Source organism: Mauremys reevesii, unplaced genomic scaffold (assembly GCF_016161935.1).
Source record: "Mauremys reevesii isolate NIE-2019 unplaced genomic scaffold, ASM1616193v1 Contig12, whole genome shotgun sequence".
In the NCBI taxonomy this organism is placed as follows: domain Eukaryota; kingdom Metazoa; phylum Chordata; order Testudines; family Geoemydidae; genus Mauremys; species Mauremys reevesii.
The window spans coordinates 805,922-1,076,825 of record NW_024100738.1 but is presented as its reverse complement, the minus strand read 5'-3'; the positions used below and the strand labels follow the sequence as shown (position 1 = coordinate 1,076,825).

Sequence of the window (270,904 nt, the reverse complement as noted above, 5' to 3'; positions counted from 1 at the left end):
GTTTCATATGGAAGTCAGGCCTTGCTAATCATCAGAGCAGTCACACTGGAGAGAGACCCCACAAGTGCTTAGACTGTGGGGAAAGTTTCATACCTGATCAGACCTTTTGAAACATCAGGCAATCCACACAGGAGAGAGACCCCATATGTGCTTAGACTGCGGAAAGTTTCATACAGAGAGTCATACCTTTTTGAAACATCAGATATTAGTGAAAATTATATCACTAGTCAGATGAAATTTTGTGGGTCAATGCCAGTAGTCATCAGGCAATCCTGGTTGTGTTATCTTCGGGCTGTGGAAAAGTTTCATACAGAGATTAGCCCTTGTAAGACATCAGGCAGTCCACACAGGAGAAGATCCCATAAGTGCTTAGACTGTGGAAAGGATTTCATACACAAGTCAAATCTTAAAACACATCAGAGTCCACACAGGTGAGAGAGATCCCGCAGTGCTTAGACTGTGGAAAATTTTTATATGGAAGTCAGCCCTTGTTAAACATCAAGCAGTCCACACAGGAGAGAGATCATAAGTGTAGACTGTGGGAAAAGTTTCATACCTGAGTCCAAATCTTATAACACATCAGAAGATCCACACAGGTGAGAGCTCCCGCAAGTGCTTAGAGTGTGGAAAAAATTTTGTATGGAAGTCAGCTCTTGTTAAACATCAAGCAGTCCACACAGAGAGATCCGCAGATTATGGCAGACTGTGAGAAAGTTTCAACGCAGGTCAAATCTTATAGCACATCAGAAGATCCACACAGGGAGAGACCCCACAAGTGCTTGGACTGTGGGACAAGTTTCATACAGAGGTCAGACCTTGTTAAACATCAGATAATCACACAGGAGAAATTCCCACAAGTGTTTAGATTGTGGGAAGAGTTTCATAAGGAGATCCTTGTACGTGTGAGCAATCCACACAGGAAGAGAGACCCCATAAGTGCTTGGAGCTGTGGGAAGAGTTCCTCAGAATATTGTATTAGACATAAAGTAGTCCACACAGGAGAGTAGCCTCATCAGTGCTCAAACTACTGGGAAAAGTTCATGCAGAGTTCAGCCCTTGTTAAACATCAGGCCAATCCATACAAGGGGAAGACCATAAGTGTTGTACTCTGGGAAAGTTTCAGAATCAGATCGGCTGCGGTTCTAAACATCAGGCCAACACACATAGTGTTTTAGACTATGGAAAAAACATTTCAAATAGATGTCAGCCGTTGTTTTACATCAGAGAATCCACCCAGGGAGACACCCTGTAACTGCTTAGCCTTTGGAAAGAGTTTTATACACAATCAAACATTGTTAAACATCCAGCAATCCACATTGGGGAGAGACCCCATAAGTGCTTTGACTGTGGGAAACATTTCAGAAACTGATCAGTCCTTGTTTTACATCAAAGAATCCACACAAGAGCAAGACTCCATAAGTACTGGACTGTGACAAAAGTTTCAGACAGTGATCGGATGTCATTAAACATGGAAGAATTCACACACAAACTAAACTTCTGAGATACCTGGCCAGAAAGAGTTAAGAACCTTGCAGGCTATTTGGCCTAGATTCAACATTTAAAGACATGTTAGAAAAGTTTGTAAATGATGATTGGGGCCATTCCAAGTTATATAGACTAGAACTTTGAATGTGAACTTGTATTGTTAAAATCTTGGAAGAAGATAGTAGTGTGGTTGATTAATTACAATTAACTCAAAAAATAATGATGTGTATTTAAACTCAGAAATAAAGCAATTAAAAACTTTAGATCCTAGAAGTCCACTCAGTGCTACTTCTTTTTCTGCTAATTGCTAAGACAAGTAAGTTTGTTTACATTTATGGGAGATAATGCTGCCTGTTTCTAATTTATGATGTCACCTGAAAGTCTGGCACGTTTAGCTGGCAGTGCAGATATTTATGTGGAAGATATACTAAACATGCCTATGTACCTTCATGCTTCGGCATTCCAGTGGACATGCTTCCATGCTGACAATGCTCTTTAAAAAAAAAAATTAATTAGATACATTTGTGATTGAACTTCTTGGAGGACAATTGTATGTCCCCTGTTCTGTTTTACACACATTCTGCCAAATATTTCCTATTATAAAAGTCACGGATAATGACCTAGCACCTGTTAATTTTAAGGACACTTTCACTGCTGATTTGAGAAAACGCAAAGAAAGTAATAATCTGAGATATCTAAAGATAGTTACAGCTTTCGGCCAAAGGTTTAAGAATCTGAAGTACCTTCCGAAATCTGAGAGGGACGAGGTGTGGAGCATGCTTTCAGAAGTCTTAAAAGAGCAACACTGCGATGCGGATGCTACAGAACTCGAACCACAAAAAAAGAAAATCAACCTGCTGGTGGCATCTGACTCAGTTGATGGAAATGAACATGCGTCGGTCCACTCTGCTTTGGATCATTATCTATTAGAACCTGTCATTAGCATGGAGGCATGTCCTCTGGAATGGTGGTTCCAGCAGGAAGGGACACATGACTCTTTAGCGCATCTGGCACATAAATATCTTGCGACACCGGCTGCAATAGTACCCCGAGAACGCCTGTTCTCACTTTCAGGTGATATTGTAAACAAGAAGCGGGCAGCATTATCTCCTGCAAATTGTAACCGCACTTGTTTTTCTGAGTGATTGGCTGTACAAGAAGTAGGACTGAGTGGAGTTGTAGGATCTAAAGTTTTACATTGTTTTATTTTTGAATGCAGGCATTTTTGTACATAACTCTACATTTGTAAGTTCAACTTTCATGATAAAAAGATTGCAGTACAGTACTTGCAGTAGGTGAATTGAAAAATACTATTTCTTTTATTTTTTATGGTGCAAGTATTTGTAATAAAAAATAGAAATTGCTCACTGTATACTTTGTATTCTGTGTTGCAGTTGAAATCAGTATATTTGTAAATGTATACAACATCCAAAATATTGAAATAAATGGTATTCTATTATTCTTTAACAGCAAGATTAATCACAATTAATTTTTCTGATCACTCGACAGCCCTAGAAGATAGTAATTGTAGTAGTTTCGGATGGGAATTTACAGGTATAAATATGGGGTGTTTTTCATGGAACTCTGGGTTGAGGCCTGCAAGGACTCAGCGCATCGGATCGCGACCGACAGAGCCCAGCTCCTCACTTGTGCTCAATCTAACTGCCAATTAGATTGACTCGAGCTACGACAAAGTGGTAACCATAAGACCATCTGTGGGACCCGTGTGTGTGTATGTGTGAATGAATGTGCCAATTTTTATGCTGTATTTTCAATAAATGTGGCCTGTTGCCTTTTCCCCTGAAAAAGAGCCTGTGTGAGTTTTATAAGCATAACATTGTCACCTGGTCCTGTAATCCACCTTGAAGCTGGGACATTTCCAGAGTGGGGTGGGATTGCAAACAAAGGTTTCCTGCCGAGTCGGATCGACGCTCCCATGTTGACAAGATGAGGCCCAGGATCCTCTGCAAGACACCTCACATTTATAGCAGCTTCCATCTCATGCAAATCTGTACCAGATTCAAAATCTCTATCTCTGTCCATTGGTCCTTTTTGCTGCTTCCTTCTGGGTGTTGTCTCAATGCTGTTCAAAGAGGGTGTTCCCAAAAGAAGGAGCTTGCTTCTAACCCTCAAGGCCGTCAATATGTCTGACCTTTAGTGAGCCCACTTGACAAGGTTTATTGTTCTTGGGTCTGGCTTCCATCCCCTCTCCAATGGTAGCAGCTGTCTGGAGGTGCTGCCGTCCACCCGTTACTCAGTCACACCTCGTTCATTCAACAGGGCAATTGATTAAAAGGGGTGTGTGTGTGTGCAGGGGAGAGATTTTATTCTACTCCTAGCAAAAAGACTTTTTTTAACATTATGCCAAGGCTCAATACAAAGTTTTCTAGATAAGGATCTGATACAAGGCTGTATGAAAATAGAGGCATAATACAAAGTCATATGAAAGTTATCACGAAGATGCTTAATGCAGAGCTTTATCTACAAACGTTTATAAATTGCTGTGCTTCTTATTAATGAATGTGGTGAATGTGGTACAGCTTGAGATGTCTGAATTTGCTACAGGATTCTGGGAGCAGGACCTTCCTGGCATCAAAGGGGTGTCATGAATATAGGGGGAAAGGTAGCAACCTTTATGTATGCCAGCCCAGTCAGTTAACTACAAAGACCTTCTTAGCTGTTGTTCTGAATTGTTTTACCTGTAAAGGGTTACCTGTTTCCCTGAAGATGCTTAGAAAAAAAACAAAATCAAGAAAGGAGTTAGCAGAGAACCCAGATCCAATGAAAATGAAAGATACATTCAAATGGGGGGAAACAGTTTCCTTTTCTGAGCCATCTTTGTTTTGGTCTGGAAAAATACAAAAGTGTCACAGCTACTGTTACTGAAAAATCGCTGCCTTTCTCTTTCTTACCATATCATTTTAACAAAGAAATCAGTTGGAACTAGGGATTTCAAGTGATTAAAAGAAATTCATCCTGATTAATCATGTGATTATTTGCACTGTTAAACAGTGATATAACAGCATTTCTCTGAATGTTTTGGGATGTTGTCTACAGTTTCAAATATATTGATTTCAATTACAACTCAGAATACAAAGTGTACAGTGCTTACTTTTTAATTACAAATATTTGCACTGTAAAAAACCCCCAAAAGAAATAGTATTTTTCAATTCACCTATTATAAGTACTGTAGTGCAAGCCCCTTATCAGGAAAGTTGAACTTTCAAATGTAGAATTATGTAAAAAATACCTGGATTCAAAAATAAAACAATGTACTATTTCAGAGCCCGCAAGTCCACTCAGTCCTACTTCTTGTTCAGCCAATCACTTAGACAAACAAGTTTGTTTACATTTGTGTGAGATAATGCTGAAAGTGAGAAGAGGCATTCTTACAGCGCTGTTCTAGCCCAAGGCACAAGATATGCACGTGCCAGATGTGCTAAAGATTCCTATGTCCCTTCATGATTCAACCACCACCTCTGGCTTGCTATACCTGCTGCCCATGCTCTGACCAGAGCTGATCATTCTTCAGCTTTTCAGCCACTTCTAGGGTCTGTGGGGGAATTTTTTCATCTGCTCGAAGGGTTGCCAACCATCCTGGACTGGACGTCATTTGTAGCAATGCTGTCTCGTCTGGGAGAGTTGGAAATCTTATCTGCCAGGGAAATCCCCTATGGTTGGCATTTTCCATTTGCCTGCTGTGACGTTGCACTCTATATGATTTTATGAAAGTATGGTGATGAGTGCCAATATGATGTAAGTAAAATATGCTTCATGCAAAAAGTCTCTTGTATCATTACAAAGCTTATAATCTACTGAGTGTGGTCGTCCTATTTGTATAAATGTATCACTCTTGTATCTGAAATGAGAAATACGAAATATAACTCTGAGGGCCTATTGTAATTATCCAAAGTGTGTGCCTTTAATGGTGCTGGAATCTTGATGGCTCCCATCCAGGGCGGCTCCAGGCCCCAGCACGCCGGCGTGTGCTTGAGGCGGCATGCCGCGGGGTGCTCTGCCGGTCGCCGGGAGGGTGGCAGGCAGACTGCCTTCGGTGGCATGCCTGCGGAGGGTCCGCTGGTCCCGCGACCGGTGGAGCAGCGGGACCAGTGGACCCTCCACAGGCTGCGCCTGTGGGAGGTCCACCAGAGCTGCGGGACCGGCGACCGGCAGAGCGTCTCCCGCGGCATGCCCCTGTGCTTGGGGCAGCGAAATGTCTAGAGCCACCCCTGCTCCCATCAACAGGACAATTGACTGTGGATGGCTCTGTTTGCAGGCAGGCCTTCCTGTGAGTCAGGCTTGGAGGAATGAAGGCTTGGGGTCTTACAGTGACGTGATCATGTCACCTGAACTGGAATCCATCTTTAACCTGGTGTTTTTCCATTGGGAAGGAGGGGTGGGACCCCAGTGGGACAAAGGATTCCCACCTTATGCCAAAGATATCTACCGGTGAGTGGGTGGAACAGAACAAAGGGGGCCGCAGTCATAAGAAATCCCTCGTTACCACCTGATCTGGAACAAGGGCTGTACCAGGGGAAAGGATTGTGCCCAGACTAGGAAGGCTCCAGTCTGTGACTGAAGCTTATTGAAACATCTGAAGGTGAGATTTTATCTGCAATCACTTTCTTACTGTATTAGGTTAGACGTGTGTGTTTTGTTTTGTTTTGCTTGGTAAGTCACTTTGTTCTGTCTGTTACTACTTGGAACCACTTAAATCCTACTTTCTGTATTGAATAAAATCACTTTTTACTTATTAATTAACCCAGAGTATGTATTGATACCTGGGGGGTGGGGGGAACAGCTGGGCATATCTCTCTATCAGTGTTATAGAGGGTGAACAATTTATGAGTTTACCCTTCATAAGCTTTATACAGGGCCGGCTCTAGACCCCAGCGTGGCAAGCACGTGCGTGGGGCGGCCCTTTCCCAGGGGTCGGCAGGCTGGGCCGGCGGACCTGCCGCAGTCATGCCTGCGGGAGGTCCACCGGAGCCCCGGGACGACCGGACCTCCCACAGGCATGACTGCGGACGGTTCGCTGGTCCCGCGGCTCGGCTGGACCTGCCGCAGGCATGCCTGCGGCAGCTCAACCGGAGCCGCCAGACCAGCGAACTGCCCGCAGCTGCGGGAGGTCCAGCCGAGCCGCGCGACCAGCGGACCCTCCGCAGTCATGCCTGCGGGAGGTCCGCTGCTCCCGCGGCTCGGGGGCGCCTCCTGGGCATGATTGCTTGGGGCGGCCAAAAGCGTAGAGCCGCCCCTGGCTTTATATAGGTTAAAATGGATTGATTTGGGGTTTGGACTCCATTGGGAGATGGGCATCTGAGTGTTGAAGACAGGAACACTTCTTAAGTTGCTTTCAGTTAAGTCTGCAGCTTTGGGGCACGTGGTTCAGACCCTGGGTCTGTGTTGGAGCAGACTGGTGTGTCTGGCGGTGCTGGAGTTCCAGGCTGGCAGGGAAAGCAGGGGCAGAAGTGGTCTTGGCACATCAGTTTCTGTGATCCAACCTGTCACACCTGCCTCCTGCCAAAGGAGAGTCAATTGGCATTTATTTATTTTTTTAGCTTCACCCACAGACAGAGCTGCTATCGCCCATTGGGGTGGATTAATTAACTCTCCCGCAGGTGCAGTACAGAAAACTGCTCCCTGTAGTAATGTGAGACTTATGGTGGACTGATCATGCCCAGTAACTTCTGCTGAAGCTACTGCCCTTCACCCTGCCCTAAGTATACGATTGCGCTGAGTGCTTTTTACGGGGGTTAAAAAGAGGCAAAGGGGGCAAATTGGAGGAGGGGGCAGACAAGGTCTGAGCAGGGGAGGAAAACTGACTGGTCAGGGGATTATGCACCTGACAAACACCTGCCAGGAATGGTCTAGATCAGTGCTTCTCAAACTATCTGATGTGGCGGACCGGTAGTTTTTTCCCCCCAATGTGCAAGGGACCGGTACCATATTTCCCAGGGACCGGTATCATATTTGTGCCATATTATTATCGTTTTTGCATAGGCACATAGCACATCAGATCAGAAAAACTAACATTCTTCACTGTATGAATTGGAACGGGAGTGTGGCGTACATGCGGCGATGTTCCCATTTAAATACATTGAAAACTGTCTGAAAGGCTGGGCATCTGGGTGGATAGTAGAAAATGACTAGATCCAAGAAAATATTATTTGAATATTCATAGTAATATTAATTTATATCAGAAACAATATAATGAATAAAATAAAAATTGTCAGACATTTTTTATTTTATTTATCAATATTATAATGTGTGCTTCTGAAAACATATTATTATTTAATATTGTTAAAGCAGCAAAGAGCCCTGTGGCACCTTATAGACTAAGAGATGTATTGGAGCATGAGCTTTTGTAGGTGAATAGCCACTTCGTCGGATGCATATTGTTAACTTTTATCGACTGATACTTATTCTTGGTGGAATTCCGGTGTGATTTTTAAATTATACTATTATTTCTCTCTTTCTTTCCTGGAAACTTGCCGCGGACCAACAGCCAATGGCTCGCAGACCGGCACCGGTTCATAGACCACCACTTTGAGTAGCACTGGTCTAGATAATACTTAGTCCTGCCATGACGGCAGGGGACCAGAAAAGAGTGCCGGGGACAAACTGCTCTCTGTAGTCATTTGCTACATCAGAGAGCAGGGTTTTTTTTCCCAATAGCAGTTTCTTACAAACCAGTTACAGATCAGCAACGGGTACAGGTAGCACATTCGTACAGGGAACAGTTTCCTATACGACACCTGCCAGTTCCCACTGTGTGCCTAGCAGAGGGAAGCCAACCCACGCTGCGCTGGGTGCTGGAACAGCCATACCTGGGGGAGCTGAAAAGGGGCTGAAGTGGGGAAGGGGGGTGTAGCTAAGGGGGGATGAGGGATGGGTCAGAGGCAGGAGGAGGATGCAGTGGGCAGGGCAGGGTGCTGAAGGGGGGATGGGGTGATGCGGGGGAATCAGGGAAGACTTAGGGGCCAGATGGGAACAGGGCTGCAATCGAGGGCAACTGTGAGTGGGAGTGACACTGGGAAGGACAGGGGATGTGGGGAGGGGAGCCTGGGGGGAGGCTGTGAGAGCAAGAGCAGACTGGCTGGGGGGGGGAGGGAAAGAGGGTGGGGGTCGGGGAGAGGGAGAGATACAATGGCAGCTCCCCCAACCCATGGGGCAGGAGAGGGAGAGGGGCTGCCCCACCCAGCAGCCAGAGGGGAATTCTTTTACCGCAAATATCACTGAAGCTTTGGGGGTAGGTGGAGGTTTCTGCCTAAGGGCTCAGAGGCTACAAGGCAGGTGTCCAGCCTAGGGATGTAAACAGCATTTTAAAGCAGTAACCGTTTCAGCTATTAACATTGTCCTGGTGAAACGTCAAAGGAATTCACAACACAGGATCCCGGCTCTCGCCCTTGCCCAGCATCCCAGCTGCTGCCATGACTGGCTGAGTCCGGCAAAGCAGAGGGGGAGAGGCTGGAATTGCTCTGGGCCCAGTGCAACGCTTTTTAGAGCAGGGGTGCGGTGCCCCCCCTTATCCCTCTCTGTGCCCCCTGTACCCCCTTGAGGGGGCTGGGGGCAGGGCCGTGGCTCTGGGAGGGGGGGAAGTCAGGATGCAGACAGGGATAAGGGGCCTGAGGCTGGACGTGGAAGCTGATGAAGTCATTCCTGTCGTACTGGCATTTCCCCCGCCTGGGGGTGTCCCAGTCCATGGCCTGCACCCCGTGGAACCCTGGGGGCGGGGGGGGGGTCAGGGACAGAACTAGCTCGGCAGCCAGAAGTGCTCAAAGATCATGAATCTGCCACTCCCTGCCCCCCCCAATCATCTTACAGAGGTGACAAGGGGGAGGGGGGCTTTTTATTTGCCCTCTGGATTTGCACCTTCCCAGGGACACTGTCACCTAGAGCCTGAGGGCATGTGGCCACCGCCAGAGAACGTGTCTGACCCCCACAATCCCTGCAGCACAGCCAGGTCCTGGGCAGGAGGCCTGGGATGGGGGAGGGACAGATTGTGAACTGCTGTTTGTGCTGCCCCTGTGCCCACAGAGTGGCAGTACCGGCCCGCTCTTCTTTCCGCCCCCCCACAGATACCAGCACGGGCTGGCGGGGGCCCTTCGGGGGCGGGAGCCATCAGTGTTCATGCACAGCTGAGTTCGCATCCATTGGACTCAGCGAAATCCCTTTCCAGTGTCCCCCCGCAGCACTGCAATCACCCCTTCACTATGGATGTGAAACTTGATAGACATATGGGATCGCTCTGATCAGCAGCTGTATGTGGAGAGGCTGGGGTCCTCCGACGGTTCCCCCACCCCTCTCCCCTTAGTGTTGAAAGGGGACCTGGAGTTCAGCGCCTCTTGCATTGCACAGGTGCCGGGGAAGGCAGAGCGAGCTGCGATGTGAATCCACGTGATGGCTTTTAACCCACAGCCCCAGCTCTGCCTCCACACTGGGCCTCAGTGTATTTCCTGCTTCCCCCAAGCAGATCAGACCCACTCCATGTGTCCCATCCCCCAGCAAGCGGAGACATCAGACTATTGCCTAGAGTCCAAGGCCAGAAGGGATCATAGAGATATAATCTCATCTGCCCTCCTCTAGACCAGCCCAGAGACCTGCCCCCAAATAATTCCTACCGCAGAGCTTTTAGAAAAACATCCCGTCTTGATTTAACAATGGGCAGCAAGGGAGAACCCACCAGAAGCCTGGGTACATTGGTCCAGTGGCTAATTACTTTAAAATACAAAGGCACTTGAGTTTGTTTTCTGTGTTTCTGCCCCCGTATCCAGGCAGACCACTGGTGGGGTGAGACTGGAATCCAGGGGAAGAAGTGTATGAGCCAACACAGCCAATGGCTTATCCGAACATTAATATCAACATTTGGGTTGCACTAGTTACTGGACAGGAGCTGTTTAACCAGCATTTCAGCCGGGAGCATTTCTAGTTTGTGCATTTCAAAGTCTGCCTTTGCTCCAGAAGAAACCCTAAGAAAATCCAGCCAATGATCAGTCTCCGGGCATTATTTTGAACACAGTGTTGGGATTCAGAGGGGAGACCCAAAAGGAGTTTTTAGTCTTTCAAGGAGACTCCGCTGCTATTTTAGGCTGAAAGGGCATAGCAATAATCAGTGACAGCACAAGCTAATCAACCTATTAAAGGAGCCAGAACCAGCCCGAGACTGGCTGGGCCTGGACTTTGAAAAGTGTAGCTGCCAATGATTTCAAATTGGGAAGTGAAACTAGTGCCTGCAAATCAGCCAGACATGGGCTGAGGATTTCTCTCCTGTGTTTGGAATTATGTTGACAGGCTCCCCCAGCTCGGACACAGAAACCACCCCCCGGCTGGGTCCAGAGAGGTTGCGCCGGTGCTTCTGAAAGTGTCTCTGCGTCACATAGAGATTTCAGGTGCAGGACTGGAGAGGAAGGGTGGGCTCATGGGTAAAACACTTGATTGGGGCTCTGGTGAGGGGCCGTCAGTTCCTGCCTCCACTGTGAATTCCCTGCTCCTCAGTCAGTGCCTCAGTTTCCTACCGGTGTGTCTCTGGCTCCCCATGCCTTCAGAAGAAGAACACTTCCGAACTAGAGCTCGTTGAATATTGGCAATTTTGAATTGAAAAAAAACATTTCAAAAGGGAACAAAAAAGCTGAAATTTCAAAGTGTCCCTTGGAACTAGAATGCTGAAAAAGCTGCAGTTCAGACCCCTCCTATTGTTTCATTTTGATCCCTCCCGGAGGTTTATTTTGGTTTGCTGGTTACTTTTTATGAAATATGACGCGGTACCGTGTTGGCAACAGGAACTGAAATGATTAAAAATGTCACCAAAATCTACATGCTGCTGCAAAACGTTTTGATTTTGATAAAACTGGAGTTTTGGGACCTGGCAGGCTGGGGCTAGAGTGGCTCTGGAGAGAGATCTGTATCCAGGTGCTCAGCCAACTCCCCTCCACCCGCAGAGCTGATTGCAGAGTTGGACACCGAGGGCTTGGCTACACTGGAGAGTTGCAGGGCTGGGTGGAGGCTTTACAGCGCTGCAACTTAGTCACCGTCCACACTTGCAAGGCACATCCAGCGCTGCATCTCCCTGGCTGCAGCGCTGGCTGTACTCCTGCTGTGCCTCGGTATAACTATAGCAGCGTTGGTGATGCAGCGCTGGATTGCAAGTGTAAACAGTGATTAATCTTACTACGCTGTAACTGACCTCCGGAATTTTCCCATAATGCTTTTAACTAAATTACTGTCTTTGTTTTGTTATGATGCCTCTCTTTGTTTTGTTGTGAACTCGGGGCTCCGGGAGCTGCTTATCTAAAAAACAAAAACAGCTCCTGTTTGCTGTGAATGAGGCAGGCAGGGGGATGAATGTCTACAGTGAGTGTTTGCTTGAGGAGAGAAACAGCACGGCAGGGTGGGGAGAAAGGGAGTCCGTCGGAGCAGCTGCTTATCTGGTCTGTAGGCTATTTGCATTTAAAGAGTGAATGAGGGTTCGAGGAAATGGTCAGATTTTGCAAGGCAGGCTTTGCAAGGCAGGGAGCTGACACACAGTGTCAGCTCCAAAAATCCACTCTCTCTCTCTCCCCCTCTCTCCTGTCACACTCCACCCCACCCCCCTCTTTTGAAAAGCACGTTGCAGCCACTTGAACACTGAGATAGCTGCCCATAATGCACCACTCCCAACAGCGCTGCAAATGCTGCAAATGTGGCCACACTGCAGCACTGGTAGCTGTCAGTGTGGCCACACACCAGCGCTTTCCCTACACAGCTGTATGAACACAGCTGTAACTTCCAGCACTGCACATCTGCAAGTGTAGCCAAGCCCAGAGGAGTTGCTGATATTCAGAGCAGAGTTTGAGCCACTGTTTCCATAGCATCCCTCCCAGCTGTCAGCCTGCTCCAGCAGTGGGGCTCTCAGCCATGCAGCGAGAGACGGACACACCTGGGGAGAGCAGGGGAAACGTGCAAGGGGCAGAGGAAGAGCGAGGAGCAGGTGGGGAGGAGAATGGCTCTTCTCGCCAAAAGGGGAAGTGGGGGCAGGAGGGAAGGAAGAGGGTGGGATGGGGAGGAGATGGAGAGGTGGGGAAGGGACATGGGATGGGAAGAGATGGTGATAGGAGAAGTGGGGGCAGGGGGAAGCTGGAGCCCAGCATGCAGCATCCCCTTGGCAGAAACTGGGTCTCTCTGTTAAGCAGGCCCATTGAATCCTCACCCTGACAAGCCCCACCTCCCCTGCATCTGTATCACCCCGATGAGCCCCCCAGTCACCCTCCCCACTAAGCCCCAACCACCTGCACCTGGACCCCATCCAAATGAACCCCACCTCCCCCCGCTGATCCCCAAACCTTCACCTGGATCCCCTGCAGAGTCCCATTGCCTCTGCACTTGGAACCCCCCAATGAGCTTCTGTGTATCCAGATCTCCACTGAGCCACTTGCACCCAGATTGCCCCACAGAGAACTCTCTTACCCCCACCTGGATCCCCCCACACTAAGTCCCTCTGCACTTGGATCCTGCTGCTGGGCTGAGCCTGCTCACCGACACCGGGTGCGCCTGGCACAGGGGGCAGGGCCCCAGGGTGTTTCTGGGGCAGGCCTGGCCCTTGCACTGTGTCAGGGTCGGGTGCAGCATCACTGGTGAGTCCCTGTCCCCGGGTGCAGTGGGGTGGGGGGAGGCTCCCACCTTCCTTGCAACCAGTGGCCTATGCTCCCCACTGCCATGTTGGAGCCTCCACATTGATTTATTGACAAATAAAATGTGCAGAATTTTAAAAAACTGTGTGCAGAATTTTTAATTGCTTGGTGCAGAATCCCCTCAGGACTATGGGTGCAGAGCAGCTGTGATGGTGGGACTGTGAGGAAGGAGGTGGGCAGTGGGGAGGTCCATTGGCGGGGGGGCACTGGGCGAGCGGTGTGGTGTGCAGGGTGCTGTGCAATTGTGGTGGGAGGCCAGTGGGGGAGGTCTCTGGGCAAGGGGGCGCTGGGCATAAGGGTGGAGCTCTGGGCAGGGGGGCAGTGTGGTGGGGGCCCGCCCGCAAGGGGAAGGGGGACGCTGGCAGCACGAGGCTGGGCTGGTTTGAAAACAGCGTCCTCTGCTGGGCTGCGCAGAGCGGGGCCGCTCCCAGCGCACTGTGCCTCATTGCCCCCCACCCGCCCTTCCCTCTGGAGACTGACCATCCCGCCCCCTGCACCTTGCCCCATGGGGGCCCATAAATACGTTTGGCACCAGGCCCAGGAAAAGTTAATCCGGCCCTGCAGAGTGGGGCTAAGAGTTTTCCTTTTTCCTTTCCGACTGTGTCCTGATTTTTTTAATTAATTGCTGTTTTGTAAATTGTATTTGTTCTGAGCTATAGACACTGGCTAGGGCAGAGATCAGGGAGGCATCCAGAGCGGAGAAATTCCATCACTGTGTGCGTGTCCTGAGCGGTCACAACCAGGGTGGGGGAAGAGCCCCACAGGAAGCCTGGGCCCAGCCTTGTCGGGGTTATAAGGACTTTGCCACACAGCAGAGAGGAAGTGGAGCCCTCAAGGTGAGGCAGGCTCTGGGTGAAGGGAGAGGGAGCAAGGACTCAGATTCTTCTGCTATTTGATTCCTCCCGGGGGGTGTTTAAATCAGGAAAGTTCCCCCCAATAGCGGGACCATTTTCCACTTACCTCTGCGCATATTTACTGGTTTCCCCTAAAGTTCATTAAGTATTTTAGGAAAAAATGTGAGAGCGGCCACCAGCGAAACTTACTGGCCGCAGTTTGAGGCCACCAAATGTGTTCGTGAGACCCCCTGGGCTAGATGCTCATGATGGGCCCTTCTGACCTTAGCGCCTGGGAGCGGAACAGGAGCCGGACCCAGAGATGCTGCAGCGCGATCCCTTCAGCGCTAGGACCCAGGAGCGGCCGGGAGGCGGCTCCGGGCAGCGAGCGCTGGGCTCCAGCCCGGCCGCAGGAAGTGACTCGCAGCCGCTGCGGTGACTCTGGCTCCCAGGCTCCTGGCGAGATCCCCGAGCCCCGGGGGGCGGCTGGTGCTGGGAGCCCGGAGCCCTGGCTGCAGCCGGGAGAGGGGAATCTCCAGCAGGGCCCTTCCCGCTGCTCCCCCCCAGGAGCCTCTCCCAGGGCAGAGCCCCCAGCCCGGCCCGGCCCCTGCCCCGGGGGGCCCCGCTCGGAGGGAAGGTGAGAGAGACCCGCCCCCCCCGGCACCCCCGGGCTGCAGGGGGAGGTTTGGCCCAGGGCGGGAATCGCAGCCAGCTCCGGTGGGAGCGGCCCCCGTGGATGCGGAGCGGGGGCGGGATCACGTTACCCTCCATCCCCCCCGTCTTCCTCCCCCATCCGCTGCTTTGTTTCCCTGCCCCTGGCCGCGCTGGTGCGGACGGAGGCTGCTGCTCAGGGGGATCTGAGGGGGGCAGATGAGGGGGGGCGGAAGGTGGGCAGGGGCCAAACTGAATGCAGGGTGGGAGGGGGTCCAGCTGGGGGCGGGGAAGGAGCGAGGCCCAGGGGCACAACCAGGGTTTGAGTGGAGCAGCACAGGCGCTGGCTCTAGGCTGGTGGGGCCCTGCCGGCCCCCCACCCCTGGTTGAAGGAGTTTCCATCCTATTCGGGGGTCACAGTTTGGTTCAATGGATCTCAGTGCCCCCCCCTCACTGTACAGATTCTTTCACCCCCACTGCCTGGGACTAGGAGCCAGGGACAAGAACGGGGAACAGCTGGAGTGGGGTGAATCTAGGGCTGGGGAGGCAAGCCCCTCCTAGCCCCTGAGCTCCCCCAACATCCCCCCAACCCACTGAGCATGTGGTCCCAGCCTACCTGGCCCTGGAGCCCAGGGAGGGCACACGGCCCCAGCCTCATCCCTGGGGGCAGCCTAAGGAGAAGCCTGACACGCTCACCACAGGAGCCCTGCACCCCACCTCCATTGTCAGCTGTGACTCTCAGCCAGCTTTGAAAACAGAAGGTTTATTGGTTGCTGGGAACACAGCATGGAACAGAGCTTGTTAGCACAGAAATCAGGAGCTCTCAGCAAACTCCATCTGCGGGGGGAATCCAGAGTCCAGAGCCCTGGACTCTCCCCACTAAGTCCCAAACCAGGAGACTGACCCAAACCAGCCCCCCTTCCTCAGTGATGTTCGGCAGCCCCTCGGTACTTTCTCTCTTTCCCAGGAAATTGTGTCACCGGCCTTCCCCTCTTTTCTTGTTCTCCAACACCTTCAGCTGGCTGGCTCCTTGCAGAGGACCTGCTCCGGCCATCATTTGCCAGGATACAGAATTCTGGCCATTCTTTATGCCCAGGCAGCCACTCTGCAGTCACACCTGCCCTCTAGAGGCCTCTGCAATGATCTCACACCTGTATCCTACCAACTTGATACTTGAGTAACACATGGGGAAACTGAGGCACACACACTATTCAGAGAAAACATTAAGAACATTCCCGCTTCATCCCAACCCCCTGAGACCAGCCCAGGGGCACTTTCTCCACTGGCTGGAACCCCTCTAACCGTACCAGCCCCTGAGCCTGCAGGTGATGGAGAGACCTGGGGAAAGGGCTGGAGCCGGGCAGGGAAATGACTGCACAAAGGGCCCCTTTCAGGGACCAGCTGGGGAGTTTGGCCTACAAGGGGAGGGGCTCCCTGTGTCGGTGAGCCCCAGAGCTGCTGCCCTCAGTGGCACAGCCGGGTTCAACCCCCGTTAGCAGTGTCAGTGGCTGAGCTGCCTGATGAGAGCAAAGGCCCAGGGCAATGGGGCATCGCCCGTTCCCCCAGGGCGAGGGAAGAAGATAAAAGGGGGAGCAGAGAGACTGGAAGGACAGCAGGAGCAGGAAGTGGGGAGGGAGGTTCCCAGCTCCCAGCCCTGCCCGGCTCCATTCCCTGCACCCCCGGGGCAGTCAGCTCTCCTGGGAAGCAGGGGAGGAGCTGAGGGAGGAAAAGCCAGTTGCTGACTCTGCTGAGCACCGCAGGACTGAGGGAGCCGGGGCAGAGCTAGAGGGGTTACAATACACCGTGGGGCAGTGCCCTAAAGTGACTCCTTTGATTCTGCTCTTTTTCCGGCGTTTGGCTCCGAGATGCTGTTCTGGGGCGGTTTAGAAGGGACTTGGTGGGGTTAGTGCTAATGGGGGAGGGGCTAGGCCGGGGCGGGTAATGAACTAACTGGGGTTTTTCCCAGCATGGCAGAGTCCTAGAATCTGCGCGTCTGTCTGCAGGGAGAGAGCCTGGGGGGGAATCGGGGCGTGACATGGACTCCAGCCCCTTATGAAACCTGCCCAATCTCCCTGCTCCTCTGCCAGGCTGAGGAATCGTGTCCACGTTTCGCTCCAGATCGTCCCATCTTCCAGGAGACAGGGCAGGGAAATGGCCATAATGGAGCCAGCTCAGGTAGGGGATTTTCAGGGAGATTTTGGTGGTATTGAAGGGGGGTTAATCACCCGGCATGGGACAGGGTGTGATAAACCTGCTGGAACAGGATCAACCTGGGCCTGATTTTCTGAAGAGGCCCATTGGTGGTGGTGGGAGGGGAAACATTCCTCCATTTCTGAACCTTTCAAGGTTCCTTTCCCTGTCCCTGGCTCAGAGCTCTGCTTCCTATATCAGCCTGTGTCTGGTAGGCGTGTGGGAAATGAGAAGACCCTGCCCTGCTCCGTGTGCTGGGGGAACAATGAAGTCTCATCTTCTCCCACCCCCTGAAGCCTCCTGGCTGCTCTGAGCAGGGTTGAGGGAGGATTCTGCTTCTCTGGCCCTCCTCTCCCATGACTAGTGGGATTGTGGGTAAGGTAGCAGGTGCTGAGTGGGGGATTCTTGTTGTTTCAGATGCCGGTGACCTTCGAGGAGGTGGCTGTGTATTTCACCCAGGGGCAGGGGGCTCTGCTGGATCCCGCTCAGAGAGCCCTCTACAGGGATGTCATGCAGGAGAACTATGAGACTGTGACCTCGCTGGGTAAGGGATTCCCGTCCCCTTGGTTATTGGAAGATGGGGGGCGGGGTGTGTGTGGGAGGAAGGGGTCTGTGTGTCTGACATTGGTCAAGTTCTTCTCTCATCACTCTCCAATGAGACCAGGGTGTCAAAACCTAAAGCAAATACTAAATCATCCCCACCCAACCCCACTAGCTTTCAAGTGGAGAAGCCGTGCATTGTCCTGTCTGTGTTGCTTCTCGGTCGCTCGCAGAAACCCTCTTCTCCCTCCTCCTTGGGAACAGCTCCAGCAATGTGGAGGGCTCTGGGCTCCGCACGGTTAGAAATAGGCAGGGGTTTAACACTGGAGCTGGGTGTGTGTCACAATTCCCCTCACCTCCCCAGATGTCTGCCTCCCCCGAGGGGGCTCAGTGACCACATTCCCGTCCTCTTAGATTCCCCAGCACAGCACAGGGACACACCCACGGAATGTCCTTTCTGACAGACGCTCTCTCAATCCTCCGCACACCCTGATTTGGTCTGATTTCACTCCCTGCGCAGGATTCCCCCTTCCCAAACCTGACCTGATCAGCCGACTGGAACAAGGGGAAGAGCCTTGGGTGCCCGATCACCCGGCCTGCGAGGAAAGAGAGATCTCAAGAGGTGCCCACACAGGTGAGGACTGACACAGAAACCCTCTGGGGAATGAAGGAAAAAGTTGAGAATCCCAAAAATGTGGTATCAGTAAGTGCCCTTGGTTCTTCCTCATCTCACCCAGGGCAGGGCTGCAGTCAGCAGGTATCACTGACATCGCTTTCCACGTGTCCTATTCCCTGCAGGAGTTTCCTTCCCAATGTTCCTTCTCTTTGAACGTTTGGGTGGGAAGTGGAGGCAGAATCCAATTGCTCCGTCTGTGCAGCTTTAGTATGTTGGGTTTTCCCTCGGTGCTATTCCTCTGAATTTCTCCCCAGCACAATGACTCCTGTCTGGATTGTCTCTCTGTCCCAGCAGGTGATGGGAAAGTGAGTGAGAACGAGGAGGGGAATCAACAGCAGGAAGTTCCTGGGCACGGGGAATTACAGGGGACCTTTGTGGGAAGACCCCATAAGTGCTTGGACTGTGGAAAAAGTTTCATATGGTGGTCACACATTGTTTTACATCAAGCAGTCCACATTGGAGAGAGACACCATAAGTGCTTAGACTCGGTAGCGTAGCTAGGGTGGGAGCAGGGGGAGCGGCCGCTCCCACTGAGCACATTCTCCAAAACTGGCACCTTAGGCGCTGACTCTGTGGGTGCTCTGGGTCAGGAGCACCTACGGGGAAAAATTGGTGGTTGCTGAGCACCTACCGGCAGCTCCCTGGTTCCCACCCTCCTGCCCAGCTCACTTCCACCTGCGCTCTGCCTCCTCCTCTGAGCGCGCTGCCACGTTCTGCTTCTCCCCTTGGCTCCCCAGTGCTTGCGCTGCAAAACAGCTAATTTGTCCCCTGGGAGGGACGGAGGGAGGGAAGGAGGGGGAACGCAGCATGCTGGGGAAGAGGTGTGGTAAGAGGCGGGTATTTGGGGAGGAGTCCAACAGGGTAAGGGGGGGGTGGAGTTGGGGCGGGGCCGGGTGGGGGCGCGAGCTCCCACCGGCGCCAAGCAAAGTTGGCACCTGTGGCCTAGTGACAAAATAACGCGGGGGGAAAAAGCACCGACAAAAGAACGCCGACGAAAAAACGCATTCCGTTACAGGTACCTCCAAATAATTTTTGAGCGGTGTCATTTTCTTCTGGACAAGCTTCTATCACATAATCAAATGCAGTAGAAACGTCATCTGTACACTTGTAACACTTACCACTACAGCATTAGTCAGTCTTGTAACATGTGAATCCCTTGCAAGATCCGAGAGGCCCACATTTTTTTAAACTTTTTGTCATCGCTCTTTTATCGGCGCTTTTCTTATCGGTTGACATGTGCACTCGCTCACCCAAGCACCCACACAGGAATTGTTTCCTGCAGTGTAAACAAATGCTGAACCCTTTGGATGATTTCAAATAGTTCAGTCTGTTTGATTACTTCTTAGTGTGCGGATTGTTTTAGCTTCTCCTCTAGTTTTGAATAAAATGGCGCCTTTTCAACAAATCATTTAACACTTTGCTGACAAAATTCGACGGGTGTCCAATTCATAGAGCTGTGAAATTGACCTGGCTGCCATGTGGAGAGTGTTTAAAATACATCACTTTTTTAAAAAACAATCATATGTTGTTCATATTTATTTTATTTGTTTCTGATTAGGGATGGATAAGCGCACTAAGAAGAAGCAACTGTCCGGGTGGGACAGAAAGAAGATGAAGGAAGATGCAAATCTAGTAAAAGAATCATCAAAATATGTGAAGTTGGAGTCCTACTTTTCATTCGACAGGCCCACAACGTCTTTTGCACCAGAGGTGGAACATTCTGAAGACTTGCTACCTACCTTCAGCCAAGGAGGTGGAGACGGTGCCACGGCCGTTGCAGCTTCACCAGAGATAAAACCCTCTGAAGACCTGCTAGTACCTACCTTCAACCCAGGAGCTGATTACAGCATCCGGGCTGCTGCGGCTGCACAGATGGTGGAAGTGGAATCCTCAGAAGACCTGATTACTTCAGCAGGCTATTATGCAGAGGACAAGAATGACACAGTAAGACTTGGTGCTATCGTTGACACACATAGGGAATACCCAACAGATCCACACTTGTTTTGTGACACACCTGTAACACCTGATCTAATACATGCTCTGCTTGAGTTAGGCCCTTGTCAGCCAGGACTTAAAGATAATTTTGACAATTTTCCAAAAGATGAAGCTGGACGTCATTTCAGAGCAACTTGGTACAAACAAAAACAGGTGAAAAGTGCTTGTACAATTGACCGGCACTGGCTAGTTTACTCACCAAGAGCAAACATTATGATTTGTTTTGCTTGTTGGCTTTTTGCAAATCGGTCGAATGCTTGGAGTGATCCAAAAACTGGTTGCAAGAAATTTGCTACAGGTATGCAGAAAATTGAAAAACATGAAAAAAGTGAAAGTCACAAAAAAGCAGAGAAAGAACTTTTCCTTACCAAATTCCATTTGTTCAACGATAGAACAATCTTGGCTTGTCTAACAGCAGAAAGGAAAGAGATAGAAAAAAATAGGATGATTTTACGACGTATTATAGATGCAGTTCTCTTTTTGGGAATTCAGGGATTGGCATTCCGTGGTCATCGCGAGTATCGAGGTTTAGGCTCCCCAAGTACAAATGAAGGCAATTTTTTGGCACTTATTAAGCTGTTGGCTAAAAGTGATACATTACTGGAACAACATTTATTACGGAGTGATCGAAATGCAACATATCTCAGTCCTGACATACAAAATGATCTCATACAGTCCTTATCAGCCGAGCTTCTCTCAAAGATAGTAGCTGAAATCAAAGTTGCTAAGTACTTTGCCATAATTGTTGACTCTACTATTGATATAAGCAGAACTGATCAATTTTCTTTATCCTTACGATATGTAACAGTAAATGGTGATGCAGTAGAACGATTTATACAATTCAGTGAATTACCTGGAGCAAGTGCTGAAGATTTTTTCAACATTCTTCTTTCAGCAATCAAAAACTTGGGCCTGTCAATAAGTATGTGTTACGGTCAGTCTTACGATGGAGCAAGCACCATGTCGGGTGAAATATCAAGTCTCCAAACTAGGATACGGGAAATCGCTCCAAATGCACTCTTTATGCACTGCTGTGCACATGATTTTAATTTAATTCTGATTGATGCATTAAGCTCCAATATTCAAACTCGGTTGTTTTTTGGAACTCTAGAAAGTCTGTTTACTTTTTTTTCTGGCAGTTTACCTCGTCTTTCAATACTAAAGGAAGAACAACGCAATCTTATTGAATCTTTTGCATTAACTCTAAAGGAACTTTGTGATACCAGATGGGCGTCTAGAAAGTCAGCAGTAGAGGCAGTCTTGCAAAATTTACCAGCACTAGTAATTGCCCTGCAAACAATTGTGGATGGTGAGATAAACTGTACTTCTAAACAGCTCAGTGAGGCAAAGGGTATTCTGGCAACACTCGATACTTACGAATTCTTAGTTTTTCTTATATTCTGGAGTAAAGTGCTAGAGAAGGCTTTCCGTTTATCCACCTATTTACAGAAAAGTAGTCTAGATCTGGTAACAGCTTCTCATTTAATTCAGATTTTTGAAAATGATATGAAAAACATTCGAAGTGAATTTGTATCTGAATTCAAACAGATTGAGAATGAAGCAACCGAGTTGGCTCGAAAATGTGATATTACTACGGACTATAAGCAGCACAGAATAGGTAAGAGAAAAAGATTCCATGAGGAAATTGCAGAGGGTGAAGAAGGAATATTTGATGCTCGGGAGAAATTCATTGTTGAAGCCTACTTAGTGTCCTTAGATTCTGTTATAAATAGCACGAGTAAAAGATTCGAGCATTTTAAAGATGTGGCTGCCAAATTTAGCAGTTTAGATCCAAAGCATTTTGACAACGCAGATAATGTGAACAAATTAGAATTTTTGGCAGACATGTACTCAGATGTGATCGACAGTCAAACTGCAATCGTGGAAGAGTTTCTTTCCTTTAAAGACATGTACAAAGAGATAATGAGCACTAGCGGTAGGGTAAAGTCAAGTGTCGACGAGAACCTCACCATCAACTGTGTCCTGAAATTCATGATCGCCAATGATATGTGTTCCATTTATCCTAACCTTTCGAGATTGTACCACATTTTTCTGACGTTGCCAATAAGTAGCGCAGTTGTGGAAAGACCCTTTAGCCGATTCAAATTTATAAAGTCCTACCTGTGCTCCACAATGAGTGAAGATAGATTGTCTGGGTTAGCTTTGCTCGCCATTGAAAGACAATTAGCTACTGAAGTAGATTATAATAAAGTAATAGACAACTTTGCTAGAATGAAGCTTAGACGAAAGAGGCTGTTGTAGTTGCTTCATATTGTTTTAATCTTATCTTTGAAATCTAAAATAAGTAAATAACGTGTTCTTATTATGTTTTGATTTATATATAAATAGATGTCATACTGTAAAACTTTTTCTATTTTAAATGCAAAATAATACTTGTAAAACAATATAATTCTTGTGTTTTTATTTTAAGTACAAAATAAATATGTATAATGGATTTTAAAGTATGTAATTAGTAATTTGATATGTCGGGTGGCGCCTTTTTTTATGTGTTCACTCCCCCTGATGTTAGAACCTGGCTACGCCACTGCTTAGACTGTGGGAAAAGTTTCATACAGAGGTTCCACCTTGTTAAACATCAAGCAATCCATACAAGAGGGAGACCATAAGACTCTTGGAAAAGTTTCAGAAACAGATCAACCCTTCTGTAGATCAGGCAGTCCACACACGAGAGAGACCCCCGTAAGTGCTTAGACTATGGAAAAATGTTTCAAATTGATGTCATCCCTTGTTTTACATCAGAGAATCCACACACTGGAGTGACCTCATAACTGCTTAGCCTGTGAAAGACCTTTTAAGTGGAGGTCAGAACTTGTTTCAAATCAGGCAATCCAGCCAGGAGAGAGACTCCATATGTGTTTAGACCATTTGAAAAGTTTCACACAAACATCAAATCATATAACACTCAGGATCCACACAGGAGAGAGACCCCATCTGTGCTCAGACTGGAAAAAGTTTCCTACATAGGTCAAACCTTGTTAAACATCAGCTAATCCACACAGGAGAGAGATCCCGTAAGTGCTTAGGCTGTGAGGAAAGTTTTATATGGAGTTCAGGCCATGTTTTACATCAGAGAATCCACATAGGAGACCCCATAAGTGCTTAGACTATGGAGAATGTTTCATACCATAGTCAAGGCTTCTTAATTATCAGGTAATCCACAAAAGAGGGAGACTCTGTAAGTGCTTGGAGTGTGGGAAAGGTTTCAGAAACACCTCAACACTACAGAACATCAGCCAATCCACACGGGAGAGCGATCCCATAACTGCTTTGACTGTGGAAAAAGTTTCATACGGAGGTCAGGCCTTGCTAAACATCAGGCAACCCACACAGAAGAAAGCCCCCATAAGGGCTTAGACTGTGGGAAACATTGCAGAAACTGACCAATCTTTGTTTTACATCAGAGAATCCACAAGACTCCATAAGTGCTTGGACTGTGGCAAAAATTGTATACAGAGATCGCATGTCATTAAACACTGGAGAATTCACACATGATCTAAACTTCTGTGACACCTGGCCCGAAAGAGTTAAGAACCTTGCAGGCTATTTGACCCATATTCAACCTTTAGAGGCATCATAAAGTATGTAAATGGTATTTGGGGCCATTCCAAGAAATATACACTAGAACTTTGAAATGTAACCTGGTGTTGTTAAAAAATTGGAAGAAGGGAGTAGTGCTGTTGCTTAATTGCAGTTAACTTGTATGATTAACAAAAAAATTAATTGTGGGTAGAAATATTAAACTCAATGAATCACATTGTAAAATAATAGAATAGCAATTGTGAAATTTGTTAAATGGTTTTGGATGTTTTTCTGCATTTTCATATATAATTTCTCTCACAACAAAGAATGGAAAGTGTACAGTGCTCACTTTATATGATTTTTTATTACAAATATTTGTACTGTAAACATGCAAAACAAAAATAGTATTTTTCAGTTCACCTCATACAAGTACTGTAGTGCAATCTCTTTATCAGGAAAGTGTAACTTAGAAACGTAGATTTATGTAAAAAATAGCTGCATTCAAAATAAAACATTGTACAGTTTTAGAGCCTAGAAGTCCACTCAGTGCTACTTCTTGTTCAGTCAATTTCTTAGACCAGAGGTGGGCAAACTACGGCCTCTGGGCCACATCTGGCCTGTAGAACCGTCCTGCCCAGTCCTGAGCTCCCGGCTGGGGAGGCTAACCCCCAGCCCCTCCCCCACTGTTCTCCCTCCCCCGCAGCCTCAGCACATCACACCGCCAGCGCGCTGGACCTCCGCTCCTGCAGGGCAGCATTGAGCGATGTGGCTGCCTCCGGCGGGGATATGAGCTCCTGCCGCTCTGAGTGCCACGGTAAGGGGGTGGGGAGCCAGGGAGGAGTTGGATAAGGGGCAGGAGATCCCAGGGGGCAGCCAGGGGACAGGGAGCAGGAGGCAGTTGGATGGGGCAGTCAGGGGAGGTGGAACAGGGCGGGTGGATAGGGGGGGGGGTCTGGGAGGGCCATTAGGAGTGGGGGTGTGGATATGGGTCAGGGCAGTCGGGACAGGGAGCAGCTGGATAGGTGTGGGAGTCCTGGGGGGCTGTCAGGGGGCAGGGGTGTGGCTACTGGTCAGTGCAGTCAGGGGACAAGGAGCAGCGGGGGTTGGATGGGTCGGATGTTCTGAGGGGGGCAATCGGGTTGGGAAGTTAGTGGGTGTGGAAACGGGGTGGGGACCAGGCTGTTTGGTCCTCCAGACAGTTTCACAACCCTAATGTGACCCTCTGGCCAAAAAGTTTGCCCACCCTGGCTTAGAAAAACAGCCCAAGGCTGGATGTGGAAGCTGATGAAGTCATCCCTGTCATATTGGGATTTCCCCCACTCCCCGGGGGTGTCCCAGTCCATGGCCTGCACCCTGTGGAACCCTGGGAGGAGAAGGGGGGGACAGGGACAGAACTAGGTCAGCAGCCAGAAGTGCTCAAAGATCATGAGTCTGCCCCCCACCACACCCCAATCAGTTACAGATATTACCAAGTTTGGGGGCTTTTTATTTGCCCTCTGGATTTGCACCTTTCCAGGGACACTGGGAAGAAAGGTCCTGTCACCTAGAGCCTGAGGGCGTGTGGCCACCAACAGAGCATGTGTCTGACCCGCAGCATCCCTGCAGCACAGCCAGGGCCTGGGCAGGAGGCCTGGGACATGGGAGGGACAGACTATGAACTGCCCGGGCATCCCACAGACGCTGTTTGTGCTTCCCCCAGGCCCGCAGAGTGGGGCGAAGTGTTTTCCTTTCGCCTTCCCCGTTGTTTCCTGATTTCTTTTATTAGCTGCTGTTTAGTAAATTGCATTTGTTCTGGGGTATAGACAATGGTCAGGGAAGCATTCGGAGTGGGGACGCTCTAGCCCGTGCCCTGAGTGGTCACAACCAGGGTGGGGGACGAGCCCCTCAGGAAGCCTGGGCCCAGCCTTGTCGGGGTTATAAGGACTTTGCCACACAGCAGAGGGGAAGGGGAGCCCTCGGGGTCAGGCAGGCTCTGGGTGAAGGGAGCGAGGACTCAGATCCTTCTGCTATTCGATTCCACCTGCGGGGTGTTTAAGTCAGGAAAGTTCCCCCCAATAGCGGGGCCATTTCCCCGCTTACGTCTGCGCATCTTTACTGGTTTCCCCTAAAGTTCATTAAGTATTTTAGAAAAATGTGTCACCCATTCCCCCCGCTAGATGGAAGAGGGTCCCTCCCTTCTGTCCTGAGCGCCTGGGAGCGGAACAGGAGCCGGACAGAGAGATGCTGCATGGAGCCGGGTTGATCGCTAGGACCCAGGAGCTGCCGGGAGGCGGCTCCGGGCAGCGAGCGCTGGGCTCCGGCCCGGCCGCAGGAAGTGACTCGCAGCCGCTGCGGTGACTCTGGCTCCCAGGCTCCTGGCGAGATCCCCGAGCCCCGGGGGGCGGCTGGTGCTGGGAGCCCGGAGCCCTGGCTGCAGCCGGGAGAGGGGAATCTCCAGCAGGGCCCTTCCCGCTTCTCCCCCCCCAGGAGCCTCTCCCAGGGCAGAGCCCCCAGCCCGGCCCGGCCCCTGCCCCGGGGGCCCTGCTCGGAGGAAGGTGAGAGACCCGCCCCCCCCCGGCACCCCCGGGCTGCAGGGGGAGGTTTGGCCCCAGGCTGCTCCCAGCGGAGCTGGCTGCGATTCCCGCCCGGGGCCCGGGAAAGCTGCCGCCAGCCCCGGTGGGTGCGGGGGGGTATCACGGTACCACCCATCCCCCCCCGTCCCATCCGCTGCTTTGTTTCCCTGCCCCTGGCCGCAGCTCAGGGAGACGGGGGCGGGGGGATATTACCCCACCTGCTGAGCGCGTGGGCCCAGCCTGAGCCCCGGGGGCAGCCTAAGGAGAAGCCTGACCCGCTCCCCACAGGGGCCCTGCACCCACCTCCGCACTCAGCTGTGACTCTCAGCCGGCCTGGAAAACAGAAGGTTTGTTGGTCACTGGGAACACAGCGTAGAACAGAGCTTGTTAGCACAGAAATCAGGAGCTCTCAGCAAAGTCCGTCTGCGGGGGGAATCCAGAGTCTGGAGCCCTGGACTCTTCTCCTGTGAGTCCCAAACCAGGAGGAAACTGAGGCACACACACTATTCGGAGAAAATATTAAGAACATTCCTGCTTCATCCCACCCCTCTGAGACCAGCCCAGGGGCACTTTCTCCAGTGGCTGGAACCCCTCTAACCACACCAGCCCCTGAGCCTGCAGGTGATGGAGAGACCTGGGGAAAGGGCTGGAGCCGGGCAGGGAAATGACTCTGCACAAAGGGCCCCTTTTGCGGGACCAGCTGGGAAGTTTGGCCTACAAGGGGAGGGGCTCCCTGTGTCGGTGAGTCCCAGAGCTGCTGCCCTCAGTGGCACAGCCGGGTTCAACCCCCGTTAGCAGTGTCAGTGGCTGAGCTGCCTGATGAGAGCAAAGGCCCAGGGCAATGGGGCAGTCGCCCGTTCTCCCAGGGCGAGGGAAGAAGATAAAAGGGAGAGCGGAGAGACTGGAAGGGGCTGCTGGAACAGGTCAGTGGCAAGTGGGGGGAAGAGGAAACATTCCCCCATTTCTGAACCAGGACTCTGCTCTGCTCTGTGTGCTGGGGGGGGGGACAAGGAGCTCTCATCTTCTCCCACTCCCTGAAGCCTCCTGGCTGCTCTCAGCAGGGTGGGAGTGGGATTCTGTTTCTCCAGGCCTCTCCCCCTCCCCCCATGACTAGCAGGATTGTGGCTGGAGCAGCAGGTGCTGAGCGGGGGACTCTTGTTGTTTCAGATGCCGGTGACCTTCGAGGAGGTGGCTGTGTATTTCACCCAGGGGCAGGGGGCTCTGCTGGACCCCGCCCAGAGAGCCCTCTACAGGGACGTCATGCAGGAGAACTATGAGACGGTGACCTCGCTGGGTAAGGGATTCCTGGCCCCTTGCATATTGGAAGCTGCAGAGGGTCTGTGTGTCTGACACCGCAATGAGACCAGGGTGTCAAAACCTAAGGCACAGGGGTTTAACACTGGAGCTGGGTGTGCACCACAATTCCCCTCACCTCCCCAGACGTCTGCCTCCCCCAAGAGGGCTCAGTGACCACATTCCCATCCTCTTAGATTCCACATTCCCCAGCAGAGCACAGGGACAGGTGTCACTCACAGAACGTCCTTTCTGACAAATTTCAGAGTAGCAGCCGTGTTAGTCTGTATCCGCAAAAAAAACAGGAGTACTTGTGGCACCTTAAAGACTAACAAATTAAGCTCATGCTAAAATAAATTTGTTAGTCTTTAAGGTGCCACAAGTACTCCTGTTTTCTTTCTGACAAATACTCTCACTTTCAGAGAGACGCTCTCAGTCCTCCACACACCCTGATCTAATCTGATTTCACTCCCTGCACAGGATTCCCCCTTCCCAAACCTGACCTGATCAGCCAGCTGGAACGAGGGGAAGAGCCGTGGGTGCCCGATCTCCAGTCCTGTGAGAGAAGAGAGATTCCAAGAGGTGCCCACACAGGTGAGGACTAACACAGAAACCATTTGGTGAATGAAGGAAAAAGTTGAGAATCCCCAAAATGAGGTATCAGTAAATGCCCTTAGTTCCTTCCTCTTCTCACCTAGGGCAGGGCTGCAGTCAGCAGATGTCACTGACATCGCTTCCCACATGTCCTGTTCACTGCAGGAGTTTCCTTCCCTACTTGCCTTCTTTTTAAAAGTTTGGGTGGGAAGTGGAGGCAGAATCCAGTTGCTCCGTCTGTGCAGCTTTAGTATGTTGGGTTTTCCCTTGGTGCTATTCCTCTGAATTTCTCCCCAGGACAATGACTCTTCTTTGGATTGTGTCTCCCAGCAGGTGACGAGACAGTGAGAGAGAACGAGGAGGGGAATCAAGAGAAGGAAGTTCCTGGTCACAGAGAATCACAGGGGACCTTTTTGGGAAGAGCTGAAGGGAATTTTTCCCAGTGCTGGGAACAGGGAGATGATGGGGAAAATTGGCGGAGGTCAGATAGGCTTCCGGAAAACCACTCAAGGAAGCAAATGGATAAATCTATTATATGTGGGGAAGGACACAGCGATCCCACAGCCCGACAGACAACCTCCAAGAAAGACAAAAGTTATGAATGTCCTGGTTTTGGGAAAGGAATCGTTCTGAAACCACAGCTTGTTACACCTCAGGAAATCCAAACTGGAAAGAAATCACTTCAATGCTTGGACCGTGGGGAAAGCTTCAATAACTGCTCAGATCTTAATAACCATGGGAGAAGCCACACAGGAGAGAGACCCTCTCAGTGCCTTGAGGGCAGGAATTGTTTAAATTTGAAGTCAACACTGATTACACACCAGACAGTCCACACTAGAGAGAGACCCCATAAGTGCTTAGACTGTGGAAAAAGTTTCATACAGAAGTCACACCTTGTTGCACATCAGGCAGTCCACACTGGAGAGAGACCCCATCAGTGCTTAATCTGTGGGAAAAATTTCGTATGGAGGTCAGCCCTACTTAGTCATCAGGCAATCCACACTGGAGAGAGATCCCATAAGTGCTTAGACTGTGGAAAAAGTTTCATACAGAAGTCACACCTTGTTGCACATCAGGCAGTCCACACTGGAGAGAGACCCCATCAGTGCTTAATCTGTGGGAAAAATTTGAAACGGAGGTCAACCCTTCTTATACATCAAGCAGTCCACACTGGAGAGAGATCCCATAAGTGCTTAATCTGTGGAAAAAGTTTCATATGGAGGTCAGGCCTTGTTTTTCATCAGAGAAAACACACGGGAGAGAGACCTCATAAGTGCTTAGAGTGTGGGAAAAGTTTCATAGAGAGGTCAGGCCTTGCTAAACATCAGATAATCCACACAGGAGAGAGATCCCATAAGTGTTTGGACTGTGAGAAAAGTTTCACACAAAGATCATATCTTATGGAACATCAGAAAATCCACACTGGAGAGAGACCCCATAAGTGCTTAGACTGTGGAAAAAGTTTCATACAGAGGTCAGCCCTTGTCAAACATAAGGCAATCCACACTGGAGAGAGACCCCATAAGTGCTTAGACTGTGGAAAAAGTTTCATGCAGAAATCAACCCTTCTTATTCATCAGGAAATCCACACTGGAGAGAGACCCCATGAATGTTTAGACTGTGAAAAAAGTTTTGTACGGCGGTCAAGCCTTCTTGCACATCAAAAAATCCACACCGGAGAAAGACCCTATAAGTGCTTAGAGTGTGGGAAAAGTTTCATACGGAGGCCTGGCCTTGTTAAACATCAAGCAATCCATACAAGAGAGAGACCATAAGAGTTCTGAAAGTGTGTAAATGCTATTTGGGACCATTCCAAGAAATAGAGACTAGAGCTTTGAAATGTAACCTGGTGTTGTTAAGAAATTGAAAGGAGATAGTCGTGCTGTTGATTAATTGCAATTAACTCACGTGATTAACTCAAAAAAAATTCATCGTGGTTAGAAATATTAATCTTGATGAATCACATTGTTAAACAATAGAAGAGCAATTGGAATTTTTTTGGATGTTTTTCTACGTTTTCTTATATATTGATTTCTATCACAACAAAGAAGAGAAAGTGTACAGTGCTCACTTTATATTATTTTTATTACAAATATTTGTACTGTAAACATGCAAAATAAAAATAGTATTTTCCAATTCACCTCATACAAGTACTGTAGTGCAATCGCTTTATCAGGAAAGTGTAGCTTAAAAACACAGATTATTTTACTTACATAAGTGCACTCAAAAATAAAGCAATTAAAAACTTTAGAACCTAGATGTCTACTGTTCGTTTTCTGCCGCTCACTAAGGCAAACAAGTTTGTTTACATTTACGGGGGAGAATGCTGCCTGCTTCTAATTTATGATGTCACCGGAAAGTGTGAGAAGGTGTTCACGTGGCGTGTTTGTAGCTGGCCGTGCAGGTATTTATGTGCAAGATATGCTAAACCTGCCTATGTCCCTTCATGCTTCAGCCACCATTCCAGTGGACATGCTTCCATGCTGACGATGCTCATTTAAAAAAAATGTATTAATTAAATTTGTGACTGAACTCCTTGGAGGAGAATTGTATGTCCCCTGTTCTGTTTTACACACATTCTGCCAAATATTTCATAATATGGAAGTCACGGATAATGACCTAGCACATGTTCATTTTAAGGACACTTTCACTGCAGATTTGACAAAACGCAAAGGAAGTAACCATCTGAGATTTCTAAAGGTAGCTACAGCATTCGGCCCACGGTTTAAGAATCTGAAGTACCTTCCAAAATCTGAGAGGGATGAGGTGTGAAGCATGCTTTCAGAAATCTTAAAAGAGCAACACACTGGTTGGGAAACTACAGAACCTGAAGCACCAAAATAGAAAATCAGCCTTCTGCTGGTGGCATCTGACTCAGGTGATGGAAATGAACTCATGTTGGTCTGGTCTGCTTTGGATCGTTATCAATTAGAACCCGTCATTAGCATGGAGGCATGTCCTCTGGAACGGTGGTTGAAGCAGGAAAGGACACATGACTCTTTAGCGCATCTGGCACATAAATATCTTGCGAAACCAGCTGCAATAGTGCCACGAGAACGCCTGTTCTCACTTTCAGGTGACATTAATGTAAACAACAAGCGGGCAGCATTATCTCCTGCAAATTGTAACCACACTTGTTTTTCTGAGAGATTGACTGTATAAGAAGGAGGACTGAGTGGAATTGTAGGCTCTAGTTTTATATTGTTTTATTTTTCAACGCAGGTATTTTTTGTACGTAATACTACATTTGTAAGTTCAACTTTCATGATAAAGAGATTGCACTACAGTACTTGCACTTGGTGAGTTGAAAAATACTATTCTTTTGTTTTTTTACAGTGCAAAAAAAGGCATGGAGAATGGCGTGGATTGCACCCTCAGCAAGTTTGCAGATGAGGCTAAACTGTGAGGAGTGGTAGATATGCTGGAGGGTAGGGATAGGATACAGAGGGACCTGATGAGGTTCAACAAGGACAAGTGCAGAGTCCTGCACTTACGAAGGAAGAATCCCGGACACTGCTACAGACTAGGGACCCAGTGGCTAGGCAACAGTTCTGCAGAAAAGGACTTAGGGGTTACAGTGTACGAGAAGCTGGATATGAGTCAACAGTGTGCCCTTATTGCTAAGAAGACTAACAGCATTTTGGGCTGTATAAGTAGGGGCATTGCCAACAGATCGAGGGACGTGATCATTCCCCTCTATTTGGCATTGTTGAGGCCTCATCTGGAGTACTGTGTCCAGTTTGGGGCCCCACACTACAAGAAGGGTGTGGAAAAATTGGAAAGAGTCCAGCGGAGGGCAACAAAAATGATGGAACACATGATTTATGAGGAGAGACTGAGGGAACTGGGATTATTTAGTCTGCAGAAGTGAAGTACGAGGGTGGATTTGATAGCTGCTTTCAACTAACTGAAAGGGGGTTCCAAAGAGAATGGATCTAGACTGTTCTCAGTGGTAGCAGAGGACAGAACAAGGAGTAATGGTCTCAAGTTACAGTGGGGGAAGTTTAGGTTGGATATTAGGAAAAAGTTTTTCACTAGGAGAGTGGGGAAGCACTGGAATGGGTTACGTAGGGAGGTGGTAGAATCTCCTTCCTTAGAGGTTTTTAAGGTCAGGCTTGACAAAGCCCTGTCTGGGTTGATTTAGTTGGGGATTGGTCCTGCTTTGAGCAGGGGGTTGGACTAGATGACCGCCTGAAGTCCCTTCCTGATATTCTGTGATTCTATAGGGATAATTACTTTGTTAATCCATGTAGTTTAATTACCTGTGATGTTTGGGAAATAGGAGGTTACTTCTACAACTTGTTGATCATCCAAGGACTGCCTGCTGTGAAGAGGCTGCAAAAATGTCTATATAAATTCTTGAGACCTGATCCTTTTATCTCCAATCTTCTTAAGCTTTATTCAGGGGGCGTTTGAGTCTTAAGACTGAGATCTCCAGTCCCCTCTGCACTGCCCTGATGTTGAACATTTGGACATTGGACTAGAACGTGATGAAATGATTCTGAAAAGGACTCTTCAATTCTAACCCGCCATCTCAGGTGAAACTGACTTAAGGACTCTATTTGCATTTGTATGTCTAATGATCTTTTTGCCAATATTGTCTTTTCTTCTTTTAATAAATCGTAGTTTAGTTCACAAGAATTGGCCGTAAGCGTGTACAGTAACTCCTCACTTAACGTTGTAGTTCTGTTCCTGAAAAATGCGACTTTAAGTGAAACGATGTTAAGCGAATCCAAGTTCCCCAATAAGAATGAATGTAAATGGGGGGGTTAGGTTCCAGGGATTTTTTTTTTTTTTGCCATACAGTGCAGTACAGTAGTTGGGAGGTGCCCCCGCCTTACCCCACTCAGGCACAGCCCACTGGCACTGGAGATGCACTCAGGCAACAGCTCTCTGTGCCCCCCAGAAATCCCCACAGCCAATGTCCCCCTTGCCTCTCTCAGCCCCCCTCCACACACCACCACCAGTCCAATATGCCTACCAACCAAAACCAAGAGAAAGACAGATCAACACAAAGGACAGAACTTTTAATTTTTTTAAGTGGGGGGAGAGGCGACCCGAGGTACCGCCAGTACACACCCAGAGCAGACCCCCAGTAGACCCTACCCCCAGCTGGTGCACCCCAGATGACCAAAGACTGACCAAGAATTAGCACAGGACAGTGGGTGCCACTCCCCTCCCTCAACGAACCCCATAGAGCCACCCTTCCCCCCATCCCCATCCCAGCCAATGCCCCGCAACTCCCTCAAACCCAGCTGCAGCCTTTGCCAGCCCCTCCCCCACACAGCCTGGGAGTTCCCCTCCCCGCAGCTGCTCCCCTACTGGTGCACAGCAACTGCCAGGTGAGCAGGGCAAGGGCAAGTACATCGATGCTGCCCCACTACAGCTACCGCTATTCCCCCCTGCAAACCACAAGCCCCAACCAACAACCTCCCTGCAGTGAGCCAGGTACAGCCACGTAGGGGTGGGGAAGTGCAGGCGTGGGGCAGCCAGCAGCCCTCCCCGGCCCCGCATCTAAGAACAAGTCAAGGTCCCCGCACCCGAGCCAGGCGCCCGCAGCAGCCACGTGTCGCTGCAGGAGGAAAGGGGCCAGCAGCAGCCTAGGGATTGCGAAACCGAAACCAAAAATCGTGCAGGCGCAGTAACGAGCCTTTAAAGCTTTTTTAAAGCCGATTGGGTAACCGGGAGCCAATCACGTTCTCAGGAGGGAAATTAAAAACCAACCATCAGAAAAGCCAGAAGCCCCGCCCTCAGGGGCGGCCCCAGAACAAGCGACATTCGCTGCAGGAGAGAATTGAGGCCGGCCGGGCTCTGCCTTGGCAGCTCCTGCAGCAGCCGCCGGGTGTTTCCCTTCCTGGGACTGACTCGGCTGCTGCTGGGCGGGGAGGAGCCCCCGGGAACATTGCAGCCTGCGGGCGTTTGTGTGACATGTGCCCCAGGGCCCTGTGGCTGGGGGGCATCCCCCTATGGTGATGCGAGGGTGACCAGATGGCACATTTTATAGGGACAGTCCAGTTTTTGGGGTGTTTTTCTTATATAGGATCCTATTACACCCCACCCCCATCCTGATTTTTCAACACTCACTGGTCACCCTAGGTGATGCCCTTGAAGGAGCAGAGTCTGTGTGTCTGGGGAGAGAGAACCAGTATTCATTGATATATTAATTATATGTCACTGCCACTTTTACACATTTTTTCCTGATTTTATTGAGTTAAATGTTCACAATTGCACAAAACTCTGGGTTTAGCATTTCCTTCCAATTGTTCTCAATTTCAGTTTTCACAGTTGTGGGAAATTATGGGGGGATACGTCAATAGCGAGTCAGACCCCCATGATTTAATGTCAGTAGATTCAAAAAGCTGAAGCTTTATAACTATGAAAACACAGATGGTCGCATTACCTGTCAAAAGATACAGAGTCACTATCCTTCAATCAAACACAAATAAGTTCTCAAGCAGCCTTGTTCTTACTTTGCGTATCTCCATTTATCATTTATTATCAATTGAAATATTTTATTCATTGGTCTGTGTGTAGACAGCAAAAGCAACGTTTGCCAACATTTATGAATAAAAGCTCATTCTACTAAGCCTGGTGATAACAGAGCTTTTAGCCTGCGAGTTTATTAAGTTGGAATCAGTGTTTTCAAGACACAATTCTCGTTTACACTAACGCTGCTTTGGCTCAGTGGAAAGGAGCTGCAGCATCACCAACTTCATGATTTTATCATGAGTTTTACAATATTTGGTGTGTTTGATGAAGCCCCAGCTCCTGGAAGCATGTGAGGAGGTGAGACTCTCAGCTTTTGTTTTCTAAGTAAAGGAAGTATCTAGCTCTCTTTGTTGCAGAAAAAAACATAACAATTTCACCCCAGTGCAGTCAGGGCTCAAGAATAATTTTTCAGGCCCAGTACAAACTTGTAACTCAGGCCCCCTCCCACACGTGGTAATGGGGTTGCAGCCTGGGCTGGGCCCCAGGGTCTCGGCCTTGGTAAAGTGTACCCTTCTCCTCCCCAATTTGGGGCCCCTGAGTGCAGTCTAAAGCTCTGAGAAACCAAAAGGCAAATAAAATAATACTAATAGTTACTATTTATTATGATTAAATCTCATGATTTTGGGGGGCTGGCCTGATTTAAGGTTTTTAAATGCCTGGGGTTGGCAGTGCTGTGCAGTGAGAATTCAAACCATAAATCTCTCTCAGTTACCCAAGGGAATCCCCTAAATGAGCGTCATCGTTGATCTAACACAGCACAGTGAACAGAAAGGGGAACAGACACCGAGGACAAGCTATGGGAACGGACACAGAGATGGTCTGTGGGCCCCAAGCAGGACATGAGCAGAGTCCCCCCAGGCCCAACAACAGCAATTCCGGGCCCCAGGGCAGAACAGTCAATGGGCCCCCACTGGTGCCCGCATGCACAAGCTGCGCCCACGTGGACCCGTCCGCCTGACATTTGGGCGGTGCTGCGCCTGCGCTGGCTGGCGCCCAGTGAGCTGTCAACTGCGCTGCTGGGGGCTCTTCCGGCACGGCCAGGGCTTCCACATGCCCACCCGCCTGCCTTCGCTCCTGCCACTAGTACCACTCCACGCGCCAGAGGTGCTGACTTTTGGTTGTGCCGGTGGGTGCCCCATCCTGGCTCCTCCCCCTTCCCCAAGGCCAAGCCCCCACTTCACCCCACTCCACCGCTTTCTGCCCCTGCTCTGCCCCCTCCCCCAGGTCCCCTGCCCTGACAGCCTCCTTCTACCCCCTGCTCACTCCTGTCTGCCCCTCCTGCCTTAAGGGTGAGGTGTGTGTGTCTGGGGGGGCTCAGTCTGTCCCCAAAGCTCACAATTTTCAGCATATTTATACACTTCTTTCATACTCTAGTTATTGAATGTGTGTCTATCACTGGTATCACGCAATGTCATTATTAAAATAGCAGTGAACTACAGCATTACATTACCATGAATTACAGTGTATTAAAATCATTACACTCAGCTACAAGCTGCCTCCACTGACACCCCTGTGTAAAGACACTGTGTTCACTCTGTGCCTCACCCCAGCTTAGCGCCTGGTTGGGAGCTGAGGGCCACTGATGGATGTGGGAAGAAGGTGGATGGGAGACACAAGCAGTGGGGAGTTTTCCCTCTCTCCTTTCCTATCGCTCTCCCTGCCCCTTTCCCTCGCTCTTGTTTCTTTTCTAAGTCCTTGCTCCCCTTCTTGATGCTTCCCCCTTCTTGCTTCCCACCCATGCAGGGGCGGCATCTTATATGGGCTCGACGTGCTTAATCACCAGGAATATTCAAGGCTGAGGGCTCTGCTCCACCAATATTTGGAGCTGGGTTTCTCCCCTGCCCCCACCTCTGAGCTTCCCTGCCTGAAAGAAAACAACCAGTGCCTCTCTCCCTTGTTTGTGCTGCTTCTGCCTAAGGCTATAGAGATCAGTGGCCAGCAGCCTCTTGGAGCGGGGGAAGAGGGAGCGAGAAGGAGGAAGGAGGCACACAGGTGCTTGGGAGCTCTCTCCCCCGCCCTGGCACCCAGGGACAGCAGCAGGGGTGGGGAGGCCACCCATGATGGCAACCTCCCACCCCGGTGTGATGAACTGGGAATGTTCTTAATGTTTTCTCTGAATACTGTGTTGGTGCCTCAGTGTCCCCTATGCAGTTCTTAAGTATCCAGGTGGTGGAATAAGGGTGTGTGATTGCTACAGAGCAAAGGTGCCAGCTGAAGGTGTTGGCGACAAAGAGGTCAGGTGAGCTCCTGGCCCGGGAAAGAAACTGAGCAGAGAGGAGTGGCTTGAGGGGGTTTGGGAGTCTGGAGCTGGCTGGGGACGAGGAGTGAAGTGCAGACAGGGCAGGTCTGGCTCACTGCGCCCAGAATGGACCCTGTACCTACAAGCTCTGTGTTAGACCGTGTTCCTGTCATCGAATAAACCTCTGTTTGACTGGCTGGCTGGTGAGAGTCACATCTGACTGCAAAGTGGGGGTGCAGGACCCTTTGGCTTCCCCAGGACCCCACCAGGGCGGGCTCGCTGGGGGAAGCGCACAGAGGGGCAGAGGATGCTGAAGGCTCCAAGGAGAGACCCAGGAGGTGAAGACGTGTGAGCTTCTTGCCCTGAAAAAGTCTGCTCCGAGGGAGAGGAGGCTCCCCAGAGTCCTGCCTGGCTTGGTGGGGAGCAGTTCCAGAGCATTACCTGGGGACTCCATGACACCCGGTACCCACCATAGGGGAAGCGAGTGGGCTTTCTGGACCTAAGAGAGTCCCTAGGAGCATGTGCCTTGACTGTGGTGCAGAGTGAGTGTGCTGCGGAGCGGGGAGAGGAGGGGTCCCTCCCCTGGAGCTTGCTGCTGCTGGTAACGGGGTGGGGGGGAGTCCTCTCTGGCCCTAGCCTTGGGGCAGCCTGTCTGCATCCCAAGTTCCTTATCCCCAGCCCTGCCTCACCCCAGAGCCTGCGCCCCCGAGCACCCCAACCCTGAGCACCCTCCTGCACTGTGAAACCCTCATCCCCAGCCCCACCCCAGAGCCCTCACCTGAGGGGAAAACGTGCAACTTAACCTTGGTGGTCAGTTTGGAGTATCGGTGTGTTTAGCACAATACTTGATTATTTTACACCCCTTTAAAGTATATAGTCATATACAGGTGTTACAAAGTGGGAATGTTCTTAATGGTTTCTCTGAATACTGTGTTGGTGCCTCAGTTTCCCATATGCATTTCTCAAGGATCTAGATGGTGGGATAAGGGGCTGTGATTGTTGTAGAGCCCTAGAGTGCCAGTGTGATGCCATCTGCACAGAGAATGGCCGAAACCCTTTCTCCGGGCAACTGATGGCCTGGGCCGCACTCCTGCAAGCTGCCAACTGAAGGTGTTGGAGAACAAAGAGATCAGGTGGCCTCCTAATGCCTGGAAAAGAGACAAAGGCCAGAGGAGGGAGTGTCGGTGCCTGTGCGGACTTCCGGGAAGCACATGGTGTGGAAGGGGATGCTGGGATGCTTTGGAACCACTCCTTCAAAGCCAGTCAGGACTCTGGGGGAGCCTCCTCTCTCTGAGCAGACTGTCTCCAGGGCAAGGAGCTTACACCTTCCTGGGTCTGACCTCGGAGCATTCAGCCCTTTCACACCGTGCGCTTTCCGCAGTGAGTCTGCCCAGGCAGGTCCTGGGCAACCAGAGGTCCCTGCACCCCAACTCTGCAGTCAGACGTGACTCTCAGCCAGACGGTGAAACAGAAGGTTTATTAGATGACAGGATCACAGTCTAAAACAGAGCTTGTAGGTACAGAAAACAGGAGCCCTCAGTCAGGTCCATCTTGGAGGGTGGGGAGCCCAGACCCAAGTTCTGGGTCTCTCCCCATTTCCCCAGCCAGCTCCAAACTGACACTCCCTCCTCTAGCCTTTGTCTCTCTTCTGGGAAAGGAGGCCACCTGATCTCTTTGTCCCCAACACCTTCAGTTGGTACCTTGCAGGGGAAACTGAGGCACCCACACAGGATTCAGAGAAAACATTAAGAACATTCCCACTTTGTCACAACAGGTGCAACAAAATATAATACCGTATATTGAAGCAGGCAAGTGCTGCTCCTGACTTTCCACTTTTAATTGACCCTTGTAATCTTGTGGTGACGACACATTGTAGCTTCATTTTATATCGGCTTACAGGGCGAGAGCTGGGGGACCACCATTTTGGGCACCACCAAAAATTATACAAACCTGCCGCCTATGCACTCATGTCCATTTTCTCATGTCTCTCTGCTCCCCATCTCCTGGGGGCTCTGTCTAGTGCCCGCTCCCACCCACCCACTCAAAACAGCAGAGGAGGTTCCCCCTCCTCAGGTAGGAAGGGTGGCCTAGTGGCTCAAGCACAGGCCTGAGGCTCAGGTGTGCTGGGTTTGGTTCTCTGCTCTGCCACTGACTCCCTGCTTAGCCTTGGGAAAGTCACTTCATCTCTGTGTACCCTAGATCCAACCTGCCACGTGGGGCTAATGCTGACCCTGCCTCCGAGGCTGAATCCCTTCATGGCTGTGTGGTGAGGGGGGAGCTGGAGATACCAAGGTGATTAGTTTGGGCTGAATTTCTCCACAGCCGGAGAGTGAGAGCCAGCTCCACACCGAGGGCATGGGAGAGAGAGGGACTCAGCTGTCAGAGCTTCTGCCCCCCACCCCACCCTGCATGGTTCCTGCTGGAGTCCAGGGCTTCTCCTACTCACTCTGCCCAACCCCCCACCCAACTACCACGGTCCAGGGCTTCGTCCCCACCCCTGCTCAGTGCGGCTCCTGCCAAGGTCCAGTGCTTTTCCTTCCCTAATGTGCCACTGCACTAGGAGCCCTGCAGACTGCTGGGGCGATTTCAAAGGGCCTGTGGCTCCCAGCTGCTGCCACCATCACTACCAGGCATTGGCAGCTGCTGCAACTGGAGGCCCCAGACATCAGACGGTGGGTTCCTGTTTGTGGGTTGCTAAGCAGAGAGACACACCCCTCTGCAGCCCAGATATAGGCACCTAACTGTGAGAGGGGTGTGACTTAGGACACCCCTTCCCCCCTTGTCAGCATCTCCCATTGGCTAGCTGACATGGCTGCCCGCCTACTGAGGTGGCTTTTGTGAATCGCATTGTAAGGTGCCTGTGTTGCCCATGGATTGTCTAGGGAGTTTAGACCACTGACTCAGCTCTGAGGGTCACAGTGCTGCTGTCCCTGTGATTTTCTCACTGCCTAAAAATTACTCACTGTGATTCTCAGCATTGCAACACCTGAGTCCCTTCATGGATTGCACCCTGTGCAAACAGTCACCTCTCTGCAGAGCACAGCTGAGCAATTCCTGATTGACATGGGTGTGCACAGGACAGAGGCAGAGCACAGGCTGGTTAGTGACACATCACACAGTAAAATCCAAACTCTCTTACCAGAGGCACAATATTCCTTACAGCTGGGACATTAAAGTGGAACAAACAAGAATTATTGTTTGTAATGTTTTATTTACAGTAAGTTGCTGGAAAGTAGCAAAGTAAAAGGAGCTAAGAAGGAGCTTTAATAACCACAGCATGGCCAGGAGATCCCCAGCTACTGAGAACAGTTTTCTTTATGGAACTAAGATTGCACCAATGGCCAGGAATTAATATAGGGAATTAATGAGTTACAGTCTCACTTTCAGTAACATGTAATAAATCTCCCCGTCCCGCTCATGTTCCCTTTCCTTCCATACTGTCCTTTTCTATTCATCATTGTTCTAGCCTCACTTCCCACCCCTGTTTATTTCCCTGTGTCTCTCCTCCCTGTCACAGATCATCCCCCTCAGCTGCTCTCTTCTTTCCCTGATCTTATCCCTTCCCCCCTCGTGCTGATCCCCGCCTGGGAGCCCCCAATGAGAGCTAAGGACACAGATCTGTACAAAACGCTCCCTGCAGCTGCTGCTTCTCCCCAACCCTGATTGATCAATTCTGTGTCCCTGCCACGCCCACCTCCGCCTGCCCCCTGCCAGGCTGTTAGTGCCACCCCCTGCCCAGCCCCAGCTCTGCCCCTCTGCCCCTCCTGCAGCCCCAGGGGTTCTTCCCCTCCTCCTCATCCCTGAGGCTGCAGAGAGGCGGGGAGGTGCTTCCAGGGGCCAGAGAGATGAGGAGCCAGAGGCTGGGTAGATGAGAGTCCTCCACAATCATAGAGACTGGGATCCATGAGGCTAGAGAGGCTGATTTCCGGTTCCTGCCTCTGGTGCATGTCTCAGGGACACAGGCTGAGCTGGGATCCTGGCCCCACAAAGAACCAGGGTCGGATTCTCCCCCCAGGGACGGAGCCCGGCGGGAAAGTGAAGATCGGGGCCTCGTCACCAGCATCGATAAATGTCACCTGCCCCCGGTCACAGTCCAGACAAACCCGGATCCTGCTGGGGGCCCGGCTCAGGGGCAGGGGGGTCTCAGGGGAGGTGAGAGCCCAGAACTGATCCCCCAACCACCCCACAGCCCAGATCCCCCCATCAGGGCTACAGCTGATCTTTCCCTTCCTCCCCACAGACTCTCTGGCCACCCCCACAGCCCAGCATCCCCCATCCCCCACCTCCACCTCCCAGCAATGTCTCCCTGAGGTGAATCCTTCACAGCCCAGCACACACAGCGCAGTGTCAAATCTCTCAGGGTTGTTGGGAAGATCCTGCCGCGTGTCTACCCGTCTCACACTTTTCCGATCCTCAGACAGGATGAGTTTGGGATGAGCCGTGTCTGGATCCAGAGTCACATTCCCTGGAGAGAGAATCAGAGCGTTAGGGGCAGAGCTCAGCCCTGGGGAGTCTGGGGCCATTTCTCACGCTCCCCAGCAGCTCCATTCAGGCTGGGACAGTCCCGGATCCCAGGGAACTGCCTCTGTCCTGGACACCTGAGAGTACGTCTAGACTACCCGCAGTATCGGTGGGTAGTAATCGATTGAGATGCGATATATCGATCCCCGAAAGTGCTCCTGTTGACTCTGGAACTCCACCAGCACGAACTGCAGTAGCGCAGTCGACAGGGGGAGCCGTGGACGTCGATCCCACGCCATGATGACGAGAGGTAAATTGATCTAAGATACTTCGACTTCAGCTACGCTATTCACGTAGCTGAAGTTGCGTATCTGAGATCGACCCCCCACCCCCACCCAGTGTAGACCAGCCCTGAGACTGAGCAGAGATGTCACTGCAGCTGCTCAGTCTTTGTAACGGGTCCCACTTCATTAGTTTCTCATTTATCACAGAGGCTTCAGCTCCCACATCCCGCTGCTGGTGTTGCCCCATTCCCAGCAGCACAGACTCAGCCAGGAAGGTGTCAGAAGTTTTTATTGAGGGAGCAGAAGTGGCAGGTACCAGCTTTAAACCCCAGAGGGAAGCTCCCTCCCCTAATGCAGCCTCCACTCCCAGGCCAGGGAACAGAGAGGAAGGTGCAGCAATGGGGAACAGCCACTTAAGACCAGAGAGTAGGAGGTGGCACTGGGTGGGGTAGCACCATCTCCAGCCTAGAGAGAAAGGAGGAGCTGACAGTCTCACAGGAAGAGCATCTCCCCAGTCCAGGAAGCAGGGAGCGGCTCCAATGGGAGAGCCCAGCCCTGCCCACAGGAAAGGCAGGATGTTGGAGAAGAGCGATGGGGGACCCCCTGCACCGGGGTGAAGCAGAGGGATGTGTCAGGGAGCTCTGTTCGTGTGACTCAGTTAAGAGTGTTTCTGTTCATCAGAATGGGGATGAACTCAGCACTAAGGGTGGTGTCAGGACTCTTTTTGTGTCCCTGCCCCCTCCGTGGCCCTGACTGAGGCCCCCTGGCCAGGCTGGGAGACTTGCCCGCTATAGAGAGCCCCTGACACTCCACCTGCCCTGGACATGGGTCCATGGGCCTTTGGCAGCAGTCCCCAGCCCATGTCCCCACTCCCTGGGGTGCACCACCCTGGGCAGGTGGAGGATCCAGGGCTCCCCAGTGCAGTCCCTGGATGGCAGCCTGGTTCTGGCTTCTGGCCTGGCAAGGGCCTGAGGGAAAGAGGAGCAGGGTGGGGCCATTGAGAGAAGCCAGCACCAGGGAGAGATTGGTGCTGCGGGCAGGGGCTGCACTACACAGAGAGGAACTGCTCAGCTGCCCTGCCCTAAGCACAGACACTGCCTGCCATGCTCCACCCATGCCAAGGCTTGCAGTGTGTGTGGGGGGGAGCAACGTGGCCCTCTTCCCCCAAAATATGCCCATGCTGAAAAGTGTCCTGGTCATCCCACCTTTAAAAGTGTGTGGGGTGGGGGGACGGGACCTGGGCCCCTGGATCTCCTGACTGTTTAATGTGTTATTTTTAGGGCTGTGTGTGTCATGGTCGCTGTCAGTTTGGTTGGTAACTTCAGCTACAATCTCATGAAGATGTTTTCTCTGGAATATTCTCATAATTTAAAGGCAATCTTCACCCGCAGACTCACCCTGTCTGTGTGCTCCAAAGAATTCTCCTCTTTTTCTCTCCAATTCAGACGGCAGAGTGTCTTGGGGGAGAAAGGAGAAGAGAGGTGAGATTTCAGACTTTCATATTCATAAGAGCATCCCCACTCTGAAACTGTTTTATAATTATGACAGAGAAACAGACAGAGAGGCCCAGAGACACACTCAAGTATTTAATATAAAAAGGTCTGAAATCTATTTCCCCTCTCAATCAGGCTTCTCTCAGCAATGGAGCCAGCAGCCTTACAGCCTCACAACTATCCCAGGACACACAATTTGTAAGAGATTTACTTTTCCCTCCTCATCCCCTCCCACCTTTCAGACTCCAGTTGGTTTGTCTCATTCACTTACTGCCTTTTGTCGTAACCTAGACCCAGAGCCTGCAAAGACTTTGGCATAAAAGTAACTTTACCCACTTGGGTCCCTTTGACACTGATGGGATGTGGAGAGTTTCCTAAATACTGGCTCTAACTTTGAGCTGTTGGGTCTGTTTACTCAGCGGCTCTACAGAGAGCAGCATGACGGGGCCTCGTCCTCCATAGGCAGAAATGGAAATAATAGTAAAATTATTTTATCAAGGTGGAAATTGAGGTGGGGGAGGATTGGCTCAAAGGGTCCGATTCCCCCCTGTACCGGGAAAAGGAGAGAGGGGAGGGGCCATTTGTGACTCTGCTGTTCAGTGGCTGCAGGGGCCGGTGCAGACCTTGGCACAGGCTGAGGAAGTTCTGAAGCCAGCCAGAGCTACATCCCTGTGACAATGGCCCCCGTGTCTCTTGCCCAGCGTGCAGAGTGTCAGAGGCCCAGCTTTACACTGCCCACCTCCCTTTGTGCCTCGTCCACCCCCCTCCCTCTTCCACCCGCCCTCACCACCCCCATTCCCAGCCCTCTCAGGAACACGCCTTGTGCCTGCAGCTGCTGTGCAGGAGACACAAGAGGCCCCTGTGCTGGAGGGATCCCTGATCATGGGGGAGGGGCTTTCTCCTTCCCTCCAGCCCATTTGGCCCAAACTAGCTGCAAACAGGACCAGAGCTCAGTGATTGGCTGGATCTGCCTTTGAGAAATGTGCCCCATGGCTGGTGATGGGGCAGTAGACGGGGAGGGCTCTGAGCTATAGAGAGTTCTTTGCCACGTGTCTGGCTGTTGGGTTTTGCCAAAATGCTCGGTATCCAACTGACCATCATATCTGGGGTGGGGAAGGAATTTCCCCCCAAGTCAGATTGACAGAGAGCCGGGGGATTTTTTTCCTTCCTTCCTCTGCAGCCTGGGGCACGAGTCAGTTGCAGTTTGAAACTAGAGTCAATGGTGGATTCTCTGTAATTTGTGTAGTGGGGCAATTACCCTGTTCCTGGGATAAAATGAGGTAAAAGGTGAAAAGCAGCTGAGGTCGGCTGACTGGGAGGCAGCCACAGCTGGGGCCACACCCAATTAGGCCACAACTGGCCCTGATCAAAGGGCTGGGAGCTAGGCAGGCAAGAGTCTCACTGCAGGGCTGCCTGGGAGCACAGGGTACCTTAGACAGAGCAGGGCTGGGGCGGGGCAGGCAGAGCTGGGGAGCTCTGGCCTGGCAAGTCCCCAGGCTGAGGCCTTGTTAAGGGCCAGGGATGGTATTAGGGCTAGAAAGGCAGTAGGTCCAACCCCTTTGCTAATGATGAGTGGACATTGTGGACTGCAGGCTGCCCCAGAGAAAGGGGGCTAGATGACTGGCAGTAACCACTGAGGCAAGGTGGGTATAGAGGGTTGGGATTCCCCTGGGAGAGGAGACCCAGAGTGTGGGGGTACTGCTGTGGGCAGAACCCCAAGGTAAGGGGCACTGGGGTCCAGGAGGGACATGGAGGGGCCTGAGGCAGGAGAGACACTGGCCAGCAGTGGGCGCTCTGGAGCAGGAAACCTAATTCCCTGACTGACCAGCAGGAGGCGCCGCACCACTGAGTGCTCAACCAGTTACACTTGAAGTTTTAAAATCATGTTTTGAGGACTTCAGTAACTTGGCCAGAGGTTAGGGGTCAATTGCAGGAGTGGGTGGGTGAGATTCTGTGGCCTGCAATGTGCAGTTGGTCAGACTAGATGATCATGATGGTCCCTTCTGGCCTTAAACTCTTTGAGTCATTTCTTAATTTAACAGCATCATCTAAGTGGGAACAAATTGATCAGCACCATTCTCTTCTCAGAGACTCATCCCAATTTCCATTCCTAGATCCCTTCTAGGTACCTTTGAACTTCCCCAGAATCTCCATTAGCACAATCGTTTTCTGGGAGAAATCACTGACTCGCTCTTCCACTTCAGGAGAAATCTCTTCCGGCTGCTGAAACTTCCCCTTCTCAGACCTGGAGAGAAACAATTTTACATGATTGGATTTTACTGTGTGACTCATTATAAGTTCTGGCTTGTGAGTCGCTGCTCTAATAGGCCTGTAGTTAGAATTCCTCGACTTCTCCCAGCCTCAGAGCAGATGCAACACAGCACAGGGCCAAGCAACCTTCTCGTCAAAGGTCATTAATCTTCAACTCTGGTCTGGAGAGATCAGCTCTGGGGATAAAAGGGGAATTGAGTCTCCATGGCCAATTCGCTCCTTGGCCTCCATGCTCTGAGGGACAGGAGGTTCCCAGGTGAAGTGCTGTAGAAATCTGCCTCTAGGAACTAGACTGAGACACCAACTACCCCTTCCCCAGCTCATTCCACACAGGTCTCCAAACAGTCCTCAGGTGGGAAAGACTCTTGATCGCTTCTGCCCTGGGCTGAATAGTGACCAGGACCCAGCAGTGACAGGCCCATATTCCATCCCCACAATCCTGAAGCTGCCTGTCCCCCAGGGATGTGACATCTCTATGAAATACTTGAGGTCAGTCCTTGCCACTGACTGGAGAATTCCAGAGTCTTCTGTACAAGAGTTAGCACCCCAGGATGAAGTGATCAGAGAAATTTGTATCCAACACGTGATCTCCCCACACATTTTGCTGTAGAGCCCTGGGGAAATGCAGTGCTACCCTCATGATCAAGCTCTTTCCCAGCATTGTGGAGTGCGAGGGAGCCACATACCTGCTCAAGGTGGTTCTGACATCCTAGAGGAAAGAGAGGCAAAAGAATTTCAGTCCTCTATGACACATACACAGGGGATCCCAGGGAAGGGGTTTAGGAAGTATGGGGGAAGAGCCCCTGCCCTGGCCCCAGGGCCATTGATTCCCTGAGCTAATGGGGCTTTTCCATCTTTCATATCCCTGTGACTCTGCTAAGAATAATACTCACTCAGATGTCAGCAATGCACATGCCGAGTTACACTGAGATCTCCGACTACTGGACTCCAGTGCTTATGATTCAGCAGCCCACTCCTCCCTCTGTGGGGGTCTGGCATGTTTCTAATGATGAGTGCTGGTTTCCAATTGTCCCTGGGGGTGCTCAACCCCATGCCCCACCTCCATTCCAAACCTTTCCCCAGTGCCACACCCCAACCCAACTCTTCCCCCTCCCACTCAACCTCCACCCTGTCTCTTCCTCACCTCCTCTTGTGAACTGCCATAAATATAAAGGAAAGAGTAACATAAAATACCTCCTTGCAGCTGTACTGAATCACTTTAGCTATAAGGGGTTAAGAAGCTCAGATAACCTGGTTGGCTCCTGACCAGAAGGACCGATAAGGAAAGAAGCTACTTTCAAATCTGGTGGGTTGCGGGAGGTTTTGTTTGGGCTCTGTTTGTTTGTTCCCTCTCCTGATACAGAGATAGACCAAGCAGGGACAACATCTCCTGAAAACCTACCTGAAATGATCCATCTAAGATTACAAAAATTCTGACTAAGGCAAGGAAATGCGTTAGGTTATTTTTTGTTTTAGCTTGTGAATTTTCCCTATGCGAAGAGGTAGTTTTAGTCCTGTTTTTGTAACTGTGAAGCTGAGTCCAGAGGGGAGTCCTCTGTGTTTTAAATCTTTTTATTACCCTGTAAAGTTACCTTCCATCCTGATTTTGCAGGTGTGATTCTTGTACTTTTTTCTTTATATAAAGTTCTTCTTTAAAGAACCTGATTGATTTTAGTGTCCTAAAGATAAGGGTCTGGTCTGTACTTACATTAAAGGCAATTGGTCGGTATATTATTCTCAAGCCTCCCCAGGAAAGGGGGTGAAGGGGCTTGGGGGGATATTTTGGGGGAATAGGGATTCCAAGTGACCCATCTCTGAATTTTTGTTTAAATCACTTGGTGGTGGCATCAAGGAGAAGGAAAGGAATTTGTGCCTTGGGGAAGTTTTTAACCTAAGCTGATGGAATATAAGATTAGGGGGTCTTTCATGTGGGTCCCCACATCTGTCCCCCAGAGTTCAAAGTGGGGAGCGAATCCTAACGTGAGCACACTCCCTCCCCGCTCCTCCCGCTCCCTCCCAGTGTCTCCTGCACACAGTGGAACAGCTGATTGCAGCAGGCAGATGGTGCTGGAAGAAGGGGGAGGAGTTGAGCGGCAGGGCCCACGGTGGGTAGCACTGAGGGGGAGAGCTGGCTGTCCTGGAGCACCCACCTATGTTTCTCATTCAGTCTCACCTGTAGGAATTCACTTGCTGGCTTCTGACACTTCCCCTCCAGCTCACTGATCAGCTCACTCAGACAGGAAATCTGCTCGGAGAGTTTACTGAGATTTTCATTCTGGATCCTCACAATCTCCTTGTCCAGCTTCTCCAGCTGGGCCAGCAGAAGTCGCTCTTGCTCCTCCAGGAACTGCTGCAATTGCTGAAATTCAGACACAATCTTCTGCCTCTCGGTTTGTGTTTGTTTCTGTATGAAATAGGGCAAGGGTTGGTCTGGGGCATGGATGGAGCCCAGGATCCTTTCATGGAGAGCTGAGTGTGCAGGAGGGTGATTTTCTGTGAAAATCCTCAGATTTCTGACATTTGACTCTACCCTGTGGGTACTAGGCAGGGGATTCTCTCACACCTTCCCCTTTGGCCCCTGTATCCCTGTGAAAGGGATATTTCTCTGTCAGTCATGGTCAGCATCTTCTGTTATTTATGGTCTGTGAAAATTCAGACCCAGAGCAGCAGGAGGCAGGACTCAGCACTACACTAACAGAGACGTCAGGGGAGTTAAAAGAAACAAATGTTTTAAAAATGCACAAAATGTCTAGACACAGTGGACAAACACTTCACGGGGACATTTGTGTGAATTCAGGCAAGCCACAAGGGCTACTCATCAACTGAAATGGAAGCTTAGGGCTTGTCTACACATGAATCAAACCCAGCAATCCATGATCATGGAGAAACACACACAAGCCCATGTTCACATAGGCCACACAGGAGTCTGCCTCCTAACAGACCTCCCACTGCCAGTCCCACAGTTGATTCATAACAACAGGCACCTACCAGATATTCCCGGCAATTCCTCTCTCCAGTCGCTTTCAATCCCAGCAGCTTTTCTCTGTCTTCCCTCAGAGTTTTCAAATGGGCCTGGATTCTTTCCTGAAGAAACAGAAATGATTTGGGAAGTTTCATCTGGATAGTTGAGAGGTGCTTGGAAGTGGGTGTTTTTCCACCCGAAACCCCAAGATGACTGTGGTTCTAATCGCTTTGCGACATCAGGACCACCAAGGTGATGAAACCTCATTAATGGAAACTGGGAGCGTGTCACATTCAGACTCGTTACCAATTCTGGTTCAGTGTTTTTAGTAATTAGCAAGAGATCTCAATTATACCCAAGCTTTACTGGTATTTGTGAATTGATTAATGGTACAGAGCATAACAGGGCACTGGAGTCACATGGGGGTGAATCAAGAAACCTATTTGTTGAAGGTTTAACAAACAAAGTGATACAAATCTCAGAAGCCACCAGGGTTTAAATATGGGCTGGGATTTCAGCCCTGGAGTACTGGGGCTGCACTGGTTGGGCAGAGCTGGTGTAAGCACGAGGGCAAAACTCGTGAGATGTTGGGAGGCCGTTCGTCTGGTTGGAAGCTGCACAGTCCAGTTTTGTGGAGCACTATCCCTGTCCGGCAGGGACTCAGCACTGGACTTGGCTTTGTCTGGTGCAAAAGGGAGAGGAGGAGACTGAGGCTGCAGGAGGACACCCGTGAGGGTGGGGGCAGGGCTGGGGTGGCACCTTCATGCAGAATGATGCAGGCGGGTGGCACGCTGGAAAAAACGGTGGTGGGGTCCACACAGGGTGACTGATACTGGTGAGGACGGGCCCATGCAGGCAGCTCTGAGGGTGTCCCGTGTTCTGGGGATGCCTCAGTGACCTCCCTAATTAGACAGGATGCAGATTTGTATAAAGAATGGGTTGGGGGTTGCCCCAGTGCTGTCCTAACCCCTCTCCATGGCACTGCCCCCTGGGCAGGTACCCCACGGTCCCATTCCCTGGTAAAGATCCTGGAAGCAGTGCATTCTGGGAGATTTCTAAAGGCTGCCTAGTGGGACTAATGGAACCACTCTGGCTGGTCCTTGCCCACGTACACAACAGAGCAGGTCAGACTGGCACCGGTCAGCTCCAGCCTGGGGTTGGTTTTGCTACAATCCAGTGTAATCCCAGTGGTACTTGGCATGGACCTGAGCTGTCTGGAGCCCTTTTGTGTGCGGACTGATGGTGCTCGGGGTCCCACACAGCGTTTAGCCCAGTGATCTCCCCTCATGGAGCAACACAGCAGTTCAGAATCCCAGTGAGAAACCTCCTCTCCCTGGTGCGCCTGGGACCTTTATCAAGGTGTCTCTCCCTCCTAACGGAGACACTTCATCACTGGGTGGGGCTGATGCTAAGATGGCAGCATGGCAAAGTGGTTCGGGTCTTGGACTGGGTCTGGGGAGATCTGGGTTCTATGCTAAGCTCTGTCACTGACATGCTCAGTGACTATGTGCAACTCGCTGCCACGCTTTGTGCCTCAGTTTCCCTTCCCACCTGTTGTCTAGCTAGACCAGAGGTCACCTACCAGTTGATTGCGATCAACTAGTTGTTCCTGGAGATTCTCCCAGTCGATCGCAATCTCTGGCAGCCGTGCGGCACTCCCAGAAGGGGCCAGCTTGCCCCTGCAGCCTGGCGTGAGGGCAGGGTTCTCTTCACATGGCTCTTGCCTGCAAGCACTGCCCCCGCAGCTCCTATTGGCCAGAAATGGGGAACTGTGGCCAATGGGAGCTGCGGGAGTGGTTCCTGCAGAGAGGGGCAGCGTGTGTAGCCACATGCTCCCCTCCAGGGGCCACAGGGGCACATTGGCCCCTTTCAGGAGTGGTGCAGGTTTGGGACAGGCAGGGAGCCTGCGTTAGCCCCGCTGCTCTACTGACCGGGAGCTGCCTGAGGTAAGTCAGTGCTGCCCATCTGGAACCAGCTTCCCAGACCCCCTCCTGCCTCCCAACCCCCTACTCCAGCCCTGACCCTCCTCCCAGAGCCAGCACCCTGTGCCCTCACCTGCACCCCAACCCTCTGCCCTAGCCTGGAGCCCTCTCCTGCACCCCAACTCCCTGCCCCAGCCCAGAGCCCGCACCCCCTCCTGAATCCCAACCTCCTGCCACAGATGGGTGAACGTGAGTCAGGGTGGGAGAGCAATGGAGGGGAGGGGTATGGAGTGAGTGGTGCTTCGGGGGCGGGGGGTGCAGATCCTGCTTTCAAGATTTGATATTTTGCCTCTGTGGCCACACTGCCTGACCATTAATTTTGTTACAGCATCTCCCCACACAATGAAGACTTAGAGAGCAGAATGATGAGTCACACCTGTGCTAGGTAACTTTCAGTGAAATTAGCCGGTAATTAAAACCCCAAAGTTAACCCATTAAATCTGACAGCATTTGCCTACCTTGTACTCCTGTGCAGCCTCCTGGATAGGAACCACCGTGTGAGCGCGGTGAGCCCGGGATCTGTCACACACCACACAGATGGGGGTTTGATCCTCTTCACAAAACAGTTTCAGAGCCTCCTGGTGCTCCCCGCACACCCTGTCCCCTCCTGCTCCCTTTGCTGCCTGTAAACTCAGTTGCTTGACGAGTTCTACGACATTTGCCAGTTGCCTGTTGGGCCTGAGGTTTCCCTGTTGCACAGTTTCTCTGCACTGAGGGCAGGAGGCGGCTGTATCGGATCCCTCCCAACCCTGGCTGATGCAGGCTCGGCAGAAATTGTGCCCACACTCCAGACTGACTGGTTCTGTGAAATATTCCAGACAGACGGGACATGTCGCTTCCTCCTGGAGACTTTCCACAGGGTTCTCTGCAGCCATGGCTCCCTCTGGGCAGTGGATCAGGGTTAGTTTCAATTTCCTGAATTCACACTCTGCCCCGCCTGCAGCAGCAAGGGAGTGTTTCCTTGCCTGAAAATGACTCAGGCTGTTTGCAGAGCAGGGAGAACCCAGCCAATTTCACCCCTGGAGGCTTTACTGAAAAAAGGTACCAGTAGGGCTTCGGTCCTGCAATTAGCCCCTGTGCTGGTGGGGAGGGTCCCTGGGGCATCCACCTGTGAGGATGAGCCTGCAGGAGAAGGAGCTGTGTGTTAGGAGTGATAGTCAGGCTGGGCAGAATTTTGTTATAATATATAATTTTGACAGATGATGTTTATTTTAAGCAATTTTTATATTTATTTATTTAAACTTTCACAGCAGCACAACAATCTGGGGTTTAAGCTTTTCATTCCAATTAAAATTTTCACGGTTGTGGGAAATTATGGGGGGATCAGATAATATTTTGGTCAGACCAGAACTATTTAATGACACTGGACACTGAGATTCAAAATGTTGAAGCTTTAGAACTGTTAAAATTGTCTGTGAGCAGGTAAATCTCCTCCCTTCCCCAGCAGCTCCCCCAGGGCAGTAACCCAGTGCCTCCCCCCCACCACCACAGGGACCGAGGCTGAAAGTCCATCTGATGGCGGCTCAGGGGCCTGTGGAATGTTCTGGGATCTCAGCCTGGGCCCTAGTGGGGCAGGTGCCCCTGTAACACAACCACTCCCAGCAAGGCCCTGCCCCCATTTTCTCCCTGTTTGTCAGTCTCAGCAGAGAGACCAGGGACTGCAGGGAGACCAAGCTCCTGTCCCCAAGGTGAGGGCTGGGGCCCAATGGCCGAGGGCAGCGGGTGTGCGGGGAGCTCGCACTAGGGGCTGCAGGGACCTGGTGTGGGATAAACAGAGACCTCTCAGGCCACTTGCCCATTGCGGCTGCAGGAGGGGATGTGGGGACAGACTGAGGAGGCCTGGGGCAGTCTGGGAAGCCGCCATCAGGGACAAGGAGAAGGAATTCAGCCGTGGCGGGGGAGCCGTGCTGGGCAGAGATGCTGCTGCGGATGCAGCTAGTTACCCGGGTCCAGCGTCGCAGCAGTTTAACAACATGGTTAATAGACGTTGCAGCTCAGCAGAGGGAAGTGCTGATCTTTTGCTGGTCTCCGCGGGGCTTGAGATTTGCCGGCATCGTTCAAACACCTTTCTCCTGCGGCTGTCTCAGGTACCTGGGTCTTCACGCAGCATTGCAGAGCAGAGGAGATTCAGTGCTTTGGTACACGGTTACAGGAAGGGAAAAGACTGGAATGGTGCATATCGTACCTGTCATTTCTCTCCCCGGGCCCTGGGGATGTACCGTGTGCAGCTGGTTACTGAGAGACATTCAGTCAGACAGCTAGGGTGGCATTTTTGTGCTCTGCCCCTTTCTCAGTAAACTGAGACTTTTCAGGATCAGGACACTGACTCATTCGCTTTCTGGGTCTACTTGCTCAGCGTCTTCTCAGAGCTCTGCACCGTGAGGCCCTCGTCCTCCATAGACTGTAATGCGAAGAGACACAGAGGCATTGTATAGATTGGAAAACTGAGGCAGAGAGAGGGGTGGTTCAGTAGGCCCCCTATTCAGTGACTGCAAGGGCCAGTGCAGACCTTAGCAGCAGCCAGGCAAGTCCTGAGCTCCAGCCAGAGCCGCATCGCAGCTTTAATGGTCCTAAGGGGCTTTGCCAGGGTGCAGGATATAAGAGAAGCAGCTTCATCCTGGCCACACCCCTCTAGTCCTTTCTACCCCTCCCTCCTCCAGGCTGTCCCTGCCCCAACCCCACTCCCTCCTGCCCTCCCAGGGCGCTCCTGCCTGCAGCTGCTGGGGAGGAGGCACAAACAGCCGTTCTGGCCGGCATAGGAGCCAGAGCACACTGAGGGGCTGGATCCAACTGTCAATAATTTCTTTTGATTTAGGGTCCTAATTTGGGGTACTGACCTAAGTGCTGAGGGGCTGGTTCTCCAAGGGGCTGGGCACCCGCAGCGCCCACTGACTCCAGTTCCTGCTGTGGATGCAGCTGGAACACGTGCCCTGGAGTCCCGTATTTTGAAGGGGTATTTCAAGACATACAGAATTAGGCCATTGTTTAAAATTTAGGCCTTACCGATTTGCCCATTGTGATGTTACTGAAATGAACTGTGACCGTATAGATCATTGTTGCAACCAAGGTCCTAGAGCTGCACCAAATATTATACAAAGAAGGTCAAGTAAGGTGTCTATGAAAAGGTTGTAATTTGCTGGTTATGGTTATGCTGTCTGTATGTGTGTATCGTTTTTGTATTTGAAGTTATGAATAGTGGCTCTCTGCTTGTTTCTCAATGTGTTTGATTTTAAGTAGCATCAGTGAAGCATTAGGTCAGCTTCTTGAGACAGGACTATTTTGAGTAAGTGCCAAATCAAGAAACACTTAACTGACAGTGGACCTTGGGAGACTCCAGTCTACTTCTGAGGAGCCTTCCTGGAAACGTTCAAGATAGCATGTGAGCAATGGCTGCTCTACCAGCAAACTGAGTCATGCATGGACCTGTGACTCGCCCATGTGACTCCAAACTCCATTTTGCTGCTGTGATTTTCCACAGTAAGAACAAAGGGGTTTCCGTCCACATGGCAGACGATATAAAAGGCCCCGGAAACCCCTATATTTTGATCTTCAGTCCTGCTTCTAACATCTGGAGGAACTTTGCTAGAAACGGAAGCTCTGAAGAAAGGACTGAACGACCCATCCAAAGCTGTTTTGATTGTACTCCAGAGACTTGATTTGAGCTTGCAGTTTATTCCACCACTGCTATAAGCCTGAACCAAGAACTTTGCAATTGTTGTATGTATTTGATTCCAGTTAACCAATTTTAACTCTCATCTATATTTCTTTCTTTTTATGAATAAACCTTTAGGTTTTAGATTCTAAAGGATTGGCAACAGCGTGATTTGTGGGTAAGATTTGACTTGTATATTGACCTGGGTATGGGGCTTGTAACTTTTTTTTTTTTTACTGGGGTATTGGTTTTCATATCTGTTCATCCCCATATAGAGTGGGGCTGGTGGTGATACTGGGAATCTGGAGGGAATTGCTTGTTTGACTTCTGTTTAGCCACTGGGATGAAAGTGAAGTCCTCTCTGTTTGGCTGGTTGGGTGTAGCCTTGGGCTGTGAATGCCCTGCTCTTTCCTGAATTGATCCTCTCAGTAGTGTCCCCCAAGAGCATGCCTTGTTATACCCATTAACAGCAGTACGTGGGCTAAGACTCATTGTATAGCCCTGTTTATACCTGGTCTCTGCTCAATCCCGTTATTCTAAGCAGAAGACGAACCAACCCCAGGGGTGCTCTGGAGCTCAAACCCCAACAGAAAAAAATAGCAGGTGCTCAGAACCCACCTGCTATAGCTGTTCGATGGGGCCATTGTTCCGCTGTTTGGCAGCGGGCGAACGTGCTTGGGTTTGGGCCGATTCAAGCAAGCCGCAGGGGTGGGGGGGGGGCTTCTGGGGAAGGGTTGGATCAGGGGTAGGAAGCGGTGGAGAGAAGGCGGGGCTGGGGGCTGGAGCACTTCATGGGAAAATTAAAAGTCTGCACCTATGGTAAGCAGAGAGCTGGCAGTGAAAGGCCCATGTTACATCCCCAGTGTCTACAGGCAGCCAGTCCCCCCAGGATGGAACAACAAGTTAATAATTGACGATGACCTGTTCTGTTCATTTGATCATTGCCTGTTCTGTTAGTTGCCTCTGGGGCACCTGGCACTGGCCACTGTCAGCAGACAGGACACTGGGCTACATGGACCTTTGGTCTGACCCAGTGTGGCCGTTCTCATGTTCTTATAATCTTTCCCAGGGGATGGGTGAATTCACTGTTTTGTTCATGGGCTGAGAACCTCAAGGTTAATTTGAACAAAGTGAAAGTAGCGTAAATGGGACCCCTGCGCCACACACTGTGCTGAGGTGCCCTGGGGAGACGTGGCTTTCACCCGGTGTCCAGCCCCTGCCCAGGCTCAAGAAGTGTGAGTGGGGGTGAGAAGGAGCCACATGCCTGTTCGTGGTGCCTCTGATGTCCTAGAGGGGGAAAGGACAGAAAAGAGCTTTCAGTCTAATACCTCACAAAGTGGGGAGCCTTCCATTATGCCGGGGGTGCTCGACTTCCATCTCTGCCCTGGGCCCCACCCCACTCCACGACTTCCATCAGGGCTACAATCCAGCCCATTTCTGCCCCTCCCTGAGTGTGCCGTGTCCTCGCTCCTCCTCCTCCCACCTCAGCCTCCTTCTTGCATGCCATGTCTGTAACTCTGCAAAGAACTGTTATAATTCCCATCTCTGCCATGCACTCGCCGAGTTACACTGCGATCTCAGAGTGCTGGACACCAGTGCCCAGGATTCAGGAGCTGTTCTGTCTCTGTGCAGGGATCTGGGTGGCTGGAACAGTCTCACCTGCAGGAATTCACTTGCCGGCTGCTGGCCCTGCCTCCAGCTCACTGATGAGCTTGTTGAGATGAGATATTGGCTTGGAAAAGTGGTGGCATTTTCACCTAGTTTCTTCCCAATCTCCTGTCCACCCCCAGCTGAGCCAGCAGGAATTGCTCTGGTCCTGGATACACCAGCCCAGAGAGTCAAAATGAGAAACAATTTCCTGCCTGTAAGTTTCTCTTTCCCTGTGATGGCAGCTCACGGACATAAGACTCATGGGTCATTTCATCATCAGCATTGTCCCCTAGCGCTTACATAGCACTTTTCATCTGTAGCGCTCAAGCATTTTACAGTGAAGGTAAGTGACGTTATCCCCATTTCACAGATGGGAAACTGAGGCACGGAGAGGTGACGACCCAAATCTGCAATTGGACTTAGGTGCCTAAAGCCCAGGTTTAGATCCCTGACTCCCAGAATTAGGTGCCACTGAAATCCAGAAAACCTCTGCCTGGCTGCTGACTCAGCACCACATTTCTATGGTAAAATTACCCAAGGTTCCTAAATTTCTGCAAATCACCTGTGAATGGTAGTAAATGGGCAGTTGCCTTATGTTGGTCTGTGTAGTTAGTTACCGATGATGCTTAGGAAATAAGTTCGCCTAAAGACTGAACTGTAAAGAGAAGCCTGGGATTATATAGAGACCCTTGGGACCTGATCCTTTTAATCACAGATCTGCTTGGTGCTTTATCAGGGAAACCTTTAAATCATAAGATTGAGATCTCCAATCCCACCTGGATCACCCTGAATATGGACATTGGACTGTAACCTATGGACTAAGGGTTTGTCTATATTACCAAGTTGTCAACAAAACTTTTGTCTTTCACAGGTGCTTAAAAAAGCCCCCCCATCCCCATCCCCCAAAAGACAAAAGTTTTGCCGCGGCAAGTGGCAGTGTGAATGCCACTCCCACTGAAAAAGCGAACACTGCTTGCAGGTGTGGAAGCATTTTTTCAGCAAAAGTGCCCACAAAATACTGAAGAAAAGCGTTTACATAGACTGAATTTTAGCAACAAGACTGTGTGTTGACACAGCCCTGTCACTAGAAGCTGCGTGGTGTAGTAAAGCCCTAATTCTGTAAGAACGCTTTCCAACTGCAAAGCTCAACATCTCTACTATGAATCTGATCTCAGAACTGTACTCATCTGTCTGTGTGCTGATCTCTCTTTTAACCTATTTTCTTCTTTAATAAACATTAGTTGAGTTAATAAGAATTGGCTGTAAGCATGAATTTGGATAAGATCTGAAATATTCATTAACTTGGGAGGTAAAGTGTCTGATCTTTCGGGATTGGTAGTGTTGTGTATTTGGTTGTCATGGGTTTTGTTACTATGGCAACTGAGTTAGACTAATAAGGGATAGCTCAGCCGGTTTCAACTGGCTGAGTGAGCTCTCTGTCTCTGTAAATAAAATGGAGGTTTTGGTTAGCTGTCTGCTCTCTGGCCTCAAGTGATTGCTTCCTACACCGGCTGCCCCAAGGATATAACACTGGCGACGAGGATGGGATTCCGGTGCTGCTCCAGTAACAGAAGGAAGTAGAAGTTAAGGTAAAGAACAAACAAACAAAAAAAGCTGCTTGTTTGCACTGACTGTGAAAGTGAAACTAAAATCATGGCTACTCTGACCAGGCCCCTGGAGCCTTTTGATGAGAATACAGAGCAGTGGCATGTGTATACTGAGCGTTTTGAGCTTTTTGGTATTGCAAATGACATTACAGAAGCGAAGAAGGTGCCAATATTCTTAACTGTTGTAGGGGCTAAAACCTACTCTCTGCTACGCAGCTTACTACACCCTGTTAAGCCTGAGACTAAATCTTACAGTGACATTGTGGAAATCCTGGGGTCTCATTTCTCCCCAAAACCACTGGAATTGCTGAAAGATATAGGTTCCACAAAAGAGACCAAAAGGAAGATGAAACAGTTGTACAATTTGTAGCCATTCTAAAAAAGCTAGCAGAACACTGTGAATTTAAAGAAATGTTAAATGATGCCCTGCGTGACAGGCTAGTGTGTGGCCTGTACAGTGAAGCTATACGGAAGCGTCTACTGACAGAGGCTCAGCTTACCTTACAGAAGGCTGTTGATATTGCTGTCTCCATGGAACTGGCTACAAGGGAGGCACACATCGGTGCACCCCCTAGGGTGCAAAAAGTGTCACAAGAACCGACCCACAAAACTGTGCAGAGTCAAGAATGTTACCGCTGTGGTAAGCCAGGACACCAGGCATCAGAATGCTGGTGTAAGGACCTGGTGTGTCGACACTGTGGCAAAAAGGGACACATTGAGTATGCCTGTAAACAAAAGAAAAAGAGGCCTGTGGTCTGGCCGACAAAGAGGAACCTTGCATACTCTAGAGCAGACCCAGGATGATCAAGGAGACACCTCATCACAAGAGGAAGTGCCACTGCATGTTTTGTCTTTGGCAGCGGGCTCACATGACTACTGGGTAACCCCTTATTGGAGGGCAAACCTATACGCATGGAACTAGACACCGTGCAGCTGTCTCGCTGGTTCCTGAGACTGTGTATAAGGAAAGCTACAGCATCTTCCGCTTAAGGCAACAAAAACTGTTCTGAAGACGTATACAGGTGAAGCTGTGCCCATGTTGGGCACTATTGATGTTAAGGTGGAGCTCAATGGACAGGCGGCTAAATTGCCACTGTTTGTGGTGAGAGGTGACTACCCAGCCTTAATGGGTAGGTCTTGGCTTGGGAAGATTCAGCTGAACTGGGCAGAAGTGCACCGGATGACTAAAGAAGAAACAAGACTAACCCCTATACTAAGGAAACATGCTGCTGTTTTTGGAGATGATTTGGGAAGTATGAAGGGAATCACTGTGACATTGAACATTAAACCTGGCAGTCCACCAAAATATCTGAAAGCCCGAACTGTGCCATATGCCATCAGGCCAAAAGTTGAAGCAGACCTGGAGCGCCTGGTCACCAATGGAGTCCTAATACCAGTTACCCATAGCTCATGGGCCACTCCTATCATTCCAATAGTGAAGAAAGATGGCTCTCTCCGGTTTGCGGTGATTTTAAAGTCACTGTCAACCCAGTGTTGTGTGCAGAGCAATACCCGCTTCCCCGCATCGATGACCTCTTCGCAGGCCTGGCTGGGGGACAAAAGTTCAGTAAGATTGATCTGAGTCAAGCATATTTACAGATGCACGTTGATGAAAAGTCCCAAGAGCTGTTGACTATTGTGACTCATAAGGGCTTTATCGATACTGTCGCCTACCCTTCGAATCACATCGGCTCCCGCCCTGTTCCAGAGGGCTATGGACCAGATCTTGTGTGGCTTGTCAGGAGTTCAGTGTTATCTGGATGATATCCTGGTCACTGGAAGAAATGAAGAGGATCACTTAAAGAATTTAGAGGCTACCCTACAAAGACTGGAAGAGTATGGCCTACGAGTTCGCAAAGACAAGTGTGAATTCTTCAAGCCCTCTGTTGAATATTTGGGACACATCATCGATTCTGCAGGTCTTCATAAGGCCCCTGCAAAAGTTAAAGCTATTGTGGAGGCACCCCCACCTCGAAATGTAAGCCAGCTGCTCATTTCTAGGACTACTGAACTATTATGGAAAGTTCATCTCACAGTTAGCCACACTGCTAAAACCACTTCATGAGCTCCTTGGGCAGAACAAGGCCTGGAAGTGGACTGAAGCCTGTGATGTTGCATTTAACAAAGCTAAGGATGCATTGTTAAATTCTGAAGTTCTAACACACTTTGATCCATCCTTACCCCTGCAATTGGCCTGCGATGCTTCCCTTATGGAGTGGGAGCGGTCGTGTCACACATTATGCCTTCGGGAGAAGAAAGACCTGCTTTTGCTTCACGCACTCTAAGCAAAGAATTGCACCCCAGTGGGCACCCCTACACCCATGGGACGGGCCTGAAAACTAACTATGCCCAAATCGAACGTGAGGCATTAGGAATTGTTTTTGGAATTAGGAAGCTTCATCAGTACCTGTTTGGGCGAAAGTTTACTCTTCTTACAGACCATCGACCTCTGACATCAATTTTTGGACCCTACACAGGCATTCCCCCATTAGCTGCTAGTCGTATGCAACGTTGGGCATTGATACTTTCTGCACACACATATGAAATCAAATATCGGAAATCCACTCTGCACGGCAATGCAGATGGCCTCTCAAGGTTGCCTTTACCGGTCAAACATCAAGATAGTGCCCAAAAGGAAATCTTCTACTTTGAACAGGTAGAGAATACACCCATCACTGCTACTCAGATAAAGAAGGCAACCCGCGTTGACCCAGTATTATCCCAAGTTATGGACCTGGTGATGCATGGAAAATCTCGACAAACCTCTCCGGTCTCACCCGACCTTATTCCCTACATGTTCAGGCGGACGGAGTTATCGGTCCAATCTGGTTGTTTGTTGTGGGGGAGGTGTGTCATTATTCCACCACCCCTGAGATCACAGATGTTAGAACAGCTACATTCCGGTCACTGTGGAATAGTGCGCATGAAGGAAATTGCACGAAGCTATTTTTGGTGGCCTAGATTGGACGGTGCTATTGAAGAGAAGGCAAAAGCTTGTATGTCATGTCAGGGTGTAAGAAATGCACCCCAGTGGGCACCCCTACACCCATGGGACGGGCCTGAAAACCCATGGCAACGTATTCACGTTGACTTTGCTGGCCCCCTTGAAGGAAGCATGTTCTTGGTGGCAGTAGATGCCCATTCTAAATGGCCAGAAGTCTCTATAATGCAGTCCACTACTGCAGAGAGTACTATCCAAAAACTACGAGGACTCTTTAGTCGTTTTGGTCTGCCAGAACAACTTGTGAGCGACAACGGACCGCAGTTCGTCTCTCAGGAGTTTCAAAATTTTATGAAGGCAAATGGGATACACCACATCACGTCAGCACCATATCATCCGTCCACCAACGGATTAGCTGAAAGATTTGTGCAGACAATGAAAAACGCTTTGAAATCAGCAAAGGGACAACACTCCATTCAAAAGCGTCTGGATACCTTCTTACTTTTGTTAGCCAAAAGGGCCCGATTCTCCCTGGAGCTTACCCAATTGCGCCAAGGAAGCACGGAAACAGGAAGACGAGTACCATTAGCTTTATTGATCGATCAGCTGAGCGGGTGTTCTCGTCCCGGCTAATGCCCGAGAGAGACACACCTTACATGGCCGGATGGGCTTACCTTTATACCCCGAAACAAACAACTTTGTTGACGTCTTATTTGCGTTACTTGGCTGACCCTATAGGTCCTGTAAATGTATCTATAGGGAATATTGAAGTACATAGAATACATATATCAATCAGAAAGGAACAAGATATGTATAACTGTCACGGATACATCCATCATGATAACAGTGCAGCTGCACGGATACATTTATCATTGTAAGGAAGACATAAGATATCCCCTTTAACCCCTTATATTATCATACTAACTACTCTTGGCTTCATGCATGAGAAGATGACCCATTAGGCTAACTGCTTTTGGCCATAAGCAGAAAAAGACAGCTGCACATATGTTACGCCAAGCGTGGGCCTTGCTGATAAGCATGAACTAGGACAAGCCAAGCATTAAGCTGATAATAGCTGACACAGGCTTTTCTGTCTGCTTGCATTTTAAGGCCTTAATTTTACTTATGCTAAGGGCCTTGAGTCTACCTATGCTAAGGGCCTAGTCTTGCTAACAGGCTTGTATTGGCCTATTTTTCTAACAGCTTTCCCCCCTTAAAGCATTTTAAGAGCTTAAACTTCCCCACTCCTCTGCTTCCTTTGGCCGATCCTCTGGCCGATATAAAGTCATTATTTGCTGATAGGTAACATGGGTAGCCAGTCGTCGAACTATAGCGACCAAGCAGGGGGTGAAGCAAGCGAAGGTTATAAGGGTAACAATAACAAGCATAAAAAGCAAAAAGCCTTTACGAAACCATCCCATTTGTGGCAACCAGGACGTGAACCAGTCTGTGTCCCACCCACCCCAGGTTTGGACTGGGACGTGGGCGGGATTTTCTCATTTCTTTGGTCAACTGTTTCACTGTTTGCCCATTGTCATCTATTTGCAGGCAGCAATTAGACTCATTAAGTTTTGCACAGAGCCCGCCTTCTTCCGCCAGCAAGTAATCAAGAGCTAGATGATGTTGGAGGATGGCATTTACATTTGGGTTGACTGATCTGCCAGCAGATCTAACGCTGCAGCTGTCTGGTTGGTTAATATTTCCAAGATAGCTTGCAGCCTGATAATGCGGTTCAGATTGTAAATTGGTTCCCTAGCTCCCGTGACAAGCTCGGTGGGATTCCAGGTGGCAGGCCCATAATGTTTGATGATCCGCTCTGGGGCCACTCCTGAGCTCCCCAGGCCTGGGAACTTCCGGCAGTTAAAGTGGAGTCCACAAACCGCTTTTCCCTAATGAGATCATCATACACTCTAATTCCTAGTGTGTTTCCCGGTTTTGGGGCAGGAGAAAGAACAATGGCCGAATATACCCCACATAACATATCCCGACCAATTTGGTGGAAGTCTGCGATAGGCATAAGAGCCACAGATCCAATAATGGCCCTTTAGGGCCCAAGTCCCATTAGCCAAAGGGCCATCCCAGGTATCGGGGTCCAAGGGTCGTTCATAGTATATGTGGTTGCCTGTTCCTAGGGGTCCTCCGAATGGCCCAACCATCACGGAGGACGGTACCCCATCAGCAGCACAGTATTCACATTTCCATGCTCCAGCTCCTGCTTTCCACACACACTTACAACCTGACCTGGGCCTGTCGGTATTAGACCAAAAGTGTCTGAAGTGAGTTACCCGAGTTCCATTAGAGTGCTGCCATGCCCACTGATACCACCGGATCACATGCTTTTTACTAGTGGTGTTATCGCGTTGACAGGCTAGAAAGAGGGAATCAAAGAACCCATCTAGTCCCACTGCTTTACAACCCTCACCGGTATGGTGTTGGAAGGAACATCTTACCCAGCTACTATTGGTTAATTTCACATGGGTATGGTTCCATCGCCCTCGATATTTAGAGCAATCATAGGTGTGACAGCCAGGATGATGGTAGCAATCATATCCCCGGGATAGGGTCCAACTACATTTACTTTCCCCCACATACCGGCCCCCACGCCGGGTGCGATTAAGGCAAAAGATTCCCATGCCAGCGGAATAGAGCCGCCAAGGGCTACTATCTGTGGACCATTGCTCCGTGCCATTATGCACGATGCTGAGGTTACTCAGCAAGTACTTGGGCTGCACTGGCTGGGCTACCCAGGGCCATTCATCCAATTCCCCTGGGCCACCGCACACCCAACAGTTAGTGAGGTTAAAGGAACTCGCAATTATCTCTCCTAACTGCAGAAACCTGTTTTCCCAACCATAAGAGCAAGCAAGGAAACAAAACAGAAACAGGAGGAACAACTTCATTGTTTCCTTCTTTTAAAGAGTCCCTTTAAGCCCTCCAGTCCGTGATACTCCCAGTTAGAGTCTTCACCTGTGTCACCCCGGGCGTCCGGAGCCGGGGAGCAGAGGCTGTTGTCCTCTTCGGTTGAGGCGTCCTCTGGATCCGAGCTAACAAAGCGTTTAACTCGCGTGCAGTGCGTCCATTTGTCGCTTCCAAGAACCTTGACGGCAGCTTGGCTGATGAGCGAAACAGTATGTGGGCCTTCCCACCGTGCTGTGAGAGGATCACGCTTCCACTTCTTGATAAAGACCCGGTCACCGATCTGGAACGAATGCACGGGTCGATCCAAGGGAAGGGCCTGGAAGGGTGCTGCGTACTGGTGTAGCTGAAACAAGACAGATTGCAGCGCAGAGACCTGTTTCCACAAAGAGTCATTCCCCACCTCCCAGCTTACATTTTCCCGGAACCCGGGGATGAGTACTCGGGGAGGGAACCCGAAAACCAACTCAAAGGGTGAGAGTCTCAGACCCTTACGGGGGGCCCTTCGAATGCGAGTAAGCGCAAGCGGCAAGGCATCAGGCCACTTTAAACCAGACTCTATACAGAGCTTTGTTAAAGTATCTTTGAGAGTCCTATTCATTCTTTCTACCTGGCCTGAGCTTTGTGGCCTCCAAGGAGTATGCAGCTTCCACTGGATACCAAGGGCCTGCGCTACCTGTTGGACCACTTGGGAGATGAAGTGACTTCCCCGGTCTGACTCAATTACTTCAGGGAGGTGGTATCTGGGAAGTATTTCATGTAGCAGGGCCTTAGTAACTGCTCGAGCCTGACAGTGTCGGGTAGGGAAACACTCCACCCACCCGGTAAACTGATCAACAAAAACAAGCAGATATTTATAGCCTCGGCAAGGGGGTACTTCAGCGAAATCCACTTGCCACCTTTGAAAGGGGTAGGCAGCCCAGGGTCGGCCTCCCAGTGGAACAGGGGGGCCAGATCCCTTCTGGTTAGTGCGCTGACAAACAGAGCAATTATTGACAATTCTCTGGGCTTCTGTATGCATACCCACTGCTCTAAGGGATCGGGCAGCCAAATCAACCATCGCTCCCGATCCTAAATGTCCCTCTTTATGCAGGGATTGAAGAATCTCCTGGAGCACCGGACGGGGAACGAATATTTCTCCCCCGGGTAGTTTCCACCACCCAGAGGGGGTTTGCCGGGCCCCTGCAGCTTGGGCGCAGGATACCTCCTCTGTCGTGTAACGGGGGACAGGAGTTTCGGCCTCAGTGTCCTGAACTAAAAGAAGCCACACAGTTCCCCTGCGTGCTGCCTCCTTCGCAGCCAGATCAGCCAAACGATTATACTTGCGCTGCTCTGCATCAGGAGCTTTCCATGTGCCCGGACATGGATGACGGCGACCGCAGGGAAGCATTAAGGCTTCAAGCAATAATTTGATAAGGGTCCCATGGGCAATTCTTTGGCCCGAGGCTGTAATGAAACCCCTTTCTTTCCACAAGGTCCCATGAGCATGTACTACCATGTACGCATAGCAACTGTCAGTGTATAGATTTATGGTCTTCCCAGCCCCCAAGCGAAGAGCTTCGATGAGAGCAATTAGTTCTGCTGCTTGAGCGGACAGAGAGGAGCTGAGTTTAAAGGGATACACCACCTCTGTGCTTTTAATTATCACAGCAGCCCCTGTGTACCGCTTCCCATCTAGTACATAACTAGAACCATCGACATATGCCTCGAGATCAGGGTTGGGCCAGGGCAAATCTGAAAGATCGGGACGGGGTTTAGTCTCTTGCTGCAGGACTTCGACACAGTCATGGGTCGGATCAACAGCACCACTGGGAGCCTGAGGATCAGGCAGTAAGGTAGCTGGGTTGAGAGAACTGACTGTTTTAAAGGTGAGGTTCGGGGCTAGTAAAAGTCCCACCTCATATTTAGTATGCCGACTGGGGTTCAGGTGTCTGTCCCCCGCCCCTGTTCCTAGTATCTGGGGTACTCCGTGAGGCACCACAACCTCAGTGTCCCCACCAAGGGTTAACTTTTCGGCTTCCTGTACGAGGAGAGCAGTTGCAGCAACAGCCCGCAAGCAGGCTGGCCATCCCCTGGCAACTGGATCTAAGACTCTGGAATAATAGCCGATGGGTCTCCAGGTCGGTCCTGACTTTTGACAGAGGACCCCAGACGCTACCCCGGCTCTTTCGTGGACATACAAAGTAAATGGTTTCCGTGGATCTGGGAGAGCCAGAGCAGGAGGCTGAATTAAAGCTCTTTTAAGCTCTTGAAATGCTTTCTCTTTGTCCTTAGTCCACTTCCAATGCAGCAGACCTTCTTTAGTTAGGGCTTCATATAGGGGTCTGGCTTTTCCCCCATAGTCAGGGATCCAGAGTCGGCAAAAGCCGGTCAGTCCCAGGAAAGCTCTCAATTCTCTGGGGTTCCGGGGCTGAGGGCTGTCGAGTATAGCTTGGATTCTATCGGTACTTAAACTGCGACTCCCCTGACTAAGGCGGTACCCTAGGAAAGTGACCTGCTGTTTAACCAGTTGTGCTTTTTCCTTAGAGGCTTTGTATCCCTGTGCCCCCAGAAAGTTAAGGAGTTCTACAGTTTGTTCCTTACAAGTCTGCTCTGTCTCAGTACTTAAAAGTAAATCATCGCAGTACTGGACTACGTTGCACGCAGGGTGTCGAGCTAGGAAGGGAGCAAGGTCCCTCCGTAGCTGACTCCCAAAAATTTCCGGTGCACAGGTAAGCCCCTGCGGAACAACAGTCCAGAGGTATTGGGCTTTGTAATGGGTGTCGGGATCCTCCCACTCAAAGGCAAACAGCTTTTGAGATTCCTGATCAAGGGGGATGGAAAAGAAGGCGTCTTTTAAATCTATTACTGAGAACCAACCATGGCTTTTGGGTATCTGTCCTAGAATCGTGTGGGGGTTTGGGACAACAGGATAAGGCGCCTCTATTAGCTTATTGACCTGCCTTAGATCCTGCACGAGCCGGTATTGTCCGTTAGGCTTAGGCACTCCCATTATCGGGGTGTTATACGGGGACGTGCCCTCCCTTAGCCACCCACATTGTACAAACTTTTGGATCAGAGGTTTTAACCCGATTTGAGTGGCTAACTTAAGGGGATACTGTCGGATTCGGACGGGGCAACTCCCTTCCTTAAGGGTGATGTGTACCGGCGAGGCATTTTTGGCACGGGCATGACCTCCCTCCTCAGCCCAAACTCTGGCATTGATGCCTGGCAGGGAAGCCTCGTCAACCCCGTGGTGTGCTAGGGCAGGTTTTACAGCAGCATTAAGTAGGGCCATCTGATAGTTGGAAGCTTGTTGTTTTGGGAGCCTAACCTCCATAGCCCCATTAGTGAACGAGATCTCCGCCTGTAATTTAGTGAGGAGGTCTCGCCCTAGCAGCGCAATGGGGCAGGAAGGGCTGCAAACAAATTGATGGGATACTTGGCGGTCCCCTACTTTCACTAAGAGGGGGAGGGTTTTCTTTAGTGTAATGTGCTGCCCCTCTATTCCTTGGACCGTGACACACCCTTGGGCTCTGGCTCGTGGTGCCGTGTCGAGGGGTAGTAAACTAAGAGTAGCCCCTGTATCAATAAGGGCTGTAATCGGGCGGCCCTCTACCTTAATTTTTACCGTGGGATCCAGACTGGCGGGTTGTGCTGCCAGGAGGGGACATTGGGTCCCCCGGCCTCCCTATAGGGTAGCCCCTTCCCCCGTGCCACCATAGAAAACAGGCACGGGTGAAGTCCCATCCTTGTGTCCCTCTCCTCTAACCTGTCGGCGGGGGCATTCATTTCTCCAGTGTCCCTCTTCCTTACAATAGGCACACTGATTCCGACCCAACCGGGAGCCCTTTCCCCTGCCAATTGAGCCTGAGCGTCCTTTTCCCTTGCCCCCCTTTTCCTCTCTTCCTTCTCTCAGAGCCATAGCCAGTACGCGAGCCCCTTTCCTCTGCTCCTTGTCATCTCTGCGATCATAAACCTTCACCGCAATCCCCAGGAGCTCTTCTATATTTTTGCCTGCAGCTCCATCTAGCTTCTGTAATTTCCTTCTGATATCCTCATAGGACTGTCCAATGAAAAGGGGGATTAATACCTGCTTTCCATTGGCAGTCTCTGGATCGAGGTCAGTATACCTTTTACAGGTATCGCACAAGCGCTCATAAAAAGCGGCTGGATTTTCATTTTTCTCTTGTCTCACATTATACAATTTAGCCCAATTTGTGGTTTTCCGAATACAGCGTTTCATTCCCTGTACCACTGCCACAGCATAGTCATGGTGTTTTGTTATGTCTGGAGCCGCTGTATGTCCCCAGTCGGGTGGTGCAGTAGGGAGCCGTCCAGCTAAATCCTCTTCCCGCACCCCCGATTCTCGTAAACACTTACGGGCTTGGGAGAAAACTAAGCGTCTCTCCTCTGCAGTAAGAAGGGTATCTAGGGCAACCCTCATATCCCCCCAGGTGGGCTTATGGGCTGTAACCAAGGTCTCAAATACGGCAGTCAGCGGGGCAGGGTCTTCCGTAAACGGGGGATTCTGGTGTTTCCAGTTATACAGATCGCTGGTGGTGAAGGGGACATATACCATAGTCAGGACACCAGTACCCCCATCACCGCCAGGAAGCATAGTCTCCCGTAAAGGGCACTGAAAAACTGGGCCAGCCTTACCCGGGGAGTCCCCGAAAGGGGCAACAAACGTGAAGCTCCCCGTCCCCTGCGCCTTGAGGCCTGTTCTAGGATTCTGTTTAACTCGGTCTGCCACTGAGTCACTCTTATCAGAGTGCTCTGAAACAGACGGCTCATCCCCTAGCTCTGTGGCCGAGTCTGTCCCTGCAGCCTCCTGTGTGTCAGGCAAGGGTTTTACCACTACGGCCGGGGCTTCCGCCTTCGGGGGAGGGGAAGCGAGAGCTGGAGCCTGTGGAGCTGCTGCAGCTGCCAAGACCGGGAGACCAGGATATACAGGAGGAGGAAGCATTGGGTCAGGGGCAGAAGGAAGCACGGCAGGCGGACGGGGGGTATCATAAGGGGGACAGGGCTTTTTAACAGGGGCGCGGGCTAATAAGGCTCTGATAGCTTGTGCTCTGCATTCCCGTAGCCACGGGGGGGGATTGGCCACGAGATCCTGCCAGATATCTATATAGGGGTATTGATCCCAATGCCCATCCCGAGTGACAACGTTATGTGTAGCCTGCACTGTTTCCAGTTTGAGTGTTCCCCCTGCGGGCCATCCCACCCCAAACGTTGGCCATTCTAAGGTACAGAATTTTTCCAGATTATCTTTACACAGTACCATTCCATAATCTGCTTGGCGTCTAAACTCCGGCCAATTTTCTAACATACATCCTAGGGGTGTCCGAGTAGACATGCTTTGTCCGGACCCCATTACACCTAGATATCAGCCTGGTCACGGGTTCGGCCAACTCCCCTTGCTTTCAAGATATTCCGGTCCCGGGGGAAATTCCCCTCGCGGAAGTCTTGGGGCGGCTAGAGTTGGCTTAAGTCCTAGACCAGGCTAGTGCAACCGCGGTTTCCAAGTTGTCAGTACAATGTAAAACACAAGTAGTACTATCGCAAACAAACACAAGAGGGTAGTATTTACATTCCAATACTCATTCAGCACGGTCCACGAATCAGTGGAGTTAGTAAAGTTATACATTTGCCGTGCCTGAACCTAGGTACCTTATCAGAAAACTTTTACCCACACACCTTCCTATCTGTGGGTTCCTTTACCATTAGGGGCCCAATGTCCCAACCCTCACTCTTCGGGGGCGTTAATCCTCAAACCCAGGAGGTAACGCACTTACCGCGCCCGGAGTGGCCGCGTCCGGCAGGTGGACTCCCCTCTTCTGGTACTGTCTTGCTTCCGTGTCGGCTGGAGTTCTCTATAGAGGGGGCGTAGCCGTCCCGGTCGATTGTGGCGACCGGGCTCGAGCAAACCAATAGCTCGAGGTGGCCACTCTCCTGAGCCGTCCTCGGCGCGGTCAACGCCCCCAACAGGGAGAGAAGTCCCGGCGGAGTCGCCAATTTGTTAGCCAAAAGGGCCCGATTCTCCCTGGAGCTTACCCAATTGCGCCAAGGAAGCACGGAAACAGGAAGACGAGTACCATTAGCTTTATTGATCGATCAGCTGAGCGGGTGTTCTCGTCCCGGCTAATGCCCGAGAGAGACACACCTTACATGGCCGGATGGGCTTACCTTTATACCCCGAAACAAACAACTTTGTTGACGTCTTATTTGCGTTACTTGGCTGACCCTATAGGTCCTGTAAATGTATCTATAGGGAATATTGAAGTACATAGAATACATATATCAATCAGAAAGGAACAAGATATGTATAACTGTCACGGATACATCCATCATGATAACAGTGCAGCTGCACGGATACATTTATCATTGTAAGGAAGACATAAGATATCCCCTTTAACCCCTTATATTATCATACTAACTACTCTTGGCTTCATGCATGAGAAGATGACCCATTAGGCTAACTGCTTTTGGCCATAAGCAGAAAAAGACAGCTGCACATATGTTACGCCAAGCGTGGGCCTTGCTGATAAGCATGAACTAGGACAAGCCAAGCATTAAGCTGATAATAGCTGACACAGGCTTTTCTGTCTGCTTGCATTTTAAGGCCTTAATTTTACTTATGCTAAGGGCCTTGAGTCTACCTATGCTAAGGGCCTAGTCTTGCTAACAGGCTTGTATTGGCCTATTTTTCTAACACTTTCCTATAGAAACACACCTCATGCTACGACCCAGGCTTCCCCAGACTTTCTAATGATGGGACGACAGCTGTGCACTTGCTTTGATCTGCTGAAACCTTCTGAACCCAGACAAACTGTGCAACATCAGCAGCAATATCAAGTCATCAGACGGGCACCCAGAGCAAAAGACCGAACCTTTAGCCCAGGACAGCCAGTTTTGGCTCGGAATTATACTTCCAGAGCTAAATGGGTCCCGGCCACAGTCATCACTCAAACAGGACCTGTTTCCTATACAGTCCGGACTGCAGATAATCTTACCTGGCGGCGACATGTAGATCAGCTGTTGCCAGGTCATGCCAGTCTTCAGGACCCATCTGCAGTTGAGGGGTCTGACTTCACCCCTCCTGGTGAGACACCGAATCATGAGTCACCTGTTCCTGACTGTTCTCCTCCATTACTGCCGGCAGCTGAGATACCCCTTTGCCCAGCACGAGCTGATACCACCTCCTCACCTATTCGTGCTGGACCCTGAGCCCCTAGTACTTTCGGGTGCAACAACACCAGAAGTTCGCCGTAATCCACCTAGAGACAGAAGGCCTCCTCATCGGCTGGATCTTTAGTTAGGCGAACCCACGGTTATGGGGCAAAATAATCCCCAGGGTTTAGCCGGGAATGGAGGCAGTCTACCCTCCTTCTCTAGTTTAGTGTGTGTTTTATTTAGGGATGTTCTTATTAGGGGAGGAATATGTTGTGTATTTGGTTGTCATGGGTTTTGTTACTATGGCAACTGAGTTAGACTATTAAGGATAGCTCAGCCGGTTTCAACCGGCTGAGTGAGCTCTCTGTCTCTGTAAATAAAATGGAGGTTTTGGTTAGCTGTCTGCTCTCTGGCCTCAAGTGATTGCTTCCTACACCGCTGCCCCAAGGATATAACAGGTAGAACTTTCTTATATGATGAATAAGATTTTCAGTAATGATCATCATATTTGCCTTGGGTGTCTGGGTGGAGGCCTAAGGCTGGGTTTCTTTAACTTTGTTGTTGGCTTCTGGGTAACCAGTGAGGTACCATAGAGGCGGTTTCATGCTGGCTTGATAAATCTAAATATTGGAAAATCCACCAGCTTTGGGGAGTGGCTCCCCCATTTTTACAGTTTGCCAGAATTGAGTAACCTCAGTTGCTCCCTTGTGACCCTGGTCACATCATGTTTTTAAGAAAATGACTTGCATTATTCAGTAAGTAATATAATGTCCTTCATTCTCCTTCCTCCTGTTCAGTTTACATTAAGCCAGAACAGAAATTGCTTTGCACAGAGGAAACAATAAATAGCCTCTCAAAGGGAGGAGCATGTTACTCGCTGTTACTCACAAAGATCTGAGCATTGATAACGTCCCTGTGCAGATTTATTGGTGAGTAACAATGGCACCTACCAGCAGGTGCTGGATTTTTCTTTGCTCCACTCTAGTTAACACCATATTCTCATCTCCCTCTTTCTTCAAACCCCCCAGACAGCTCCAAATTTGATCCTAAGAAGAGAAAGCTGCTTCTGAATTTTCTGTATTTTGGCAGATTTACCTCAGGAACAAAATTTATCAAAGGACATTGGGCACTAGCCAGTCACAGAAACAACCCTGCAATCCACAAAGCTGAGTGAGAGGCCTGGACTCCCTATACAACATCCCTCTGGTCAGCATCTCCCATTGACTGGCTTAGGCAGCTCCCTGCCTAGCACGCTGGCTTTTGTGTCATCCATTCTAAGACATTTACATCTCCCCATAACTCAGGCTTTGTGGCTCACAGTGTCATTCCAGTGACTTTCTAGGCAGCTGCAATTTAGACGTGGTGACATACAGCCTTGTAATACCCGAGTCCCTTCCTGGATCCCGCTCTTTGTCTCCAAATCAAAAGGAGAGAGCAAATCCCCCAGTATGCAGCAGGTTTATGAGGTGAGGGGGCCCTGCCTGCTTTTCCTGAGCCCAGATGGCCCCCAGGACTCCCAAGGGAAGGGGGAGCTAGTGGGGGGCACTGCAGTTAGGTTGGTCATTTTGTGCTACGGGATCTGAACTCTCCTGTGCTTTATCTGGTTAAGAGATTAAGTGAAAGAGCAATAATGTTGGATGTGTGCAAAGAGTCTCTCCATGTGTTAAATGGTCACAATGTGCCCCCCGGAGAGAATTCAGCTGAAACCAGCAGGCTCTCACCTTGGCCTGGAGTTCAGTGAGACGATGCATTCAGGCATGGGGGAGTCTGAAGGGTCAGCTCTGCACTGGGGGTTAGGCAGCGGGTTTCACGCCTCAGATAGGGGGCTAGAGAGCCCCCCAAGAATGTGCCCAGGGACCCCAAGACTGGAGCAGTGGATGGGCTCTGATCCAGTCCCAGAGGCTTGAATTATCTGGGGATCCTGGGGCCCAGTTGCTTGGGTTCCCCTTACTGCAGTCCGGTGGCACCTAACCAGGTCCAGGAGATATATACACACACACACACACAAAGAGAAATCTTCTCACTGCCCAGCATTCAAACATCCTTAACTCTGACCAGCTGAGTTCTGGTGACTATTTCTACATGTCTGAAATATTAAATTCAGAGACATGAATGGAGACGTCTCCCCCTCAGGGCTGCCACATCCCTTTGCCTTGGGCTGAGGGGGGCTCTTTCCTGTTCCTGGATTAGGAGAGTCTCTCCTCCAGTGCTGCCACTTCCTGCTCCCTTTGTCTTCGGGTACAGCGGGTTCTATTAATGGCTCTTCCTGGGCTGGGCAGACACTGTCTCCTGCTCCAGGTCTCCAGGCAGGGCCCGATTACCCATTAGGCTAATGTGGCTTTAGCCTTAGGCCCTCCTATTTTTTAGGCCCTACTGGTCAGGCAGGGGGCCGGGCTGAGTGGGGTGGGGAGTGAGCTTGCTGCGGGAGCCCTGCTGGAGCCAGCAGCAAAGGCAGAGCAGCCCCCTGTGGCTTGGAAGCTGCTCAGCTGGCAGCTGCGCTTTGGCTTGCGGCGGGCTGCAGGTTCCGCCGCCACGATGAGGAGGTGCGGGGGGCTGATGGACGCCCAGCCGGCCACCCCGGAAGCGCAGCAGGTTGCCGACGAGGTGAAACTTCAGGTGGAAGAAAAAGAAGGGAAGAAATTTGAGGTCTTCACTGCTGTGGAGTTTAAAACTCAGGTGGTTGCTGGAATAAACTACTTCATCAAGGTCCATGTTGGCAATGAGGAGTTCTTGCACTTATGGGGTTCAAAAGCCTTCCTCATGAGAACAAACCTCTGAGCCTCTCCAGTTATCAGAGCAGCAAGACTAAGCATGATGAGCTGACTTACTTTTAGTGGCTCTTTGGAAGAGCCTCTCTCAATTTTTTTTTTATAGGCTACAAAGTGATGTTTCCTATACCAATGAATAGAATGAAAGTGCATTTAAAAATCTTGTCTGAAATATCAATTCCTTTTCTAGAGTTCCCTCCCTCCTCAGTATCCCAAAGAAGGGGCCTGGTTCTCCTCTCACTTACACTAGTGTAAAACAGGCGAAGTTCCACTGAAATCAACGGATTTACACTGGCATAAATTCCATGTAAATGACTAGAGACTCATGCCCATATAATCTGTTGTGAGCTAAAGAGAAAAGGGAGTGTAATCAGTACAACTGTGACATAGAGCAGTATAATAATTAGAATTTCTTCTAGCCCTGTTACAGAATGCAATGTTACTCAATACATAGTAGAGAACAAACACGTTATTGTTAGGGAGCTAAAGATGGAGGTTTACAACACTGGAGCAAACCTGAAAAAGTGAAAAGAAATAGGATCATAGTCATTTGAAATAGAAGCATTTCCTAGGCAATCAAATCCATCCCCCTACAAGGATATGATGTAGTTCTCCATAGAGGAAATGTCACATATGACAGCGCTTCTTCACCAAATCTTAACCAAAAGTCCTTGTAAGGCAGTAGAACCACATAGGCACTTCTAAACAGATAATATTTCTACAGAAGGTACAGGGTGTATTTAACAGGAGTTTCACTCTGTTCTCTTAGCTGTTGTTGAAAATGTATGTGTTGATTTGGATTGTTTTATTTATAAGGGCCATCTTCCTCACAGCCCCAAGAAAGGGCAATCTCCCTGACAGACGAGCTGCCATTAAAGTACAGCTTAAAAATGCTTAAAAAAAAAAAGAGCCTGCTGCTTCCGCTCCTCCTGTCTGTGTCTCCTGGCGCTGCAGGATCACACTCACAGGCGTGCGCAGCACATTTCATTCGGGTGAGCACCCAGGGAATTTTATTTATTTTTTTAAAGGCGAACATCATAAAGGTTGGTGTGTGTGAGGGGCTGCGGTGTGCAGGAAGGGGCTCAGGACAGGGAGTTGGGGTGCAGGAGGGGTGCGGTGTGCAGGAAGGGGCTCAGGACAGGGAGTTGGGGTGCAGGAGGGGTGCGGTGTGCAGGAAGGGGCTCAGGACAGGGAGTTGGGGTGCAGGAGGGGTGCGGTGTGCAGGAAGGGGCTCAGGACAGGGAGTTGGGGTGCAGGGGGGGCAAGGTTCAGACAGGGGCCTCAGGACAGGGAGTTGGGGTGCAGGAGGAGTCTCAGGACATGAAATTGGGGTGCAGAGGGGCGAGTTTCAGGGAGGGGCTCAGGACAGGGAGTTGGGGTGCAGGAGGGGTACAAGGTTCAGGCAGGGGGCTCAGGACAGGGAGTTGGTATGCGGGAGGGGTGCACGGTTCAGGCAGGGGCTTCAGGACAGGGAGTTGGGGTGCGGGAGGGGTGCAAGGTTCAGGCAGGGGGCTCAGGGCAGAGAGTTGGGGGGCATGGTGCAGGAGGGGTTTGGGCTCTGACCTGGCGCCGCTTACCTGCAGCGGCGTGGTCCCTGCGTGCCTGCCCTGGCTCCACGCCGCACCACTCACCACGTCCCTGCGTGGCCCCTGGGGGTGGGGGGGCACAGGACTCTGCGTGCTGCCCTTGTCATGCCTCCAGGTACCTCCCTCGAAGCTCCCATTGGCCGCAGTTCCTGTTCCCAGCCTATGGGAGCTGCTGGGGGTGGTGCCTGGAACAACACATGGAGCCCTTTGCCCCCCCCCGGGGGGGCCCCAGGGACCTGGTGCTGTGCCAGCCGCTTCTGAGAGCGGCACGGGGCCTGTGGTACTACGGGGGCCGCCCCGGCCGGGGGAGCAGGGAGACGAAGCAGGAGAGGAGGCAGAAAAGCAGCGAGACAGACGGGAGAACCCCAGGGGACTGTCTGTGACTCCATGTTCAGGCTGTTCTAGTGCTTGAGTGTTCTCACTTGATACCTGGGAGGTGAAGTCTAAATACAGGACACACGACCAGTGGGAGTCTGTGCTCTGGTTTATAACTGTTTGCCCTGAGGTTGGTACTCACGTTCATGAGCTGCTGCACACAGCTTGATGGGAGAACTGAACGTGGGTCTCCCAGATGCCAGCTGAGTGCTCTCACCATGGGGCTGTTATAAGGCAGGTGATAGCACCAAAACCACCTTCTGCTTCTCTCCCCTCACCCTTTCCTGTGGAGCGAGGCAGGTGCTGACCTCATTCCAGCAAGAAACGCCTTAGGCGCCTGAGCCACGTGACGTCAGATGCTGGGTTCCCGTCTCTGGGTTGCTAAGCAGACATTGATGCCCCTCTGCAGCCCTGATTTAGGCACCTGTCTGTGAGAGGGGGCAGGGCTTAGGACTCCCCTCCCCCCTTGTCGCCTCTCCCATTGCCTAGCTGAGATGGCTCCCCGCCTAGTGAGCTGGCTTTTGTGCATCGCACTGTAAGGTGCCTGTGATGCCCATCCATTGTCTAGGCAGTTTAGACCCCTAACAGCTTTGCAGACTTTGATTTTCTAGTTGCCTACAAATTAAGGACACAGGACAGAGACAGAGCCCCGGCTGGAGCATGACACATCCCAGTAAAACCCAAACTCATCCTAGGGGCACAATATTCCCTGTGGGGGTTGGGGGGGGGGCACAACCAAGTCAGGAAGCAAATCCCAGGACTCTGCCACCAGCACCTGCAGCTGGGACAGTAAATTGGAACAAACACAAAGAATCGTTTGTAAAGTTTTATTTACAGTCAGTAACTAAAGGTGGTAAGAAAATGGAGCTGAGAAGGAGCCTTAATAACCACAGCATGGAAAGGAGATTCCCCAACCACTGAAAACAGTTTTTTAATGGCACAACAACAGGACAGTCGTCCCGGAATTAATACAGGGAATTAATGAGTTACGGTCTAACTTTCAGTAACGTGTAATAAATCTCCCCGTCCCGCTCACGTTCCCTTTCCTTTCGTACTGTCCTTTTCTATTCATTATTGTTCTAGCCTCACTTCCTATCCCCTATTTCCCTGTGTCTCTCCTCCCTGTCACAGATCATCCCCCTCGGCTGCTCTCTTCCTTCCCTGATCTTATCCCTTCCCCTCATGCTGATCGCCGCCTGGGAGCCCCCAGTGAGATCTAAGGACACAGATCTGTACAAAAAGCTCCTGGCTGCTGCTACTTCTCCCCAAACCTCCAAACCCTGATTGATTCATGCTGTGTCCCTGCCACCCCCACCTCCGCCTGCCTCCTGCCCAGCTGTTAGTTCTGCCCCCTGCCCAGCCCCCACGTCTGCCCGTCAGGGCCCCTCCTGAAGCTTCAGAGGTTCTTCCCCCTCCCATCCCTGGGGCTGCAGAGAGGGTGGGGGAGGTGCTTCCAGGGGCCATAGAGATGAGGCGCCAGAGGCTGGGTAGATGGGAGTCCTCCAAGGTCAGAGAGACTGGGGTCCCTGAGGCTAGAGAGGATTTCCGGTTCCCCCCTCAACTGTGTGTCTCAGGGACACAGTCTGAGCTGGGATCCCAGCCCCACCCAGAGCCAGGGTCGGATTCTCCCCCCAGGGATGGAGCCCGGCGGGAAAGTGAAGATCGGGGCCTCGTCACCAGCATCGATAAATGTCACCTGCCCCCGGTCACAGTCCAGACAAACCCGGATCCTGCTGGGGGCCCGGCTCAGGGGCAGGGGGGTCACAGGGGAGGTGAGAGCCCGGAACTGATCCTTCCACTGCTGCACAGCCCAGATCCCCCCCTCAGGGCTATAGCTGATCTCTCCCTTCCTCCCCACAGACTCTCTGGCCACCCCCACAGCCCAGAATGGCCCATCCCCCACCTCCACCTCCCAGCAATGTCTCCCCAGGGTGAATCCCTCACAGCCCAGCACACAGGGCTCAGTGTCAAATCTCTCATGATTGTTGGGCAGTTGCTGCTGCATGTCTCCCCATCTCACACTTTTCTGATCCTCAGACAGGATGAGGATGGGATGAGCCGTGTCTGGATCCAGAGTCACATTCGCTGGGGGAAGAGAGAATCAGAGCGTTAGGGGCAGAGCTCAGCCCTGGGTGAGGCTGGGACCATTTCTCACACTCCCCAGTGGCCCGTCCTGGCTGGGACAAGCCTGGATCCCAAGGAGCTGCCTCTGTCCTGGGCACTTGAGACTAAGCAGAGGTGTCACTGCAGCTCTGCAGTCTTTGTAATGGCTCCCACTTCATTAGTTTCTCATTTATCACAGAGGCTTCAGCTCCCACATCCCGCTGCTGGTGCTGCCCCATTCCCAGCAGCACAGACACAGCCAGGAAGGCGTCAGAAGCTTTTATTGAGGGAGCAGAAGTGGCAGGCACCAGCTTTAAACCCCAGAGGGAAGCTCCCTCCCCTAATGCAGCCTCCAGTCCCAGGCCAGGGAACAGAGAGGAAGGTGCGGCAATGGGGAACAGCCACTTAACACCAGAGAGTAGGAGGTGGCATTGGGTGGGGGAGCCCCATCCCCAGCCCAGAGAGAGGGGAGGAGCTGCCAGCCTCACAGGGAGAGCATCTCCCCAATCTAGGAAGCAGGGAGCAGTTCCAATGGGCGAACCCAGCCCTGCCCAAAGGAAAGGCAGGATATTGGAGAAGAGCGATGGGGAGACCTCCTGACCGGGGTGAAGCTGAGGGATGTGGCAGGGAGCTCTGTTCACGTGTGACTCAGTTAAGAGTGTTTCTGTTCATCAGCGTGGGCATGAACTCAGCACTAAGGGTAGTGTCAGGACTGTTTTTGTGTCCCCGCCCCCTCCATGGCCCTGACTGAGGCCCTGCCCCCGTCCAGCCTGGGAGACTTGCCCGCTATGGAGAGCCCCTGACACTCCATCTGCCCTGGAAATGGGTCCGGGGGCTCTCCATAGCGGGCAAGTCTCCCAGGCTGGCCAGGTGGAGGATCCAGGGCTCCCCAGTGCAGTCCCTGGATGGTGTCCAGGTTCTGGCTTCTGGCCTGGCCAGGGCCTCAGGGAAAGAGGAGCAGGGGTGGGGCCACTGAGAGAGTCCAGCACCAGGGAGAGGTTGGTGCCGCGGGAAGGGGCTGCACTACACAGAGAGGATCTGATCAGCTGCCCTGCCCAAAGCACAGACACTGCCTGCCATGCTCCACCCCTGCCAAGGCTTGCAGTGTGTGTGTGGGGGCAACGTGGCCCTCTTCCCCCAAACTGTGGCCATGCTGAAAAGTGTCCTGGTCATCCCACCTTTAAAAGTGTGTGGGTGTTGGGGGGGGGGGAGACATGGGCCCCTGGATCTCCTTACTGTTTAATGTGTTATTTTTAGGGCTGTGTGTGTCATGGTCGCTGTCAGTTTGGTTGGTAACTTTAGCTACAATCTCATGAAGACGTTTTCTCTGGAATTTTCTCATAATTTAAAGGGAATCTTCACCTGCAGACTCACCCCGTCTGTGTGCTCCAAATGATCCTCCCCTTTTTCTCTCCAATTCAGACGGCAGAGTGTCTTGGGGGAGAAAGGAGAAGAGAGGTGAGATTTCAGACTTTCATATTCATAAGAGCATCCCCGCTCTGAAACACTTTTATAATTATGACAGAGAAACAGACAGAGAGGCCCAGAGACACACTCAGGTATTTAATATAAAAAGGTCTGAAACCTATTTCCCCTCTCAATCAGGCATCTCTCAGCAATGGAGCCAGCAGCCTTGCAGCCTCACAACTATCCCAGGACACACAATCTGTAAGAGATTTACTTTTCCCTCCTCATCCCCTCCCTCTCTTCAGACTCCAGTTGGTTTGTCTCATTCATTTACTGGCTTTTGTTGTAACCTAGACCCAGAGCCTGGAAAGACTTTGGCATAAAAGTAACGTTACCCACTTGGGTCCCTTTGACACTAACGGGATATGAAGAGTTTCCTAAATCCTGGCTCTAATTGTGAGCTGTTGGGTCTGTTTACTCAGTGTCTCTACAGAGAGCAGCACGACGGGCCTCATCCTCCATAGGCAGAAATAGAAATAATAGTAAAATTATTTTATCAAGGTGGAAATTGAGGTGGGGGAGGGTTGGCTCAAAGGGGCCGATTCCCCCCCGTAACGGGAAAAGGAGAGGGGAGGGGCTATTTGTGACTCTGCTGTTCAGTGCCTGCAGGGGCCGGTGCAGACCTTGGCACAGGCTGAAGAAGTTTTGAAGCCAGCCAGAGTTACATCCTTAGGACAATGGACCCGGGGTGTTTTAGCCACTGTGCAGAGTGTCAGAGGCCCATCTTTACACTGCCAACATCCCTCTATCTCTCTTCCACCCGCCCTGACCACCCTCACCCCATTCCCAGCCCTCTCAGGAACACGCCTTCTGCCTGCAGCTGCTGGGGAGGAGGCACAAAAGGCCCCTGTGCTGGAGGGATCCCTGATCATGGGGGAGGGGCTTTCTCCTTCTCTACAGCCCATTTGGCCCAAACTAGCTGCAAACGGGACCAGATCTCAGTGATGGGCTGGATCCGCCTTTGAGAAATGTGCCCCATGGCTGGAGATGGGACAGTAGACGGGGAGGGCTCTGAGCTATAGAGAGTTCTTTGCCATGTGTCTGGCTGTTGGGTCTTGCCAAAATGCTCGGTATCCAACTGACCATCATATCTGGGGTGAGGAAGGAATTTCCCCCCAAGTCAGATTGACAGAGAGCCTGGGGATTTTTTTCCTTCCTTACTCTGCAGCGTGGGGCGCGGGTCAGTTGCAGTTTGAAACTAGAGTCAATGGTGGCTTCTCTGTAACTTGTGTAGCGGTGCAGTTACCCTGTTCCTGGGATAAAAGGAGGTAAAAAGTGAAAAGCAGCTGAGGTCGGCTGACTGGGGAGGCAGCCACAGCTGGGGCCACACCCAATTAGGTCACAGCTGGCCCAGATCAAAGGGCTGGGAGCTAGGCAGGCAAGAGTCTCACTGCAGGGCTGCCTGGGAGCGCAGGGTACCTTACACAGAGCAGGGCTGGGGCGGGGCAGGCAGAGCTGGGGACCTCTGGCCTGGCAAGTCCCCAGGCTGAGGCCTTGTTAAGGGCCAGGGATGGTACTAGGGTTAGAAAGGCAGTAGGTCCAACCCCTTTGCTAATGATGAGTGGACATTGCGGACTGCAGGCTGCCCCAGAGAAAGGGGGCTAGATGACTGGCAGTAACCACTGAGGCAAGGTCGGTATAGAGGGTTGGGATTCCCCTGGGAGAGGACACCCAGAGTGTGGGGGTACTGCTGTGGGCAGAACCCCAAGGTAAGGGGCACTGGGGTCCAGGAGGGAAATGGAGGGGCCTGAGTCAGGAGAGACACTGGCCAGCAGTGGGTGCTCTGGAGCGGGAAAGCTAATTCCCTGACTGACCAGCAGGAGGCGCCGCACTGCTGAGTGCTCAACCAGTTACACTTGAAGGTTTAAAATCATGTTTTGAGGACTTCAGTAACTTGGCCAGAGGTTAGGGGTCGATTGCAGGAGTGGGTGGGTGAGATTCTGTGGCCTGCAGTGTGCAGTTGGTCAGACTGGATGATCATGATGGTCCCGTCTGGCCTTAAAGTCTTTGAGTCATTTCTTAATTTAACAGCATCATCTAAGTGTGAACCAATTGATCAGCACCATTCTCTTCTCAGAGGCTCATCCCAATTTCCATTCCTAGATCCCTTCTAGGTACCTTTGAACTTCCCAGAATCTCCATTAGCACAATCGTTTTCTGGGGAAACTACTGACTCGCTCTTCCTGTTCAGGAGAAATCTCCTCTGGCTGCTGGAACTTCCCTTCTCACACCTGGAGGAAACAATTTCACGTGATTATATTTTACTGTGTGACTCATTATAAGTTCTGGCTAGTGAGTCGCTGCTCTAATGGGCCTGGAGTTAGAATTCCTCGACTTCTCCCAGCCTCAGAGCAGGTGCAACATAACTCAGGGCCAAGCAACCTTCCCTTCAAAGGTCATTAATATTCTTCAACTCTGGTCTGGAGAGACCAGCTCTGGGGACAAAAGGGGAATTGAGTCTCCATGGCCAATTCGCTCCTAGGCCTCCACGCTCTGAGGGTCAGGAGGTTCCCAGGTGAAGTGCTGTAGAAATCTGCCTCTAGGAACTAGACTGAGACACCAACTCCCCCTTCCCCAGCTCATTTCTCAGGTCTCCAAACAGCCCTCAGATGGGGAAAGGCTCTTGAAAACTACTGCCCTGGGCTGAATAGTGACCAGGACCCAGCAGTGACAGGCCCATAGTCCATCCCCACAATCCTGAAGCTGCCTGTCCCCCAGGGATGTGACATCTCTACGGAATACTTGAGGTCAGTCCTTGCCACTGACTGGAGAATTACAGAGTCTTCTGTACAAGAGTGAGCACCCCAGGATGAAGTGATCAGAGAGATTTGTATCCAACACGTGATCTCCCCACACATTTTGCTGTAGAGCCCTGGGGAAATGCAGTGCTACCCTCATGATCAAGCTCTTTCCCAGCATTGTGGAGTGTGAGGGAGCCACATACCTGCTCAAGGTGGTTCTGACATCCTAGAGGAAAGAGAGACAAAAGAATTTCAGTCCTCTATGACACATACACAGGGGATCCCAGTGAAGGGGTTTAGGAAGTATGGGGGAAGAGCCCTGCTCTGGTCCCAGGGCCATTGATTCCCTGAGCTAATGGGGCTTTTCCATCTTTCATATCCCTGTGACTCTGCTAAGAATAATACTCACTCAGATGTCAGCAATGCACATGCAGAGTTACACTGAGATCTCCGACTACTGGACTCCAGTGCTTATGATTCAGCAGCCCACTCCTCCCTCTGTGGGGTTCTGGCATGTTTCTAATGATGAGTGCGGGTTTCCAATTGTCCCTGGGGGTGCTCAACCCCATGCCCCACCTCCACTCCAAACCTTTCCCCAGTGCTACACCCCAACCCAACTCTTCCCCCTCCCACTCAACCTCCACCCTGTCTCTTCCTCGTCTCCTCTTGTGAGCTGCCATAAATATAAAGGAAAGAGTAACATAAAATACCTAAAAAAAAACAGGAGTACTTGTGGCACCTTAAAGACTAACAAATTTATTTTAGCATGAGCTTTCGTGAGCTAAAGCTCACTTCTTCAGATGCATAGAATGGAACACACAGACAGGAGATATTTATACATACAGAGAACATGAAAAGGTGGAAGTATGCATACCAACAGGCAGAGTCTAATCAATCTCTGTATGTATAAATATCTCCTGTCTGTGTGTTCCATTCTATGCATCCGAAGAAGTGAGCTTTAGCTCACGAAAGCTCATGCTAAAATAAATTTGTTAGTCTTTAAGGTGCCACAAGTACTCCTGTTTTTTTTGCGGATACAGACTAACACGGCTGCTACTATAAAATACCTACTTGCAGCTGTACTGAATCACTTTAGCTCTAAGGGGTTAAGAAGCTCAGATAACCTGGTTGGCTCCTGACCAGAAGGACCGATAAGGAAAGAAGCTACTTTCAAATCTGGTGGGTTGCGGGAGGTTTTGTTTGGGCTCTGTTTGTTTGTTCCCTCTCCTGATACAGAGATAGACCAAGCAGGGACAACATCTCCTGAAAACCTACCTGAAATGATCCATCTAAGATTACAAAAATTCTAACTAAGGCAAGGAAATGCATTAGGTTATTGTTTTCTTTTAGCTTGTGAATTTTCCCTATGCGAAGAGGTAGTTTTAGTCCTGTTTTTGTAACTGTGAAGCTGAGTCCAGAGGGGAGTCCTCTGTGTTTTAAATCTTTTTATTACCCTGTAAAGTTACCTTCCATCCTGATTTTGCAGGTGTGATTTTTGTACTTTTTTCTTTATAATAAAGTTCTTCTTTAAAGAACCTGATTGATTTTAGTGTCCTAAAGATAAAGGTCTGGTCTGTACTTACATTAAAGGCAATTGGTCGGTATATTATTCTCAAGCCTCTCCAGGAAAGGGGGTGAAGGGGCTTGGGGGGATATTTTGGGGGAATAGGGATTCCAAGTGACCCATCTCTGAATTTTTGTTTAAATCACTTGGTGGTGGCATCAAGGAGAAGGAAAGGAATTTGTGCCTTGGGGAAGTTTTTAACCTAAGCTGATGGAATATAAGATTAGGGGGTCTTTCATGTGGGTCCCCACATCTGTCCCCCAGAGTTCAAAGTGGGGAGGGAATCCTAACCTGAGCACACTCCCTCCCCGCTCCTCCCCCTCCCTCCCAGCATCTCCTGCACACAGTGGATCAGCTGATTGCAGCAGGCAGATGGTGCTGGAAGAAGGGGGAGGAGTTGATCGGCAGGGCTGACGGTGGGGAGCACTGAGGGGGAGAGCTGGCTGTCCTGGAGCACCCACCTATGTTTCTCATTCAGTCTCACCTGTAGGAATTCACTCGCTGGCTTCTGACACTTCCCCTCCAGCTCACTGATCAGCTCACTCAGACGGGAAATCTGCTCGGAGAGTTTACTGACATTTTCATTCTGGATCCTCACAATCTCCTTGTCCAGCTCCTCCAGCTGGGCCAGCAGGAGTCGCTCTTGTTCCTCCAGGAACTGCTGCAATTGCTGAAATTCAGACACAATCTTCTGCCTCTCGGTTTGTGTTTGTTTCTGTATGAAATAGGGCAAGGGTTGGTCAGGGACATGGATGTAGCCCAGGGTCCTTTCATGGAGAGCTGAGTGTGCAGGAGGGTGATTTTCTTTGAAAATCCTAAGATCTCTGACATTTGACTCTACCCTGTGGGTACTAGGCAGGGGATTCTCTCACACCTTCCCCTTTGGCCCCTGTATCTCTGTGAAAGGGATGTTTGTCTGTCAGTCATGGTCAGCATCTTCTGTTATTTATGGTCTGTGGAAATTCAGACCCAGAGCAGCAGGAGGCAGGACTCAGCACTACACTGACTGAGACGTCAGCGGAGTTAAAAGAAACAATTTTTTTAAAAATGCACAAAATGTCTAGACACAGAGGACAAGCACTTCACGGGGACATTTATGTGAATTCAGGCAAGCCACGAGGGCTACTCATCAACTGAAATGAAAGCTTAGGGCTTGTCTATACATGAATCAAACCCAGCAATCCGTGATCATGGAGAAACACACACAAGCCCATGTTCACGTAGACCACACAGGAGTCTGCCTCCAAACAGACCTCCCACTGCCAGTCCCACAGCTGGTTCATAACAACAGGCACCTACCAGATATTCCCGGCAATTCCTCTCTCCAGTTGCTTTCAATCCCAGCAGCTTTTCTCTCTCTTCCCTCAGAGTTTTCAAATGGGCCTGGATTCTTTCCTGAAGAAACAGAAATGATTTGGGAGGTTTTATCTGGATAGTTTAGAGGTGCTTGGAAGGGGTGTTTTTGCACCCAAAACCCAAGATGACTGTGGTTTTAATCACTTTGCGACATCAGGACCACCAAGGTGATGAAACCTCATTAATGGAAACTAGGAGAGTGTCACATTCAGACTCGTTACCAATTCTGGTTCAGTGTTTTTAGTAATTAGCAAGAGATCTCAATTATACCCAAGCTTTACTGGTATTTGTGAACTGATTAATGGTACAGAGCATAACAGGGCACTGGAGTCACATGGGGGTGAATCAATAAACCTGTTTTTTGAAGGTTTAACAAACAAAGTGATACAAATCTCAGAAGCCACCAGGGTTTAAATATGGGCTGGGATTTCAGCCCTGAAGCCCTGGGGCTGCACTGGTTGGGCAGAGCTGGTCTAAGTACCAGGGCAAAACTCGTGAGATGTCGGGAGGCCATTCGTCTGGTTTGAAGCTGCACAGTCGAGTTTTGTGGAGCATTATCCCTGTCCAGCAGGGACTCAGCACTGGACGTGGCTTTGTCTGGTGCAAAAGGGAGAGGAGGAGACTGAGGCTGCAGGAGGACACCCGTGAGGGTGGGGGCAGAGCTGGGGTGGCACCTTCATGCGGAATGATGCAGGCGGGTGGCACGCTGGAAAAAACGGTGGTGGGGTCTACAAAGGGTGACTGATACTGGTGAGGACGGGCCCATGCAGGCAGGTGTGAGGGTGTCCCGTGTTCTGGGGATGCCTCAGTGACCTCCCTAATTAGACATGATGCAGATTTGTATAAAGGACGCGTTGGGGGTTGCCCCAGTGCTGCCCTAACCCCTCTCCATGGCAATGCCCCCTGGGCAGGTACCCCACGGTCCCATTCCCTGGTAAAGATCCCGGAAGCAGTGCATTCTGGGAGATTACAAAAGGCTGCCTGGTGGGACTAACAGAACGGCTCTGGCTGGTCCTTGCCCACGTACACAACAGAGCAGGTCAGACTGGCACCGGTCAGCTCCAGCCTGGGGTTGGTTTTGCTACAACCCAGTGAAATCCCAGCGGTACTTGGCATGGAGCTGAGCTGTCTGGAGCCCTTTTGTGTGCGGACTGAAGGTGCTCGGGGTCCCACACAGCGTTTAGCCCAGTGATCTCCTCTAGTACAGGCCGGCAGCATCTGAGTTTAACCCCTCGTGGAGCAGCACAGGAGTTCAGAATCCCAGTGAGAAACCTCCTCTCCCTGGTGGGCCTGGGTCCTTTATTGAGGCGTCTCTCCCTCCTAACGGAGACACTTCATGACTGGGTGGGGCTGATGCTAAGATGGCAGCATGGCAAAGTGGTTCGGGTCTTGGACTGGGTCTGGGGAGATCTGGGTTCTATACTAAGCTCTGTCACTGACACGCTCGGTGACTATGCGAAACTCACTGCCCCGCTTTGTGCCTCAGTTTCCCTTCCCACCTTTTGTCTAGCTAGACCAGTGGTCACCTACCAATCGATTGTGATCAACTAGTTGATCCTGGAGATTCTCCCAGTCGATCGCAATCTCTGGCAGCTGTGCGGCACTCCCAGAAGGGGCCAGCATGCCCCTGCAGCCTGGGGTGAGGGCAGGGTTCTCTTCACAGGGCTCCTGCCTGCAAGCACCGCCCCCGCAGCTCCTATTGGCCGGAAACGGGGAACTGTGGCCAATGGGAGCTGCGGGAGTGGTTCCTGCAGAGAGGGGCAGCGTGTGCAGCCACATGCTCCCCTCCAGGGGCCACAGGGGCACATTGGCCCCTTCTAGGAGTGGCGCAGGGTCGGGTCAGGCAGGGAGCCTGCGTTAGCCCCGCTGCACTACTGACCGGGAACCACCTGAGGTAAGTCAGTGCTGCCCAGCTGGAGCCAGCTTCCCTCACCCCCTCCTGCCCCCCAACCCTCTAATCCAGCCCTGACCCTCCTCCCAGAGCCAGCACCCTGTGCCCTCACCTGCACCCCAACCCTCTGCCCCAGCCTGGAGCCCCCTCCTGCACCCCAACCGCCTGCCCCAGGCTCAGCCCAGAGCCCCCTCCCAGACTGTAAACCCCTCGGCCCCAGCCCAGAGCCCACACCCCCACCTGAATCCCAACCTCCTGCCACAGACCAGTGAACGTGAGTGAGGGTGGGGGAGAGCAAGCAATGGACGGGGGGGGGGGGATGGAGTGAGCGGTACTTCGGGCGGGGGGTGTAGATCCTGCTTTCAAGATTTGATATTTTGCCTGTTGCCACGCTGCCAGATCATTAATTTCGTTATAGCATCTCCCCACACAATGAAGACTTTACAGAGCTGAATGATGAGTCACACCCGTGACAGGGAACTTTCAGTGAAATTAGCCTGTAATTAAAACCCCAAAGTTAACCAATTAAATTTGACAGCAATTCCCTACCTTGTACTCCTGGGCAGCCTCCTGGATGGGAACCACTGTGTGAGCGCGGTGAGTCCGGGACTCTCTGCAGATCACGCAGATGGGGGTTTGATCCTCTTCACAGAACAGTTTCAGAGCCTCCTGGTGTCTCTCACACACCCTGTCCCCTCCTGCTCCCTTTGCTGCTTGTAAACTCAACCGCTTGACGAGTTCTATGACATTTGCCAGCTGCCTGTTGGGTCTGAGGTTTCTCTGCTGCACAGTTTCTCTGCACTGAGGGCAGGAGGCGGCTGTAGCGGATCCCTCCCAGCACTGGCTGATGCAGGCTCGGCAGAAATTGTGACCACACTCCAGAGTGACAGCTTCTGTGAAATATTCCAGACAGACGGGACATGTCGCTTCCTCCTGGAGTCTTTCCACAGGGTTCTCTGCAGCCATGGCTCCCTCTGGATAGTGGATCAGGGTTAGTTTCAATTTCCTGAATTCACACTCTGCCCCGCCTGCAGCAGCAACGGGGTGTTTCCTTGCCTGAACATGACTCAGGGCTTGGCTACACTTGAAAATTGCAGCGCTGGGATTTACAGCGCTGGTCGTGCAGCCGTGTAGGGCCAGCGCTGGTGTGTGGCCACACTGACAACTACCAGCGCTGCAGTGTGGCCACACTTGCAGCATTTGCAGCGCTGTATTGAGAGGTGCATTGTGGGCAGCTATCCCACAGAGCACCTCGTCCCATTTTGGCGCTGTGGGTTGTGGGAAGGGGACGGAAGGGTGCGGGTCATTCCGCTTCCTGTCCCAATGGCCCGTGGTGCATCGCTTCACATCCCAGCATTCACAGTTTTTCCGGCCACGTTTGGCGCCATTGTGAGTCTCTTTCTGCTTTTTACTCTCTGTCTGTGAATCGCGATTTCTGTGGGAAATGGAGCCCAAGCTGCTGAGGACTGTGCTGATGAGTGTCGCCAGCACAACACGTTTGGCAGTTGAGCTATTCCTTCAGCTCCAAAGTGACGGTGAGGAGTCCGACGATGATATCGATATCGAGTCGCCTGCCGCGTGTGACACTACAGTGCTTGTGGCATGCACGGAAATGCTCAGCACCGTTGAACGCAGCTTTTGGGCTCGGGAAACAAGCACTGAGTGGTGGGATCACATCGTCGTGGAAGTCTGGAATGACGAGCAGTGGCTGCAGAACTTTCGTATGAGAAAAGCCACTTTCATGGGACTGTGTGCTGAGCTCGCCCCCACCCTGCAGCACAAGGACACGAGATTGAGAGCTGCCCTGACGGTGGAAAAGCGGGTGGCTATTGCTATCTGGAAGCTGGCAACTCCAGACAGCTACCGGTTGGTCGGGAACCAGTTTGGAGTGGGAAAGTCGACCGTTGGAATCGTGTTGATGCAAGTTTGCAGGGCAATTAATCGCATCCTGTTAAGAAGGACCGTGACTCTGGGGAACATGCAGGACATTGTGGATGGCTTTGCACAAATGGGTTTCCCTAACTGTGGAGGAGCGATAGATGGGACGCATATTCCTATTCTGGCACCCCCCCACCTAGCATCAGAGTACATTAATCGCAAGGGGTATTTCTCTATGGTTCTCCAGGCACTTGTGGATCACCGTGGGCGTTTCATTGACATTTACACAGGCTGGCCTTGAAAGGTGCATGATGCACGCATCTTTCGGAACAGTGGCCTGTTCAGGAAGATGCAGGCAGGGACTTATTTGCCAGACAGGATGATCACAGTAGGGGACGTCAAAATGCCCATTGTGATCCTTGGAGACCCCACTTACCCGTTACTGCCTTGGCTCATGAAACCGTATACAGGGAAGCTTGACAGGAGCAAGGACCGGTTCAACTACAGGCTGAGCCGGTGCCGAATGACTGTGGAGTGTGCTTTTGGGCGTTTAAAAGCCTGCTGGAGGTTCCTGTATGGGAAGCTAGACTTGGGGGAAAGCAGCATCCCCGCGGTTATATCCGCATGCTGTACCCTCCATAATATTTGTGAAGGGAAGGGTGAAACATTCAGTCAGGCATGGACCACTGAGGTTCAAGTCCTGGAGGCTGAATATGCACAGCCAGAGAGCAGGGCTAATAGAGAGGCCCAGCACAGGGCTACAAGGATTAGGGATGCCTTGAGGGAAGAATTTGAGGCTGAAAGCCAACAGTAATGTTTGGTGCCTTGCATGGGAGTGAAGTGCAGTGTTTACACTGTTAGGATTCTGTTATCCCTAACATGATTTGCAGTGACTGTTTCTTTACTGGAATAAGGTATATTTCACTATAATAAAGACTGTTTTCAAAGCCAAGATTTATTTTATTGAAAAGAAAAAAACTTCATTGACAGACACACAACATTTCAGGAACCTAAAAGGTCAGGGGGGTGGGTTGGTGAACTGTACAGTCACAGGTTTGCATATGTCCTGTCTGCAGTGCTGTGGAATGGCTGCTGCACTTCAGGGTGCATAAACTGCATGGGGATGGGGGTTGAGTGCAGAGGGTTAGGGTCATAGTTCTCAGGGCTGGTTGGTGAACGTACAGGTGTTGGAGGCAGCTGGTGGTGGTAAGAACCTGGATGCTGGGGAAGGGAGGTTTGAGCTGACATTGGGGCACAAGGGGAAAAGCTTTGGGACGGGGGGGCGGGGGAGTAGCACGGTAGTGCTCTGCTTGCATGGCTACGAGTGACTCGATAGAGTCCGCTTGGCGCGACAGGATGCTTAGCAGCTGCTCTGTGCTTTTCCTCCTGTCCACTGCGTTTCTCTGGCGGATCCTGCTTTCCCTCTGGCGAATCCTGCTTTCCCTTTCTCTCCACTCCTGCAGCTGTTTACTCTCTCGAGCAGAGTGATCAATAACTGTTTTCAGCATGTCTTCCTTGGTTTTTCGCGGCTTTTTCCTCAGATTCTGTAGTCTCTGTGCTGTGGGAGATCTGGGCAGTCCAGCAGTCAAGGTCACTTCTTGAAGGCAAAAATGGCAACATTTAACAGGGTAGCATTGTTCATTATCTCATCCAAACAGTAATTCCCACACACTGAAGGAGATTTCAGTGTTCACTTTAGCATTCTTTCCCCATACCAAATAAAACCACACATAACAAAACAGGAGCCACGAAACGGTGAGTAAGGGGTACTGAGATTGCTTCAGGGCTGCGCAGGGGTTTCTGTGCGTTGGGGACAGCAAACAGCTACAGGGGGGATCTGCACTAAACACTCTCCCAACATTTTCCACAGGAGTTACTCCTGGAAGATATCTCCCTCCTGCGGGTCACCAGGGAAGAGCGGGAAGGTCTTCTACAGCAATGCGGATTCCGCCCTGGCCCCTATGCAGCTTGCCTGTGTGCAGCAATGGTCCCCCCACCCCTCGCGGCACAGTGGCGCGGACGCGTTAGCCTGACTGGGACAAGGACCACAGTGGCTCTCCCTATAAACCTGCGCAGGCACATTGCCCACGCTCTGGCTGAAACTTTTGAGGAGATTACTGCAGCCGATTACCACGACGTGATAGACCACATCAATGGGCTATTCCACATCTAGGCATGCATGCATGCAGCCCTAACCCCCCCTCTTCTCCCGAAACATTTCCACCCTGAAAATAAAAGCCGCTTACTGGTAACCCGCTCCTCTGCTTGTCCTTCAGCAAGTGCTGGCTGCTGCGATTGGCTACCTTCCTCCTGGCTTGAGAAGAGCTCCTGGCTGCATGCCTCCTGGGACTCTGGGGTGTCTTCCCCCATCCCAGTAGCTTCACTCGCGGTTTCCTCCACCCCCCCTCCTCCTCCTCCTCCTGCTGCTCATGTCTCCCACCCTGCTCAGAAGTGTCCATCGTGGTCCTCGGATTGGCAGTGGGGTCACCCCCAAGTATCACATCCATCTCCCTGTAAAAACGGCAGGTCGGGGGGGCAGCGCCAGAGCGGCGGTTTCCCTCGCGGGCTTTGTAATAGGCACTCCGCAGCTCCTTTACTTTAACCCTGCATTGCAGTGCGTCCTGCTCATGGCCCCTATCCAGCATGGCTCTTGATAGCTGGGCAAAGGTATCATAATTCCTACGGCTGGAGCGCAGCTGGGACTGCACAGCTTCCTCCCCCCAAACACTAATGAGGTCCAGCAACTTGCCATTGCTCCATGCTGGGGCTCGTTTGCCGCGTGGAGGCATGGTCACCTGGAAAGATTCACTGATTGCACTCCACACCTGGCTGCAGCAAACAGGAAGGGGATTTTTTAAATTCCCAGGGCATTTAAAGGGTGGGTCACCTGAGGGGCCAGAGCAGTAGAGTACAAACTGATGAGCAGAGTGGCTGAACAGGAATTCTGGGACATCTCCTAATACCCTGGAGGCCAATAACAGCGCTGGTGTGTGTCCACACTTGACGAGCAGCGCTGGATCACCAGCGCTGTACTCGCTACACCCCAACCAGACCAGGTGTTCAGCCAGCGCTGCAGCCAGGGAGTTGCAGCGCTGGATGTGCCTTGCAGGTGTGGACAGTTACTAATTGCAGTGCTGGAAAGCCTCCACCAGCGCTGCAACTTTCAAGTGTAGCCAAGCCCTGAGTTCCTTGACGTTTATGTGAAGGGTCAGGTCCTGCAGAGAGCACAGGCCTTGGGTCTGAAAATTCCCCTCATGGGCCCCCCAGCCCAGGTCTGATGCATCGGACACCAGCTCCAACAATGGGGCCCTGTCCCAGAACAGGGCCCTTTGGAGCATGTTGCTTGGGGCGTACCACCACCGCAGGGTGGTGAGCACTGAGTTTGGCACGGTGAGGACCTAGTCCTCCTGCGGGATGGAGGGGGGCAAGGTCACAATCAGGTCGTCCGGACGGGGCGAGGAAGCCGGTGCGGTGCTTTGGGTGTTGGCTGGCACTGGAGGATCCACCACCTGGTTGGACTCTGGCACGGTACTGAGGACACGGGTCCCACCGATTCCTTTCCTGGTGGTGTAGTGGAGGCCGACAGGGCTTCTGATGCCTTGGCCACCGAGCGAGCCCACATTTGGGGGCTGCACCGGAGGCCATGGTGACCACTGGTACCACTGGGCTGGCAATGATGCTCAGTGCCATCACACTTGCTGCAGCACCGGCGGATCTGGCTGTTCGAGTTGGCTAGCCTGGCCTGTAGATGAACAGCCGTGAGCAGAGGCTGGGCTGGCATATAACTCGCTGCTGTTTCTGGACTGGGAGTAGAGGTGGCGTCAGGATCTGCGTTGGCCACAGGACCACGATCTCGATGCGGAGGAACGGCACCAACGGTAATAGCTGCTCCGTGATCGACGGGCGGACCTACGACAGCGGGACGCCGGCGATCGACACCCAGGGCTACGATGCCTTGGCAGAGACTTGGAGCAGGAGTCCGAGTGGGAACGGCATCTACGATCGTGCTGCGACCAACTGCAGTACCTCCTTCGAGATGAGGACCGCTGGCGACCTCTGCCACAGTCTCGTCGATATTTGCTCTGCGAAGAGGAGCGCTGCCAGGAGTCTGGCCGGCGTTGAGAGTGATCGACAATGGACTGGGCCCTGAACGGTCGCTGGGCAGTGAGTGGTGTCGGGAAAGTTCCTGAGACTGAGACCAGTACCGGGCCGGCAGCAACTGCGGTGATCCCAGCGGTGGCTTGCCTCTGGAGCATGGGGAAGCTCCCCTTCTACCACGCCAGCCAGGCACCAATTCAGGCAGGGCCAGCTCTAGGCACCAGCCCTCCAAGCATGTGCTTGGGGCGGCACTTTCTAAGGGGTGGCAAAATCCACCCCCCCTCCCTTTTTTTTTGTTTTTTTTGCTTGGAGTGACAAAAAGCCACTCGCCCTGTCAGCGCACGAGCTGGGATCCGTGCCCCCTGCCCAGCCTGGTGGCGCCCTGCACAGCCCACTCGGGCAGGGAAACGCCGCGCTGCCCTGGGGAGACTCAGAGCGGCAGCAGCAGCAGGACCCCTCCCCACTCCCTGCTTCCCAGGTCCCGCTTCCCTCCCTCCTCGGCTCCTCACACACTCTGGGAGCCCCTCTCGCGCAGCTGCAGCCCGGGCTCGGCTCCCCCCATCCCCGGCTCCTCACATGCTCCGGGAGCCCCTCTTGCCACCGCCACAGCCCAGGCCCTGGAGCGAAGCAGGGTCCCCTGGAGCCGAGCCCCGGCTGCGGGGGCGAGAGGGGCTCCTGGAGTGTGTGAGGAGCTGGTGAGGGAGGGAAGCGGGGTCCCCTGGAGCCGAGCCCCAGCTGCGGGGGCGAGAGGGGATCCTGGAGTGTGTGAAGAGGTGAGTGGCCGGTAGGGCTCATCGGTGCTGAGCAGGCAGCCCTGCAGCTGGAGATCCTCGCCTTCCCGCCCGCCGGGGTTGGGCCAGGGCACCGTGAGGCTGAAGAGCAGCAGGTCCGGGGGGCTCTCCAGGTCCTCGGCCGCCAGCATGTCGGGAGTGAGGGCGGTGAGCACGAACTGATCCACCTCAGCCACCAGCAGCACCGCGAAGCCCAGGGAGGGGGCCGTGTTCTCCGCGCCGCCCCGCACCGCCACCTGGAAGTACTCCCACTATGCACTGCCCAGCAGCTCCCCCCGCATGGGAACGGAGTCGCGGCTGGGCCAGAGCTCAGCTGCCGTGTGCTGGTAGCAGATCCCACGTTTGGGGGTGGGGAGCCTAATGCTGGAGTGGCTGGGGTGTGGGTGAGGGGGGGAGAGAGCGCCCAGTGCTGGGGTGGGGGTGGGGGGGCCTTGGGCTGGGGTGTGGGGCAGCCAAAATTTTTTTTGCTTGGGGCGGCAAAAAACCTAGAGCCTGCCCTGAATCCAGGGATTGCAGGGGCTGCTCCCCGCACACGGGTACTGCTAGGGGAAAAACTTCCGGCACTGGTGCACGTGGCGAGCACGCACACCTATTGTGGAATAGACATGAGCAATCACTCGAAGAAGAACTCACCCTGTCTGTGTGCTCCTAGGGGTTCTCCAATTTGTGTCTCCAATGCAGACAGCAGAGTGTCTGGTGGGGGAAAGGAGAAAAGCGACGAGATTTCAGGCTTTCATATTTGTAACAGCGTCCCCACTCTGAACACACAGAACTGTGTTTTCATCATGACAGAACAGACTGAGAGGCCCAGAGACACACTCAGGCATTTAATATAAACTAACTGAAACCTTCTAGTTCCTCTCTTATTCAGGCATTTCCCAGCAATAGAACCAACATCCTTGCAGCCTCACAACCATCCCAGGACCCACAATCTGTCAGTGAGATTTATTTTTCCCCTCATCATCCCCTCCCACCCCTGAGACTCCAGTTGGTTTGTCTCATTCACTCACTGCCTTTTGTCGTACCCTAGACCCAGATCATACAAAGACTTTATCATAAAAGTAACTTTACCCCCTTTGGTCCCTTTGGCCAGGGGTCGGCAGCATCATATTGTACGACAGACACTTGACAAAATTACCAAACCTAGGGTTTGGCTACACTTGCAGCTGTACAGCGCTGGGAGTTACAGCTGTCTTCATACAGCTGTGGAGGGAAAGCGCTGCAGTGTGGCCACACTGACAGCTACCAGCACGGCAGTGTGGCCACATTTGCTGCATTTGCAGCGGTGTTGGGAGTGGTGCATTATGGGCAGCTATCCCAGCGTTCAAGTGGCTGCAACGTGCTTTTCAAAAGAGGGGGGTGGGGTGGAGTGTGACAGGGAGCGTGGGGGAGACAGAGAGAGTGGATGTTTGGAGCTGACACTGTGTCAGCTCCCTGCCTTGCAAATTCTGACCCCTTCCCCCAACCCTCTCTCATTCACTAAATGCAAATAGCCTCTTTGGTTTTTTCCTCACAGACCAGATAAGCAGCCTCCCCGAAACGGACCCCCCCCGTGCCGCAATGCTTCACTTCTCAAGCTCCTTCCCTCCTCCCTCTTCGAGCAAACACTAGCTGTGGGCTTTCCAAAGGGAGCTCCCTGCCTCTGCTCGAGCAAACAGTAGCTGTGTTTGTTTTTTAGATAAGCAGCTCCGGGAGCCCCAGGTCACAACAAAACAAACAGAGGCATCACAACAAAACAAAGAGAGTTTTCTTTACTTAAAAGCATTATGGGAAGGTTCTGGAGGTCAGTTACAGCGTAGTAAGATTAATCACTGTTTACACTGGCACCCCAGCGCTGCAGCACCAGCGCTGTTCTCTTTATTCCTCTCGTCGAGGTGGAGTACAACCAGCGCTGTAGCCAGGGAGACGCAGCGCTGTATGTGCCTTGGCAGTGTGGATGGGGAGTAACTTAAAGCGCTGTAAAGCCACCACCGATGCTGCAACTCTCAAGTGTAGCCAAGCTGCTACTGATGGACATTGGCGGGGTGTTATGTCGTTCAGTCATCGTTCAACCCGTAAATTAACACACAATTTTCCACGCTGAAAAAACCATAACCTGGCTAGGTAGTTAATAAATAATAAACTATAACAATAATAATAAATTCAAGTCACTTTAGTGTTTTTGAATGTACCTCACTGCCACAGTCAATATTTTGTTTGTAGGATTGGGGCACTGAAATAAATATTTATCCTAAAACCATATTTCAGTGCATTCTTGTCACTACTTTCTTGTTTAAATAATTTGTTTTATGGGAGGAGGAGGAGGAGGGTGTGTGTGTGTGAGTGTTTCCCATCTCTACACCGCTTACCCCGTGTCTCTCCCCTGTCTGTGTCCCTTACATGGGAGATCCCCCATCATGTCACAGGATGTGGGAAGCAGAGGAGGGGGGGTCTCTCAGGGGAGCAGGGTTTCCCACCCCCTCACTGTGACCAGGGCACCCCCCCCCAGGCAGGGGTTATCCCAGGGTGGGTGGGAACCTCCTCTGCCTCCTGACAAGGACAATCTCTGCTGGGGGCAGGGGTCTGTTTTGAGCAGGGGTGGAACAAATTCTTGTGTGGGGGTGTGTGTGTGTGAGACGAAGTGGGACTGTTCTTAATGTTTTCTCTGAATACTGTGTTGGTGCTTCAGTGTCCCTTATGCAGTTCTTAAGTATCTAGGTGGTGGAATAAGGGTGTGTGATTGCTGCAGAGCAAAGGGCCAGTGCACATAAATGCCTGACACTGTCTCCTAGCAACTGATGGCCTGGGCCCCTTCTCTGCAAGGGTGCCAACTGAAGGTGTTGGAGACAAAGAGGTCAGGTGGCCTCCTGGCCCGGGAAAGGAACTGAGCAGAGAGGAGGGGATGGACGGGGTTTGGGAGTCTGGAGCTGGCTGGGGACGAGGAGTGAAGTGCAGACGTGGGTGTCTGGCTCACTGCCCCCCAGAACGGACCCGGACGAGGGGTCCCGTTCGCTGTACCTACAAGCTCTGTGTTAGACCGTGTTCCTGTCATCTAATAAACCTCTGTTTTACTGGCTGGCTGTAGTCACGTCTGACTGTGAAGTGGGGGTCCAGGACACGGTGGCTTCCCCAGGACCCCGCTGGGTGGGCTCTGTGGGAAGCACACGGAGGGGCAGAGGATGCTGAATGCTCCAAGGAGAGACCCAGGAGGTGAAGCTGTGTGAGCTTCTTGCCCTGAAGACAGTCTGCTCCGAGGGAGAGGAGGCTCCCCAAAGTCCTGACTGGCTTTGTGGGGAGCAGTTCTGGAGCATCGCACGGGGACTCCGTGACAGGGGGGCTCACCTCCGGTAGCTCCCCAAAGTGGCTTCCCTTTGTCTCTCATCCCTGCTGCTGCTGCGGAGCTAGGCTGAGGGGCAGGGGCGGCTCTAGCAATTTCGCCACCCCAAGCATGGTGGCACGCTGCGGGGGGCGCTCTGGCGGTCGCCGGTCCCGCGGCTCCGGTGTACTTCCTGCAGACGTGCCTGCGGGAGGTCCACCAGAACCGTCTGCCGCCCTCCCGGCGACCGGCGGAGCGCCCCCCACGGCATGCCGCCCCAAGCATGCGCTTGGCATGCTGGGGCCTGGAGCCGGCCCTGCTGAGGGGTCTGTGCAGCTGGGGGAGGGGTAGCACTGAGGGGCTGGAGCTAGGCTGAGGGGAGCTGTGCAGTGGGGGGGCGACACTGAAGGGCTGGAGCTGGGCTGAGGGGAGCTGTGCAGTGGGGGGTGGCACTGAAGGGCTGGAGCTAGGCTGAGGGGAGGCAGCACTGAAGGACTGGAGCTAAGCTGAGGGGGGCTGTGCAGTGGGGGGCGGCACTGAAGGGCTGGAGCTAGGCTGAGGGGGGCTGTGCATCCAGCCACAGAGAAGTCCAATACCCCCTTGTGTGGAGACAAGGGTCAAAGTGACGTGGGCACAATCAGTGGTAATAAACCACAAGAGAGAAGAGAACAAGAACATGAAAATAGCTTGAAGAAAAAAGGCCTGCCAATGAAATGTTCATGCATGTGCAGTGTATGACCTATATAAGGTACTTCATATTCATATCACTCAAAGGTGATTGGACAAGAACTAATAAATATGCAATTTGGATGTGTATAATATGTCAGACATTGTAAGGGGTAATCAGAGCTTCATAAGAAAAATCCCCCATGACCCGCCTATGCCCCGGGAGAAGGGAACTGGCCAGCACTTCTTTCTATATGCGATGGCTAGTAGCAAATATCCCAATGGCTAGTGATGGGGCACTAGATGGGGAGGGCTCTGAGTTAGAGAAAATTCTTTCCCAGGTGTCTGGCTGTTGGGTCTTGCTGAAATGCTCAATGTCCAACTGACCACCATATTTGGGATAGGGAAGGAATTTTCCACCAAGTCAAATTGCCAGAGACCCTGGTTTTATTTTGTTTTTTTTTTGTACAGATGCTATACTAGAATAAATGGTGGAGTCTCTGTAACTTGAAGTCTTTAAATCAGTATTTGAGGACTTCAGTAATTCAGCTAGAGTTTATGGGTAAATTGCAGGAGTCGGTGAGGCGGTTCTGTGGCCTGCAATGTGCAGGAGGTCAGAGCAGATGGATCTGCTTAAGTTTATCTGAGAGATTTGTTCTGACCTTAAAGTCTGTGAGTCATTTCTTACTTTATAATTGTAATTGAAAGGTATGTCTGTGGTGCAAACAAAGGTTTGAATGAATCAACCTGAATGTATTGGACCAAGTGTCTGGCCTTCTCACCTAACATTAAATAGAAGCATCATCTAAGTGTGAACCAATTGACCAGCACCATTTTCTTCCCATAGTCTCAGAGGTACATCCCAATTTGCATTCCTAGATCCATTTTAGGTATCTTTGCATTTCCTCAGAGTCGCCAATAGCACAATAGTTTTCTGGGAGAAATCGCTGACTCGTTCTTTCAGTTCAGGAGAAATCTCCTCTGGCTGCTGGAACTTCCTCTTCTCACACCTAGAGAGAAACAATTTCACGTGATTATATTTCATTGTGTGATTCATTATAAGTTCTGGCTAGTGAGTCCCTGCTCTAATATGCCTGGAGTCAGAATTCCTCGACTTTTCCCAGCCTCAAAGTAGGTGCAACACAGCCCCTGGCCGTACAACCTTCCCTTCAAAGGGCTCATTAATATTCTTCAGCTCTGGGGACAAAAGGGGAATTGAATCTCCATGGCCAATTTACTCCTTGGCCTCCATGCTCTGAGGGACAGGAAATTCCTACGTGAAGTGCTGTAGAAATCTTTCCACTAGGAACTAGACTGAGATGCCAATTCCCCCCCTCCCCACCTCATTCCACACAGGTCTCCTACCAAGCCTCAGGCTGGAAAAGACTCTTGACCGCTGCTGCCTGGGCTGAATAGTGACCAGTGCCTCAGCAGTGAGAGGCCCATAATCCATCCTCACAATCCTGAGGCAGCCAGTCCCCTATGGACGTGACATCTCTTGGAAATACTTGAGGTTAGTCCTTCCCACTGAATGGAGAATTCCAGGGTGAGAACCTCAGGATTACGTTTATCTGAGAGATTTGTATCCAAAACGTGACCTTCCCCACACATGTTGTTGTGGAGATGCAGTGCTAACATCATGCCCATGCTCTTTCCCAGCATTGCCAAGTATGTGTGGGAGGGAGAGAGAGCCACGTACCTACTCAAGGTGCTTTTGACATCCTAGAGGAGAGAGAGAGGAGAGAGATTAAAAAAAATCTCAGTACCACCTGAAACACATTTGGGATTTCAGGAACAGGATTTTGCAAATCCAGGGAAAATCAGCCCTGCCCTGGCCCCAGGGCCATGGTTTCACTGAGTTAATGGGGCTTTTCCATCTCTAATATCAATGTGTCTGTGAGTCTGCAAAGAACAATTGTCATTCACATGTCAGCAATGCACACATTGAGTTACACTGAGATCTCTGACTGCTGGACTCCTGTGCCCGTGGTTCAGGAGCTGTCCTGTCCCTGTGTTGGGATTTGGGATGTTTCTAGCTCAGTCTCACCTGCAGGAATTCACTTGATGGCTTCTCACACTTCCCCTCCAGCTCACTGATCAGCTCACTGAGATGGGACATCTCCTCAGGCCTGGTCTACACTAGGACTTTAATTCGAATTTATCAGCGTTAATTCGAACTAACCGCTCAACCGTCCACACCAGGAAGCCATTTAATTCGAACTAGAGGGCTCTTTAGTTCGAATTTGGTACTCCACCCGGCAGGTGGAGTAACGCTAAGTCGCACTTGCTAGCTCGAATTGGGCTTGGTGTGGATGCTAATCGAACTTAGCAGCTCGGGAGCTATCCCACAGTGCACCACTCTGTTGACGCTCTGGACAGCAGTCGAGCTTGGATTCTCTGGCCAGCCACACAGGAAATGACCGCGAAAATTTGAATTCATTTTCCTGTCTGGGCGGTTTGAATCTGACGTTCTGGTTGCACATCGGGGCGAGCTCCGCAGCACCTGCAACGATGCAGAGCTCTCCAGCAGAGGAGTCTGGGCAATCCCAGAATAGAAAGAGGTCCCCAGCATGGGTGACCGGGAAGTCCAGGATCTGATCGCTGTGTGGGGCGAGAGTCTGTGCTCTCGGGCTGCGCTCCAACAAGCGGAACGAAGACCTTCGAGAAGGTCTCTAAAGCCATGAAAGACAAAGGATACAGCCGGGATGCGATGCAGTGCCGTGAAAGTGAAGGACCTAAGACAAGGGTATCAAAAGTCAGAGCGGCAAGCGGACGCTCAGGCCCAGCCCCAGACATGCCGCTTCTACGAGGCACTGCATGCCATTCTAGGTGGGTCTGCCACCAGTGCCCCACCAGTGACGGTGGACTCCGAGGACGGAATAGTGTGCGGGACAGTTCCCCTCCTGTTCGCGATGGGAAGATGAGGAAGGGTCTTTTGAGGACGGCGCAGGCGACATCGAACCCACTCCCGCTTTCCCTGACAGCCAGGATCTCTTCATCACCCTCACAGAGATCCCCTACCAACCGTCCGCCCGTTAACCGGACTCAGAATCAGGGAAGGATCAGGCGGTAAGTGCTACAAACAGGGAAACATTTATTTTTAAGAATCAGGGATATATATAAAAAATAGAAATACTATATAAAAAATTTTAAATATGAAACTATACAAACAGCAGGTCTACACAGATAGGAATGGAGCAATAGTCCTCTGGGGACAGTTCAAAAAAGCTCTCAGAGAGCAGCTGGAAAAGCCTCAGCAAGAGGTTTCTTGGGAGAGGTGCTTTATTGGGTGCTCCGTTGAAGCACACTCTTCCGCGCCAGGCCATCCTCAGGTACAGGGGGACCATCGCCTCTGAGCATGGCAGCGTATGGTCCTGGTCTGTGCAGGGCTTCTGTTAGCATCCGCTCTCTCTGTGCGCCTGACACGCCTCAGGGTGATGTCGTTGTGGAAGTGCTGCATCTAATTAGTGGAATTAGTGTACTGTTACTATTGTGCATGGTAGACTTTTACTTTGCATAAGAATGACCCTCGCTTAACAGAGTTTTACTTTGCATAAGAATGACCCTCGCTTAACAGCCACGTGTTGCAGGCCACAGAGGAAAAGCATACAGGGGTCTTTCCCGTTCACTGGCGGGAGGTGCCGCATAACGCTCATCTTTTCTGCTTTGCACATTGCCTCCAGCAGGAGAGCACAGCTAAGCACTAACTGATAAGCACTCTGTACTGTAAGGCTTACCAGGACTTTGTGCAAGAGGATGCAGCTGTCTCTCCTCGCATGCGCTATCCAGTACAATCGTGCCGCCAATGAGGCGTATTCGAAATCTCGGACTAGTTCGAGATCTCCTGAGACAGTTCCCTGTTTGGTCTTCTTAACTGAAACTGACTAGACTGTGTTTACTGTTGGCAAACATGTATTTGTTCAAGGAAATCACCTACTTTTTCGCATCACACAGCTTGGCTCCTTCCCGGACTGCCCGCCATCCCCCTCGCAGAGGCTGGCTCAGATTAGACGCCGAAAGAAAAAGACAAGGGACGACATGTTCCAGGAACTGATGGCCAGCTCCAGAGCGGAGGCGGCAGAGCAGAGACAGTCGAGGGAGAGCCTGTGTCAGCAGCATCGCACACATGGAGCGGGAGGATAGGTGGCGGCAGGAAGACCAGCAGGCGACTCAAACGCTGCTTGGTCTAATGAGGGAGCAAACGGACACGCTCCGGCGCCTTGTAGATGTTCTGCAAGACCGCAGTCAGGAGGAGAGAGCCCCCCTGCAGTGCATCTGCAACCGCCCTCCAACGCCAAGAAGTCCTGTCCCCCCCTCACCCAAAGTGACAAGACGGAGGCGGTAGGGGCCGTGAGAACTGTCCCTGCACCGCAGCACACCGATAATGTTCGAGACAACTGTCGGCTGTAACTTTGTACAAGCTCTTTCCTTAAAGCATCAACCAGTCCCAACTCCAAGTTCAAACCCCCCACTGTGTACTACATTATTAAAAGCGGTTTTGTGTTACTGACTGTTTCCGTCACGTTTCTGGTGTCAGAAGACTTTCTGTTGTTCTGTAGGGGGGGGGGTTGTAATTTCACTGCATAGCCCACAGTGCCATGCTACAGACTTGGCTGCAGGGTCAACTGCAGGGCACACACAGACTGCAGTCACTAGGCACCAGGGACAGTCTGTGTGGTGTATGCTGCCCCTGGTCTTTCCTTGATGTGTATGCTTGTGCAGGGTCCTGGTGCCTGACATCCCAGAATGTAAAGGCAGGCTTCCCTTCACATGCACTTGGACCGTAGTCACGATCCTCCCCGGTGCCCTGAGCCCCAAAAAGAGACCTCATCCAGGGCAGATACTCACCCTTCCCCCACACCCCTCACCCCTTCCAACGCCCAAACCCACAGCCGTCATGTTAACCCCTATCCAAAGACGGCACCCCTCGCCCCTTCCTGCAAACCCACCCATCAGTGCACACCTTAACCAGCACAGAATGCTTCCATGTTTCAACGAAGAAAGAGAAATGCAAAGTCAACGAAAGATTTATTATTAATTACTAAAACATGTCCTTAGTTTTAAAACGTCCTTGAGTGGGGAAACTTGGTTTATGATCAGGCTCTCTTAAAATCAAGTGGACAGTCACAGGTTACCCTGCTCTGCGAGGAAACTCGCTTTCAAAGCCTCCTGATGCATATCGCTTCCCGCTGGGATATTCTCTCAGCACGGGTGTCTGGCTGATCGTAAACAGCAGCCAGGCGATTTGCCTCAACCTCCCAAGCGGCCAAAAGGTCTCGCCCTTGCTCTCACAGAGATTGTGGAGCACACAGCAAGCAGCAATAACTACGGGGATATTCTTTCGCTGATGTCCGAGCGAGTCAGTAAGGTCCGCCATCTCCCCTTGAGACGTCCGAAGCACACTCCACCACCATTCTGCACTTGCTCAGCCGGTAGTTGAAGAGTTCCTTTTCACTGTCCAGGCGCCTGTATAGGGCTTCATGAGCCAGGGCATTAGCGGGTAGGCCGGGTCCCCGAGGATCACTGTAGGCATCTGCACATCCCCAACCGTTATTTTGTAGTCCGGGAAGAAAGTGCCTGCCTGGAGGCGTCTAAACAGACCAGAGTTCCTGAACACACGCGCGTCATGAACCTTGCCCGCCCACCCGACGTTGATGTTGGTAAAACGTCCCCTATGGTCCACCACAGCTTGCAGCACCATTGAAAAGTAGCCCTTTCGGTTAATGTACTCGCTGGCCTGGTGGGCTGGTGCCAGGATAGGGATGTGAGTCCCATCTATAGCCCCACCGCAGTTTGGGAATCCCATCGCGGCGAAGCCATCTATGATGACCTGGACATTTCCGAGAGTCACTACCTTTGAGAGCAGTTGCTCAACAATTGCGTGGGCTACTTGAATCACAGCAATCCCCACGGTAGATTTGCCCACGCCAAAGTGGTTCGCTACTGACCGGTAGCTGTCTGGCGTGGCAAGTTTCCAGAGGGCTATGGCCACTCGCTTCTGCACACTCAGGGCTGCTCGCATCCTTGTGTCCTGGCGCTTCAGGGCAGGGGACAGCAAGTCACACAGTTCAAGGAAAGTGCCCTTACGCATCCTGAAGTTTCGCAGCCACTCTGTGTCATCCCAGACCTGCAGCACTATGCGGTTCCACCAGTCTGTGCTTGTTTCCCGGGCCCAGAATCGCCGTTCCACACCATGAACTTGACCCATTGCCACCATGATCTCCACTGCCCGGCGTACCCTGCTTTCTGAGAGGTCTGCGCCACTCTCCTCACCGTGCTGCTGGAGCCTCCTCGCCCGGTTTCTCAGCATCTGACTGTGGAAGAGGTGGACGATAACGTGCGAGGAGTTGACAACGGCCATAAGTGCAGCGATGATCGCAGCGGGCTCCATGCTCGCAGTGCTGTGGCGTCCGCGCTGTAACCGACCAGACCAGGGCGCGAACAGATTTCCGCCGGCGCTTTCAAGGAAGACAGGGAGGCGGGATTGGCGGTTCAATGGCGACACATTTTCCCCCAGCATGCATTGGAAATCCCTAATTCCAATGGGCAGCGGGGAGTGCGGGAACTGTGGGATAGCTTCCCACAGTGCACCGCTTCCAAAGTCGAAGCTGGCCCCGTGAATGTGGACTCAGAAGTTCGAATTTGTGTATTTAGTATGGATACACAAATTCGACTTATTAAGGTCGAATCCATAAATTCGACTTAAGTAGATTCGAAATAGTCCTGTAGTGTAGACAAGCCCTCAGAGAGTTTGGTGATATTTTCATTCTGTATCTTCACAATCTCCTTGTCCAGCTTCTCCAGCTGGGCCAGCAGGAGTCGCTCTTGCTCCTCCAGGAACTGCTGGAGTTCCTGAAATTCAGACACAATCTTTTGCCTCTCAGTTTCTGTCTGTTTCTATAAGAAATAAGGAAAGGGCTGGTCAGGAACATGGACGGAGCTTGATGACCTTCCACATAGTCTTACAAGAGAGAGTTTCTTTACAGTCTCTAACACATCTGTGTAGAGACCAGGACATGAGCCGTCAGGCCTAGTGCTCAGAGCTGCAGCTGGAAATCGGGAACTGCAGCCAAAATCAGAGCTGGAGTCAAAGTCAGGATCTCCGCGAGGGTTGGGGCTACAGTCGAGCTCAGGAGTCATGCCAACGGCTGAGTCAGAATCAGTGTCTGGAGTCACACCAGGGATCGGGACTGGAGTTGGAGTCAGGCAGCCACACGAAGGGTTAAGCTGGAGTCAGATAACAGTACTGCAGGTCAAACCTGAGTCAGGGACAATGCCAGGGCCAAGCCAGAGTCAGGGTCCAGTCCAGCAGCAGATGGGAAGTTCACGCAGTTGTTTGGACAACTTCATGTGACTCTTGCCGGCGTAATTCATACATCCGAACGTCTGCTCCAATCGGGAGCTTCATAGGCAGATCCTCTGGTGGAGCCAGAGTTCCACTAGCCCCTCCCCTGCTGGCTCTGGAGAGCGGCTGGGTTGTAATGACAGTCTCTGTGGACTGAGGTTCAAAACCCACCATTCTTCACATCCTGACACTTGACTATACACTGTGATCACAAGGGAGAGGATTTTCTTACAGCTTCCCATTGGGCCCCCATCTCTCTGAAAGGGCCGTCTCCATGGCTACGGGGGTATAGTCAGTGCAGTTTGGGAGACATGTTGTGAAAGCCACAAGGGGTCGTAATTAACTCATTAATTAAAATTCATCTTAGATCCTGCAGAAGATGCTGTTGTCCTTCTCCAGGGAAAGAACAGTTGTGATATGCACACCTGTGTGTACACACACACACACACACACAATATCCCATGATCATGGAGAAACACACACAAGGCCACAGAGAAATCTACCAATAAATATCCCTCTCACTTCCATGTCCCAGCAGGCGAAGAACAACAGGCACCTACCAGATACTCCTGGCTTCTCTTCTCTCCAGTCACTTTAAATCCCAGCAGCTTTTCTCTCTCTTCCCTGAGTCTTCAAATGGGCTTGTATTTTTTCCTGACAAACAGAAATGATTTGGTGGGTTTATTTTGAGGATTGTAGGGGGGTAGATGAGGTGTTTTCCACCCAAAGTTCAAGATAACAGTCAGTCATCCTAGATAGACTAGGTGGGTAAGGCAATATCTTCTGCTGGGCCAGCTCCTATTGGTAAGAGAGTTACAGACAACTCATCTCTGGGGAACATACTCTTTCCCAGGTCTGAAGAAGAGCTCTGTGTAAGTTTGAAAGCTTGTCATTCACCCACAGAAGTTGGCCATGAGCAGATATTACTTCACCTACCTTGTCTCTCTAATATCCCGGGACCAGCGCAGTTACAATACTGTGTACAACAGTGGGTCTTTCTAGAGGTAGGACATCAGAGACACCAAGGAAATGAAACCTTATTTATGGAAATTGGGTGGGTTTTGTATTCAGATTGTTTGAAGTTATTACGTCCACTCTCTCCATTGAGTCGAACCAGTGGAAAACTGGTGTCCCATGGCAGTGAATCTATAAAGATGTTTTTGAGAAGATTTAATGAACAGTGATACCAACCCCATAAGCCACCGGGGGCAGCCATACAGGCCGGGATGCTCACGGGAGTCCAACCCCATTGACTTTCAGCCCCCTGGGGATTGGACTGGCTGGAGTAGGGCAAACCCCATTAGGTGTGTTGGTTTGTGTTAGGAACAGCTGGGGTTTCCCCTAGTGCTGTCCTAGCCCCTTTCCGTGGCAATGGCCTCTGGGTAGCTACCCCAGCGTCCCCAGCAAAGGCTCCGGAAGCAGTGGATTCTGGGAGATTTGAAAAGGCTGCCTGGTGGGACTAATGGAACCACCTTGGCTCTTCCTTGCCCACGAACACACGAGAACAGGTCAGACTGGCACAGGTCCGCACTGCCCAGGGGTTAGTTTTGCTGAAGATAAGTCGAATCCCAGTGGTACTTGGCATGGACCTGCGCTGTCTGGAGCCCTTGTGGGTGTGGACTCAAGGTGCTCGGGGTCCCACACAGTGTTTAGCCCAGTGATCTCCTCTAGTGCAGGCCGGCAGCATCTGCGTTTAACCCCTCATGGAGCAGCACAGGAGTTCACAATCCCAGTGGGAAACCTCATCTCCCTGCTGGGCCTAGGGCCTGTATCAAGGAGTCTTTTCCTCCTACTGTCTGCACTTCATCACTGCTCAGTGCTGCTGAAAGGGTCAGAGTAGCTAGTGGTTAGGGCATTGAACTGGGCCTTGGAAAACCAGGTTTTTATATTCAGCTCTGCCAGGATCTGCTGAGTCACCTTGGACAAGTGACTTCCCCTTACCGTGCCTCAGTTTCCCCTCCCACCCTTTGTCTGTCTTGTCCAGTTGGACTGTAAATGGCTCAGGGCAGGGATTGGCCATCACTGGGTTTTGTGCAAGACCTACTACAATCGAGGTCAGAGCTTATCTGGGGTCTGTAGGAGATGCAAATAACAATAAACACTGTGATACAACCAGTAATACCAGCCACAGCTTGTAACGCCCCCTATCAGCTTTCATGCAATGAAGGCTACACACAGCTGAATGACGCAGTTACAACATTAACCTATAATTAACATCCAAAGTTATTACCCATTAGACTGGACAGCAACTCTGTACCTTGTACTCCTGGGCAGCTTCCTGTATGGGAACCACCATGTGAGTGCGGTGAGCTCGGGATCTGCTGCACACCACACAGATGGGGGTTTGATCCTCTTCACAGAACAGTTTCAGAGCCTCCTGGTGTTCCACACACACCCTGTCCCCTCCTGCTCCCTTTGCTGCCTGTAAACTCAGTCGCTTGGCAATTTCTAGGACATTTTCCAGCTGCCAGTTGGGCCTGAGGTTTCTCTTTTGCACAGTTTCTCTGCACTGAGGGCAGGAGGCAGCTGTGTCAGATCCCTCCCAGCACTGGCTGATGCAGGCTCGGCAGAGATTGTGCCCACACTCCAGAGTGACAGGTTCTGTGAAATACTCCAGACAGACGGGACATGTCGCTTCCTCCTGGAGACTTTCCACAGGGTTCTCTGCAGCCATGGCTCCCTCTGGGCAGTGGATCAGGGTTAGTTTCAATTTCCTGAATTCACACCATGCCACGCCTGCAGCAGCAAGGGGGTGTTTCCTTGCCTGAAAATGACTCAGGCTGTTTGCAGAGCAGGAAGGACCCAACTAATTTCACCCCTGAAAGCTTTAGTGAAAAAATGTATCACTAGGGCTCTGGTCCTGCAATCAGCCCCTGTGCTGGTGGGGAGGGTCACTGAGGCATTCCTCTCTGAGGATGAGCCTGCAGGAGCTGTGTGTTAGGAGTGATAGTCAGGCTGGGCAGAATTTTTTTATAATATATAGTTTTGACAGATGTTTGTTTTAAGCAATTGTTATATTTATTGATTTAAACTTTCCCAGCGGCACAACAATCTGGGTTTTAAGCATTTCATTCCAAGTAAAATGTTCACGGTTGTGGGAAATTATGGGGGGGATCAGACAATATTTTGGTCAGACAATAACTAATGACATTAGACACTGAGATTCGAAAAGTTGAAGCTTTAGAACTGTTAAAATTGTCTGTGAGCAGGTAAGTCTCCTCCCTCCCCCAGCAGCACCCCCAGGGCAGTAACCCAGTGCCTCCCCCACCACCACAGGGACTGAGGCTGAAAGTCCATCTGATGGCAGCTCAGGGTCCTGTGGAATGTGCTGGGAGCCACACCTGCGCGACTCCACTAATTAGGTGGGTGGCCCTTCATTCTCTCATGTACAGCCACTCAGGCACGCACCTTTAGAGGGTACTATCCACGGACCACCTGAATGGAGCTCGCAGACCACTGGTGGTCCATGGACCACAGTTTGAGAACCTCTGAATTAGGGAACATGCTCATTTAAAGTTGCACAATGATCCCTTATAACGTTGTTTAGCAGCCACCTGCTTTGTCCACTGCTTGCAGAAAGAGCAGCCTGTTGGAGCTAGTGGTGGGGGCTTGGAACCAGGGTGGACCGGCAGCCTCACAACAGCTCCCCTGAGTTCTCTGTGTGGCCTTGGAGCTATTCCCGGGAACCTCCTGCTTGCAGAGGGTGCAGGGGGAGGGGGGAGGGGTGCTGATGTCAGGGTGTCCTCCTCCCCTGCTCTTGCCCCCCATCTCCACAGAGCAGGTGAGAGGACACGACAGGACTCAGGACAGAGGCAACTTGCTGGCAGCAGCTGCTGTCTCAACTTGCCAATCTACTTAAAAAGGCAATGTAGTTAGCGTGGGGTCAGCGTACTTTAAAGGGGCAATGCGTGTCTCTCACACACAGGGCGTGTGTCTCTGTCTCTCTCTGCCATGTTGTCTCCCCTCCCTCCATTCGGGCAGCCTTGTAGCATGTGAGGCTACATTAGCAACAATGTGTTAACTCTTGAGGGCTCAGCCGAGTGCTAGTTCCTCATTTAGCAGTAAGGCATTCCCTGGGAAATAGCCACCCTCTGACTCCACCACCTCCACCAAGCTTCACAATCATCACTGCTGTGTACAGTATTAAATTGTTTAAAACTTATCCTGTGTGTGTCTATGTCTATCTATCTATCTATATAAAAATAAAGTATAGTGTTTTGTCTGGCAAAAAAAAAATCCCTGGAACCTAACCCCCCTCCCCCATTTACATTAATTCTTATGGGGAAATTGAATTTGTTTAACATCGTTTTGCTTAAAGTAGAATTTTTCAGGAACAGAACTACAATGTTAAGTGAGGAGTTACTGTATATTTTTTAAAAATGTAAAAATGTGAGGGCTTGGGGGTGGGGTTGGTGATGAGAGGTTTAGTGTGTGGGAGGGGGCTCAGGGCTAGGGCAGAAGGCTAGGGTGAGAGCTGGGGATGAGGAGTTTCGGGTGCAGGCAGGCCAGAGAGGAGGACTCCCCCCAGCCCTCTCTTCGCAGGCAGCAGCGAGCTCTGGGGGAGGGGTCCCTACATCCCCCCCGCCCCCTGCTCACCTCACACCACTGTCAGTGCATGTGCTCCAAGGGCCCCTCTCAGGTCCAGGAAGTCCCCTCGCCTCCCCTGTGGTGGGGGCAGGGGAGGGGTTGCCATCACATGTGTGCCTGCTCCCCTGCTGCTGCCCCTCACTGTAGCCTCACTCGGGGTGGGGGCTGGGGCTACCCCTTGTCCAGCGTGGGGCAGGAGCGGTGACTGCAGGCAGGAGGGTCCCCCCAGAAAATGAAAGGGTCCGAGGGGGAAGGCAGGCTCAGGATCAGTCTGCCCTGGCAGTAGTGGTGGGGGGCACTAGGACCCTATGGCGGCAGTTGATGCCTACGTGGAGCTGCAGGGACTCTCTGGGGCCTGGGAGAGGCACAGGGGCAGCAGGCGGGGACAGGAGAGAGACCTGGCCCTGAACACTAGTGAGGCCTGGCCCTGAATATTGCTGGAGCCCGGGCACCACGGGCCCATATAACTCGCTGCCCCTGCTGGAGGCATGCCTGTTCTGGCAGGACGGTTGTTCTCAGTGGTACCCCAGCGCATCAAGTGACAGTCTCAAAGGGGTCTCTGTGACTGAACCTGTCACGGGGTGGACGTTTTTTGTTGCTCGGGGTCCCACACAGTGTTTAGCCCAGTGATCTCCTCTAGTGCAGGCCGGCAGCATCTGAGTTTAACTCTTTGTGGAGCAGCACAGGAGTTCAGAATCCCTCTGGGAAACCTCCTCTCCCTGCTAGGCCTAGGGCCTGTATCAAGGAGTCTTTTCCTCCTAATCTCTGAACTTCTTCACTGCTCAGTGCTGCTGAAAGGGGCAGAGTAGCTTGTGGTTAGGGCACTGAACTGGGCCTTGAAAACCAGGTTTTTATATCCAGCTCTGCCACAGATCTGCTGAGTCACCTTGGACAAGTCACTTCCCCTCACTGTGCCTCAGTTTCCCCTCCCACCCTTTGTCTGTCTTGTCCAGTTGGACTGTAAAAGGCTCAGGGCAGGGATTGTCCTTCAATGGGTTTTGTGCAGGGTCCCCCACAATTGAGGTCAGAGCTCATCTGGGGTCTGTAGGGGATGCAAATAACAATAAACACTGTGATACAACCAGTAATACCAGCCACAGCTCATAATTCCCCCACCAGCTTTCATACAATGAAGGCTACACACATCTGAATGACACAGTTACACCATTAACCTGTAATTAACATCCAAAGTTATCACCCATTAGACTGGACAGCAACTCGATACCTTGTACTCCTGGGCAGCCTCCTGTATGGGAACCACTGTGTGAGCGCGGTGAGCCCGGGATCTGTCGCACACCACACAGATGGGTGTTTGATCCTCTTCACAGAACAGTTTCAGAGTCTCCTGGTGTTCCCCACACACCCCGTCCCCTCCTGTTCCCTTTGCTGCCTGTAAACTCAGTTGCTTGGCGATTTCTAGGACATTTTCCAACTGCCTGTTGGGCCTGAGGTTTCTCTTTTGCACAGTTTCTCCGCACTGAGGGCAGGAGGCGGCTGTATCGGATCCCTCCCAGCACTGGCTGATGCAGGCTCGGTAGAGATTGTGCCCACACTCCAGACTGACTGGTTCTGTGAAATACTCCAGACAGACAGGACATGTAGCTTCCTCCTGGAGACTTTTCCACGGGGTTCTCTGCAGCCATGGCTCCCTCTGGGCAGTGGAACAGGAACAGTTTCACTTTCCTGATGTCAGGAATGTAGGGGCAGGTTAGTGATGGGGATGATTTACCAGCACTGATGGTGAAAAAAATCTAAATAAAAACAAAAATCAAAAGTCTTGCCCCTCAACTGCCCCAGCCAGGCCCCCACAATGCACCCCACACTGCCAGAGACAGACTCTCATGCCTCCACCCCACTCTGTCCCAGTCAGGGCCCCATGCACCCCTAACACCCCAGCCCAAGCCAGTGCCCCCTCCTCATTCTGCATTCAAATACCTCCCCCCATGCACTCAGGGGTCCCCCTTGTCGTGGAAAAATTGACCACACCTTTGATTTTGGGTCAGACACACAAGGCACCTTTATTAGGGTACACAATACAATTATGCAGCTAGGGACGGTCGGCGTATCCCCAAGCAAGGGGGGTTAGCCGCCTTGCATAAATCACACAGCTTCAAGCTTATAAAGGTAAAAACCGCAACACGTAATCATGCACTACAAATTTTATCAGCCTTATTTGGTATATTTATCAGCAAGCCAATCAGAGCCCCTCTGGGGCCATGACTCGGACCCCCTACCATCTAGGGGTTTTCCTGTTTTTGTCTCTAGAGGCCCGTTTTTTGCCACGTCCCCCCTTCTTGCAATACCTTCTCTTGCGTTATCTTGAGCACTAAATTACCTAATGCAACTATTTTCCAATAGAGTTGTACAATAAGCACTTTCCTAATTGTATGCCCACCTATTTGTGGTTTCCATTGTACAAGACTCTTCTGCTTTTATTAATTTTCCATAGCTAATAAGCTGTTATTTTAGGTCAGGTTACCCAATTACCAGTAGGGGTGGGTTCTCCTTTTCCTCCTGTTGACCTTTTGATTATGCCATGCAGGCTTCCAATTGTGTCACACAAGTTCTTACAAATCTTTCTTATGCCTTAAGGTCAAATTGGCCTGCAATGGCCTTCTGTTACTTATGCTTAGCTAACTTAGCTTGGGGCAGACAAGACACAGTTTCAGGGTAAACGCAATCTGGGGTACGGGGGTGGGTCCCTGAAAATCCCCATCACCCTCAAGCAACAGCTCTCTGTGCCCCCCCAGAAATCCCCACAGCCAATGTCCCCCTTGCCTCTCTGAGCCCTCTTCCACACAACACCACCAGTCCAATATACCTACCAACCAAAACCAAGAGAAAGACAGATCAACACAAAGGACAGAACTTTTAATTTTTTTTTAAGTGGGGGGAGAGGCGACACGAGGTACCGCCAGTACACACCCAGAGCAGACCCTACGCCTGGCTGATGCACCCCAGATGACCAAAGACCGACCAAGAATTAGCACAGGACAGTGGGTGCCACTCCCCTCCCTCAACGAACCCCATAAAGCCACCTCTCCCCCCATCCCCATCCCAACCCCAACCAGGCCAATCCCCCGCAACTCCCTCAAACCCAGCTGCAGCCTTTGCCAGCCCCTCCCCACACAGCCTGGGAGTTCCCCTCCCCGCAGCTGCTCCCCTACTGGTGCACAGCAACTGCCAGGTGAGCAGGAAAAGGGCAGGTAAATTGATGCTGCCCCACTACAGCTACCGCTATTCCCCCCTGCAAACCACAACCCCCAACCAACAACCTCCCTGCAGTGAGCCAGGTACAGCCACGTAGGGGCGGGGGAGTGCAGGCGTGGGGCAGCCAGCAACCCTCCCCCGGCCCCCCATCAAAGAACAAGTCAAGGTCCCTGCACACGAGCCAGGCGCCCGCAGCAGCCGCATGGCGCCGCAGAAGGCTCAAGGAACGGGACCAGCAGCAGTCAGGGGATTGTGAAAGCGAAACCAAAACCAAAAATCGTGCAAGCGCAGTAACAAGCATTTAAAGCTTTTTTAAAGCCGATTGGGTAACCGGGAGCCAATCACGCTCTCGGGAGGGAAATTAAAAACCAACCAACAGAAGAGGCAGAAGCCCCGCCCCCAGGGGCGGCCCCAGAACAGGCAACATTCGCTGCAGGAGAGAAGCCGAGCGAGGCCGGCCGGGCTCTGCCTTGGCAGCTCCTGCAGCAGCTGCCGGGTGTTTCCCTTCCTGGGACTGACTCGGCTGCTGCTGGGCGTGGAGGAGCCCCCGGGGACATTGCAGCCTGCAGGCGTTTGTGTGACATGTGCCCCCAGGGCAGGGCCCTGTGGCTGGTGGCATCTCCCTATGGTGATGCTAGCATGACCAGCTGTCCCAATTTTATAGGGACAGTCCCGATATTTGGGTCTTTTTCTTATATAGGATCCTATTACCCCCCACCACGTCACAATTTTTCACACTGGCTGTCTGGTCACACTAGGTGATGCACTTGAAGGAGTAGAGTCTGTGTGTCTGAGGAGAGAGACCCAGAATTCACTGATATATTAAATATATATAGCTGCCAGTTTTAAGCATTTTTTCCCAATATTTATTGAGTTAAATGTTCACAATTGCACAAAACTCTGGGTTTAGCATTTCCTTCCAATTGTTCTCAATTTCATTTTTCACAGTTGCGGGAAATTATGGGGGGATACGTCAATAGCGAGTCAGATCCCAATGATTTAATGTCAGCAGACAGCGAGATTCAAAAAGTTGAAGCTTTATAACCATGAAAACACAGATGGTCACATCACTTGTCAAAAGATGCAGAGTCGCTGTCCTTCAATCAAACACAAATAAGTTCTGAAGCAGCCTTGTTCTTACTTTGTGTATCTCCAATTATCATTTATTATCAATAGAAATATTTTATTCGTTGGTCTGTGTGTAGACAGCAAAAGCTACGCTTGCCAACATTTATGAATAAAAGCTAATTCTTCCCAACCTTGTGATGATAAACTCTCAGGCTAAAAGCTTGGTTAAGCTGGAATAAGTGTTTTGAGACTCGATGCTCATTTACACTAACACTGTTTTCGCTCAGTGGAAAGGAGCTGCAGCATCACCAAATTCATGATTTTATCATGAGTTTTATAATATTTGGTGTGTTTGATGAAGCCCCAGCTCCTGGAAGCATGTGAGGAGGTGAGACTCTCAGCTTTTGTTTTCTAAGCAAAGGAAATATCTAGCTCTTTTTGTTGCAGAAATAAAACATAAAAATTTCACCCCAGTGCAGTCAATGCTCAAGCATAATTTTTTCAGGCCCAGTACAAACTTGTAACTCAGGCCACCTCCCACACATGGTAATGGGGGTTGCAGCCTGGGCTGGGCCCCCAGGGTCTCCGGGCCTTGGTAAAGTGTACCAATCCTCCCCCCCCACCCCCACCATGTGGGGGCCCTGAGTGCCATCTAAAGCTCTGAGAAACCAAAAGGCAAATAAAATAATACTAATATTTACTATTTATTATTATTAAATCTCATGATTTTGGGGGTCTGGCCTGATTTAAGATTTTTAAATGCCTGGGGTTGGCAGCGCTGTGCCAGTGAGAATTCAGACCATAAATCTCTCTCAGTTACCCAAGGGAATCCCCTAAATGAGTGTCATCGTTGATCTAACAGAGCACAGTGAACAGAAAGGGAAACGGACACCGAGGACAAGCTATGGGAACGCGCAGGGAGCTGGTCTGTGGGCCCCAAGCAGGACATGAGCACAGTCCCCCCAGGCCCAACAACAGCAATTCCGGACCCCAGGGCAGAACAGTCAATGGGCCCCCGCTGGTGCCCGCATGCACAAGCTGCGCCCATGTGGACCCATCCACCTGACATTTGGGTGGTGCTGCGCCTGTGCTGGCTGGTGCCCAGTGAGCTGTCAATTGTGCTGCTGGGGCTCTTCCGGCACAGCCAGGGCTTCCACATGCCCCCCCACCTGCCTTCGCTCCTGCCGCTAGAACCACCCCTTGTGCCATAGGTGCTGACTTTTAGTTGTGCCGGTGGGTGCCCCATCCTGGCTCCTCCTCCTTCCCCAAGGCCAAGCCCCCATTTCACCCCACTCCACCGCTTCCTGCCCCTGCTCTGCCTCCTCCCACAAGTCGCCTCCCCTGACAGCCTCCTCCTACCCACTGCTCACTCCTTTCTGCCCCCTCCTGCCTTAAGGGTGAGGGGTGTGTGTCTGGGGGGGCTCAGTCTGTCCCCAGAACTGACAGTTTTCAGCATATTTATACACTTCTTTCATACTCTAGTTATTGAATGTGTGTCTATCACTGGTATCGCAGCAATGTCATTATTAAAATAGCAGTGAACGACAGCATTACATTATCATGAATTACAGTGTATTAAAATCATTACACTCAGCTACAAGCTGCCTTCACTGACACCCCTGTGTAAAGACACTGTATTCACTCTGTGCCTCACCCCTGCTTAGGGCTTGTTTGGGAGCTGAGGGCCACTGATGGCTGTGGGAAGAAGCAGGGGCGGCTCTACGAATTTGTCCGCCCCAAGCAGTCATGCGCGGGAGGTGCACCGGAACCCCGGGAGCAGCGGACCTCCCGCGGGCATGACTGTGGAGGGTCCACTGGTCGTGCGGCTCGGCTGGACCTCCCGCAGCTGCGGAGGGTTCGCTGGTCCCGCAGCTCCAGTGGAGCTTCCGCAGTCATGCCTGCGAGAGGTCCAGCCGAGCCGCGCGACCAGCGAACCATCCGCAGTCATGCCTGGTGAAGACGTGTGAGCTTCTTGCCCTGAAAAAGTCTGCTCCGAGGGAGAGGAGGCTTCCCAAAGTCCTGACTGGCTTTGTGGGGCGCAGTTCCAGAGCATCACCCGGGGACTCCATGACACCCGGTACCCACCAGGTGGGCGAGTGGGCTTTCTGGACCAAAGAGAGTCCCTAGGAGCATGTGCCTTGACTGTGGTGCAGAGTGAGTATGCTGCGGACAGGGGAGAGGAGGGGTCCCTCCCCTGGAGCTTGCTGCAGCTGGTAACGGGGTGGGGGGGGAGCCCTCTCTGGCCCTAGCCCTGGGGCAGCCTGTCTGCATCCCAAGTTCCTTATCCCCAGCCCTGCCTCACCCCAGAGCCTGTGCCCCCCAGCACCCCAACCCTGAGCACCCTCCTGCACTGTGAACCCCTCATCCCCAGCCCCACCCCAGAGCCCTCACCTGAGGGGAAAAACGTGCAACTTAAACTTGGTGGTCAGTTTGGAGTATCATTGTGTTTAGCACAATACTTGATTATTTTACACCCCTTTAAAGTATATAGTCATATACAGGTGTTACAAAGTGGGAATGTTCTTAATGGTTTCTCTGAATACTGTGTTGGTGCCTCAGTTTCCCCTATGCATTTCTCAAGGATCTAGATGGTGGGATAAGGGGGTGTGATTGTTGTAGAGCCCTAGAGTGCCAGTGTGATGCCATCTGCACAGAGAATGGCCGAAACCCTTTCTCCGGGCAACTGATGGCCTGGGCCGCACTCCTGAAAGCTGCCAACTGAAGGTGTTGGAGAACAAAGAGATCAGGTGGCCTCCTAATGCCTGGAAAAGAGACAAAGGCCAGAGGAGAGAGTGTCCGTGCCTGTGTGGACTTCCGGGAAGCACATGGTATGGAAGGGGATGCTGGGATGCTTTGGAACCACTCCTTCAAAGCCAGTCAGGACTTTGGGGGAGCCTCCTCTCTCTGAGCGTACTGTCTCCAGGGCAAGAAGCTTACACCTTCCTGGGTCTGACCTCAGAGCATTCAGCATGTCCTTCCACACCGTGCGCTTTCCGCAGCGAGTCTGCTCAGGCAGGTCCTGGGGCAACCAGAGGTCCCTGCACCCCTACTCTGCAGTCAGACGTGACTCTCAGCCAGCCGGTGAAACAGAAGGTTTATTAGACGACAGGATCACAGTCTAAAACAGAGCTTGTAGGTACAGAAAACAGGAGCCCTCAGTCAGGTCCATCTTGGAGGGTGGGGAGCCCAGACCCAAGTTCTGGGTCTCTCCCCATTTCCCCAGCCAGCTCCAAACTGACACTCCCTCCTCTAGCCTTTGTCTCTCTTCTGGGCAAGGAGGCCACCTGATCTCTTTGTCCCCAACACCTTCAGTTGGTACCTTGCAGGGGAAACTGAGGCACCCACACAGGATTCAGAGAAAACATTAAGAACATTCCCACTTTGTCACAACAGGTGCAACAAAATATAATACCGTATATTGAAGCAGGCAAGTGCTGCTCCTGACTTTCCACTTTTAATTGACCCTTGTAATCTTGTGGTGCCGACGCGTTGTAGCTTCATTTTATATCAGCTTACAGGGCGAGAGCGGGGGGACCACCATTTTGGGCACCACCAAAAATTATACAAACCTGCCGCCTATGCACCCATGTCCATTTTCTCATGTCTCTCTGCTCCCCATCTCCTGGGGGCTCTGTCTAGTGCCCACTCCCACCCACCCACTCAAAACAGCAGAGGAGGTTCCCCCTCCTCACGTAGGAAGGGTGGCCTAGTGGTTCAAGCACAGGCCTGGGGTCAGGTGTGCTGGGTTTGATTCTCTGCTCTGCCACTGACTCCCTGCTTAGCCAAGGGAAAGTCACTTCACCTCTGTGTACCCTAGATCCAACCTGCCACGTGGGGCTAATGCTGACCCTGCCTCCGAGGCTGAATCCCTTCATGGCTGTGTGGTGAGGGGGGAACTGGAGATACCAAGGTGAGTAGTTTGGGCTGAATTTCTCCACAGCCGGAGAGTGAGAGCCAGCTCCACACAGAGGGCATGGGAGAGAGAGGGACTCAGCTGTCAGAGCTTCTGCCCCCCACCCCACTCTGCATGGTTCCTGCTGGAGTCCAGGGCTTCTCCTACTCACTCTGCCCAACCCCCCACCCAGCTACCACGGTCCAGGGCTTCTTCTCCCCACCCCTGCTTAGTGTGGCTCCTGCCAAGGTCCAGTGCTTTTCCTTCCCCTAATGTGCCACTGCACCCATCCAGCGCATGCGCCTAGGAGCCCTGCAGCCTGCTGGGGCGATTTCAAAGGGCCTGGGGCTCCCAGCTGCTGCCACCATCACTACCAGGCATTGGCAGCTGCTGCAACTGGAGGCCCCAGACATCACACGGTGGGTTCCTGTTTGTGGGTTGCTAAGCAGAGAGACACACCCCTCTGCAGCCCAGATATAGGCCCTTAACTGTGAGAGAGGTGTGACTTAGGACACCCCTTCCCCCCTTGTCGGCATCTCCCATTGGCTAGCTGACATGGCTGCCCGCCTACTGAGGTGGCTTTTGTGAATCACATTGTAAGGTGCCTGTGTCGCCCTGGCATTGTCTAGGGAGTTCTAGGCCCCTGACTCAGCTCTGAGGGTCACAGTGCTGCTGTCCCTGTGATTTTCTCACTGCCTAAAAATTACTTACTGTGATGCTCAGCACTGCAACACCTGAGTCCCTGCATGGATTGCACCCTGTGCAAACAGTCACCTCTCCGCAGAGCACAGCTGAGCAATTCCTGATTGACATGGGTGTGCACAGGACAGAGGCAGAGTACAGGCTGGTTAGTGACACATCACACAGTAAAACCCAAACTCTCTTCCCTGAGGCACAATATTCCTTGCAGCTGGAACATTAAAGTGGAACAAACACAAAGAATTGTTTGTAATATTTTATTTACAGTAAGTACCTGGAAAGTAGCAAAGTAAAAGGAGCTGAGAAGGAGCTTTAATAACTGCAGCAGGGCAAGGAGATCCCCAGCTACTGAGAACAGTTTTCTTTATGGCACTAAAATTGCACCAATGGCCAGGAATTAATATAGGGAATTAATGAGTTACAGTCTCACTTTCAGCAACATGTAATAAATCTCCCCGTCCCACTCACATTCCCTTTCCTTTCGTACTGTCCTTTTCTATTCATTATTGTTCTAGCCTCACTTTCCATCCCTCTTTATTTCCCTGTGTCTCTCCTCCCTATCACAGATCATCCCCCTCGGCTGCTCCCTTCTTTCCCTGATCTTATCCCTTCCCCTCGTGATGATCCTGGGCAGGGCCGGCTCCAGGCACCAACCTACCAAGCATATGCCTGGGGTGGCACCTCGGGAGGGGGTGGCAATCGGGGTTTGTTTTTGTTGTTTGTGGTTGGGCCAGGCGGCGCTGGGGCGGCCCGACGATGCTCGGGCGGGGGCGGGGATTTGGGTGGCACAACGTGGCGCTGGGGGCTGCGGGGACTCGGGCGGTATGACGCTCAGGGAGAGGTCGGGCGTGCTATTTTTTCCTGATCTTATCTCTTCCCCTCGTGCTCATCCCGGGCTGGGAGCCCCCAGTGAGATCTAAGGACACAGATCTGTACAAAATGCTCCCTGCTGCTGCTTCTCCCCAACCCCCCAAACCCTGATTGATTCATGCTGTGTCCCTGCCACCCCCACCTCCGCCTCTATCCAGCCCGGCTGTTAGTTCTGCCCCCTGCCCAGCCCCCACCTCTGCCCTTCAGGGCCCCTCCTGCAGCCCCAGGGGTCTTCCCCCTCCTCCCCCCATCCCTGAGGCTGCAGAGAGGGCGGGGGAGGTGCTTCCAGGGGCCATAGAGATGAGGAGCCAGAGGCTGGGTAGACAGGAGTCCTCCAAGATCATAGAGACTGGGGTCCATGAGGCAAGAGAGGCTGATTTCCGGTTCCCCCCTCTGCTGTGGGACACAGTCTGAGCCGGGCTCCCACCACACAGAACCAGGGTCGGATTCTCTCCCCAGGGATGGAGCCCGGTGGGAAAGTGAAGATCGGGGCCTCGTCACCAGCATCGATAAATGTCACCTGCCCCCGGTCACAGTCCAGACAAACCCGGATCCTGCTGGGGACCCAGCTCAGGGGCAGGGGGGTCTCAGGGGAGGTGAGAGCCTGGAACTGACCCCCCCACTGCCCCACAGCCCAGATCCCCCCCTCAGGGCGAAGGCTGATCTGTCCCTTCCTCCTCACAGACTCTCTGGCCACTCCCACAGACCAGTATCGCCCACCCCCCACCTCCACCTCCCAGCAATGTCTCCCCGAGGTGAATCCCTCACAGCCCAGCACACACAGCGCAGTGTCAAATCTCTCAGGGTTGTTGGGCAGTCGCTGTCGTGTGTCTTCCCATCTCAAACGTTTCCGATCCTCAGACAGGACGAGGTTGGGATGAGCCGTGTCTGGATCCAGAGTCACATGCGCTGGGGAGAGAGAATCAGAGCGTTAGGGGCAGAGCTCAGCCCTGGGGGAGTCTGGGGCCATTTCTCACACTCCTCTGCAGCCCCATTCAGGCTGGGACAGTCCCGGATCTCAGGGAACTGCCTCTGTCTTGGACACCTGAGGGCACGTCTAGACTACCCGCCGTATCGGTGGGTAGCGATCGATTGAGACGCGATACATCGATCCCCAAAAGTGCTCCTGTTAACTCCAGTATTCCACCAGCATGAACGATGGTAGCGCAGTCGACAGGGGGAGCCGCGGACGTCGATCCTACGCTGTGAGGATGAGAGGTAAATCGATCTAAGATACTTCGACTTCAGCTACACTATTCACGTAGCTGAAGTTGCGTATCTTAGATCGACCCCCCACACCCAGTGTAGACCAGCCCTGAGACTGAGCAGAGATGTCACTGCAGCTCCTCAGTCTTTGTAACAGGTCCCACTTCATTAGTTTCTCATTTATCACAGAGGCTTCAGCTCCCACATCCTGCTGCTGGTGTTGCCCCATTCCCAGCAGCACAGACACAGCCAGGAAGGCGTCAGAAGCTTTTATTGAGGGAGCAGAAGTGGCAGGTACCAGCTTTAAACCCCAGAGGGAAGCTTCCTCCCCTAATGCAGCCTCCAGTCCCAGGCCAGGGAACAGAGAGGAAGGTGCAGCAATGGGGAACAGCCACTTAAGACTAGAGAGTAGGAGGTGGCACTGGGTGGGGTAGCACCATCTCCAGCCTAGAGAGAAAGGAGGAGCTGACAGTCTCACAGGAAGAGCATCTCCCCAATCCAGGAAGCAGGGAGCAGCTCCAATGGGAGAGCCCAGCCCTGCCCAGAGGAAAGGCAGGATGTTGGAGAAGAGCGATGGGAGACCCCCTGCACCGGGGTGAAGCAGAGGGATGTGGCAGGGAGCTCTGTTCGCGTGTGACTCAGTTAAGAGTGTTTCTGTTCATCAGAATGGGCATGAACTCAGCATTAAGGGTGCATAGGTGGCAGGTTTGTATAATTTTTGGTGGGGCCCAAAATGGTGGTGCCCCCCCACTCCCACCCTGTAAGCCGATATAAAATGAAGCTACAACGCGTCAGTGCCACAAGATTACAAGGATCAATTAAAAGTGGAAAGTCAGAAGCAGCACTTGCCTACTTCAATATACAGTATTATATTTTGTTGCACCTGTTGTGATGAAGTGGGAATGTTCTTAATATTTTCTCTGAATACTGTGTGGGTGCCTCAGTTTCCCCTGCAAGATGCCAACTGAAGGTGTTGGGGACAAAGATCAGGTGGCCTCCTTGTCCGGAAGAGACACAGAGGCCAGAGGAGGGAGTGTCAGTTTGGAGCTGGCTGGGGAAATGGGGAGAGACCCAGAACTTGGGTCTGGGCTCCCCACCCCCCAAGATGGACCTGACAGAGGGGTTCTGTTTTCTGTACCAACAAGCTCTGTTTAAACTGTGTTCCCGTCATCTAATAAACCTTCTGTTTCACCAGCTGGCTGAGAGTCACATCTGACTGCGGAGTTGGGGTGCAGGGACCTCTGGTTTTCCCAGGACCCGCCTGGGCAGACTCGCTGCAGAAAGTGCATGATGTGGAAGGGCATGCTGAATGCTCCGAGGTCAGACCCAGGAAGGTGTAAGCATCTTGCCCTGGAGACAGTATGCTCCGAGAGAGGAGGCTCCCCCAGAGTTCTGACTGGCTTTGTATGGAGTTGTTCCAAAGCATCCCAGCATCCCCTTCCACACTATGTGCTTCCCAGAAGTCTGCACAGGCACTGACACTCCTTCCTCTGGCCTTTGTCTCTTTTCCAGGCATTAGGAGGCCACCCGATCTCTCTGTTCTCCAACACCTTCAGTTGGCAGCTTTCAGGAGAGCAGCCCAGGCCATAGTTGCCCGGAGACAGGGTTTCAGCCATTCTCTGTGCAGACAGCTCACACTGTCCCTCTAGGGCTCTACAACAATCACACCCCCTTATCCCACCATCTAGATCCTTGAGAAATGCAGAGAGGAAACTGAGGCACCCACACAGTATTCAGAGAAAACATTAAGAACATTCCCACTTTGTAACACCTGTATACGACTAGTTATATACTTTAAAGGGGTGTAAAATAGTCAAGTATCGTGCTAAACAAAATGCTACTCCAAACTGACCACCAAATTTAAGTTGCACGTTTTTCCCCTCAGGTGAGGGTTCATGGGTGGGGCTGGGGATGAGGGGTTCACAGTGCAGGAGCGTGCTCGGTGCTGGGGGTGCAGGCTTTGGGGTGGGGCAGGGCTGAGGATGAGGAACTTGGGGTGCAGACAGGCTGCCCCAGGGCTAGGGCCAGAGAGGACTCCCCATCACCACCACTGGCAGCAGCAAGCTCCAGGGGAGGGACCCCTCCTGTGACGAAGTGGGACTGGTCTTACTGGGGGCTGGGTACAGATCCTAAGTATCTAGCAGCAAAAGGCTATGCAGCCAAATGCCTGACGTTCTGTCGCCTAGCAACTGATGGCCGGGCCCCTCCCTGCAAAGGTGCTGGCTAAAGGTGTTGGAGACAAAGGGGTCAGGTGACCTCCTGGCCTGGGAAAGAAGCAGAGGAGAGAGGAGGGGCCGGAGAGGGTTGGGCAGACTGGAGTTGGCTGGGGAAAGAGGGGAAGCAGGGAGAGAGGGCTCTGATCCCCGAGTGGGGCTGTGAGGCCCCAAGATGGTCCTAACCGGGGGGATCCGTTTATCTGTGCCTGCAAGACCTGTGTTGGACTGTGTTCCTGTCGTCTAAATAAACCTTCTGCTTTACTGGCTGGCTGAGAGTCCTGGTGAATCGGCAGGGAGCCCGGGGGTGCAGGGCCTGACTCCCCTACACTCCGTGACACCTCCTCTCCCCCCCTACCCCCCACAGCACACTCACTCTGCACCACAGTCACTGCACATGCTCCTAGGGCCCCTCTCAGGTCCAGAAAGCTCACTCCCCTCCCCTATGATGGGTACTGGGGGGGGGGGAGGTGTTTGCCATCACAGGTGGCCTTCCATGTTGCTGCCCCTCACCATAACTTCACTGTGGATGGGGGATGGGGCTGCCCCTTGCCCAGCATGGGGCAGAAGTGGGGTAGGCAGGGTGGTGGCTATGGGGCGGGGGAGCAGGATGTCATAAAATTCACCCAAGCCCCAGCTGCTCAGGTCTAGGAAGCCTCCCTCTCCCATCCCTCCTGTGGCGGGTGGGTTGGTGGGTGCTGGGGGAGAGGGCATTGCCTTCACATGTGGCTTCCTGCCTCCCCTGTGCAGCCTGCTGCCCCTCACCATAGCTTCACTGGGGGACGGTGGGAGGGGATGGCATGGGGCTGCCCCTTCCCCAGCATTGGGCAGGAGTGGGGGCTGGGGCAGGGGGGGAAATCATAAGGTCAAACACTCACGGAAGAACCCAGCAGCTGCTAAGGTGAGTGATGCCCGTCTCCTGGCCGGAAGTCCCCTTCGCGTCTCCTCCAGGTAGGAGCAGGGGAGGGGAGGGCAACCCAGAGCCTTTTAATTCCCGGCCGTGGCTGAGATTTAAAGGGCTCTGGGCTCCCCGTGGCTGTGGGCAACCCAGAGCCCTCTGACTCCCGGCTGCAGCTGAGATTTAAAGGGCTCCAGGCTCCCCATGGCTGCGGACAGCCCAGAGCCCTCTGATTCCCGGCCGCGGCTGAGATTTAAAGGGCTCTGGGCTCCCCGCCACTGCGGGCAACCCAGAGCCTTTTAATTCCCGGCCGTGGCTGGGATTTAAAGGGCTCTGGGCTCCCCGCCACTGCAGGGCAGCCCAGAGCCCTCTGATTCCTGGACGTGGCTGAGATTTAAAGGGCTCTGGGCTCCCCGCCGCTGCGGGCAACCCAGAGCCTTTTAATTCCCGGCCGCGGATGATATTTAAAGGGGAGAAACCTAGCTCCAAATATTGGTGGAGCAGAGCCCCTGACTGTGAATATTCCTGCGGCTTTAGCCCCAGGAGCCCATATAAGTTGGCGCCCATGTAAGGGTGGTGTCAGGACTCTTTTTGTGTCCCCGCCCCCTCCGTGGCCCTGACCGAGGCCCTGCCCCCTGGCCAGGCTGGGAGACTTGCCCGCTATGGAGAGCCCCTGACACTCCATCTGACCTGGACATGGGCCTTTGGCAGCAGTCCCCAGCCCATGTCCCCACTCCCTGGGGTGCACCACCCTGGGCAGCTGGAGGATCCAGGGCTTCCCAGTGCAGTCCCTGGATGGCGGCCTGGTTCTGGCTTCTGGCCTGGCCAGGGCCTCAGAGAAAGAGGAGCAGGGGTGGGGCCATTGAGAGAGGCCAGCACCAGGGAGAGGTTGATGCCACGGGTAGGGGCTGCACTACACAGAGAGGAGCTGATCAGTTGCCCTGCCCAAAGCACAGACACTGCCTGCCATGCTCCACCCCTGCCAAGGCTTGCAGTGTCCACGGGGGTGGGGCAACGTGGCCCTCTTCCCCCAAACTATGCCCATGCTGAAAAGTGTCCTGGTCATTCCACCTTTAAAAGTGTGTGTGTGTTGTGGGGGGAGACATGGGCCCCTGGATCTCCTTACCATTTAATGTGTTATTTTTAGGGCTGTGTGTGTCATGGTCGCTGTCAGTTTGGTTGGTAACTTTAGTTACAATCTCACGAAGACGTTTTCTCTGGAATTTTCTCATAATTTAAAGGCAATCTTCACCCGCAGACTCACCCTGTCTGTGTGCTCCAAATGATTCTCCCCTTTTTCTCTCCAGTTCAGACGGCAGAGTGTCTTGGGGGAGAAAGGAGAAGAGAGGTGAGATTTCAGACTTTCATATTCATAAGAGCATCCCCACTCTGAAACTGTTTTATAATTATGTGACAATGGCCCCGTGTGTCTTGCCCAGTGTGCAGAGTGTCAGAGGCCCAGCTTTACACTGCCCACCTCCCTCTATCCCTCGTCCACCCCCTCCCTCTTCCACCCGCCCTCACCACCCCCATCCCATTCCCAGCCCTCTCAGGAACATGCCTTGTGCCTGCAGCTGCTGGGGAGGAGGCACCAGAGGCCCCTGTGCTGGAGGGATCCCTGATCATGGGGGAGGGGCTTTCTCCTTCCCTATAGCCCATTTGGCCCAAACTAGCTGCAAACGGGACCAGTGATGGGCTGGATCTGCCTTTGAGAAATGTGTCCCATGCCTGGTGATGGGGCAGTAGACGGGGAGGGCTCTGAGCTGTAGTGAGTTCTTTGCCACGTGTCTGGCTGTTGGGTCTTGCCAAAATGCTCGGTACCCAACTGACCATCATATCTGGGGTCCGGAAGGAATTTTCCCCCAAGTCAGATTGACAGAGAGCCTGGGGATTTTTTTCCTTCCTTCCTCTGCAGCCTGGGGCACGAGTCAGTTGCAGTTTGAAACTAGAGTCAATGGTGGATTCTCTGTCATTTGTGTAGTGGGGCAGTTACCCCCCTCCTGGGATAAAAGGAGGTAAAAGGTGAAAAGCAGCTGAGGTCGGCTGACTGGGGAGGCAGCCACAGCGGGGGCCACACCCAAATAGGTCACAACTGGCCCTGACCAAAGGGCTGGGAGCTAGGCAGGCAAGAGTCTCACTGCAGGGCTGCCTGGGAGCAGAGCACAAGGTACCTTACACAGAGCAGGGCTGGGGGTGGGGCAGGCAGAGCTGGGGAGCTCTGGCCTGGCAAGTCCCCAGGCTGAGGCCTTGTTAAGGGCCAGGGATGGTACTAGGGCTAGAAAGGCAGTAGGTGCAACCCCTTTGCTAATGATGAGTGGACATTGCGGACTGCAGGCTGCCCCAGAGAAAGGGGGCTAGATGACTGGCAGTAACCACTGAGGCAAGGTGGGTATAGAGGGTTGGGATGCTCCCTGGGAGAGGAGACCCAGAGTTTGGGGGTACTGCTGTGGGCAGAACCCCAAGGTAAGGGGCACTGGGGTCCAGGAGGAACATGGGGGGGCCTGAGGCAGGAGAGACACTGGCCAGCAGTTGGTGCTCTGGAGCGGGAAAGCTAATTCCCTGACTGACCAGCAGGAGACGCTGCACTGCTGAGTGCTCAACCAGTTACACTTGAAGTTTTAAAATCATGATTCAAGGACTTCAGTAACTTGGCCAGAGGTTAGGGGTCAATTGCAGGAGTGGGTGGGTGAGATTCTGTGGCCTGCAGTGTGCAGTTGGTCAGACTGGATGATCATGATGGTCCCTTCTGGCCTTAAAGTCTTTGAGTCATTTCTTAATTTAACAGCATCATCTAAGTGTGAACCAATTGATCAGCACCATTCTCTTCTCAGCAGCTTATCCCAATTTCCATTCCTAGATCCCTTCTAGGTACCTTTGAACTTCCCCAGAATCTCCATTAGCACAATCGTTTTCTGGGGGAAACCACTGACTCGCTCTTCCAGTTCAGGAGAAATCTCTTCTGGCTGCTGGAACTTCCCCTTCTCACACCTGGAGGGAAACAATTTCATGTGATTATATTTTACTGTGTGACTCATTATAAGTTCTGGCTAGTGAGTTGCTGCTCTAATGGGCCTGGAGTTAGAATTCCTCAACTTCGCCCAGCCTCAGAGCAGAAGCAACACAACCCAGGGCCAAGCAACCTTTCCTTCAGAGGTCATTAATATTCTTCAACTCTGGTCTGGAGAGATCAGCTCTGGGGACAAAAGGGGAATTGAGTCTCCTTGGCCAATTCGCTCCTTGGCCTCCATGCTCTGAGGGACAGGAGGTTCCCAGGTGAAGTGCTGTAGAAATCTGCCTCTAGGAACTAGTCTGAGACACCAACTACCCCTTCATCAGCTCATTTCTCACAGGTCTCCAAACAGCACTGAGATAGGGAAAGGCTGTTGAAAACTACTGCCCTGGGCTGAATAGTGACCAGGACCCAGCAGTGACAGGCCCATATTCCATCCCCACAATCCTGAGGCAGTAAGTCCCCCAGGGATGTGACATCTCTACAAAATATTTGAGGTCAGTCATTCCCACTGACTGGAGAATTCCAGAGTCTTCTGTACAAGAGTTAGCACCCCAGGATGGAGTTGATCAGAGAGATTTGTATCCAACATGTGATCTCCCCACACATTTTGCTGTAGAGCCCCAGGAGATGCGGTGCTACCCTCATCATCAAGCTCTTTCCCAGCATTGTGGAGTGCGAGGGAGCCACATACCTGCTCAAGGTGGTTCTGACATCCTAGAGGAGAGAGAGACAAAAGAATTTCAGTCCCCTCTGACACACACACACACAGGGGATCCCAGGGAAGGGATTTAGGAAGTATGGGGGAAGAGACCCTGCCCTGGCCCCTGGGCCATTGATTCCTGAGCTAATGGGGCTTTTCCATCTTTCATATCTCAGTGACTCTGCTAAGAATAATATTCACTCAGATGTCAGCAATGCACATGCCGAGTTACACTGAGATCTCCAACTGCTGGACTCCAGTGCTTATGATTCAGCAGCTCGCTCCTCCCTCTGTGGGGGTCTGGCATGTTTCTAATGATGAGTGACGGTTTCCAATTGTCCCTGGGGGTGCTCAACCCCATTCCCCACCCCAAACCTTTCCCCAATGCCACACCCCAACCCAACTCTTCCTACTCCCACTCAACCCCCACCCTGTCTCTTCCTCGCCTCCTCTTGTGAGCTGCCATAAATATTAAGGAAAGAGTAACATAAAATACCTCCTTGCAGCTGTACTGAATCGCTTTACCTCTAAGGGGTTAAGAAGCTCAGATAACCTGGTTGGCTCCTGACCAGAAGGACTGATAAGGAAAGAAGCTACTTTGAAATCTGGTGGGTTGGGAGAGGTTTTGTTTGGGGTCTGTTTGTTTGTTCCCTCTCCTGATAGAGAGATAGACCAAGCAGGTACAACAGCTCCTGAAAACCTACCTGAAATGATCCATCTAAGATTACAAAAATTCTAACTAAGGCAAGGAAATGCGTTAGGTTATTTTTTTGTTTTAGCTTGTGAATTTTCCCTATGCTAAGAGGTAGTTTTATTCCTGTTTTTGTAACTGTGAAGCTGAGTCCAGAGAGGAGTCCTCTGTGTTTTAAATCTTTTTATTACCTTGTAAAGTTACCTTCCATCCTGATTTTGCAGGTGTGATTCTTGTACTTTTTTCTTTATAATAAAGTTCTTCTTTAAAGAACCTGATTGATTTTAGTGTCCTAAAGATAAGGGTCTGGTCTGTACTTACATTAAAGGCAACTGGTTGGTATATTATTCTCAAGCCTCCCCAGGAAAGGGGGTGAAGGCGCTTGGGGGGATATTTTGGGGGAATAGGGTTCCAAGTGCCCCATCTCTGAATTTTTGTTTAAATCTCAGCTCTTAAATTTCATGGAGAGCTGAGATGGTGGCAGCAAGAACAAGCAAAGGAATTTGTGCCTTGCGGAAGTTTTTAACCTAAGTTGATGGAATATAAGATTAGAGTGTCTTTCATGTGGGTCCCCACATCTGTCCCTGTAAACGGGCTACTCATCGCCGCGGCGCCTCCTGCTGGTTTTCCCGGGGAATTGGCTCTTTTTCAGCCCGGAGCGCCCTCTGCAGGCCGGTGATCCCCCTTTTTCCTATTGGCCCCGTGTCCCTCCCAGGACCCGGTGCCCCTTTAACTATAATTGGGTCTCCCCCTCCCAGGGGAACCCCCACCCTACTATCCCCACTTTGCCTCAGTAGTGGCCACTGACAGTCATGGTCTAGCCCCACACCCTGGGGCAGACTGCAGTATCAGCCCACTCATCACAGGCAAAGGGGTTTGGACCTGCTGCTTTGTCCTACCCCTGGGCTACCCTCTGCAACCCACAGTACCTATAGGCCCTTTGCTAGGCCACAGCCTGGGGCTTTCCAGGCTGGAGCTTCCCTAGCTCCTCAGCCTGTTCCCAGCCCTGCTTCACCCTAGGTCCCTTCTAAGCAGCCAGGCCCATCCCTCTCTGAAGCAGAGAGAGACTGTCTGCTCCTGGCTTCCCTGCCTTCTTATAATCCCTGTTCAGTTTGGGGCGTGGCCTCCAGCTGCAGCCACTTCCCTAGTCAGCTCAGCCAAAAGCCCCTTCCCAGGGCTGTTTTAAAGCCCCACCAGGCGGGAGCAGATAGCCACTCCGCTACACACCTCCCCCCTTAAAACCCCCACCCTTGGGGATAGGGAGGTTTCTTGGCCTGGCTCAGGCGCCCATGTGCCTCCAGTGCCACTCGCTTCTTCTCCGAGTCCTGCAGCAGCTTCCTCAGGCGGACCTCCTCGTCCACAACAGCCGCATATTCCTTAGCGAGCTCCACGCCACTCGCTTCGACGGCGGAGGGCCCGCTCTGCAGCTTCGAGCCGTGCCCGTAGATTTGAGTCCCCCAGGCCCTCTTCCCTCAGGGTCTGGGTTCCCTTGGTGGCCTGTCCCAGCACCACCTGTGTCCATCTTGTCCCCTGGACACCTTGCTTCTGGGCCCCAGCCTCTTGCTGGGCCCACTCCGTCTGGGTCTCCCCATCTAAGACAGGCGGGATGATGGTTTGGGTCCCAGCCTCCTGCGGGGTCCCCACGATTACCACCTCCGCGGGTGTCACCTTCTCGAGATTCAACAGGGCCCCTTCTGGACCTCCAGGCACCTCCCTTGGCCAATCCTCAACTTTCTTGAGGGGGCAGTGCCTCTTAATGTGGCCTGGCTTCTGACAGCCCCAGCAGGTTCCTGGCCTCTTCACTGCTTTGGGCCTTCTCTGACCCTTCATGGGCCTAGCCTTCCCTGGGCTGCTCGACACCATGTTCTCTGGGCCTGGACAGTCCCTCCAAAAGTGGCCCATCCGTCCACAAGTCCAACATACAGGCAGCTGCCTGGGTTTCCTTACCCGGCGGACTGCCCAAGGGATTTGGCACCGTCCCAATCTGGGGTGAGGCACCCTGCCCCCAGCCCCATAGGGACAGTCTCGTTTTATGTGCCCACTCCCGGCACAGACAAAACAAGTCCTTTGTTCCTCCCTGGGCCTCCTGGCCCTAGAGCGGGGTTTCCCCCTCAGCTCTTTTCGATTCCTCCCTACTATCTGTCGTAGGAGCTTCCTCAAGGCCCGCTGTTCCTCCACCAGCAGGGCCATCTGTCTTTGGAGGGGCCATTGCACCTCCTGCAGTCCCTGTGGGTCTCCAGCCCCCTTCCTCTGGGGTGCTGCCTCAAAACCCCACCCTGGGACAACACCTGGAGTCTCCGCCAAGAAGACCCCGGTGTAACAGGGATCCATCTTCCCCTGCCTCAGTTTTTCCACCTTCTTTTCAAGTCTCTATGTCAGGGCAACTGTCCCACAGTCCTTGCCCTGGCCCTTTGTATCAGGGGCGGACCGCTAGTGCCCGCATTCTCCACCACATGTAAACGGGCTACTCACCGCCGCGGCGCCTCCTGCTGGTTTTCCCGGGGAATTGGCTCTTTTTCAGCCCGGAGCGCCCTCTGCAGGCCGGTGATCCCCCTTTTTCCTATTGGCCCTGTGTCCCTCCCAGGACCCCGTGCCCCTTTAACTATAATTGGGTCTCCCCCTCCCAGGGGAACCCCCACCCTACTATCCCCACTTTGCCTCAGTAGTGGCCACTGACAGTCATGGTCTAGCCCCACACCCTGGGGCAGACTGCAGTATCAGCCCACTCATCACAGGCAAAGGGGTTTGGACCTGCTGCTTTGTCCTACCCCTGGGCTGCCCTCTGCAACTCCCAGTACCTTTGGCCCTTTGCTAGGCCGCAGCCTGGGGCTTTCCAGGCTGGAGCTTCCCTAGCTCCTCAGCCTGTTCCCAGCCCTGCTTCACCCTAGGTCCCTTCTCAGCTTCTAAGCAGCCAGGCCCATCCCTCTGAAGCAGAGAGAGACTGTCTGCTCCTGGCTTCCCTGCCTTCTTATAATCTCTGTTCAGTTTGGGGCGTGGCCTCCAGCTGCAGCCACTTCCATAGTCAGCTCAGCCAAAAGCCCCTTCCCAGGGCTGTTTTAAAGCCCCACCAGGCGGGAGCGGATAGCCACTCCGCTACAGTCCCCCAGAGTTCAAAGTGGGGAGGGAATCCTAACATGAGCACACTCCCTCCCCGCTCCTCCCCCTCCCTCCGAGCATCTCCTGCACACAGTGGAACAGCTGATTGCAGCAGGCAGAGGGTGCTGGAAGAAGGGGGAGGAGTTGATCGGCAGGGCTGACAGTGGGTAGCACTGAGGGGAAAAGCTGGCTGTCCTGGAGCACCCACCTATGTTTCTCATTCAGTCTCACCTGTAGGAATTCACTCGCTGGCTTCTGACACTTCCCTTCCATCTCATTGATCAGCTCACTCAGACGGGAAATCTGCTCGGAGAGTTTACTGACATTTTCATTCTGGATCCTCACTATCTCCTTGTCCAGCTTCTCCAGCTGGGCCAGCAGGAGTCGCTCTTGTTCCTTCAGGAACTGCTGCAGTTGCTGAAATTCAGACACAATCTTCTGCCTCTCGGTTTGTGTTTGTTTCTGTATGAAATAGGGCAAGGGCTGGTCAGGCTCATGGATGGAGCCCAGGGTCCAGTGGACAAGCACTTCACGGGGACATTTGTGTGAATTCAGGCAAGCCACAAGGGCTACTCATCAACTGAAATGAAAGCTTAGGGCTTGTCTACACATGAATCAAACCCAGCAATCCATGATCATGGAGAAACACACACAAGCCCATGTTCACGTAGGCCACACAGGAGTCTGCCTCCAAACAGACCTCCCAGTGGCCAGTCCCACAGCTGGTTCAGAACAACAGGCACCTACCAGATATTCCCGGCAATTCCTCTCTCCAGTCGCTTTCAATCCCAGTAGCTTTTCTCTCTCTTCCCTCAGAGTTTTCAAGTGGGACTGGACTCTTTCCTGAAGAAACAGAAATGATTTGGGAGGTTTCATCTGGATAGTTGAGAGGTGCTTGGAAGTGGGTGTTTTTCCACCCGAAACCCAAGATGACTATGGTTCTAATCGCTTTGCGACATCAGGACCACCAAGGAGATGAAACCTCATTAATGGAAACTAGGAGAGTGTCACATTCAGACTCGTTACCAATTCTGGTTCAGTGTTTTTAGTAATTGGCAAAAGATCTCAATTATACCCAAACTTTACTGGTATTTGTGAATTAATTAATGGTACAGAGCATAACGGCACTGGAGTCACATGGGGGTGAATCAATAAACCTGTTTTCTGAAGGTTTAACAAACAAAGTGATACAAATCTCAGAAGCTACCAGGATTTAAATATGGGCTGGGATTTCAGCCCTGAAGCCCTGGGGCTGCACTGGTTGGGCAGAGCTGGTCTAAGCACCAGGGCAAAACTCGTGAGATGTCAGGAGGCCATTTGTCTGGTTTGAAGCTGTACAGTCCAGTTTTGTGCAGCACTATCTCTGTCCGGCAGGGTCCCAGCACTGGACGTGGCTTTGTCTGGTGCAAAAGGGAGAGGAGGAGACTGACGATGCAGGACACCCGTGAGGGTGGGGGCGTGGCTGGGGGTGGCACCTTCATGTAGAACGATGCAGGCGGGTGGCACGCTGGAAAGAACGGTGGTGGGGTCCACACAGGGTGACTGATACTGGTGAGGACAGGCCCATGCAGGCAGGCGTGGGTATAGCCAATGTTCTGGGGATGCCTCAGTGACCTCCCTAATTAGACATGATGCAGATTTGTATAAAGAACGGGTTGAGGGTTGCCCCAGTGCTGTCCTAACCCCTCTCCATGGCAATGGCCCCTGGGCAGGTACCTCATGGTCCCATTCCCTGGTAAAGATCCCGGAAGCAGTGCATTTTGGGAGATTTCAAAAGGCTGCCTGGTGGGACTAATGGAACCACTCTGGCTGGTCCTTACCCACGTACACAACAGAGCAGGTCAGACTGGCACCGGTCAGCTCCAGCCTGGGGTTGGTTTTGCTACAACCCAGTGTAATCCCAGTGGTACTTGGCATGGACCTGAGCTGTCTGGAGCCCTTTTGTGTGCGGACTGAAGGTGCTCGGGGTCCCACACAGCGTTTAGCCCAGTGATCTCCTCTAGTGCAGGCCGGCAGCATCTGAGTTTAACCCCTCATGGAGCAACACAGGAGTTCAGAATCCCAGTGAGAATCCTCCTCTCCCTGCAGGGCCTGGGACCTTTATCAAGGCGTCTCTCCCTCCTAACGGAGACACTACATCACTGGGTGGAGCTGATGCTAAGATGGCAGCATGGCAAAGTGGTTTGGGCCTTCGACTGGGTCTGGGGAGATTTGGGTTCTATGCTAAGCTCTGTCACTGACATGCTGGGTGACTATGTGCAACTCGCTGCCCCGCTTTGTGCCTCAGTTTTCCTTCCCACCTTTTGTCTCGCTAGACCAGTGGCAACCTAGCAGTCGATAGCGATCAACTAGTTGATCATGGAGATTCTCCCAGTCGATCGCAAACTCTGGCAGCTGTGCGGCACTCCCAGAAGGGGCCAGTTGCCCCTGCAGCCTGGGGTGAGGGCAGGGTTCTCTTCACGGGGCTCCTGCCTGCAAGCACCGCCCCCGCAGCTCCCATTGGCTGGAAATGGGGAACTGTGGCCAATCGGAGCTGCGGGAGTGGTTCCCGCAGAGAGGGGCAGCGTGTGTAGCCACATGCTCCCCTCCAGGGGCCACAGGGGCACATTGGCCCCTTCCAGGAGTGGTGCAGGGTTGGGACAGGCAGGGAGCCTGCGTTAGCCCCGCTGCACTACTGACCGGGAGCCACATGAGGTAAGTCAGTGCTGCCCAGCTGAAGCCAGCTTCCCATATCCCCTCCTGCACTCCAACCCCCTACTCAACCCTGACCCTCCTCCCAGAGCCAGCACCATGTGCCCACACCTGCACCCCAACACTCTGCCCCAGCCTGTAGCCCCCTCCTGCACCCCAATCCCCTGCACCAGGCTCAGCTCAGAGCCCCCTCCCAGACTGCAAACCCCTCGGCCCCAGCCCAGAGCCCGCACCCCCACCTGAATCCCAACCTCCTGCCATAGACTGGTGAACGTGAGTGAGGGTGGGGGAGAGCAATGGAGAGAGGGGCATATGGAGTGAGCAGTGCTTCTGGGTGGGGGGGTAGATCCTGTTTTCAAGATTTGATATTTTGCCTCTGTTGCCACACTGCCATACCATTAATTTTGTTATAGCATCTCCCCACACAATGAAGACTTTACAGAGCTGAAGGATGAGTAACATATGTGCCAGGTAACTTTCAGTGAAATTAGCCTGTAATTAAAGCCCCAAAGTTAACGCATTAAATCTGACAGCAATTCCCTACCTTGTACTCCTGGGCAGCCTCCTGGATGGGAACCACCGTGTGAGCCCGGTGAGCCCGGGACTCTCTGCAGATCACACAGATGGGGGTTTGATCCTCTTCACAGAACAGTTTCAGAGCCTCCTGGTGTTCCCCACACACCCCGTCCCCTCCTGCTCCCTTTGCTGCCTGTAAACTCAACTGCTTGACGAGCTCTACGACATTTGCCAGCTGCCTGTTGGGCCTGAGGTTTCTCTGTTGCACAGTTTCTCTGCACTGAGGGCAGGAGGCAGCTGTATCGGATCCCTCCCAGCACTGGCTGATGCAGGCTCGGCAGAAATTGTGCCCACACTCCACACTGACCGGTTCTGTGAAATACTCCAGACAGACGGGACATGTCGCTTCCTCCTGGAGACTTTCCACGGGGTTCTCTGCAGCCATGGCTCCCTCTGGATAGTGGATCAGGGTTAGTTTCAATTTCCTGAATTCACACTATGCCCCGCCTGCAGCAGCAAGGGGGTGTTTCCTTGCCTGAAAATGACTCAGGCTGTTTGCAGAGCAGGAAGGACCCAGCCAATTTCACCCCTGGAGGCTTTACTGAAAAAAGGTACCACTAGGGATCCGGTCCTGCAATCAGCCCTTGTGAGTGTGTGGAAGGTCACTGAAGCATCCCTCTGTGAGGATGAGCCTGCAGGAGCAGGAGCTGTGTGTCAGGAGTGATAGGCAGGCTGGGCAGAATTTTGTTATAATATATAATTTTGACAGATTATGTTTATTTTAAGCAACTTTTATATTTATTGATTTAAACTTTCCCAGCTGCACAACAATCTGGGTTTTAAGCATTTCATTCCAATTAAAATGTTCATGGTTGTGGGAAATTATGGGGGGATCAGACAATATTTGGGCCAAACCAGAACTATTTAATGACACTGGACACTGAGATTCATAAATGTTGAAGCTTTAGAACTGTTAAAATTGTCTGTGAGCAGGTAAATCTCCTCCTTCCCCCAGCAGCTCCCCCAGGGCAGTAACCCAGAGCCTCCCCCACCACCACACGGACCGAGGCTGAAAGTCCATCTGATGGCAACTCAGGGGCCTGTGGAATGTGCTGGGATCTCAGCCTGGGCCCTAGTGGGGCAGGTGCCCCTGTAACACAACCACTCCCAGCAAGGCCTGCCCCCATTTTCTCCCTGTTTGTCAGTCCAGGCAGAGAGACCAGGGACTGCGGGGAGACCAAGCTCCTGTCCCCCAGGTGAGGGTTGGGGCCCAATGGCCGAGGGCAGCGGGTGTGCAGGGAGCTCGCACTAGGGGCTGCAGGGTACCTGGTGTGGGATAAACAGAGACCTCTCAGGCCACTTGCCCATTGCGGCTGCAGGAGGGGATGTGGGGACAGACTGAGGAGGCCTGGGGCAGTCTGGGAAGCCGCCATTGGGGACAAGGAGAGGGAATTCAGCTGTGGTGGGGGAGCCGTGCTGGGCAGAGATGCTGCTGCTGATGCAGCTAGTTACCCGGGTCCAGCGTTGCAGCACTTTAACAACGTGGTTAATAGACATTGCAGCTCAGCGGAGGGAAGTGCTGATCCTTTGCTGGTCTCCGTGGGGCTTGAGATTTGCAGGCATCGTTCAAACACCTTTCCCCTGCGGCTGTCTCAGGTACCTGGATCTTCACTCAGCATTGCAGAGCAGAGCAGATTCAGTGCTTTGGTTCAGGGTTACAGGAAGGAAAAAGACTGGAATGGTGCATATCGTATCTGTCATTTCTCTGCCCGGGCCCTGGGGATGTACCGTGTGCAGCTGGTTACATAGAGACATTCAGTCAGACAGCTGGGGTGGCATTTTTGTGCTCTGCCCCTTTCTCAGTAAATTGAGACTTTTCAGGGTCAGGACACTGACTCATTCGCTTTCTGGGGCTACTTGCTCAGCGTCTGCTCAGAGCTCAGCACCATGAGGCCCTCGTCCTCCATAGACTGTAATGCGAAGAGACACACAGGCATTGTAGAGATGGGGAAACTGAGGCAGAGAGAGGGGTGGTTCAGTAGGCCCCTATTCAGTGACTGCAAGGGCCAGTGCAGACCTTAGCAGCAGCCAGGCAAGTCCTGAGCTCCAGCCAGAGCCGCATCGCAGCTTTAATGGTCCTAAGGTGCTTTGCCAGGGTGCAGGATATAAGAGATGCAGCTTCACCCTGGCCACACCCCTCTAGTCCTTTCCACCCCTCCCTCCTCCAGCCTGTCCCTGCCTCAACCCCACTCCCTCCCGCCCCTCCCAGGGGTGCTCCCTGTGCCTGCAGCTGCTGGGGAGGAGGCACAAACAGCCGTTCTAGCCGGCACAGGAGCCAGAGCACACTGAGGGGCTGGATCCAAATGTCAAGAATCTCTTTTGATTTAGGGTCCTAATTTGGGTACTGACCTAAGTGCTGAGGGGCTGGTTCTCCAAGGGGCTGGGCACCCGCAGCGCCCACTGACTCCAGTTCCTGCTGTGGATGCAGCTGGAACACGTGCCCTGGAGTCCCGAATTTTGAAGAGGTGTTTCAAGACATACAGAATTAGGCCATTGTTTAAAATTTAGGCCTTACCGATTTGCCCATTGTGATGTTACTGAAATGAACTGTGACTGTATAGATCATTGTTGCAACCAACGTCCTAGAGCTGCACCAAATATTATACAAAGAAGGTCAAGTAAGGTGTCTATGAAAAGGTTGTAATTTGCTGGTTATGGTTATGCTGTCTGTATGTGTGTATCGTTTTTGTATTTGAAGTTATGAATAGTGGCTATCTGCTTGTTTCTCAATGTGTTTGATTTTAAGTAGCATCAGTGAAGCATTTGGTCAGCTTCTTGAGAAAGGACTCTTCTGAGTAAGTGCCAGATCAAGAAACACTTAACTGACAGTGGACCTTGGGAGACTCCAATCCACTTCTGAGGAGCCTTCCTGGGAACGTTCAAGGTAGCATGTTAGCACAGAGGGCCCACCCCATCAGCCAGTGAATTCTGTTAAGCAAGAGAATTCCGGGTTTAATCCTGAAGGACAAGAAGGAAAGAGAGGACTGAATTTTGCAAAGGGAAGCCACAGGTTAACCCTAAAATACCCAAACTCCAATGGTATTGAGCCAAGGGTGGGGCATGACAAACATGATTGTAAATGGACCCTTGCAATGAATGTGTTGTTAATGTTAATGCTAATTTTTGTAACTAATGTGTTGCTATTGCCAAGAACTGTAACAATGTACAATGTGCCTAATCTTTTGGAAAATCCCTTGAACATGTTGGAAAGAATACATGAAAACACACTTTATGTTAAAGGGCCTTGCTATACTGATGTTTCACAGTTAATGCCTGGAAACAGTATTGGAATTTTTCACAGGGGAAAATACATTCCAGACCTGATGTGCTGTATGAAAGGGGAAACTGAGGCACACTACCATATTGCTTTCATGGCTAAATGCCAAAAGTCCTGTACTATGAACAACATCAATATCTACATTGGTTTAATGTTAATTGGGTTCCAAACATTGGCCAAAGCTGGTATGGATAAAGTAGCTGTTTTCTTTAGCTCTTGGCAAGATCACATGAAACATACAGGAACCATGCTGCAAAAGCTAATCAAGTTATACCTTGAGTTTGTAAAGAGATTCATTCATGTTATTGAACATGACTTTGATAAACCATTTCGGTTATACACTGGTACGGCCTCTAGCCCAACACTAGCTGTAGTGAAACAGACCCAAGGAAAGGGGGCTCTTGGGATGCAGTCAGCGATGTTTTGTCATCCCTTCCTGCATCAATTTTGCGTTGGGGGTGTGACGTTATTGATATAAATGGGAACCATATAGAACATGGGTTGCAACCAAGGTCCTGTGGTGGCACCAAATCCTAAGTAAAGGGGGTCATATAAGGTGTCTAAGACCAGGTTCTGGGTTGCTGGTTATGATTATGCTGTCTGTATGTCTGTGTATCATTTTGTAGTTGAAGTTATAAGTATTGGCTCTGTACTGTCTGTTATTTGGTATTATGCTCTGCCTCTGGGAAGTGTCCCAGACAAGCTGATGTCAGCCCTGCATAGCTGGCTTGATGACCCATTAAGGGCCATCAGCTACACAATTGACCCATGGAGAGAAGGCAGACACGCCTTGTGACTCAGCAAAGTATGCAGAAACTTGTCCATGTGACTGCAAACTCCATTTTGGCTGTAAGTTTCCACCGTGAGGACAAAGGGATTCTTACACCTGGAAAAGTCTATATAAGGCTGATGCATCATCTCCATCTTGTCTTCAATCCTGCTTCTGACCTCTGGAGGGATTTTGCTACAAACTGAAGCTCTACTCAAGGGACTGACTGACCCATCCCAGCGGGGGATGTATTCCAGAGACTTAAATTGAACCTGCAGTTTACTCCAGCACTGCTGCAAGCCTGAACTAAGAACTTTGCCATTACTGTATGTAATTGATTCCATTTAACCAATTCTACCTCTCTTCTCTACCTTTTTCCCTTTGTAAATAAACCTTTAGATTTTAGATTCTAAAGGATTGGCAACAGCGTGATTTGTGGGTAAGATCTAATGTGTATATTGACCTGGGGCTGGGGCTTGGTCCTTTGGGATTGAGAGAACCTTTTTCTTTTATTGGGGTGTTGGTTTTCATAACCATTCATCCCCAGGACGAGTGCACTGGTGGTGATACTGGGAGACTGGAGTGTCTAAGGAAATTGCTTGTGTGACTTGTGGTTAGCCAGTGGGGTGAGACCAAAGTCCTTTTTGTCTGGCTGGTTTGGTTTGCCTTAGAGGTGGAAAAACCCCAGCCTAGGGCTGTGACTGCCCTGTTTAAGCAATTGGTCCTGATTTGGCACTCTCAGTTGGGTCCCGCCAGAATCGCTCCGTCACACTACCCCCTACCTGTCCCCTGGCTGCCCCAACCCTTAGCCACACCCCCGCCCCCAGACAGACCCCCGGGACTCCCACGCCCCATCCAACCACTCCCCTCCCCAGACACACCCCCAACCAGAACTCCTGACCTATCCAACCCTCCCCCTGCCCCCTGACAGCCCCCCCCCGGGGATTCCCCTCACCATGCCCAGGCCGGTCAGACGCTGGCTCCACAGGGATGCAAAACATGGTGCCGGGCTGCTGTGCACACAGCCCCTTCCCCGCAGAGTGCTGAGGCAGTGAGCGAGGGAGCTGCGGGATGGGCAGCGGCGGAGGTTCACACTTCTGGGAGCTGCAGAACCTGAGCGTGGTGAGTGGGGAGCCAGGGGGCCTGCCTGCCCAGGCTCCGGCCCGGTGCCCCCTCAGGCTGCGGCCTGGTGCCGGCTCCTGCAGTGGATACATGCAGGCAGCGGGCCTCATGCACCCCCCAGCTTCTCCCTTGCCGCACTCCGGCTCTGCAGCTCCCGGGAGTGTGAGCTGCCACCGCCCCTCCTGCATCAGGCTCAGGGCCCCGTGACCCAGAGGCTCACGCTCCCGGGAGCCGCAGAACCTGAGCGCGGTGAGGGAGGAGCCAGGGGGCTCGCCTGCCACCAGTCTGGGGTCCCGGCCACCGGCCCCGCTTCACTCAGCCGGCCGCGCGCGCTGAGCAGGGCCGGCAGCCGGCAGCGGCGGCTCTAGGAATTTGGCCGCCCCAAGCAGTCATGCCTGCGGGAGGTGCACCGGAGCCCTGAGAACAGCGGACCTCCCGCAGGCATGACTGTGGAAGGTCCGCCGGATCCACCTACTGCCCTCCAGGGAAAATGCCGCCCCACGCGCGCCAGCGCTGGGGTCTGGAGCCGGCCCTGGCAGCCGGGACCCTGGCTGGCAGCCACTTGCTAGGCAACATCGGCTCGCGTGCCAAAGGTGGCACGCGTGCTGTAGGTTGCCGACCCCTCACCTAATACAAGTACTGTAGTGCAATCTCTTTATCATGAAGATGGAACTTACAAATATAGACTTATGCACAAAAAAACTGCATTCAAAAATAAAACAATGTGAATTTTAGAGCCTACAAGTCCACTCAGTCCTATTTCTTGTTCAGCCAATCACTCAGACACACAAGATTGTTTACATGTTCAGGAGACAATACTGCCCACTTTGATTACAATGTCACCTGAAAGTGAGAACAGATGTTTGCATGGCACTGTTGTTGACAGCATTGCAAGTTATTTATGTGTCAGGTGCGCTAAAGCGTCATATGTTCCGTCATGCTTCAACCACAATTCCAGAGGAAATGCGTCCATGCTGATGCCGGGTTCAATAATGATCCAAAGCAGTGCAGATGGAAGCATATTCATTTTCACTATCTGAGTCAGATGCTACCAGCAGAAGGTTGATTTTCTTTTTTGGTGGTTTGGGTTCTGTAGTTTCCACATTGGAGCGTTCCTCTTTTAAGACTTCTGAAAGCATGCTCCAGACCCCATCCCTCTCAGATTTTCAAAGGCACTTCAGATTCTTAAACCTTGGGTCAAGTGCTGTAGCTATCTTTAGAAATCTCACATTGGTACCTTCTTTGCATTTTGTCAAATCTGCAGTGAAAGTCTTCTTAAAACAAACAACATGTGCTGGGTCATTGTCTGAGACAGCTATAATATGAAATACATGGCAGAAGGTGGATAAAACAGAGCAGGAGACATATAATTCTCCCCCAAGGAGTTCAGTCACGAATTTTTAACACATTATTTTTTAACATCAGCATGGAAGCATGTCCTCTAGAATGGTGGCCGAAGCATGAAGTGGCATACAAATGTTTAGCATATCTGGCACGTAAATACCTTGCAACGCTGGCAACAACAGTACCATGCAAATGTCTGTTCTCACTTTCAGGTGACATTGTAAATATTAAGCAGGCAGCATTATCTCCTGTAAACATAAACAAACTTGTTTGTCTTAGTGACTGGCTGAACAAGAAGTAGGACTGAGTGGACTTGTAGGCTCTGAAGTTTTACATTGTTTTGTTTTTGAGTGCAGTTATGTAACAAAAAAAATCTACATTTGTGAGTTGTGCTTTCACGATAAAGAGATTACACTTCAGTACTTGTATGAGTGAAAAATACTGTATCTTTTATCATTTTTACAGTGCAAATATTTGTAATATAAAGTGAGCACTGTACATTTTGTATTCTGTGTTGTAATTGAAATAAAATATATTTGAAAAATGTAGAAAAACATCCAAAATATTTAATAAATTTCAATTGATATTCTATTGTTTAACAGTGTGATTAAAACTGCAATTAAATGTGATTAATTTTTTGAGTTAATCACGTGAGTTAACTGCAATTATTCGTCAGCCCTAATTACAAGGGTTGATGTGTAAAAGTCAGGTTTCATTCCAAAAGAAATAAAAGATAAAAACGCAAGCTAACACGTAACTTACCAAGCTAAGTGAACTTGAAAGCAAAAGGCTTTGTCTCACCATATACTACAGCAGTCTGTACTAGCAGAAAAGCCTCCCAGATAGGACCACTGCTCCCTAAGTTCAATTATGCTTTTTTTTGTCTTTTGAGCATTGTTGCTGCTGTGAGCAGAGATGGAAGGAGAGAAAGGTGAGGTGGAGGCCACTGTCTCTCATTCTCATATCACTCTCCCCTCTTTGAGAATTACCCCAGCTGGGGTGCAGGCAACAAGCAGTTTCTCTTGTGGACGTGAAAGCTGAACCGTTCCTGTGATGAAATGTACATTTCTTATTCACACCTTCCCCCACTGCTGGAGAATGACAGCTTAAGCAGTGATAGCTGGAGCCAGTGTGTCTTTGTCTCTGAACAACTGGCTTGTGGGTGTTACCCAGAATTACAGCATATTTCAATAATAATTGTACAGTAGAATCTCATAACTTCACATATAGTGTTGTTATATATTTATTTCAACAGGATAATGATGTTCAGTAGATTATGACTTTTCAAATGCTATCTCACAAGGCATACGTTGTACAAAATTTATCATAATCTTGTAAAAGGGGTGAACATAATAGTATAAACCGTCACAGTTTTCTGTGAATGCCAGCTGCCTCACTGCCACTTTAGGCACCTGTAAGTCCTGTTGTGACCCCTCCACCCAAGGTGCTGGTTATGCAGCCCCATTCCAGTGTGTCCATCTCTTCCCCGACCCCAAATATTCCACCTTCCTTCCTACTTCTTTTTGCCTTCTACCTAACTGGCTTTAGAGAGTCAGGATCTAATTTCCCCTCACAACACTGACCCGTCGGTGGTGTGGCTAGCAAAGAAAACTGGGCCACAGCACTCCCATGCTGCTGACAGATTGCCAGGTCCCAGCGTGGCCCAGTAGCTTTGTACCAGGCATTCCTCACAGCACGTGGTTTTGCACTGCTGGCCAGGTCTCCAGCTGGTGTGAATCTGCACAGCTTCACTGGCGTCAATGGGGCCAGATCCCCGGCTGGTGTAACTCAGATGCTCTACGGGAGTCAGTGGGGATACACCAGGTCACAGCAGCTGAGAACCTGGCCCAACTTGTGCTGTAGCCTGTGGTTATCCAGCAACTGAAAGGTTTGATTTGTAAAGCCCTATAGAGTCGTTAGACACCCAGCTCCCATGGCCTGCCGGTCGGGGTTAGATAGCTAATAGCCAGCTGTCACTTCTGCCTTGGAGTAACTCTCCCGAGATTGCTTTGGGTCAGACTCCCAGTGAAAATGAAGCTTTGTCCAATTATTTGATGTTTTACATGAATGGTTCTTTCTTTGGGGGAGAAAAAACAAACAAAACCAGATCCCACATAAAGAGCTCTAAACCCCACTTTGTGTGACTTATAAAGCCTTTTCTAAATCTTAAAACAGATTGTGTGTGTGTGTGTGTGTGTGTGTGTGTGTGTGTGTGAGAGAGAGAGAGAGAGAGAGAGAGAGAGAGAGAGAGAGAGAACTAGTCCACACAGTTGATTTAGGAAATGTCATTTATGGAGTCACTCCTGATCTCCAACTGTGACTTGACCATGGTCATACAGGATCCCCATTGAGCCATCCAAGATGGATTTAGCTCTTAATCTCTTCCAAGGTATCTGCCCCACCCCCTTCATTATTGTTTATATTGCAGGACTGTTTAGGAGCCATTGTTTTTGCTGCTTTTCTCTGAACTAGCCTCTCAGGAGATCGTTTGCAGAGTCTTTGTAGCCGGGTTGGTCCCAGGGTATTAGAGACAAGGTGGGTGAGGCCATATCTTTTATTGGACCAACCTCTGTTGAGGAGAGAGACAAGTTTTCGAGCCACACAGAGCTCTTCTTCCGGTCTTGTTCTGGCAGGAAATCGGCACAGTTCTGATTTCCTTAGCACCAAGCAATGCAGCGGGCAGAGTTGTAGGACAGAGATCTTTACTGCACATGCACAGGGGCCAGGCTCACTTGCTGAGGGCTGTGCCTGTCTGGTAGCAGCATCTTGCCTTCCTGAGACCCTGGTGTCGAAGCATATTTGCTCCGTCCTGAAATCTGACCCTTTATCTCCAGTTCCACCTCTCATTCTACAGTTCTAGAATCGCGGTGCTCCAGCCTCACCCCCGGGACAAGATGAAAATACGAACGGTCCAGGTAGTCCAGTACCCCAGCCCCTGCTGTAGTAGTCCCCTATTCCATCTAGTATAATATCCCATTGTCAGTGCCAATCCATAACGCACTAGGCCAGTTGAGCAATGCTCTACATGGGGCAAAGAGTTTCCTTCCTGACTCACATATTGGACCAGTTTATGACCAGTTTATGCCCTGAAGCATGAGGTTTGACCCCCTCCCCCCCACACACATCTCCCCAGATCTAAATTGCTTGTTACACACATAACAAACAGATCCACTGGGGAAACTGGAGGTGCTGTGATTGTGGGGACATTCTGTCACTTCTCTTGCAATTTTCTACAGGATTCCAATGACTTTCATTACAAATATGAGACATCAAGTGATCTTGTTTTCACAGCCAGGATGATCTGTTTAATCTATGTCGTGGCATGAACCTAGCCTTGCACAAAACTACCTTCAGCCAAAGTACAACAGCAGCGGCAAAGGTGTGAACTCAACCATCCCCCAAATCATGGTAGTGAGACGTACTGTTAGTAGGTGGTTGTGGTCAGGAAAATGACCTCTCTCTAAGTGATATCTGTAATAACATACTCCCCTTACTAGCTCCTGTATTAGGAGTTAGCAACACTTAGTCATGTGGTCTGCTACAGACCACCTAAACAGGAAGAAGAGGTAGATGAGGCTTTTTTTAAATAACTAACAAAATCATCCAAAGCACAGGACTTGGTGGTGATGGGGGACTTCAACTACCCAGACATCTGTCAGGAAAACAACACAGCAGGGCACAGATTGTCCGATAAGCTCTTGGAATGTATTGGAGACAATTGGAGAGGCTGTTCTAGATTTGATTTTGACAAACAGGGAGGAACTGGTTGAGAATTTGAAAGTGGAAGACAGCTTGGGTGACAGGGATCATGAAACGGTCGAGTTCATGATTCTAAGGAATGGTAGGAGGGAAAATGGCAAAATAAAGATGATGGATTTCAACAAGCCAGACTTTAGCAAACTCAGGGAGTTGGTAGGTAAGATCCCATGGGAAGCGAGTCTCAGGGGAAAACCAACTGAAGACAGTTGGCAGTTTTTCAAAGAGACATTATTAAGGGCGCAAGAGCAAACTATACTACTGCATAGGAAAGATAGGAAGCATGACAAGAGACCACTCTGGCTTAACCCGGAGATCTTCAATTATCTTAAAAGCAAGAAAGAGTCCTACAAAAAGTGGAAACTAGGTCAAATGACAAAGGATGAATATAAACAAATCACACAAGTCTGTAAGGGCAACATTAGAAAGGCCAAAGCACAAAATGAGATCAAACTAGCTAGAGACATGAAGGGTAACATGTCATCCCTTTGCCTTAGGCTCTGCCCCTCAGCTCACATGCAGCCTGCTCCACTCTCAAACAGCCCGGATTGATTTTCTTCTGCAAAGCTACTCCCTGCCCTTGCTCACTGGGCCAACCATCCCATAGGCCTCCTGCTTCCACAGGCCTCTCCACAGGACCCTGCTTTTCTCCATGCAACAGCTCAGTGCATGATGCTACTCACAGTGGGCTGCTTCTTTTATCCTCTATATCCTGCCCCCTGACTTCCCAGAAGGCTTTGCTCTCAGCCTCATAGTTCCTCTGGTTACTACAACTCCCAGAATTCCTTGCCAAAATCTGTAAGACTGTCCTTGAAGGGCCAGAATAGCTCACTACAGCCCCCTCCTTGGCAGCCTAGAGGCCTGAATGGGCCATGGAGGGGGTTCCCTTCTCAGCCATAGGGCTAGGGTTGCCAGATGTCCAGTTTTCAACCAGAACGGCTGGTTGAAAAGGGGCCTTGGAGCAGGCTCCAGTCAGCACCGCTGTTAAAAGTCTGGTCGGCAGTTCCCGGAAGCAGCTGGCATGTCCAGCTCGTAAGCGCAGGGACCAGAGCCCTGCCCCCAGTGCCAGCTCCACAGCTCCCATTAGCTGGGAACTGCCTAGGAGCCACCTGAAGTAAGCACTGCCTACGCCTCTCCCTGCACCCCAATCCCCTGCCCCAGCCCTGAGACCCCCCCTGCACCCAAACTCCCTCCCAGAGCCAGCACCCTCCCTCCTCCCACACCACAATGCCCAGGCCCTATGCCCCCTCCTACACTCCAAACCCCTTGGCCCCAGTGCAGAGCCCCCTCCTTCCCCCCTCACGCCTCATCCCCAGCCCCACCCCAGGGCCCACACCGCCCACTGGACCCCTCACCCCCGCATGCCAAACCCCTGCCTTAGCCCTGAGCCCGTCCCGCACCCCAAATCCTCATCCCCAGCCCCACCCCACAGCCCCAGCTGGAGCCCTCACTCCCCCACCAGCCACCAACCCCCCTGCCTCAGCCTGGTGAAAATGAGTGAGGGTGGGGAGAGCGAGCAACGAAGGGAGGGGGGAATGGAGTGAGCAGGATGTGGGGCCTAAGGGAAGGGGCAGGGCAAGGGTGCAGTGGCGGGCAAGGGTGTTCCATTTTCTGCAGTCAGAAAGTTGGCAACCTACATATGGCTGGTCTCTCATAGAATCACAGAAGATTAGGGTTGGAAGAGACCTCAGGAAGGCATCAAGTGCAATCCCCTACTTAAAGCAGGACCAACCCCCTACTTAAAGCAGGACCAATCCCCAACTTAATCATCCCAGCCAGGCTTTGTCAAGCCTGACCTTAAAAACCTCTAAGGAAGGAGATTCCAGCACCTCCCTAGGTAACCGATTCCAGTGCTTCACCATCCTCCTAGTGAAATAGTGTTTCCTAATATCCAACCTAGACCTCCCCCACTGCAACTTGAGACCATTGCTCCTTGTTCTGTCATCTGCCACTGCTGAGAACAGTCTAGATCCATCCTCTTTGGAACCCCCTTCAGGTAGTTGAAGGCAGCTATCAAATCCCCCCTCATTCTTCTCTTCTGCAGGCTAAACAATCCCAGTTCCCTCAGCCTCTCCTCATAAATCAGGTGCCCCAGCCCCCTAATCATTTTTGTCGCCCTCTGCTGGACTCTCCCCAATTTGTCCACATCCCTTCTGTAGTGGGGGGCCCAAAACTGGACACAGTACTCCAGGTGTGGCCTCACCAGTGCTGCCTCAAGGGCATGCTGAGGCCCATTGGACATGGGGGGTGGGTGGGTGGGAGGAATCTCACCTCTCCAGGGAACTGATGTAACCCATTGGGTCGGGGTTATGTGTCATCCCCCCATTCCACATCTCATCCACAGATGCTATGAGTCTGCTTCAGTCCAACCTCCTGAGCCAGGCTCTTTAGCACAGGAGGGCTCCGGTGCAATCCCTGGTGTCAGCCAAGACGGCGTCTGTTACAGGTGCCCTGGGGACACACAGAGGCCTCCCAGGCTGATTTGATCCTTGTGTCAGTGTGTGACACCCCATGCTCTCCCAGGGCTGCTGATCCAGCCTTAAATCCCCTGTAACTCTGGGATCCTTCCCTGTTTTTTCTCCCCCACTCAGGTGCCTCATCCAAACTCTCCATAGTCCCCCATGTGGCCCAGGTCCATGCCAGCCGCAATGCCACAGCCCTGCTGCCCATCTCCATCCGCTCCCTGGACCCGGCCTGGGAATACTTCTACATCTCGTGGGACTTTGCCTCACGGAACCGTCCCATTCTGGTGTTCGTAGTGGATCGGTGCCAGGGGGCTGCCCACCGATGGTGGGAGTCCCCCTGCCAGCTCATGCTTGACGTGGCGCGAGAGTACAAGCAGCGGGCAGACGTGACCCCGCAGAACGGCTCCCTGGTGCTGCAGGGCCTGCGGAGTGAGGACACTGGCACCTACCGGGTAACAGTGAAGGGCCCCAACGGAGAGACCTCTGCAGACGTGAACCTGACGGTGACAGACGGTAACACATGGGGGGAGGAGGGCATTTAGACTGCGGGATGGGGAATGGATGTATGAGAAGGGCTCTCAACTGGGAGTCAGGATGCTGGGTTCTATTTGCTAGGTCTGGAAGGGGGGATGGGATCTAGTGGGAGCCAGGACTCCTGGGTTCTTTCCCCAGCTCTGGGAGGGGAGTGGGGTCTAGTGGTTAGAACAGGGGAGCTCCAAGTCAGGACACCTGGGTTCCATTCCAGCTTGGGCATGAGGGAGCTTGGTCTAGTGGGTTGGGGCTGGGAGCCAGGACTTCTGCTCCCACCTGTGCTAGAACCTCTCTCTCCCTTTCATTGCTGATGCTCCCAATGGCCTCAATTGCAGCAGGAGCAGCGTGGGGAGGACTCAGTGTTGGCAACTCCGTCCGGCTGGGCTTCAGTGGCCTGGTTCTCTGCCTCCTGGGGCTGATAGTAGCAGAGGTGAGTGATCCCTGGGGCAGCTTTTGTCACTCTGTGGGACAGGCTAGAATGTGGGACATCACTGGGGCGTAGGGGTGGTGAGTGCTGGAGAACATCACAGTGACCAAGGCTTTGTCTATGTAGTGGATGGGACATGTCATTCTGCATGAACTGTGATAGGCTGGGGCCTGATATTGCTGCAGCTGACTGGATGGGAATGGGCTGGAGGAAGGTGGCAGCAATTGCCCCATCCCATCATTCCCATGAACGGTGCGGGGGGAGGGGTGCATATCACTCCTGCCCTATTAGCAGGAATAGGACCTGCTCGAGGTGGGGTGTGTGGGTTGGGAGGGTGCTAGGCCATGGCCCCTTGCTGGGACACATCTCCCCTGTTGCTCCCATAGAAGAGTGTGGGGTGCACATGTACCATCAGTCCCTCTCCTATGATGCCCCACCATCTCCACACCCCCTCAGTGAGTGGAGGCAATGCATTATTGAGGGGGAGGGATAGCTCAATGGTTTGAGCATTGGCCTGCTAAACCCAGGGGCTTGGACTAGATACCTCCTGAGGTCCCTTCCAACCCTGATATTCTATGATTCTAGGCCTCAGCCATGGTGCATTATGGGAGATGTAGTCCAGCTGGGGAGGTCAGCCCCTAGAGGAGAAAGGGGACTTGACATGACTAAACAACTCCCAGGCCGCCTGTGGCAGCAGCATTTCCAAATCAGAACAGTGGTTTTTATGGACTTTCACTTTTTTTACTAAAAGAAATGAAAATTTTCACACAAAGCCACCACTTTTTGAAAATAAATAAAGTTGAAACCCCCAATTGTCAGTTGAAAGGCCGTTTTGATGTACAATTTTTGACCACCCGGCCTTTCACCCCTGCCCTGTTTGAGGATTGTTTTTCTCTTCCCCAGTTTGTATCCAGTCACCAGCACACGGTGAGGCACCAGGACTTTGCATGAGCCTTCACTCAGGAAGAAACCTCTTCTTCCTGGCTCCCTTCCTCACAGTGTTTGATGGGGGATGCTGCAGTGAGACAATACAGTAAGAAAGGGAGTGATTCCCTCCTGACCCACTCAGGCGTGAATAGTTTCCAGCATAAACACTGACTGCCTCCTTAGTTTGGCTTGATCACAACTATAAATAGCACCCACAGTTATAAACCCAGCCAGGCCCTGCTTAATAATCTACCTGGCTGGTTCACACACAAGTGAGTTCCACATCTCCCTTCAAGAAATACTGTTTCCTCGCAGTAGTTTAATAGGAGGCCAATGCCAAGTGCTTTTGAAAACACTACGCTAAGGCCTTGTGTTGACTAGGATATAAAGTGTGATGTTCACTAACTAGCACATGCTAGTAGCCCTGTGTAGACATGTCAATGTGCCTTTTACAGGTGTGACAACAGTTGAATTAAAACTTCTTTGCACAGGAACGTTCCCCTGGTATAAGCTAAGGTGTGAGTTTAAACCAATTTACTGACATAACTCCTGTGTGGACACTCTTATTCTGGAATAAGGGAGTTATAGTTACACTGGCATATCAGTCTAAGGCCTTGTCTACACGGGCAAATTAAAGCGTGGTAACTTGCTCGCTCATGGGTGTGAAAAATCACACACCCTCGAGTTCAGCAAGTCTGAGCGCTGTAAAGCGCTTATGTGAATTCCATGTACCAAAAACCTGATATCTGGTCAGTAGTTTATTTTTTTTTTTTTTAAATGGGTCCATTTTGAAACAAAGCCAACTTCAACATTTTTCACAAAGAAGTTTTCTATTTTTCAAACAGCTCTAATTCATTTTCAGGTAGACATGATTTTATCAATATTTCTTTTGTCATGGAGAAAAGAACTGACACATTGTAAAACATTTTATTTTGAAGCTCATTCTTCATATTCAGGGCCGGCTCCAGGCACCAGCCAAGCAAGCTCGTGCTTGGGGCGGCATATTCTAGGCGGTGGCATTCTGCCCAAACCTAGGGCAGCATGGCAGGTTTTTTGGTGTTTATTTTGGTTCCCCGATCTAGCCACCCTGTAGGGGGCGGAGGAGGGGAGCGCCCTGCAGCAAACTCAGCAGGGCAGCCCGCATCCTTCCCTCCCCGCTGACCGGAGCAGCGCTGAGCCCTTCCGGCAGGCAGCGCAGCAGTCAGGGAAGCAGGGCGAGTGCCCCGCTGAAGCACTGGCCACCCCTCTTCTTTCTCCTCCCCCCCCCCGCTCCCTCCTTCTCCCTCCCACTAGACCGGGCACGCACGCTGCAGCACAGGGAGTCCCCCTGCACCCTGGCTCCGGCTGCCCTGTAGGGTTTTTTGTTTTGTTTTTTTCCCCTGCTTTGCCGCTCCAGCCATGCCATTTTTTTTTTTCTGCTTGGGGTGGCAAAGAAGCCAGAGCTGGCCCTGTTCATATTGCAAATATATATGTTTGGCTGTTAGCGTAAGAGTCAGGGAAACAAACATTTGTTTAAATGCAATAGAAAAATGTAATAAATAGTTTATTAAAATTGTAGAAAAGTAGGAATTAAAAGTAATACAGTTAGAAAAGAGGGAATGAACATATTAAAGTGCAATAACTTATGGACAAAATATATTAAATATAGCACCTAGAATACATCCATTTGCCACATCAAAACAGTGTCATGGCTTTTTTTAAAAAAAAAATTGCGTAGCATAAATGGCAGACCAGACATTAATTTAACAAAATACTGTCCCAGATAGAAACTCATTTCAGTAGTTCTATGGATACTGTTGGAAAATAGGTTTCTGGATTTTAAAAAAAATTATTCAATTGTATAAAATCCATAGGTCTTAAAAAATGTGTTCTGAAGAACAATAGTTTTTAGATTTGTTAATACTGAATAACAAGAAATGTCTGGCTCTTATACAGCATTTTTTCTCAGTTGATCTCAAACATTTCACAGAGGAGGTCAGCATTTTACAGATCGGGAAACTGAAGCACGAGCTGTCACCTCCAAGTTTTGGTCAGCTATGGCGTGCAGTCCCGTTCCAGCCAGGAAAGGCTGAGGCCTGAGGTAGACACTTAGACCTGTGTTGAAGACTGTTTTACATGTGCTTGGTAGCATACTGCTTTCTTATCCACAAGAAAAAGGTTGTTGCTTGATTTACTGTAAAGGAGTTACAGTACAAAGATGATTATTCCTATTATGCTCACGACTGGTGAGCAACACTACAGTGGTTTAATGCTCCAAGACAAACACTGACCACAAACCAGATTCTGCTCTCACACTAGCATAGAGCCAGAAAGACCCCACTACAGCCAATGGGGCCAGTGCCTGATTCCGATCTCTGGGAACCTTCTCTCTGCATAGCCACTGATGTGGCCCTTATCACTGCAGTGTCTGAGCACCTCACCCACAGGTAGGGTCACCCTTATTTCACAGGCACAGGGTAGATGCAGTGCCTGGCCCAGGGTCACTCAGGGAGTCCCAGACCAATGCTTTACCCATTAGATCACCCTCCTGATTGCTCAGAGTCAGAGGAGCTGCTGCAGGGACATGGCAGAATCCTGGGGTCTTGGCAGAGCAATTGGTACCTGCCTCTGGAGGAGAGAAGGGTCGCTCACCCCTTCAGACACTTTGTCCTCCTGGGCCCTGCCCTTCACCAATAGGTCCTTGCTCCTGCATGACCTGATCTACTTGATGTTCGTTTGTCTGGGTGGGAAGAGGCTGGAACGCTTCGGTGTTGCTTGCTGGAAGCTCAGAGCTTTGCCTTCTTCTGCAGCACTGGGACTGCACAGATTTCTTCAACACTATCACCACCACTATCGCTATCGCTATCCCCACCACTATTACCAATGCCAGTTGAAAGTCCATGAGCCCTGCAATCAAACAGAGTGAGACGGGCATTAGGCCAGCAGCAGCTCCCATTGCTATGGATCAACAGAGAAACACCCACCCAGTTTTCTCCTTGTCCCAGATCATGCCAAGCCACCACCATCCCTCCTGTTCTCTGTCCAGTTTTGTCTCTGGACTTTGCCTCTTTTCCTCAATTTGTTTCTTTTCTTGGTCTTAATTTTCTTTCTTGTTGTTCTCCTCATCAGCAACTCTTTCTTGCTTTGTGGCATCTCAGCAAGAGCTTGAGTCTGCAGAGAGCCTGAAACAATCACTGTCTGTGTTGGGGTGGGGACATATGGACAGAATGTAGCCCTGTCCACACCCTACACACTATTGTAATAATCTTTGTACAAAGTATGCCTTGGGAGGTATCATTTGAAAATTCAATGTGCCCGTCATCATTTTCCTGGTAAAATATTTGTGGCAACACTGTGATGTGAAGTTTTAAGATTTCCCCACCACCTGCTGGTGTTAACACATGTTCCAAACTGAGATGGGCAAACAGGTCTGGCTTAAGCAAAAGAATGTGTGTTCTGCTTAATTTTCATTTACACAGTAAATAGAGTCATCAAGGAGGAAGGGAAACAAAGGAAGCTCAGACGGGAGAAAAAGCAGCAAGGAACATCCTTCCCCTAGACTTTTTGTCCCTGGTACCCAGCTGGAAAGGTTTTTCAAGAGGGGGACTGAAAATATAAAAAGGAGGGACAATCACCCCAAGGCACCCCTATCTCTCTCACTGCTCATCACATTCATGGCACCTGAAACAATAAAAGGAAGCATTCCTTGGATTCTGGGAGAAGGGGTCCTGACCCAAGACGTTTGGTCAGTCAGACTGCTGATGGCACGTGATGAGAAAACTTGGCTTTGAGTTTAACACAATTTGTTAAGTTAGGCACCAGTTGTGTTTTTAGCCTTTTTTTCTTGTAACCATTTCTGACTTTCTTACCTCATGATTTGTACTTGCTTAAAAATCTCTTTGTAGTTAGTTAAACTTGTTTTATCTAATCCAGTGTGGTGAAATTGAAGGGTCTGGGAAACGCCATTGGGGGTGGCAAGTTGTATGTATATTATTTCTATTAAGGATCTAATGGACTTTATATAAACTTGCTGGGAAGTACAGGACATACATTTCTGGGGGGGGGGAATCTAGGACTGGGGGGGGGGGGTTGCATCACCACACAGCATCCCCAAGGCTGATGAAAGCGAGTGTAACCCAAGTGTGGCTGACAGGCTGCAGTTACACACACCCCCACACTATGTGGCTTGCCCACTGGTGGCTGTTTGTGAGCAGGGCAGCTGGGAGCTCCTTCAGCAAGGCCTCGTAAGGCACTCAAGGTTGCAGGGCAATGGTGGCCCAACTGCTCATTAGTCTAGATTGTACCTGGGTGTGTCACAGGGAGGAATCTGCCCCATGCTTCTCACTGGGGTATTAACTCCCAGCCCCACGGATCCAGTGGCCCCCAGCGAGTGGGTGTCTCTGTGTGCAGCAGGAAATGAAGAGCACAGTGGGGCCAGCCCCACCACTTGAGCAGAGACACCCCAGCTGCTGGGGCAGGCACGGGAAAGCCCCGTTGCTGCTACCCCTGCTTGAAAATCCCTGAGAGAGCTCCCTGCCTTTAGCCCAGGATGGGGGTGATGCCCCCTGCCGAACCAATCCACCTGGCTCTCTCCTGCAGACACCAAACGTTATCCCCAGCCTCCTGCTCAGGTCACTGGCCCAGCCAGCCTGGGTGCCCCCAGGCTTTCATACCCAGAGCGACTGGAATTCCCCAGACTCTCAGTGAGCAGAGATCCCCTCACCTGTCGGCACAGAGGCTGTCCCCTCAGGGCGGGTGGTCCCAGATATAGGAGAATCAGGTGGTCCCTGTGTGGAAGATGGCTGGCGATCTGGAACGAGACACGGAGAGGGGATTCCTTGGGCGCCATCCCGAGAGATGGGAATGTAGCAGAGTGTTCCTGAGTATCATGGTAACAAATCTTGGCAAAGAGGGGTTTGCCTTGGTGTGAAATCTGCATGCTTCCAGCCTCCCTATCACCACATCTCAAATTGCTCCATGTAGGGCTCCTGGGGGAATTCTGTGCCACTGCTGAATTTGTGCAGAAATTAATGTTCTGCGCAGAATTTTCTCTTCTCCCTACAGAAATGGGCTGCAGAGCTGCTGGCTACAACTAGTGGGTGCTGGACCCAGCAAAGCCCAGCTCGCAAATAGAAGACACTGTTGGGAGAAGACAGAGGGAGCTGGAGGGTTCCCAGCATGCCCTGAAGGAAGGAGGCGGCATGCAGGAAACTCCATAGAAGCCCAGACCCATTACCAGGCTGTCTCTTCCTCTGGATCCCTGGGTTCTGGGGGTGCAAGTGTCTGGGCTGGGGGTCCCACAGCTGGGCTCTGGGGGTAGGAGTGCATATGAATGTCTGAAATGGGAGGTGCCCTGTGGGGTAGGTGTGGGTGTCTGGGGGGGTGCCCCATAGCTGGACTCTGGGCAGTAGGAGGGTTGGTGTCTCTGCTAGGGGTACACTGCAGCTGGGTTCTGTGGAGAGGGGACAGAGAAACAGGAACTGGGTTGTTGTAAGGTTTTTTTAACACCCTATTCTTGGGGGAATTTTTGTGCGCGTATGTATTGTTACAGACATACTTGCTGACAGATCTTTTGAAACAAGTTACCAAAATAACTGAAACTGACATGAATCTATTGTTTTGACAAATAAAATTTGCACAATTTTAAAATATTGTGCACAGAATTTTTAATCTTTTGGCACAGAATTCCTCCAGGGGTAAAAGACAGAATCCACTTCCCTATCCGCTTCCTGTAGGCAGATGTCAACCTGGGCGATATCTGAAACCAGGCTTTTGTTTTTTAGGCTGCAATCTTGTTCTCCAGAATCCCACCTTCCATTGGAAAAAATGTTACTAGTATTTAAGGTGGTGGTGGAGGGGACCTTTGAAAACATGTCCTGAGTGTAACACACACATCCGCTTGAGTCTGCAAAGAGCCTGAGCCAATCACTCTGAGAGGTGGGAGCTGCCCCATGCTTCTCAATGGGGCATTAACTCTGAAGTCTGGTGCCAATTATTTAAGTATTAGCATTAACTATTTCACTGCTGATCAAAGCACAAAAGAAAGGAGTGGGAGGATCACAGAGCTGCAGAGTGAGAACAGTTTCATCTTGGTGCTTGGGAAATACCAACCTTTTCCCCCCTCTCCTCCCACTGCCCCCAGTCCGACCTGTAGAGCTAAACAACTGAAGGGACCTGAACTCAACAAGCTCAGCAGAGCCCATGAGTGTATCTAACCCAGAGGTGGGCAAACTACAGCTTGTGGGACCGTCTGCCCAGCCCTTGAGCGCCCGGCCTGGGAGGCTACCCCCGGCCCCTCCCCTGCTGAGCCCCCTCCCCCGCAGCCTCAGCTCACTGGGCTGCCAGCACTCTGGGCAGCGGGGCTGCAAGAGCTGCCGGCCTGCCCCAGTGCTTTAGACTGCGTGGCGCCGTGGCTGGCTCCAACTGGGTGGCTGCCAGTCCTGGTGCTCTGAGCGGCATGGTAAGGGGGCAGGGAGCGGGGAGGTTGGATAAGGGGACGGGGGGTGGTTGGATGGGGTGGAGGTTGGGGGGGGCCGTCAGGGGATGGGGAACGAGGGTGTTGGGTAGGTGTGGGAGTCCCGGGGTGGGGCCTATCTGGGCACAATGGTGTGTACAGGGGTCGGGGCAGTCAGGGGACAGGGAACAGGGAGAATTGGATGGGGGAGGGTCCTGGGGGCAGTTGGGGTGGGGGTCCCAGGAGGGGCAGTCAGGGGACAAGGAGCAAGGGGTTGGATGGGTCAGGGTTCTGAGGAGGGCAGTCAGGGGTGGGAAGTGGGAGGGCAGGGGCCAGGCAGTTTGGGGAGGCAGAGCCTTCCCTACCCAGCCCTCCATACAGTTTTGGAACCCTGATGTGGCCCTCAGGCCAAAAAGTTTGCCCACCCCTGATCTAACCCCATGGAGAGGGGGCCGGACCCAGAGAGCCCAGATGAGTTAACGTGGTCCTATTTGGAACATCTACAGAGCCCACCCTGAGCGGCATTTCAATCTGTTGGCTCTAGTGGGTGGCGTCTTGCTGGTAGGGACACATGGTTCCCCCAGATATCGAGTCCATCCTTTGGGACCCTCACCAATTGAAGGCTTTCCCCTACAGTCGCAGCTGGGAAAGCCTCCAGGACACTGCAGGACATTTTGCCCTAGGTCTGGAGAGACCATGACCCTGGGCCCTGTTATAGGCAGAAGCACCTTCAAGTGACTGTGCATGTGACCTACCCAGCACCACCAGATGCACGATGTTTGTAGCGACACTGTTTCCATTCAGGTGAGGTGTAATGCTGTAAATCCCTGCGTCAGCTTTGCTCACATTGTGCAGAATTAAGCCATGTAGGTATATGCTGCATCTGTTTCTGAATTCAGGGCATAAAGGTCCATTTTCCAAGCAAACCAGGCATTTCATCCAGGTGTGGTTCGAGTTTGCTCTTCTACTCAGTTGAACACACCGCTCAGCGGTGTTAAAGGGGATATTTACAGACATTCCTTCACCTACAATCTCAGTTCTTTCAGGGGAATCTTCAGGAATTAGAGGGGAAAATAAAAATCAAGATTAGCGTGAAATTGAGGGAAGCATTTGAAGCAAGATGTGTGAAGAGCAGGGAGTAGCGAACGAGCATCTGCAGTGCTGGGGAGTGCCACTAGATGACCGTAGAGCACTGCACCCTGTACCTCCCCCAGGGCCGCCCAGAGGATTCCGGGGGCCCGGGGTCTTCGGCGGCGGGGGGCCCTTCCGTTCTGGGACCCGCCGCCGAAGTGCCCCGAAGACCCGCGGCAGGCCCCCCCCCGCCGCCGAATTACCGCCGAAGCCGGACCTGCCGCCGAAGCGCAGCCCGATCTTCGGTGGTAATTCGGCGGAGGGGGGCCCCCGCCGCGGGTCTTCAGGGCACTTCGGCGGCGGGTCCCGGAACGGAAGGGCCCCCCGCCACCGAATTACCGCCGAAGACCGAGCTGAACTTCGGCGGCAGGTCCCGCTCCGTCTTCGGCGGCAGTTCGCCAGCGGGGGGGTCCTTCCGCACTGGAGCGGAAGGACCCCCCGCCGGCGAAGACCAGGAGCAGAAGAAGCTCCTGCGCCCGGCCCCGCAAGAGTTTTCCAGGCCCCCCGGAGGGAGTGAGGGACCCTGCTCCAGGGGCCCCGAAAAACTCTGGTGGGGGCCCCTGTGGGGCTCGGGGCCTGGGGCAAATTGCCCCTCTTACCCCCCCTCTGGGCGGCCCTGACCTCCCCCTGTAGCTGTTCTGTGGCATCAGGGCTATTTATTCCATTTCCAGGGCTCTCCAGGAAGCTCTCAGAACCTGCAGGAATTCTCACTCCTGAGCATTTCTATCCAAGGGCTCCCTGCAGGTTCCCCACCCCTCCGGCAAAGAGACCAGTGGTGTTCACGGCCTCATTTCCCCTGCTCCAGCAGCTCCACCTGCAAATTACGTTGCCTCTGAGTCTGAAGCGCTTTGGGATAATTCTAGGATGGCAGCATCTCTTCTTATTAGAACAACTAGAGGTCCCAGCTGAGATCAGGGCCCCGTTGTGCCAGGTGCTGCACAGACACAGGGAGAGACAGTCCCTGCCCCAGCTGCGATTGGGGCCCCATTGTGCCGGGTGCTGCACAGACACACAGGGAGAGACGTAAAGGGCTTGAGGTCTAAATGGGTGGCTGATACAATAGAACCTCAGAGTTATGAACCCCTCAGGAAGGGAGGTTATTCATAACTATGAAATGCTCGTAACTCTGAATGAAACATGCTGGTTGGTCTTTCAAAAATGTGAAACTGAACACTGATTTAACACAGCTTTGAAACTTTACTATGCAGAAGAAAAATCCTGCTTTCCCTTTTTTTTTTTAGTAGTTTACATGTAATACAGCACTGTACTATATTTGGTTTTATGGGTTTTGGTCTCTGCTGCTGCCTGATTGTGCACTTCTAGTTCCAAACGAGGTGTGTGAGTGACTGGTCAGTTTGTAACTCTTGTGTTCGTAACTCTGGGCAGGTCTACATTATGGGCTGATTTAATCACATCTAGTATAAATGCAATAAATCGACTGCCTATCGCTCTCCCGTCGACTCGGTAGTCCACCAAACGGGAAGCGCAAGGGGACAATTTAAAATAATGAGAATAATGACACCACTGCAAGTAGATCTAAGTATGTAGACTTCAGGAAGTTGCATAACTTAGATCGATCTTCCATCTGAGAGTCTACCGTACTTGTGTAACAGCACCACCCGGAGAACCCTGGCACAACACCAAGAAGGCATTTGAGGAGTCTGGGAATTCACATGTTCACTTCATACCTGAAAGAGACCAATGTATGAATCCAAGCATGAGCAAAGGTATCCAGGATCTGGGATTCATGATAGCAGCTGATGCCTCCTTTGTCCAGTGATCTAAGAACAGAACAAAGACACTGATGCACTGACCTCTCTTTTCACCCACCGTGTCATTAACAGCACAGTTAGCAGCTGCCAGAGGCCTTATCCAAGGAGGCTTGTAACCTTTATCTGCCCAGGTGCCATATGGGCCAGGAGTACCTTCCATTCTCCCCATAAGCTGACAGTGCAATGTTCTCCAAAGCAGACCTCACCACTTACCCAGCACTTGTCACGGCCTGACTAGATGCCTGCAATGTGCTCTGCATAGGGATTATGAGTGCCGACTTCAGCTCATGCAGAATGTGAGGTGAGGAAGGAAGTGTAAGCTAGCCCTGCTCCTTCCATGTCTGCTTAGACTCACCCTTGAATCTGGCCCACAAATCCTTACAGGAAACTCCGAGCTGCCAACTCTCATGATTTGGTCAGAAATGGCACAATTTTAGGGCTGTTGGTGTTTTTAAATGGTTCTCCTCTGATTTTCTTAATCAAATTTGCAGAAATTTGCCATGATTCAAAATGGCGGTTATTTCCCAACACTGATGGAAAGCCACAAGCCGACCTTTTTCAGGATGGCTGCCATTCCCTGCAGCATGAGACTCTCAGCTTTCATAGTGTTAAAAAAGGTTTCTAGCCCAAAGCTGGAAAACATGAAATCTAAAGACTCAAACACCAGAACGCACATTTTAAAATGGACCCAAAAGTTGAGATTATTATTTTTCCCAGACCTGATTCGTTATTTTTGCACACTTAGGGTAGGCAAAGCACAATGTTGACAATGAAGTGTTGTCACCGGGTTTTATAGACTTTATACTCCAAGCTGGTAAATGGGGGATGGGAAGGGGAAGGGAAAAGGAAGCCCCTCCCCCCCCACACACACTTGAATCTGACTCAAGCAAACATCACTGCATCGGTTTCACTCCGGTCATGTTCAGAGGGTTTTCTCAGCAGACAGGAGGACTGAAACTTTTTTGTTTAAAATTGAAAGTGGAGACTACCTTATGACTTACTGGTCATGTTCCACTAGGTGTCAGCATTACACAGCCTATCCCCCTCCATCAGAGACGGTGGTTTTCAACCTGTGGCCTGCGGACGTGTCCACAGACTATGTCTAAGATTCCCAAAGGGGTCCGTGCCTCCATTTGAAATGTTTTAGGAGTCCGCAAATGAAAAAAAAGGTGAAAACTGCTGATCTAAGGAATTCCAAGGACTTTGCAAATGCTAACGGATTATCAATTCTTGGCACTTATACAGAACCTATTAATCCATAGATGCTTTCCTGAGCTGGGTGAGCATGTTTCCATCCATCCGAGAGGATGAATTAAGCCAGAGCCAATAACCAACACCCTGCCATGCTCACAGAGCCAGTCAGTAGCAGTGCTAGGAACAGAACCCAGGCACCCTGGCATATCTTCTATTTTAACCATTAGATAACTTTCCCCCAGGGCTGGATTTAAAATGTGTGCTCTGACCACTAGACATCACTCTCCATCTGGGGAAAAAACTCAGGGATCCTGAGGACCACCCTTCTTTTAGTCAAAGTGAAACAGTAACTCTACCCCACCACAACATACGAATCAGCAACCACTGTAGTAGAAATCAAATTGTTTATATGCTCTCCACATCCTAATGGGCACTTCAACTCTTCACCTGATATAAGCGACGCCCAGTCAGAGCCTGCACCCCTCACCCCCCACCCCCAACCCTCTGCCCCAACCCAGTGAAAGTGAGTGAGGATGGATAAGAGCAAGTGATGGAGGGAGGGGGGGAATGGTATAAGCAAGGCGGGAAGGGGTGGGGTGATGGTGGGGCCTTGAGGCAGGGCAAGGGTGTTTGGGTTTGTGTGATTACTAATTAGCCAGTTGGTTCAAGAGGGTAGGGGCCAAGGGTTGCCATCTCCCCCTTCTCCCCAAAGCAGCCCCATACCCCCCCCAAACCATGCTCCCCACCTACCCCCTCCCTGTCTCCTCACAAAGCCTGGCTCTTGGCCCCGGGCCCCTTCTCCCCTCCACCACTGTCCCTCTCTCCACCTTCCCACTGCCTCCTCCCGTCCCCACAGTCAGCAGTGGATCAGACCTGGGGCTCGGCAAGGCCCAAGCTCGGTCCTGGGGGCTCCCCTGGCCCCTCCTCACCTGTCAGTGACAGCTTGATGGGCACATTCCTCCAGCCCCGATTGGCCATGTCCCCGGCTGTTGCGGGGCTTGGCGCTGCCGTCGCTGGGGCTGTCTCTGCCTCTGGGGCCAGGCAGGAAGTGGGGCCGTGCCAATGGAGCGTTGGGCAGGGTGCAGGGGCGGCTCTAGGCACCAGCAAAACAAGCTGGTGCCTAGGGCGGCAAAATCTAGGGGGCGTCCCCTGCTGCCGGGGGGGGGCGGCAGGCTGGGCCGGCGGACCTGCCGCAGTCATGCCTGCGGCAGGTCCACCGGAGCCCCGGGACGAGCGGACCTGCCGCAGGCATGACTGCGGAGGGGGCGCTCGTCCGCGGCTCGGCTGGACCTCCCGCAGGCATGACTGCGGCAGCTCAAGCGGAGCCGCTGGACCCGCGAGCCGTCCGCAGCCGCGGGAGGTCCAGCCGAGCCACGCGGGACCAGCGGTCCCTCTGCAGTCATGCCCGCGGGAGGTCCGCTGCTCCCGCGGCTCCGGGGCGCCTCCCACGCATGACTGCTTGGGGCGGCCAAAAAGCTAGAGCCGCCCCTGGCAGGGTGGCAGCTGGACAAGAAGCCTGGCTGTGCCCAGCATCGCCATAAGTGGGGCCAGTGCCAAGGAGGAGGTGCAGCCGCTGCTGCCTTCCCCTGCTCCCTACCGGGGGCCCTGGCAGCAAACACAGCGGAGCCCCATGTCCTCACTACCCCTTAGGGAAGGGATTGGGAACCTATGGGCCGGATGAAATTAAGCAATGGGCCAGATCCAGCCTGCAGGTCCCTCAACCCTGGTCTAAGGGATTTAGAAAGTTTCAAACCATGTTACCAACTCTCACGATGTTATAAAAACGCTACGTTTCCAGCCTTTGTGGATGCAGAGAAAAATTTGAAAATACAACCATGACCTGATTCCACCCTGAAGACTCAGAAACCAGAAAGGTCAAGAGGAAAAACAATCAATTTTTTTTTTTTTAGTTCTGGCTCATTTATCAATAAGGCTGCGATTCCTTCATGGAGGTTGCAGAAGTCATGAATTCTGTGAATTTCCATGACCTGAAAGACTTCTGCAGTGGCTGGAGACCAGCTGTACGGGTGCCTCGCGGCCAGCCACACTGGCGGCTGCTGGAGCAGCCCTGGGGCCAGCTGTTCAGGTGATCCCCCGTGCCAGCTGCACCAGCCACTGCTCAGGTGTCCCAGGGCACCTAGCTCAGGGGACCACCCGAGTGGCTGATGTGGCTGGCTCCAGGGAGCGCTCAAGCAACAGTGGTCCTGGGGTGGCCAGAGCAGCGGCCCCAGAGGCTGTCTGGAGAGCAGTCCCCAGGGAACAGTGGTTGCCAGGGACAGTCAACCCCCAGCACTGGAGCAGGGCCCTCCCCCGAAGCAGCAATTTAGTCTAAAGTCATGGACAGGTCCTGGGCCATGAATTTTTATGTATACCTGTGGCTAAATCTTAGTCTTATTTATCAATGCTTCAGATTGGCAACACGTGACAGAGAGAGGCCAGAGTAACAACTCTCATCCTCTGTGGATTGGTGCAGTGGAGGACCTGTAACACACTCCCTAGTAGGTTACAAATCCACACAGGCTTTATGGGCTCAGTTTTGAGTTCAGTTCTCTGCCTCCCCTGTGCTTCACCAGATGGAATTAAGGTTTAATTAAGTGCCTAGGTCGGGTGCCGCTCTGATCTGCCTGTTCCAAGGCCCAGGGGATGTGCCTGCAGCAGGCTGAGCAGACAAGATAGAGATTCCTTGTGAAAAATTATTTTATTGATTTAAATGGTCAGTTATGGGAAATTACAAGGGGTTAGGCAATTATTTAATGACACTAGACATTGAGATTCAAAACCTTAAAACTTTATAAACCTTTAAAACACAAATTGTCAACACCACATGCCAAAATACGCACACTCCACAGCCTTAAATCAAGGGCCTTGTCTATACTACCAAGTTGTCGTTTTTTGGCAGTGGGACTTTTGTCGCAAAAAACACCGTTTGGGGGACAAAAAAAAACTTCCACCCCTATGAGAGACTGTAAACACCGCTGACTGTTTTGTCGATAGAACTGGCTTCCGCCAGTATCCTGCAATGCCTGCCCTGATTGCTCTGCTCAGTGTTTTGAATGATCTCTGCTGCCTGGCAGGCATGCACCCCTCCCTTTTCAAAGCTCCGGGAAATATCCGACAGCTGAGCGTGCTGCTCCAAAACGAAGAGCAAATCATTGGAATGCTCCTGTTGTGCCCTGCACTAGGAACACAGCAGAGGGGGACAGACTGCTGTGCTGCTTTGCCATTACTCAGCAGGAGAGCTCACACAGCTACTTATGATGCTGCTCCCAGCAGCTGAGGGGGCTGTGGGAGAACTCCGGAGAGAATCCCAAGATATGCAGTGATCAACTCTTCCTTCCCACAGTGCATTGCTCACCCTGTAGATCAGGGGTAGGCAACCTATGGCACGGGTGCTGAAGGCGGCATGTAAGCTGATTTTCAGTGGCACTCACACTGCCTGGGTCCTGGCCACTGGTCCGGGGGGGCCTGCATTTTAATTTAATTTTAAATGAAGCTTCTGAAACATTTTATAAACCTTATACACAACAATAGTTTAGTTATATATTATAGACTTATAGAAAGAGACCTTCTCAAAATGTTAAAATGTATTACTATCACGCAAAACCTTAAATCAGAGTGAATAAATGAAGACTCGGCACCCCACTTCTGAAAGGTTGCCGACCCCTGCTGTAGATGATGGTCAGGGCCGGCTCTAGCAATTTCGCCGCCTTGAGCATGGCGGCATGCTGCAGGGGGCGCTCTGCCGCTCGCCGGTCCCGCGGCTCCGGTGGACCTCCCCGCAGGCGTCCTTGTGGAGGGTCCGCTGGTCCCGCGGCTCCGGTGGACCTGCCGCAGGCGTGCCGGCAGATGCTCCCCCGGAGCCGCGGAACCAGCAGACCCTCTGCAGGCACGCCTGCAGGAGGTACACCAGAGCCGCCTGCCGCCCTCCCGGCAACGGGCAGAGCGCCCCCCGCGGCATGCCGCCCCAAGCACACGCTTGGAGCGCTGGTGCCTGGAGCTGGCCCTGATGATGGTGCCCCCAATGTGGACATGATCTGTCGACAGAGGGAGCAAGTGTGAACAACCTTTGGCGATTTTTGTTTTGTCGACTTTTGGGTGTCGACATAAGTTTTGTCAACAAAACTTGGTCATGTAGACAAGCCCAAGTTCTACTAAGTTCTCAGGTGAAGTAAGAAAAATGTTGCTTCTCTGTAACTTTCAATTATCCAGAGAAATATTTTTCCCTAGTGTGTGTATGTGTATGGGGAAGTCGACATTAGATTTTTATTAGTAAATGCCAATTAATCCTTCCAAGCCTACTCTTATATCATCAGGGTTGGGGGCAGGGGCGCTCTACAAATTTGGCGCCCCAAGCAGTCATGCCCGGAGGCGCCCGAGCGCGGGAGCAGCGGACCTCCCGCGGGCATGACTGCGGAGAGTCCGCTGGTCGCGGCTCGGCTGGACCTCCCGCAGCTGCGGGCGGTTCGCAGGTCCGGCGGCTCTGGTGGAGCTGCCGCAGGCGTGCCTGCGGGAGGTCCAGCCGAGCCGCGGGACCAGCGAACCGTCCGCAGTCATGCTGCGGAGGTCCACTGGAGCCGCCGCCGAGAGTCCCCTCCGCAGTCATGCCTGCGGCAGGTCCGCTGCTCCGGGCTCGTGGACCTCCGCAGGCATGACTGCGGCAGGTCCGCCGGCCCAGCCTGCCGCCCCCCCGGGAAAGGGCCGCCCCAGGCGGGTGCTTGCCCCGCTGGGCTCTGGAGCAGGCCCTGGTTGGGGGTGAGTAGACCCATCCAGCCAAGCCCAGCATTAAAGCACAGGGCTGTATCTACATAAGGCTCTATTATTTAATGGGGTCAGTTTGTGAGCCCTCCCCCGCAAAAAAGGAGATCAAACCCTGATCTCTTCCTGCCTGGTGCCTTTTCTCTGAGAAGTGAGGGTGTTTCTCTGGCAGAGGGTGGGGAGTGTCTGCTGCAGGCAGCAGCAGGACCAGTGATTTCCCCAGGAATTGAAATGGGGCGGTTCGAATTTACAGGGGGGGTGTCAGGACCAATAAGATATATAAACGAGATTTGAATAAAGTAAATGTTTTGTTAGGATTATGCAAATTTAACATAAGAATAATGCAAGTTACACCAAAACACATAACAGGTCTAGATTTCTAAAAAAATATACATTAAAAAAAGTATTTAATTTAAATTGACTTTTGAAAAGTAAGCCATCATGGGGTAAGAGGAAAGTCTTCTCATGGATCAGGAGCTGGTTAAAAGATGGGAAACAAAGGATAGGAATAAATTATCAGTTTTCAGAATGGAGAGAGATAAATAGTGGCATCCCTGAGGGGTCGGTACTGGGACCAGCGCTGTTCAACATATTCTTAAATGATCTGGAAAAATGGGTAAACAGTGACGTGGCAAAATTTGCAGATGATACAAAACTATTCAAGATAGTTAAGTCCCAGACAGACTGTGAAGAATTACAGAGGGATCTCATAAAACTGGGTGACTGGGCAACAAAAATGGCAGAGGAAATTTAATGTTGATAAATGCAAAGTAATGTACATTGGAAAACAATCTCAACTATACATACAAAATGAAGGAGTCTGAATTAGCTGTTAACACTCAAGAAAGATCTTGCAGTCATTGTGGATAGTTCTCTGAAAACATCCACTCAGTGTGCAGCGGCAGTCAATGATTCCCAACATTCTGTTTGCTTTTTTAAAAAGAACAGGAGCACGTGTGGCACCTTAGAGACTAACAAATTTATTTGAGCATAAGCTTTCGTGGGCTACAGTCCACTTCATCGGATGTAGCCCACGAAAGCTTGTGTTCTTTTTGCAATACAGACTAACATGGCTGCTACTCTGAAACCTTTGCTTTTTTAAGAAAGGGATAGATAATAAGACAGAAAATATCAAATGGCAAATTAAATTCAAATGTTGATAAATGCAAAGTAATGCACATTGGAAAGCAATCTCAACTATACATACAAAATGATGGCATCTGAATTAGCTGTTAACACTCAAGGAAGAGATCTTGGAGTCATTGTGGATAGATCTCTGAAAACATCCACTCCATGTGCAGCAACAATCACAAAAGCAAACAATGTTGGGAATCATTAAGAAAGGGATAGATAATAAGACAGAAAATATCATATTGCCTCTATATAAATTCATGGTACGTGCACACCTTGAATACTGTGTGCAGATCTGGTCACCCATCCTAAAATATATATATTGGAATTGGAAAAGGTACAGAGATGGGCAACTAAAATTATGAGGGGTATGAAACAGGAGGAGAGATTAAAGTGACTGGGGATTTTCAGCTGAGAAAAGAGATGACTAATGGGGATATGATAGAGGTCTACAAAATCTTGACTGGTGTGAAGAAAGTGAATAAGGAAATTTTATTTAATCCTTCACATAACACAAGAACTAGCAGTCACCCAATGAAATTAATAGGCAGCAGGTTTTAAAAAAACAAAAGGAAGTATTTCTGCACACAATATAAAGTCAACCCAGGGAACTCTTTGCCAGGGGATGCTGTGAAAAGCAAAACTATAACAGGATTTTAAAAAGAACACCCCCTCCCCATCATGTCCTGTCCCAACGCATCACGACCCCCCATGTGTCTCTTCTCTCTCCCAGATCCCTTCACCCCTCTCCATTCACGTCAGGCTGGGTCTCTACCAGCTCCTCCCTCCCGTCCCCTGCCCCCAACAGCCCCCTACCCCTAGGGTTATCTAGGGCTGGGTCTCTCCCTGCCCCCGTCTCCCCACATCCCCTACCCCCCACAGGCATCTCTGGGGCTGGATCTCTCATATCCCTTCCCGCATCCCAGGGATAACAGAGACTCACCGTCCCGCTGTTCTCGAGGAGCGAACGGAGCGCTGCCTAAAGGCAGAAACAATTCTAAAGCATAACGGACTCAAACTCCTTACACACCATCGCCAAAAGCTGAATGAGCCACCAATAACTTGTGCTATTTATCTCCGAGCGCTACAGGGATCCTGGCAGGGATCGCATCACACCCCCCTGCATCGGATAGGCGTGGCCGGATGACAGGCAGGAGGCAGGGACGGGCAAGAGAGTATAAATAGAAGTGCTGCCACGGCCGCGTTTCAGTCTCGTTCGTTCCACACGCACATTCGTCCCTTCACCATGCTATGACTCACAGATCCAGCGACTCTCTGCAGCCTGCTGGGACGGGCGGGGGGGGAGGCTCCTTTACAGGGGGCAGGAAGGACCAGATCCCAGGCTTCCTCACACACTCGGGGTAGCAGCCCCAGACTGATCCCCAACATCATCCCCTCCCTAACACAGCCCCCTCTGCATGGGGCTGCTCAGCACAGTGTGTGTGTGTAGGGGAGCAGGGACACAGGACACAGCCTGGCCTGGTGCGGGCGGGAGACGATAGGAAGGGCCCGCAGCCCAGAATGCATTAGCACAGGCTTGGAACTTGTTTCTGGGACTGAGCCAGGCAGCCAGCTTCAGCCTGCTTCTTTATAGACTCATAGACTTTAAGGTCAGAAAGGGCCATTATGATCACCTAGTCTGACCTCCTGCACAACGCAGGCCACAGAATCTCACCCACCCACTCCTGGAACAAACCCCTAACCTATGTCTGAGTTATTGAAGTCCTCAAATCGTGATTTGAAGACCTCAAGATACATTCAGTTCAGGGCTGGCTGAATGCCAGAAAATGACTCAAGACTCCTCCCCCCCCACCCAACTCATCATGTTACAGAAACAGCAGAGCCTGCACCACCAGCTGTAGGCGATTTAGTTGAGATGAAGAGGAACAGAAAAAGTAAGATGTCATGTGAGCTCTCCCTGAGGGATCAGAGAGCCAGGGCCGCCCAGAGGATTCCAGGGGCCCGGGGTCTTCGGCGACGGGGGGCCCCGCTTCGGCGGTAAGTCGGCGGGGGCGGGGTGTCCTTCCGTTCCAGGACCTGCTGCCGAAGTGCCCCAAAAACCCATGGTGGGGGCCCCCCGCCACCGAATTACCACCGAAGCGGGACCCGCCCCCGAAGTGCAGCCCCCACCGCGGGTCTTCAGGGCACTTCAGCGGCGGGTCCCGGAACGGAAGGACACCCCGCCGCTGCCGAATTACCGCCGAAGACCTGGCTGCACTCCGGCAGCGGGTCCCGCTCCGGCGGTAATTCGGCGGCGGGGGGAGGGTCGGTCCTTCTGTCCTGGAGAGGAAGGACCCCCGGCTAGCGAAGACTGGGAGCGAAGAAGCTCCGGGGGCCCGGGCCCCGCGAGAGTTTTCCGGGGGGCCCCGGAGCGAGTGAAGGACCCCGCTCCAGGGGCCCCGAAAAACTCTCGTGGGGGCCCCTACTGGGCCTGGGGCCTGGGGCAAATTGCCCCACTTGCCCCCCCCTCTGAGCGGCCCTGCAGAGAGCGACTGCCCTCTGTGCCAGCAGCAGCTCCTGACTCCGAGGCCACTTTAGTGCACAAAGCAGCCATAGGGTTACAGATCTGTGTCTCCCTGTCTCCACTCCACCAGCCAGCTACAAAGGAGGCTCCATCCTTCACATAGATCCTAATGGTTCACCCTGCTTTAACAAGCAGGCACCACTCCTCTCCCAGCCCTACCTGCTCTAACCACTAGACCCTACTCCCCTCCTTGGGCAGGGGATAGATGTTGCTTGTCTCTCTCCCTGTTAGTGTCTGGGTGGGCAGCAGGAGCAGGTGTGGGTGGTTTGCAGGGAGCTCACCCATTACCCTGGCTCAGTTCCAAACCAGGGTTTTAGAGGCAAGGACAGAATTTCTCCCCCTGCCTGGGAGAGGAGAGACCTGGTCCCATAGACACTTGGGGGGCAAAGGTGAGGAGACATGAACTGGGGGTGAAGGAGTTAAAAGGAGGACTCAGATGTATAGACACCCCAGGGCAGGGGACTTGGGGTACAGAGAGAGGAGGGGTTGAGAGGAGAGATTTAGCCCCTACAGATACCCAGGGAAAGGGACCCTCTAAGAATAGCCTGGTTCTAGCCCCTCAAGGGGAGTCATTGCAGGGACTGTAGCAGCAGGACTGATGGGCTCCATTTTCCTGGGGAGCTGAGGGGTCTGGATTGTCCTGGGGGACTTTCATGTTCCTTCCCAGCTACAGTGTGTTGCAATAATCCCCCCCACACACACACACACGGTGGGGGAGCCTGCTTCCCCCACTCTCCAGATCTCCCCCTGCACCCCAAGTAAAGGAACTTCCCCTCCATGATGCCCCCAGGAACAGTGAAGCGAGAATACCCCAATGGTAAATGAGCTGCACGTGGGGTGACTGCAGAGCAAACAGCACAGCAAAGACCCGCTCTCTGTGGGGTTGATTTCCTGGTGTTATGGAGGAAAAATATTCCACTGTGTGACTCAAGCAAAAATCATTGGCAGGGTGCCCAGAAGAGCAGGGGAAAAGGAGCCTCACTGCAGTCACTGAGGCTCACAGAGTCGCTGGCACAGAGCTGTGGAGCAGAGATCCTCCTTCCCCGTTCCTCCTGTGGCATTGAAGACTATGCCTTTAAGGGCTGAGCTTCCCAGACAGAGAGTCTGGGCAGGACGCTGGGCAGCTCTGGTGGCTCCGCACGGCCAGGCCTCAGACCCAGAATAAAGCCTCATTTTTGCAAGTAGCTTAAGCCCCGAGGCCCAGATCCCCAAAGGTATTTAGGTGCCTCACTTCCAAAATGGGGGTGTTAGGTGCCTAGATACCTGTGAGAATCTGGGCCAGTGTAATCACTGACCACCACAGCTCCCCTCTCACTGCAGGGAGCGAGCCCTGTCCCACCTCTGGGGCACACAGCACCCGGCAGTGCTCTGCCCAGTACAGAGCCATTCTCTTGGGGCTCCATGCTGGGGTGGCGGGAAGGGGATGACGTTGGGGAGGCCCCCAAAGTGTGTAGGATGCACGGATTCCCCCTGAACACCACTAATGGAAGCACCTCCCCGCACACTGATCTCCTGAACCCTGAGATGGCGGAGCTTGTCCCCTGCCCAGATTCCCCCTGGACCCCCAATGCAGGAGCCTACCCAGCAGGGAGATTGAGCCCCTCTGGAGGCCTGGCCCACTCACGGGGTTCCTGCAAGTGACTGTTCAAAAGCTGGGGCATAGTCCAGACAGGGCCTGAGGGAGAGAGATTTGATGAGGCAGTTGGAGAAAGTGACCAGCCTGTAGCCACCTACAGGCTGAGGCAGAGGCGTGAGGCTGGAAGCGGAGGGAGAGGGGAGAGATTCAGGCCTCTGTAGTCCACATTTGACTTTGGTTTGCCCCCGTTCTGACAGCTGCTTTTCAGCAGCAGGAGTGTAATGCTGACAAAAATTAAATTGGTTTCAGAGGGGGAGCCGTGTTAGTCTGTATCAGCCAAAACAACAGGGAGTCCTGTGGCACCTTAGAGACTAAGACACTCCTTGTTGTTACAAATGGAAGTGTCAGTGGGTCCCCACTGAAGCTAAAGGCCCCGTTTGTTACTGATGATCCATGGGCCCAGCTCTCCCCCACTGGCCTGCACCTAGGGTGACTGTATGTCCTGTTTTGGCCAGGACAGTCCCTTTTTAAGCCCTGTCCCAGCTGTCCTGACATTTTTTTTGGCAAAGCAAATGGGACAAATGCCCACTTTTGCCAAAAAAGTGGGGTGCAAAGCAACCCCTAGCAGGGTGCCGATGAATGTTCAGTGGGACAGGAGGGGTGATACCAGCCCCCATGGGGGGAGGGAGGGCTCAGGTGGGCAGCAGGATCCCAGGGGGGGAGTGAGTGGAGTGGGCCGGCCCGAGGCAAGTGCCTCATTCCCCTCACCCTTGTTACGGCTCTGTGCATAGCAGACAGGACACTGCCATGGCACACAGGCCCCGGTTCTTACATGCTCAGAGAAATTCAAATCCAGCTCTGCCTTCACTAACATTGTCATGCCACAGTAGGAGGGAACATGCCGTCCCTTGGCAGCGCTCCCCAGCCTTACAAAGTCCAGGCAGTTGGAAGTGGAAAATAACTACAACCCGCCCACACATCTGCTAAAGCAGCTCAGAAGCTGCTCAGGGCTTTGTGGTATGATCTCAGCTCAGGCTCCTCCTGTTTATTACTTTAGCCCAAGGCTCAGTACAAAGTAGCTCCCTTTGTTCATACAGCAGTGTGCTCTGATTAAAGAGAACTGCCCATTGTTCTGCAGTAGGGTCGCCAACTTTGTGTTTAAAAAATAAGTTTTCTTAGCACCCTCACCGCACCCCTCTTATGGTCAAAATGGGGGCCAAAGTGTCCACAAAACACCAAGTTTACAGAGCTGCTCTGCTCCCTTGTCTTCTACACCCATTAGAGACCTGCCCCCTCTATCGTCGCCAAATCCAAATACGTAACTACCTGCGACAACACCACCTGCGCAGCAGAATGGGAATCAAATAGTTTGACAAAATCACCACCAATGCAGTGCTACGGCTGGCAGCCATGCCAGCGTGGAAGCTATGCTAGCGCGGAGGCAAATGACCTGGGTCAGCCACGCCCTACGTACCGGTATGGATAACAATTGACTGCCTAAGAGAGTTCTGTATGGCGAATTCTGTACGGCGAATTTGAAAAAGTCAGTAGGAAGGTCGGCTGCCCCAAACGCCGCTACAAGGATTGCATGAAGTGGCACATACAGGTGCTGGGCTGGACTTAATGACCTGGGAGAATACGGCCCTTGGCAGGCAAGCTTGGCACCCTGCTTCGAAGGAAGCAGAATGATCAACAGAATATTGCTGTGGTACCTTGGCTGCCAATAGGAGACTGTTTGCATAGAGCAGATCAGGGCGGGTTAGAAATATTCTCCCCAGTGGGGCCAGGCTGCAGCTCATGGCGGCTGAGGGATAAACCGGGCTCTGAGCTGCCCAGAGTCACCGCTCTGGCTGGTTCATGCCTTGGGACACAGTTACATTTTATCTTCGGATCAGGGTTGTTTGCTGCTGCTGGTCCCTTTGCTACAAGAATCTGCAGAAGATTTGCTACAGGATGTTAGTGTATATCCCTGGGGGCAACAGTTTTAGGAAGAAATCACTGGAGACACAGAGAGCTGTAAGCCTTGAAGCAGCCATTTATTGCCACCACTGAACTAGACAAAAGCCAGCTAAAACTGGCTGGGCTATCCCCTAATAATCTAACTCAGTTGCCATAGCAACACAAGATTCTATTACTAGGTCAACCAAATACACAACAGTCAGAAATGCTGGTCTATTTTTAGCTGGGCTTTTTAGTTTGTTCTGCACACAGTCAGTTCAGATGGGGCTGGCTGAATGACACAAATGACTCAAGACTTTCTCCCCTCTAACATATCATGTTACAGAAACAGCAGAGCCTGCACCACTAGCTGTAGGCGATTTAGTTGAGAGGCAGGGGAACAGGAAACAAAGTAAGATGTCATGTGACCTCTCCCTGAGAGAACAGACAGCGACTGTCCTCTGTGCCAGCAGCAGCTCCTGACTCTATGTCACTTTAGTTCACAAAGCAGCCAAAAAGTTACATGTCTGTGTCTCCCTGCCTCCACCCCACCAGCCAGCTACAAAGGAGGTGCCATCCTTCACATAGATCCTAATGGGTCCCCTGCTCTAACCACTCTATGCCCACTCCCCTCCCAGACTAGCAGGGGATAGATGTTGCTCTGCTCGTCTCTCTCTCCCTGTTAGTGTCTGGGTGGGCAGCAGGAGCAGGTGTGGGTGGTTTGCAGGGAGCTCACCCATTACCCTGGCTCAGTTCCAAACCAGGGATTTAGAAGCGAGGACAGATTTTCTCCCCCTGCCTGGAGAAAGTAGAGACCTGGCTTTATAGACACTCAGGGGGAAAAGGTGAGGAGAGGCAAGATGTGGGGGAAGGAGTTAAAAGAAGGAATCAGCCCTATAGACACCCACAGGGCAGGTGATTTGGGACACAGAGAGACAAGGGGCTGAGAGGAGAGATTCAGCCTATAGATATGCAGGGAGCGGGTCCCCCTCAAGAGTAGCCTGGTCCCAATCCTGGAGGGGCTTGAAGGTTTCCAGGGGTTCAGGGGTTCCTTTTTCCTGGTGAGCTTAGGGGTCTGGCCTGGGGGGACTTTCATGTTCCTTCCCAGCTACAGCATGTTGCAAAAATCCCCACCCCCCCATGCACACACAATGGAGAAGCCTCCCTCCCTTTCCCCTTCCAAATCTCTCCCTGCACCTCATGTAGAAGAACCTCTCACCCAGCCTGGGTTCCCCTCTCATGCCCCCAGGAACAGTGAAGCGATAATAACCCAGCGGTAAATGAGCTGCACGTGGGGTCACTGCAGAGTGAGCAGCACAGGAAGGACTCACTTCCAGGAGGGTTAGTACCAAGCTGCTTTGGCTTCCTGCAGTTGAGGAGAAAAAATACTTCACAAGCAACATCACTGGCACAGTGCCCAGAGCAGGGGAAAAGGTCAGAGCCTCATTGCAATTACTGAGTCACTGGCACTGTTCACAGTCACTGGCACAGAGCTGTGGAGCAGAGATCTCTCCCCTTTCCTCCTGTGGCATTGAGGACTACGCCTTTAAGGGCTGAGCTTCCCAGGCAGAGAATCTGGGCAGGGCACTGGGCAGCTCTGGTGGCTCCGCACGGCCAGGCCTCAGACCCAGAATAAAGCTTTGCTCTTGCAAGCACCATAAGCCCTCAGGCCCCGATCCCCAAAGGTATTTAGGTGCCTCACTTCCAAATAAGGTGACCAGACAGCAAATGTGAAAAATCAGAATGGGGGTGGGGGGTAATAGGAGCCTATATAAGAAAAAGACCCAAAAATTGGGACTCTCCCTATAAAATCGGGACATCTGGTCACCCTACTTCCAAACTGGGGGCATTAGGTGCCTAGATACCTCTGAGGGTCTGTTACATAGGGCCTGAGTGAGAGAGTTGGAGAAAGTGACCAGCCCTGTAGCCACCCAGGGAGGCAGAGGGGTGTGTGTGTGTGTGGGGGGGGGGAATTGGAGGGATAGGGGAGAGATTCAGGCCTCTGTGACCTACATTTGACCCCTCCATCTTGGCCAGTTCCGACAGCTCAGCAGCAGGAGCGTAACACTGACCCCAATGGAAGTGTCAGTGGGTCCCCACTGAAGCAAAAGGCCCTGTTTGTTCCCAGGGGCGGCTCCAGGCCCCAGCATGCCAAGCACGTGCTTGGGGCGGCATGCCAGGGGGGCGCTCTGCCGGTCTCCGGGAGGGCGGCAGGCGGCTCCGGTGGACCTCCCTGCTACCGCCCTCCCGGCAACCGTCAGAGCGCCCCCCGCGTGCTTGGGGCGGCGAAATGTCTGGAGCTGCCCCTGTTTGTTCCTGATGCTCCATGGGCCTGATTCTCCCCTTCCGCCCGGTACCTTGTGTTGTCCCTCACACATGTACATAGCGGGGGGGACTCTATCATTGTGCACAGGGAGCGGGAAATCAGGCCTAGTTGTTTGGGGTTTTTTGTTTTTTTTTTTAAAGAGAAAATGTTTTTATTAGGAAGATGGACTTGAATACATAAGATGCATTTTTCAATATGCTCTCATTTATCACTTGAGGAAAAAAATAGCTGATCCATGAGATAAAATACCATTATAATTTCATAGTTGATGAATAAAACCTTAATATTTATACTGCAGTTTTACCAGCACAAATCTAATATTGATCACAGAATGTATCATTAACTAGATGATTTTACAATTGTAGGCAGTTTCCACAAATGCTTAAGTGCTAATGTTGGGCCCAATTCTGCATTTCTGTGTGTGTGCACCCAATACTTCCACTGAACTCAGTAGGGTAAGAGAAATGCAAATCCAGCTCTGCCTTCAATTTGCTGTGCCTTCTCCCTTGGCAGCGCTCCCCAGCGTTACAAAGTCCAGGCAGTTGTGGTGGAAAATAACCCACTTCTGCTAAATCAGCAGCCCAGGAGCTGCTCAGGGCTTTGTTGTCTGATCCCAGCTGTCAGGCTCCTCCTGTTTATTAGTTTAGTGCAAGGCACAGTTCAAAGTTGTTCTTTTCAGACAGCAGTTGACTCAGATTAAAGAGAACTGCCCATTACTCTGCTTTGCAACAGAATATTTAAAAAATAAGGGACTGTTTTCTTAGCATCTCTACGGCATCCCTCCTCCTGATATTATTATTATTATGATTACTATTAATAAGAAGAAGCAAAAGTCTATAAAAAAGACTATGGTGGAGATGGGGGTGTCAAAGCATCCACAAAACACCACCTTTACGGAGCTGATCTGCTCCCTTGTCTTCTACACCCGTTAGAGACCTGCCCCCTCTATCGTCGCCAAATCCAAAAACTTAACTGCCTGTGACAATCAACGCCACCTGCGCAGCAGAATGGGAATCAAATGGTCTGACAAAATCACCACCAATGAAGTGCTATGGCTGGCAGCCATGCCAAGCGTGGAAGCCATGCCAGTGTGGAGGCGAATGACCTGGGTCGGCCACACCCTATGTAGCGGTGTGGAAAACAATCGACTGCCTAAGAGAGTTCTGTAGGGTGAAAAAGGCAGTAGGAAGGTTGGCCACCTCACACTCTGCTACAAAGATTGAATCAAGTGGCACCTACAGGCTGCTGGGCTGGACTTAATGACCTGAGAGGATATGGCCCTTGACAAGTGAGCTTGACACTCCGCTCACAAGCAGCACTGAAACAACCCGAGCAGCTCTGGGCAGATCAGAGCACAGGGCAGGTACAGACTCTTAGGGAGGCATTTGTGTAACTCACAAACAAGCCGGCTGAGGCTCAGCTCCCAAAAGCACTCGGTTACAGGGCCACCTGGGAGGGCAAGTGGGGCCATTTGCCCCAGGCCCCGCAGGGCCCCCACGAGAATATAGTGTCCTATAATATTGCAACATTTTTATGGCAGGGGCCCCCAAAATTGCTTTGCCCCAGGCCCCCTGAATTCTCTGGGTGGCCCTGCTTGGTTAGCCCCCGTCCTCCCTTTCCTGAGCCCTGTGCAATGGGCTGCGGGCCAGGCAGTGCCGGGAACTAGCTCCCTCCCTGTTTCAACCCCCCTCCCCGGAATCAGAGTCACATGATGCTTACACGTGTCCTGGCACCACGCTTTTGCGTCTGCTCCCCAACCTCCTCTTTGCTCTGCGACTGCGCGGGGAGCGGTACCTCCCCGGTGGAACATTTAGAGCGAAACGGACTTTCTGGTTCTTGCGTAATTTATGCTTTTTGGTGGCGCCTTCGTGTGCGGTTCAGCGTTTCCTGCTCTGCCGTCCCGGTGAGTGTCTGGGAAACGGGGCGCGCGGGTCTGAGGGGCGAGACCCCGCCCCAGCGACACCCGGGAGCAGGGGGAATTGAGGGCGGGGGAATGGGGGGGCCCAGAGACACCCGGGGAAGGGAGGAGATGGGGGCCGGCTGGCAGTGTAGGGGAAATGGGGAGGGAGGGGGCTGTGGGCCGCAGACTGGGTCTGAGATTTCCAAGGGGTTTGTAGCGGTTCGGGGGCTGCAGAGGAAAAGATTGGAATTTGAAAGCGCTGCGGCAGAGCGGGGGGTGCCCGGCCCTGGGGTGCGGGCTGCGGAGAGCTCGGTACGGACAGTAACTAACAGCGCCCTGCAGGGGGCTTCCGGCGGCGCTTCCGCTGCTCTGTCTCCTGTGCGGGCTCTGCGCCTCGTGCTAGGGGCGCTGCGCGGCTGGTCCGCACTTATAATGCTGCAGCAGCTGGTGAGGAGCCAGCCACAGGGGGTGGGATCTTGTCTGCGCTTCCTCCTGGTGTAGACACCCCCGACCCCGCCTCTTTTGGGGAAAACCCACCAGGCGGGGAGAGATCAGGGCTTGGAATTAAACCATGTGCGGGGCGGGAGAGTGTTCACCCAAAATTAACCCTATTAAATTGAGCCTTATGTAGACATAGCCCTGTGCTTTAATGCTGGGGGGGGGGGCTACTTCCCCCCCCGCCCCCCCTCAAGCCTTCTCCGTCTGCGAGTGGGCTTGGAAGGATTTGATTTTTATCAGTGTATGTCAGGTTCTCTGTACACAAGCAAACTGAGAAACTATTTCTAGCAATTATCATTGGTATTTACAGAGCGGCACAGTAAGAAAAATGCTGCCAGAGAACTTACTGGTGTTTGATTTAAGGCTATTGACTTTGTACATTTGGACATGTGGTGTTCACAGTTTGTGATTTAACCTTCTGAATGTCAGTCAATGTCTACTGGCCTTAAACAATTGTCTGACCTCCTCCCTGAGTTTCCCATAACTGAACATTTAAATTGATAAAAATAAACGCTTAAACCCCATTATTTCATGCAACTGTGAAAATTTAAATTGATAAAAATATAGAAGCTTAAAAATAAACATCCGTATTCTGTTAAAATGATTAAAAAAAATGAAAATTGAATTCAGCCAAGAATGTTCTTTGCTGTTTGGTTTCTGAGCCTTTAGGGAGGAAATAGGTCTTATTTTCAAGTGCTTTGTATCCACAGGGACTAGAAACTTAATTTTATTTTTTTAAATTGAAGTGAAATTCTCACAAGAGGACACTATAGCTGCTGGTTCTCTTTGTGGGTGGGTGGGTGGTATGGATTCCGTGCTGCCCTCTGGCGAGTAGAAAAATTCACAGCACAGAACTTGCAGCCTTTTCACAAACAACCACCATCTTATCTGCCCTTCCACCCATAGGGTTGCCAGATCTCCATGAATTAAAGATTAATCATTAATTAAAGATCGTCATGTGATTAAACCTCCAGGAATACCTCCAACGAATGGCAACCCTATTCCACCAGCAGACACTCCCCTACCCTCTTGGCCTCTGCTAGAGTAGCAGGACCATGGACAAAAAGGCATCAGAGCTAGTAACGTAACCCACAGACAGTTCCCTTCAGTTAACACAGTGGGCAGACCAGCACCGAGTGCATAAAACCTGCATGTGTAACACCCGAGTGCAGGGATTGGCAACCTTTGGCACGTGGCTCGCCAGGGTAAGCACCTGGCGGGCCGGGCCGGTTTGTTTATCTGCAGGTTCAGCTGATCACGGCTCCCACTGGCCGCGGTTTGCTGCTCCAGGCCAATCAAGGTGGCGGAAAGCAGCGGCCAGCACATCCTTCAGCCTGCGCCACTTCCCGCTGCCCCCATTGGCCTAGGACGGCGAACCAGTGGGAGCCCGAACCTGTGGACATGGCAGGTAAACAAACCGGCACTAACGAGTGTGTGCCAAGTGTCACCATCTGGGCCAATCAGGAGGATATGTGAGTCTGTTACAGCCACAAGTTGATTTTTAGCTTAAATTGTAGCAGCTCATGCTGTTGGCTCTGGAGATCCAGGCCCCGTTCAGTTGCCAGTGTATTAGCCAAGAGGGGGAGCCTGAGTTGAGATTTTCAAAGCAACCTAGGGGATATAGATACATAATTATCTGTATGCAGTAGTGCCTAGATGACCCAACTGAGATAACAGCCCTGTTGTGCACTCATCTTCCTTTAATTTTAACGGAAGCTGTGTCCGCATCGCAAAGATGTAAAGAAAGCAGGAGGTGTTTAAAAACATGGAGTGTGGCGTTTGGTTTGGTTTTTTGAAGCGGGGAGGACATCTGGAGCTGTACCTCTTTCTCTGTCTTGCTTCTTAGTATGGCAAAGACGTCCCTACTGAATCCTCTTTTTCCCACAGCACGGAACCTTTGTGGGCGAGGGAATTACTTTGAAATTTAATTTCTTTTGGGATGACATGTGGGGCTAAGCAGGAAGGAGCAGTATTTATCTCACCCTCTTCACCTGGGGAAGGGGTGGGACAAAGGACCAGTCTGGATTTGGAGAGCAAAATTTAAGTTTGACTTGTACTAAAGTCATTTCTGGGCTGTATGTTGCTGTGGTAGAGTTACTGTTTCACTTCAGGTGATTAAAAGTGGGTTGGTTTTCAGGAGTGAGAGAGATGGCTGTGGGTTTCTATTCCCAGGTCTGGAAGAGGAGTGGGAGCTAATGGTTAGAGCACATTTTATGCCCTGTTTTGAGAGGAATAATTGTACAGTGGCTCAAGCAGAGCATGGAGTCAGGATGCCAGGTTCTAGTCCCAGTTCTGCTTCTGTTATCACAGCTGGCTGTTGGTTATTACTTCTACCTTAATTTCACCCTCAGAGATCCTTGAGGGGGCCATTTAGGGAACTGGGGTAAAAATCTGTCTGGGGATTGGTCCTGCTTTGAGCAGGGGGTTGGACTAGATACCTCCTGAGGTCCCTTCCTACCCTAATATTCTATGGTTCTATGTTCGCCCTGCTCAGTGCAGAGCAGGAATAATCCATTAGTGTTTGTAAAATCCATTGAACTCCTAAAATGAAGTTGTGTCAAACAAGATAATTCTGTTCTTGATGAATGAGGTGCAATGTAATGCTGTGCAATGCTGACACCTTGTGGAGACTCAACATTGCAACAGCCTCTCATAGAACATTTGTTAGGAATTGACGATGATGTATAATCCTAGTGGCTGCCCTGTTAGAATGGTGTTAAACATATTTAAAAGTGTTTTTAATTTTTAAGGGTGGGGGGGGCACACACTCAAAGGCTTGCTGTGTGAAAGGGGTCACCAGTACAAAAGTTTGAGAACCACTGTGCTACAGTACGGTGATTCAGTATGGTTTAATCAGTTTATGTTCTCTTTAATCTGTATTTATGTGTATTTTTATATTTTGCACATTGGTCTATGGCTAAGTCACTATTAATATACTTGACCTACATTGCAGCAAAAGGCTGATGGCAGGTCAGTAGAAACACCCACATGTTACTTGCTCCATTACTTTAGTACCTTACCAGCAAGAAAAACGATTTGAAGAGGAAATAAGGAGTAAACCTTCAATATGGCTGGTGGGCTGTGCTGGCCCCACTATAGACTCTAAGTGGAGCCAGGGTTGCAGAAGCCTTGCAGTGCCCCACCAGTCATCCCAGGTGAGCTCCTTCTGCTGGGTAACTGTGGGCTCAGTATTGCCCAAGAGCTCGTCCTTCAGACTAATCCAAGGGAGTTAGGAAGAAAGGAGTAAAACTGGACCAAGGGGCACAGAATGGGGCGGCAGCAACAGGGACCAGATGCAGTTTACAGTTTTTTATTTGATTGCTGTACTGTAGAAAGAGAGAAAATCTTTAATCGTCTCCTTGCTCCAATAAAATCAATACTTAATGCATGTGGCATTTCCCCCATAATCCCGAGGAAATGCCCCACAATTTACCACAGAATTAGGCCTCTCCTCTCCTCCAGCCTGTTGACAGTAGGACTTTTTTCAAGGCTCTGCAGGAACCTCCTACTCTATGGGCTATTTCTCTCAATGATTAGCGAAGACGTTAAACCATCCTAGATTGTAAGGCCACTAGGCATTGTTGTCATAGTGTTGTGTGTTCAGATTTACTGATGTGAGATGTCAGATAATTGATTCATTTGGACTTTATTTAATAAGATTAAATAATCAAAGATTAATGCAGCCCCATACAGAAAGGAATACGTGCATTACAAATGTGATCACGTGAAGTGAGAGCAGCTTGATCCACTTCTGACTTAACTTCCCAGTACTTTCTTCTTATACAGAGCTTGGGACAAAGAAATTCCTTTTCTATGATTGATTTAAGTGGGAGTTCTATTTTGGATGCTTCAAAATAAGACACAACATCATGCCACTTTATAAATCCATGGTGCACCCATGTGTTGAATACTGTGTCCAGTTCTAATCACTGGAAAAGCTTCAGAGAAGGCAACAGAGATGATCAAGGATATGGAACAGCTTTCGTAGGAGGAGAGATAAAAATGATTACAGCTGTTCAGCTTAGTAAAGAGATGGGAGGGGGGGGTTATGATCACTAGTGGGCTAGAATGTGGTGTAATGCTGACACCCAGTGGGGACTTGCTGTTGCATCACTTTGCTGACCGCAGCAGTGGTGATAGTGCAATGCAGCCATAGCCATATCCCTATTTGGTTGCACCTGAAAGAAAGCAAGGTAGGGAGGATGCTGCATGACTCCTGTGTGGATAGCGTAACTCTCCTGTGCACACCATGACCATAGGAGGGTGAGGAAACAGTTTCACAGGGGTTGCTGTGGAATCCTGGGGTGTGTGTTTTGTGTTTAAACAGCCCAGTAACGTTTTAGAGCCTCCAACAAGAAGGTGGAATATTTTTTAGATCAGATGTGCAGCTTGATAGGTGTTGATACAGCTGGGAATCAGTGGGTGGAAGGCAAGGGAAGGGCAACATCTAAGCAATCCCCATGAGGTCCAGTAAATCATAGTCACTTAGCATCTTTCTTGCATTTGTGCTGTGACACTGTAGTACGTTACTCTGAACATTTTGTCCAGCAGCACCTAAAACTTCTCTCTTGTGACTGAAAGGACATTCCAGCTGATGTCAAGTATCAGAGGGGTAGCCGTGTTAGTCTGGTTCTGTAAAAGCAGCATCCGACGAAGTGGGTATTCACCCACGAAAGCTCATGCTGCAAAACGTCTGTTAGTCTATAAGATGCCACAGGATTCTTTTCTGCTATTCCAGCTGATGTGTCTCTAGCACATCTGTTTAAAATTGAGGCCATCGATCCAAATGGGCTGTCACCACAGAAGCTACCCTAACGTTCTGAGAATCCACAATTCTCAAGTTATTCATGCTGCTGGCAGGGCACATCTGCTGTGACCCTTTTAGTCACAGGTACTTTGGTACCAGACGTTAGAAGTGTGGTGCTGTTCCTTACAATGACAGCTCCTTGGGGCAGGGGCTGCTTTTGGTTCTGTGTTTGTACAGTGTGTGTCTCAGTGGGTTCCTGGCTCTTGACTGAGGCTCCTAGGGGCTATCCCAAAGGAAATAGTAGTAATAAAGAAGGATTTGTTAATCTGCATCTCCTCTGTCTTCTGTTCTCTTCCCAGGCCTGTGAAGTTAGTGTTGCTGTTACTAGTCAGTCTTTCAGGTGACTCGTTTTGGAATTCCCAGCGTTCATTTAGGACCCTTGGTATCCTTACTGTGACATCTGCCTTGGCACCAGGACATGCTCCTGTCATCTTTATCCAGGCTGCAAATGGATGAGACACTTCTCTCTGTGCAACCTGAAAGCAAGCCCAGGGCATTACAGCCGACCTGCCAATGGAGGCTACCTCTGGGATATGTAGTCATCAACTGGGCATCTTCCCTGGCCACTACGGACCACGTTTGGACTGCACTAACCAGCTGCAAGTCCCCTGGAAGAGAAACTTGCTTGGATACTTTGCCTTGATGCAGACTTTGCATCACTAATATAGCACAGGGCTGAATATGGCCTGTAAAGTTCTCCCCCACACTTAATCCAAAGGAATACAACTGAGTCCAGGGGCCACACGTGGGGGTCTTTTCTGGAAACCAAGGAGAGGTCTTTTCGGAGACTGAGGTGACACAAGGAGAGGTGCGGAAGCAAACTGCTCATCGGAATAACAAGGCACCAGGCCCAGATGGTCCATCCAAGAGTTCTGAAGGAGCTCAGGTATGAAGTAGCTGAACAGCTAACAAAACTTGTAATCTTTCATTAAAACCAGCCATTGTTCCAAAGGAATGGAAGGTACCAAATGTTCTAGCTATATTTAAAAAAGACTCTAGGGGTGATGCAGGGAACTGCAGAGCTGTGAACTTTACAGCTGTGCCTGGCAAACTGGTTGTATTAATAATTATGTATAAAATGACAACACATCTGGAAGATCATGATCTGATAGGGTCTAACCAGCAGAGATTTTTGCAAAGGAAACTCGTATTTCGCTAATCTTCAGAATTCTTAGAACGTGTCAGTAAAGTAGTGTATAAAGGAGAACCAACTTGACATAATTTATTTAGATTTCCAAAAGGCCTTTGGCAAGGTCCCTCACAAGAGACTACTAAAGAAGCTAAGTGGTCACAGGGTGAGGGGCAAAGTATTGTCATGGATCAAAATCTGGCCTGAAAGCAAAGAGTAGGGTTAAATGGTCAACTTTTATCATGGCAAAGGGTGAATGGTGGAGCCATCAAGGTTCCATAGTGGGTCTTGTGTTCTCTTATTTATTGATCTGCAAAAGAGGTGAGGTAGCAACATTTGCAGATGACAAAGTTATTTCAGTTAGTCAGGACCATAGAGGACTGTGAGGCACTTCAGAGAGACTTCTGCAAGCTGGGTGAATGGGCAACACAATGGCAGATAAAATTCAGTGTTGCTAGATGTAAAGTAACAGACATTGGAGGGAAGCAGTAAAACTACTCCCACCTTACAGGATTCAAACTGCAGCGTAGCAGATTTAGATTAAATCTCAAGAAAAACTTCCTAACTGTAAGAACAGTAGGACAATGGAACAGATGCCCAGGGAGGTTGTGGAAGCTCCTTCACTAGAGGTTGTCAAAAGCAGGCTGGGTAGCCACCTGTCTTGGATGGTTTAGACACAACAAATTCTGCACCTTGGCAGGGGGTTAGACTGGATGATCTTTATGGTCCCTTCTAACCCTGTGGTTCTGTGATTATGGACAGCTGATTATGCTCAGTGATTGGCTGTGGTCAGAAAAGCAAAGATGATGTTGGGAAGCGTAAGGAATGGGATGGAGAAGAACACTGAAAATATAATGTTCTATAAATCCATGGTGCAGCCTCACCTGGAGTGTCCAACTCCGATCACCCCATCTCCAAAAGGATGTTGCAGCACTAGAGGGGGTTCAGAGAAGGGTGATAGGAATGTTCAAGGGTCTGGGAAGAGTCTCCTCTGGAGAGAGATTGAAAAGATGGGCATTGTTAGTTTAGGGCATGTCTGTCTTATGGGTGCAACATGGACAAAGCTATGGGGCCTCCCCTATGCTGCTGTAGTGCCAGTCTAGATGCTTCCTACAGCGATGGAAGGGCTCTTCCATTGATGTAGTTAATGCATCTTGCTGAGAGGTGGCAGGTAGGTCAGTGGAAGAATTCTGGGGATCAGGTTGGCATTGCTACGATGCCCAGGAGTGAGACTAGTTCACGCCCTAACAACATAGCTTTGTCGATCTCAGTTTAAAGTGTAGACCAGGCCTTAGAGAGGAGATAGTTAAAAAAGGACGTGCTAAGAGTCTCTAAAATAATGATTGGCTTAGAGAAGGTGGATGGGTAGCGTGCTATCCCTGAGCCATAACAATGCGGGGACATTCAATGAAGTTAAAAGGCGGCAAATTCCAAACTGATGACCGAAAATACATTTTCATGTAAGGTGTAATCAGACTTTGGAGCACTTTGCCACAGGAAGTCATTAACGCCAAGAACTTAACGAGATTCCAGAAGGGATTGGATGTTTCTATGGACACCAAGAATATCCAGGCTTGCTATCATTAATGACCATAGTTTTTTTGGCAGGGATATTAAACCTCCTGCTTGAGGGATCAGATCGATCTCTAACTAGTAGAGCCCAGGATTAAACCTAAAGTGGAGGCAGATCATCCCACATCTGTTGAGGGGGTCTGACACCTTCCTCTGAAGTACCTGGTCCTGGAGACTCGGAGGCAGGAGACTGGAAAGTGAGCCCTTGGGCGTGATCCAGTCTGGCAATCCCTATGTTCCTTGCAGTGGGGCCCAAAGCCGTGTATTTTGAGTTACTGTTACTTAACGATGCAAAGGAAAAAATATAATTAATGCCTATTACCCTCCTATAACTCTTAATTAATTGTGTCCAGTATCCACTGCTCCATTATTTTGCCCGGGAGCGATGTCAGGTTGACAGGTCTGTAATTACCTGGGTTGTCCCGTTTATGCCGCTCCACCACAATGTAAATAAAAAGCTGTACTTAAGGCATGTAACACGTTCCTCAGTGGATGTCAGGCAGCACCATGGAGCCCATAAGGACTTGCCCAGCAACACGCTACAGGATCTCAGCCAGGTAATAGCCCCTTCCCACCAAGCAGTAGTTCCAGTTTTTCTTCCAAAGTCTTAAGGTGACTTTTACCTTCCAAAACTGAACTAAGCCCCCAAAGAGGCGCCAGATGCCAAGCAGGGTGTTATGGGACAGATTTAGGAGGAGCTGGTGAATGAAGGCAACTGCAGCACAGACCTGAGCCGAAGACCAAGTCCCAGGCTGTGATGTTTGATCAGCACAACTAATGGTTGTGAAAGGACTGAGGTGATGGTTCTATTTTAATTCAGCCCAGGCTCTGGTTACTTGTCACATTCTTTGAAAAGATACAAATAAAGCAAATCTAAATCTCACTGGATTACAATACTAACACTCAGCCCCCTCCTCTAGCTCTCAGCCCCAGGGGTTCATCTTATCCAAGCAAAGGGCAGCTGCAACAAGACAGCTAAAATACCCTAAGGGTATGTCTACACTATGGGATTATTCCGATTTTACAGAAACCGATTTTTGGAAACAGATTGTATAAAGTCGAGTGCACGCGGCCACACTAAGCACATTAATTCGGTGGTGTCCGTCCATGTACCGAGGCTAGCATCGATTTCCGGAGCGTTGCACTGTGGGTAGCTATCCCATAGTTCCCGCAGTCTCCCCCGCCCATTGGAATTCTGGGTTGAGATCCCAGTGCTTGATGGCTGGGATCATTGTCGCTGGTAGTTCTGGGTACAGCCTCTCCCCTCCCTCCGTGAAAGCAGCGGCAGACAACCATTTCACGCCTTTTTTCCTGGATGAACTGTGCAGACGCCATACCACGGCAAGCACGGACCCTGCTCAGCTCAAGACAGCAGTCATGAACATTGTAAACACCTCGCGCGTTCTCGTGCAGTCTATGCTGAACCAGGACCTGCAAAGCCAGGCGAGGAGGCGGCAGCTACGGCGGCACGGCGACGAGAGTGATGAGGACATGGACGCAGAATTCTCTCAAACTGCGGGCCCCTGCGCTTTGGAGGCCATGCTGGTAATGGGGCAGGTTCTAGCCATTGAACGCCAATTTTGGGCCCGGGAAACAAGCACAGACTGGTGGGACCGCATTGTGTTGCAGGTGTGGGAAGATTCCCAGTGGCTGCGAAACTTACACATGCATAAGGGCACTTTCATGGAACTTTGTGACTTGCTTTCCCCTGCCCTGAAGCGCCAGAATACCAAGATGAGAGCAGCCCTCACAGTTGAGAAGCGAGTGGCGATAGCCCTCTGGAAGCTTGCAACGCCAGACAGCCACCGGTCAGTCGGGAATCAATTTGGAGTGGGAAAATCTACTGTGGGGGCTGCTGTGATGCAAGTAGCCAAAGCAATCACTAAGCTGCTGCTACGAAAGGTTGTGACTCTGGGAAATGTGCAGGTCATAGTGGATGGCTTTGCTGCAATGGGATTCCCTAACTGTGGTGGGGCGATAGATGGAACCCATATCCGTATCTTGGCACTGGAGCACCAGGGCACCCAGTACATAAACCGCAAGGGGTACTTTTCCATGGTGCTGCAAGCACTGGTGGTGAAACATCCCTTGTGATCCAACATCCACGTGGGATGGCCGGGAAGGGTTCATGACACTCACGTCTTCAAGAACACTACTCTGTTTAAACAGCTCCGCTCCGGGCTGGGTGGAAGGGGCCAGGCGCTCAGTTCTCCAGGCGTGGCGGGAATGTATTTGGGGAAATTAGGGGACCAGGCTGGGGCAGGTGGATATTTTGTGGGGGCTGTAACCAGGCTGGGTGGGTTTGTTTTCAGGAGGCGAATGGGGGGGGCAGGTCCGATCTTTTGGGGTGATGGGGGCACAGCGAGCTATGTAGAAACGGAGCATGCACAGTGTGGCTCGTGTTGATTTCCCACGCCAAGTGTGGCTCTCAAACTGTGGGTCGGGACCCCTCAAGGGGTCGTGAGGTTATTATATGGGGGGGGTCATGAGCTGTCAGCCCCCACCGCAAAGCCTGCTTTGCCTCCAGCATTTAGAATGGTGTTAAATATATAAAAGTGTTTTTAATTGATGATAAACCTCAGAGCATGAGCCCCCTTATGTGAAAGGGAGTCACCAGTACAAAAGTTTGCCTTGGTTCTTTGCTAGCCCTGCCCTGTCGTTGTGGCCTGGCGGGAGTGAAGGTGAGACCCCTCCCCCCAGTCCCTGCTGAGCTGGGTGGGAAATGACAGGGCTCCTCAGTTCTGATCTCTACAGTTCTCATCCCCTCTTGTGTTTAAAGAACAGGAGAACTTGTTGCACCTTAGAGACTAACAAATTTATTTGAGCATAAGCTTTCGTGGGCTCCAGCCCACTTCATCGGATGCATGGAGTGGAAAATACAGTAGGAAGAGATATATACAGAGAACATGAAACAATGGGTGTTGCCATACACACTATAAGGAGAATAGGAGTACTTGTGGCACCTTAGAGACTAACAAATTTATTTGAGACAGGGTGAGCTATTGTCAGCAGGAGAGAAAAAGAACAGTTTATAGTAGTAATAAAAATGGCCCATTTCCAGCAATTGGTAAGGAACTGTGTGTGGTGGTGGTGGGGGCAAGTAAGCATGGGGAGATAGTTTTACTTTGTGTAATGGCCCATCCACTCCCAGTCTTTATTCAAGCCTAGTTTGATGGTGTCCAATTTGCAAATTAATTCCAATTCAGCCGTCTCTTGTTGGAGTCTGCTTTTTGAAGGGTTTTTTTTGTTGTGGTAATATTGCGATTTTTAGGTCTGTAATGAAGTGGCCAGGGAGATTGAAGTGTTCTTCTACTGGTTTTTTGATGTTATAATTCTTGATGTCTGATTTGTGTCCAGGCCAGTCCTTGCTTACAGACAACCCCCAAACCTGAATCAAATACTCACCAGCAACCACACAACAAAAACACTAACCCAGGAACCAATCCCTGCAACAAACCCTGTTGCCAACTCTGTCCACATATCTATTCAGGGGATACCATCATAGGACCTAATCACATCAGCCACAGAGGCTTGTTCACCTGCACATCTACCAATGTGATTTATGCCATCACTGCCCCTCTGCCGTGTACATTGGCCAAACCAGACAGTCTCTAATGTAAAAGAATAACTGGACACTAAGTTAGTATTAATAAGAGCAATGGAAAGGTTCAGCCTACCAATCTGTGCTTCTCTAAACTATTAGTAATTTGGGGGATAAAATTACTTCATGATCAACACCTTAAAACAGCCCTTTCATTGCATCTAAAAACACCACAGAACTCCTTCCAATGGATTAATTAATTTGATCCTCAGGACATGGGTCTATCACAGGAGTGGGTGGGTGAAGTTCTGTGGCCTGCAATGGGCAGGAGGTCAGACTAGATGATCATGATGGTCCCTACTGGCCTTAAAGTCTGAGCTTTGCTTAACAACTTTCCGTTACTTCCTTTGCAGGAACGTTCCTGGGGCCTATGGACAGATTCTCACTGAGCGCTGACTGATCAGATAAGTATTGTCCAGTTGCTCACCTCTGCTCAAACTCTGTTCCCAGTCTTGGTTCTCTGTAGGTACCATGGATTCTTTAGAGGATCTTTCTGCTCTCTCCCTCAGGTTCAGCTCAGAGACCAGATCATCATTGGTCCCAGGAAATGACAGTCAGTTTCACTACTGGGGAGGATTAGGCTGCCCATCGTCTGCTGGGACATCTGATAGCTTAGGAAGGGGTCAGGAATCACAGAAACAGACGGGAATCAGGTGAGTGGCTTCCCTTCGGAATGACCCCAGGGATTCAGGCCTGGCTGCTCTGGTGAAGGTTACAAACCAGTTTACTCTGTAGCTTCCCTGTTCTCCCGAGTTTGTTGATTTCCCAGAGCTGGGAGGGAGCAAGGCCTAGGTCTTCAACGGTATTTAGGCGTTTAACCCAAAACCTGGAGGGCTGTTTCAGTTTGAGCCCAGCAGTGGGTCTGCCTAGTAGATGGAGAGGGGCCCCCAGCTGGAAGGAGGTTCTCTGGCTGTGAGCTCCTCTCTCCATGAGTAGCTGTGAGCACGATGTGAAGCTACAGCTGGTCATAGGGTTCAGGTGTTCTCAGCCTAGGAGGGTTGTGAACGGCTGTCAAACAGCTGCATTGGTACCTCCCTACTTGAGAGTGGGGTCCCAGTTAGACAGCAGGTCTCAAGGGTTGGGGTCCCTGGTATGGAAAAAGGTTATAAACCTGTCATGGTGATAACCCTGCATCTGTCCAAGTAATGAGAGAGCAGGAGCGAGTCTGTTTGTGAGTGGGATTGATCAGGGCCACATTATCGACTCAGACTAGGGTCCTGGCTCCTGGAGTCATGTGATTACCTCAGACTGTTGTTGTTTTTTTCATCTCAAAGGGGTGTTAACCCCAAAACCTGCTGTTGGGGAGCCCCCCCCACATCAAGACCACTCCAGTAAAGGACTCTGCATGTGGCAGGAGGGGACGAGTGCACCATCTCCTTGCCCTCTTCATTCCCCTGCATCGTGGGAAGAAAGTGGTGCACAGACCCTGGAGTGGGAATTATGGACTTTTGTGAACCCTGCAAGCAAGGGGAGATGCTGGGAAGAGGACTGTGGCCCAGGAAGGGCGAAGGGCTTGTGTTGTTTTGTTTGGATTCTCACTTATCCCAGAAGAGGGAGGACACTTGTTGGCATGGTGACTATGGAGAGCTACACGGAATTTATTACCCAACTGCTGAGGGGAAACTGAGGCGTGGCCAGAGTTCAACTGAGGAACAGGCTCACCGGATGCCACGCCAGGTAAGGGCCTCTTACAGAACCCATTCACTGAGAACTGGTGGCTGTGTGGATTATTTTGATGCAGAGTTTTATGGTGCTTTGCAAGGTGGTGGCATCAAAGTGTGATTTCATATGTTGTTGTTCAGGTTATTGTACCCACCATCCCCGTGGGATCTGTGTGCTGGCGAAGTGGTGTGACTAGCACCTGTCTGTGCTGCCCGTCCTCCGCAGTATCTGAGCATCCTCCATGGAAATCAGTGTTTTTCCTTTGTCTCTGTTTCCCTCCCCGGAAGGAGAACGGCCTATCTCACTTTACTGTTCTGTATTGACACTCTTCACTGTGGTGTCTATGCACCTTCCAAGTAAAATCAATAGTTAGACCCTTAGTGGTCTTCATGGAGTCTCCTGCACTCCTCCCTTTTGAGGTAAAACTCTGCATAGAGTACGTTTTGGCTTTTTTTGAACTGGTTGGTTGGCTGGTTTCAGAGTTTTGTTCTGTTATTGGGGGGGTGTCAGTGTTGGGTGTTGTCATTGTTACGGGGCTTCCCCTCTGTTTGTTGGGGAATCTGTGGCTGGGCATGGCTGCACCTGGACCTTCCTCAGTCTCTGCTAGTGAATTGACACCTTTAGTTTCTTTGGCTTTAGTTGAAATGTAGCAGCCTGGTACAGGGAGACTCCGTGCTCCTTGTGCTGAGTTTGCTGCTGAACGTAAGAATGGCCAAACTGGGTCAGACCAATGTATCTATACAGCCCTGTATCCTGTCTTCAGACTGTGGCTGCTGCTAGATGCTTCAGAGGGAATGAACAGAACAGGGCAATTATTGAATGACCTGTCCAGTCCCAGCATCCGGCAGTCAGAGGCTTAGGGACACCCAGCATGGGGCTGTGCCCCTGACCATCTTGGCCGATGGCCATTGATAGATACATTCATGGAGGATGGGTCCAACTCTTTTTTGAACCCAGTTATAGTGTTGGCCTTCACAATATCTCCTGGCAATGAGTTGCACAGGTTGACTATGTGTTGTGTGAAGCAGTTCCATAGGTTTGTTTTTAACCTGCTGCCTGTAGTGTCATTGCGTGACCCCTGGTTCTTGTATTATGCAAAGGGGTAAATAATATGTTTTTCTCTAACATTCAGGATTTTATAGACCTCTGTCATATTCCCCCCCCCCCAAGTTGTCTCTTTTTTTTTTTTTTTTCCCCCTCCCCCAAACTGAACAATCCTAGTCTTTTTAATCTCTCCTCATATGGAAGCTGTTCCACACCCCAGTCATTTTTGTCACCCTTCTCTGTACCATTTCCAATTCTAAAATATCACCTTTGAGATGGAGCTGCCAGAATTGCATGCAGTATGGAAGGTGTGGGTGTCCCCTGGATTTGTATAGTGGCATTATGATAAGAAGACAGAAAATATCTCTCCCGTTCTTAAGTCTGTTAGCTGTTTTTGACAGCCGCTGCACAGTGTAGCTAGTTCTTTGAAAACATCTGCTTAGTGCAGGGGTCTCAAACACAAATGACCACGAGGGCCAGATGAGGACTAGTGCATTGAACCAAGAGCTGCATCACTAACACCCTCCCCTTGCTGCCTTTGGCCCTGTCCCCACTCCACCCCTTCCATTAGGCATCGTACCTGCCCCACGTCTTCGCACCCCAACGCTGCCCCCAGGGGGTGCAGAAAGAGTGCAGGGTGCGGCAGGGGCTCAGGGCAGGGCATTGGTGGGTGGGATGCAAGTGGGTGAGAGGTGCGGCAGCTGGCTCAGGACAGGGAGTGCAGGAGGGGTGTGGGATGTCACAGGGGGCTCAGGACAGGTGGTCAGGGTGTGGGATGTGTCAGGGGGCTCAGGGTAGGGGGTTGGGGTGCAGGGTGCGAGGTCCAGCCCAGCGCCGCTTACCTAGCGCAGTCTACCCTGGCCCACCCGGCTGCTCCATTCCAGGAAACAGCTGGAACCGTTTCCCTGCAGCCCCCCGGGGAAGGGGGAGGGACTCAGGGTTCCCTGCATGTGCTGCTCTTGCCACGCCTCCAGGTACCTCCACAAAGCTCCCATTGGCCACGGTTCCCTGTTCCCGGCCAATGGGAGCTGTGGGGGGCGGTGCCCCGCCCCTTGGCGTGCTGCCAGCTGCTTCAGAGAGCGGCGGGCGCCACAGGGAGCAATCCTGCGGGTAGGCAGAGGGGCAGGAAGCTTGGTGGGCCACACTCAAGAGCCCCGCCCCGGGCTGTGTATTTGAGACCCCTGGTTTAGTGACTCCAAGATCTTTCCTGAGCGGTAACAGCCGATTTACCCCCCCCCCCCCCTTAGCTCTGTGTAGCTGGGATCGTTCTCCAACCTGCCTCCTTTCCCCAGCGCGCACAGACAGCGGGCGGGGAGCGGGAAGGCGGGTTCTGCATCCCGCAGTGCGGGCCCTGGCTTGTCCCCGGGTCAGGTTCTCCCGGGTGGGAGCGACGGCGGCACCGTCCTTCCTAGGCTCGGGGTCCCCGCTACTAGCGCCGATTGGCTCCGCTCTGACTGGGAGCCAATCAGAAATGGGACGGGAGGGTCCGGCCTCGCTTTGTGGCGGGTCACTTCCTGGGGGCTGCGCTTGTCTCCGGGCCTGCCCGCTCGGGTCTCAGGTGAGGGCCGGGCCGGGCAGCGCGTGTCTCCGAGCCGGGCCAGGGACGCGCTGAGTCAGCGCCAGGGACGCAGCTACCCCCCGGCACCCCCACTCCCCACTGAGCCTGTCCCGCCTGTTCCCGGGAGCCGCGGTGGGGGGACGCGGCGCAGCCGGGCGGAGAGAGCGGGGCTGGGGCCGCAGGAGCCGGTTTCCCTGGGGTTGGGGGGGAGCAGGGCCCAGGCGGGGGCTGAAGGGGACAGTGGGAGGGGCGGGGAGGCAGAGAAAAGCGGAATCCGGCGCCGCGCGGGGCGGTGGAACTTCGGAGCCAGAGCGGCCCTTGGTGCGGGAGGGGAACCGCCCTGAGCTCCCCGCGAAGGAACACGGGCCCGGCCCAGCGACCTCTGTGGCGGCCGCGGGGAGCTCAGCCCGGGACTGGGGGGAGAAGGTGAGCGTGGGGCAGGACGTGACGTGACGCCCTGGGTGTGTGTAACCGGGAGCCCAAACCCTCCCCCCCCACCCCGCCTGGTCCCAGAGCTCTCAGTGCGGGGAGGGGGAGTCTGCCCCTCCCCCAACCCATGCAGAGCCCCCCCCACACCTCGCCCCCAGAGCTGTCAGTGCGTGGGGGTGGGCTGACGTCCCTCCAAGCCCTACACCAGGATAGTCAATAGGTGAACCACCGGCCAATCCGGACCACCACACACTTTTTGAATGGACTGTGAAATCTTTTTATTTACTTATTATCATTACAGGTTTTTTTTTTTTTTGGTGGTATTTTCTCTGGCGTCTGGATCTTTACTGGACCTTGACAAAAAATGACAGACCACCCCTGCCCTAGGCAGAGCTCCCCCACCCCACTTCCTGAGTTCTCAGTGCAGGGGGGAAGGGAAACCCCCCAGCCCCATGCAGATCCCCCACCCCTCAGAGCTGTCAGTGTTTGGGTGGGAGGGATGAAGGCAGATTGACTTAAATTAACCAGATTTTATATTTCCACTGTTTATCATGATTTAAAGCAGCAAGCAGGTACCTCCACTTAAACTGATGGTTTTCATCTAATTTGCCATTTTTACTTTTTAGTTACTTTTCCTAAAGGGAGGCTGATTCTCAAACTGATAACCATTAAAACCTGTAGATCTACATCTAAATAAAGCTTTTACAGTAAATTTGGTATTTTTTCTTAACCAGGAGGATACACTATATCTAGACACATTAATTGCTTAAATAATATAGCTACATGTACAAATATTCAGACTTTCAACTTTTTAATTTTTGGGAATTTTTTTGGTTTTGGTCAAGCTTTATTTGTATGGGACTCAGATTTCAATTAAACTTAAATTCAGCATTTTATTTTAAATAAAAATACCTTAAATATGCTGGATACGTTAGGGGGAAAAGGGTTATCAAAACATGTTTTGCATTTAAAACTGATTACTTAAAGTCATGTATCCTGGCCATGAGCAGGGATCATAGCTGCTATGACGCTATAAATAAATAAATAAAGGTGATAAATACCTGTAGTTAGTGAATTGAACTGATTGCTTTTAGTCACCATGGGTGGGATCAGCAAAAGTACTTAGATGACTAAATCCCAGTTTTGGCTCTGCTGCAATCCACAAAACTTCTGATAGGCCCCTAAACTCACTTGGCACTTAAGTTTATGAGACTAAAAGTTCTCTAGGTGTCTGTTTTAGCCTTTGAGGATATGTATTGTTGCCTCATGTGACTCATCTGGATGTCCCATATGGTGACCTAACCACTGGACTAGAAGTTATAATGTGGCATCTCCTCTTTCTCTGGCATTTGTAGTCAATAGCCTCCCTGTGGTCTGGATTTAGGTGCCTGTCTCTAAGAGGGGCAGAGGTTAGGACACACCCCACTGGTCAGCATCTCCCATTGGTTGGCTTAAGTGGCTCCCCAGCTAACGTGTTGGCTCCCCATTCATTTGATAGGAGCCTGTGTGCCTAAATCAGCTTTGTGGATCACTATGGTGTTTCTTGGATTTTCTAGCCGCCTACAAGCTAGGAGCTGTGGTGCAATGCCTGAGTCCTGTGTGGCTCCCGCTCCATGTTCATTAAGACTTTCGAGCAGTGGTTCTCAACCCATGTACCATTGTGGGCCGCATCCAATACTACCTGTATGGCCCTGAGGATGTCACGTGGGCCACAGCCGTGTGCTGATTGGCCTGCAGGTTGAGAACCACGGCTCTAAAGCTCACCTTCTCACACCTAGTTTTCATCCATAGATTGGACGAGCTAAACAAGCTTTGCTGCTTCTTCAGCTTCCAATCGGTTTCTTAACTTTGAATAAACTGAAATGAAGAGCATGGTCTCTCTGTACCTGCACAAGAGGCTACTGCTGTCCAAAGCTGCTTTAACAAACTGTCACCGGTGAGTAGCCAGTGACTGGCACCACTTCAGTGGCCTGACTTTCTTCAAGACTTCAGCAAATATGTTCTGCTGGAATATTATTCCTTTTAATTTAAGTTATTTTAATGGATTATAATAAGTTTAGGCCATAACATACTGTTATTTCAAGTTTAATTTTAAATTGGTTTCTTTTAAAACTGTATGTATTTAAATAAAAAAATCAAAATTTAAACCACTGATTTTTTTTATCCAACCAAGGGGGTGGGGAAGCCTGTGTCCCTTAGAGCCCTTCTAAGGTGCTGTGTCTGTGCCCCTCCCAAAGCTGCATCTCAAACTCACCCCCCTCCAACTTTCCAGAGTTGCCAGTGCAGGGGGAGGCACTACGCACAGCTCTGCATTGTGTACCAGGGCACACCAGACATAAAAGCCGTGTGCACATCCCTGCCTGCACCCCACATCCAGTGTTCTCCCTCTCCTGCCCAGCTCCGAATTGAGGAGTGAGAGGAAATGGGGAATCTTCAATGAAGGACCTGATGACACCGGAGGGGGTTGGTTACTGCACTATTCGTGCTCTGGGCTTTTCTTCTGATGAATGGGGGATGGGACACCACAAACAAACCCACTGACCCTTATGCTGTCCTGACTGTGTCATTGCAGATTCTAGGTCAGCCGGGAGAGGAGCCAAAGCCAGGGACACTGCACTGGCTGGAACTGACTCTGCCATGGCTGCTTAGAGCCATTTCTTGCAACTGGCTCCAAGCTGATCAGAGTCCAGCACCCACCGCTGCCTCCCTGAGAAGAGAGATGGGGAACTGGGCGGAAGCAGATCCCCCTGGACAGCCTCTTAACAGCTCCATAGACTTGGAGAGTGGAGGAGAACCAGGTAACTGGAGCTTCCCTGCCTAGGAACAGGCTGAAGGGAGGAGATGCCTTTCAGGGGTGGGTGTAGCTGTCTTTCCTCCTCCTCCTTCCCCCACCCCCGCCCCATGCAGCAGGGGCTGTATTGCTCCAATGGACTCGGCTCGTGCAGCACGTACTCTCTTGTGTGGCAGTTGCACGTATGGTTTTTAGGACTGTACGTGTTCTATCCTCTTGAAAACGTTTGGCTCACGTCTCCCTGGGTCGCTCCTGTCACTGCTCTTTCCTTTTGGTTGTTTGTCCTTCCAGTGTGTGAGCTGAGGTGTTTGCACTCATAACCCATGCAGAACCCTGCCTCCGAGCATGGCCAGGAACAGGTGTAGCTGCCTGTGGCCACAGCACATTCATTTGTGTTTTGCTAGTGAATGTATCATGCCCTCAGATGTGTCTCTGGGCACTAGGGAAGAGGATTTGCTAAGATTGAATTCTAGCAGGGGTTCCCTGGATTTACACTCCCTGGGACACAGGCGTTCTTCCAATGTTCCTGCCAACCTTTGGTTGTTAATTATGGCAACTCTGGATATTTCATGTTAACCATATAAATGCTCCAACCCTTTAACTTTCCTAAATTCTTTTTCACAATTTCCTGTGACAGTGAGTTCCGCAGTCTAATTATACATTGGCTGGAAAAAATAGTTCCTTTCCCAACCCTTTAATCTAATTGAATATCCCTGTCACATGGTCTGCACAGGTTTTCACTCTATGCCTGGGCCCTGTGTTGGCTTTCTTCGGTGCTTCACCTAGCTGCAGGGCCCAGGTCACCCACTCCAAGCCAGCCACCATAGCCACCCATTCGAAAGTCCCCAGGGATGCATCTGGGTCATCTGTGGGGCCCATCTTGCAGAGCCCCACCCCGGCATCCCCCAGTGCCAGATTCACCATCTTTTGGAGGATCTGTTGGGTCACTGACTGTTCCCTGATAAACTCCTGGAGTATCTGCTGTGGGTCTGCCTGCCATATCATCAGGGCCTGTCGTTCTGACTGTTTGGGACTGTTGCATTTCTTGCACCGTGGTCACCAGCCACTTTAGGGTCTCCTCCATGCTGGCAGCCACTATTAACGATGGCTAGGAGGATCCTGGACGAGCCCCCAGTGTCACAGGGTCTACACAGGTTTCCACTCTCTCATGCCTGGGCCCTGTGTTGGCTGGTTAAAATAGAGTCCCCACATCACCTTCGGTGCTTCACCCTTGTGTCTTTATTTACAGTGCAACAGTGTTATCTCCCCTTCCCCCCCCCCAACAGCTATCCCCAGTCAGACCCTCCCAGGGTCTCCTGGCCCGTAAGGCTCCTTTCCTTTGGTGAGGTGACAGAGATGTAACCCTCCCAGGCTAGCCTCCTGACTGAGCTTTCCTCAGGGCTTTTATAGCCCTCCTCAGCCCAGCTGTCGCTACTTAGCTCATAGCAGTGAGCCAGCCCTCATCTAGGCCTGCAGCTGGGCTCTCTGCCGACTGCCTGGCCTCCCTACCAGACATGAGGGCTTTAGCCAGCATTTTAGCAGGGAATTCCCCCTGCCACAATCCCCTTGTGACGTTACTGACATAACCTGTGACCATATAGATCATTGTTGCAACCACTGTTATATATTTGCAGCCAATATTGTACAAAGGGTGTCATGTCAGGTGTCTATAGAAAGCATGATCATAACCAGCAAATCATAACCAATCTGTGTGTGTGAATTTTTGTAGTTGAAGTTATAAATATTGGCTACATACTTGTATATCAAGGTGTTTTGATTCTAAGAAGCCTCAGTAAAACATTTGGTCAGCTAACTCTTGAGAAGGGACTATTCTCAGTAAGTGCCCAATCAAGAAACACTTAAGAGACAGTGAACCTTGGGCGATGCCAATCCACATCTGAGCTTTCCTGAAAAGGTTCAAACTAGCACGTAAACCAGGGCTAGGCAACCTATGGCACGTGCGCCAAAGGCGGCACGTGAGCTGATTTTCAGTGGCACTCACACTGCCCGGGTCCTGGCCACTGGTCTAGGGGGCTCTGCGTTTTAAATTAATTTTAAATGAAGCTTCTTAAACATTTTAAAACCCTTATATATTTTACATGCAACAATAGTTTAGTTATATATTATAGACATATAGAAAGAGACCTTCTAAAAACGTTAAAATATATTTCTGGCACGAGAAACCTTAAATTAGTGTGAATAAATGAAGACTTGGCTCACCACTTCTGAAAGGTTACCATCCCCTGATGTAAACAATGGCTTCAGCCTACAAAGGAGTCGTGCATGGACATGTGACTTGCCCATGTGACTCCAGACGCCATCTTGCTGCTGGAATTTTCCACAGTAAGAACAAAGAGATGTCCTCCAAGGCAGTGAGTGTTAAAAGCCCTGGAAACTCCTCCATCTTGTCTTCCCTCCTGCTTCATACCTCTGGAGGGACTTTGTACAAATTGAAGCTCTGAACAAAGAACTGAATGACCCATCCCAGCTGTGGATGTACTCCAGAGACTTTATTTGAACCTGCAGTTTATTCCATCGCTGCTACAAGCCTGAACCAAGAACGTTGCCATTACTGTATGTAATTGATTCCATTTAACCAATTCTAGCTCTCATCTATATTTCTTTTATGAATAAACCTTTAGATTTTAGATGCTAAAGGATTGGTAACAGTGATTTGTGGGTAAGATCTGATTTGTATATTGACCTGGGTCTGAGGCTTGGTCCTTTGGGATCGGGAGAACCTTTTTTTCTTTTACTGGGGTATTGGTTTTCATAATCACTTGTCCCCATAACGAGTGGCACTGGTGGTGATACTGGGAGACTGGAGTGTCTAAGGGAATTGCTTGTGTGACTTGTGGTTAGCCAGTGGGGTGAGACCAAAGTCCTCTCTGTTTGGCTGGTTTGGTTTGCATTGGTGTGCAAAGGAACCTCAGCCTTGGGCTGTAACTGCCCTGCTCTGAGCAATTTGTCCTGAATTGAAACTCTCAGTTGGGTCCCACCAAAGGGCATCATTGTTACACCCCTTGCTCTTGTGTTACGAGACAGGGAGAGCAAAGGGAAAGTGATAACTACCCCTTTAAGGGACAGGCAGGAGGCTACATCTGCCTCAGATGTAATCAAGGCAGGCCTGTCCCATTAAACATACTGCTCCAATCAAGGGAAATTAAGGAGGGGTGCACCCACAGTACCACACCAGGCCACAAGGGGGCGTGCAGGGACTGCTCACAGCTTTATCACCAGAAGCTCCCAGTCTGCCTTCTGCCCCGTCTGTTATTGCCTAGACTGTTTATCCTGTCCCCTCTCAATCACCTCCACCTATGGTGAACAATCCCAGGCTTTTCAAACTCTTGTCATGGATTTTCCAGGCCCCTGATCATCCTCTGAATCCCTCTGAATTCTGCAGGGTCCTTTCTGGGGATTAATTGAACTGGTGGTTTGGGGGGTGATGTTCTCCTTTGCAGTCTGAATGGGAGTTCGAGTTAATATTTGTGTCCAGAGCTGAGACAGAGCCATTTAAGAGGTCAAAATAAATATCTGGTGTGTGTCAGATCAGAGCCTGATGGCAAACAATTCTAATTTGAGTCAGGAAAACTCAGTGGTTTGAGCATTGGCCTGCTAAACCCAGGGTTGTGAGCTCAATCCTTGAGGGGGCCATTTAGGGAACTGGAGTTTCTAAAAAAAAAAAAAATAAAAAAAAAGAGAGAGAAAAATTAGCAAGGGGTTGGACTAGATGATCTCCTGAGATCCTTTCTAACCCTGATATTCTATGATTAACAGGTTTTGATCTTCCAGGTCATCCAGCTAATTCCAGCTCCAGGAAACCTGCAGTATGGGATCATCCAGCTGCCCTCAGAGCCATAATCGTGGTGATGACGACCGTCATCATCGCTCTAGTAGCAGCTTTGATAGGTAAGTTCCCAACCCCCGATGATTCAGTCTCTGGGTGTGGAGCTTTCTTCCTTCGTGGCTCACAGCTCCACCTCATCTCTCCCCTGGCCTCTCTGCTTTAGCAGTCCGGTCAGACAGGAGCCTCTCTAGGCTTTTTCATGGCCCCCCACCCCCCTCCATTGTCGTACCTGAGAGTATCACAGACACCAGTGGATTTCTCCTCACACCCCTGTGAGGCAGGGACGTGTCCTTGTCCTTGTTTTGTGGCGGGGGAGCCAAGGCACCGGGGCTGGTTCCACAAAGGGCACTAAAGGGTCAAAGTTCCCGTTTCAGGCACCCTGTGATCTGCCAACCGGGGGCACCTGAGCTCACCTGGGGACGACACTTTTGCTGTAGAAGTTCCCTCAGTGTTTCATGTTCTGCCTCTGGACCAGCTCAGCCCCCTGCCAGGAAGAGGCTGGTGCTGCTAGCAGGGGCTGCGCTTCATGGTGGGGGAGCTAATCCCCGTCTCAGATCTCCAGCCGTGAAGCGCAGCCCCTGCCGCCGCCAGCACCGTGCGTGCCCAAGGCTCTATGCCCAGGTTAACAAGTGGGCAGGCCTGGGCCCCCCACGTTAAAACATGGGGGAGGGGCATCCCCCCCCCCCTTACCACCCCAGTTCCAGCGCCCCTGCCAGACACACTCCTCCCTTGCTCTCACCTTCCCCACTCCCTTGGCTGCACACTCTGCACATCCCCAGCCCGATGGGGGCTTGGCCTGGTTGGCCTCTGGCACTGCCGCAGTGTGTGTGTTATAACAAACTCCAGCTACGCTGCTTGTCGGGTTGCTGGGCCGTGGACTCTGAAGCAGCTGCTGCTGGCCACTCTCAGACTGGCCCGTCTCTCCCATCAGTCTGATCCCGTCGGGCAGTTCTTGTTTCTGTCCCTGCTCGTTCTCCACAGAGATGAGAGATGGGACAATCTCTCCCCTTGTGTTTTGTGTTTTCTAGTGGTAACATCTAAGCAGCCTCCTCCATGGCCCCCTGCTGCCTCCTGGTGCCCGGACGGCTGGATCCGGATCCAAGGGAAATGTTACTATTTTTCTAAGGCTGAGGAGAACTGGACCTACAGCCAGAGCTTCTGCTCGTCACACGGTGCCTCCCTGGCAGGGATTGAGAGTCCGCAGGAGCTGGTGAGAAGCCGGTTAGATGCTTTGTGCCAAGCCCAGCGATCGCTGGCACCACTGACAGGGCTGGAGTCAGGCTGGGCTCAGCCCCTCTAGGGCTGAGAGGAGCCCGGGTGCCTCCCAGGCTGGGCAGCCAGAGTCAGTGCGGTTCTGGCAGCTGAATCCTGGCTGGACCTGCCAGCCCCTCGACCCTGCATCTGCCAGAGCCCAGGTGGGAGACTCGTCCTGTGCAGAGCTGGGCCGGCTCAGTCAGCTCCTGGCCAATGGGCTGCCTGGGGCTGCAGGGGTGAGAACCTGCCCCCCCAGCTCAGCCCAACCCCAGGGTTCCCTCATGGGTGGGGCAGGGGGAATCCAGCTGCAGGTGAGGTCTGCTTTAGGCCTCTTCCCCTCAGCTTCCCTGCCCTGGTGGCAGGGGTCTGTCTGCCCTCCCACTGCAGCTCCCTCTCCCTCCTGGCCCTGCTGTGCTGTGAGAAGGGGCTGCTGGGCAGACAGTGACCTTGCAGCTCTGTTCCTGCTACACCGAGTAGGTGCCACAGCCCCAAAAAAGAGGCCGGGGAGGGTGAAGGGTTAATACTTATCTGATCCCTTCATCCAGTAACCATGGAAGAGGCCTCTAGAAATCCCCTGCAGCCCAAGGTGGGGGAGCAGCAGAGTCAGGGTCTAACACAGCTGATGCTTTTATTGGGTTTCGAAGGGTTCCCTGCTGCCATATGAAGGCAGACTGGACCACTGGATCGGCCTCCGGAAGGACACGGGCCAGGTCTGGAAATGGGCCGACGGGACCGAGTTTGACCGTCGGTGAGTCTCTTTTTTTCTCTGCGTTGGTCAGAGGCGCTGGAAATGCCCCACTGGCTGCTTTAACGTCCCCTCCTGACGGGAGTGGGGCCTGGGACTGGTGAAGGGAGGGGGATCCAGAGGGGCTGTGAGTACAGCTCCCCTCCCTGACTTGGGGTGTCACCCCCGGTCTGTGCCTGGCACACACTGACTCTAGCTCCAATTGCTTCTGGGTTACAGGTTTGAAATACAAGGAGGAGCAGACTGTGTGTGCCTGGATGAAGACCTCACTGTCACCACGTCAAGCTGCAGCACACCAAGAAAATGGATCTGCAGTAAACCTGATACCCCTGCGAAGGGAGAGGAGGGAGCAGTGGGAGGGGATTCATGAACTCAAGGGAATTGGAGACCAGCTGTGACAAAGCCTGGTTCTAGTCCCCTCCATGCTGCAGCCTGGTTCCCTGTTTCTTAGCCTGTCTCCAGGGTTTGTCCTGTCCTAGTCATCAATTACCCTAATGCTGGGTGCCCAGACAGCAAATGTGAAAAATCGGGATGGGGGTGGAGGGTAATAGAAGCCTATATAAGGAAAGACCCAAAAATCAGGACTGTCCCTATAAAATTGGAACATCTGGTCACCCTACCTAATGCTGGGGTCTGTGCAGTGATGAGCTGCCAAAATACTAACAACCGGTTCCCTCCTCCTCCTCACCCCAGGAGGGGTCATGCCCCCCCCCGCGGGGACTCCTGCCCCATCCAACCCCCCCATGTTCCTTGACAGCCCCCGGACCTGTGCCCTATCCACCCCCCTTCCCTGTCCCCTGTCTGCCCCTTGCCACCCCCATCCAACCCCTTCTCTCATTCCTGATGGCACCCGGGGACCCCCACCCCATCCAACCCCTTCTCTCATTCCTGATGGCACCCGGGGACCCCTGCCCCATCCAACCACCCCTTCTCTCTGTCCCCTGACTGTCCCTGGAATCCCTGCCCCTAACTGCCTCCCACCACCCCATCCAACCCCTGCTCCTTCCTGACTGGGGAGGGGGAGGAGAAGCCGGAGGAGAATTGAGAAGAGGAGGCGGCGGAGTGAGGTGAGCTGGGGCCGGGGGAAGGGCAGGGAGCTGCTAGAGCTTTTATTAAATTAAAAAGCCCTTTTGGAACTAGTTGTTCCTCCAGGAACAACTGGTTCTAAAGGGGCTTCTAAATTTAACAACCGGTTCGCGCAAACCATTGCGAACCGGCTGCAGCTCACCACTGATCAAAGCCCTACCAAAACAAAACTGCACACACAATTCTCCCCATGAGAAGAGGATGAGAGAGAATGAACTGGACATGACAAATGTTATTTGCAATCATGTTGTAGCCAGGTCATTCCTAGGATATTAGAGAGGCAAGGTGGGTGAGGTATAGGGTGACCAGATAGTAAGTATGAAAAATCGGGATGGGAGTGGGGTGGGATGGATAGGCACCTAATCCCCAAATATCTGGACCGTCTCTATAAAATTAGGACATCTGGTCACCCTAGCTGAGGTAATATCTTCTGTTGGACCAACTTCTGTTGGTGAAAGAAATAATCTTTCAAGGACCTGAAGAAGAACTCTGTGCAGTTCTTTCACCGACAGATGTTAGTCTAATAAAAGATATTACCATGACAGATGTTAGTCATATCATTAATGTACTAGGGGAAGCTGCTCAGATACTGCATTGATGATAACAGGATAAAAACCTATATAGAATAAAGTGAAGGAGGAAAAGAGAGACTTTCTGAGATTATCCTTTTCCTTTTCCCCGGTGATCCTATTTGCTAACAAGTAGATACATTCTTCGTGCTGTTGTGGCTTTGTGCAGAAGTGTGAATTGTCTCAGTAGATTCTGATGTATTTTATCCTTTAGGCAAAGATATCTTTAAAAAGGGACTATAAATAAGACGTTATGCAAATCCGCACCGTTAGGTGGAAGCAGATATTTTGAGTTGTCGTTTATTGAGAAACTATTTCAAAAAGCACAGTAATGTTCTTGAAATTCTGCTTTCAGCCATAAGGCACACAGCTAAGCGGAGTCATTTATAGAGTGCTGGATCTTTAATGTTTTTTCCATACAAAAACCTGCTTAAATTCCCTTTAATAAATTGTGTTACCTTCACTCTCCTATTTGTCTGTGCTGTGACAGAAAAATAGAATTGTCTGTTAATAATGGCTTTTATTTGAAGCAGAGAGCTAGAAAACATTTTTGTAAAATATGTTGAAGAAAATCTCTCTAGAAATGCAAATTATTGTTGTTGTTGGGTAAATTCTACAGTCCTTGCTCAGATCCTAAGAGGTACTTAGGCTCCTAGCTCTCATTGGTTTCAGCAGAAGTTAGGAGTCTAATTACCTCTGAGGATCTGGGCCTCATACCCTACTTAGACAAAACTTTGACTGACTTTAATTCAACCTAGCACTGAGTTGGGTTAAGCCCAGTATCTTACTGTACATTGTACAGAAGTTTCTTGCTAGCAGGAGTTAATCTGCTGGCTATTTTTGCAGTAATGCATTTTCTGTATTTACCACCCTTGTTTTCTTGCCTCCTCAGACATTTTGGGCCTTGTACATAATGTGTATAAATGGAATATTTATCATCCTCTCTGACTGTAATGTGTTGAAGTGATGGTGTCTTGTCAAGCTGCATTCAATATGGGTTGATCTATTGATCCTCATTAGTGAGAGAAGTGTATGAATTACAAGCCCAAGACCTGCTATGGGCAGTATCCCACTGCTCAGCACTGCTGTAGAACGTGTGTGTGTGTGTGTGTGTGTGTTTGCGCGTGCACACAAGGCTTGTGTTGTTCAAACCTGCCCCCTGTAAATACACTCAGTCAACCTATGATCCAGCTCTTGTAAAATGCAGCCAATTAACACCACAGTGACCATGGGTGTAAAGCTGTGGCCTCCTTTTGAGGGTCTACTGTTGCCCAAGATCTAAGTTAAGCTGAGGCAGTGTTTGGGTGATGTGCTAATTTCTGAGCTCCTTGATGCCTGCACAGTGTTTGTCATGGCTTTGCCACACATAACGTTGTTCTGTTATTGATCTTAATTTGTTCTGTGGCATTACATGCATGAACACTCTTCCTATCACTGGTCCATCTGTAGTGGACCTATATGTGGATGCCTTGCCCTGATGTTAACAGCTGCAATGAACAAGCATTATTACAATTACCCATGCTCCTACACAATGCTGCATTCTTGAAAGGCTGAATTTTATGGAGCCAGGTGTAGATAGTGAGGAGTGCATATCATCAGCACAGAGACAGGCAAATTCTCTGTGCTGATCATGCCCTTAGCTTCTTACAGAATGGCTTCCTGTTTGTGCACTGACTCACCAACCTTATGAGAAGAAGAGCTTAAAACTAAGTTCAGAGGGGACAGATGAAAAAAGCCACCAGGTAAAAAAGGTGACCTTAATAGAGGACTAGATGTTTGGGGAAAAGCAAATGTGGAAAATTGTAGTAGAATTATAGGAGTAACAAGAGGGAAATCCATGGGGGTATCTGCTTAACATCTCAGATGTCTATACACAAATGGAAGGAGTAATAATAATGAGGAATAAACAGTAAGATCTGGGAGTTTTAGTACATAAGTCATAACTGAGCTTAACTGGCATCACAGATATGAGATTTAGCCCATCAAGTGACTGGAATATTGGTATAGAGGGCTATAGCTTGGTCAGGAAGGACAGGCAGGAAAAAAAGGAGAGAACATATTGCATTGTACACTTGTTCTGAGGTCCAGAAGGAGGTGAGAAGCAGACCAGTTGAAAGTCTCTGAGTAAAGATAAAAGAAGGAAAAAACAGGGGTGATGTCCTGGTAGGGGTCTATTACAGGCCACCAAATTAGGAAGAGGAGGGAGATGAGGCATTTCTAAAACAAAAAAACAAATATTCAAAACACAAATCCTGATGATGATAATGGGGGATTTTACCTACCTAGACAGCTGTTAAAAAAGAAATATGGCAAAACACAAAATTATCCAGTAAGTTCCTGGAATGTACTGGGGACAATGCTTTGTTTCAGAAAATGGAGGTAGTAACCTGAGGGACAACCATTTTAAACTTTATTTTGACCAACAGGGAGGAGCTGGTTGTGAATATGAAGGTGGAAGGTGATTTGGGTGAAAGTGATCATGAATGATAGATTTCATGATTCTAAGGAAAGGAACGAGTGAGTGACAGAAGAAGGACTATAAAAAGCAGACTTCAATATACTCAGAGATTTGGTAGGTAGCCACCCATAAGGAAAATATCTAAGGCATAAAGGAGTTCAGGAAAGCTGGCAGTTTCTCATGGAGACAATATTAAAGGCCCAACGGCCAATACAAAGGAAAGATAGGAAGAATAGTAAGTTTTTTAATGACCTGAAAATCAAAAAGAAATCCTACAAAATGTGAAACATGGACGAATTACTAAGGAGGAGTACAAAAGAATAGCATATACGTGTAAGGATAAAATCAGAAAGGGTAAGGCACAAAATCAGTTATACATAGCAAGGGACAAATGTAATTGGAATTCTTTTTCCCATATGGTTTGCTGCAAAGTGTGTCATCACTCTGAATGCTTTAAAGGCAACATAACTTCCAAAATCAAGAGTTGGCTCTACATATGGCCCTACATATGACACCACACTGTATCAAATACAATAAAAATTAATGTAGTTGATTTGTCTGGCAGGACATGGAACTTAAGTATAAATTTCAATTCATTGTAAAAATATAAAATCAATATTTGTAATACAGTTCAATAAGGTTTCATCAGGCTTTTTGATCAACCAAATTAAAAAGCAAAGGAAACCAAACAACCACACTCAAGAGTCTGTGCATTCTCCAAGGCAATTTCTTCTTTTTCTTTGTTTGGTGCTTTTATTTTATATAAATTCAACCAGGAGCAGATTTTCAGGTAAAACCAATATTGGAAAGTGTGGTAAAGGAGAAGGACCAAACCAAAATTCAAAATGATGTTGAGAGAATGAGAAATTCTACACTGGAGCAAATGTAGCCACCTATTGAACTGCTTACATGTATGGGCCCAGATATTGAAATGTATTTAGGTTCCTAAAAGCTACTGATTTCAGTGTGAGTTAGGAGCCTAAATACCTTTGAGGAGCTTGTCCATGTAATTACAGCACATACCTGGTCAGCAGCAGATTTTGTGGTATGCGACAGTCACATCAATGTCATAATAGTGCTTGCATAATCTGAACTGGCTATCCTGGCCATGACAGACTGAGAGGCCAGCTACCTACCAGGACAGGAGCTCTTTGGAGAAAGGACTGGAGGAAGTGTTGATAAAAGATTAAAACATGAATAATCTTGTGAGTGAACAGGAGGTAACCGAGAGAGGTAAGGGTCAGCACTGTATTTTCTAGATCCAGTCTATATTCACACACACATTCAGAAAGCCTAGGCATACAGATAGATTAGTTGTAATGTTCTCCATTTGTATGACCAGAACCTCAGCTGCTGTAAATCAGTGTTGCTCTGTTGTCTTCCTTGTAGCTGTGTTGATTTACACCAGTTGAGGACTTGGCCTACAGCCTCTGGACCTGGAGACTTTCCTGAGAATCTCAGTTTCTATTGAATGTTATGGGGGAGGTCTCCCTTCTTTTGTCCCAGGTGTTTTATGTTTATTATGGGTCCTCATTTTGTGTCTTCTGCATCCATGGAGCCAAGATCTAGCTGTGGAATCCTCAGAGATGGGGGAAACTAGAACAAAAAATGCAGAGGGACTTCTCCTCTGGCTGTCTAAATGAAGCTCTGCTAATATCTTAAATGCAGGATAAGAAAGCATGGGGGTCACACTTCTTAGCAACACTAGTGCTCCTAATCCCCCACTGCATCACTACTGCAGCTACTGGGCAGTGTAGGGTACAGTTAGGATTCAATTTGCATCTGGGTGTTAGAACTGAAGGATGCAATTTGCATAAAGGATGAGCAATCACTGAACCTCAAGCAGCCTTTCCAGGGAAGGGGAAATCTTGTTAGTTCCTCCTTCATGCTTTGGAATGCTGTTACAATGGAGACAGACAAATATGGCATTTCAGATTTCTTGTTAAATATTAAGGCTCCTGGAGAATTTCTGCCCACAGCTAAGAGATATATGGGAGATAAAATCCTGATTTTTTTTTAATACATCAGCTGTTTCATAGAGTTTAAGGCCAGAAGGGACCATTAGATCATCTAGTCTGACTTCCTGGATTTCACAAACCATTAAATTTCACCTAGTAACCTTACACTGAACCCAAAAACTTGTCATCTGGGTGCTCAGGATTTTTGAAAATGAGGCCCTGACTAAGCAAAACTCTTAAAGCATGTGCTTAACTTTAGGCCTCTTCGTTGGCTTAGAGTTAAGCATGTGATTAGGATGCTGAATCAGGGTGTAGGTGCCTTAATATGGATTTAGGTACTTATGTTTAGGCACCCAGTTTTGAAAATTTGGGCCATAAATTATTATTCTGTGTGCTATCAAACCTCATCAATTGATACTAAGAGGGAAAGGAAGATTATTTTACATGGGGATCTACTTGAAAGGAGCAAATTTTCTTCATTATGATTTCCCCCCAAACACACTGGGTCCTTCAGCAAACAAACCTGGTCATCAGGAAGAGGATTTACATGATTCCCAGGTCGTCTTCTCCTCACAGTGTTTGGGCACCTGCAGAATCTTTACTAGATAGTGAATTAAAGAGGCCAGCACCAATTCTGCTATCAATGGTAACTAGCCGAATCCTTTTATTTAATTTCAGGTGTTTATAATGAGGTTCTTTCCCTCCTGGCACATATGACTGACCAAGATAGGGACAAAATTGCCCTCAGGATTGCCTCTATAGCAGAGACCAAGCTGGCTAGTGTTGTGAGAGTTCTACTGGAGAAACTGCAACAGGATGAGGTAGGGTAGTTTCATGAAATTAAATCTGCTTTCCATGTGTCTTCACCAAATTCTGCCTGACTTCCTGGGGGAATGCATGGGAGTAATTCAGTATAGAACTTGGCCTGGTGCACCATCAGCATAATCAGTATTCACCCTTCTATCCTCCTCATGCAAAATGCTGTTATTACAGATCAGGCTCAGTGATGAGCTGCCAAAAAATTAACAACCGGTTCCCTCCTCCTCACCCCATGGGGCTGGGGGTCGTGCCTCCCCTGGGGACTCCTGCCCCATCTAACCCCCCACATTCTTTGATGCCTCCCCGATCCCTACCCCATCCAATCCCTTCTCTCATTCCTGATGGCCCCCTGGGACCCCTGCCCTATCCAACCACCCCTTCTCTCTGTCCCCGACTGCCCCTGGAAGTGGAACCCCTGCCCCTGACGGCCCCCACAGCCCCATCCAACCTCTGATCCTTCCTGACTGCCCCCCCGGGACCCTTGCCCTCATTCAATCCCCCTGTTCCCTGCCCTCAGACTGCCCTGACCCTTATCCACCCATCCCCACTCCCAAACTCCCCTGCCCTCTTCCAACACCCCTCCCTGCTTCCTTACCACGCTGGAGGCCGGGCCAGGGGCGCTGGACCATGCTGGGGCTGACCCGGAGCCGCTTGCCAGGGACCAGGCCTGGGGGGAGCTGCTTGGCCGGAGCCAGGCTTGGCAAGTTAAGATGGGGTGGGAGAGCGAGGAGGGCTCCTGGGAGGTGCGGCGCGGCCCAGCCCAGTCCTGCTCCAGCCTAGCGCCCTGGGCCTCGCGGCTCTGGCCCCGGCTCCGGCCCCGGCCCGAGACCGGAGTCACTCAGCCAGAGCCTAGGCCAGATCCTCTCGGCCAGGGCTGGCGCTGCTCAGCCACACCCGGGCCAGGCTGGGCTGGGGGCGCTCGGGGCCGGGGGCGGGCCCTGGCCAGGGCGGCCGGGGCTGGAGGCGCTCGCAGCTGGAGCAGGACTGGGCCGGAGGCGCTCGGGGCCGGGGCAGGAGCCAGGCCACGGTCGGGGCGCTCTCGGCCTAGAGCCGCTCGGCTAGAGCCGGGCGTTCGGCAGGAGCAGGACTGAGCTAGGCTGCACCACCCCTCCCTGGTCTCCTCCTGACTTCCCCGCCCCAGCTTACCTTGCCAAGCTGCTTCTTGCTTCTGAGCTCTCCCCAGTCCCTGGCTTCCCGCGCTAACATCTGATTCGCGGGAAGGGGGAGGAGCCCAGGAAGCAGCGGTGAGCTGGGGCCGGTGGCGGGGCAGCCCTTTTAGAATCGGTTGTCCTGGAACAACCGGTTCTAAAAGGGTTTCTAAATTTAACAACCGGTTAGTGTGAACCGGCGCAAACCGGCTGGAGCTCACCACTGGGCTAAATGAAGGTTATGGGTCTTCAGGTAAGCTTGTCTTTTCAACTGTTTATTCCTTTCCAAGCCTTTCACCTCTCTCTGTTAAAAGGTGGGAAAAGAAACAAACTTTTTCTCTCTAATCCAATGGCTTACAAAATAAGGGGTATATAAACCGTCTGTTACTAAAAACCTGGGGTGCTTCTTCCTGCTCTTTTACATTTTAATAAAACACCTATGCCAAGGGGGCTAAATTAAAATAAATATGTCTTCAGGAAGCCTGTTTTTCAAAGGGCTCTTCTTTTCTAATCCACTACCTTCAAAAGGCTGTTTCAAGTGGTTCTCACTAAAAACCTTGGGGGGAAACTTTTTCTTAGTAAGGGTTTTGTGGGTTTAGGTCTGGGGTGCTTCTGCATGCTCTTTTTTTTTTTTTTTATTGAAACACCCCTACAAATAAAGGAATGTGTCTTCAGGTAGGTTTGTTATTTCATGTGTTTATTCATGTTAAAAAGAGGGGGTTTTCAACATTACTTCAAAAAACACATTTTAAAATGGTTTATAGTATGTGGTGTTCAGCTTTCTTACAGGGTCCTGGTTGTTTAGATAAGAGCAGAGCAGGGTTTTGCTGCAGCTTCACAGTTTTTACTAGAAAAAATAACCAGTGCTAGTCTAAAACCTAGGGGGGGGAACTTTTTTGACACTATACATTACTTGTATAACCCTAGACTGGTTCTGCCTGCTTTTTTTTTTTTTTTTTTTTTTTTATTTTATTAAAACACCTATACCAAAGGACTGTGCCTTCATTTAGGCATGTCTTTTCAAGTGTTTATTTCTTTACAAGACTTTCACCTCTCTTTGTTAAAAAGTGGGGGAAGAAGCAATCCTTCTTCTCTCTAATCCAGTGGTTTACAAAATAAGGGGAATATAAACTCTCTGTTACTAAAAACCTGGGGGTTTAAGCCTAGGGTGCTTCTGCCTGCTCTTTTTTTATTATGTAAGCAGAGTCAGGATAAAATTTACCCTGACATCTGGTGGTACATTATAAGGAGTGGGCAAAGGAATTTTAGGAATGTGCATTTGCCTTGGAAAACCCACTCCACTTAGCATAACACACAGCAGCATGGGATGGTTATTTTTACACTGTGGAATCCCCAATTTCTTTGTTATTGGGGCAGGAAGGAAAAAAAGGGGCTGTTACCTTAATTATGTGAATGAGGAACTATGAGACTGCTTTATGACAGAAATGACTCAACCTACATTAAATAGTACTTGCTAGATAAGGGACATGGGTTCCAAAACCCAGTGAAGGGAGAGAGCGTGGGGACTGGTGTGTGTACCTGATGGTATGGGCCCCTTTTGAGGGCCTGGAACACCAATTGCACTTCCTCCTCTCTCCACTGTTAAAGAGCAGAGCTAATTTTGAATCCTTTAGGAGTCCATCTAAAGGTTGCTGACCTGAATTCACATTGGGCCATGTGGCACTGGGGCTCTCCTACTACAAGTTGAAATCACTAAGAGCTGAAGTCACTAAAAGAACTAAGCTTACTGAGCTGAAATCACTGAGTGCTGTGTTAAGTAGTGGGAGAGCCTGAAGATCTATCACCAAGCAGCTGGCAGAGCGGAGCAGTCTGCAGCACGTTGGAGCAGCCCATGGAACAGTGAGCAGTGTGGAGCGGTTTGTGGGGGACGGCTGACGTGGTTCACGGGTCTGCTGGAGGAGCAGCACAGCTGGTGGTGTGGAGCCAGTCGTGGTGAAGGCTGCAGCAGAACTCCACGGAGAAGCAGGGCAGTCGGCCCTGGCCCATGTAAGGTGTCCCTTAGCACCCTGTGTGTGCGACCCCCCCATTTCCACCTGGGGGGGGGGAACTCTGCAGATAAACTTTTGAACTCTGGGGTGGCACTGACCAGAGACTGAGACCTTTGGGTTGTTGGACTTTGGGGTGATTGGACTTAAGACCCTAAGGACAGTGCCAAATGTACTTGAAGGTGGGTTTTGCTTCTGGTTTGTTTCTCCTTTATTAAAAGGATTTTGCTACACTCAGACTTCGTGCTTGCGAGTGGGGAAGTATTGCCTCCTGGAGGCGCCCGGGGGGGTGGTAGGTAATTGTCCCAGGTCACTGGGTGGGGGCTCGAGCCGGTTTTGCATTGCGTTATTGAAACGGAACCCCTGGATATTGAACCCGGCCCTTGTTGCTGCCAACTCAGAGGGGCAGAAGGGTTACATTTTTGGGGGCTCGTCCGGGATCCCTGGGTCAGTACCCCTCGCAAGCACCTGTTGAGTGTTCCACTGTATTGGGAAACAATTGTCTTTATATTTTGAGGGAATTACTGTTTGTATAATGGCTAATATGTCGGGTTTGTTGGGCCCCAGTCCTGCAGCTTCTAGCTCAGGGACGGCAGCTTCAGCCAATGATTGGGCACAAGCACTGGGGCATATATTGGAAAAGATTGTGTTGGCCTATGCTACGTCAAACTCTTGTCGTAAGTTAAGGTTATTTGCTGGGGAAGAGGAGTTTGAACCCTGGTTGGAGCATACCACTGAAATGCTGCGGGAGTGGGCCGTACCTGATATAGAAAAGTGAAGGTGTCTAATAGAGAGCCTTAGTGGCCCAGCATTAGATGTACTTTGTACCCTGAAGCTCATTGACCCTGAGGTCAGTGTGAAGGACTGCCTGGAGGCCCTTGATAATACCTTTGGGAGCGTAGAGAGCCCTGAAGACAGTTACTGTAAATTCCTTGATTCCCGACAGGAAAGGGGTGAGAAAATTTCAGCCTATATACAGAGGCTGGAGAGACTACTTCAGAGAGCTGTTATGAGGGGAGCAGTGACTGCTGAGCAGATGGATCAAACCAGACTGGCTCAAGTTGTAAGAGGGACTCAGTATCAGAACCCAATTCTACTTCATCTCCGACTAAGAGAATGGCAGGATCATCCCCCAAGTTACTCCCAGCTGATAAAGGAGGTCAGGGAAGAGGAAGAAAGGCAGGCTGCCAGCGAGTGTTGGGAAGCCCAAACATTGGAACCAGCCAGCACAACGCCACTGCAAATGGCCAGTGTACTGATGGTGAGCACCACAGAGGAACTTGCCCAACAAATGCAGGTCCTGACGGAACGGATAGCTGAGCTGCAAAGCACCATTGACCGAGCTAAGATTTCCAGGAATAAGGAGCCTCAGACTGTGACAATGGAGAAGTCAATATCTAGAGCCACTATCGCACCCTGGTGAAGGGGGAAAGGACAATACTTTTGCTACCGGTGTGGTCAGGATGGGCACAGTGCTGCTAACTGCCATAAGGAAGAGAACCCCTCCTTAGTATATGAAAAGCTGAGGATCAGTTGGAAGAGACCCAGTAGCTGTCAGAAGGTCTGGGAACGGAGACCACCTAGGCCTACAGGATTTGAAAATTCCCCCAGAAGAGACCGTCCAGCTGGGATCCCTGCAGGACTGATAGGGCCTCGAGCAAAGGTCATGGTGAGGATTGAAGGGGCGGAGTGTAAAGCTGTGCTTGACACTGGATCTCAAGTGACTATTATATTTCAGTCATTCTACCAACAGATGCTTAGGCACCTGCCTATACAGCCACTGACTGGCATTGGTCTGTGTGGCCTCAGCATGGATGAATACCCCTACCAAAGGTATGTCAAAGTGCACCTGGAATTCCCAGAGGAGGTTGCTGGGGTAACGGAAGAGGTAGACACAGCTGCCTTAATATGCCCTGACCCTAAAGGGACCTCTGATGTGTCTGTGCTGATAGGGACCAACTCCAGTCTCTTCAAGGTGCTCGTGGATTACTGCAGACGACGGGCTGGGGACCAGTACCTGAGTACCCTGATGATCCATACGCTTTGTGCTGAAGCCTATAGGAAGATTGAGAGTGCTAAAAAGGAGACATCGAAGCTACCAATTGGGGCACTAAAGTACATGGGCACAACCCCCTTAGTAGTACCTGCAAGGACAGAGCAAGAGGTGCTTGTCATAAGTACCAGGCTGAAAGGCAGTAAAGGGGCATTAGCAATAATAGAGCAGCCAGTTGAAGGAGAGCTCCCGGAAGGAGTGCTGGTCCCCAGTGGAGTCATAACCCTACCTGCTGAAGCCCAAGAAAAGGTGACTATACTGATTGCTAATGAAACAAGTCGAGATGTTGTTGTGAAGCAAGGACAAAAGATAGCAGACCTCTTCGAGCCTGAATCAATTGTGAAACCCCAGTGCAAGACTCAAGTTCCAACAATAGACCCAGCAAAGTTTGACTTTGGAGATTCACCATTGTCGGAGGAGTGGAAAGATCGCCTGAGGAGGAAACTTTGTGAAAGGCCCAAGGTGTTCTCACTGCATGAGTGGGATGTGGGATGTGCAAAAGGAGTAGAGCACAACATCAGACTACATGACTCCCGACCTTTCAGAGAAAGATCTAGGAGGCTTGCTCTCTCCGAGATGGAAGATGTGCGACAACATCTTCAAGAGCTGGCTGCAAATGGCATCATTACAAAGTCCCGCAGCTCATACGCCTCACCCATTGTGGTGGTCCGTAAAAAGAATGGGAAAATCCGAATGTGTATTAACTACCGCACACTAAACCGCCGTACTGTGGTTGACCAGTACACAATGCCTCGAGTCCAAGATGCTTTAGACTGTTTGCTGGGAAGCCAGTGGTTCTCTGTGTTGGATCTTCGGAGTGGATACTACCAGATCCCTCTGGGTGAAGAAAATAAGAAAAAGACAGCCTTCATCTGCCCATTAGGGTTTTATCAGTTCGAACGCATGCCCCAGGGGATTTCTGGAGCACCTGCCACATTTCAGCGTCTTATGGAAAAAGTTGTGGGAGATATGAATTTACTGCAAGTGTTAGTTTATTTGGATGACTTGATTGTGTTTGGAAGAACTTTAAAAGAGCATGAAAAAAGACTTCTTAAAGTGCTTGATAGGTTGGAGGATTATGGTTTAAAGCTTTCAATTGACAAATGCCAGTTCTGCAGGACCTCGGTGAAGTATGTGGGCCACATCGTGTCCCAAGAGGGTGTAAGTACTGATCCTGATAAAATAGAAGCACTCACTACATGGCCACGTCCAAGCAACTACAGAGAACTCAAGACTTTCCTTGGGTTTAGTGGCTACTACCGTAGATTTGTAAAAAACTATGCTACAATTGTAAAACCCCTCAATAATCTTACCAGGGGATATCAGTCCAGCAAGAACAAATCTAAGACCAAGAATAAAGGGCCTTCTGTGCACAGACGCTATGGCCCCTTCGAACCCTTTGGGCCACGGTGGAATGAAAGATGTGAAAGGGCTTTTCAAAAAATCATTACTTGCCTAACTCATGCCCCTGTCCTAGTCTTTGCTGACCCAAGCAAGCCATTCATCCTGCATACTAATGCCAGTTTGGAGGGTCTGGGAGCAGTACTGTACCAGGAGGTGGAAGGCAAGCGTAAACCTGTAGCCTTTGCCAGCCGAGGACTGTCTGATAGTAAAACACGCTATCCCACTCACAAGCTGGAGTTCTTGGCCTTGAAATGGGCCATCACTGAGAAATTTCAAGACTACTTGTATGGTGCTCAGTTCCAGGTGTGGACAGACAACAACCCACTGACTTCTGTATTAACAAGTGCTAAACTGGATGCTACAGGGGAAAGATGGGTGGCCGCTTTGGCTAGCTATGACTTCAGCATTCAATACCGATCAGGGAGAAGCAATGTAAATGCAGATGCATTGTCCAGGCGTCCACAAGCACCAGAAGTTGCTGTAATACCCACGAATGGAATGAGAGCTATTTGCAGCGTGAGTCGCAGAGAGCCGGAGGCCCATGAGAGCCTTCATGGATGCGTTGCTGAAGCTTTGGGCCTGCCCCCTGAATGCGTGCCTTCTGCTTCGGTGAACTATATTGCTTTGGACCAATCTCCCTTGCCCGTGCTCAATGCGGCTGACTGGCAGAAAGCCCAGCTGCAAGATATTGACATTCGTGATACACTACTTGCCAAAAGGGAGGGGCGAGGCCCAGCTGCGGTTGTTCCACCTACCCCAGAGGGCAAACTACTGTTGAGAGAATGGACCAAGCTAAAACTGATTCAGGGAGTGCTACATCGTGTGACCACAGACCCTCTACAAAGGCAACGGAACCAACTAGTGCTGCCAAAAGAGTACAGAGGCCTGGCCATAAGGGCCCTGCATGATGACTTTGGACATTTAGGGATGGAGAGGACCCTGGAACTTACCCGCAGTAGGTTCTATTGGCCCCAGATGGCTAATAAAATCTACCCTGACATCTGGTGGTACATTATAAGGAGTGGGCAAAGGAATTTTAGGAATGTGCATTTGCATTGGAAAACCCACTCCACTTAGCATAACACACAGCAGCATGGGATGGTTATTTTCACACTGTGGAATCCCCAATTTCTTTGTTATTGGGGCAGGAAGGAAAAAAAGGGGCTGTTACCTTAATTATGTGAATGAGGAACTATGAGACTGCTTTATGACAGAAATGACTCAACCTACATTAAATAGTACTTGCTAGATAAGGGACATGGGTTCCAAAACCCAGTGAAGGGAGAGAGCGTGGGGACTGGTGTGTGTACCTGATGGTATGGGCCCCTTTTGAGGGCCTGGAACACCAATTGCACTTCCTCCTCTCTCCACTGTTTAAAGAGCAGAGCTAATTTTGAATCCTTTAGGAGTCCATCTAAAGGTTGCTGACCTGAATTCACATTGGGCCATGTGGCACTGGGGCTCTCCTACTACAAGTTGAAATCACTAAGAGCTGAAGTCACTAAAAGAACTAAGCTTACTGAGCTGAAATCACTGAGTGCTGTGTTAAGTAGTGGGAGAGCCTGAAGATCTATCACCAAGCAGCTGGCAGAGCGGAGCAGTCTGCAGCACGTTGGAGCAGCCCATGGAACAGTGAGCAGTGTGGAGCGGTTTGTGGGGGATGGCTGACGTGGTTCACGGGTCTGCTGGAGGAGCAGCACAGCTGGTGGTGTGGAGCCAGTCGTGGTGAAGGCTGCAGCAGAACTCCACGGAGAAGCAGGGCAGTCGGCCCTGGCCCACGTAAGGTGTCCCTTAGCACCCTGTGTGTGCGACCCCCCCATTTCCACCTGGGGGGGGGGACTCTGCAGATAAACTTTTGAACTCTGGGGTGGCACTGACCAGAGACTGAGACCTTTGGGTTGTTGGACTTTGGGGTGATTGGACTTAAGACCCTAAGGACAGTGCCAAATGTACTTGAAGGTGGGTTTTGCTTCTGGTTTGTTTCTCCTTTATTAAAAGGATTTTGCTACACTCAGACTTCGTGCTTGCGAGTGGGGAAGTATTGCCTCCTGGAGGCGCCCGGGGGGGTGGTAGGTAATTGTCCCAGGTCACTGGGTGGGGGCTCGAGCCGGTTTTGCATTGCGTTATTGAAACGGAACCCCTGGATACTGAACCCGGCCCTTGTTGCTGCCAACTCAGAGGGGCAGAAGGGTTACAATTACAACACATACAAAAGGGTTGTGTTTTAGGTTTGTCTTTTCAAGTCATTATCCCTTTGCAAAACTTAATGTAACTGTAACATGTGTTTGTTAAAAAGCAGGTAAAGAAGCAAACTCCTTCTCTGTGATCCACTGGCTTACAGAGGCTGTTTTTGCTCACAGCTGCTTTGCTGCAAAAGCCTGCTGTCCTTACTAAAAAAAATGACCAGTGCTAGGCTAAAACCTAGGAGAAAACGTTTATAAACTGGCTTTCTGTGTTTTTAAGGCTGGGTTGTTTCTGTGGACTTACATGTTATTGAAACAGCTATGCCTAAGGGACTAAATGAAGGTTTCGGTCTTCAGGTAGGCATGTCTTTTCAAGTGTTTATTTCTTTCCAAGACTTTCACCTCTCTTTGTTAAAAGGTGGGGGAAGAAGCAATCTTCTTCTCTCTAATCCAGTGGTTTACAAAATAAGGGGAAAGCAGGTAAAGAAGCAAACTCCTTCTCTGTGATCCACTGACTCACAGAGGCTGCTTTGCTAACAGGAGCTTTGCTGCAAAAGCCTATTTCACATTGTGCTTACTAAAAAATAACACCTGTTAGTCTAAAATGTAGGGGGAAACTTTTAAAAATGGTGTGTTACTAAAAGCTTATGGTTTTACCTTTTATAAAAACCGCTCTGTAAAAGGGCTACATGGCAAAAAAAATGCTGAGGCTCTGTTTCTTTAGATAAGACTAAAAACAGTTAAAAGGGAGTGGGGAGAGGGAAGGGGGGAAAGAGGGAGTTGACTCCTGTTTAAAATCTTGGGACTCTAGGATTGGTTCAGGAAAACGAATTCTATGATGCTGCTGTAGAACAACCTCTGACTGGGCCAATCCAAAGGCGGTGCTAAGTCTGAGAGTCTGAACCAGGGACAGAAAGACTTAAAAGGTGAGAATTCTCTCTCTCTCTCTTATTTTCCCCGACTCAGCCATGTGCGGTCTATCTTTGCCCTCTGCAGAGGGGCTCTTTTCCCTTTTCTTGCCCTGTTCTTTTTAACCTCTCTTTTTTTCTTAACCTACCCTGATACTGAATGCTTTTCTAGTCACTTTTTTACCATGTGCTTACTAAACAGGCTTTGCCTTCGTCATTCCCTTTTCAAACCTAGTTTTCAATATTATTTAACTCTTTTTTTCTTATACTAACCCTTTAAAAACAAATATTTCCTTTTTTCTTTAAGTACTTTCTATTCTTGAATAACCTGCCTTCACCAGCCTCTCTCCTTACTCAATCACATCCAATAACCTTTCTTTCCTTTTTTCTCTAAATCTCACTCAAAATTTCTTTTTCGTCTTTAAACTCTCTCACTCTCTTCTTTCAACCTTTTTCTCTCCATGTACCCAAGCACAAATATACACTTGCACAAACACTTCCGCTAGTCAAACACACACACACACACACACACACACACACACACACTTTTTCAAAATGGCCGATGGCGCCACAATTTGGTACCAACTGAAACGAGGTGGGACATAAGCCCTAAAAGGGGCGTGGAAATTGCATGGTCAAAATTGCATGTTGATGAATTCTATCGAGTTTATTACTACTTAGGATGAAATTTAATAGTGAAAAGTGCAAGGTCATGCATTTAGGGATTAATAACAAGAATTTTAGTTATAAATTGGGGATGCATCAGTTGGAAGTAACAGAGGAGGAGAAGGACCTTGGAGTACTGGTTGATCACAGGATGACTATGAGCTGCCAATGTGATATGGCCATGAAAAAAGCTAATGCGGTTTTAGGATGCATCAGGTGAGGTATTTCCAGCAAAGATAAGGAGGTGTTAGTACGGTTATACAAGGCACTGGTGAGGCCTCATCTGGAATACTGTGTGCAGTTCTGGTCTCCCATGTTTAAGAAGGATGAATTCAAACTGGAACAGGTTCAGAGACGGGCTACTAGGATGATCCAAGGAATGGAAAACCTGTCTTATGACAGGAGACTCAAAGAGCTTGGCTTGTTTAGCCTAACCAAAAGAAGGCTGAGGGGGGATATGATTGCTCTTTATAAATATATCAGAGGGATAAATATTAGGGAGGGAGAGGAATTATTTAAGCTCAGTGCCAATGTGGACACAAGAACAAATGGATATAAACTGGACACTAGGAAGTTTAGACTTGAAATTAGACGAAGGTTTCTAACCATCAGAGGAGTGAAGTTCTGGAACAGCCTTCCAAGGGGAGTAGTGGGGGCAAAAGACATATCTGGAGGGGATGGTATGATGGGATAGCCTAATTTTGGCAATTAATGTGGTTATTGGTCTTTGATTATCAGCAGGTAAGTATGCCCAGTGGTCTGTGATGGGATGTTAGATGGGGTAGGATCTGAGTTACTACAGAGAATTCTTTCCTGGGTGCTGGCTGGTGAGTCTTGCCCACATACCCAGGGTTTAACTGACCACCATATTTGGGGTCAGGAAGGAATTTTCCTCCAGGGCAGATTGGCAGAGGCCGTGGAGGTTTTTCGCCTTCCTCTGCACATGGGGCACAGGTCACTTGCTGGAGGATTCTCTGCAGCTTGAGGTCTTCAGACCACGATTTGAGGACTTCAGTAACTCAGACATAGGTTAGTGGTTTGTTCCAGGAGTGGGTGGGTGAGATTCTGTGGCCTGCGTTGTGCAGGAGATCAGACTAGATGATCATAATGGTCCCTTCTGACCTTAAAGTCGATGAGTCTATGAGTGAACCTAACAGGTAATGATCAAGTGATCTCTCTCTTGCCGTCCATCACCACCCTCTGACAAACAGAGGCTAGGGACAATGATAATACTAAATTGCTCAAGATATCTTGAGGATATATAGGGCTAATCTATTAGCAGTGTTCCAGAGAAGGGATTCAAATCTGGTGCACTAAACACTTGGCTATTGGATGGGGTTAGCTACTGTCTCCTCCTCCAGTCCTCTTGTGAACCTAGCCTGGATTTTTTAAATTATTTTATTGTGCCTGAATCTATTTAGTGAATTCAACACCAGTTTGTGAATAGTCTTGTTTGACCCAAAACTGCATTTTTTGACAAATAAACTATTCAGTGGAAAATTTCCCCCAGCTCTACTTGTGATGTCACTTCACTAGTTCTCCCTTCACCATAATCTTCCAGCCCAGACAGAGCCTGAATTTCAAATGCAAGAAAAGCCTTTCGTGCCGTCTTTATCCGCGTTATAAAAGCAGGGGGGAGGGGCAAGGGCACAAGCCCACTGTTTCCCTTTGAAGCTCCCCTTCAATATTCATCATTCATGGGACATATTGAAACTAAGGATTTCTCATTCACACAGAGAAAATACAGATAATTAATGTCATTGTCTATATCTGGAGAGCGTCTTTTTCACAAATCCATTTAGATACAATAGTGCAGGTTTCAAAATAAATTTCAGCTGGTTTTATCATCCCGCAGCTGTTCCCTTCAGCAGGATCCTGTACATTGAACCTGGAAAACAAAATAAATAAATAATCACTTTGGAATTTTTGAACAAGAGAATGAGGCAAAGCTGCTAAAAACGACACCTTGAATTTCTTCCTTAACCACTGAATTGTTCCTATAGAGCCCGAGTTGATAAAACACTCCCTAGCCCTAGTAGCAGTTGATTGGCCTTGGTCTATTTCTGAAGACACTTGTCCATATTACAAAAAAAACCAGCCCTCAGGATTAGCCCAACTGCTGTGGAAGCCATTGAATGAGGCTCAGGATTCCTCTCCCTGTGAAGAGGACTCTGCCTAGCACTTAACAACCCTTGCGCTCACATGTAGCCTCTGCTCTCACCAATGCTGGAAAGCAGCAGCCCTGTGCCCCCTGCTGCACATCTTACATGGACTCGGAGGATAAAAACACTCACAGTGTTGGATTGAACAGGGAGCCGTCCACCCAAATCCAATTCCTCGCAGGGGATGTAACAGTGAGTCCAAGCCAGAGCTGGTTTGTGCCTTTGGTAGCATTTTGAATGAAAGTCTGTAAAAGACATGGAAGAATGAAGTGACGGGGAAGGAGGGTTAAAGTGGTTAAGGTGCTAGCTAGAGACTCTGGGAACTGGGTTCAATTCCCCAGACTCCCTCTGTGACCGTGGGCCAGTTATTTAGTTTCTGTCCTGACTGGGGCAGAATTAAGGCCTTGGTACAGTCTGTGTGGGGTGGAGGGATCATGCTGTCGGTGAGGTGTCACCGCTGGGGGGCTGGGCACAGGTTATGTGCTGTTGCTGGCCTGAACTTTTCATTTCCTTCCTTTTTAGCGTGTGGGTCTGTGTAGAGCAGGGGTGACCAAACCGTGGCTTGTGAGCCACATGTAACTTTTTAGAGTTAAAGTGCGACTTGCGGAGCCCCCCATGTACCCTCCATTCTCTGCCTACCAGACTGGGGGGGAGCTCAGGGCTTCTGCCCTGCAGCAGGGTGGTGGATCTAGGGGCTTCTGCTACAGGTGACTGGTGCCTGCTCAGAGTGGGGGGGGGGGGGGCACAATTGAAAGGTTCCCTCTCCCAACAGCTTGAGTCAAACCCCCGCAGGCACCTCAGCGCCCTCACCCTGCAGCTCCCAGGTGTTAGCTCCATGGGAAGGGGCAACACCAGACCGCTGGGAGCTGCAGTGAGGAGCCCCTGCTTTAGCTCCATGGGGAGAGGCAGCTCCCAGCTGTTTGCTGCTGCCTCTGCCCACAGCCGCAGCTCCCAGTGCAGGGAAAGGGCCCGGCGGCACCATGTGACCAAGCGGCACCAGCAAACCCTGGGAAAAATCTAGGGGGGCAGGTGCCCCCTGCAGGGCTGAAGCCCTGAGATCCCCCCCCTCCTCGCAGGGATGAAGCCTGAGTCCTGGCAGGAGCACCTGGCTCTAGAACCTCCGAAGATTGTTGTGTGCGGCTCAGAGGGTCAGTGAGTTTGGCCACCCCTGATATAGAGCAAACCTGACAGACCCACACCACATTGGTTTTGTGTATTAATTGTTACTAGTGATGCTCATATCCCCACGACAAGTTTTATTTACCATCTCATCCTGGTCCCGGATCACCAGCAGCCGAGAGCTCCTCCTTGAACAGTCATCGCGGCTCTTGTCCCAGGGATTTTTTTCTTTAGACACCCAGTAGCACTTGTCCCTGCGCAGCAGCCAGTTTGGGGGGCAGAGCTTGCACCCTGATCCCTCTGGGGGGGGGGGGAATGGAAACGTTTAATGGAGCTGAAGGTTCTGAACTGCATCACGCTCATGCACAGACCTTCAGGCTCAACATTTCCAGTAGAGCTATGACTTGGCTTTGTTTGAGGATGGGTCTAATATTTAAGCTGCAGGTGCTGCAGGCCGGGAGGGAGGGGTATTGGTGAAGCTGTGAGCACCTCAGTCCTGAAATAGAACCTACTAACGCAGGTCAGGCTCAACTGGAATCCTCCTTCACTTCATCCCCTCAGCTACTGTAGCATTCCTGTGTACTCCATAACAGCCATTACGTTTCCCCTTAGGCATGGTCTACACTGGGGGGTGGGGTCGAACTAAGGTACGCGACTTCAGCTACGCGAATAGCGTAGCTGAAGTCAAACTACCTTAGTTCGAACTTCCTACCTGTCCAGACGCCGCGGGATCAAAGTCCGCGGCTCCCCCGTCGATTCCGCCACCGCCGTTCACGGTGGAGGAGTTCCGGAGTCGACGGGAGCGTGTTCGGAGTTCGAACTATCGCGTCTAGATTAGACGCGATAGTTTGAACTCCGAGAAGTCGAACTCTACGCGTCGACCCGGCGGGTAAGTATAGACCTGCCCTTAGAGCTGGCTGCATGCAGTTCGGGTAGTAGATAATACTACATATACAAGAGTTAAAAGAACTTTATTTAGGTTGCAAAGTCAGAATTGGAAATGCCACATTCATGGCTTGCCCGTGCAACAGTAATTCAGCTTGACTGTGGGTTCAGTCTGTGCACTGGATGCTTGGGGAGCCATCATGGACATGGGAACCAAATAGGGCTGTGCACTGAATGAGGCAGCAGCCCTGAGGAAAAATAGTAGGTAATCATGCAGTAAAGAGCGTATCATACCGCAAACACAAATAGGGGTGGAATTAAGGTTGTGTGGGTAATTGTAAATCTGGCATTTCCTAATTTTCAAGAGCTTGGCTTTGTAACCGTCTGTTCTCTTAATGCAGTATTGTGTTTAATGTCCTAGTTTTTTAAAAACATATAAAACAATTCTATTACGTGCAACTGGAACAACTGCCCAATCCTGAATCAGCAGCAGGGTTTGCACCCTGGATCTTCAGAACCACACCACACTGCTACCGCTCAGTGCTAGCTGGTAACAGGGAAAGTCTGTTATCCTCAGGGGAGGAGGCAGGGAATGGGCCTGGGTGATCAATGGGAGCAGAGCCAGCTCCCTCTCCCTCCCCAGGAGGAGCTTCTGCCCCATCTGGTGTTTCTATGGATGGAAGTTCCTGGGCCCATGTGCTGGATGAGGGGGAGCCTGGCCCAGCTCTCACCCTCTCCTCACATCCATCTCCATCTGCTGTGGTAGCTCCCAGTGCAGGGTGTGCTACTGTGGCAGGGTGAGCTCAGAACTTCTGACTTTTTATGCTGTTATTTGTCACTTTTCCTGAGCATCACAAGCAAGGTGGGAAATGGCGACTCTTCCAAAGTTCACATCTCAGCAAAACGTGGAAGAAACTTCTTGGGCCAAAAAAACCACGTTTCTCCAGCCTGAGGGCTCCCCTCACCCCATAGTTCAAAGGCATGTTGCAAACAATGGAAGTTTGAGAGCTTCTCCAAAGATAACACAAGACCTTTTTACAACAGAAGCATTGGGGAAAGTAAACAGGAGTCACTACCAGATAGCAGCTACCCTATACGTAGTTTGTAAAGCAATAGGATATTTATTGCACTTATTGAAGTGGTTTGTCTCCTTCACTTAGAAAAAAAACAGGAGTACTTGTGGCACCTTAAAGACTAACAAATTTATTTTAGCATGAGCTTTCGTGAGCTAAAGCTCACTTCTTCGGATGCATAGAATGGAACACACAGACAGGAGATATTTATACATACAGAGAACATGAAAAGGTGGAAGTATGCATACCAACAGGCAGAGTCTAATCAATTGAGATGAGCTATCGTTAGCAGGGGGAAAAAAAAAACTTTTTGAAGTGATAATTAAGATGGCCCATAGAAGGTGTGAGGAGAACTTAACATAGGGAAATAGATTCAATTGGTGTAATGACCCAACCATTGTCTACAGCCAAGCTCTAAGATATTTGCTCCAATCCCTCGGACAGAGATAAACACCTACAAGATCTCTATCAAGCATTCTTAAACCTACAATACCCACCTGCTGAAGTGAAAAAACAGATTGACAGAGCCAGAAGAGTACCCAGAAGCCACCTACTACAGGACAGGCCTAAAAAAGAAAATAACAGAACACCACTAGCCATTACCTACAGCCCCCAACTAAAACCTCTCCAGCGCATCATCAAAGATTTACAACCTATCCTTAAAGATGATCCCTCACTCTCACAGATCTTGGGAGACAGGCCAGTCCTCGCTTATAGACAGCCTCCCAACCTGAAGCAAATACTCACCAGCAACCGCATACCATACAACATAAACACTAACCCAGGAACCTATCCTTGCAATAAAGCCCGATGCCAGCTCTGTCCACATATCCATTCAAGTGACACCATCACAGGACCTAATCACATCAGACACACCATCAGGGGCTCGTACACCTGCACATCTACCAACGTGATATATGCCATCATGTGCCAGCAATGCCCCTCTGCCATGTACATTGGCCAAACCGGACAGTCTCTACGCAAAAGAATAAATGGACACAAATCTGACATCAGGAATCATAACATTCAAAAACCAGTGGGAGAGCACTTCAACCTTTATAACCACTCAGTGACAGACTTGAAGGTGGCAATTTTGCAACAAAAAAACTTCAAAAACAGACTCCAAAGAGAGACTGCTGAACTTGAATTAATATGCAAACTAGATACCATTAACTGTGGTCTAAATAAAGACTGGGAATGGTTGGGTCATTACACCAATTGAATCTATTTCCCTATGTTAAGTTCTCCTCACACCTTCTATGGGCCATCTTAATTATCACTTCAAAAAGTTTTTTTTCCCCTGCTAACGATAGCTCATCTCAATTGATTAGACTCTGCCTGTTGGTATGCATACTTCCACCTTTTCATGTTCTCTGTATGTATAAATATCTCCTGTCTGTGTGTTCCATTCTATGCATCCGAAGAAGTGAGCTTTAGCTCACGAAAGCTCATGCTAAAATAAATTTGTTAGTCTTTAAGGTGCCACAAGTACTCCTGTTTTTTTTGCGGATACAGACTAACACGGCTGCTACTCTGAATCCTTCACTTAGAGTTACCCTAACTGAGCACTAGATGTCACTGCAATACAGGAAGCTGCGAAGGAGCTGAGGTTACCTGTTGAGTTGTTGTGAGATGATTCACACACAAATTGTTTCAAGAGGAAATGGAAATCTTTTAGGCCAGTGCAGCAGTTGGATTGATGGATGAGTGTCTCCCTGGTACCCTTGTTCTCCAGTGAATTCAGAGATCCTTTGAGCTGAGAAACTTCAGAACAGCATAAGCATGAGTGGTGACTACTACGTAGGGATCAGCAAACTGAGACTGAGGGTGTGTGCAACAACAAATCATTACCTACTGTCGCTATCAAATTCAGAACTGGGCCAGAGAGCTAGAACACGACAGAGAAAGGGAAAATTACATTTATTACAATTGTAAGGTGTTTTCCACTTTTCTCTGCACACTGAACAGTGAAGTTGTGAGAGCAGGATCACAGGGGACTCAACCTTGTTCATGTGATATTGTTCCCTTTGTGGTGATAACGAAGTGTCCAGGACACTATTCACAAGACCGTTGGAATCAGAAGTATGGGGAGGAGAGGAAATTTCAGGGTGCTGCATTTTGTACAAATTAATTTTGAACTGCTTACCCCAAACACCCATGGCTATCACAGCTCCCAGCAGGATGAGGATCCCAGCTGCTCCAAGCCCTGCAGTGAGTCGATGCCAGCGGGGACACTGAGTGTGATCTGGAAGAGTCGGGGTTTAGTGAAATATCCTCTGCACATTAGTGCAAGAAATAATAATGGCCACCTGCTGTCCTGTGGAGCCTGTGCAGCACCCGCCAATGGGCATTTGTGTTCCTCCTCACATAATACTAGGAATAGTTTTAAACCTGTCAGTTAAGGGCCACGTTACTCTGAGGGCACTTCTCCAGGGCTGGCCTTACCATGAGGTGAACTGAGGCGGCCACCTCAAGTGTCAGACTGTGGGAGAGAGGGGGCGCCACTAGGACCCAGAGTGTAGAACATTGTGTCTGCTGCTGGTGCGTCTGTTTTCTCTCTGCTCTAGATGCACAGAGCTGGTGGAGTGCTGTGCTGGAGGAAGGAGGGTACAAGAGACATAACAGGCAGACAGGAGCAAATGTGAGAGGGAATAACAGAAAGCAGCAGGAGCTGCAGGGAGAGAGAGGAGGAGCAGCCTCTTATGTACCTCTCGAGCACCCCCAGGAGCCTGGACTGATTAACACCAGCTTCTCAGGGAGCTTCCTGGTTCCTGCTGCTTCCCTGAACCCGCTTGAGGAGAACAGGCAGTCAGCTGAAGTAGTAGGAGCCAGTTAGGCCCTTAAGACGCTGATATCTTCTCTCACTCAGACCCTGCTACCAGCCTGCTTATTTGTCCCCTTCAGTTGAGTGTTGAGAACCTCTATAGCTGGCACAGAACAGCAGTCATGAGTGAAAGAAGAAAATGTCCCTCTGGGGCAGCATTCAGAAAAAGCAAGCAAGCAAAGGAAGCGTTTCTATCTAAGCAGGAAGGAGCTGTCCTGAGATACATAGACACAAATGTTCACGCTGAGCCTTCCGGCCCCAGTGAGGATGCGAGTGGTGAGAAGATGCCTGATCTTCCAGTCAGAGTGCTGGTGACCTGGCAGCTACTGCAGCATCCATATCTCCAGTTCAAATGGATGTAACCATGCACATTCCTGAAGAAAAGCGTAGATCAAAGAAGAGTGTGGTGGACGGGAAAGAAACAGCTGTTGCTGAGTTTAGTTCCTTAAGTCTAGATGATCCAGGACTGTGGACCCACTTAGGGTGACCAGACGTCTCGATTTTATCAGGACTGTCCCGATATTTGCTTGTTTGTCCTGCGTCCCGAGTGATGTTCGGTCAGTACACTGGACAAACAAACAATTTTGGCCTCCGCTTCGGCGCACAGGCGGAGCCCAGAGGGGCTCTCACCCCCCCACCCCTCCTTCCTCCATTGGATCCCTCCCCAAATCCCCCTCAGCCCCACCCCCTCACTCCCCATTGGATCCCAAGCCGGGCCTGGGGAGGAGACGCCCCTGTGCAGCAGCCTGGGCACACGGGCCATGGCCGGCTGGGGTCGGGAGCGCTGCAGTGCAGCGCGGAGGCTGCTCCAGCCCTGCAGCCCTTGAGGCAGCGCGGTGTGTCCGGGGGCAGTGCCGAGTGGGCAGGGCCCGGGTGGGTGGAGCAGCCCAGGGGTGTGGGCCACCCGCCAGAGACACGCGGCGGAGAGGGGTTGCGGGGGCGAGACTTTTCCTGGGCAGGGCGGCCGGCAGACAGGGGCGAGGAGCCGGTCGGGGTCCCCCGAACCGATAAACTTCCCCGTTGCTGCCAGGGAGCCCCGCGCCTCTCCCGCTCGGCTGCGCTCCAGCGGCTCGCTCCAGCGGGAAGGAGCCACTGGAGCGCAGCCGAGTGGGAGAGGCGCGGGGCTCCCTGCCGGCGGGCGGGACGCGCCACATGTGCCCGGAGTGGGCCGGGGGGGCGGGAGGCTCCGCGGGGAGGGCAGCGTGGGCAGCCAGGGTGCCGTGTGCGATCCTGTGGCGCGGCCCCTGTGAAACTGCTTTTTTTTTTTTTTTTGCTCCCCCCGCGTCCTGATATTTCATCCCTGTGATCTGGTCACCCTAGACCCACTTGAGTAGTAGCCTGTGGGACTTCCTTGTACTGCATGAGCCACAGCAAGTGAAAAACTTCATGTTCCCCAAAGACAATGAAAATAGAAGTTTCCATCCAACACATTACTGGCGTGAAATCCCCAATGGTGACAAAGTGGAGAGGCCACGGCTTATGTACTCAAAAACCCAGAATGCTGCACACTGTCTTTGTTGCAAACTCTTCCAGTCTAATGTTCCAACCACATTGGGTTCTACAGGAACAAAGGACTGGAAAAATCTGGCTAGAAATCTGGCATGCCACAAGAAGGCAGCAAATCACCAGAGAGCATTCCATCCGTGGAAAGAGCTTGAGATGAGACTAATGTTAAAGGCCACCACAGATGATCAGCATCAAGAGAAGATTGCATCAGAGTCTCTTTACTGGCAAAATGTTCTGAAAAGGCTCATTGCCACTGTGGGAATGCCAGCTACCCAAAACCTAGCACTGAATGGCACTTCAGATCCACTGTATGTGCCAAACAATGGAAACGTCCTTAAAATTGTGGAGCTGATGGCTGAGTTTGATGCTGTGCTCCAGGAGCATCTAAGATGAGTCACCAACCAAGAAATGTACACACACCACTAACGTGGAAAAACAATTCAAAATGAGATCATACAGTTACTGGCAACAAAAGTCAAACAGAAGATTGTGGCAGATCTGAAGTCAGCAAGATATTACTCTGTTCTTCTGGACTGCGCACCTGACATCAGCCGTACGGAACAAATTACTTTAATGGTGCGTTTTGTCAGGGCCGTCCCTAGCAATTCTGGGGCCCTATGCAGCCCACTGTGTGTGGGGGGCAGGACTTTGCAGGGGGCCGGGGGGGGCTGGCTTGGGGGTTAGGGGGAAACCACCCCCCAGCACTCACCGGCAGCGCAGCTGTTGCCAGGTCGCTGCACTTCCCGCTGCCAGTGAATGCAGCCCCGGCCCTGCTGCACTGCTCAGGGGAGTGGGGGTGGGGGTGGGGGTGGGGGCAGAGCAGGGCGTGAAGAGGCAGGGCTGGGGCGGGGAAGGGGCAGGGTGGGGAGAGTTGGAGCAGGGGCTGGAGTAGCTTTCCTGGTGCCCTGCGCAGCTGCATACTTTACGTATGGGTAAGGACGGCCCTGTGTTTTGTAACAACAACAGAACCTAGTGAAAACGTCCCTGCAATGGTGACTGTCAGAGCATTTTCTAGAATGTATTGACATTGATGATACTACAGGAGCTGGTATGACAAATGTGCTTGACATGAGAGGTCAGGGCTATGATAATTGTGCCAACATGAGAGGAAAGAACAGAGGGGTGCAGACACGGATCCGAGAGTTAAACCCTCAAGCTTTTTTTGTCCCATGCAGTTCTCATTCATTGACGTTGGTGCTCAGTGATGCAGCATCAGCTTCTAGTGAGGCTGCTGAATTTTTTAATGTAATTCAAAGCATCTATGTATTTTTCTCTGCATCAACTCATCGATGGCAAATTTTGAAGTAACATCTGGGAACATCCTCTCTGACACTGGAACCACTGAGTGCCACATGATGGGAAAGTCGAGTGAAGGCAATAAAGCCTATCAAACACCAAATTGGGAAGACAGATGATGCCATAGTTGCCATTATGGAGGATAATGCTATGACAGGAACTGTTCATGGGAGAACAGTGGCAGAGGGAAATGGAATCACCAGGAACATACATACCTTCAAATTTCTGTTTGGCTTAGTGTTGTGGCATGAGATACTGTTTGAAATAAATGTTGTAAGCAAGAGACTCCAAGGTGTTGACCTTGATATATCTGGAGCAATGACACAACTGGACAAAGGAAAGTCATACCTACAGTCTTACCGGTCAGATGAGGGATTTCAAAAAGGTTCTGAAGCGTGCTCAGAAGTTGTCAGAGGAACTTCACACTGAAGCTATTTCCCCACCCATTCAAGCATACAAGATGTGACATTGCAGTCTATATGATTTTATAAAAATATGCTAATGAGTGAATATAATGTAACTGGAATATGCTTCTTGCAAAAGGTCTCTTGTAAGGTATCGTTACAAAGCTTATAATCTACTAAGTGTGATCACCCTATTTGTATAAATGTACCACGCTTGTATCTGAAACTAGAAATATGAACTATAACTCTGAGGGCCTATTGTAATTATGCAAAATGTGGGCCATTAATGGTGGTTTGGAATCTTGATGGCTCCCATTAACCAGGATAATTGATGGTTCTGTTTTACCTGTAAGTCTTCCTGTATGTGTGTGCTGGCAAGTGGGAAATGAAGTCTTGCAGTGACATGTGATCATGTCATCTGAACTGGAATCCATCTTTAACCTGGTTTCTTTCCATTGAGAAGGAGGGGTTGGGAACCCAGAGAGGGACAAAGGATTCCCGCCTTATGCAAAAGATTATATAAATGGGTGGAACAGAACAAAGCAGGAGGAGGCATCATGAGGAATCCCCTAGCTTCCACCTGAGCTGGAACAAGAGCTGTATCAGGGGAAAGAATTGTGCCAGGCCTGGAAGGTGTCCAGTCTGAGCAAAAAACTTACTGAAGCATCTCTGAGGGTGAGATTATCTGTATTCAGTTTGATTAGACGTAGATTTGCGCATTTTATTTTGCTTGGTGACTTACTTTGTTCTGTCTGTCACTACTTGGAACCACTTAAATCCTACTTTCTGTATTTAATAAAATCACTTTTTACTTATTAATTGACCCAGAGTCTGTATTAATACCTGGGGGAGCAAACAGCCGTGCATCTCTCTCTATCAGTATTATAGATGGCGAACAATTTATGAGTTTACCCTGCATAAGTTTTATACAGAGTAAAACAGATTTATTTGGCTTTAGACCCCATTGGGAGTTGGACATCTGGGTGCTAAAGACAAGACTACTTCTGTTAGCTGCTTTCAGGCAAACCTGCAGCTTTGGGGCAAGTAATTCAGACCCTGGGTCTTTGCTGGAGCAGATGGGAGTGTCTGGCTCAGCAAGACAGGGTGCTGGAGTCCCAAGCTGGCAGAGGTAGAAGTAGTCTTGGCACATCAGGTGGCAGCTCCCAAGGGGGGTTCTGTGATCTAACCCGTAACACAAGAGTCACTGAAAAAGACGACATTTTGAATACAAGGCACAGAATAATCCCATAAGAGACCCCAAACGACAATTCAAAGTTGAATTCTTTAACCAGGCGCTAGATTGTGCAATAGAGTCAGTTGAAGAACATTTCATGCAGCTCAAGGAACACAGCAGTATATTTGGGATGTTGTATGATATTCCAAAACTCCTCACTATACCTGAAGAAGACCTACACCAGCAATGCAGGGCACTAGAGACAGTGTTCACACATGATGACATGCACAATATTGATGCAAGTGATTTTAGGTGATGAACTGAACGCCCTTTCAAGATACATTTCAGCAGGATCAACTCCAAAGGCTGTTCTGGAATAGATGTGCACACCCTCTTTCCAAATGTTCTTGTTGCTCTGCATATACTTCTAACGCCTCCTGTAACAGCTGTCGGTGGAGAACGCAGCTTCTCCAAGCTGAAGTTAATAAAAACACATCTACACTCCACAATGACACAGGGGAGGCTGGTCAGCTTTGCACCCATCTCAATAGAGCATGAGCCGGCACAGACTGTGGACCTTCAGCAGAAAGCAGTTCAAATCTTTGTAACTAAGAAGGCATGGAAAGCACCACTTTGATTATTCAAACAGATTAAAATGCCAGTGTTTGCTATGCAGACAAGAGAAGCTACATTTGCTGTTCAGGTGTTTGAAAGTTCAGGGTTACTTAACATTTTTGAACAAGGCATTTTAAGTTGTTAGTTCTCCTTTATTGGGGTAGGTACCAGAGCAGCACCGTGAGAGGAGTAGAACAGGAAGAAGGCAGAATTGAGACCTTTCAAAATTTTGGCCCAAGCGAGGGGAATGGGGGCATCATTGGAGCTCCCCGCCTCAGGTGTCAGAATGTTGTGGACTGGCCCTGCAGAGACTGGGCAAACTGTGAGAGTCAAGGACCGGGAGACCTACCAAGGAAAGAGGGCAGAAAATGGGATCACTCACCCCAGGGGATCCAGCAGATAAGGGGGGCAAATTCCCAGCCACCTACCCACTTTAGGAGCTCCACACTGGGGAGAGGGATCTGCCACGTTGGGGGAGAGTCAGAGTGGAAGGGGGGACAGAGATGTGGACATGGCTAAAAGAGACAGAGGGGGTGTTAGATGCAGGGGGAGGCAGGAATAGACCAGGGGAGCTGGGGGTATTGGATGGGTGCAGAAGGCTGGGGGGAGGCAGGTAACAGACAGGGCAAAAGGCAGATGGGAATGAAAGGGGTAGTGCTGGGTAGAAGGGGTGCAGTGACTGGTGAAGAAGGGGGAATTATGAGTGGTGGAGGAGACAGGGACAGAGGTGGGGGTAATGGATAGTGGAGGCAGGGGAAGAAGGTGGAGACAAGTGGGGACACTTATGGGTAGGGGAGGAGGCAGGGCCAGCAGATGGGAGTTAACAGGTGAGGGAGTTTCCTTTCATTAAGGGTCCCCCTACTTTCCCCCCTATAATTCGAGCACTGTGCACATTCAGTCTGGTCAGCGCATAGGGGCTCCGAGGGGCTGCGGCAGGCTCAGTATAGATGGAATGTCCAGTTACCCCCTATACTTTGCATTGTTACCTGGGAGGAGAGGAGGGTTACATTTTCTCTCAGTGCAGCCTAAGAGACCTAGGGGTGTGTATGTGTCACTCCCTGGCTGGGTGGAATGAATAAAGTCCTCAAGGAACCAGCTGAAACTGACCCAGATCAACAAGGGGCCCAGAGAGACAATGCAAATTCCAGTGTCTCATGAATTGACACAACAGTGGAAGACTCCAGCAAAGGCGAGTTGTCAACTCAGCATGGCTCTGCCTGGAGAACAAAGGACAGACGTGTCCAGCAGAGAATAAGGGTATGTCTACACTACGAAATTAGGTAGAATTTATAGAAGTCGATTTTTAGGAATCGATTTTATACAGTCGATTGCGTGTGTCCCCACTAAGCACATTAAGTTCGCAGACTGCATCCACAGTACCGTGGCTAGCATTGACTTTCGGAGTGTTGCACTGTGGGTAGCTATCCCACAGTTCCCGCAGTCTGCACTGCCCATTGGAATTCTGGGTTGAGCTCCCAATGCCTGATGGGGCAAAACGTTGTCACAGGTGGTTTTGCGTACATATCATCAGTTGCCCCTCCCTCCGTGAAAGCAACGGCAGACAATCGTTTTGGGCCTTTTTTCCATGCAGATGCCATACTGCTTTCAGCAGATGGTGCAGTAGAGCTGCAAACCATCGTCATTGAACGACCACTTCCTCTGCAACTCTGCTCTCCTGCTCTCATGAATCCACCTCGCAGGTCCTAAATATCTATTCTCGTGGCATCCATCTTCAGCCACCTCTTCCACTGTAACTCTGCTCTCTCGATAGCGAATTTCTCCCTGTTGTCTGCAGGGCCAGCTTTAAGAAGTGTGGAGCCCAATTCGAACAATTTCAACGGGGCCCTGGCAGGGATGACTTAAAAAAACAAAACAAAACAAAACAAAAACCCCACATGTACAAAAAACACATGGGGCTTGTACTCACTGGGCGGTGCTCTGAGTCTTCGGCGGCACTTCGGCGGCGGGTCCTTCACTCACTCCAGGTCTTCAGCGGCACTGAAGGACCTGCCGCTGAAGTGCCGCCGAAGACTCGGAGCGCCGCCAGGTGAGTAAAAATTAAAAAGGCACCTCTAGCCAGGGAAGGGATCCTCACTGGGCACGGGGCCCTCTTAGGTGCAGGGCCCGATTCGGGGGAATTGGTGGAATAGGCCTAAAGCCGGCCCTGGTTGTCTGTCATGAGCTCCCGGGAACGTGTGTTCTTCATCAATTAATAGGCAGCAGGTTTAAAACAAATAAAAGGAAGTTCTTCTTCACGCAGCGCATAGTCAACTTGTGGAACTCCTTACCTGAGGAAGTTGTGAAGGCTAGGACTATAACAGGGTTTAAAAGAGAACTGGATACATTCATGGGGGTTAAGTCCATCAATGGCTATTAGCCAGGATGGGTAAGGAATGGTGTCCCTAGCCTCTGTTTGTCAGAGGATGGACATGGATGGCACTGGATCATTGCCTGTTAGCTTCACTCCCTCTGGGGCACCTGGCATTGGCCACTGTCGGTAGACAGATACTGGGCTAGATGGACCTTTGGTCTGACCCGGTACGGCCGTTCTTATGTTCTTATGTTCTAAGGCAATGACATCCCCCACCTTTGCAAGGTCCCTCCCAGTCTGACCTGGGGGGAAATTCCTTCCTGATCCCATATAGGGCAATCAGCTAAACCCTGAGCATGTGAATTGCCAGAGCTCCCCATGTGATAACTGATCCTCTGCTGCCCTGCCTGCCCTTGCTACTTACTGGCTGTCCCAGCTCTGAACCTGCCACCCCTAATCCTCCACCCACCCACCCCAAATATTCTTTCACATTCACTATCTGGCTTTGGCTTTTCCAGAACATACCCCTGCAACGTCACCACTGACTCTTCCCCTCACCTCCACATACACTAATTGCCCTGGTTCTTCCAGATCCTCATCCCCCACCCACCTCCATATTCTGAGTAACTGCCCTGCCTCTGTCCCCCCTCACACAGACCCCCCAGCTCTACCCAAATCTCCACAATAACCAGTCCCATGTCTCCCTGGCAGGCAGGCTGGTCCCCACACCACTAGCTGACCTAGTACTAACGTTAGTAATTATTTGTGTCACTGCAGCACCTAGGAGCTCTAGGCAGGGACCAGGACCCTGCTGTGCCAGGATCTGTCTGAACAAACCTTCCTCCCAGACCCCAACTCATCCCTGCTGAAAACATGCCCGCCCCTCACTGACGGACCCTGGCTCTCCACAGCCTTCCCCCATGTCCCTGGGACATCTGTTGGGCCCTAAAACTACCTGCCCCAGACCCCCCCTTTACATCCTTATATAACTGCCAGTCGGCCCCCTAACCCTCAGAGAAACCCTGGGGCTTCCAGAACCTTCCACCTCTAGTCACTGCTTTCCCCACCTGCCAGACCCTGCTCGGCCAGAACCTTCCGCCATGACCCATTTTGTGTCTCCCTTTGGCTGAGGGTCTGTTCCCCCATTGCTAACTGACCCCGTGTTGCCAAAACCTTCCCAACATCCCCCAGCTGAGAACATGCCTGTCCCCCACTAACAGACCCCGGTTCTGCCACCACCTTCCCCCTTCACATCTCTCACTGACTGCCGCTGTCTCGCCCAGCCCTTACCCCACAGAAACTGGCTCTGCCAGCAGCTTCCTTCACCCCAGCCAATACCAGATTTACCATGGCACCACGGGCACCCAGCCTGCTCTTCTCTGCCCCCCGCCCACCACTATTTCCTGCAGGGGCAGCAGGCAGAAGCTTGGTCCTGCGCACTCCCCCTGCCCACCTCTTCCCCTGAGTGTGCCGTGTTCCTGCCCCTCCCAGTGCTTCCCCTGCCGCTGAAAAGCTGTTTGCCAGCGCGAGGGAGCCACAGTGTGCTCAGCGCTCGGGGAGGAGTCAGAGAAGAGGTAGGGGGTGGAATCAGGGCATATCCCCTCCAGCCCCCTGCTATGAGCCGCTCAGGGCAGAGGACTGGGAACACCCTTATGACCCCAGTCCATACCCTCAGCCCTCTGCCCCGACTCCTGCACCCCCCTCACACACACCAGACCCATCCTGACCCCTGAACCCCCCCCACACCCTGACTCCTGCACATCCCCACCCTAAGCACCAAACAGGAGCTCCTGCACCCCCCCCTTCCCACTTGCACCCCTGTACCTATTGGGTTCCAGGCACTTGCACCCCTGTACCCACTGCTAAAGGATCCCCCCCCAGCCTAAGGGGAGAATCTACAGGATCTCAAAAACCCAACTGAGTTCGGGGGACAACTAATAAAAGAACAGGGACAGGAGTGCGGTCAAAGGGTCAGAAGAAGGGAGCCTGATGGGGACACCGAGCAGAGAAAACCGGACAGCGCCCACTGCTCCTTGAAGGCGTCAAGGGAGCCAGCGGACGCCGCCCAGAGGAACTCCGCCCGGAGACGTGAACGGACTAAGGACCGGAAACAAGCCCCACAATCACAGGAGTCTCCATTGGCCAACCGCCTCTCCCTGGGCGCGTAGATGGCCAGTTTGGCCAGGGCGAGGAGGAGGTTGACCAGGAGGTCCCGCGACTTCGTGGGACCACGGATAGGGAGTGCATGGAGAAGGAGGTGGGGGGAAAAGTGCAGCCAGAAACGTAACAGGATGTTGGTGAGGAGCCGGTATAGGGGCTGCAGCCTGGCGCACTCTACGTAAATGTGCGCCAGGGTCTCCCTCACGCGGCAGAAGGGGCAGGTGTCTGGGACAGGGGTAAACCGCGCCAAGTACGCGCCCGTGCTCACGGCCCTTGCACCCCTGTAGTGGGGTAGTTACCCCACTCCTGCCCAGAAGGGCTTAAAACAGCCCTGGGAGAGGGCTGTGTCAGGGAAGCTGGGCTGATTGGGGAAACAGCCTCAGCTATGGCCACACCTCAATCAGGCCCAGCTGGTCCCTATAAGAGGCTGCAAGTCAGAAGCCCCAAGTCTCTCTCTTCCTTCAGAGAGAGGGACCTGGCTGCTGGGAAGCTCAGGGTACCTACAGTGAGGCAGGGCTGGGGAAAGGCTAGAAGGGCTGAGGAGGGCCTTGTCCAAGGCCCCATAGAGGCACTGGGTTGCCAAGAGGCAGCAGGTCCAGACCCAGCCCTGCCTCTGATGAGTGGCTGACCCTGCAGTCTGCCCCAGGGTGTGGGGGTGAGTTAGTGACTGGCTGTCGCCTACGACTGAGGCAAGGTGGAGATAGGAGGTGGGGGTTCCCTGGGGAAGGGAAACTCTGAGACTGAGGGGTGTATGGCCAGGGGCAGCACCCCAGATAAAGGGGCACTGGGGGCCAGGAGGGACACTGGGCCAGCAGCAAGCAGGACACTGGCCTGCAGAGGGTGCTCTGGAGGCTAAAAGAGTTAATTCCCCGAGATGACCAGCTGCAGGGGTGAGTCTCACACTGTCACAACCCCTCACACCAAACAGGAGCCGCCCCAGGTAAGCGCTCCACACCTCAACCTCCTGCCCCAACCCTGAGCCCCCTCCCTCATCCTAGCTCCTGGCCGGGCCCTGCAACCCAACCCCCAGCCTGCTCCAGCACCCTAAGTCCCGCCCAGCCCCTGCCCCCCCACGCCAGTGCCCCGGGCCCCCCCACCCTCAGCTTAGTGCAGAGAGAGATGAAGAGATTGGGCTAGAACCAGGGAGAAGGGAGGCACCTGCTCTGTGTGGCTGGGTGGGGATCCTGTGTACCCAGCCCTGCTGCACTTGCAGTTTACCCCCAGCCCCTCCCTTGCTCCAGGGACCAACCCAACCTCCCACCCCACTGGGCTTCTGCCCCTGCCTCCCTCCCGTGGGGGACCAGGCCTCCCTCCCCTTCATGCCCTGCTGTCAGGGTGGATAAAAATCAATGACTTTTTTAAAAAATTGAAAAAAATTCCAATCTAAAAATAGTTTAAATTAAGATACATTGTATCTCATCATGGGCGAGGGATTAATAATTCTATAGTATGAGACAATATATTCGTGTCATGTTTAAGAAAAGTTATGTAAATGAGTTCCAATAGTTCATGGATTTGGGACCTAATTTTACGGGGTTCCAGGGGCTTCTGTAGAGATTATTTAGATTAATTTTTCTATCTACCCACTGGGACTCAGTGCTCAGTCTAGAAGATACCATCGGAGATGCTTAGTTTTGCAGTTCTCAAACTGTGGATTTGTGCCTCCAGCGGTAACATGCTTGTTAACAGCAAAAATATTTTTAAATAAATATATAGAGGTGAGAAATAACAGACCTCAACCCTATTGTCCCTCTGCAAATTTGTGTACAGAGTCAATCCCTTACCTCTCTTTAAATGTGAAAAGCTTCAAAAAGTTCAATGAATAGAAGATTGTTGGGGGCAGAATAGATCTGGACAAGGAGAAGACGCCTGGAGACAAATGTGAGAAGCAAGGGACATATGCTTGTTTTGTTAAAATATTATGTTTGCTGTTGAAGAAAAAAATCAACAATACTTAATGTTGTTTCATTTAAATAACGCAAATTAAATGTCTGTCTGGGTGGTGATCTCCTCCTAATGCAGCCTGGCAAGAAAATCCTCCAAATGCTAATGATTAACCCATTGAACTGGAAATAGTTCACCTCCCAATGACTTCACAAATATCTGCTTCAATTACCTTTGGTAAATGAAATAACCAAACATTCATTTTCTGATATAGCTGTAAAACTAATCTGAAGAGTTATCAAAATAAATCACTGTTTAAAAATGTATAGTGTGTACCTTCTAAAATGAAACCTGCATCTATTTCCGAGTTGTGAAGAATGTCTATTGAGGTTAGAACCGGGGCAGCTGCAGGCCCCAGCACGTCAAGCGCGTGGTTGGGGTGGCAAGCCGCGGGGGGCGCTCTGCAGGCGCCGCGGGGGTCAGAGTGCCTTCGGCGGCTTGCTTGCGGGAGGTCCGCTGGTCCCGCGGCTTCGGTGGACCTCCTGCAGCCGTGCCTGCGGGAGGTCCAGAAGCCGTGGAACCAGCGGACCTCCCGCAGGCTAGCGGCCGAACGCAGCCTGCCTGCCGTGCTTGGGGTGGTGAAATGCCTAGAGCCGCCCCTGGTTAGAACAACCAACAAGACTGCACTTCTATGTAGAAAACCATGATTCAATTGAGTCTTTTTGATTCATGATTTAAATCATGATTTAAATAAAATCCACCCTGCCTGCTGTGATCTTGCCCCTGGCTCCTTCATTCCCCAGGGGCCCCACAAATGTTTGGGGCTGGGCCCACAAAATGTTAATCCGGCCCTGACCCCAGCTGCTGGGACACCCAACCGCCAGTCTGTCCCCCCACAGACAAAGTCCAGCTCTGCCAGACTCACTTCCTTCATGTTACTATTTTGTCATGCTACAGAGTTTTCCCCATATACCGAACAGTGAAGTTGTGAGAGCTGGATCACCTGGGGCTCATGTCTCAAACTCTAACATTACATTGTTCATGCAAAATCTTTTCTGTCTTGGTGACCATGAACTGCCAGGCTATTATTCACAAGCATGTCAAAAGCTCTTTGAAAGTCAGGAGGCTGGGACAGTGGTGTACATATTAGTGTATCTGTATTCTTAGCACTTGGGATTTGTAGCCAGGCAGATTATACAGGCACAATGCGACTCCCCAATCTAATCTGACCTTCCTGTGCAGTTCACAGTCAGGGGCTACAGTAACCCATTGATTTGGGGAATTCTACCACCTATTATATCAGGTCTTCTATCAGCATCGGTTCCAATTCACCTGCTTGTTGCTTTCACACTTCTCACATTTGTAAAAACATACATAGAGGTTTTATTTTTGACCATCTGCCTATTTTTATTTAACTCCTTTGATGCTCTTTGCAGAATTTATTTTTGTGATCTTACCCTCCCCATTCTCCTGATCAGCTGTAATGTGTGTCCTGTCCTTTACTGGAACCTGTACTTTGATATTAACAACATTCTGGATGGATGTCTGACGTTAGAAGGTTCTTCAGCAATGACTAGCTTTCTTCTGTGGGTGAAGGTCTGAGCTTAAAAGACTTCTCAGCACCCGTTAGCTTTCCCCAGTTCCTACCTTAAATAATCACCCTAAATCCTATTTATTGCATGTTCCAAGAGTCCGGTCCTGCTCTAGTTAAGGCAGAGCCCACCCTTTCTGTACAAGCGCTCTCTCTCTCTCTCTCTCTCTCTCTCTTCCCCTGCATACCCCCACGCTCACTATGTCATCTCTATCCACCGCCCTCTGCAGTTATCTGCGCCATCACCAGAGTATCACGATTGTGCATCCAGAATTTCCATACGCACAAGATGTTTTCCCTTGTCTGCTCCCTGCCAGGTGACATGTAAAGGCACCGTCAGTAATGGACACCACAGGGAGACACTAAGTCACTTACCTTGGGTCCCAGGTTGACATGGCCGGTCTGATGATGTCATCTTCGGATGAAGGTTCAATACCGTGTAACCCTCTTCGTCCTCCATTGGCCAGGCTTGTCCTACGTTTAATTCTTTTCAGCAGACACTCAGAGGAGGGAAAAGAGCCAGCTACTAACTGACCCTCAGGCTCTCCAGCAGCAGCACTGACCCTCCTCATGAGAAACCACAGGAAGTTCAGGCTCTGCACACAAGCAACACCCAACACCTCCACCTTCCCTCACACCTCTGAGGCTATCACTAGACTCTGCCAGCATCTCTCCTGCAACTTCTGCTGAGCCCCAGAAAAGTTAACTTTCATTTCAAGGGTAGGGACTGAAATCAATGGTGTTATTCAGAGTGGAAAACCCTCTACGTAGCAGTAAGTGTTTGCTGGATCAACCTGTTAGTTTCCTACAAAGGGAATTACAGTGGAGCGCTAGCTCTGCCATAGCAAAGTTCTACACTAGCTTTCTGTTTAAAGGTTGACTCTTCTAAGTGCTCTAAAGTCCACATGGAAACTTGAATTTATTTGAAATATGCTGTGCCTCGTGGGGCTGCAGGGTACAGCTAGTCATCCAAATTTGTGGCCATTTGAGCCAGGGGTTCCTGAGATGCAGCCCCCCAAAAAACAGCTTTTCTTAAGGTTGACCAATTCTAGCAGCATTTTTTTGTGCCGACCTAGTGATCAAACCATGGCTCTGATTGTGGCCCATGTGGTCTGAATCATGGCACATCTACCCCAGCTAGTGCATGGCACCCACTGACTCTCTGCTGGAGCAGGGCTGCAAACAGTATTGCAGAAGGAGTTTAGCTCTATAGCTGGCTACATGCCTATGCGCCGGCACTAAGCAGATTCACCTACTCTGTCCCACGTGGGCAGTGTGAGGGTTTCCAGCCCACCGGTTCTCAACCTTTCTCAGCTCAGGACCCATTTGTAAATGTTAATGGTCTGTTATGACTCAGTAAATAGCCTGGGGGTGGAGGCCCTGGGTGGTTTCAGTCAGATCCTGGCCCCCGGGGGGATTGGGTCCTGCCCGGCACTCACCCCACATGGCAGCTCCTGCAGCTCCTGTGCTGTGGGGCTGGCTGGGCTTGGCTCTCTGTTCCAGGCCTTACAACTTCCAGGTTTGCAGTGTCACTCAGGTTTGGCCCTGGCCCCCAGACTGGACCAAATTTGCCTGAGTGCAGTTGTGACCTGGCTCGTGGGGTTGCAGCGCCACTCACTCAAATCCAGCCTACCAGGACTCCCATCACCATGATGGCTGGGCCAAACCTGAGTGGTGCTGGGACCCCAGAGGTTACAGTGCCTGGAGCAGGGAGGCAAACCCAGCCAGCCCCATGGGACAGGAGCCACAGGAGCTGCCACGTGACCCTTTGAAACATTCTGGAGACCCAGTTTTGGGTCCCAACCCATGGGAGACCCTGTTCTAACCTACCAGCTCCCACTGCAGCTGCTTGGCTCAAGGGGCTCTGCAGTCATCAGTGAATGTGACCAACACCCAGCCGGTGTCAGGTTGAATTAGACCCAGGGCAGAAATCTGAAAAATGTCTGTAGCCACGTTGCTAAAATCTGCCTCTGTGTCAATGGGGTTTTGTTCTTTTGGGAAATGTAACCTGAGTATGGCAGATCATTCAGAAGGTGCCTATCACTTAAAATCTATCTTTTGTAGTCAGTAAATTTGTTTAACTGTTTACCTTTACCAGTGAGTTTGCCTGAAGTGTGTGGTAATCTGCTCAGGTTTGCAAAGGCTGGTGTATATCCACTTTCCATTGATGCAGTGCAAGATGGTATATTCCTGAGGTACCGTGCTGGGCGCTGGGGGGATTTCTCTGTGCGATTCATGAGTGGCTCTGGGAGCATTCATGCAAGCTAGCTGGGTGTGGGGTCCACATATGGTTGTGCTGAGTGATAACAGCACCTGGAGGGGTTTGGTGCGGGTCACTAGCAAGGCATTGTGACAGACAGCCCATGCTAGAGAGAGTTAAGGGGGAAGAGCGGTCCCATGGTCCCAGGCTGCACCTCGGGGATCCCATCACAGTGTGTGTGTTATCTCCAGCTGTGTCTGATCTGTAGAGGATGTGAGTTTGTTACAGCCCCAGTTACAGAGCCTGGTACTTTTGTTAAACTGTAGAGGCTCTAACGGTGCCTGGTTCAAGTCCTGATGGTGCTTATCATACATGCAGATGTACTCTGTGTATTAACTGCCAAAAAGTCATGATGTGGAGCGTGGCCAAAGAGAAACCTCTGGAAACCAGGAAATGAAATGTTAAGGTATGACAGGCTACCCCTGTAATTCAACCTTAACTTTGCTCCTTGAAGCTTGCAATAGCAACTGGAAATGGGCCAAAAAGCTGGGTGCTGTAGTAAGGAGACATGAGGAAGGACTGAGAGAATGTGTCATTGTTTGTGTTGTGTTCCATAGATTTGACATGTGTCTGCATGCCCTGCAAGCTGTGTTCGCTGTGTCAGGGGTAGCTGTATTGGATGGGGGAGCTGACACAGAGATCTGAGGAGAGATGCAGGTGTATCTTGAAGGATCAAGGTTGCCTCATTTCAGCACCAACTAGCAGAGCACAGAGGTTTCATTGCCCAGAGGCTTATCAGCTCCCTGGTGGCAGACATGGCAGTGGTGTCCTGGGCTTAGTGAGGGGTACGTGAAGGCAATGTCTCAAAAGGAACCTTCAGGGCAGGGTGAAGTGATGGTAACACCTAGCCAGTTTGGGATGGTTTGTGTGGCATAGGTGCGGGGTTGGAGTATAGGCTGGGGTTGGTAGAGCCTGTTCCCCACACCTGCCCTAAATCCAAGTTTTGCTGTAGCAAAGAGAAGGTGTTTGACTCAACGGATTCCAAGGTCAGAAGGAACCACTGTGATAATTTAGTCTAATCTCCTGCAGATCACAGACTTCCCTGAATTAATCCCTGTTTGAACTAGAGCGGATCTTTTACAAAAGCATCCAATTTTGATTTAAAAATTGCCAGTGATGGAGAATCCACCATTGCCTTTGGTAAGTTGTTCCAATGGTTATTTACCCTCACTGTTGCACCTTATTTCAAGACTGAATTTGTCTAGTGTCAACTTGTAGCTTTGAGACCTTTGTCTGCTAGATTGAAGAGCCCTCTATCAAATTTTTGTTCCTCATATAGATACTTACAGACTGTGATCAAATCACCCCTTAACCTTCTCTTTGATAAAGGCATTGAGCTCCTTGAGTCTGTCACTGCAAGGCAGGTTTTCTAATCCTCTAATCAGTCTCATGGCTCTTCTTCAAACCCTCTCCAATTTATCAACATCCTTCGTGAATTGTGAGCACCAGAACTGGGCACAGGATTCCAGCAGTGGTCACACCAGTGTCAAATTCAAAGGTAAAATAACCACCTGGCTCCTACTCAAGATTCCCCTGTTTATGCATCTATGGATCTCATTAGCCATTTTGGCCACTGTCGCACTGGGAGCTCATGTTCAGCTGATTATCTATCATGACTCCTAAAATACTTTGTCCTACAATGCTCATGTGTTTTGTGGTCAGTGTGTCCTGGAGCATCTGTGAGTATAGAGTGCTACTGTGTGTTATCTGAGTGTTGGGGCATTGCCCAAAGAGGGCAGAGTTAAGGTTGTGTTGCAGGATGTGGTGGGAAGATTCCTCTGGGTGTTTATGCAACAATGACTTATGTTAATTTGCAAATATATGTGCAAAGCACGTTTGGTATTTGACCAAGGTTAGCTGCAGCAACCTGACAGGTAAATAGAGAGCTTTTCACAATTAATGCAGGCAGTTTAACATTAGTAGAAATTTCAGATGAGAACAAGAAGAGAACTCACTGTCAGATCAACAGCTGGAAACACACAAGCATGAGCCTGACCCACGGGGTCTCACAGGAAATTGCCTTTGGTCAAGAAATCACATATTTGTGTGTGTGTGTGTGTGTGTGTGTGTGTGTGTGTGTGTGTGTGTGTGTGTGTGTGTGTGTGTGTGTGTGTAGGGGGGGTTATTCACACCATCAACATCCTCTGATGCTGTGGGCTAGCTCAGGTCTGTGCTTCCTGTCCATGCTAAGTGCTGCCATTTGCTGCTCTCACCTCCCACTCCCTGGGCTCTGCCTGTGTCCCAAAGACCTCACCTACTGGTGAGACAGGGAGGGCTGCAGCAGAATGGAGGTGGGAGAAGGGTAATGACGAGATGATGCCAAACAGGCGCTGTATAACGTGAAAGGGCAGATTATAGCTCTCATAGCAGTAGAGCAAAGGCCAGCAGCGGGGACCTGGCCCAGAGAAGTGGGGTGTGAAGAGAGACTTGACTGTGACTCAAGAGGCTCCTTTGAGCCCTGGGAGAGGGAGGCCAATCCAGACATCAGGGGCTGCATGAACAAAAAACAGCAGACACAAGGCAGAACAGATCACAGAATCATCGAAATGTAGAGCTGGGAGAGACCTCGAGAGGTCACCTAGTCCAGCCCCTGCACTGAGGCAGGATTAAGTAAACTTAGACCATCCCTGCGAGGACTTTGTCCAACCTGTCCTTAAACACCTCCAGTGATGCAGACACCACAACCCCCCTTGGAAGTCTGTTCCAAAGCTTAACTATGGTTAAAGTCAGAAAGTTGGGTTAGATATTAAGAACAAATCTCCCTTCCTGCAGATGAAGCCCATTACTTCTTGTCCTACATTCAGTAGACATGGAGAACAATTGATCCCCGTACTCTTTATATAACAGCCCTTCACCTAACTGAAGACTGTTATCAGGTCCCCACTCAGTTTTCTTTTTCTCAGGACTAAATGTGCCCAGGTTTTTTTTTTCACCTTTCCTCATAGGACAGGTTTTCTAAATCTTTCATCTTTTTTTGTTGCTCTTCTCTGGACTCTCTCCTATTTCTTCATCTTTCCTAAAGCCTGGCACCCAGAATTGGACACAGGACTCCAGCTGGGGCTTCACCAGTGCTGAGTAGAGCGGGACAATGCCCTCCCATGTCTTACATAGGACACTCCTGTTAATACACCCCCAGAATGATAGTTGCAAAAAAATATTGAAAAATACTGTGCCCACGACCACCCCCCCGTAAGACTCCATTAGATACACCCTCCCAGTTTGACAGTGAACCATTAACAACTACTCTTTGAGGACAGTCTTTCCACCAGTTATGCTCCCACGTTATAGTAATTTCAGCTAGACTGCATTTCCCTGGTTTGCTTATGAGCATGTCAGGTGGGATTGTGTCAAAAGCCTTATTAAAATCAAGATGTAAGATGTCTACAGCTTCACCCCCATCCACTAGGCCAGTAACCCTGTCAAAGAAGGAAACTAAACTGGTTTAGCATGGTTTGTTCTTGATGAATGCTATTCCTTGTAACCCTGTTATCCTCTAGGTGATAACAAATTGGTTGTTTAATAATTGGTTTTAGTATCTTTCCAGGTATTGAAGTTGGGTTGACTGGTATAATTCCCCAGAGTCTTCCTTGTTTCCCTCTTTACAGATAGGTACTATGTCCATCTCCATTTGTCTGGTACCTCACCCGTCCTCCATGAGTTCTCAAAGTCAATTGCTAACAGTTCCGAGATTGCATCTGCTAGTTCTTTAAGTGCCCTGGGATGAATTTCCTCAAGTCCTGAGGACTTGAATACATCTAACTTGTCTAAATATTCTTTCGTTTGTTCTTTCCCTATTTTGGCGTGCGTTCCTTCCCCCTTGTTATTCATATTAATTGTGTTGAGTATCTGGTCACCATTAACCCTTTAAGTGAAGACTGCAATAAAATAGGCACTGAACACCTCAGCCTTCTTGATTTCATCAGTTATTAGCACTTCTTCCTGCTCAGTAGAAGACCTACACTTTTCTTCATCTTTCTCTTATTCCTTATGTATTTAAGGAATTTTTTCTTACTGCTTTTTATGTCCCTTGCTAGGTGTAACTCATTTTGTGCCTTAGCCTTTCTGATTTTTGTTCCTACCTGCCTGTGCTGTTCTTTTGTACTCCTCCTTAGCAATTCATCCATGTTTTTCCACTTTGTGTAGGATCCTTTTTGATTTTCAAGTCATTAAAGAGCTCCTGATGGAGCCATATTGGCCTCTCACTCTTCTTTCTGTCTTGCCTTCACATCAGGATAGTTTACAGTTGTGTGGTTCATATTGAACCATGTAGAGTCAGTTACACTTTGACACAACGTGTGGAGAAAAAAACGAAGTTAAAAATTCAACAAGGGAGGATGGTCTTGTGGTTAGGGCACTGGGCTGGGCCACCAAAGCTCTGAGTTCATTTGCCAGCTCTGTGTTGCTGACTCCCTGTGGGCAAGTTACAGTGGTTAAGCTCAACCTTTGCAGGTGCACATGTATGATTCTCCTTGGGCTAGAGAACGTGCATGAGAAATTGGTGGTAGAAAGCAGCTTTTTTCTGAAGATGTTAGAGGGCTGACAAGAGTTGATTATGGAAAGAAGATTAGCTTATGTGGTCACTACCATGAGTGCAGAATGCATGTCCAACTCTACTGCTGCTGGTTGAACCATGCCTCTTTACTTCTTATGTGGTTTCACACTCACTCCTGTGGAAAAGATAAAGCTTCTACCGCAAGCACACACCTGAAGCTACAGGCTGAGTCTGAATCCGGTTAATCACTTTGTCATTTCTCTTCTGAATAGCTGCTGGATCATCAAAGCTAAGAGCAGCTCTGGACAATGGAGGGTGAAGAGGGTTACGTGGTACTAAACAGGGCCGTCCTTAGGATTTCTGGTGCCCTAGGCAAGATTATTAAACTGGTGCCCCTGTGCCTGATCTGCTCTTAGCAACACAAATATAAGCATACAGTATTGGAAAACTTGCCACATTCACGTTATTAAAACCAGTTTAACTTAATTAAGCACACTGTAATGCTGATGCACTAGCACTAAAGAAGTAGCCCTATAGAAAAAATTCTGATTTGACAGAATGATGCAAATAATATAATTTTTTTAATTTGTGAAAATTTTATTGGAAATTTATATGAAGAGGTATTGAAACAAAGATTTGTTTTTAATTAAAAGCAATCTTTCTGGCTTTTTTGGCTGCAAAATCAGTTTAACAAGCTGGGTTTCCAAATAGTGGGAAAATATAACCCTAGTTTTACTGCTAGGTAAAGCACAAAGTGACCAAAATGAAGTCAGCACAGAATCATCTCATCTAGATTAAGGTAGCACAGAAATGTTACAGAAGTCCTATTGTGCCTTATTTTTGTTTGGAAAGACATTGGCAATAGCAGCACATTCACATGATAAAATACATGATAAATCACTGTCTCTAAAGTTCCATCAAAAACTGACATTTTCACAGCTCTAGCATGATCTGCTGTACAGATTCTTCACAAGGAAGTGTCCCTGGCCTTTTTAACTCATATTAACTATGTATTTACTTTATGAAAGTTGGAGAAAACATTGTGAAAATGTGAAACATTGGCTGCCCAACTTCTGGGCTGGCAAAAGCTATACTGACTCACAGGAAAAAAAAAAAGCAGGAGAATCTTAGTACAACATATGGTCAGTCTATACCAGGGGTCGGCAACCTTTCAGAAGTGGTGTGCCAAGTTCACTGTAATTTAAAAGGTTTCTCGTGCCAGTAATACATTTTAATGTTTGTAGAAGGTCTCTCTCTATGTCTATATTATATAAATAAACTATTGTTATTATCTGAGGTCCTGCTCAGGCCACTGCCAGCTGAGTAAATGAAACCCCAGACTGGCAGCAGGCTGAGCGGGACTGGTGACTGGAACCCTAGACAAGGATCCCAGGCCCTGCTCAGCCCGCTGCTGGTCTGGGGTTCTGACCACCAACTCCTGCCACCCAGGATCCCGGCTGCCAACCCCCCTCAGCCTGCTATCAGCCTGGGATTCTGCTCACCCAGGCTGGCAGGAGGCAGAGTGGGGCCAGCGGCTGGGCTCCTGACTGGCAAGGGGCCGGCAGCCAGAACCCCGGAGTAGCAGTAGGCTGAGTGCTGCCGGCACCACAGACTGGCAGCAGACTGAGCCACTCAACCCCCCAGCCCACTGCCAGCTGAATGAATGGAACCCCAGGCTGACAGCAGGTTGAGTGGTTCAGCCGGCCTGCTCAGCCCGCTGCCAGCCTGGGGTTCCTTGGGGGTCCCCAGGCCAGCAGCAGGTGCTGAGTGGGGCTGGCGGTTGGTATCCCAGCTGGCAATAAGGCAGCAGCCGGAACCCCAGAGCAGTGATGGGCTGAGCTGCTCAGCCTGCCACTGCGTACCATCAAAAATCAGCTCACCTGCCACCTTTGGCACGTGTGCCGTAGGTTGCCGACCCCTGCTTTATACACTAGTAAGGAGATGAGCATATTACAGTTGTCGGAGGGCTCTTATCAGGAGTAACAGGCTATAGGAAAGTCAGTCAACATTTTTTGTTTCTCTGATGAAAACTGACCCACTCCCTGCCTCAAACCAAACCTGTCACTAATAATTGTCAACAACTTAATTTTCTGTTTTGGCTAAGATATTAATTTAAAAAAATATTGAAATTGGATTCAGGATTGTTAGCAAGAATTTTTGGCAAACAAAGTTGTTAAATGACAATCTAAATGGCAACACAGTACTGCTTTCATGCTTGGCTCACCCCCCAGCCTGCTGGTCCAACAGCTGCAGTAGACCCCAAAATCCACCTCTTGGGGTGCAGAGTGGCAACAGCAGCAGCAAACCCTCAGGTCCAATCACATGCCAATGGGCACCACCACCAGCCTTACGGACCATGGTGAAGGTAGCACAGCATCTGATCTCAGGGACAGGTCACCCATGGAGCCACAGCAGCTCATCCTGCCCAGTGCAGCTCCCCCCGGAATGAGGTGGATCACTGGCAGCTGCCAGCCCGGGGGAGAGGTGCTCCCCAGCTAGGGTGCCCAGATCCAGATGTCCTGATTTTATAGGGCCAGTCCCGATATTTGGGGCTTTGTCTTATATAGGCACCAATTACCCCCACCTAGAGTGACCAGACAGCAAGTGTGAAAAATCAGGACGGGGGTGGGGGTGGGGGGTAAAAGGAGCCTATATAAGAAAAAGCCCCCAAAATTGGGACTGGCCCTATAAAATAGGGATATCTGCTCACCCTACCCCAACCCCCTGTCCTGATTTTTCACACATCTGGCTAACCCCAGCCCAGCCCTGTGTGCATTCCAATCCTGGCTCACTGCCGAGGAAGTGAGTTACTTTCACTTTCATTCCTCAGCAGGCAGCCAGCCTCCTCCCCCCCCACCTACCCCCCAGCACCTCACCCAACCCAGCCCTGACGGAGGGGGGGAGGGAGGAGAGAGAAGGGGATGCTCCTGGGGAGGAGGGAGAAAGGAGGGGGTGCTCCATGGGGCAGGGGTGAGAAGAATGGATGTTATGGGGGACAAGGATACTGGTTCCAGAGCCGCGGAGCCTGCCTCACCTCACCTCAGCCAGGGAGAAAGAGTCACACTCACAGGTGAGCTCCTTCCCCAACCCCAACCCCCTCCCCTTCCCAGAGACCCCAGCAGCCAATCCCCTCCCTCAGACTGTGCTGCATTCGGCTCTCTCTAGGACCCAGCAGCCTGCTCTTACATGGTCCACTGCTTCCCATCTGTCCGGGCTCCTGGCAGAGTGGTGCCCCCAGACCTAGTGGTGCCCTAGGCGGCTGCCTATTCTGCCTAAGGACGGCCCTGGTACTAAACCTCCATGAGAGGAACCAATCAGCCCTGTCACATCCCCAGGGAAGCCAAGGTATCGATTTAAAGTGTCCCCCTACAGTATTCATGTTAGAATTATCCTCCTTCAAATCCCTCCTTCAGGCTCACCTCTGCCGTGAGGCCTACAGAACCCAGCCTGCAATCCTGGCTAGGCAGGGGATGGGCTCTGACTGGTCCCCTTCTCCTTGTCTTTTCCTGTCTTTTTCTTTTTAAACTCATTTTTCCATTAACACAAAATGGGTCATGTAATTGTCCAGCTGTTCGTCCTTCTTAACAGCAGCCTAATCAATTCACACTTCCCGAGTATAACCAACCTCACCAATAACGGCAAGACATTCCCATTCCCTTTGTGTGTGTCTCTGGACTGTGAGCCCTTCAGGACCAGGACTGTCTCTGCTTTGTTTGTGCAGCGCTCAGCACAGTGGGGTCCCAATCCTGACTGGGGCTTTTGGGCCTTACCGTAATAATAGAATCCTAGAAATGTGGGGCTGGAAGGGACCTCAGGAGGTCATCTAGTCCAGTGGTTCTCAGCCAGGGGTACATGTGCCCCCTGGAGGATCTCTGCATACCCCCAGGGGCACATCAACTCATCCAGAGATTTGCCTAGTTTTACAGCAGGCTGCATAAAAAGCACTAGTGAAGTCAGCACAAACTAAAATTTCAAACAGACAGTAACTTGTTTATACTGCTCTATAGACCTTACACTGAAATGCAGGTACAATATTTATATTCTCATCTATTTTATAATTAAATGCTAAAAATGATAAAGTCAGCCATTTTTTAGTAATAATGAACTGTGACACTTTTGTATTTTTTGGTCTGTTTTTATAAACAAGTTATTTTTAAGTGAGGTGAAACTTGGGGTACACAAGACAAATCAGACTCCTGAAAGGGGGACAATAATCTGGAAAGGTTGAGAACCACTGATCTAGTCTATCCCCCTGCACTGAGCCAGGAAAAAGAATAACTAGACCTTCCCTGACAAGTGTTTGTCTAACTTGTTCTTGAAAACTCCAATGATGGGGATTCCACAACCTCTCTAGATAACCTTCTCCGGAGCTTAACTATCATATAAATATAAATAATATCCCATAACTAACTAGTCTATAAATATTAATGATAAGGCCTTGTCTTTCAGCAAAGAGACAGATGAAAATATGTGGAATGAATGAGGTACCATTGTATAATTCTGGTGTTGATCAGATTAGTGCAGATGGCAGTAAACGCAGAGCTCTGCATAGACCAGGGAGTGTCTAGGCTGAGAGTCCACACATGGCATGTCTAGAGCTGCTCTGGCAAGTGCCAGGCAAAAGAATTTGCAGGATCAAGGCCCTAGAAAACATCCAGAAAAGTGATATCAGTAAATTAGCAGAGATGGTTTGGGGGAAAGCCCCCAGGAAGCATTTAAAAATCATCATGTTGCACTTTGTTTTCTAAACAGACTGATTGTTGAAAACTATCCTTGGAATTTTTTTTTGCGGAACTATATATTGTAGCTTTGAAATAAATTATTTTCAAAAATGGCATTTGTGACGGAGGGGGAGTATGTCTGTATCGAATTGTGAACATTGTTTTGTTTGGTGAAGTCCACTTTGGGTGCTAGATGCCAGTTTGCATCCTGTGTTGAAATACTCAGGTCAGTCTTTTCTATACCCTGTCCTGCTCTTGCTGGGTGTGGGACACCAGTGAGAGACCCATCAAAGGCCACCAGCACTGAATGCCTCTTCCCTGCCCCTACTGGAACACTGGGTTTCCTGCCAAGAGGGCCACTGACTTTGAAAGACTCTCTACACAGAAGCCAAAGGGAGGGAGGGAAAGCGGCCGGAGCAAGGAACCAGACCACACCACCCAGGCCAGAAGACCAGGCTAAGGAGAGAGGAGACAGGAAGGGCTGCCTAGCCTAAGGCTGCTGACCAAATCCAGGGCTCACAGGAGGAGCTAGATAAGGCTACGGGGTTGAGTTCAGGATTTTGTTGTGCCTCTCTAATGCTTTCAAGAGTAAAAGCATCTATGGTTTGCTAAGCCTGGGTTCCTTGTTTTCCTGGCACATAGTCCCTGGAGGACTCACACTAGAAAGCACAGCTTCTGCTGCCAGGTGGACTCTGGGGGAATGTGTCTAAGCCACTGGGGGCCCGTGAGGGCTGGGGCACGAGTTCGGGAGAGATCCAGCACTAGGAACCCCAACAAATCAAAATGAGCATTTGTGGAAACTCAGCCAAACCCAAAGAAAATGCTCAAATGTAAACTGGGAAGAAAGGACCTGGCATAGATGATGGGGGTTGGGAGGGGGAGGGAACTAGAGAGGACTGAGGCTAGAACACAGAAGAGAAAAGAGGCAAGACAACAACTGAAGATGGTGATGACTGAGGACAATGACACAACGACTGAGGGCGGCACCAACACAGCATGAAGGGCAAAGAACAAAAAAGAAAATGAAAAAGGGAAAGGAGAAAAACCAGACTAATGGTTTTGCATTTACAGTTTAAGTAAAAAATGTTTGAAACACAAAGTTTGGATTTTGGGGGGGAAAAGGGCATTTTATTCATTTATTTTTAAAATGGTTTTGTTTTGGGGGGGGAAATCAGCCTCCTCTGTAAATTACCCTGTGTCTCCATTTAGAGCTCACAAGGGCCACAGCTGATATTTCATGTGCTATTGAATGTTACAGATTCTCCTCTGAATCTCCGTTGGTATAAAATCGTTTTGGGGATGCTCTTGGCAGGAAGTGTGGCCCTCAAGCTGGGTGTGGTCATTCTGATTCTCGCGGGTAAGCAATGCAAACAGATTTGTTTCCTTTTAACTCTGTGCATTTACTATGCAATTCTTAGAGGTGCTGCACAGAACTCGGCCCAGGATTCTGGACTGCTCCAGTGCCATTCAGAGAGCCCGGGGCCTAGCTGTGTTATGGCCACCTGTCGATGGGAAGTGGCGCTGCCTCGTAGCTCCACATTGGTCCCACCCAGGACATGTCCCACCTGCTCCAGCCCTGCTCCTCAGCATGTCTCCTCCATGTCAGCGCTTGCAAGAGGGTCCTTAGAAGACAGCTCACAGTTGTCTTCTGCGGTGACTGCACCTAGGGAATTCTCCCGTGGTCAGATGAAGGGCTTTCAGGGCCCCTTTGAACTGCTGTGGTCCTTTTACCCATCGTGAAATGTCCCTCTAAGAAGATGCACTCACCATCTCGTCTAGCTAACTCACATCACCCAGTTATGGTGGCTTTGATATTAAAGGGACTTTGCTGAGTAGTTTTCTCCAGAATGTTTTTGTGACCTTACAATATTGCTGCTCTGCTAGAGTGGAATCCGCCCCTGGGTAGCAACCCACACAAGGTCTATGTGCCATGTAAGTCTTCACTGAATGTCCAACAGAAAGTCAATGAAGGCTTTTGATAATGATACCCCCTAGTGTGTCTAGCCAGACAGCAGAGAAAGCTAAAAAGCCTTTTCATCTAGCTGGGCTCCTAGTACACCTCTACCCCGATATAACACTGTCCTTGAGAGCCAAAAAATCTTATCGCATTATAGGTGAAACTGCGTTATATCGAACTTGCTTTGATCTGCCAGAGCGTGCAGCCCCCCCCCCCACCCGGAGCACTGCTTTACTGCGTTATAGCCTCATTTGTGTAATATAGGGTCACGTTATATTGGGGTAGAGGTATACCTATACAACCATTAAGAAAACTAGTGGGAATTAAACAAAGTGGAACCATGTTGATTTGTAAATTGCAAGATTATGTTTAAATGTCACTTTTTTCCATTAGAAAATGGACCAAACCAGCAGGGAAAGTGTTAAAGGTGATCTGTGAAGAGGAGGTGCCTCTTTGTGTGCGCAGTGTTGTAGCTGTGTTAGTCCCACGATATTGGCGAGACAAGGTGGGTGAGGCGATATCTTTTATTGGGCCAGGTTCTGCTGGTGAGAGAGACAAGCTTTCGAGTCACACAGAGCTCTTCTTCAGGTCTACATGCTTCCCCAGATACACAAATACGGGAACCCAGGCAGACCCATCATATCTGGCCACAGCTCTCTTAATGAAGGAATATTGGGACTGATAGAAACCATCCTCAAACCACTCACTGCACAAAGGGCCAGTTTCCTCCAGGACACAACCAGCTTCCTTCACAAACTCTGCAACATTAACAACCTCCAGAACACCAGCCTCGCCACCGTGAGTGTCACTTCCCTATACAGCACCATCCCTCATCATGACAACACAGCTGTCTGCCTCTAATATTTACAAGACAAGAACTGAAGAAGAGCTCTGTGTAGCTCAGACCTCTGTGTCTCTCTCCCCAACAGAAGCTGGTTCAATAAAAGATATTACCTCGCCCACCTTGTCTTTCTAATGTGTCATGTTTAAAGCTGTTTACTTTCATGTCAAGTATAAGAAGCCTTCTCTGATTATTTTGCAGAGGTCTGCTTACAGGACCAGAAAAATAAAGAGGGAGGTGTTAAGTTTGTAACAAAAAGAACATTTCTCCTAAGTGTTTTTCAAGCATTGAATTAAATAAAGAAATTAACCAAAACCAAAAAGGTTTAAGCAGTTCAGATAAAAGACATTTCCTCTCTCTGATGTTCATTGTGATAGAGTGAGGGTACGTCTACACTACGGGATTATTCTGAATTTACATAAACCGGTTTTGTTAAATAGATTGTATAAAGTCAATTTCATGCGGCCACACAACGCACATTAATTCGGCGGTGTGCGTCCATGGTCCGAGGCTAGCGTCGATTTCCGGAGCGTTGCACTGTGGGTAGCTATCCCGTAGCTATCCCATAGTTCCCGCAGTCTCCCCCGCCCCTTGGAATTCTGGGTTGAGATCCCAGTGCCTGATGGGGCAAAAATCATTGTCGCAGGTGGTTCTGGGTACAGCCTCACCCCTCTCTCCGTGAAAGCAGCAGACAACCGTTTTGCGCCTTTTTTCCTGGGTGAACTGTGCGGACGCCATAGCACAGCAAGCATGGAGCCCGCTCAGCTCAATACCGCAATCGTGGACGTTTTAAACACCTCACGCATTCTCGTGCAGTCTATGCTGAACCAGGATCTGCAAAGCCAGGCGAGGAGGAGGCGGCTATGGCAGCGCGGCGATGACAGTGATGAGGACATGGACACAGAATTCTCTCAAACTGCGGGCCCCTGCGCTTTGGAGATCCTGATGGTAATGGGGCAGGTTCTAGCCATTGAATGCCGATTTTGGGCCCGGGAAACAAGCACAGACTGGTGGGACCGCATTGTGTTGCAGGTGTGGGACGATTCGCAGTGGCTGCGAAACTTTCGCATGCGTACGGGCACTTTCATGGAACTTTGTGACTTGCTTTCCCCTGCCCTGAAACGCCATAATACCAAGATGAGAGCAGCCCTCACAGTAGAGAAGCGAGTGGCGATAGCCCTGTGGAAGCTTGCAACGCCAGACAACTACTGGTCAGTCGGGAATCAATTTGGAGTTGGAAAATCTACTGTGGGGGCTGCTGTGATTCAAGTAGCCAAAGCAATCACTAAGCTGCTGCTACGAAAGGTTGTGACTCTGGGAAACGTGCAGGCCATAGTGGATGGCTTTGCTGCAATGGGATTCCCTAACTGTGGGGGGGGGGTGATAGATGGAACCCATATCCCTATCTTGGCACCGGAGCACCAGGGCACCCAGTACGTAAACCGCAAGGGGTACTTTTCCATGGTGCTGCAAGCACTGGTGGATCACAAGGGACGTTTCACCAACATCCACGTGGGATGGCCAGGGAGGGTTCATGACGCTCGCGTCTTCAGAAGTACTACTCTGTTTAAACGGCTGCAGCAAGGGAATTACTTCCCAGAACAGAAAATAACAGTTGGGGATGTTGAAATGCCTGTAGTTATCCTGGGGGACCCAGCCTACCCCTTGATGCCATGGCTCATGAAGCCATACACAGGCAGCCTGGACAGTGGTCAGGAGCTGTTCAACTACAAGCTGAGCAAGTGCAGAATGGTGGTAGAATGTGCCTTTGGCTGTTTAAAGGCGCGCTGGTGCACATTACTGACTCGCTCAGACCTCAGCCAAACCAATGTCCCCTTTGTTATTGCTGCTTGCTGTGTGCTCCACAATCTCTGTGAGAATAAGGGGGAGATCTTTATGGCGGGGTGGGAGGCTGAGGCAAATCACCTGGCCGCTGATTACGCGCAGCCAGACACCAGGGAGATTAGAAGAGCACACCAGGAAGCGGTGCACATCAGAGAAGCTTTGAAAACGAGCTTCATCACTGGCCAGGGTAGGGCGTGACTGCTGTGTTTGTTTCCCCTTGATGAACCCCCACCCCTCCGATTGACTCATTCCCTGTAAGCAACCCACCCTCCCTCTTCTATTACAGCTTGCTTACGGAAATAAAGTCACTATTGTTTAAAAATCATGTATTCTTTATTAATTCATTATAGAAAGAGGGAGAGAACTGAGAAGGTAGCCCCGTTGTGGTTTGGGAGGAGGATAGGAGGGATGGAAAAGCCCACTAAAAAAAATTTCACATTAATGACAGCCTTCTTGTTGGGCTGTCCACGGGGGTGGAGTGGGCGGGTGCACGGAGCCTCCCCCCACGCGTTCTTACACGTCTGGGTGAGGAGGATGTGGAACATAGTGAGGGTGGTTATACAGGGGCTGCAGCGGCACTCTGTGATCCTGCTGCCATTCCTGAAGCTCCACCAGACGCCGGAGCATGTCAGTTTGATCACGCAGCAGCCCCAGAGTTGCATCCTGCCACCGCTGATCTTCCTGCCGCCACCTCTGATCTTTCTGCCGGTCTTCCAGCCGCCACCTCTCATCTCGGGTGTCCCTCCTGTCCTCACGTTCACTGGCATCTTTCCTGTAATTTGATACCACCTCCTTCCACTCATTCAGATGAGCTCTTTCCTTGCGGGTTACTTCCATTATATCCGAGAACATTTCATCTCGCGTCTTCTTTTTCCTCCGCCTTATCTGAGCTAGCCTTTGGGATGGAGTAGGGAGGCTTGAAAAATTGGCAGCTGCATGAGGGAGGGAAAAAAGGGAGAGAAGTATTTAAAAAGATACATTTTACAGAACAATGGTTATACTCTTTCACAGTGAACAGCACTATTCACCTTACATAGCACATGTGATTTCACTACAAGGTCGCATTTTGCATCTTAATAGTGAGTGCCTGCGGCTCTGGAGTTACAGATCTCTACAGACACAGGACCGGGCATCAGAATTCAGCTTGCATGCGGCCATGGTAAGCCACTGTCTTTCGGCTTCTGCAGTGCTTTACCCCTCCCCCCACCGCATGGCTGGTACCATGAAAGCTGCTAATCACCCCCCTTCCCCCAAACCAAACGCAAAAAAGCTCATCGGTATTTCACTACTCCCCTCCCCCAGCTTGGCTACGTGCAGGAAAGGATTTTTTTTAAGCTGCAGTCCACGAACCCAGTAGGAAAATGGTCATCTCTGTCCCCTTAATTAAATTCCTGATTTTCAACCAGGTTACCCTGAACGATATCACTCTACTGAGGATAACACAGCGAGATAAAGAACGGATGTTTCTTGAATGCCAGCATTCAATCATTAAAAAACGCTTGCTTAAAAAACAATGTCTGATATTTACAAAGGTACACTCACCAGAGGTCCCTTCCATGGCTTCATTGTCTGGGACAGTGGCTTGGGAGGGCTGGGAGGGTAATTCCGTCTGGGTCAGAAAAAGCTCCTGGCTGTTGGGGCTAACGGAGTGCTGTGTGCTCTCTGCAACCTCGTCGTCCTCTTCCTCCTCCTCATCTTCCCCGTCCGCATAATCCTCAGCCATGGCAGAGATTACAACCCCCACCTCGGAATCCACGGACAGGGGTGGGGTACTTGTGGCGCAGCCCCCTAGAATTGCATGCAGCTCAGCGTAGAAGCGGCATGTTTTTGGCCCTGCACCAGACCTTCCGTTTGCTGCTTTGGTTTTCTGGTAGGCTTGTCTGAGCTCCTTAACTTTCACTCTGCACTGCACTGAGTCCCTGCCGTGGCCTTTTTGCATCATAGCCTTGGAAATTCTTTCAAATACTTTTTCATTTCGTCTTTTGGAACGCAGTTCTGTTAGCACTGAATCCTCTCCCCAAATAGCGATCAGATCCAGTACCTCCCGTGTAGTCCACGCTGGAGCTCTTTTTCGATTCTCAGGAGACTGCATTGTTACCTGTGCAGATGAGCTGTGCGTGGTCACCTGTGCTGATGAGCTCTCAATGCTGGGCAAGCAGGAAATGAATTTCAAAAGTTCGCGGGGCTTTTCCTGTGTACCTGGCCAGTGCATCCGAGTTCAGATTGCTGTCCAGAGCGGTCACAGTGGTGCACTGTGGGATACCGCCCGGAGGCCAATACCGTCGATTTGCGGCCACACTAACCCTAATCCGATATGGTAATACCGATATTAGCGCTACTCCTCTCATCAGGGAGGAGTACAGAAACCGGTTTAAAGAGCCCTTTATATTGATATAAAGGGCCTCTTAGTGTGGACGGGTGCGGCGTTAAATCGGTTTAACGCTCCTAAAATCGGTTTAAACGCGTAGTGTAGACCAGGCCTATGATTCTTCTGACAGCAAGCAGGAACAAGGAAAGTGAGGCTGGGCTCTGAGCACAGAGTGTCCGACCATTTAAAGAGGCAGAATCAGGACTGGCCCTTGAGCAAATGATGCACCAGCGAGGAGCATCTGCGGCACCCCCACCCCTCCAGTTGTTAAACTTTTGATTATCTTATTGTTTTATTGCATTTGTAGCCCATTTCATGACTTTCATGCACGATTTGCATGTATGAGATCAGTGGTGGATTAGCCACTGGGCCCCTGGGGTCCATGGTGAAGGGCTCCGGCCAACTGGGGGCCTCTGGAGCCCCGGCCGCTGGATGGTCAGGGTGGAGGAAGACCCCTTGCCCCGACCCCACTCCCTGGCAGCAGTGCCAGGCAGGATGGGTTGGGGAATCCCCCAGCAGCTCCCAACCCTGTCCTCGGTAGAAGCCACAGACGGTGGAAGCCCCACCCCACCCCCAGACACCGCTCTCCAGCTGAAGCACCAGGTGGGAGGAGTGAAAGAAGCCCCAGTGCCCCAACCCTGGTCCCCTGCAGAAACGTGAGGGGTGGCGGGGGAAGCCCCAGCACCCAGACCCCCGCTGTGGCCTTGGGACTGGAGGGGCTCTCACCCCCCCACCCTGCACCCAGGGGCCATGGCACGGAGACAGAGCTTCTCTGGTCTTGGGGTTGCAGTTGGGGTGGGGGCAGAAAGGAGCAAAAGGGTTTGCAGGGCTGCAGTCTGGGGGGGGGCCAGGGAAGGGGCAGAAAGGGGTGGGGCTGTGGGCGGGGCCACAGGCAGAAGGGGGTGGAATGGGGTGGGGCCACAGGCAGAAGGGGGGGCCACTTGCTCTAGCCCAGGGCCCCAGGAAACCTTAATCCACCTCTGCATGAAATTCTTAGCAGTGCAGCACAAAACTCACAGCTGGAGGCACTGGGGACGGCGACTTTAAGCATCTTTGAATCCTTGTGGATTGTGGGCTCCTCTTGGGGCTGCAGGGGCCCCGGCACAGCCCAGAGGGCCTCAGCGAGTCTGATTTATGGCGACCTCCTGAAGCTGCCCTGAAGGCGGCAGGGCTGTTTGGGATCTCAGCTCTGGCTCTGGGCTGTGTGGCTCCACCCCCGACTCTTGTCTTCTGCCCCAGGGCTTGCAAGGGGCCCTTGGAAGACCTGCCTTCCACAGCTCCCGCATCTGGGGAATTCTCCCCAGGCTGGATCCACAATAACGATGAGTGTTGATGGGGGAATAGCTCAGCCCCCAGAAGCAGTGCGTTCTGGGAAACTCAGAAACCCACCAGGGCATTGAGGGGCAGAGTTGGAGGGGATGTATGGACCTGTATAAATCACTGGCCACGGCGTGTTCTGTGTCCCCAGTTGTGCCTGATCTGCAGAGGACGTGGGCCTGTTACAGCCCCCTGTACAGCTCTGGCTCTCTGGTTCACACTGTAGAGAGGCTCACGCTTTTCGCTCTGAAGCTGCTTGGTTCAGTTCCTGCTGGTGCTTGTCATGTGTGCCCTCCCCCATTTGCCAATCCTTTAATCATCCTGGATTGTGGGCACTAGAACTGGACACAGGATCCCAGCAGCCGTCACAGCAGGGCCAAAGCCAGAGGTAACATAACTTCCTGACTCCTACTCGAGATTCTCCTGGTTATACATCCCATGATCACATTAGCCCTTTTGGCCACAGTGTCGCACTGGGAGCTCTTTTCAGCTGATCATCCACCATGACCCCCAAAGTTCTACCGCACTCATGGTCTTTGTGCTCAGCATGTCCTGTAGTATGTGTGAGGGCAGAGTGCCGGTAGGTGTGTTAGTGGCACGCTGGGGCAGGGCTCAAAGAGGGCAGAGTTAAGGTTGTTTTGTGGGGTGGGGATTTTCCCTCTGAGTGTTTATAGATCAGTGACCTATGCTTGTTTGCTAGAATAGCTGCTTATCAGATTGTGTGTTGTTTGACCAGCCCATGCTGCAACAACCCAGCAGATAAATAGAGAGGTTATGTCCTCAGGGGAAGGTCCCTCCTAACCCCATTCCACCACCTCCTCCCTCCTTGATCCTCCATCTCGTCCCCCTTAGGACTATAGCGCCTAATGTCTGGATTGGCCTCTCTCTCCCAGGAATCAAAGGAGCCTCTCAATCCACCTTCAGATCCCTCTTCAAACCCCATTCGCTGGGCCAGCTCCCATCACCGCCCTTTGCTCTGCTGCTACCGGCTCCTCCCCCGGGGCCCAGCCTCAGTCTCGGGTTTCATGACCTGCCCTTTCATGCTACACAACACTGGTCTGGCATCTTCCTGTCGTTACCCTTCGCCTCTCCCCACCCCCATCCCCTGCAGCCCTGCCCATCTCAGCAGTGGGTGCGGCTGGTCTTTGGGACACAGGCAGAGCCCGGGGAGTGGGAGGTGAGAGCAGCAAATGGCAGCACCCAGCACAGACAGAAAGCGCCGATCTGAACTAGCCCGCAGGACCAGAGGATGCTGATGGTGTGAACAACCCGCCTGATGCTTCTTGACCAAAGACAATTTCCTGTGAGAGCCCGTGGGTCAGGCTCATGCTCCTATGTTTGCTGAAGTGGCTACAATCAATTTCCAGCAAGCTCTCTGGCTGGCTGCAATTCTTCCTATTGTCGAACTGCCTGCACTAAATCCAAAAACCTCTCTATTTACCTGCGGGATTGTTGCAGCACGGGCTGGTCAAACAATGCACTGTGATATGCAGCTATTCTAGCAAACCAACATAGGTCACTGATGTATAAACACTCTGATAGGGAAAATATCCCCCCCACCCCGCTTATAGGCCCAGAATTTTGAGCGTACCTTAACCCCCCCTTGCCTCGCAGGCCCAAGGCCTGTAGCTAGAACAATTGCTATATAAGAGCAAAAGGTTTAAACTTGTTTATCTGTACAAGGGGCACTGGGGAAGCAAGAAACCAGGAAAAGGGGAACTAGGGTGAGGGACAAAAGAGGGCCCCATATGTGCCAGCTCAGCTTGTGACAATTAGAATGTGGCAAGAGCCTTTTCGCAATGTAACCGCAAGGTAGGGGTCGTTAAGACAGTCAGACCACCAGCTTGACTGCCAAAGAACAATAACAGGAAAAACTTAAAATGGAAAATAGTGAGGTGGCTTGCTTGTTTGCAAAATATTAATTCCAAATAAGGCAATGTATCGAATTATAGTTTGTGGTTTTAGCCTTTATAAGCTTGATGAAATTTGTAAAGGGTAGAGCAGCGTGGGGCCATGCTGACTCTCCCTGCATATATGCTTGTATAAAATAAAGGTGCCTCAGGCTGTCTGATCTAAAATCAACCGTGTGGTCAATTTTCCACAACTCAGAGGGAAAATCCCCACCCTGCAAAACAACCTTAACTCTGCCTTCTTTGAGCCCTGCCCCAGCATGCCACTAACACACATACCAGCACTCTGCCCTCACACGTACTACAGAACATGCTGAGCACAAAGACCATGAGTGCGGTAGGACAGAGAACTTTGCGGGGTTGTGGTGGATAATCAGCTGAACACAAGCTCCCAGTGCGACACTGTGGCTAAAAGGCCTAACGTGATACTGGGATGTATAAACAGGGGAATCTCGAGTAGGAGTCAGGAAGTTATGTTACCTCTGGCTTTGGCCCTGCTGTGACTGCTGCTGGGATTCTGTGTCCAGTTCTGGTGCCCACAATCCAGGATGATTCAAGGATAGGAAAATGCAGGTGGGCGCATGTGACAAGCACCAGCAGGAACTGAACCAGGCAGCTTCAGGGCGAAAAGCATGAGCATCTCCACACTGTGAACCAGAGAGCCAGAGCTGTACAGGGGGCTGTAACAGACCCACATCCTTTGCAGATCAGGCACAACTGGGGACACAGAACACACCGTGGCCGGTGATTTATACAGGTCCATACATCCCCTCCAACTCTGCCCCTCAATGCTCTGGGCAGTTTCAGAGTTTCCCAGAATGCACTGCTTCTGGGGGCTGAGCTGAGAAGAGCAGGATTGGTACCCAGAAGACATTGCAGTGAAAACGATTTAGGAGGCCGCAAGTGCGGACACAGGGCAAACTTGCATCAGTTTGAAACCCAGTTCAGCACGGCTAGCCGAGAGGCCCTGACGCACTTGCATTCAAAGCCGTTCTGTCCAATCAGTGCAGGTCTCCAGCACAGTCCAGGGGAGGGTGGAGGAGAGATGTAGCTCAGACCACACATGCGCTTGGTACCTGCATTTCCTGTGTGGTTTCCCTTGAAGAACGGTCAGTGCTGGTGGGAGGCCTGAGCTGCACAGACCGAGCCTGAGGGCCAGTTAATGGGGGGCCTCCTTCCCCCCGTCTGAGCTCCTGCTGGGAAATCAAACCAGAGAGGTGCTTGACCAATGGAGGATGAAGAGGGCTACACGGTATTAAACCTCCAGCCGAAGCAGAGACAACCAGGCCACCCCCCGGGAGCTGGGCCCCAAGGTAAGTGACTGAGCATCCTCCCGGGGCGTCCACTTTCACAACGCAGCGATTACAAGGGGTGACTGGGGCTTCAGAGACCCACAGGAGCTGAAATTTACTGGGAGTTGGCACCCAACTCCACTGGACAGCTCTGACAGTCCCAGCCTGGGCCTTCACATGCCGCATGTCAGCGAGGGGATGAGGGAAAGCGTCTCGGGGCGTGTGGATGACCCACAGAGTGAAGCACAACTCCCTGCAGCAGAGAGTGAGTGAAGATACTCCCTGTATTTCCAGTGTCACTGCTAAGGGCTTGATCTGGCTAATACTTACTCATGGGTGTAGGATTTACTACCGTGAGTAGCACCATTGACTTCTGGCATTTTCTTCAGCATTTGCACATTGGGGAAATATCAAACCAACAAAGCACCCAGTAAATGTTAGGGCTTCAACAAATCCACAGGTGCGGTGCTTGACTGACCACCAGTAAGTGTATTTTCATTGGACATTGAATACAAACAATTGGATAAGACGACACTGCTGTGACAGACAATGGAAAATGTGCTGTAGCCTTATTTTGAAACCTAAGCATATATAACTCATAAATATAAATTGTGCATCCTCATTCAGGAGGTTCCCAGAGCTTAGGATCTTGGTCTAAATGAAGGCTGATGCTGCATTTTCCATAAGGACAAGATAGCCAGACATTGTTGCATCAATTTAATGTGAACATCCATGGTCACAGTTGTTAATTCTTACCTTCTTTTCCTGGCTAGGACTAGGGAAATACTCCAATAAATCTCCCCATATATTAAACGTAGGGTTACCAGATAGCAACTGTGAAAAAACGTGATGGGGGTAGGGGGTAATAGGCACCTATATAAGAAAAAGTCCCAAAAAACGGGATTATCCCTTTAAAAACAGGACATCTGGTCACCCTAGTTAAACGAGTTCACCATAGTGTGTTTGGGCCCCTTTTGTGCTCACTTTCTGCAAATAGCCCAGATAATAAGCTGCCAGGCAGGAATAATTGCTTGGGAAATTATTACATGCTTGGGAATGGGGATTTTTTAAGGCAAATATTGGAGAAGTTCCCCAGCAAAGGGCACGGTCAGGTTCCAGTCTGCAGGGGAAGGGGGTGTGTAGGGGGCAGGGGAGGAAGCATGGCACAGCGCCATCAGGTGGTCACTGCAGGTATCTCTCAGGATGGGCAGTGGCAGGATGGGGCAGGCTAGCGAGACACCTGGGGTAGGTCTACACCCTGCAGCTGAGAGCATGTCTCCCAGCCCAGGTAGAGACACGGACTAGCTGTGGTTGAGCTAGTTTGTTAAAAATAACCGTGTGGACATTGCTGCATGGGGCAGCTCAGGCCAGGGGCGGCTCTAGGAATTTGGCCGCCCCAAGCAGGGCGGCACGCCGCAGGGGGCGTGCTGGCGGTCGCCAGTCCCGCGGCTCCAGGGGACCTCTTGCAGATGTGCCTGCGGAGGGTCCGCTCGTCCCGCGGCTCCGGTGGACCTCCCGCAGGCATGACTGCGGAAGGTCCGCCGGAGCCGCCTGCCACCCTCCCGGCAAAATGCCGCCCCACGCGCGTGCTTGGCGCGCTGGTGGTCTGGAGCCGGCCCTGGCTCAGGCTCAGACCACCTGAGCCCTGGACCCCTGGGTCTGACCTCGGGTGGCCAGCTTGAGCCACCGCCCATGCCGCACCGTCCACACAGCTGTTTGTAGCACGCTAGCTTGAGCAGAGCTATTGCATGTCTGTCTACCCGGGCTTGGAATCCTACCTCCCGGCGGCAGCCAGTGTAGACACGCACCCTTGGAGCTGGCGTTCCGGGGTTCTCTGAGTGCAGCTGCTCCTGCTGGGGCGAGAAGCATAACCCCAGAGGGGACACATCCCCGGGTGTGTTATTGTTCCTCATGCTGGAGGCTGACAGTGCGTCACCAACAGGGACTCTAGACGTCCGTTTGCCCTGGAAAAACATGGAATTTGGGGGGTGGGGTTTACAGAGAATCATTAGTTTTTATATTTTGTGAAAAAAATAAACCATATATTAACTATTCACTAAATTTGCCTGAAAGGCCCAGCATCACTTATTCAATGCGTGCAGCCACCCCCTCTTGTGGTTGATTTTTGAATGCACTATAAATTGACATAGCTAAATATTCTCCAATGAACTGCTTCTGGCGTATAGAGGTTACTCAACGGCATACAGGAGTTTGTGTTTTAATGCATCTCAACTTTCATGTTGGCCTCCAGGACTAACTCAGTACATGAGTAATGTGAATATAAAAGCAATTTTTGCTTTATTTTTTGTGCATTTTTTTAAAAAAACGATTTTCTGAAGATATGGAATACAGACATAGAAGTAAGATATACAAATTGCAATTCTATTAATTTTATTTTATTCTAATGATTGATGGCACTGGTAGGCTTCAAACTTGTTTTAAACTTGTAAATATATCGATAAAACATGGTGTTCAACTCATACCTCTATATACTGTGGCTCGGGAAACTAAAGTTCAGCGTTTCATTTTAATCACGGGAAAATTAGGATTTTTATGGTTTTTTATCAGAGAATTTTGGGGGGTATCACGGAAAACTAGGATCCCTGGTCACCAAACACAACTCTTCCAGGTTCCCCTCTGTACCCGCAGTGGATCTGGGTTGCCCTAGGGCTGACCGGGGCCGGATGCCTCGTCCTGCTGGGAGCAGTGGTAGCACTGGCTGTTTGGGGTGAGTAACTTGAGGCCGCTGAGGTGTTTAACAGGAACACGTATGTTATTTGTACTAGAGGGTGGCACGCTTCGTAGTTTGTGTCAAGCTCACTGCACCCACCAGGGGCTCCTGGCAGCCTGCCCCCCCCCACTTCAGGGACTCCCTGCAGCCCAACCCCCACCCCAACTATATGCCCCCCATGTTCCTCTGCCCCCACACCATTGTCCCTCATTTCCCCTCTCCCATAGCAGGATCTCTGTGTGCTCCCCATACCACTGTCCCTCATTCTTATTCTCCCACGGCAGGAGCTCTGTCTGTCCCTCCTTTCCTTCTTCCCCACTTGCCAGGGGGTTCTGCACAGTTGTCCCATTCCTCCCTCCTCCCACACCAGGGTCACACATTGTCTCCCCCCTCATGGCAGGGTCTGTGTGTTCCCCTCATTTCCGGGTCCCCATTTTCCCTTCCTAGATTTGCCCCTGGCCAGGTTTTCCCATGATTGCCCCTTTGTTAAGGTCACTGTCCTGGGAGATCTGCCTGGGTGCTCCTGCACGCTGCCAGCTGTCCGGTTTTATGGGCTCAGGATCACCCTGGGTTTTTGTACCACAGAGATGGCAACCTTCCCCCCCCAACCCCATCTCCACTCCAGGTCTCTACTTCTCCCCTATTGCCCCATACCTCTGGTCTCTTCTCCCTCTACAAACCATCCCTGGCAGGCTCATATTGCACACAGCAAGTTAAGCTGCTGCACATAAGCAGCCTGGGAGCCCTGATTTTTCTCTGAACACGGCTTTTCTGGGGTTCCTATTTGCACCAGAATAAGCTGGATTCTGCCATCAATATCTAGAATAGTCCCGGGAATGGTAGGAGAGTTCAGATGCAGCATTCTAAAGTTATCATGTTACAAACAGAGAAATGCTACCGCATTGGGTGTGGTGCAATGCCACCAAGAAGCACAGGCAAGATCAGAACTATACAAAACATACCACACACCTCCCTTAGTGGGATTTGGCATCTCTGCCCCCTGCTTAGCAAGTGAGGTTAAGGTTAGGGTGACCCCCTCAATCAGGGCAGGCAAAGCACAGTTCTACTGCCCTTTAACTGTACAATCAGGATAACAACATTTCATTACCCTGCATTAAAGACGAGAGCAATTTGTATCCCAGCACCATTCAAAATTGATCACTTTCACAAAGCAGGTCTGCCTGCTCAACACCTAGGCAGAGTAGGCATGTCTATGCAAATAATCTGCTTCTGAAGTCTTTTTCTCCAGTTCATCTCTTGATGTCAGAGGAAAAAGAACAGGAGTACTTGTGGCACCTTAGGCCTGGTCTACACTACGAGTTTAGGTAGAATTTAGCAGTGTTAAATCAAATTAACCCTGCATCCGTCCATACAACGAAGCCATTGACTTCGACATAAAGGGCTCTTAAAATCGATTTCGGTACTCCCCCCTGACGAGGGGTGTAGCGCTGAAATCTTAGCCTAAAAACCAGGCCTCAGACTGTTACAGTAAAAGAAGGCCCTTACACAAACAGACAGTGATTTTGATTTTTTTCTTTTATAACTAGCTAAGTGATAAGAATACACCTAAATTCTGCCTATTGTGCCTGCTCCCATGAGATCAGTCACAGAAGTGACCCGCTCGGTGTTCACCCTGCGCTGCCTCCTGGACTGAGCTGCCCAGCTCTGTAGATGTGGCTGTGGAAGGTTGAGCACATGACACTGCCCTTAGCCCTGTACGAGAATCCATGTGCTGGGCGGCAGGAGCGTGGGACCTGCTGGGGGGGCGGGGGGAGGCAGAGCACCGGTGCAGGAACTGTGGCCCCTCCCCCACTCCTTTCCCCCCAGGGCCGGTGGAGTGTCTGGGGCTCCCCACAGCAGCCCATGTTCCCCGGGTGGCTCTTACCACACCCCGGCTCTGGCTTCTGGCCTGGGCAGGCGGCAGGGCCTGGGAAGGGAAGAGGAGTGGGGGGGCCATGGTGGGGGGAGGGGAGCTAAGGCTGGTTCTGCTAGCAGGGACTGCGCGTCATGGCAGCGGAGCTGATCCCCTTCTCAGCTCCTCGGCCATGAAGCGCAGCCCCTGCCGCCGCCACCACCGTGCCTGCCCAAGGCTCTACGCCCAGGTTAACAAGTGGGCAGGCCTGGCCCTCCCACGTTACATGTGGGGGGAGCATGGCCCCCCCTTACCACCCCAGTTCCAGCGCCCCTGCCAGACACACTCCTCCCTTGCTCTCACCTTCCCCATTCCCTTGGCTGCACACTCTGCACATCCCCAGCCCGATGGGGGCTTGGCCTGGTTGGCCTCTGGCACTGCCGCAGTGTGTGTGTTATAACAAACTCCAGCTACGCTGCTTGTCGGGTTGCTGGGCCGTGGCCTCTGGTGCAGCTGCTGCTGGCCACTCTCAGACTGGCCCGTCTCTCCCATCAGTCTGAGCCCATCGGGCAGTTCTTGTTTCTGTCCCTGCTTGTTCTCCACAGAGATGAGAGATGGGACAATCTCTCCCCTTGTATTTTTGTTTTTTTTCCAGTGGAAAAATCTAGGTCGTCTCCTCCATGCCCCCCTGCTGCCTCCTGGTGCCCGGACGGCTGGATCCAGATCCAAGGGAAATGTTACTATTTTTCTAAGGGCGAAGGGAACTGGACCTACAGCCAGAGCTTCTGCTCTTCACACGCTGCCTCCCTGGCCAGGATTGAGAGTCTGCAGGAGCTGGTGAGAAGCCGGATAGATGCTTTGTGCCAAGCCCAGCGATCACTGGCACCACAGACAGTAGGGTGACCAGACATCCCGATTTTATCAGGACTGTCCCGACATTCAGTTGTTTGTCCCGCATCCTGATGGATGTATGGTCAGGATGCCATTTGTCCCAATATTTTGGCTTGGGGCACTCAGGCTCTTTTTTTTTTTCCTTTGCTTTGGCGGCGCTCTGGCTTTTTTTTTTTTTCCTTGCTTGGGCCCTGTTCCCCCATGTGTCCTGATATTTTGTTCTTGTCATCTGGTCACCCTAACAGACAGGGCTGGAGTCAGGCTGGGCTCAGCCCCTGTAGGGCCGAGAGGAGCCCGGGTGCCTCCCAGGCTGGGTGGACAGAGTCAGTGCGGTTCTGGCAGCTGAATCCTGGCTGGACCTGGGGCTCCAGCCACCTCGACCCTGCATCTGCCAGAGCCCCAGAGGGAGACTCGTCCTGTGCAGGGCTGGGCCGCCTCAGTCAGCTCCTGGCCAATGGGCTGCCTGGGGCTGGAGCAGGTGAGAACCTGCCCCCCCAGCTCAGCCCAGCCCCAGGGTTCCCTCATGGGTGGGGTGGGGGGAATCCAGCTGCAGGTGAGGTCTGCTTTAGGCCTCTTCCCCTCAGCTTCCCTGCCCTGGTGGCAGGGGTCTGTCTGCCCTCCCCCTGCAGCTCCCTCTCCCTCCTGGCCCTGCTGTGCTCTGAGAAGGGGCTGCTGGGCAGACAGTGACCTTGCAGCTCAATTCCTGCTACACCCAGTAGGTGCCACAGCCCCAAAAAAGAGGGTGGGGGAGGGTGAAGGGTTAATACTTATCTGATCCCTTCATCCAGTAACCATGGAAGAGGCCTCCAGAAATCCCCTGCAGCCCAAGGTGGGGGAGCAGCAGAGTCAGGGCCTAACACAGCTGATGCTTTTATTGGGTTTCTAAGGGTTCCCTGCTGCCATACGAAGGCAAACTGAACCACTGGATCGGCCTCCAGAAGGAGACGGGCCAGGTCTGGAAGTGGGTCAATGGGACCGAGTTTGACCGTCGGTGAGTCTTTTTCTCTGCGTTGGTCAGAGGCGCTGGAAATGCCCCACTGGCTGCTTTGACATCCCCTCCTGACGGGAGTGGGGGCTGGGGCTGGTGCAGGGAGGGGGATCCAGAGGGGCTGAGTGCGCAGCTCCCCTCCCTGACTTGGGGTGTCACCCCCTGGTCTGTGCCTGGTACACGCTGACTCTAGCTTCAATTGCTTCTGGGTTACAGGTTTCAAATACTTGGAGCAGCAGACTGTGCGTACCTGGACGAAGACCTCACAGTCAGCAGCTCCAGCTGCAGTACACAGAGAAAACAGATCTGCAGTAGACCGGATGCCCCTATGTAGGAAGAGGAGTGTGTAGTGGGAGGGGACTTGTAAGCTCAAGGTAATTGGAGACCAGACATGGCAAAGGCTGGTTTTCATCCCCTCCATGGCCTCTAGATGCTGCAGCCTGGTTCTTTGTTTCTTAGTCTGCCTCCAGGGTGTTTGTCCAGTCCTAGTCATCAATTACCCTAATGCTGGGGTCTGTGACCCTTCTCTTGGGGGGACTGTCACAGTTTCAGGGTAACTGGATCTCTATCCCACCTCCATCAGGTCAGGTCTTGACTCTCCAGCCCAAACCCCGGTGCCCTTTACCTTGGGGTTCTGCCCCCAGCAGTATCCCCACACTCTGATCTCCCCTCCCAGGGGAACCCCCAACCCTTTGACCCATCTTGCCTCAGTGGCTACTGCCAGTCATCATCTAGCCCCCCGTCACTTGGGCAGACGCAGTCTGTAATGGCCACTCATCGTTGGCAAGGGGGTAGGACCAGCTGCCTCTGCCTATTCCCAGGCTGCACCTTCCAGCCCCAGTACCTCTCTTCAGCCTTTAACAAGGCCTCAGCCTGGGGAATTGCCAGGCTGGAGCTCCCTGGCGCCTCTTGCCTCTGCTCTGCAGCTAAGCTCTTCTCACAATCAGCCTAGCTTTTTCCACCAGAGCAGGGTAATTCTCTTGCTCCAGGCAGTGGTTCCCAAACTTAAACAATCCATTAACCCCTTTCATGAAAATATCAAATCTCGTGAACCCCCTCCTAAAAATAAATATTTCTAGGGATGTTCTCCCTTCCTAAGCACAAATTATAGAAGTAGTGATCTTGGAAATAATTTGGATTTTTTTGACATGCTTATTACACACTATTTATTAGTGCATTATTATTTATCATTACATTATTAATTTTATTACATTATGAAAATGGCAACACTCTTCCAAGATTTCACTTATGTAGCTCATATCACTTTGATTAAACCTCCTACATGTTTCATCAAGGAGCACCAGATGTGAAACAGCAGGAAGGTATTTAAGAAGCCAGCTCAAATACAGAATTCCTCCCACAAGCATTTGGGTCTTGAGCAGTCCAGGCAAACAATGCAGACTACAACAAAGCTTAATCTTGTTCTTCATGCTAATTTTAAAAACAACACTAGGTGTGCAGTTATATTGGTTTTAGTGCACTGATCTAGTAGCAAGTGACACTTCCAGGCCCTCCCTATGGGGTTGGGCTTCCCCCCAACCCTGCATGGAGAGGAAGTCCTGTTTGAATCAAAATAAAGGTCATGAATCTGTTTAAACTCAGCCTTTGACTGTCCTAAGTTCTTTCTCAGTCTCTGGAAAAACCCCTGTGAGCCAGTGTGTGGGAACCAAACGTTCCAGGGTGTGATCCCAGCCAGGGAGAGGCTGGGTCACCGCTTGTCCTGCGGCCTGGGGTGCCTCACAATCCTGTGCAGAAGCTCCCAACCTGGGCCAAACAGCCTGCAGGTCACACCCAGAGTGGCTGTGCCTGGCCACAACCCTGGTCCAGCAGCCTGTCACCTGCGCCACACTGGGCCCACCAGCCTTGGTCAGTACTTGCAGGGTGACCCCAACACACTCCTGTTAGGATATAGATATTCAGGCCTGTCTGCAAAGACCTATACTGTAAGAATTTAGGTGTATTCTTATCACTTAGCTAGTTATAAAAGAAAGAATAAAAAATCACTGTCTGTCTGTGTAATGGCCTTCTCGTACTGTGACAGTGTGAGGCCTGGTTCTTCAGCTAAGCAGCCATAAACTGGGAAGCGAATGGTCACATCCTCACATTCCAAACTAGTCATATTAAAATAAGGCAATCTGGGGCTGTTAGGAAGGTGATTCGATCTATCACCTCCAGAGAAAGGGAAGAGCCTAAAACATGTAAAAGGAAACTTAATTTGATAGCATCCTGTCTGGCAAGAACTCACTTATCAATAGACACAGCTGGAGAACCCTTATGTCTGTATAGATGTAGTTGTGAAATCCTCACTTCTGTATTGCTTTGTATGTTTATTTGCATGGTCTCTGTCTGGCTCTGTGATTGTTTCTGTCTGCTGCATAATTAATTTTGCTGGGTGTAAACTAATTAAAATGGTGAGATATAATTGGTTAGCTAATCATGTTACAATACGTTAGCATTGGTTAGGTAAATTTTAGTAGAATGATTGGTTAAGGTATAGCTGAGAATATTACTATATGAATTAGGGGCAAACAGGAAGTAAGTTGGGATTTGAAAATAAGGAAAAAGGAACTTGGTTTTAAGCTTGCTGGAAGTTCACCCCAATAAACATTGAATTGTTTGCGCCTTTGGACTTGGAGGTATTGTTGCTCTCTGTTCATGCGAGAAGGACCAGGGAGGTGGGAGAGTGAAGGAATAAGCTCTCTAACAACTTCCAGTCCCAGACTTCCCCCCAAAAACATGTTCTGCACTGACCAGCCCTCTCGTGGACAGTCCAGATCTACTCGACCCATTACCCCTCTCAGGGGAGCAACATACACAATCTGCTACCTTAAATGGAGTTACCCAAACAGGTCACAGCACTGGGTTAGTTAAATTAAAGACTAAAACACGTTTATTTAACTACAAAGAGAGATTTTAAGTGAGTACAAGTAATGAGGCATAAAGTCAGGAACGGCTGCAAGAGCAATAAAGATAAAACACTTTCTACGCTAAACAACTTAGACTCGGCACAAGGTGACGTCCCTCACCACAGGTTCACAGTGATGTTGCTGACCAAACTCTCAAGCCAGGATCTGCTCCCAAAGTCCAACAGCTTTTTCTTTTGTCATCTTAGGTGAAAAGAGAGAGCTGGGTAGGGAGAGGGAACATGGGGTGTTTTGCCCCTCACTTTTATAGTCCAGTCACTGTTTGAGCTGCTGTTTCCTGAAGGACACCCCTCAAAGCAAAGTTTATTCACAGTAAAGATGGCGACATGATGTCTGGTGGTGAAAAGTTCTGTGCTGTTTCTTCTCACCTCTGTTTCCTGAAATGCAGATTTCTCCTTGTCTCCTGTCTTCTCTCTCTCACTATCTGAGGACTGTTTACAACTTGTCTGTAAACTCAGTGGTGGATTTAGAGTTAGTGGGGCCCTGTGCTCAGCTTCATTTTTGGCGCACACACCCCGGACACAGCCAAGAAAAAGAACATTCTCTCTTATCTCCCCCATCCCTGTT

The 270,904-nt window shown here is 50.8% G+C and overlaps 7 protein-coding genes, 1 long non-coding RNA gene and 2 pseudogenes across 9 annotated transcripts; 6 read left to right on the top strand and 4 right to left on the bottom strand.

The window, feature by feature from the left end:
* Window positions 1-17,317: 17,317 nt before the first annotated feature.
* LOC120392837 (zinc finger MYM-type protein 1-like) lies at window positions 17,318-22,421 on the top strand. The gene is made up of 3 exons (XM_039517518.1): window positions 17,318-17,369; window positions 17,886-17,999; window positions 19,600-22,421. Exons 1-3 carry the CDS (start codon window positions 17,336-17,338, stop codon window positions 22,296-22,298), a joined length of 2,847 nt encoding a protein of 948 aa, XP_039373452.1. The 5' UTR covers window positions 17,318-17,335; the 3' UTR covers window positions 22,299-22,421.
* A 4,948-nt stretch (window positions 22,422-27,369) lies between these two features.
* Window positions 27,370-31,329, top strand: LOC120392838 (zinc finger protein OZF-like). 2 transcript variants are annotated; one of them, XM_039517520.1, is made up of 3 exons: window positions 27,370-27,422; window positions 27,902-28,015; window positions 28,349-31,329. In XM_039517520.1, exons 1-3 carry the CDS (start codon window positions 27,389-27,391, stop codon window positions 29,788-29,790), a joined length of 1,590 nt encoding a protein of 529 aa, XP_039373454.1. In that variant the 5' UTR covers window positions 27,370-27,388; the 3' UTR covers window positions 29,791-31,329. The 2 variants fall into 2 exon arrangements, with proteins under 2 accessions (XP_039373454.1, XP_039373453.1); XM_039517519.1 differs by having other exon boundaries at window positions 28,346-31,329.
* Window positions 31,330-33,540: 2,211 nt separating this feature from the next.
* LOC120392874 (zinc finger protein RFP-like) lies at window positions 33,541-51,158 on the bottom strand. The gene is made up of 8 exons (XM_039517546.1): window positions 50,655-51,158; window positions 48,241-48,336; window positions 47,426-47,656; window positions 45,939-45,961; window positions 45,111-45,226; window positions 42,886-42,945; window positions 41,033-41,208; window positions 33,541-33,615 (listed from the first exon to the last, which is right to left on the bottom strand). Exons 1-8 carry the CDS (start codon window positions 51,069-51,071, stop codon window positions 33,541-33,543), a joined length of 1,194 nt encoding a protein of 397 aa, XP_039373480.1. The 5' UTR covers window positions 51,072-51,158.
* A 21,494-nt stretch (window positions 51,159-72,652) lies between these two features.
* Window positions 72,653-73,143, top strand: LOC120392873 (annotated as a pseudogene).
* A 57-nt stretch (window positions 73,144-73,200) lies between these two features.
* Window positions 73,201-133,836, bottom strand: LOC120392872 (zinc finger protein RFP-like). Its single transcript, XM_039517545.1, has 8 exons — window positions 133,420-133,836; window positions 130,932-131,027; window positions 130,416-130,646; window positions 126,389-126,411; window positions 125,557-125,672; window positions 78,324-78,383; window positions 76,453-76,931; window positions 73,201-73,233 (listed from the first exon to the last, which is right to left on the bottom strand). Exons 1-8 carry the CDS (start codon window positions 133,834-133,836, stop codon window positions 73,201-73,203), a joined length of 1,455 nt encoding a protein of 484 aa, XP_039373479.1.
* LOC120392863 lies at window positions 80,664-91,083 on the top strand. Its single transcript, XR_005591809.1, has 3 exons — window positions 80,664-80,771; window positions 88,414-88,419; window positions 91,072-91,083. It is a non-coding gene; the product is annotated as an uncharacterized LOC120392863 (long non-coding RNA).
* On the bottom strand, window positions 81,784-86,983 carry LOC120392855 (zinc finger protein RFP-like). The gene is made up of 5 exons (XM_039517533.1): window positions 86,518-86,983; window positions 84,021-84,116; window positions 83,206-83,436; window positions 82,225-82,384; window positions 81,784-81,867 (listed from the first exon to the last, which is right to left on the bottom strand). Exons 1-4 carry the CDS (start codon window positions 86,932-86,934, stop codon window positions 82,328-82,330), a joined length of 801 nt encoding a protein of 266 aa, XP_039373467.1. The 5' UTR covers window positions 86,935-86,983; the 3' UTR covers window positions 81,784-81,867; window positions 82,225-82,327.
* Window positions 133,837-197,610: 63,774 nt separating the features above from the next.
* Window positions 197,611-200,248, top strand: LOC120392858 (C-type lectin domain family 2 member D-like). Its single transcript, XM_039517538.1, has 4 exons — window positions 197,611-197,749; window positions 198,716-198,897; window positions 199,586-199,689; window positions 199,906-200,248. The coding sequence occupies exons 1-4, from the start codon at window positions 197,710-197,712 to the stop codon at window positions 200,054-200,056; spliced, it is 477 nt and encodes a 158-aa protein (XP_039373472.1). The 5' UTR covers window positions 197,611-197,709; the 3' UTR covers window positions 200,057-200,248.
* An 18,460-nt stretch (window positions 200,249-218,708) lies between these two features.
* On the bottom strand, window positions 218,709-238,408 carry LOC120392870 (killer cell lectin-like receptor subfamily F member 1). The gene is made up of 5 exons (XM_039517544.1): window positions 238,324-238,408; window positions 223,798-223,947; window positions 220,371-220,525; window positions 219,239-219,351; window positions 218,709-218,832 (listed from the first exon to the last, which is right to left on the bottom strand). Exons 1-5 carry the CDS (start codon window positions 238,406-238,408, stop codon window positions 218,709-218,711), a joined length of 627 nt encoding a protein of 208 aa, XP_039373478.1.
* Window positions 238,409-260,887: 22,479 nt separating this feature from the next.
* Window positions 260,888-267,854, top strand: LOC120392869 (annotated as a pseudogene).
* Window positions 267,855-270,904: the final 3,050 nt, after the last annotated feature.

Coding starts and splice junctions, on each gene's coding strand:
- LOC120392874 (XM_039517546.1), bottom strand. CDS start 51,071: ATGGCTGCAGAGAACCCTGTGGAAAGTCTCCAGGAGGAAGCGACATGT. Junction 45,962..47,425: donor CAGCAAGTGAATTCCTACAG/GTGAGACTGAAT, acceptor TCTTTCCTCTAG/GATGTCAGAACCACCTTGAG. Junction 45,227..45,938: donor GTCAGAACCACCTTGAGCAG/GTATGTGGCTCC, acceptor GTTTCTCTCCAG/GTCTGAGAAGGGGAAGTTTC.
- LOC120392837 (XM_039517518.1), top strand. CDS start 17,336: ATGCAGGAGAACTATGAGACTGTGACCTCGCTGG. Junction 17,370..17,885: donor TGAGACTGTGACCTCGCTGG/GTAAGGGATTCC, acceptor CTCCCTGCGCAG/GATTCCCCCTTCCCAAACCT. Junction 18,000..19,599: donor CTCAAGAGGTGCCCACACAG/GTGAGGACTGAC, acceptor GTTTCTGATTAG/GGATGGATAAGCGCACTAAG.
- LOC120392858 (XM_039517538.1), top strand. CDS start 197,710: ATGACGACCGTCATCATCGCTCTAGTAGCAGCTTTGATAG. Junction 197,750..198,715: donor TCTAGTAGCAGCTTTGATAG/GTAAGTTCCCAA, acceptor TGTGTTTTCTAG/TGGTAACATCTAAGCAGCCT. Junction 198,898..199,585: donor TTGAGAGTCCGCAGGAGCTG/GTGAGAAGCCGG, acceptor TGGGTTTCGAAG/GGTTCCCTGCTGCCATATGA.
- LOC120392855 (XM_039517533.1), bottom strand. CDS start 86,934: ATGGCTGCAGAGAACCCTGTGGAAAGACTCCAGGAGGAAGCGACATGT. Junction 84,117..86,517: donor AGGCTGCCCAGGAGTACAAG/GTAGGGAATTGC, acceptor CTGTTTCTTCAG/GAAAGAATCCAGGCCCATTT. Junction 82,385..83,205: donor CAGCGAGTGAATTCCTACAG/GTGAGACTGAAT, acceptor TCTCTGTATCAG/GAGAGGGAACAAACAAACAG.
- LOC120392838 (XM_039517519.1), top strand. CDS start 27,389: ATGCAGGAGAACTATGAGACGGTGACCTCGCTGG. Junction 27,423..27,901: donor TGAGACGGTGACCTCGCTGG/GTAAGGGATTCC, acceptor CTCCCTGCACAG/GATTCCCCCTTCCCAAACCT. Junction 28,016..28,345: donor TCCAAGAGGTGCCCACACAG/GTGAGGACTAAC, acceptor TGTGTCTCCCAG/CAGGTGACGAGACAGTGAGA.
- LOC120392870 (XM_039517544.1), bottom strand. CDS start 238,408: ATGGAGGACGAAGAGGGTTACACGGTATTGAACCTTCATCCGAAGATG. Junction 223,948..238,323: donor ATGTCAACCTGGGACCCAAG/GTAAGTGACTTA, acceptor GCTGTTCTGAAG/TTTCTCAGCTCAAAGGATCT. Junction 218,833..219,238: donor TCCCTGTTCAATCCAACACT/GTGAGTGTTTTT, acceptor TTTGTTTTCCAG/GTTCAATGTACAGGATCCTG.
- LOC120392872 (XM_039517545.1), bottom strand. CDS start 133,836: ATGGCTGCAGAGAACCCCGTGGAAAGTCTCCAGGAGGAAGCGACATGT. Junction 78,384..125,556: donor GATTCTGGGGAAGTTCAAAG/GTACCTAGAAGG, acceptor TTCTCCCCCAAG/ACACTCTGCCGTCTGAATTG. Junction 73,234..76,452: donor GAATCCGACCCTGGCTCTGG/GTGGGGCTGGGA, acceptor TTTTCTCTTTAG/CTCACAACAGATTATATGGG.